Below are 277,728 nucleotides of genomic sequence, written 5' to 3'. Positions count from 1 at the left end.
TTACTCCAGGCTGCTGTATGTCCTCTTCAATGCCATCTTGAATTAGATAGAGACAGAATAAAAAGGAAAACCGAGCAAAATCCACCTCTGCCTGACTTACAAGCACTCCTAAGCTTTCTATGAGATTTAAACAGAGTAACCCCAGTTTATAAGCAGGGTGTGTGTCCTTAGTGTGTGCCCAGTGGGCTGATTGGAAAGCAAGACATATTTTCCTTCAAGTGCCAACTGTGTGGTGGTTAGGCACTGAGGCTTGTATAGGATAGCCTGTTAACCCGGGGTGCACCTGAGGTGGGACCCTGCTGATGGCACCCAATAGAACCTCACAGTGGGCAGTAAGCTCTCCCAGGAAGCCAGGCACACACCTGTCCCAGCACAGCAGATCCAGGCCTGTGGGACCTGAGAGACGGCGGGCTCTTCCAGCATCACGACACGACAGTGCAGCCTGGGAGAGAGAAGGCGTGGGGGTGGCACCCAGGCAGCCTCGGGCTGTAGGGGGGCTGATGGGACCCTGTCTATACCAGGAGATTTCCCACCACCCTTTGTTCCCCAGCCCCATATACCTGCCCAGACTTCCCTTTTCGCTAAAAGGAAGTGGCTACTGCGGAGACTGACTGTCCCTGTGGAGGTTTTCTGAGGCTTTACAGGGAGAAACAAGGCAGAACGAGGGTGACAGTCCCTCCTCCACCTCTTGGTTCATCCCATCACACAGGACGAAAAGGAAGCTTGCTGTAGGTCAGAGCAAACCCAGGCTTTGGCCAAGCAGGATCTCTGGTCCCAGGACCAGGTGCACAGGCTCATGAACAGCGAGCTGGGTCTGGAGACAGAAGTGTGCAGCAGGAACATCACCCTAGATGGGTGCCCAGGAGCAGGGGTGGAAGCAGGGGCTCTGCCCTCTGCTGTCCCCTTCCAGGGCCCCTCAGCCCCACCCAGGGAAGTGTAAGCAGCAGGCCAGCATGTGCTCCTCTGCAGTGAGCTGGGAAGTGGAAGGGAAGAAGCACCTCCAGAGGTGGCAGAAGAGAGAATGAAGGTGACATCTGTGGCTATCGCTGCTCCAAGGAGGCCCTTGGGTGGAAAAAGACACTCAGGAAGCTTTAGAAAAATAAAATCGACTTCCATGTTATTCACTGACTTTTTAAAAATTTTGCTTTCATAAATTTACAAGAAAAGAGCAATAAACCAATAGAAAATGGGAAAACTACATAAACAGTTGATTTTAGAACAAATACAAAGAACCAATGTGAAATTATAGCAAAATGCACTAATAATCAAAGATATGAATCTCAAAAGCATAGTGCTAAGTGAAAGAAGCCAGACACAAGAGAAAGCGTACTGTATGAGTCCATTTATATGAACTTTTAATAAAGGCAAAGCTACAGTGACACAAATCAGAAAGCTGATTGCCAGGGCCTGGGCTTAGGGGAGGGGAAGGGCTACAAAGGGGCAGGAGGGAAATCAGTGGAGTGATGGAAATGTTCTGTGATCATAATCATGGTGATAGTGGTTACATGACTGGATGTATTTGTCAAACTCATCAACCTGTGCAATTAAAACTAATGAATTTCTTTGTTTGTGAATGATACCACAAAGCTGACAATAAAAAAAGATTTTAAATCCTGATTGTGGATATAAAGCAAATTCAAATTCAAAATTTTAGCCCTGAAAAGTCCTTAGAGATCATCTAGTAGAACTCTTTATTTTTATATTTTTAAGTGAGGAAATGGAGGCTCAGAAATGATGTCATTTATTCAAAATTATACAGCTTGTTGGTGGTTAAAAAACACCCCAGGACCCAGTCTTTTCAGTCTTCTTTCTATTCTGCCATCCTCCCCAGGATATTTAAAATGTAAATGTATCATATCGCACAATTCACAGACATCCTAAAATACTTTGCAGATATATATAGTACTTTTAGTTTTTAACACACCCTCATTGTATTCAGCCAGAGAGGCAGAAAACCAGTAAGAAGAATGTATTAAGAGATTCATTGCAAGGAATTCATTTATGCAGTTGTGGGGCTGGCTGGGTAGGTCCAAAATTTGTGGGGCAGGTCATCAGGAAAAACATGATGGAATTCTCATGCCCGAGTCCACAGATGAGATTTCTTTTTCCTCAGGGAAGCCTCAGCTCTACTTTTAAGATCTTTCAATTGATTGAATCAGGCTCACCTAAATTATCTAGGATAATCTCCCTTCCTTAAAGTCAACCAATACGGACTTTTATCACATTTTAAAATACCTACATAACAACAACTAGATTATTTTTATTGAATAACTGGGGACTATAGCCTACCCAGATTGGCACATAAATTGACCATCACACCCATACAGCAAGTATGAACAGTACTACAATTTCCATTTTTCTACTATGGGACTGAAAGAGCTGAGTGCTTAAACTATTTGCCTAATGGCACATAGCTAACTCACATTTGGTTTTTCAGTTGTAAAATGGTTAGCAATTCTTACCTCATGTGGTTGTTGTAAGGAATATATTCAATTGTCAATTGCTTACGTAAAGTCCCTGAAACAATTGATTCTCAATGGTATACAACAACAATTAGATCATATTTTGCTTATAAATGAGCTGGTGCACAAGTTGTGAGGAAATGCACATTCTCCTTCACTACAGATGGGAGTGTGTATTAGATATATATTCAGCAAGTAGCTCCATTTCCAAGAATTAGTTTTATAACCCTTGAACATATGTGTAAAGATATATGTGCAAAGATGTTCAATGCAGTGTTGTTTGTAAATGAAAAAAAAAATCTAAACGCTCATCAATACAGGAAAAGGAGAGTATTAAAAGAATTACGATATAGTCAAACAAGGGAATACTATATGTATTGAAAAGAAATTATATCCGTGGTATAGTATCAGATCTAAAATAGAAGAGTTTGCATTTTTTAAATTTTATTTTTATTTATTAGTTTGTTTTTGGCTGTGCTGGGTCTTCACTGCTGCATGAGCTTTTCCCTAGCTGTGGAGAGCAGGGGCTACTCTCTAGTTGTGATGTGTGGGCTTCTCATTGTGGTGGCTTCTCTTGTTGCGGAGCACAGGCTCTAAGACATGCAGGCTTCAGTAGTTGTGGCGTGTGGGCTCAGTAGTTGTGGCTGCCAGGCTCTAGACCACAGGCTCAATAGTTGTGTTGCGCAGGCTTAGTTGCTCCACAGCATGTAGGATCTCCCCAGACCAGGGGTTGAACCCATGTGTCTTGCATTAGCAGAGAGATTCTTTACCACTGAGTCACCAGGGAAGACCCGAGTTTGTATTATTGATGCCATTTATCATCCGGGAGATAGAGAAGGACAGGGAGACCTGGCGTGCTACAGTTCACGGGTGCTACAGTTCTCAGGGTTGCAAGGAGTCAGACACAACTTGGTGACTGAACAACAACATGATCCTAGATGTTTCGGGTAATACCTTTGGTGGTAGACGGGGGGTGGTCCTGTACCCATTCTGTTGAAACAAACATTTTCCCCTGGAGAAATAACTTCAAGGTGGTGATGAAAGTGTTTTGGTTAAAACCTCGAAGACTGCACCACTGCTCCACTACCTGTCCTCTCTGATTGGAATATCGGCCCCTGTTTCCTCTGTTAACACAGGGGGACCTGCAGAAGGTGATGGTGAGGTCACCAAGGGACACCATGTGGGCAGCCTGAGGCCCAGTGGTGCAGCCAAACTCCCTGAAGACAGAGACATCAGGTCACAGCCGGTGAGCTGGAGCAGAGCCAGGTGGCCCTGTGGTTACAGCAGGAACATCTGAATCAACCAGGCATGTCTGAGCTGTAATGAAGGTCAGAAGGTCATTTATTCGATGTCGTTCAGGACTCCTCTTTTTCCTGATGAAATCCAGAGAAGATAGAAGTGGCTACACTTTCTGAGCCTCCCTCTACCAGGGGCATGGAATGGCTATATGGAAACTTCATTACCTGGGGATCCACAAAATAAGAAGGTGCCAAGATTGTTAGGTGAACAGGGGAAGAAAGCAAGCACAAGTCTATATATTATCCAAAGGGAATATTTGATTCTTCTCTACTGCATGGATGTAAGCTCCTCCAGCACAGGCAAGTATCAGTGTTTGTTCCTCACTGATTCCTCAGCACGGGGCCTGACATAAAAGGGACTCAGTAAGAACGGCAAAACATCACTTCCTGAATCCAGCCGCTGTGCTGTTATTATCCCAAGGCTCCACCCTTCCATTCCAACCTCTTATACAGTATCCCCAGGAGGCAGAGAGTGGGGAAGAGATGGATGTAACACGCACTCCTACAGATCTGGCTAAAGGGCTGGCAGTAAGGGCGAGGCTCAGTCATTCATGTCATTCTGGATGCAGGCCTGGTACATGATGCCGAAACACCTCAAGACCCTTTGTCTCATGCCTACCACTCAAATTCCTTAAATGAAATTGTAAACATTTTACAATTCTATCACCCTCTTAGAGGATTTCAAATCTTCTCATAGGTTCATGTGAGTTCCTTGAGGGGAGACCTTCCTAGGACAATATCACGAAAAAAATGGAAGAAATTTGGCAGAGGATAATCCTGAATGGGAAGGATGCCAGTTTCCATGGTTTTGCGGTCATTGAGGGCTGTTTCCCTGGATCAAGTTACAACCTGCTCTACTGCCTTACAGTAGGATTCTAGATGAATGGTAAAAGCAATAACATGACCAACAGATCATATCTCAGTTGCAACAGATGTCATGGCAATGTTGGTGTACCTTCGGAATGAATGTCATTCAAGGATATGTTCATTTTAGAGAGAGAAATTCTGAATGTGGCTGCTCGTATCAGTATTCATGTTATCTCATTTAATTTTTAATACAATCTTATGAGATGATTGCTATTATCCACATCTTATAGTGGATGAAACCAAAGCTTGGAGAGGATACGTTATTTGTACAAAGTTTATGACTACCAAAGTTGAGATTGGAACTATCTATATTTTGAAGACAGTGCAATTGGGTAGCAAATTGGGTCAAAGGGTACTGAAAGTTGTTGCTTTTATTGGTTTATCATTTTTCCACTGACTTTTTTTATGAAGACATGGTCGTAACATAGAAAAGCTTTAAAGTAGAAGTTTTGGAATATTATTTAATTGGATATCAAAGTTTAATGTTTTCAGCAAAGCATTCTTATTTATCAGTTCTCTCCTCCATGTCAATCAAAATAATAAACAGGAAGAAGAGAAAGTATAAATGTTTTTCACAGCTTCTCAATCCAAAAGAAAAACTGTAAAGGTAAAACAGAAATGAAAGTTCACACAAGTCCCCAGTGTTTCCTGCTCTTTCACTAACTGGGCAAAATGATCCAACTATCAGCTTTCAGCTTTCAATGGCCACTCCCCATTGTTCTTACAGAAAGATTTCATTGTCTGTTGGATTCAGTGCCTAGATTTTCAGAGTATTCAACAGGGGGAAATGCCACACGATACCAAATGAATTTATTATGTGAGTACAGTGTGTTCTTGGAAATCGCTAAACACTTGATTAGATGAGTCCTACCTCCATGCTCATTTTTACCATTTCTCTCATGCATCTCTATTTCTTTTTCCTTAATGTCTCTTTAGGGTTCTCCTAAGAGAGGGGCAAGAGAAGAGTAGCATATCTCCTTGGGATCAGGCAGGAATGAGAGCTTCTTGGCTTACCATCTAAAGAGGCCACTTACTGTGACCTCCTGGACTGCCTTGGTGGATTCCAGCAGAGTTCTAGAATTTATCAGGACTCTGAGGATGGGGTGGTGAGGACTCTGGGCACCTTTGCTGATTAGCTCCTGATCTTGGAGACTCTCTAAGGAAAGAAATAGTTCTAAGCTCCCTGTGGTATTTCTAAGCATCTGAAAGATAGTGAAGAGGGTCTAGGATTTCTGTGTTCTGGGAGCAAGAGAAGTTCCCCAAGTCCACATGAGACCCACTGATTTCTGGACCAAGTACCACAGTCCCCAGGAAATTGTAGTCAAATTGGCAACAATCCCTCTCTTAGCCCAATGATTGTCATTCTGCAGTGATGTTTATTGCATGTCTGTCACACACTGGAGACCCCAAGACTGTAAAACAAAGTCTTTGACCTCAAAATGATTTTGTTGGGAAGATGATACTAATTTCTTAGTATTATCCACATCTTATAGTGGATGAAACCAAAGCTTGGAAAGGATACGTTATTTGTACAAAGTTTATGATTACCAAAGTTGAGATTGGAACTATCTATATTAGCTTTGGCAGTCCTCTTTGTGCAACTAAAACACGTATTTTTACGTTAAATTATCCTTTAGTTCCATTTCCCTTTTTGAACTTGGAGAAAAAATTCTTCTTTTACCACTATCCAAATTTTCACAAATTCTATTCACTTTCCACAGAGTCATGCAACCATCACTGGACACTATTACTGAGCATTGCATGACAGTAATTTTTACAATGCGCCCATGGAAATTTTTCTAATTTTTACTTTTATTTTATCTATTTATTTATTGGCCTTGACACACAACATGTGGAATCCTAGTTTCTCGACCAGGAATTGAATCTGGGCCCTTGGCAGTGAAAGCACAGAATCCTAACCACTGGACTGACAGGGAAGCTTCAAAACTGGGAAAGTGTGTGTTAGGGGTAAAGTGCTATGCAGAGAGGTGGGTGCATTTAGAAGACATACATGCCATATCCACAGTGTAGATGCTAATTAGCCTTGGAATGGCCACGTTGTGTGATCTTTGTTCTTTAGACAAGAAGCATAGCATTATGGGAAGAAAACACTCAGGCAGAATAATCAGACTACAAGCTTACTAATTCAATGGTGTGGTGGGGCTACAAGACTGGCAGGAACCTATGCATTCCGCCATCTGCCTGTTTTCTCTTCCTAGAGTTGGAGAACACCATCTTCAACCAGAGTTGTGTGTTCTATACAGAACTCTTACATGCTATTTTATCTGGCCATGTTAGCAGTGATTCCCAAGAAAGATCAGATTCCATATTTATAATATAAGGTTAGTTCTTAAAGTAGAAGCTGAGTTCCTCCATGGATATTATGGACATAAGGATAAAGTTTAGATGTGATTGAGACCACAGCTATAGGACTGCTTTGAGGACAATGAAACAAAGATAGAGTGGTAGCAATCACAGGTTTTTTTGGTGGGGGGCAGGCAGTGGAGGGATGAACACACAGGACACAAGAAAAAGCATACATAAATGACCGGAGTGGATTTGCTAACTCAGCAAAATTACCAGAGCTTCTGTTGAAAAAAATTCCCTGGTTTTGGTTTTCGAGATGATCATATAGGGAATTGGGTATACCTAATTATATGGTTATATTTCCTTTTTGTGGCTTCAATTTTTTAAAAAAGGAATATTTCATGTGTGTGTTTTTAGAATTGGTGAATGAATGAACCTCACTTTTTTAATACCTGAGCTTCGCAAATTCATGAGTTGTTGAAGCATTGTCATCAAAGGTAGGCTTAAAAATCTAGCAATGACTTGATCATAGGTAAGATGTAGAGCTTTTGTCTCTGAGAAATGATCAAGCAGGGAAACACTCAGGAGGCACAAGGCAAAACACCCTGCTAGAAGCTGATCGGGTGGGAAGAGGCCCAGCCCAGGGCAGGCATGACTCTTCGGGGCAGTCACATGCCTTCTGTGTGACTCACTTGTCTTTTCCTCCTTTCACATGACACCAGGTAAGCCAGAATCAGCACTGAACTCCAGAGCCTGGCCCTGAGAAATTGTGGCTCCTTATCTCACGTTTCCTCAGTGCTCTTGCTTCATTTTCCTTGTGCCCTCTGGCAACCAGAATCCCATTTGCCGAGTGAGGGCTGGGGGCTGGGGGTGAGGGACCAAGGCCAAATCTCCAAAGCTCAGCTTCCTTTTATAAGCTCTGCCTGCCTAAAGCGCATTTATTTCTTCAGTGTAGAGAGGAATCTGGCACCACCCTTGATTTTGTATAGCCCACTGCCGTGACCATCTCCATCTGTAAAATGGGGCACCCGTCTCCTGGGGCAGTCGTTCTCCTTGTGGGTCCCCTTATCTGAAACATCTACATCACTAGAGAACTTATTAGAAAAGCAAATTCAGGAACCCCATGCCAGATCCCCTGACTCAGACACTGGGAGTTAGAGGTCAGCAATCTGAGTTGTTACAAGCCCCTGCCCTGCCCCCAGGTGATTCTGATGCACTTGAAATTTGAGAATTACTGTCATAATGTTGTCGGGGACTTAAATGAAGGTGCACAAATAACATTCTTAGAACAGTGCCTGGCACCTGTGTTATTTAGCTATTAGAATCATCATTATCATCAGGGGAATCTTTTCCAATCATGCTTCAATTTCCAGAAGTACCAAGCATTCACAGATGGAGTTATCTTTCCCATGGAACACTGCTCCCCCATACCCCCACCTCATGAATATATGCAAGCTCTATTAACAGCACAAAGGTCTTCTCTGTCTTGACTTCTTCACATAATGATGCAGTATGTCCAGAGAAAGACTTTATTAATAGGGATGATTGCAATAGAAAGATGCTCAAAGCCTAAACCAGAAGTATCTCAGGGTAGGAGTGGGTGAGCAATGCTTTTATATGCAGAGACCATGGAATAGGTGGTTGTGAAAAGAGGAGGGAAAGGGAGGTAATAAAAACTGCTGCGTGGGAGTCTTGAAACCTAAAAAACTGTGTCAAACTTTGCACTAACAGGAGAGTTAAGGCAAAAACTGTTGTCTACCATAGGGTACATGAGCAAAGAAGTTATAGAGTGGGAAGGTGCCATACAGGGCCTAGCTGTACTAGTGAAGCCAGCCTAAAGTTATGTTAAACACAAGTTTGAAACACAGTCAAAAAAACTGATTCTCACTTATACCATTCTTTACTTATACCATGTTAGGACCCCAAACATATAAGATCTTAATTCTTGGAACCTGTAAATGTTACCTTATATCATAAATATTTTGCAAATGTGATTAAGTATTGGAGATGGAAAGATTACCCTGCATTATCTGGGTGGGCCTAAATATTCTTATAAGAGGGAGGTGGGGAGATATATGACACAGACTGATGGAGCGAAGGCAGCGTGACCACAGAGGCAGAGATGAGAGTGATGCAGCCACAAATCAAGGAGTGCCTGGCGGCCTCAGAAGCTGGAAAAAGGGAGGAGCAGGTTCTCTCCTAGAGCCTCCGGAGGGAGTACAGCCCTGTCAACCCCTGGTTTTCAACCCAAAGTGATGCTGATTTTGGACTTCTGATTTCCACAACTGTGAGAGAATAAATTGTTGTTTTAAGCCACCAAGCTTGTGGGAATTTGCTATAGCAACCATAAGAAACTAAAATATCTTGTTTCATTAAGAGACTTGCAGATTTTAGGAAGAGTTCCTCTTATAATCTTAAATAAAAAAATAAAAACAAGTTGCTCAGTCTTGTCTGACTCTTTGAGACCCCATGGACTATACAGTCCATGGAATTCTCTAGGCCAGAATCCTGGAGTGGGTAGCCTTTCCCTTCTCTAGGGGATCTTTCCAATCCAGGGGTTGAACCCAGGTCTCCCGCCTTGCAGGTGGATTCTTGACCAGCTGAGCCACAAGGGAAGCTCCTTATAATCTTAGGCTAGGGGAAAATCCCCCAAGGTCAGCTCCTATGTTACCTACTGCACCAATATGCTTTGTCATAATCTCATTTAAATATATTGATCATGGCTGTGCACATATGCTGTAAAGTCAAGGCTACTGTAGTAAGTCTTAGTTTTTTTAAATGGAAAGGCTGAGCTTCAGAAAAGCTGTCAGGAAAGTTATATGTAGAATGTGTGTGCTGTGTGCTGTCATTCAGTTGTGTCCGACTCTTTGCAAGCCTAGGGACTGCCGCCTGCCAGGCTTTGCTATCCATAGGATTTTCCTGGCAAGGATACTGGAGTTAGATTGCTGTTTCCTCCTCCAGGAAATCCTGACTCAATGATTGAACCCATGTCTCCAGTGTCTCCTACACTGCAGGCAGATTCTTTACCATTGAGCCACTGGGGAGGTCTTTACATGCAGACATGTCTAAGTAAATGCACAAACTACACCAGGAGTGGTCAATAAGCACCAAGTAGGAATTTAATTAATTTTTGTAGATTGATTTACTTACTCACTTAAATTGGCTGTTTAACCCTATAGGAAAAGCAAGGTTACAGAAGCTTAGAAAAATAGGTTATTTCTTAAGTGGCTTCATTTGAACATCTAATCATAAACAAACACTTTTCTATAAAATCATAAACACTTTTCTATTAAATTATAACTAGTAAAACACTTTACAAATGGATTGAATAATGATTTTTAGGAGTAATTAATGGCTCATTGAAGTTAAACAAATTAGAGGGGGCTGTTATATTGGGGAGAGATGTTAAGTGGCCTCAGGGTCTTGAATACCACCTCATAAGATTTGTTCATTCCACTATGGTTTAAACTTCCAGAGATGGGATAAAGAATTTATATCCTGTTTCACAAGTAAGCAAAAGAAATCTAGACAGATTCACACAAAAATATCCTTTCACAGATAATTGTTAAGTTATACCAACTGCATTTTATCAAAAGTAGAGCTAAGGGTTGGTTACTTGGCTAAAATGTGACTGTTTCAATAATTAGCACTCACCTAAGCTACTTTACAAAGAAGTGGGAATAGAAGAAGAAAAGGAACATAATGGTTAGTAATAACACAACTCTGTAATGCATTATTTAAGAGATAATTTTGTTAGCAGATTTCCTGAGTTTGAGCAATAATGCATTGTCTTGTTTAAATGGCTTTTTCCTGAATTTAGGTATTTCTTAATTTTAGGGTTTGATCATATTTGCTTAAAGCAAAAAAAGAGTTCATTTCCCCTCCATTGTGTTTTTATCACATTCCAAGAAACAAAGGAGATGCCATTCTTTGGAGCAGCACCAGTTACACAGCCTCCAGTCAGGTATTGCTCAAGGCAGATAGTAGCAAGTTTTTCCACCCTCTGCAATCTTAAGGAGCTGAGACCCAAGGGCAACTGTAAAACCCACGTGTTAAAATAACTTAGATTTCTTGTGATAGACTGAGTAAACAAACGGACAATGGTTCGACTTCATATGACAATAGAACTCTGACCCACAAAAGAAAACTGCAGCAACCACTTCAGAACTGTCAGGACTTAGTGAGTGGCTAACAACTTATTTTTGCTTCCAATTCCAGGACAAACCAGAGAAATCAAAATATTCTCCCAAACACAAGATGTATCATTTCTAGGTACTCTTCTTCCAGCTTGCTTATAATAACAGCCTCCAATCAGGGATTATGGAAACTTTCCACTTTTCTCATTATAAAGCTTTCCATCACCCAGACAAGAATTGCATCCTTCCTTATATCATGTTGTTTCCATGTAGGGAACAAGTTTTTCCCATGTAGGTGCTCTTTCCACGTGTGAATGATACTTGAGTTGACCGCCATGTGTGTATAGATACTCAGTTGCTCAAGTGTCCAATTCTTTGCCACTCTATGGACTGTAACCCGCCAGGCTCCTCTGTCCAAGGGATTCTCCACGCAAGAATACTGGAATGGGTTGCCATGCCCTCCTCCAGGGGATCCTCCTGATCCAGAAAGATGCATCTCCTGCGTCTCCTGCATTGGCAGGTGGATTCTTTACCACTGAGCCTCCTAGGAAGCCCCATTGATCACCCCAACTACTTCTAAATAAAGAAAAGAAAAAGAACAAAACAAAAATTTCTAGCCATTCGCCATACAATATATATTTCTGTAACCACCTGAGAATTCCTGGGTGTGAGCTGTGTTTGAAAGGAAACAGATTCTACTTCAAAGAACATAAAATAGACATTTTTAATAAATTGATTTTTAAAAATATTTGTGCTTCTACGAAGGTTACTAATTTAATTTTAACTAAGTTTTCAAATCGATACACAGTATGACTCTATTTTTGTTATATACATATAAAAGAGTTATGGGTGAGCGGTTGAGGGTGTTTATTTTCTAAAATATATTTTCTATAACGAATATGTTTCTTATATAATTTTTTAAAGTAACTTTTAAAAAAGTTTCTGAATTAATTTTCTCAAATCTTTAGCTCTCTATTTTTTCCTCTATCGAAAATATTTCTTCTAACCATGTAAACCTAAATTCTAACATTAAACATAATTAAAGCACTGATTTTAGAAGTGGATTTCTTACATCTCAAGAGAAGTACTTTGGATACTTCTCTTGAAGTAAGACACTCTATCCTTCTCTTGAAGGAAGACAACAATCCATAATCCAGAGAGTGGGGAAGCATAAGTGGTTTCCACTCTTTTTCCTCGGCTCTTCTCCTTTTTATTAAGACCAATTTTCTGTAAATAGCTCATTTCTGTTGGTTTTAAGACAGGCTTGAAAGGCGAGAAGACCTCCTGACTTGGAAAACAGGAAAGGGCATAACAAAATGCACGCCGTCTCTGCAGACCCACCCAGCCCATCCCTTTGCCTCCTGAGATTTGGGCAGTGACCAGTCACAAGCTTTGAGGAACTGCCATTCCGCTCCGATTCTTTTCAAATCCAGCTGGTACCACCCTCAACCCGGGAGGGAACACGTCTGCCTACGGGCTCGGGGTTCCTCTAGCCTGCCCCACCTTTGCTGTTGAATAAGCGGGAACCCCTAGACAAGACAGTTCTCAATCCTCCCGCAGATTTTCACCAAAAACTCTAGGACCAAAGGAGTTACAGAGTTACACTGAAAATCCAATTGGGGCTCCCTGTAAGCTTCTTTTCGTGAACTCAGCCGAGCACAGGAATTCCAGGTAGTTAGTTGATGTTCGTCCCCAGGAAGGCGCCGGACCCCTCCTCAGCACTGCCCAAGGACCCCCAGCTCTTCGTACTCGGTTCTATTCCGTACGGCCTTCCCTGGGACAAGTTGGAACAGAGTCGCATCACGCGCCCAGAGTATCCACGCCTGGAGGCCCTGCCCGCTGACCAGCTCAGCCAATCGCTGCGCGGGCAGGCGGGAGGGGCGGGGCCGGGCGGGCCGCAAACCCAGGCCTTAAAGGTTGAGTCAAGCGCGACCTGGCCAGCACCTCGGGCCTCGGCGACCTTTGGAGAGTTACGTGCGACCGTGGAGTGCGCCTGCGCAGCTTTGGAAGCCGCAGGTCTGGGACCCAGTCGGGCTGAGGCGGGTCCGGGCCAAAGACTGGAGGAAGCGATATCCAGGGACTCGGGGAGGGAGTAGGCGCGACCTCCAGGAAACAACGGCGTCTACCCGCCGGGAGTTAACGAAGTTGGGTCCGCACTGCCTCGAGCTTTGGCCTCCTTGAGGTGGTGAAGGGGGAAGGGCTATTTTGGGGAAACCCAGGGCGAAGCTGAGACCACAGGGGGTACTAGGCCAGTCAGTCTCTGGGCGACAGCGGGCACAAAGTCCCGGTGGATCGCGGCAGTCTGACCTCCGAACGCCGGGTTACGGGACCAGTCGCTCGCTGCGCCACCGTAAACATCCTCTGGAAGCTACTGGCTTGTGCGGAGGCCTGAGAGTGGGGGCGGCACGTTCGTGGGCTGGCTCCACCTGCAGCGCTGGTGCGAGCTCAGCCCGGCCGGGTTCTCCGAGCCCTAGGAGTCAGAGTCGGGCCCTGTCCGGCACGAGAACTGGGGCTCAGGTCGCCGTCGTGATCGCGTGCCAGTTTGAGGGAGAGAGAAGTGTGGGCCACAGGACAAGGGGAGGGACGGGTGGAGCGCTGGGTGCACTTCGGCCCACCTTGTCTTGGGGAGGGTTTTCAGAAAGTTTTCAAGTAACGGAGATTCGAAGGTGTAACTCTCCCTCTGCCGTATATTAGTCAAGAAGAAAGGTGTGAGGTAGCACCTAATTCTTCGGGATTCATGTCTGTCCTTACTTTGGATCAGACGTCCTGATAAATAAAATTTTTCGTCACCTCCGTACCTTCAGTAAGTAACCTGAACCAACGGTTTCCTAGCTCTTATTATCTTAAGACTCCGACCCACAAGATGGCAAAGACCCTTGCGTGCCTGTGTACTTGTGCGTTCAGTCTTGTCCGACTCTGCGACCCATGGGCTGTAGCCGCCAAGCTCCTCTGTCCATGGAATTTTCCAGGCAGGAATATCTAAGTGGGTTGCCATTTCCTTCTCCAGAGGCTCTTCCTGACTGAGGGGTTGAACTCGAGTCTATTTCGTCTCCTTCACTGGGAGACGGGTTCTTTACCAGCTGAGCGATCCTTACAATAGTGAATTTTCAGTGCACTCATAGTGAAGTCGGTTTCAATTCCTATAGCACTTGTCGCCTGTTTTTTCAGTTTGATGGCTGAATCAAAATGTAATAATTTGGTGTAATATTTTATCTGTTTTTCTCCATCTGTATCTTTAACCTTTTTCTACAGACCTTTCATAAATATTTGAGAAGATAATTTAAATGTTCTCAGTCCACTATAGTGGCTGTAACATCTCAGAAGAAAGCTTTTTTTATTTAAGGATTGGCCTCATCAAATACTTACTAATTTCTTTTTCTTTCTTAGGTTTTTGAAACATGAATCCATTCTTCCTGACTGTCGTTTGCTTGGGAGTAGCCTCAGCTGCTCCAAAACTTGATCCAAATTTAGATGGACATTGGCTCCAGTGGAAGGCAACTCACAGGAGGTTATATGGCATGGTTGGTAACATCTGAAAATGTCCAGAGGGACCCCCACAGAGAATGGTCTGTGCTGTTGGTCTGAATAGTTTCTGGAGTAGTTTTGTCAACTTTGACCAAGGTAGTACCTTAATAGCATATATTTCTGAGCACAGCATGGGCATATATTCCTGTGTGGGAGTTTGGAGAACAGCTCCCAGAAGTATAAAGCCATTCCTGACAATTTTTCTCTGTCTGAAAATGCATTTGGTGAACATGGGTTGGGTTTTAAGTAGAAATAAAAATGATCAGTTATATGTTTACATCTAGAATGAAGAAGGATGGAGGAGAGCAGTGTGGGAGAAGAATAAGAAAATAATTGACCTGCATAATCAGGAATACAGCCAAGGGAAACATGGCTTCAGCATGGCAATGAATGCCTTTGGTGACATGGTGAGTGTGGCATGAGTTGCTGAATTTTTGTGCCTCCTCTTCTCAGTACTTTAGCAAAATAACTTCTTACTTTTTCTACATTTTATTTACTTTTCCTTAAAGACCAATGAAGAATTTAGGCAGGTGATGAATGGTTTTCAAAATCAGAAGCATAAGAAGGGGAAAATGTTCCATGAACCTCTCCTTATTGATGTCCCCAAATCTGTGGATTGGACTAAGAAAGGCTATGTAACTTCTGTAAAGAATCAGGTATGACAGTATTCAAAATTTCAGAGTGTTTAGTTATATGGACTGTTGCTGGTCTTTGTATCTGTCTTGTAAACTGATGGCTCTTTTATTCTCAGGGTCAGTGTGGTTCTTGTTGGGCGTTTAGTGCCACTGGTGCTCTTGAAGGACAGATGTTCCGGAAAACTGGCAAACTTGTTTCACTGAGTGAGCAGAACCTGGTGGACTGCTCTCGGCCTCAAGGCAATCAGGGTTGCAATGGTGGCCTAATGGATAATGCCTTCCAGTATATTAAGGACAACGGAGGCCTGGACACAGAGGAATCTTATCCATATCTTGCAACGGTAAAAGGAGGTCCTTATCTTGTCATTACAGCTCTGCTTTCTAACATTTTCAGAGATAGGAGACACCTTATTGAGCATTCACATTTTAGATGCAAACTGTTAGAACCACCATTATAAATTATCAGCTATTGCAGAGGTCTCTGATTTTAGATGGTTAACAGAGTTTGTCTTCTATGCAACATGGAGAATATGTGCGCTATTCTATGTGTACATGCGTGCTAAGTCACGCCAGTCATGTCAGACTCTTTGTGACATCATGGACTGTAGCCCGCCAGGCTCCTCTGTCCATGGGATTCTCCAGGCCAGAATACTGGGGTGGATTGCCATGCCCCCCTCCAGGGAATCTTCCTAACCCATCTCTTATTATGTCTCCTGAATTGGCAGGTGGATTCTTTACCACTAGTGCCAGGTAGGAAACACCATTCTGTATATAATACATATTTCTCCATAGTGAAAAATTTATTATGGCCAGGTAGATATTAATGGCCTCATTGAAGAAATATCTACTACTTTTTCAACTTCAAACCAATCAGCATTTTTCTTGGCTGCTTTATAACAAAATTGACTTAGAAATCATTAAGTTGCAATCTGCTGAGTCTTAATGGTCCTAGAATTCATGTTATCCAGGAGGTGAATGGTAGTAATCAAGTCTTTTTCCCCTTTACCTTTAAAAGGACACAAATAGCTGTAACTATAAGCCTGAGTGTTCTGCTGCCAATGACACTGGCTTCGTTGACATCCCTCAGCGGGAGAAGGCCCTTATGAAGGCAGTGGCAACTGTGGGCCCCATCTCTGTTGCTATTGATGCAGGCCATACATCCTTCCAGTTCTATAAATCAGGTAGGTGTTTGTCTTTTATTATAGAAATTCAGGCAGTCAAAATTGGACAACACCACCATGATTGACTTTGGCATGGAGTCCTGTTTTCTAGGACTAAAGAATTTTGAGTGTATTCATTTAATAATGGTGTTTCCATTTGACATTATGCTTTAAGCATTTTCTCATGATGACAAACTCTTCATAAATATTTTTAAATGGCTATGTAATTAATTCTTTATATACAACCTATATGTAACTATTCTTCAATTGTTGGGCCCTTTTTCAAAGTTTTTTACTATTACAGTTAGAACTGTAAAGAATCCAATAGTTCAAGTATTTTTTTGTTTTGTTCTATTTTATTAGTTGGCATTCAAGGAGTAGAGAGGATTATGCTAATTATTATTAGTAGGTATTATTATTGGAAACCTTTTTTAAGTGGAAAATTTATCTATTTTGTTGAATTTTGTTGATTTCTAGTAAGTTGAGTTTTTATTTTTATTTTTCATCAGTCGTTATTTTTGGTTGACTATTTAAGTCTTATTTGGAATTTGTTTATGACATTTCACTGAATTTTGAGATGCTTCTCTTTATTAGTCGATAGGATGGGTTACTCTCATGTGTCACTTGGAGCTCCTTATCCCAACACTGAATTTTACTCTCCTAGGTATTTATTATGATCCAGACTGCAGCAGCAAAGACCTGGATCATGGTGTTTTGGTGGTTGGCTATGGCTTTGAAGGAACAGATTCAAATAACAATAAATTTTGGATTGTCAAGAACAGGTATAAAACCCCAAATGTTATATTTTAAATTGAAAAGGGAAGTATTTAATTACAGGTACAAGAATTTTGAAATCCCAGAAAGTCTTTCTCCTTGTTAAAGTAAACAGAGAAGTACTAACATGTGATTATAAGATTCTGTAGTGAGTTTGTTGGGGTTATTATTATGTATTTGTAACATTGTATTTTTAAATTATGAAAATTTTCTTAATTCAGAAACACAGCTAGCCCAAGGGTTTTAAATAAAGAATTTTTCACCTGTAGAGCTGAGAGCTGCCTTCCTTTTTCTGTCTCTAATTTTTGAACAAAGAATAGCAAAAAAACATCTGCCTCTGCTGATTCTTTCAATCTGAAAGATTGTCCAAGAGGCCAGTGGCCTCTGTGCATCCTTTCTTTCTATTATCATTTGATGTCCTGCCAATGCATTTTACTCCCAGCACTTAGAGGCCTTTGAGGATTGTAAGAATCAATTTTCACAGCTAAACCTCTTTAAAGTGAGGTGTAAGATAGCCTGTGGAAACAGACTGTTCCATTGGAATCTCAGTTCTGCCTCAATATCCTACCTTAAAAAGTAAAGATAAGGACCCACAGGAGTAATATACTTATAAATATACGTAACAGAACTTACAGTTGTACCTAATACATGGTAAGTACTATTTTAATTATTAGTTACTATTAATGAAACTAATGTGTACTTGATTCTTTATATAAAATGGAAAACATGTTCTTCTTTCAGTTGGGGTCCAGAATGGGGCTGGAATGGCTACGTAAAAATGGCCAAAGACCAGAACAACCATTGTGGAATTGCCACAGCAGCCAGCTATCCCACTGTGTGAGCTGATGGATGGTGATGGTAGAGGACTTGAGGACAGCATATCTGGAGGAATTTTATCTTAAAACTGACCAAACCCTTACTGTATAAGATATACACTTGAATCATTGAGGATCCAAGTTGTGATTTGAATGCTGTGACATTTTTATAAGGGTAAAATGTTACCATTACTTTAATTACTATTATAAATAGCTTTATAATGTTAAAGACTCATTGCTTAACTCTAAGACTTTTGAATTTTCATTTTTTAAAAGGATATATAAAACTCTGCCTTTTACAATAAATTTTAATTCACTACTTAAAGGTGGAACTTTCTCTTTTTAATGCATTAACTTGTAGTAGTTGGGGTATATAATTGGCCTATAAAGACATAAGTGAATGTGCCAATGTTGCATTAGGACTAAACACTGGGTGACTTTCCAAATATTCTAGTTTTAAATATGCATATTTTATGTCAACTGTGTTACCTAGTGTTTCCAAAAGTAAATTTAATCGTTGTGATTAACAGATTTTCAGGTGCTTGTTAATAACTGGAGAAATGTGTTCAAGAGCCATAAAAAATGAGGCTGAGCTACAAGAATAGTCCTCTGGCCTCAGAAGACTGACGAGAGATCACTTGGGCACACTTGGGCTTAGCTATCTAATCTCTGAATTAAAGAACCTCAGAAAGGAACAAAAGAGGCTAGTCATATGGCTACACAGTGACTACAAATAAAACAGTATGTTTGTAATACTTAAAAGATGGGAAGGAAATATGCCAAACTTCTGGATGAATTAGGGATGATTATTTTCTTTAAGCTGTTCTGAAGAAACCATGTATTTTTATTAGGAAAAAAATTATAAAAATATATGTACATTTCCTGCAAACTAAAGAAGCACACATACATATTTAAAAAGTCCCATGTTCCCAGTCAAGGAAATACAAGGAATAAGCTGCAGAAATATTTAATTTAGCCATAATCTATTGTGAAGGAAATGAAAGATGGAGGACAACTGGAATCTTATATCCCACAAAACCTGTAATAGTCTTTGTCCACAGCCATTTCCAGAAAATACAGTTTACCACATTCAGTCAGGCTTTCCTTCATCTTACTTTACAACAGCAGGCTAACTCAGTGCTGTCTACAGACTCCTGAAGCAACTAAAGACTAAGGAAACATGTAGATGCTAAATTGAGTGAAAGTATGATGGCTTTTTATTTAAGTAATAAAGTTTCAAGTCTGTCAAAGCAGAATACCTCCTGTAGATGTCTAAATTGTATTTTAGTATATTTGATGTTTCTATAACTTTAGCTTACAAAAAGTTCCAGACCACATCTATCATCTAACAGGATTTTTTTTCAGAGGAGACAATAGACTTGAAGTAGAGCTGGAAACAAATTTGATCGTCACAAAAATCTGAAGTACAAACTTACTACAAGTATTTCCTATAGTCCAGATATTTAAATAGTTCTTTATAATAGTTAAATTGCAAAGGAAGTAAAGAAAGGTGAGAGAGAATTCAGCAAATATGAGGAAGGACTTCGTTTATGTGGGTATGTAGCTCTAACACTTACATGCATGTATGCTAAGTCGCTTCAATCATGTCTGACTCTTTGCAACCCATTGGACTGTAGCCCACCAGTCTCCTCTGTCCATGGGATTCTCCAGGCAAGAATATGGAGGGTTTTGCCATGCCCTCCTCCAGGGGACCCAGAAATGGAACCAATGTCTCTTAAGTCTCCTGCCCTGGCAGCAGGTTCTTTAGCACTAGTGCCACCTGGGAAGTCAAAGGGAAGGAAAGGGCTCTGTAATAAAGCTTCATTCATAGCATATACTTCAATCAGTATCTCCAAGGTATTTTGGGGCTTCCTTTGTGGCTCATCTGGTAAAGAAGCCACCTGCAATGCGGGAGATGTGGGTTTGATTCCTGGGTTGGGAAGATGCCCTGGAGAAGGGAAAGGCTACCCACTCCAGTATTGTGAACTGAAGAATTCCATAGACTGTGTAGTCATGGGGTCGCACAGAGTCAGACATGACTGAAGTGACTTATCATGCATGCATGCAAGTGTTAGAGCTACATACCCATAGAAACTACTTCTACAAATTCTTAAAATTTGTAAACATTTTTTAAATTCTTAGAATCAAGTATAGCCTGCCTATTTCTGTTAATAATTGGTGATTGATAAAAGCTAGAGCAATAAGGCCACATTAAGTTTTGCATGTAAAATTTGAATTTGGTCATATTTTCTAATCTTAGTTATCTTTTGACTGGTATGAAAGACTGAAAAGCAAAGGAAAACTGGGATTTAGAAAAGCAAATATTAATGATATCTTCACTTTAAGCAGTGGAGAAGGAAATGGCAACCCACTCCAGTATTCTTGCCTGGAGAATTCCATGGGCAGAGGAGCCTGGTGGGCTCCAGTACATGGGGTTTCAAAGAGTTGGACATGACTGAGCAACTATCACTCACTCACTGACTCACTTTAAGCCCAGAATTTCACAAATGTCTGTGATCATCTCTATTTCTAAATTATAAACTATTGTCAAGAGCTGCTCCATGGTCTTGTTCCTTAGTACCATATTTTGAAACTTTTGTAGTTTATATATATTCAAGTATTAAATTCCCACTTTTATGTGACAACACTGTATGGGCTCTGGGGGCACGGGAGTAAAGCAAACAGTCACAGTCCCTCCATCATGGAGGTCACATTCTCATGTTGCTGAGCCCATGCATAACCTCCATCTCTGCCACAATGGCCATTTTGCTCACAAGCCCATTGGCAATGATAGGAGTGGCTGGGTAAAGAATCTGGTATCCACAGCACACTTCATCCTATTCACTTGATTTACCGGGGTCACCCTTAGGTGAGCATTCACCTAGGACTCAAATATACTCATGCTTTTTGCCCATTCAGAGAGCTCTGTCCACATACCTCTTCTACAGATCTCTGTTGTCAATTTTCCAGTTATGTTCCAGATCTCTGATCATCCAGCCAAACCATGGCCACAGTCCATGGATCAGTATATACTCATACATCTGGCCATTTTTCCTTCTAAGCAAAATGAACAAGATGCTCAACATTCTGCTCACAGGGAGAATTATCCTTTATCCCTGTCCTAAGAGTGTCCCAGAAAGGAACTTTAGTGCTGCAGCTGTCCACTTCACTTGGCACCTGCATATCATGCAAAACCATCTGTAGCCCATATTTAAACATTCATTCTCTGCTAAGACCCAGTAGCAATATAAAAGCTGTTTTTCAAAAGAGAGTAGTTATCCACAGAGGATACCATGACTTTGCTCCAAAAGCCAAGGGTCTGCATTATGATTTGCCTATCAGAGTCTCAATGGTTCCAAATAGCATCTCTCTTTGCTACTGATACTTTAAACACAATTAGATCTACTGGATCATCTAGCCCAAGTGGTAGAGCAGCTTACATGGCAACATTGGCATCCTGGACTTGTAGAGAATCTTGTTCTGTTCTTGCTGTTCAGTTGCGCAGTCATATCTGACTCTCTGCAACCCACAGACTGCAGAACACCAGGCCTCTCTCTCCCTCATCATCTCCAGAAGTTTGCCCAAGTTCATGTCCCTTGCATCGGCGATGCCATCCAGCCATCTCATCCTCTGACGCCTTCTTCTTCTGCCATCAATCTTTCCCAGCATCAGGGACTTTTCCAATGAATCAGCTTTTCACACACATCAAATGACCAAAACACTGGAGTTTCAGCTTCAACGTCAGTCCTTCCGAGTATTCAGGGTTGATTTCCCTTAAGATGGACTGATTTGATCTCCTTGCTATCCAAGGGACTCTGAGGAGTCTTCCCCAGCACCACAATTTGAAGGCATCAATTCTTTGGCACTCTGCCTTCTTTATGGTCCAGCTCTCACAACCATACATGACCATTGGGAAGACCATAGCCTTGATTATATGGACTTTTGTTGGCAGAGTAATGTCTCTGCTTTTCAACACACTGTCTAGGCTTGTCATAACTTTCCTGCTAAGAAGCAAATGTCTTCTGATTTCATGGCCACAGTCATCATCTGCAGTGATTTTAGAGCCCAAGAAGAGGAAAGCTGTCACTACCACTTTTTCTCCCTCCATTTGCCATGAAGTCAGGGGGCCGGATGCCATGATCTTAGTTTTTTTAGTTTTCAGTTTTAAGCTGACTCTTTCACTCTCCTCCTTATCCTCATCAAGAGTCTCTTTAGTTCCTTTTCACTTTCTGCCATTAGCGTGGTATCATCTGCATATCTGAGGTTGTTTATGTTTTTCCCACCTATCTTGATTCCAGCTTGTAACTCATTCAGCCCAGCATTTCTTATGATGTGCTCAGCATACAGATTAAACAAACAGGGTGACAGCAGACAGTTCTGTCATACTTCTTTCTTAATCTTGAACCAATGAGTTGTTCCAAACAGGGTTCTAACTCTTGCTTCTTGACCTGCATACAGGTTTCGTAGGAGACAGGTAAGATGGTCTGGTATCCTCATCTCTTTAAGAACTTTCCACAGTTCATTATGACCCACACAGTCAAAGGCTTTGGTATAGTCAATGAAACAGAGGTAGATGTGTTTCTGGAATTCCCTAGCTTTCTCTGCTGCTGCTGCTGCTGTCGCTTCAGTCATGTCTGACTCTGTGCGACCCCATAGACGGCAGCCCACCAGGATCTGCCATCCCTGGGATGAACTCTGGAGTGGGTTGCCATTTCCCTCTCCAATGCGTGAAAGTGAAGTCGCTCAGCCATGTCCGACTCTTCGAAACCCCATGGACTGCAGCCTACCAGGCTCCTCTGTCCATGGGGTTTTCCAGGCAAGAGTACTGGAGTGGGTTGCCATTGCCTTTGATCCAGCAAATATTGGCAATTTGATCTCTGGCTCCTCTTCCTTTCCTAAACCCAGCTTGGACACTGGAAGTTCTTGGTTCACACAAAGCTGAAGCTTAGCATGCAAGATTTTAAGTATGACCTTACTAGCATAGTGGGGCTTAGCTGGTAAAGAATCTGTCTGCATTGCAGGAGACCTGAGTTCCATCCCTGGGTTGGGAAGAGCCCCCGGAGAAGGGAAAAGCTACCCACTGCAGTATTCTGGCTTGGAGAATTCCATGGACTGTATAGTCATGAGGTCGCAGAGTTGGACACGACTGAGCAACTTTCACTTCCACTTTACTAGCATGGGAGATGAGTGCAATTGTGTTTTTCTGAGTCTCACTCAAAACTATTTGGGTTGCTCAATCAATGGACCAAAGTAGCTTGCCCATATGAGAACTATGTTGGGTCTAAAATCCAAAGAAGCACACTAAGCATTGTGCCTCTTTTTTGGTTATAAGAGGGGCCAGATGAAACAACTCATCCTTCTGCTTAGAAGGGATATCTTGACAGGTTCAACTGAACAACTAGAAATTTAACTGAGATGAGGAGCCACTGAATTTTTGTAGAATTTATTACCCACCCTCTGATATGAAATTGTCTTACTAATGGGACAAATAAGTCTATGGTAGTTGCTACTTCTTGCTCATTAGTTTCATTTAACATAATGTCACCAGTGTAATGAGTCAATATGATGTCTTGATGAAGGAAAAGACAATCAAGACCCATGCAATCTAAATTATGACATAGAGCTAGAGAGTTGATATATACCCAAGGCAAGACAATTATAATGTATTATTGACCTTACCAGTTGAACACAAACTGTTTCTAGTGATCTATCCTAATATGTACGGAGAGAACAGCATTTGCCAAATCAATATACTGTATACCAGGAACTAGGAGATTATTAATTTTCTTAAACTATTTAATGGAACAGCATTTACAATTGGAGTTACCACCAGGTTATATTAATGACAATTCACTGTATGTCCCCCAAATGCATCTGTTTTCTTCACAGGCCAAAAAGGCAAGTAGAATGAGAATGGGGTGAAAATTACAACCCAAGGCACTGGTGACCCACTCCAGGACTCTTGCCTGGAAAATCCCATGGATGGAGGAGCCAGGTAGGCTGCAGTCCATGGGGTCGCTAAGAGTTGGACACGACTGAGTGACTTCACTTTCACTTTTCACTTTCATGCATTGGAGAAGGAAATGGCAACCCACTCCAGTGTTCTTGCCTGGATAACCCCAGGAACGGGGGAGCCTGGTGGGCTGCTGTCTATGGGGTCGCACAGAGTTGGACACAACTGATGTGACTTAGCAGCAGCAGCATCCATCAAGTTCTTGATGGTGGTACTAATCATTGTAATCTTGAGGGAATGAGTCATTCCTTTTGGTTTATTATTAATATTGTGCTTGATAGAGGCAGTTCTAGTGGCTTCCAATAGGCTTTTCCTACCATAGTAGCCCTCAGTCCACATGTAACCCCTTCATGAATCACAACTTTGTCATGGTGAAGGGACTTGCATAGCTCAATGAACCCATGCCATGCAGGGCCACCCAAGAAAGATAGGTCATAGTGAAAAGTTCTGACAAAATGTGCTCCACTAGAAGAGGGAATGACAAACCACTTCAGTGTTCTTGCTGTAAGAACCCCGTGACCAGTATGAAAAGGCAAAAGGATATGACACCAGAAGATGAGCCCCACAGGTTGGAAGTTTGCTACTGGGGAAGAAGGCAGGACAATTAATAATAGCTCCAGAGACAATGAAGAGGCTGGGCAAAAGTGGAGAAAATGCTCAGTTTTGGATGCATCTGGTGGTGAAAGTAAAGTCTGATGCTATTAACAATATTGCATAGGAACCTGAAATGTTAGTTCTATGAACCAAGGCAAATTCAATGTGGTCAAGCAGGAGATGGCAAGAGTGAACACCAACATCTTAGGAATCAATGAACTAAAATGGACAAGAATGGGTGAATATAATTAATATAACCGTTATATCCATGACTGTGGAAAAGAATCCCTTAGAAGAAATGGAGTAGCCCTCATAGTCAACCAAAGAGTCTGAAATGCAAGACTTGGGTGCAGTCTCAAAAATGACAGAATGATCTCAGTTCATTTCCAAGGCAAACCATTCAGCATCATGGTAATCCAAGTCTATTCCCCAACCACTGATGCCAAAGAAGCTGACGTTGATCAGTTCTATGAAGACTTAGAAAACCTAGAACTATAGGGGGTTGGAATGCAAAAGTAGAAAGTCAAGAGATACCTGGAGTAACAGGCAAATTTGGCTTTGAGTACAAAACGAAGCAGAAAAAGTGGTAATAGAGTTTAGAAAAAAAGGTAATAGAGTTTTGTTAAGAGAACACACTAGTCATAGCAAACACCCTCTTCCAACAATAAAAAGGACAACTCTACACGTGGACATCACCAGACAGTCAATACCAAAATGAGATTGATTATATTCTTTGCAGCCAAAGATGGGAAAGCTCTATACAGTCATCAAAAAAGACCTGGAAATGACTGCGGCTCAGATCATGAACTCCTTACTGTCAAATTCAGACTTAAATTGAAGAAAGTAGGGAAAACCACTAGACCATTCAGGTATGACCTAAATCAAATCCTTTATGATTATATAGTGAAAGTGACAAATAGATTCAAGGGATTATCTCTGGTAGACAGAGTGCCTGAAGAAGTATGGATGGAGGTTCGTAACATTGTACACGAGGCAGTGACCAAAATCATCCCAAAGAAAAAGAAATGCAAGAAGACAAAGTGGTTGTCTGAGGAGACTTTACAAATAACTGAGAAAAGAAGAGACGTGAAAGGCAAGAGTGAAAGAGAAAGATATACCCAACTGAAGGCAGAGTTCCAGAGAATAGCAAGAAAGCCTTCTTAAGTGAACAATGCAAAGAAGTAGAGGAAAATAATAGAATGGGAAAGACTAGAGATCTCTTCAAGAAAATTGGAGATATCAAGGGAATATTTCATGCAAGGATGGGCACAATAAAGGACAGAAATGGTAAGGACCTAAAAGAAGCAGAAGAGATTAAGAAGAGGTGGCAAGAATACACAGAAGAACTATACAAAGAAGGTCTTAATGACCTGGATAACCACAATGGAGTGGTCACTCAACTAGAGCCAGGCATCCTGGAGTATAAAGTCAAGTGGGCTTAGGGAGCATCAGTACAAACAATGCTAGGGTAGGTGATAGAATTCCAGCTGAGCTATTTAAAAATCCTAAAAGATGATGCTGTTAATATACTGCACTCAATATGTCAGCAAATTTGGAAAACTCAGCAGTGGACACACAACTAGAAAAGGTCAGTTTTCATTTCAATCCCGAAGAAGGGCAGTGACAAAGAGTGTTTGAACTACCATATAATTGCCCTCATTTCACATGCTAGCGAGGTTATACTCAAAATTCTTGAAACAAGGCTGCAGCAGTATGTGAACCAAAAATTTCTTGATGTACAAACTGGGTTTAGAAGAGGCAGAGGAACCAGAAATCAAATTGCCAACATACATTGGATCGTGGAGAAAGCAAGGGAATTCCAGAAAAACATCCACTTTTGCTTCATTGACTATATGAAAGCCTTTGACTGTGTGGATCACAACAAACTGTGGAAAATTCTTAAAGAGAGGGGAATACCAGACCAGCTTACCTATCTCCTGAGAAACCTGTATGCAAATCAAGAAGCAACAGTTAGAACTGGACATGGAACCATAGACTGGTTCGAAATTGGAAAAGAAGTACATCAAGACTGTATATTGTCACCCTGCTTATTTAACTTATACACAGAGTACCTCACGCGAAATGCCAGCCTTGATGAATAACAAGCTGGAATCAAGATTGCCGGGAGAAATATCAACAACCTCAGATATCCAGATGATACCACTCTAATGGAAGAAAGTGAAGAGGAACTAAAGAGCCTCTTGATGATGGTGAGAGACAAGATGGCGGAAGAGTAAATGAACGTGGAGTACATCTCTCTCCTTGGATGCATCAAGAATACACCTTAGACAAAGAAGATCTTGCAGAACACTAGCTCAGGGTGGCCAGGAGTCCCTGACCACCAGAAAGGAATATATAGATCCATATAAAACTTGGTAAGATGAAGGAAAGAGGGGGAGAAAAGGAGAGTGAGCAGGACTGGATCTGCACCCAGTGGGTGGGGGAACTGACGCAGGGGTCAGCAATTCTTGCTGTAGCCTTACATACCCTGGACAGGGAGACAGTTCCTAGAAACCACAGTGGCTGGAAGCTCAAGTGTGGGGACTGGAGAGCAGTCCCAGGGTGAAGTCTGCTGTTGACTATGGGCAAATGGCCCAAGGGAATGTGAGTGAGGAGATTGCAGTTTGAAATGCCTGTGGAGGAAAGCTGAGCAGCTGTGGAGGCAAGGCGATACTCCTGAGTCACACACAGCGGGTGGAGCCATCACTGTAGCCTCTCTCTTCCCACACACCAGCACCAGCAACAGAGCAATGGAGAAAAACTCCATAGAGGGTGGCCCTTTAAGTGCCTAATGTGTGGAGCCTCAGAGAAAAACCAGCCAAAGAGGCCCTTTGAATGCTAACTGCCAGAGGCTAGGAAAATACTCTTATTGGGACATAGTTCTTGTAGCTTCCCTCATAGCTCAGTTGGTAAAGAATCCGCCTGCAATGCAGGAGACACCACTTCGATTCTTGGGTTGGGAAGATCCTCTGGAAAAGGGATAGGCTATCCACTCCAGTATTCTTGGGCTTCCCTTTTGGCTCACTTGGTAAAGAATGTGCCTGCAATGCAGGAGACCTGTGTTTGATCCCTGGGTTGGGAAGATCCCCTGGAGGAGCAAATGGCAACCCACTCCAGTATTATTGCCTGGAGAATCCCCATGGACAAAGGAGCCTGGTCAGCTGGAATTCCATCACCTCCACTAGCTTTGTTCCTAGTGATGCTTACTAAGGCCCGCTTGACTTTGCACTCCAGGATTTATATCTTTTCCCAAATTTGAGAAGTTTCAGACACTATTTTTTCAAGTACTTTTTCAGTGCCTCTCTCTCTCTCCTCTTTTTCTGTGTTTCTGATGGCATGTGTGTTAACTCTTTTGTTATTGTCCTACAAGTCCTCGAGACGCTGTCTTTTTTTAAATTCTATTTTGTTGTTGTGGTTTCTCACATATGGTGATTTCTATTTATTTGTCTTCAAATCTCTGAACCTACCCTGTGTTGTGTCCACCTTACTATTGAGCTTATACAGCAAGTTTTTCATTTTAATTATTGTATTTTTCAGTTCTCTAATTTTCATTTGCTTATTTTTTGAATTTTTATTTCTTTGGTTAGATTTTCTATTTTTCGTGTTTCCAAAAATATGTAACTGCTTGTTGAAACATTTTTAAGATGACTACTTTAAAACCCTTGTCAGATAATTATATCAGATATATCTTAGGGTTGATATCTGTTCATTGTCTTTTCTCATTTCTTTTGTGATTTTCCTGGTCTTGGTAAAACATGTGTTTGTTGTTGTTGTTGTTGTTATTGTTATATCTGTGATATTTTATATACTATATTATGAGATTACAGATCTTATTTAATCTTCTTTTTAGCAGTCGTAGTTCAAGGGCCAGGTGGGTGTATTTGTTCAGCTTCCTGTCAGCATCTTCCAAATCATCCTGGCCAAAATGGGGCACTGACTCACGCTCCTTTATTGCAAATGGGTAGGGTAAAAGTTCAGATCCCTCATCACCTCATCGTCATCTGTCTGGCAAAGGTGGGGCTCTGACTCACATCACATTGTTGTCTCTGAGTGATGTTGTATGATCAACTCACTGCTTGGCTCTGCTGCCTCCCAGGTGGGGAAGAAGAGTGAGCAGAAGGCTGACTTACACCATTTTGCTACTGTGGGTAGGGGTAAAGGGTCAGCTCCCCATGCGGCCCCACTGACATAAGGCAAGGGGAGAAGCAAAGCATGAACTGCCTCTCACTGCACCATTCCATTCTGCCTCACTGATGCCAGATAAGGTAGAGAGTTAGCGCCCCAGTAGGTTGGTGACAGGGGTAAGAGAGGTGAAGCCTCATTGTAACTAGGTCTGCCTTGTACAACCTTGTGAAGTTTCACTGTTGCCATGTAGGGGTGGAGGATCAGTTCAAGGCTTAACCCCACTGATGTTCTCCTGAAGAAGCAGGGGGGAATCAGGCCACTGCCTGCATCTAGGAATGAATGAAATTTCAGCCCTTTCAATACTACTCTTTTTCTCCTTATTTGTGTCTGGGTTTTAAAAATATGATGGCTTTGCTTTGTGAGATCTCCTGTTTTAATTCTCCTCTCTCATTTAGATTTAAATCTCCTCTTTCCATCATCTCTGTTTTCCTTATCATGCTTGATTTTATTCAACTGTAAGCAATTTCTTTTCATTGTGGGACCTTGTCCCACAAAAAGGGAACCCCAGCAGATCAACTCAGAGTTCATAGTGGTTATACTGCTCTCTCTCTTTTTATTCTATCTTAACATAGGCCCCTTGCACCAAAGTGGTACTGGAGACGATGAACTTCCTTTTAGAGCTGCTATTCTCAGACTAGCCCATCTCATTGTTTCCCTTGCATTCTCTTGCACAGAGCTACTAGTGTGCCAATGGTGTGTCTCTACACCCATATTTTGGAATTTATGGGGATATCTTGTCATCTTTTTTCCTTTTTTTTTTTTTTTTTTGGTAATTTATCCCTGATGCTTGATGTTTAGTTTTGTTCTGATATCTAGTTGTTCTGTTTTTTTATGTAGTAGTTTAGAATGACTAAACAACTTTTCTGCCACTTTCATTGTCTTCCCAGAATCCTCTCTTTCTTTCTATTCTTCATTTTCTCTCATTCATTCTTCTCAGAACAGTCTTTGTGGTACTCTCTCTGCTTTGTTTCTTCATGGATAAAGTGGTATCACAGGTATTCACAGGTTATCCAAACAGAAGAGAGAATTCTCATTTTGAGTCAATGACTGATGTAAGCCATCCCTCCCACAAGTTCAATGATGATGTGCTCAGTCGTTTCAGTCTTGTCCGACTCTTTGCAACCTATGGACTATAGCCAGCCAGGCTCCTCTGTCCATGGGGATTCTCCAGGCAAGAATACTAGATGGGGAGGGAGGTGGGTGGGGGGTCCAGGAAGGGGAACACATGTAAACCCATGGCTGATTCATGTCAATGTATGGCAAAAACTATTACAACATTGTAAAGTAATTAGCCCCCCCCAAAAAAAAAAAAAAAGAATACTAGAGTGGGTTGCCATGTCATCCTCCAGGGGATCTTTCCAACCCAGGAATTGAACCCATATCTCTGGCATCTCCTGCATTGTAGGCAGTTTCTTTACCCACTGAACCACCTGGGAAGCCCATTAGCGCATTAAGACCCCCTAATCCTTGTTCCCATTAGCTTATGGTATCAGAATGAGGAGAAGCAAACCTACAGGTCTGTCTCCTGATTGCCTCCCTAAGGCATGTAACTGGTCTGTTATCAACTGCACACAGGCCTCCTGAATGCAACATTTCTCTAGTCCTAAAGATCTCCTTAAACTGCTGTTGTAAGGGACATATACAGTAAGCAAGAGCACCAGTATAAAGACAAATGCTAATTGAATAGTGTCAGAGCAGCGTTTCACATACTCCCATCAAGCACAGGATATGAAGTAAGTGAAGAACAGAACCAGGAGAAATCATGTCCTAGAGCAGGGCTGTTGGGCACTGCAAGTAGGCTGTGTAGGAGTGTCCTGTACACGAGCAGGAAGCCAAGAGATGCACTCCACACCATGTTTCTACCAAGAAATGGGAAGAACCAGGTGTGACAGGAAAACATTTTATCCCTAAATAAAAACAGAGCACAGTTCATGGACCCTGAATGCATATTTATGGCATGAAAGAATTTCAAATCTCTGTTTTCATAAAGCAAAAATCTCAAGTCTTTGTGATTGATTTTCACATTAACTGGCACTTTATTTGCTTAAAACCTAAGCATTGTCAGTTTGAGAAGTAATCCACTGAGATACATAGATCTCTCCATCTAAATTCTAGGGTTTCTTCTTTTGATCCTTGATAAAAATTTTTTATCCAAGAAACAGAATAGATACATGAACCATTAGAGAATGAAATAGGGACTCAAGAAAGATTTAAGTTTTGGTGGCCCTTGCTTTTTTTTAAAAGTTCTTTAAAGACTATAGCAGGATAAAAGGATCACTGGATTCGAGTCTCCTAGAGACAACAAGTGATGAAACTAAAACAAACAAACAAACCCACATCCCTAAACAAGTTTAGGCAAACTCAATTCCCTGCCCTGCCCTATGGTAAAAAACATGGATACTTTAGGTAACAGTTCAGTTCAGTTCATCTCCTACCTGCCCCATCAATGGAAGTTCAAAGTCATGATTTTTTTGGACATCCATATTTTTGTATATAGAGTATAAACTCGTATCAGATGACAACTGCTTTTTTTAAAATTCAGGTAGAGAAAGAAGCAATAACTTATAACTAAAATCTTCTACATTTTTTGATTACTGTTCAACTTGCTACCACTTAGCAGAAAGCAAAATTTCATATGTTTACCTCAAATCTCATTGCTTTACAACTGTGGCGTACCTTCCATTAAAAATAAAAAGATGAAGCAGTCAATCCAGTGATTAATTTAACACGGCTTCCATTGGGGAAAGGGGGGAGGGGGAAGTTGGGGTCATGATAAAGAGGAGACCACTAGACAAAAAAGGTAAATTAAACATACAATGGTTTCTTTAAAAAAAAAAAAAGAAGAAAAAAGTTATCATTTTCAATTATCAATTATTATCAATTCAATTATCAATGGTGATAATTGAAGTAAAGGAAACTTCAGTTAGTCTTTTACATCCAACAATGTGGAAAGGTGGGATGTGTTTTTCAAGTTTAAAATTTCTATATTGACATTAACATTTTATAATTAGGCATAATATAAATATGCATTCAGTTAAAATTAATACATAAAACTGTTGCCACATGACTAAGACCAAGAGACTGATTCTTCTCTACTAATGCTTTTGTAATTTTTTAAGTCAGAGGCTTGGGTCCACAGTTGCTAAGCAATAGACATTAAAATGAGTCTAAAAAAGTAATCTTTTAAAATGAAATAGGAAATAATTTTATCAAGAAATTAATTTCTCTAGTTGAGAATCAAAGGATAATTCAAAATCCCTTATTAAAGGAACCCTATCCTTCTTTTACAAACGGCCAATTTTCCATTGGTACTCAAGCTTAAAAAGAATTTATCATGTGAAATTTGCATAAGGAAATAATGAAAAACTTACTGGTAAAATGCTACTAATTTGTCTTCATTATGGTTACTAATAGATAAATATGCTCTAAATCTAAATAACTAAGGCTGCTTCCCTCCAATAACTCAGCAAGTAGTTTGTATTTTTAAAAACTAAAAGACCTTCATGACCCAGATAACCACCTAGAGCCAGACATCCTGGAATGCAAAGTCAAGTGGGCCTTTAGGAAGCATCATGACAAACAAAGCTACTGGAGGTGATGGAATTTCGGTTGAGCTATTTTAAATCCTGGAAGATGATGCTGTGGAAGTGCTGCACTCAATATGCCAGCTAATTAGGAAAACTCAGCAGTGGCCACAAGACTGGAAAAAGTCAGTTTTCATTCCAATCCAAAAGAAGGGCAATGCCAAAGAATGTTCAAACTACTGCACAACTGCACTCATCTCACACGCTAGTAAACTAATGCTCAAAATTCTCCAAGCCAGGCTTCAATAGTACATGAACCGTGAACTTCCAGATGTTCAAGCTGGTTTTAGAAAAGGCAGAGGAACCAGAGATCAAATTGTCAACATCTGCTGGATCATCAAAAAAACACAAGAGTTCCTGAAAAACATCTACTTCTGCTTTATTGACTATGCCAAAGCTTTTGAATGTGTGGATCACAACAAACTGTGGAAAATTCTTAAAGAGATGAGAATACTAGACCACCTGACCTGCCTCCTGACAAATCTGTATGCAGGTCAGGAAGCAACAGTTAGAACTGGACATGGGACAACAGACTGGTTCCAAATAGGAAAAGGAGTACGTCAAGGCTGTATATTGTCACCCTGCTTATTTAACTTATATGCAGAGTACATCATGAGAAATGCTGGGCTGGAAGAAGCACAAGCTGGAATCAAGATTGCCAGGAGAAATATCAATAACCTCAGATATGCAGATGACACCACCCTTATGGCAGAAAGTGAAGAACTAAAGAGCCTCTTGATGAAAGTGATAGAGGACAGTGAAAAAGCTGGCTTAAAAATCAACATTCAGAAAACTAAAGTCCTGGCATCTGGTCCCATCACTTCATAGCAAATAGGTGGGGAAAATAATGGAAACAGTGAGAGACTTTATTTTCTTGAGCTTCAAAATCACCACAGATGGTGACTGCAGCCATGAAATTAAAAGACACTTCCTCCTTGGAAGAAAAGCTATGACCAACCTAGACAGCATAAAAAGCAGAGACATTACTTTGCCAACAGAAGTCCATTTAGTCAAAGCTATGGTTTTTCCCGTAGTCATGTATGGTTGTGGGAGTTGAAAAATATCTTTATATTGTTGGACAATATCTTTATATGTTTATACTGAGTGCCAAAGAATTGATGCTCTTGAACTGTGGTACTGGAGAAAACTCTTTAGAGTCCCTTGGACTGCAAGGAGATCCAACCAGTCCATCCTAAAGGAAATCAGTCCTGAATATTCATTGGAAGGACTGATGCTGAAGCTGAAACTCCAGTACTTTGGCCACCTGATGCGAAGAGCTGACTCATTTGAAAAGACCCTGATGCTGGGAAAGATTGAAGGTGGGAGGAAAAGGGGATGACAGAGGATTAGATGGCTGGATGGCATCACTGACTCGATAGATATGAGTTTGAGTATGCTTTGGGAGTTGGTGATAGACAGAGAAGCCTGGTGTTGTGAAGTTCATGGGGTCGCAAAGAGTCAGACACAACTGAGCGACTGAACTGAACTGATAGTCACTTTTCTCACAGCCTTTAAAATCCCTCTGTTCACAGAAAACTGTAGAATCTTAAAGTACAAATTGACTTTTCATGAATTTAGGTCCTTTGGGCTTAACCTATTTTTTGGTCACATCGATCTACATAAATGTCAAGTAACTGACTAAATTCTGAACACTTCTAATATAAATATGATATTCCATATTTTATTAGATCTCTAATAATATGTTGTTAGAATAAGCACACACACACATTTCCAAAATATTTCATTTTATGCAATCCAGGCACTTTTTATTAACAAGAAAAGTTTAATACTCAGGTGGAAATGCAAAAGATCTAAATAACTAAAACAATTTCATAAAATAAAAATAAAGTTGGAGAACTTATTTGATTTGGAAAAATTACTATAAAACTATAGTAATTGGAATGGGGTGGGAGGTGAGAGGGAGGGGACATACATATACCTATGGTCAATTCATGTTGATATATGGCAGAAACCAACACAATATTGCAAAGCAATTATCTTCCAGTTAAAAGTAAACTTTTTTAAAATGTCAAAAAAACTATAGTAATCAATATAGTGTGATATTGGAATAAGGATGGACCTACAGAGCAATAGAGCAGAATGGCAAATCTAGAAATAGACACAAACATTTATGTCTGTTCAATTAATTTTCTATACAGGTGCCAAAGTACTTCAACAAACAATGATAGTCTTTTCCATAAATAGTGATGGAATAACTGAATATTTGTATAGGGAGAAAGCTTAATCCTTACCCCATACTCCATATTATGCATAAAAATTAACACAAAGTGGATCATAGCCCTTACTTTAAAGGTTAAAAATATAGTTTCTAAAGGGTGAAAAATTTTTATAACAAAGATTTCTTTACAAATAACATTAAGCAAAAAGAAAAAATCAATAAATTAGACTTCATCATAACTAAACCTTCTGCAATTTGAGAGAGTCTCTTAAGAAAACAAAAACTAACTATGTGATGAAAGGTTTTATATACCATCATCATCGATGTCAAATCCTGGTTATGATACTGCACTATAGCTTTGCAAGATATTACCATTGGAATAAAATGGGTACATCTCTTTCCATTTCTAGCAACTGCATATTAATCTATCAGTTCAGTTCAGTCACTCAGTCGTGTCCGACTCTTTATAATTATCTCAAATTAAAGGCTTAATCTAAAAAGAGCACATCACAGACTAAGAGAAAACATTTGCAAAATATATATCTAACAAACAGCCTATATACAAAATATATTTCAAGATTTTAGAGCTAAAAAATAAGATTATGAAACTTAATAAAGGTAAAAAATTTGAAGAGACCACTCAATGAAAAAGTTGCATACAAATAATGACAGGAAAATATGTTCAACATAATTGTCTGTCCCAGAGAACAAGTGAAATCCCCGTCCAACTGAGTGGCTAAAATTAAATGACTGACCCTTTTCTGGTTCCAGGCTAGATATAAGCACATGCCCCTATCTGTGTTCCTCACACTGCTTTCAAAACAAAGAAAGAACCAAAATAATTCTAGATGAAATTTATAAAGCAAACAACAAAAGATGCCAGAAGTAGAGGAAAGAAGATAGATTGTATAGAGACCTTGAGACTAGAGAAAAGCTGGTGGTGATTTCCTGTAGGGTTTTTGTTTGTTTGTTTGTTTGTTTGTTTGTCTGTCTTTGTTTTTTGCCTCACATATCATAGCCTGGGCACTTAAGGGTCCTGTGACCTGGAAAGAACAATGGACAAAAAGAGAAAAACTTCCAGAAAAAGCCCACTTTCTCCAGCATAAGAACCAGGAAAAAAGACAAAAAACTTTTGACCATTCCTTCCCAATTTAGGAAAACATAAAAGAGCACACACAAAGACACACACACTCACCCCTTAATTGTCACTGGCCTTTGCAGCTGCAAGGATTGTAGACAGTCTTGTCATTTACCCCACCCTGCAATAACAGGGAGGCACCTTCTTGTCAACCATGGAGCTGACATGAAGTCCTGACCCTCATTGCTGACAAGTAATAATGGAGTAGCACTTTACATTTACAGCCATGGAGACTCTGGGCAAAGACTGATTTTCGGTCTCTTCCCTTCAGTAACTAGGTGGAACTCAGCCCTCGCCAAATGACCACAGACTGTGGGAACACACTTGTCTTTCATCACTGATCTGTAATAGCAAGGTGGTATCCCTTTCCCTCCACATGGGATGCTTCAGCTGCAGAGAATATCAGCAAAGTTCTGTCTGTGCTTACTACCCTTCAGAAAAAGGGAAACCCCTTCCGACTAAATAATGGGGGGTGGGGGTACAGAGGACTATAGAGAGAACTGAACTAGAGAAAGGAATTTTCTTAATCTTTGCATGAAGTCCTGGGCAGAACTCTGAACAGCCCATGTATAAACCAAAAAAACAAGAAAAGGTTTAAGAACTGAACAGTAGTGTGGAATTCTGCCCAGGTTTCAAATGGGTCTCTGGACAGCACACAGTGGAAAAAATCCAGATGGCGACGCAAAGTATTTGAAAACTAATTTTTGAACCAAAGTCCACAAAATTGAATGAGGAAGTGCATTTCTTTTCTTTTCTTTTTGCCACACTGCATGGCATGTGGGATCCTGGGTCCCCAGAGATTGAACTCATGCCTCCTGCATTGGAAGGGAGAAGTCTTAACAATGGACCACCAGGGAAGTCTAAGGAAGTGCATTTTAAACCAAAAAGTTCACCTGCTAAAATGAAAGATTGAAACAGGAACCAGAATTTCAACCCCAAATTCGCACATCATGTTGAGAGTCTAAGAAATCTCAACTTACATGAGAAATGTAAATCTGAGAATAGCAACACTGATATGACACAGATGTTGGAATTGTCTGACAAGGGTTTTAAAGTAGTTGTCATAAAATGCAACAATAAGCAATTGTGAGCTATCCTGAAACAAATAGGAAAATAAAAATTCTTAGAAAAGAAAAAGAACATATAAGGAAGTGGAAATTTGTAAAAGTAAAAAACACAATCACTGAAATAAAAATTCACTAGCTGAATAAAGTTGAAAGAAGAAAGAATTAGTGAATTCAAGGGAACATCAATAGAAATGATCCGATCTACTGGATTAGTCAAAAAGTTCCTTTGGTTTTTAAGTAAAAATAAGACACATTTTTCATTTTCACCAAGAACTTTATTGAACAATGTATTCACCATTTTGTTCCACTTGTTCTTGTTGTTGTTGTTCAGTCACTAAGTCATGTCCAACTCTTTGCAACTCCAGAGGCTCTTCTGTCCTCTACTGTCTCCCAGAGTTTGCTCAGATTCATGTCCATTGAGTTGATGATGGTATCTAACCATCTCATCCTCCACCAGCCCCTTCTCCTTGAGCCTTCACCCTTTCCCAACATCAGGGTCTTTTCCAATGAGTCAGCTCTTTGCATCAGGTGGTCAAAGTATTGGAGCTTCAGCTACAGCAACAGTCCTTCTGGTGAATAATCAGGGTTGGTTGATAGTCTTTAGGATTGACTGATTTGATCTCCTTGCAGTTCAAGGGACCCTCAAGAGTCCCCAGCACCACAATTCAAAAGCATCAATTCTTCAGGACATAGCCTTCTTTATGGATCAACTCAAATCTGTACAGAACTACTAGAAAAGCCATGGCTTTGACCACACAGAACTTTGTTGGCAAAGTGATGTCTGTACTTTTTAATACACTGTCTAGTCTTGTCACAGCTTTAATTCCAAGGAGCAAGCATCATTTAATTTCATGGCTGCAGTCACCATCTGCAGTGATTTTGGAGCCCAAGAAAATAAAAAATAAAATAAAATCTGTCACTGCTTCCACTTTCTCCCCTTCTATTTGCTAATGTCACGTTTCAAGCCAGTTTTTCAGTTTCCTCTTTCACCTTCATCAAGAGGTTCTTTAGTTCCTTTTCACTTTCTGCCATTAGAGTGGTATCATCTGCGTATCTGAGGTTGCTGATATTTCTCCTTGCAATCTTGATTCCAGCTTGTGATTCAGCTAGCCTGGCATTTCACATGATGTTCTCTGCATATAAGTTAAATAAGCAGGGTGACAATATACAGCCTTGTCATATTCCTTTCCCAATTTTGAACCAGTCAGTTGTTCCATGTCCTGACTCACATACAGGTTTCTCAGGAGAATATAAAGAAATACTATGCTGTTTTTTAAAAAAGAAATTAACAAGTGATGCAATATTATTAACTAAAGTACAGATTTTGTTCAAATTTCACAAAATTGCATGCTAGTGTCCATTCTTTGTTTTCATACCTTATTTAAGACTCCACATTGTATTTAACTGCATTGAGCAGCTTCAGCTACATGCAACAAATTCTGGTAAATTCGCTTTTCATTTTTATTCTATTACAAATATTTTCTAATTTTCCTTGTTATGGTTCCTTAGATACACCCATCATTTAAATGAGGACATTTAATTTCCAAACACATGGGATTTTGTTTAAAGTATCTATAATATAAATTTCTCATTTTGATATTTTCATTTAAATGCTTTCTTCTCTGCAATTACCCTCTGTGTTTTTTTCTTCTAACTTTATTGAGACTTTCAATGGCTAAGATGAAGCTCTCTCTCGGTAAATGTGTGGTTTATTTTCAAATATCTTTAGATATTGATTTCTAATATAATCTCCACAGTGATAAGAGAATAGACTCTGTATGATTTTAATACCTTTAGACTATAAAATTTTTGCATTTTATTTTATGTCCCTGGATATGTTCCAGTGTCTCCTAGTTTATAGCCTATAGAACTTGAATAGAATTTCAAGTTCTATTTTTATGTGATTTTTATGTGAAAATCATACAAATCTTAATTATGTTGAATTGGTTCATAGTGCTTTTCAGATTGACTATATCCTTTTACTTCTCTGTATATTCATTCTATTAATTTTTGAGAGTTTGATGTTGAAACTCTGACTAAAAATCTTTTGTATCTACTTAATTGTAAAATACAGTGGAGCCTCTCTGCTGGCTCAGATGGTAAAGAATCTGCCTGCAATACAAGAGACCCAGATTGGACCCCTGAGATGGGGAAGGGAACGGCAACCCACCCCAGTATTCTTGCCTGGATAATTCCATGGACAGAAGAGCCTGGTGGGCTATAGTCCATGGGGTCTCAAAGAGTCGGACACGACTGAGTCGGACACACACATAGAGGAACTATATGTAATCCTGTACTATATTTTCCAAGTAACTTGTAATTGTGCTATCATACTTTAATAATTAGAAAAATAAAAAGTTAAAAAAAAAACAACCCTGAATTTTGCAATAAGGAGCTCATGATATGAGCCACAGTCAGCCCCAGGTCTTGTTTTAGCTGACCGTATAGAGCTTCTCCATCATCATCTCTCGGGTTATTGAAAAAGCTTGCTATGAACAGTGTTCTCTTGACAAAACTTTGTTACTCTTTGCCCTGTTCATTTTATACTCCAAGGTGAAACTTGCCTGTTATTCTAGGTATCTCTTGACTTCCTATTTTTGCATCCTAGTCTGCTATGATGAGAAAGGACATTTTTAATTTTTTGAGTGTTAGTTCTAGAAGGTGTTGTAAGTCTTTATAGAACCAGTCAAGTTCAGCTTCTTCAGCATCAGTGCTTGGGGCATAGACTTGGGATTACTGTGATATTGAATAGTTTGCCTTGAAAATGAACTGAGATCATTCTGTCATTTTTAAGATTGCACCCAACTACTGAATTTCAGACTCCTTGGTTGACTATGAGGGCTACTCCATTTCTTCTAAGGGATTCTTGTCCACAGTAGTAGATAAAATGGTCATCTGAATTAAATTCATCCATTCTCGTCCAGTTGAGTTCACTGATTCCTAATATGTCAGTGTTCACTCGTGCCATCTCCTGCTTGACCACATCCAATTTACTTTGTCGTGGACCCAACATTCCAGGTTCCTACGCAATATTGTATTTTACAGCATCAGACTTTACTTTCACCACCAGACACATCCACAACTGAGCAATGTTTCTGCTTTTGCCCAGCCACTTCATTCTTTCTGGAGCTATTAGTAATTGCCACCCACAAGGGATCAGTTACACTGGGGCTTCCCAGGTGGCGCTAGTGGGAAAGAACCTGTCTGCCAATGCAGGAGACTCAAGAGACATGGGTTCAATCCCTGGGTCAGAAAGATCCCCAGGAGGAGGGTATGGCAACACACTCCAGTATTCTTGCCTGGAGAATCTCATGGACAGAGGAGCCTGGTGGGCAACAGTTCATAGGGTCACTAAGAGTCAGACACAACTGAAGTGACTTAGCATGCACACACACTTCCTCAGTAGCATATTGGACATCTTCCTGGGTGTCTTGTGTGGGGCGCTCACCTTCTAGTCATTTATTTTTGCCTTTTAATACTGTCTATGGGGTTCTTATGGCAAGAATACTGGAGTGGTTTGCTAGTCCCTCCTCCAGTAGACCATGTTTTGTCAGAATTCTTCACTATGACCTAGATGTCTTGAGTGGCCCTGCCCTGCATGGCTCATAGCTTCACTGAGTTATGCAAGCCTCTTCATCACACAAGCCCCTGTGATATATGAAGGGGTTTGTTCCACTGCCTTCTGACATTTTTCGGGTGACTTCACACTTCCATCTTTCCAAAATTTTTATCTTTTTGAGCAAAGAACACTTCCAGGTGCCTTTTATAGTCTTCCAGGGAATTGAAATTTTTCCCAATAAACAAATTTTGTAAAGACAAAAATAAATTGAAATCTGAAGGTGTAATGTCTGGTAAATACAGCAGATGAATCAGAACTTCCCAGACAAGCTGTAACAGTTTTTGCATGATCATCAAAGAAACATGAGATCTTGTTTTATCCTGATGGAAGATTATGCATTTTCTGTTGCCAATTCTGGAAGCTTTTCTGTGAGTGCTGCTTTCAGTTGGTCTAACTAGGAGCAGTGCTTGTAGGAATTAATTGTTTAGTTTTCCAGAAAGAGCTCATAATAGAGGATTGCCTTACAATCCCACCGTATACACAACATCACATTCTTTGGATGAAGATCGGCCTTTGGTGTGGTTGGTAGTGGTTTATTTCACTTGCCTCATGATCTCTTCCATTTCACATTGTTGTATATTATCTACTTTCCATCACCCATCACAATTTGTTTTATAAAGGGAACATTTTCCTTATGTTTCAGTAGAGAATTGCATGCAGAAATATAATCAAGAAGGTTTTTTTCACATAACTTGTGTGGAACCCAAACGTTAAAGTGATTAACATAACCAAACCGGTGCAAATGATTTTCAAGGCCTGATTTGTATATTTTGAGTATGTCAGCTATCTTCTGCATGGTATAACATTCAGTTCAGTTCAGTTTAGTTGCTCAGTCATGTCTGATTCTTCGCGACCCCATGAATCGCAGCACGCCAGGCCTCCCTGTCCGTCACCAACTGCCGGAGTCTACCCAAACCCATGTCCATCGAGTCGGTGATGCCATCCAACCATCTCATCCTCTGTCATCCCCTTCTCCTCCTGCCCTCAATCTTTCCCAGCATCAGGGTCTTTTCAAATGAGTCAGCTCTTCACATGAGGTGGCCAAAATATTGGAGTTTCAGCTTCAACATCAGTCCTTCTAATGAACACCCAGGACTGATCTGCTTTAGGATGGACTGGTTAGATCTTCTTGCAGTCCAAGGGACTCTCAAGAGTCTTCTCCAACACTATAGTTCAAAAGCATCAATTCTTCAGCGCTCAGCTTTCTTTATAGTCCAACTCTCACATCCATACATGACTACTAGAAAAACCACAGCCTTGACTAGACAGACCTTTGTTGGCAAAGTAATGTCTCTGCTTTTTAATATGCTGTCTAGGTTGGTCATAACTTTCCTTCCAGGTATAACATTGATTGTTCTTAGTTAATGTCTCAATTTGATTGCTATCAACTTCAACTGGTCTACACAACCATGGAGCACTGTCCAGCAAGAAATCTCCAGCACAAAACTTCGCAAACCACCTTTGACATGTTTGATCAGTCACAGCACTTTCTCCATACACTGCACAAATCAATTTTTGTGTTTTAGTTGTGTTTTCACCTTTCTTAAAACAATAAAGCATAATATGCCAAAATATTACTTTTTTCTTTCATCTTCAATAATAAAATGGCTACACAAAAATTCACCAATTTTGATAAAGTTTTTTAATGCATGTATTGTGACAGCTGTCACAATATAATCTAATTGTTTCAAATGAAGTTAAAGACAAGTAAGTGCTACTAGAGCCATCATAAGAAGAACAAAAATTAAAGAACCTTTTGGCCAACCCAATAAATCACAGAGAGAAAACACCTGAGGAACCTATGGGACAGAAACCAAAGGTCTGACATTTAAATCATCAAAGCATCAGAAAGAGAGAAGAAAGAGTGTGAATAAATATTTACTGAATAGATATTTGAAGAAATAGTAACTGTGAAGTTCCAATACTTGAAGAAGACACACAAAAAAATCTAATGTTTGAGGAAGCTGAGCAAACACTAAAAAAAAAATCCAAATAATCTGTACCAAGACATATCAGAAGAAAATTTTTGAAAAATAAACACAAAGAAACATCCTTGAAAGCAGCCAGAGATAAATGAGGGTTAACCTACAGGAGAATAATGATTTGAGTAACAGCTGATTTATCATTAGAAATGACGGAAGCCAGAAAAGGCACAACCTTTCTAAAGTGCTAAAAGAAAGAACTGTCAACCAAAGTTTTACATCCAGAAACAAATATTCTCTAAGAACAAAGATGAAATCTATATTTTCAAATGAAACAAAACTAAGAGAATCTGCCACCAGCAGATCTTCCCTAAAAGAATGATTAAAGTAAGTTCTTCAGACAGAAAGGAAATGAGAGCAAAAGAAAATTTAGAACACCCAAATGGAGAAAAATCAACAGGAAGAGTAAATATATAGTTAATACAATATACTATTTTTTTCTATCTTTTGAGGTTTTCCTTTTTAGTGGGTGAAAGCAAAAATGATAACATTGTCTAATGTGATTCTCAGTGTAAGTAGAAGTAATATTTAAGACAATTGTGTTATAAAGAGGGAGGTTAAGGGCTCATAAAGTTTCTACATAATCTTTGAAGCAGTAAAATATTGATAATAGTAGCCAATGATATGTTACAGAGATTGGGAGAATGGATTACAAAAGATGAAGACAAAATTATAAAAAACCAAACTATATGCTATGTACACATGAAATGTAATGATTTAGGTATGCTAAACCTAAAAGTATCAAAAAAGATATAACATGCAAACACTAAGCCAAGAAAACTGGAATGACTATATTAATATCAGACAAAGTAAATTTCAGAGCAAAAAAATTACCAGAGACAAAAACAACATTATATAACTATAAAGTAAAATATTCTATTCATGAAGAAAAGATAACAGTTCTAGATGTATATTCATCAAACAACAGAGATTCAAAACACAGTAGATGAAGTAAAATCTGACAGAATTGAGAGGAGAAACAGACAATAGATTATAATTATAGTTTGGATGTTGGGCTTTCCAGGTGGTGCTAGTGGCAAAGAACCCTCTTACCAATGCAGGAGATGCAAACAGTTGCAGGTTCTGTTGGTGGATCAGTAAGATCCCCTGAAGGAGGACATGGCAACCCCCTCCAAAATTCTTATCTGGAGAATCCCTTGAACAGAGGAGCCTGGAGGGCAACAATGCATAGCATCACAAAGAGTCAGACGTGACTGAAGCGAGTCAGCACACACGCATAGTTCGGGATTTTAACACCCCTCCCTCAGTAACTGACAGAAGCAATGAACAGAAATTCAGAAGAGATAGAAAAGAATCGAAGGACCCCATCAATCAACATAATCTAGGGAACTCCTTGGTGGCCCAGTGGTTAGGAGTTGGTGCTTTCACTGCTGTGGGCTGGGTTTGATCCCTGGTCAAAGAAATAAGATCCCACAAGCCATGTAGCATGGCCACACACACACACACACACACACACACATACACAAGCAAAAAACCAGGATCTAATTGAAATGTACTGAACAACAGCAGAATACATCATTTCAAGTATACCTAGAAGATAAAGACAGTCTATGTCCTGGGCGTTCATTGGAAGGACTGATGTTGAAGCTGAAACTCCAATACTTTGGCCACCTCATGCAAAGAGCTGACTCATTTGAAAAGACCTTGATGCTGGGAAAGATTGAGGGCAGGAGGAGAAGGGGATGACAGAGGATGAGATGGTTAGATGGCATCACCAACTCGATGGAAATGGGTTTGGGTGGATTCCAGGAGTTGGTGATGGACAGGGAGGCCTGGCGTGCTGCGGTTCATGGGGTCGCAAAGAGTCGGACACGACTGAGCAACTGAACTGAACCAAACTGATGTCCTAGGATATAAAACAAATATGAAAAGCATTAAAAGAATTAAAGTCATACTAAATATATTCTCTGACCACAGAGGAATCAAACTTGAAAGCAATAACAGTGATCAGAGTCTCCTGACCTTGGAAATTAAACAACACTTTTCTCAATTATGACAAACTCAACATTCCAAGGGTTAAAATGAAGCTTCATGAAAAAAATATATGTGTGAAAGTAAAAAAAATCTGTTGGGTGTGGTTAAAGCAGTGCTTATCAGGAAATTTAGAGAACTAAAGTTATATAGTAGGAAATAAAACCAATAATTTAAGCTTCCACCTCAAAAGAACAGTAAAAGAAGAGAAACTAAACAGAAAGCTAGAAGAAAGGGAATGATGAAGATAAAAACAAGAATCAGTAAAACAGAAAACATGAAAGCAAAAGAGAAAATCAAAGTCAAAGCTTTGGGCTTTTTAAAAATACAAATGAAATTGATAAACTTCTAGCAAGACAGACAATGATAAAAGGAAGATACAAATTACCAACATCAGGGATGAAAGAGAATTCCTACAGAACCCACAGATATTAGAAAGGATAATAAGGTAATAACATGAACAAGTCTATACATAGAAATTCAACAAATTAGACAAAATGGCCCAATTCCTTGAAAACCACAAGTACAGAACTCATCCAGTATGAAGCTGATTGTTTAAGTAGCCTTATGTTAAATAAATTGAATGTGTAGTAAAAAGAAAACAAACAAGAAAACCTGTCGAAAAGGAAATCTCCAGATCAGTTGTCTTTACTGGTGAATCTACCAAACATTTAAAGATGAAATAATGTGTGGAATCTAGTCAACCTCATAGAAGCTGAGAGTAGAATTATAATTGCCCAGGGTTGGGAAGAGGAGGAAATGGGGAGATGCTGGTCACAAGGTATAACATTTCAGTTATGCAAGATAAATAAATTCTGGAAACTTAAAGAACAGTGGGCAATGTGACTATAATTAACAGTACTTGAAATTTGCTATGAGATTAAATCTTAACTGTTCTCACCACAGAAGAAAAGAAGAAAAAGAAAATGGTAACTGTGTGAGGTGATGAATATGTAAATTAGATTCTTTGTGGTTATCACAATATATTTGTAAATCAAAGTATCAAGTTATACACCTTGAATATAAATGATTTTTATTTGTCAATTATACCTTAGTGAAACTGGGGGTAATATAACATTGGAAATTGAAATTTTTAAAAACATTATTGTTTACAATTCTCCAAAAAAATAAAACAAATTTGATAAAACATGAGCAGGATCTGTATGGCAAAAAATACAAAAAGTTGACTAAAAAAAATAAAGAAAACAAATGGAGATACATGCTATGTTCATAGATTAAAAGACTCAGGATAGCTCAGATTCCTGAGGTTTTGGAGTAAAGTTTGCCTTTACATCATGATAACCATCCTCCATCTGAAAAGCAGGTTCTGATTTGCCATTGGATCCTGATAGACATTAAACTCCTAAACATGGGAAAGCAAGTGACTATGTGACCCAAAATACCCATCATTTACTTGTGTAATCTGCTTCACTGAATCAAAATAACGGATACATAAAGCTATTTCTTTGTTAAATGGGATAGCAAAATATATGACCAGACCAGGGCTTCCCTGTGGTCCAGTGGTTAAGAATCCACCTGCCGATGCAAGGGACACAGTTTCAATCCCTGGTCCTAGAAGATCCCACATGCCAAAGGGCTCCTGAGCCTGTGTGCCACAACTTCTGAACCCATGCTCTGGAACCTGCCAACAGTAACTACTGAAGCCCATGCACTGTATATTTCATGCTCTGCAACAAGAGAAGCCACCACAATGAGAAGCCTGCTCACTGCAACTGGAGAAAGCCCACACACAGCAACAAAGATCCAGTGCAGCCAAAAATAAACAAATTATATTTTAAAAAGAGACCAGACCAAAACAGAATCAGAAAGTATAAGCAAACTGTATAATAAAGTAGTTCACAGTATCATGGTATCAATACTTATTTTAAGAAACTGTTGACCAAAACCATCTGCATACTTGGGCAGCCATAATGATAATCACTTGCAAGAGCTGTTTTGCAACAAGAGGTCCAGATAAGGAATACGGTGCTATAGCCAAAAACTAACTGGGAGAATTCAGGAGGGGACTAAAAGAGGGAGAAGAGGTCAGTCCATATTCTACCAAGCTCCCATAATCCTTCTCACTGAAATTCATCTTGGCTGAGAGATGCACACACCACCAGGAAGGACCCTGTGTCATACCGAATACAGGTCAAGCAAGGTGATTGGCCAGAGAAACCCCGGAAACTAATCCCATTGCCATAAAACCCGAGATTATAAGCCACATGATAGAGCAGTTCTTCTGGTTTCCCTTACTCTGCTGCTCTCTGCCCAAATAACACTTCCCATAAAATCTTTTGCTTTGTCAGTATGGGTGTCTCCTTGGACAATTCATTTCCAAGTGTTAGAGAAAAGCCCACTCTCAGGCCTTGGAAGGGGTGCCCTTCCTGAAACACTTACTCTTATTGATTCAACACATGACCCCCAATGCAATTTAGAGCCCCATGGGGAGTCCCCTATAAACATTTAACAGAGGAGAAAAGAGTACTCTTCTTAGGTTACAAATGTGTCTGCAAGGGATGGTGGCAGAATGGTGACCCTAAAAAGCTGTAGTGAAGAGAAATCCTCCTTAGTGGGCAGAGTTTGGGGAGGTATGTTTAATTGTCCAGTTTGTTTGGAGGAAGATATGTTTAAAATCATACTAATTCAAGATTAATGGTTCAATGAGTTCACTGGTAGTCTGGGACTGGAAAATTATCAAGGAGACTTGGAAGAGACTATGTGGATGCACTTCTAGGAACCAAACAGAGAGGGAGGTTACAAATAGTCACTACTGGACAGGACAAGAGAGGGTGAAAAACAAGTAAAATTTGGGTATTTATCCCTTTGACCTTCTATACCAAGCCTTGAGTTGGCCATTTTAATGTTCCTCTTCTGAAGACCATAGCTCCTCTTGGGGCAATCTTTCTTTCCAAGCTGTAGTTTATACCCAACCCCCCACCATAGGCCTTGTGGTGATAATGGCTCCATATAGCCACTAGTCACAGGGTGTGTCTCACCAATCCTGCCCCTGTTTTATTAGATCTCTTTAAGTATCCCATTATCTCCTAACAATTGACCACAGCAACCCTGATCATAAACTCCACAAGAGTAGGGATTTTTATCTCTTTATATTGTTTGTTAAAATCCCAGCATCTAGAATCATGTCTACCACACAGCAGGTTTTCAATAAATGTTTGTTGAACAAATATATGTATGGCCCACTTTGGAACATTAGAACATTTAGAACATTAGTGTTCTCCATTAGAACACTGTTAACTTTAAAATAGTCACAACCTAGAAACTGAGAGTTATGTTTTTGGTTTTTTTTGTTGTTGTTGGAATGTTTAGGACTTTGAGCCTGGGAGACAGCATCTCAAGTGACCCTCAGAGAATTGTTCAGGGGAGGAAAGGGGAAGGAGTCAGGCTATATTCAAATTTGCACCAAAGGGGGCAGGTAGTCTGAACATCAAAGATTATTGTTAGTTAAAGAAAACCAGATATCTCAAGTTAAAGAATTTAGTACTATTCTGTGCAAGGGAAGATGCAAGGGTCTGGGCTCACTAAAATCATTTCTTTCAGATGTATTTCAGCTGTCTGTGGCCAGCATCTTGGGTTTTCTTATCCCCATCTTGGGTTTTCACACTCCCTACAGGGAGTGGTTGCAGCCTGATGGCTATTAGATAGCAGGTATTCTTCTTCCTGAATTCACCTGCTCACACAGAAGAGCTGCAATGCTCTTGACTGTGACATCATTGTTTACTGATATGGCAGGAAATACTTCATTTCACAACATGAATAGCAATTCATTCAGTATCACTAATAATTAGTTTTCAAAAATGCATGTTATCTACTATCTGTTGTTGGAATGGATGTGAGAAAACAACATAAACTGATACAGTTTTTCTGAGGACAATTTGCTAGCATCTACTAAATATTTAACATTGACAGGGCCTACATGGAGGCTCACGGTTAAAATGGCTCATTATGTTGACCTCACAAACAAAGAATGAAGTCACACTGACCCTTGAGATTGATCACATTGCTCAAGCAGACATTCTGTTCTCCCACTAGTGCCTCCTCTCTCAAGGCTATGCAACCACTAGATTCCAGACCTCAGGTTATGTGACCACAAGACCCTAGCTGCAGGCTAAAAATTAACCACTCGCTCAGAGAATTTTCCACTGGCGAGGTATAAGAAGGACCCCACCAGGAAGAGAGGACACTGGTTCTTCCCAAGGGCCAGTCACTCTCTTGTTTTCCCTTTAATAAGTTTCCTTTTCTTGCCTGACTGTCGGCTCACTCTCTTTTTTTTTGCCACCTGGCTTTCAGGATCTTGATTCCCCTGCCCAGGGACTGAATCAGGCCCTTGACAGTGAAAGCACAGAATCCTAACCACTGGACCACCAGGGAATTCCCATGTGTATTCATTTTAACTGGGCAAGTCTATCATTTTGGCATTTCTGTTATCATTTTGGGATTTCTGTTAAAGAAATAATCACAAACATACAAAAAATGTATGGGCAATGATGTGTGCTATATATTATTTATAAAAGTGAAAACTGGAAACAAACTGAACATCAGTCCAAAGAGATTGATTAAATAAACATGATATACCCCTACAATGCAGCCAAGGAAAAGAATGCTTTAGTTCCACATAGCCTGACTAGATGGGCTTCCCTGGTCGCTTAGACTGTAAAGAATCTGCCTGCAATGCAGGAGACCAAGGTCAACCCCTGTGTCAGGAAGATACCCTGGAGAAGGGAATGGCTACCCACTCCAGTATTCTTGCCTGGAGAACTCCATGGACAAAGGAATCTAGTGGGCTACAGTCCATTGGAGTCGCAAAGAGTTGGACACAACTGACGGACTTTCACTTCACTTTCAACCTGACCAGATAACTGGATCAGGAGACACCTTGTGCAAAAACAAGTAGTAAGTAAGTAGTGATCATGCTTTTTGAAAAACGCAGTTAGCTCTAACATAAAGTCTAGAAGTCAACATCACTTAATACTGGTTTTATATGGAAGATGGGATGGAGAGTAGAGGGAAATTCCATTATCCAGCAAGGACTTATAACCTAAAGAGAAACGTTAAAACATACTTACATTAAAATATAAACAGGGACAGCTGAAGTGTTTAAAAGAAAACAGGCTTATTTAATAGCTCTGCTCAGCACAGAATGTAAGGGTGATAAAATATCAAGTTGTGAAGCTTATTACAACACTAATAAATGTAGTCGGGTTGACCATCTACTGAACTGTCACATTTTGCTTTCCCAGTACAAGTTCAATGGTATTTACCTTAAAAGCTGCATTTAAAGAAAAAGAAGGGTATTTGGCAACTGCATTGCTTATGGAAAATACATTTTTTGTCCTTCCCAAAGAGTCCACATGACACCAAGTAGGGTCCATTTTTGCAAAGATGGAAAATTCAATCTGGTTAACGAGATATATCCATGACCATCGGGAGTTGACCAACGTAGAAGACTCCTTACCCAGCTGAGGTAAACCTGAGTTCCTGTCACACTGGCCTGGGGCCTAGTCTGGAAAGAGGGGTGTGGGATGTGGCAGGAGCTCACCTCCGCGGGAGACGCGCCTAGATCCCGGCTGCGGGGAAACCCACCCTGTCTCCCAGTGAAGAGGAAAAGTTAAAATTTTACATAACCTCCTGCCCCTTCTGCCTCTGTAACTCAGCTTGCTCCTTGCAAAGTCTGGATCACGTAGGTCATGTAGTCTCAGAAAGGGGGTACTTACAATACTAGGAACTGGAGCTTATCTCACTCACCCTTATCCGACTCTTTGCAACTGCCCAGCCCCTGCAAACCTGCTTAATCATGCCTGTCTATGTAAAGGTCAGGCATCCCTCTCCCCATCTTGACTCCTATTCCCAAGCGCGCAAAACCCCTTAGTTTAAACCAGCCTATTAGCAGCTAGTGTTGCCCACTATAGTCTGTCTATAAAAACTCTGTAATCCCTTTGTTCTGGGCTCAGAGCTTAGAGTGTTAACTCCTTTGGGCCCGCTGGCGTAATAAACCTGAGTTCTCCAACTCTCTCGAGTGTGGTGCTTGGTTTTTGCAACACCAAGACCCAGGCGTGGGAGCACGCCCACAGACTCCTGCAGGGCAGCTGAGGACGCGCCCAGTCCAGCACTAGCACATCCACCCTGGCGGGAAGACGCCTCCGGATCCAGCCAAGCAAGGCGGGAGAACACGCCCAGACGCAGGACTGCGGTGGATTCCCTGAACGAGGCAGAGCGAGGCCAGAGGACGCCAAGAGGGAGCCGCGGCGGCGGCGGCTGGGGAGCAAGGGAAGAGCTCGTTAGCGCCCGCTGAACTGTGCCCACTGAACTGTGCCCACTGCCCTCTCTGCTGGCCCAGAACCCTGTCCACTCTGGCAGCAGGGAACTCTGAGGAGGCTGAGCACCGGGGGCAGGGTGTTCCAGGCACGTGTGGGGGTGAGAATTTCCTAGGAAAACTGCTGAAGCTTTATCTCTCTGCTCACATAGATTGCACTAACTTCTTGATGACTGTATTCCTTTTTTCACCTTATGAATAGGACCAAACTTTAAAAATCGTTGTTATAGAAAAAATGATATGTTTGATGTGAATTAATATTGACCTTATTAATATTAACTAGATTACATATATTTAGTTAATATATATTAGATTAACTTTAAATATATCAATATTAGCAAGTAATTTATATTAATATTAACTAGGGTCTAGTTAATATATATTAATATATTAGTTCTTATTTAGTTAATATAGTAACATACTGCATATGTTAACAAGTATAATATATGTAATTTAGTTAAAAGATGTCTCTATAATATTATTCTCATATGTACCTAATTTGGTTAAAAACAAACCAGGATGTTTACTTAAGGTGGCAGCAGAGCCACCTCTGAGAAATATGTGTTTTTTAGTGGTGCTTGGAAAACTGGTCAACCACTTGTAAAATAATGAAACTAGAACACTTTCTAACACCATACACAAAAATAAACTCAAAATGGATTAAAGATCTAAACGTAAGACCAGAAACTATAAAACTCCTAGAGGAAAACATAGGCAAAACACTCTCCGACATAAATCACAGCAGGATCCTCTATGACCCACTTTCCAGAGTAATGGAAATAAAAGCAAAAAATAAACAAATGGGACCTAATTAAACTTAAAAACTTTTGCACAACGAAGAAAACTATAAGCAAAGTGAAAAGACAGCCTTCAGAATGGGAGAAAATAATAGCAAACAAAGCAACTGACAAATAATTAACCTCAAAAATATACAAGCAGCTCCTGCAGCTCAATTCCAGAAAAATAAATGACCCCAAAAATGGGCCAAAGAACTAAACAGATAGTTTTCCAAAGAAGACATACAGATGGCTAACAAACACATGAAAAGATGCTCAACATCACTCATTATCAGAAAAATGCAAATCAAAACCACAATGAGGTGCCATCTCACACCGGTCAGAATGGCTGCTATCCAAAAGTCTACAAGCAATAAATGCTGGAGAGGGTGTGGAGAAAAGGGAACCCTCTTAGACTGTTGGTGAGAATGCAAACTAGTACAGCCACTATGGAGAACAGTGTGGAGATTCCTTAGAAAACTGGAAACAGAACTGCCATATGGGGAAGGGAGGTGGGAGGGGGGTTCTGGAAGGGGAACACATGTACACCCATGGTGGATTCATGTCAATGTATGGCAAAACAAATACAATATTGTAAAGTTAAAAAATAGATAAATAAACTAATTTAAAAAAATAAATAAAACTCAGAAACTAACAACAACAACAACAAAAGAACTGCCGTATGACCCAGCAATCCCACTGCTGAGCATACACACCGAGGAAACCAGAATTGAAAGAGACACGTGTACCCCAATGTTCATCACAGCACTGTTTATAACAGCCAGGACATGGAAGCAACCTAGATGTCCATCGACAGACGAATGGATAAGAAAGCTGTGGTACATATACACAATGGAATATTACTCAGCCATTAAAAAGAATACATTTGAATCAGTTCTAATGAGGTGGATGAAACTGGAGCCTGTTATACAGAGTGAAGTAAGTCAGAAAGAAAAACACCAATACAGTATACTAACACATATATATGGAATTTAGAAAGATGGTAACAATAACCCTATATGCGAGACAGCAAGATAGACACAGATGTATATAACTGTCTTTTGGACTCTGTGGGAGAAGGCGAGGGTGACGTGATCTGAGAGTATAGCATTGAAACATGTATATTATCATATGTGAAACAGATCGCCAGTCCAGCTTCAATGCATGAGACAGGGTGCTCAGAGCTGGTGCACTGGGATGACCCAGAGGGATGGGATGGGGAGGGAGATGGGAGGGGGATTCAGGATGGGGAACACATGTAAACCCATGGCTGATTCATATCAATGTGTGGCAAAAACCACTACAATATTGTAAAGTAATTAGCCTCCAACTAAAATAAATAAATTAAAAAAAAAAAGAAATACGTGTTTTTGTTTTTGCCACGCTGTTGTGGGAGCTTAGTTACCTGACCAGGGAACCAATCCAAGGAAGCTCAGTCTTAACCATGGAACTGCCAGTGCTTTTCTTGATAATCAGTTTCTTATTTTGGATTGTGTGCATTTTCATTCATTAATCATTTTTCAAATTTCCTCTTTTCCCTTTCCTGTGATAAATTCTGTTTGTCTCAAATACTTTCTTTTATAGTATTGCTGTGATCAATGTTCAAATGTCTTATTCGCCTTATTCCCAAAATGTATCTTGACTTCTTTTGGCAACCTTGAGTTTTAATGGGAGCATTGATGGAAAAAGAATGCCTATTCTTTTCTTTGTATTAAAAAAATGTGAAAAACATAGTGATGGAATAAATGTTAGGTATTAAAGCAGGACTCCAAGCAACAGTTAGAACGAGACATGGGACAACAGACTGGTTCCAAATTGGGAAAGGAGTATGTCAAGGCTGTACACTGTCACCCTGTTTATTAAACTTATATGCAGAGCACATCATGTGAAATGCTGGGCTGGATGAATTACAAGCTGGAATCAAGATTGCTGGAAGAAAATATTGATAAACTCAGATACGTAGATGACACCACCCTTATTGGCAGAAAGTGAAGAGGAACTAAAGAGCCTCTTGATGTAGGTGAAAAAGGAGAGTGAAAAAGCTGGCTTAAAAGTCAACACTCAAATAATGAAGATCTTGGCATCCGGTCCCATCACTTCATGACAAATGGATGGGGAAACAATGGAAACAGTGAGAGACTTTATTTTCTTGGGCTCTAAAATCACTGCAGATGGTGACTGTCGCCATGATATTAAAAGATGCTTGCTCCTTGGAAGAAAAGCTATGACCAACCTAGACAGCATATTAAATAGCAGAGACATTACTTTACTGACAAAAGTTGATATACTCAAAGTTATGGTTTTTCCAGTAGTCATGTATGGAGGTGAGTTGGACTATAAAAAAGCTGAGCACCAAAGAATTGATAATTTTGAACTGAGGTGTTGAAGAAGACTCTTGAGAGTCCCTTGGACTGCAAGGAGATAAAACCAGTCAATCATAAAGGAAATTAGTCCTGAATATTCATTGGAAGGACTGATGCTGAAGCTGAAGCTCCAATACTTGGGCCACCTGATGCAGAGAACTGACTCATTTGAAAAGACCCTGATGCTGGGAAAGATTGAAGGTAGGAGGAGAAAGGGAGGACAGAGGATGAGATGGTTGGATGGGTATCACTGACTCAGGGGACATGAGTTTGAGCAAGCTCCTGGAGTTGGTGATGGACAGGGAAGCCTGGCGTGCTGCAGTCCACGGGGTCGCAGGACACAACTGAGTGACTGAACACATATTCAAGTTTCCCAAACTGTCTCCAAATGATTTATGAAAAAACTGCTATTTCAATGGGGAGCCAATAGAGGACCACCCCTCGCATTTGGCTGTTAAGTTAAAATTTAACCTGTTCTCTTCAGAATCCTTGAGATTCTGGACAGGTTTTAAGACACTGCTCTGCTGCTTTCTAAAATACATAAAAGCCTCCAGAGAGACCACAACTGTGGACGCGGAGGTCTATGGGAAATGTAGTCTTGAACCCGTCTGTTCCACCGAGCGGCACTCTGGGAAGAGCATTCTGGGCTTCTACTGCGCGTGTGCAGCCGTAGCCCCGCCTCCTCACTCGTCTTCTCTGAACTCTAGGGGAGCGGTGTCGTAACGTGGGGTTCTGCTCGGAAAGTGAAAGGTGCGCACCCGTGGTGAGAGTGCGAGGGGGCGGGGGGTCAGCTGGGAGGGGTGCCTTTGTGCCTAGGGATGAGAGCGGAAAATCTTTGAAACGCACTCCCACCAACGCTGGTGTACATGCCGGAGCGGGCCCGCAGCCTGGGGAAGGCCAGTAAGGGGTGACCCGGGCGCTCGGGCTCCCAGGGTGCAGGTCGGGTTGGTCCGGTTAAGAACTGGTGCTCAGTCTAGGCGTGGTTGTGTGGGACATTGGACTTGGCCCCGCCTGCAGCCTGACAGGGGAAAAAGTCCATGTCGGCGACAGGAGAGTGAATTTATACCGCTGATGATGGCCGTGGGTCTGCAACGAGAACTCTAGCTCTGGAGGGAGAAGGGCCTGGGTAAATGCCAGGTCTGTCACCTGTAAGCAGGGTTACAGAAGGAACCTGGATAAAAGTCCAGTTTCTTATATGAAAATGATACTAATGATGACTGTTTCATGGCGTTGTTTTGAAACTTAGACCTAAGTCATCCCTTGCAAAGTATTTATACAAGTGCTAGATAATGAGCACTGAGTAAGTTACAGTGCTATTATAGTTGCCAGACACTTTATTCTTTTTCATTGGACAGCTTTATGTAACCTCACAACCTCTTTAACAAAAATGGAGGCTCAGGGTGGTGGAACGATGTGCTCAGGTCATAAGTTAGTGGTGAGGGAATTCAGATTCAAGGGCAGGTGTGCTTTACTTGTAGCCTCAGGCTTTATCTAAATATCACACCAACCTAAAACTGTCATTGTAGCCTTCACAGTCCTTAGCAAAGTGGCCTGCCTCCAATATCCAAAAATATAAGGAACGTGAATGTAGATGGAATCCTACCATGTGTCAGATGTGTTCTGGGAATTCTAGTGTCTCTTCATGTCACTTGGGGCAGACAGAGGTCCCTGGCCCCTTCTGCATTGTCAGGCTGTCTCTCTTTTACGTGATATTATAATGAATTCCAAGAATTAGGCGTTTGCTCCTAAAATGAATTTGCTTCTTAGATCTACATCCCACTTACCTTGAAATAAAGCGATCCTTGTGAGGTTGGAAGCAGGGAGTCTCTGTAAAAGGGAGCCTTACCTGGAAGAGAGCACGCATAAGACTTTAGACCTCACTCCAGAATCTCACAGCAGAGACAGACCGGGCCTAGAAAGGAGTAGATCCTAAATTTACAAGATCAGAAGCTGTTCTTAATGCCCCTGCTCAGAATGAGCCAGTCTTGGTGATGATGCCACCTCCAGAAGCCACCAGACTCTTGACAGTGGGGAGTGTGGGCCATTGTTGAGAAGAGCAAGGTGAGCCGAGGTGGTCCAGAGGCAGGCTACTCAGGAAGAGACATTTTGTTGGAGAGCTTGTGAGGGCAAGGGCTGGGGGTAAGAAATAACCAGCAGAGGGAGGAAACGCTGTCTCTGCTCCCCTTAAATGGCCCCCACTTATTACAGCAGATGCTGTGACACTTGTGACATCCTGACCTCCCAGGATCCCAGAATGATGATATGTGAAGGGCTTTCCAAGGTCATCTAATTTAACTCTCTTGAAAACTTTAAAGATGTTGAGCCTGAAAGGTTCAGTAATTTGTCCAGGGAAACTCAGTTTGTGACAGAATTAGGAGGAGAACAGTGCACTTGATGCTGTCATAGGTTAGTCACCAAAAACATCTTATCAAAAAGACCTTTTAACAAATACATCACAGCTAAAACAATTAAAATTTCTTGCCTTATAGCATCCTATCTAGGCTTTCTGTGGATTGTTTATACCGGGGGTAAATAATATTATTAATAGTAAGAAAAATAGATAAATGATACATACTGAGTATTTTTCTGCTAAGTTAGTTTTAATGAAAGAATAGTGTCTTATTCTTTGGTGTATTTAATTCAACTAATCTGTTGTTTTTATTTATTTGTGTTAGGAGGACCCATGCATTATTTTTAAACAGTTGAGAAAAGTTTACATTCTCTTAGTAAAAAACCGCAGATGTAATCCTCATGGTCATCTCAGAGTCACACAAAGAGAGGTGGTGCCACCTGTATAAGATCCCTTTTATGCCTTTTCAAGGCCCAGAGAAAGATGAAAATAAGGAAGATGATCCCCAATTGGGGTGCTGAGATTTGGGGTGGTGAATCTGGGAGCTATACGATAGGTTAAATCTCATGACACCCATCTTCTTTCTGTCCTCTCAGCTGAACCACAATTCTGTACTCTCCCCAAAGCAGAAAATGAACATAATTCAGGTGAGCACTTTATTATTTCCCCATTCTGCATTGTACTGGATTTATAAGTCTAGAGGCATCCATGTGTTAATGGAAAAGGAAGAATAGAAATAGATCAAGTCATCTTGAGGGATAATATACACTGTCTTACTGTTCACTGTGATGTTTGCTGTCAGCCTTTGATAGGTAAGCTTTGTCAGGGTAAGTAGGTTACTTCCAGGAACCAGGGTGCCAAGATTTTACATTAGTCATGAATGTGTATTAAATTATGTTGATTAAAAAACTTGCCTGAAATCATGGAGACCCAGGTTTGATCCCTGGGTTGAGAAGTTCCCCTGGAGAAGGGAATGGCTACCCACTCCAGTATTGTTCCCTGGAGAATTCCACGGACAGAGTATCCTGGCAGGCTACAGTCCATGGGATTGCAAAGAGTTGGACACGACTGAATAACTACCACACACACACATTTTTGTTTATCTATTGGAGCAAAACTTTATAAATATTGTAAACAGTATAATAGATTTTCTAGTGTACTAAAATCCCTGTGTAGACCTTAATTGCTAATAAGTTTGGTAAGTTGCTTCTTACATGTTTTCCTAGGAGTTTTTGCTAGTACTGTATTTAGGATTTTTATTTTTGTATTCACAAGTTGAATTACACATACTTTCTTGTTTCTGTGTCCAGTTATGGTATCATGGCATGGTCATAGTCTCATGAAAGGAAATGGGACATTTTCCTGCTCCTTTAATAATATTTTAGATGAGAAAATTGTGTTACATGTAGGTTTTGTGAAGCTCACCTATGAATTAGGGCCTTATGAAGACTTTTTGCATGAAGCTTTTGAGTATTTATTGGTCATAAGTCTATGCTGGATTTGTATTTTTTTCTTCCATCATAACATTTTCATAGAAAATTGTTCATTTTTATTTAAATGTATTTTTATGAGCGTGTTGATAGTATTCTCTTAGGATTTCAGAGTATTTGTTTCTCATATCAGTAATTTCCTTTTTGATCAGCTTTAAAATTTTATTTCAGTATAATTGTTGCCAATCAGGAAAGGACAAAGTATGTTCTATTAGGCCCAATGTAAAGCTAAGAATTTCTGTGTCTGAGGGTGTTAGTATTCCGTGCTAGTAGTGAATCTAAATATTGTGATGTAGAAGAACATACACTTGCCTTGTTTGTGATTTTTACCTGTGGATACGTATCTGTCAGCACCATTTGTTGACAAGAATATGCTTTCTCTATTGAATTGCATTAGCACTTCTGAGGGAAATCAACTAGCATCCTACGTATGGATCTGTTTCTGGATTGTTTACTTCTTTTTTTATTTTCTAAATATTTTTATTGAAGTATAGTAGATTTACAATGTTATGTTAATTTCTGCTGCATAACAAATTGACTAAGTTGAATATATATATATATGTGTGTATATATATATTCAGTACATTCTTTTTTATATTCTGTTCCATTATAGTTTATCGCAGGATATAGAATATAGTTCCCTGTGCTACATAGTAAGATCTTGTTGTTTATCCATCATATATATAATAGTTTGCATCTGCTAATCCCAAACTCCAAGTCCTTCCCTCCCCTGCCTCTGCTCCAACTTGGCAACCACAAGTCTACTTTTTATATCTTTGTGGACTCTGTTCACTTCTGATGATCTTAAATCCTTTTGTTAATACCATATTTTCTTGATGAGTGTCTCTTTACACTAACTCTTGAAATCAAATAACCTGTGTCTTCTAACTTTTTTAAAGAGTGTTTTGGAGATTCAAAGTTCTTTGCTTCTCTATAGAAAGTTTTGAAAATCAGCTTGTTGATCTCAGGAAAACCTGCTGAGAGTTTGATTTTGACTGCACTGTCTGTAGAATCTGTAATATAGCTCAATTTGAGGAGAATTGGCATCTTGTTCAAAATGAGTCTTCCAATTCATGAGCACATTATCTCTCTCAGTGGGGGATTCGGAGGGTTTTCTTTTTTTTAAGTTTTTTTGTTGTTGTTGTGGACCACTTTTTTCAAGTCTTTATTAAATTTCTTACAGTATTGCTTCCGTTTTGTGTTTTGTGTTTTGTGTTTTTGGCCATGAGGCATGTGGGGTCTTTGCTCCCTGACCAGAGATCGAACCTACACCCCCTGCATTGAACCGTGAAATCTTAACCACTGAGTCTCCAGGGAAGTCCCGAGGTTTTCATTTTTATTCTTTTGAGCCAAAATCATAGTTCTGACTTACAGTTTTTACAGTTTAAAAGGAAAGTCTGTGTTTTGAAGATAAGACTCTAGTTGTGTAGTAGTGAAAGCAGGAACAATATAGGAGGCTATTTCTGTAATCCTAGCAAGGGATGATGATCATAGGAGAGTTAGTTACAAGAAGTAGTAGGATTCTGGAGGTAACTTAGGTAAGAGCCAACAGTCTAAGAGTGTGTGTTTCTTCTCCACAACCTTACAAATAGAGTATGTCATCAAACTTTTTGCATTTTTACAAATGTGATTAAAAAATGATAACTAAAATTTAGTTTTACAAGCTTTCCTCTTCTGATCAGTGAGGTGGAACTTCTTTTTTGTTTGTAATTCATCTGTATTTCTTTTTTATTGAACTGTTATTTCTTATCCATTTTCCTGTTGATGTGCTAATTTTTAATCAGTATATCGAGCATATTTTATAGCCATTTTTTGGCAATATAAATTGCACAGTTTTCCTAGTTTTTTATATTTTTTCTCTGCTCATGCTTTTCATTTTTATTTTTGTTTTTAACTGTGGTGAATTGTTTTGGCATTTGAAAAATATTTATTGAAATATAGTTGATTTACAGTGTTGTGTTAGTTTCAGGTATATAACAAAATGATTCAGTTATACAAATATACACACACACATATTTGTACACAAACACACACACACGTATATATATATATATATATATACAGTGTATATATTCTTTTTGAGATTCTTTCCCATTAAAGGTTAATACAAGATAATGAGTATAGTTTCCTATGCTATACAGTCAGTCCTTGTTGGTTATCTATTTTATATATAGTGATGTCCATATGTTAATCCCAAACTCCTATTTTATCCCTCCCCCCTTTTTCTGTTTGGTAACCAAAAGTTGTTTTCTGTCTTTGAGTTTATTTCTCTTTTGCAAATAAGTTCATTGGTATCTTTTTAGATTCTACATATAAATGATACCCTGTATTTGCCCCTTTCTCTTTATGATTTACTTCACTTAATATGATAATCTCTGGATTCATCCATGTTTTCGCAAATGGCATAATTTCTTTTTTGTGGCTGAACAGTATTCCATTGTATGTATGTATGTATGTCTGTTTTTGTGTTTATGTATATCTTCTTTATCCATTTTACTGTGGAAGAACATTTAGGTTGTTTCCATGTCTTGGCTATTATAAATCCATTGAGTTCAGTTCAGTCGTTCAGTCGTCCTACTCCTCACGACCCCGTGAATCGCAGCACGCCAGGCCTCCCTGTCCATCACCAGCTCCTGGAGTTCACCCAAACTCATGTCCATTGAGTTGGTGATGCCATCCAACCATCTCATCCTCTGTCATCCTCTTCTCCTCCTGCCCTCAATCTTTCCCAGCATCAGGGTCTTTTCAAATGAGTCAGCTCTTCACATCAGGTTGCCAAAGTACTGGAGTTTCAGTTTCAACGTCAGTCCTTCCAATGAACACCCAGGACTGATCTGCTTTAGAATGGACTGATTTGATCTCCTTGCAGTCCAAGGAACTCTCAAGAGTCTTCTCCAACACCACAGTTCAAAAGCGTCGATTCTTCTGTGCTCAGCTTTCTTTCTAGTCCAACTCTCACATCCATACATAACTACTGGAAAAATCATAGCCTTGACTAGACAGACCTTTGTTGACAAAGTAATGTCTCTGCTTTTTAATATACTGTCTAGGTTGATCATAACTTTCCATCCAAGAAGTAAGCGTCTTTTAATTTCATGGCTGCAATCACCATCTGCAGTGATTTTGGAGCCCCAAAAAATAAAGTCTGACACTGTTTCCACTGTTTCCCATCTATTTGCCATGAAGTGATGGGACCGGATGCCATGATCTTAGTTTTCTGAATGTTGAGATTTAAGCCAACTTTTTCGCTGTCCTCTTTCACTTTCATCAAGAGGCTCTTTAGTTCTTCTTCACTTTCTGCCATAAGGATGGTGTTATCAGCATATCTGAGGTTATTGATATTTCTCCCAGCAGTCTTGATTCCAGCTTGTGTTTCTTCCAGCCCAGCGTTTCTCATGATGTACTCTGCATATAAGTTAAATAAGCAGGGTGACAATATACATCCTTGATGTATTCCTTTTCCTATTTGGAACCAGTCTGTTCCATGTCCAATTCTAACTGTTGCTTCCTGACCTGCATATAGGTTTCTCAAGAGGCAGGTCAGGTGGTCTGGTATTCCCATCTCTTTCAGAATTTTCCACAGTTTATTGTGATCCACACAGTCAAAGGCTTTGGCATAGTCAATAAAGCAGAAATAGATGTTTTTCTGGAACTCTCTTGCTTTTTCGATGATCCAGCGGATGTTGGCAATTTGATCTCTGGTTCCTCTGCCTTTTCTAAAACCAACTTGAACATCTGGAAGTTCATAATTCACGTATTGCTGAAGCCTGGCTTGGAGAATTTTGAGCATTTACTTTACTAGTGTGTGAGATGAGTGCAATTGTGTGGTAGTTTGAGCATTCTTTGGCATTGCCTTTCTTTGGAATTGGAATGAAAACTGTCCTTTTCCAGTCCTGTGGCCACTGCTGAGTCTTCCAAATTTGCTGACATATTGAGTGCAGCACTTTCACAGCATCATCATTTAGGATTTGAAATAGCTCAACTGGAATTCCATCACCTCGACTAGCTTTGTTTGTAGTGATGCTTCCTAAGGCCCACTTAACTTCACATTCCAGGATGTCTGGCTCCAGGTGAGTGATCACACCATCGTGATTATCTGGGTCATGAAGATCGTTTTTGTACAGTTCTTCTGTGTATTTTTGACACCTCTTCTTAATATCTTTTGCTTCTGTTAGGTGCATACTCTTTCTGTCCTTTATCATGCCCATCTTTGCATGAAATATTCCCTTGGTATCTCTAATTTTCTTGAAGAAATTGCTAGTCTTTTCCATTTTATTGTTTCCCTCTATTTCTTTGCATTGTTCACTTAAGAAGGCTTTCTTATCTCTCCTTGCTATTCTTTGAAACTTTGCATTCCCTGGGGTATATCTTTCCCTTTCTCCTTTACTTTTTGCTTCTCTTCTTTTCTCAGCTATTTTAAGGCCTCCTCAGACAACCATTTTGCTTTCTTGCATTTCTTTTCTTTGGGATGGTTTTGGTCACCACTTCCTATGTGCTATGAACCTCCATCCATAGTATGTCAGGCATTTTGTCTATCAAATCTAATCCCTTGAATCTATTTTTCACTTCCACTGTATAATTAAGAGATTTCATTTAGTTCATACCTGAATGGCCTAGTGGTTTTCCCTACTCCCCTTAATTCAAGTCTGAATTTTGCAATAATGAGCTCATGATTTGAGCCATAGTCAGCTCCCAGTCTTGTTTTTCTTGACTGTGTAGAGCTCCATCTTTGGCTGCAAGGAATATAATTAGTCTGATTTAGGTATTGACCATCTATTGATTTCCATATGTAGAGCTGTCTCTTGTGTTGTTGGAAGAGGGTGTTTGCTATGATCAGTGTGTTATCTTGGCAAAACTCTTGTTAGTCTTTGCCCTGCTTCATTATGTACTGTAAGGCCAAACTTGCCTGTTACTCCAGGTGTTTCTTGACTTCCTAGTTTTGCATTCCAATCCCCTATAATGAAAAGGACATCTCTTTTTGGTGTTAGTTCTATAATGTCTTGTAGGTCTTCATAGAACTGTTTGGCTTCAACTTCTTTGGCATTATTTTTTGGGGCGTGGACTTGTATTACTGTGATGTTGAATGGTTTGCTTTGGACTTGAACCTAGATCATTCTGTCGCCTTTGGGATTGCACCCAAGTACTACATTTCAGACTGTTTTGTTGACTATGAGTACTACTCCATTCCTTCTAAGGGATTATTGTCCACAGTAGTGGATGTAATTGTCATCTGAATTAAATTCGCCCATTCCCTTCCTCAAATGTTGATGTTCACTCTTGCCATCTCCTGTTTGACCACATCCACTTTACCTTGATTCATGGACCTGACATTCAGGTTCCTACGCAATATTGTGCTTAACAGCATTGGACTTTACTTTCAGCACCAGATACATCCACAACTGAGCATTGTTTCCACTTTGGCTCAGCCTCTTCATTCTTTCTGGAGCTATTTCTTCACTGTTCTCTAGTATATTGGACATCTACCAACCTGGGGGGCTTATCTTCCAGTTTCATGTCTTTTTGCCATCTCATAGTATTCTGGGGCTCTCAAAACAAGAAAAATGAAGTAGTTTGACATTCCCTTCTCCAGTGGACCTCATTTTGTCAGAACTCTCCACCATGACCCATCTGTCTTGGATGGCCCTGAATGGCACTGCTCATAGTTTCAGTGAGATACATTGAGTTACAAGGCTGTAATTGATGTTATCATTTTGGGTAGTTTTCAGTGATTGTGGTTTTCATTCTGGAGGCCATGGGATTGCAGTTCTTGCTTCTTCTGTCTGCCCTCTGATGGATGAGGATAAGAGGCCTGTGCAAGCTTCCTGATGGGAGGGAATGGCTGTGAGGATAACTGGTTCTTGCTCTGGTAGGCAGGACCCTGCTCAGTAAATCTTTAATCCAATTTTCTGTTCATGGGTGGGGTTGAGGTCCCTCCCTGTAGTTTGGCCTGAGATGGACCCAGCCTGGAGTCTGCATTCTCTATGGTAGTACTAATTCAACCTCCTCCAAGAGGACTTATGCCAACACACTGCACCTGGCAGGACTGCTGCTGCCATTGCCCTTGACCCTGCAGCAGGCCACTGTCAACCTACTCCTCTGCAGGAGACTCCCACACACTCACAGGCAAGTCTGGCTCAGTCTCTCGTTGGGTCACTGCTCCTTTCCCCTGAGTCCTGGTGCACGCAAGGTTTTCTTTGTGCCTTCCAAGAGTCTCTGTTTCCCTAGTCCTCTGGAAATTGTTCCTTAGTCAAATTGTGCTGACCTTCAAAACTGGGGATTCCCGGTCTCTTTGTCAGATCCTCAGATTGGGAAGTCTGATGAGGGGCCTAGAACCTTCAAATTACATTAAGAACTTCTTTGTTATAGTTGTTCTCCAGTTTGTGTATCACCCACCTGGCGGCTCTATGGTAGGGCTCCAGGCTCTATGCTAGGTCTAATGTCAACACATTGCATCTCCTAAGACTGCTGCTGCTAGTGCTCCTGTCCCCACAGCAGGCTGCTGCTGACCCACACCTCCTCAGGAGACCCTGAAACACTCACAGGCAGGTCTGGCTCACTCTCTTGTGGAGGTCACTGCTCCTTTCCCCTGGGTCCTGTTGCGCACAAGATTTTATTTATGTCCTCCAAGAGTCTCTGGCAGGTATGGGGTTTGATTTTAACATGATTGTGCCCCTCCTACCATCTTGTTGTGACTTCTCCTTTGTCCTTGGACGTGGGTTATCTTTTTTTTGGTGGGTTCCAACATCCTTCTGTCAGTGGTTGTTCAGCTGCTAGTTGTGATTTTGATGTTCTCGCTGGAGGAGAAGGGTACACATCTTTCTACTCGGCCATGTCCTGGCTATTGTAAATAATGTTGTACGAACATTGGAGTTTGTGTCATTTTGAATTGTCATGTTTTCATTCTATATGCTCAGTAATGGGGTTGCTAGGTCATATGGTAAATTTATTCCTAGTTGGTTAAGGAATCTTCATGATGGTTCTCCGCAGTGGCTGTACCAATTTACATTCTCATCAGTAGTGCAGGAGGGTTCCCTTTCTCCACATCCTCGCCACCATTTATTGTTGGTAGATTTTTTGATGATGACAATTCTAGTTGGTGTGAGGTGATACCTCATTGTAGTTTTGATTTGCATTTCTCTAGTAATGAGTGACATTAAGCATCTTTTCACGTGTTTATTGTCCATCTCTATGTCTTCTTTGGAGAAATGTCTGTTTAGGTCTTCTCATTTTTTTTTTATTGGATTTTGTTTTTCTTGTATGGAGCTGTTTATGTATTTTGTAGATTAATTGTTTGTCAGTTACTTTGTTTGTAATTATTGTCTCCCATTCTGAGAGTTGTCCTTTCATCTTTACAGTTTCCTTTGCTGTGCAAAAACTTTTAAGTTTAATAAAATTCCATTTGTTTATTTTTGTTTTTATTTCCATTGCTCTAGGAGGGGGTCAAAGAGGATCTTGTTGTGATTTATGTTAAGAAGTGTACTGTCTGTGTTTTCCTCTAAGAGCTGTATATTTTCTGGTCTTACCTTTACGTCCTTAATTCAACTTGAGTTTGTTGTTAGGAAGTGTTCTAATTTCATTCACTTACATGTAGCTGTCCAGTTTTTCCAGCTAAGAGGCTCTCTTTTCTCCATTGTATATTCCTGCCTCCTTTTTCAAAAATAAGGTGCTCATGGGTACATGGGTTTATTTCTGGGGTTTCTATCCTATTCTGTTTAGCTGTATTTTTGTTTTTGTGCCAGTACCATATTGTCTTGATGAATGTAGCTTTCTAATATAGTCTGAAGTCAGTAAGATTGATTCATCTATCTCCATTTTTCTTTCTCACAATTGCTTTGCCTATTCGGGGTCTTTTGGGTTTCCAAACAATGTGTAAAATTTTTTGTTATAGTTCTGGAAAAATTCCATTGGTAATTGGATAGGGATTGCATTGAATATGTAGATGACTTTGGGTAGTATTCTCAAATTTTCACAATATTGATTCTCCTAATCTAAGAGCATGGTATATCTCTCCCGTTTGATCTCTTTCATCAATATCTTATAGTTTTTTGCATACATGTCTTTTAATCTCTTTATTCCTAGATATTTTATTCTTTTTGTTTCAGGGATGAATGGGATTGTTTACTTTCTGATTTCCCTTTTTGATTTTGTATTGTTAGTATAGGATACAAGGGATTTCTGTGAATCATTTGTTATCCTGCAACATTACTGAATTCGTTGATTAGCTCTAGCAATTTTCTAGTGGCATCTTTAGAGTATTATATGTTTAGTATCATGTCATCTGCAGATAGTGAAAGTTTTGCTTCATGTTTTTCAGTCTGGATTCCTTTTATTTCTTTTTCCTTTCTGATCGCCATGGCTAGGACTTCCAAATCTATGTTAAATAATAGTGGTGAGAGAGTCAATTCCTAGGCAGGTTGATAAGACGTCTGGGGTCCCCAAGGAGGAGAAAGGGGTCTTGGGCTCTCAAAGCAGAGATAGGGGTCTGGAATTCTCAAGGAGGAGGAAAGGACATCTTTTTTTTCTCTACATTCCTTAGTCTGATGATTACACAACAAACAACTCAGTTTACACTCTGTACTAAGGACTGATGTTGAAGCTGAAACTCCAATACTTTGGCGACCTGATGCGAAGAGCTGACTCATTTGAAAAGACCCTGATGCTGGGAAAGATTGCGGGCAGGAGGAGAAGGGGCCAACAGAGGATGAGATGGTTGAATGGGATCACCGACTCAATGGACATGAGTTTGGGTGAACTCCAGGAGTTGGTGATGGACAGGGAGGCCTGGCGTGCTGCGGTTCATAGGGTCGCAAAGAGTCGGATGCGACTGAGCGACTGAAGTGAACTGAAGGATTATATAACAACAATGTATCCTGCTTGAGGACAGTCTCTCCTTCCTGAAAACCTTCTGGCTAATCCTGTTATCTTAAAATGTAAATTATGGGAGTGGGTCTAGTAAGATCTTTACAACCTTGAGACATTCTTTTGATTTATTGTAATAACTAATTAAAAAAGTATATAACTCGCTTCCTAACACTAGCAAGGGAGCATTCTCCATCCCCCTTCTGATGTCTATGTCAGAAGCTTTCTCTGTCCCTTTTCTTACTTTAGTAAAGTGAAAGAAAGAAAGTGAAAGAAAGTGAAGTCACTCAGTCGTGTCTGACTCTTTGCGACCCCACAGACTGACTGTTGCCTACCAGGCTCCTCCATCCATGGGATTTTCCAGACAAGAATACTGGAGTGGGCTGCCATTTCCTTCTCCAGGAGATCTTCCCAACCCAGGGATTGAACCCGGGTCTCCCAGATTGTAGGCAGATGCTTTACCATCTGAGCCACCAGGGAAGTCTACACAAAAGCTCTTTAGAGTGATCAAGCCTGGTCCTTGGTCCCGGAGCTAAATCTTCTTTGGAGATCACAAATATGGCATTCACCATAAGCTATCAGTGGCAAGACTGAGCGCCCATGTCATATTCCTGATCTTAGAGGAAATGCTTTTAGTTTTTCCCCATTGAGAATGTTGTTTGGTGTGGATTTGTTGTATATGGACTTTTTTATGTTCAGGTTGGTTCTTTCTATGCCAGTTTTCTGGACAAGCTTTATCATAAATGGGTGTTGAATTTTGTCAAAAGCTTTCTCTGCATCTATTGAGATGATCTGTCAGGATACATTTAACAGGAGGCTTCCTGTGTGCTGTTTTCAGTCTTGCATGAATTCTATGTTCCTTAACAGCACCTGAATACAGGGGCGAGAGAGCTGGCAAGCCAGCTTTTGGGGATAATAGAAATTCATGTATCTCATTCGTATGGAAATTCCATATGGTGAACAGCAGCCATTTACAACTCTCTTCTCTTCTGATATGTAAAGTAACTTTTACAACCCCCTCTCTTGAGAATGATTCTAGCCTCTGGCTTTCTAGGTGACTTGTTAGATTTTTGATCTCTGTCTCTGCTAAAAAGGGCTATCTTGTAAGAGAGTATATATATGCCCACAATATGTTAAATAAACGCCTTTGTTCCATCAGAGCACTGGTCCCCGTGTCTTTCTCTCTCTCGCTCTCTCTCTCGCTCTCTCCCCCTCTCCCTTTCAGGCTGCTTCCACAGAGCACAGGTGTCCACCGTGTCTACTTACTTGCCTGGGCTTTCAAGATCTCTTCGAGAGGGCGCCCTGAGCCTACGTAGACGGTGCTAGCTCTTTGTCCTAGAGTTACATTGACATACTGTGTAAACCAGGGAATATCAGCCTCTTTTCTTCCTTCTTTCACTTTCTTATCGGTCGACTCTGTACCCCCAAGTTCCGGTCCATTAAAGGACCACAACAATGATCATATGGTTTTTATGTCTCACTTTGTTAATATGGTGTATCACATTTATTGACTTATATATATTCAAGAATCCTTGCATCCCTGGGATAAACCCCACCTGATTATGGTGTATGATCCTTTTAATGTGTTGTTGGATTCTGTTTGCTGTAGTTTTTTTGAGGCTTTTTGCATCTGTATTCATCAGTGATATTGGCCTGCGATTTTCTTTTTTTGTGGTATCTTTGTCTCGTTTTGGTATCAGGGTGATAGTGGCCTCATAGAATGAGTTTAGGAGTATTCCTCCTTTTGCAATTTTTTGGAAAAGTTTGAGTAGGATAGGTGTTAACTATTCTCTAAATGTTTGATAGAATCTGCCTGTGAAGCCGGTGGCACTGGGCTTTTGTTTGTTGGAAGATTTTTGATCATGGTTTTGACTTCAGTGCTTGTGACTGGTCTGTTCATATTTTCTGTTTCTTCCTGGTTCAGCCTTGGAAGGTTATACTTTTGTAAGAATGTGTCCATTTCTTCCAGGTTGTCCATTTTTGGGGCATATAGTTGCTCATAGTAGTAGTCTCTTATGATTCTTTGTATTTCTGTATTGTCTGTTGTAGCTTCTTCTTTTTCATTTCTAATTTTATTGATTTGAGTCTTCTCCCTGTTTCTTTGATGAATCTGGCTGTCAACTTGGTTTATTGTCTCAAAGAACCAGCTTTTAGTTTTATTGAACTTTGCTCTTCTTTCATTATTTTTTCATTTATTTCTGCTCTGATCTGTATGATTTCTTTCCTTCTACTAACTTTGTCAGGGTTTTTGTTCTTTTCTCTAGTTGCTTTATATTCTAAGGTTAGGTTGTTTATTTGATGTTTCTTGTTTCTTGAGGTTGGCTTGTATTTCTGTGAACTTTCCTCTTAACACTTCTTTTACTGTATCCCATAAGTTTTGATTTGTTTTTTTTGGGGGGGTAGTACCATACTGTTTTGATGACTGTAGCTTTGTAGTATGATCTCTAGTCAGGTAGCCTGATCCCCTCTCCCCATCCCCCCAATTCTATTTTTTTTTCTCAAAATTACTTTGTCTCTTTGGGATCTTTTGAAGACATTTGATCTTTATGTTGTCGAATTCAGCATTTTTTTTCTTTTATGCTCTGTTGATTTTTAGTCACTGTTGGGCATTACCCACTATAGCAATATAAAAGAATTGTTCTGTGTAGTCTTTTAGAATATGGCTTTATTTTTTACATTTAACTCTTGAATATATTTTAATTTTTCCTGCTCTGTGGTGTGATATATAGACCTCTCTTTTCCAGATGGCCATCTATTTATCCAAATGACATTTGTGTCCAGCCTTTTCTCACTCATTAAATGATGTTATCTGTATTCAAATAGGAAGGTGACTCTGTTTATCATTCTTCCTACTATGCACTTTCTCTAGTTTAAGCTTAGACGTCTTTCTGGGCTCTCACTAGTGCACTGCTCCTTTTGCCCACCTCTACCTTTGCATTAGACTGTGGGCAATAGTGTTCTAATTTTTTTTTTTTATCTAGTATTAACTTTACCCTCTGTCTTCCAGAATTTTTTCAAAATTCAGGCCTTCTGCCTGAATGTTTTTCTGCATTCCTCTTTTGTCATATTTTTATTACTTTAAAAGTTTTGTGTTTTACCTGAATGTGTTTTTGGAGATAGGAGATATAAGTATGTGTGTTTAGTTTATTCCCTTAAACTAGAGAAACAATTTTTGGCTGTAATTCTCTCTTCCTTTAGTTTTCAGTACTCTTAATATTGTTGTTTTCTCTTTTTACCACTGAGAATTTATTTCTCAGCCTTCCTGGGTTATCTTTGTACCTTACTTTTAAATTTTGCTATTCCCTTGAATTTATCACTTGGTTATTTTCTTCCCTAAAATTTCTATATCCTTTCTGAACCAGCCCTTTTTCTCTAATGACTTCAATTACCATCTTAAGGACTAATGTCTCCTAAATCCTTTTTTTCATTTTAGACCTCCCTTCTCCATTCCAGGATCATGCAGCCAATCATGAAATAATTCCATTTGTAAATTCCGCAGGTGTTTTGAGTACAATTGAACAACATCAACTCTCTGTGACCCAACCTCTGATTCTTATTTATTTTTCCAGTCTCTGTGTATGGCATCAGCATCTATCAATTGGTTGTGGAGCATTTCCTTGTATAGCTATACAAAAAAAAAATAGTGACCAGATTTTTTTCCTCTAAGGATTAATTCCCATTCTTTATCTCTGTTGTTTTGCCTTAGGATAGATCATCCCTAAAATTGGGTAGTTTGTTTTGTTGCTGAAGATATTGTCCACTATTCATATAGAGTGATAGTTCCTAACGAGGAGAGATTTTTCTTCCTAGGAGACATTTGCAAGTATTTGAAGATATTTTTGACTGATGCTATTGATATCTGATTAGTAGAAGTAGGGATACTGGTAAACATCCTGGAATACACAGGACAGTCTTCCTTCCACAGAAATAACTTTATCTTGTCCAGAGTGTCAGTAGTGCCAAATTGAAGAAACCCTGTTCTAGAGCAAAGGCAGAATTGCTCATCTTTTATAGCATTTTGTTTTAAACTCTAAACAGTTAAACATATGTTAGGAGAAAACCATGGTTTGAAAGTATACACACCCCAGTGTTCATTGCAGTGCTGTTTACAGTAGCCATAGCCTGGAAGCAGCCTAAATGTTCATCAAAGAATCTATATACATGTGGTGCATATATACAATGGAATGTTACTCAGCCATTAAAAAATGAAATAATGCCATTTGCAGCATCATGGATGGAAAGGTGGGGAAGGAGGGATAAATTGGGAGTTTGGAATTGCTATATACTCACTGCTATATTTAAAATGATAACCAACAAAGACCTACTGTATAGCACAGGGAACTCTGCTCAGTATTCTGTCATAACCTAAATGAGAAAGGAATTTGAAAAAGAATATATATATATAAAAATCTCTTTGCTGTACACTTGAAACTTATAGAATATTGTAAATCACCTATAGACCAATATAAAATAATAATTAAAACATAAACAAAAAACATAGTAAGAGTTAGTTTTCAAAAATATTTTCCACATCCTGATTCTGAACCCTCAGATTGAGTAGAAATGTGTTGTTACAGGCATCAGTGTCATTCAAGGATGTGACCGTAGAATTCACCCAGGAAGAGTGGCATCAGATGGACTCTGCTCAGAGGACCCTGTACAGAGATGTAATGCTGGAGAACTACAGCCACCTCGTCTCAGTGGGTGAGCAGACCTTACCATTCAACTTCCTCAAGAATGCAGATTCAGTTTTTTCTTTTTTTAAATATTAATCACTTTTATTGAGGAATATTAAATGAAAAATAAAATTCAGCATTTCATTGTACAAATCAATAAGTTTAAAAAGTTATGCAGTAGATCACCATCATCAGAGTCATGGTTTGGAATATTTTCATCATTCCCCCCCCAAAATTCCTTGTACCCCTTTGCAGTGAGTCCCTTCCTCTAATACCTCTTCACAGATGCCAAGCAATCACTGATGTATTTTCTATTTCAATACTTTTTCCTTGTCTTGAATCTTATATAAATGAATTTATGTATAGTATCTTTTGCCTGACTTCTACATTTAGCATGATGCTTTTGAGACTCCTGTGTGTGTATCACTAGTTTATTCTTTTTATCCTGAGTAGAATTCTTTTGTGTGCATATACCACAGTTTGTTATTCGTTCAGCTCATGGATACATGGGTGTTTTTCCAGTTTGGAGGTGTTATGAATAAAGCTTCCATGAACATTCACATATAAGTCTTTGTGTCAATATGTTTTCATTTTATGTAAATACCTAGGAGTGGGCTTACTGAGTCTTCTGGTAAGTTTATATGTAACTTATTCAGAAAGTTCCAGATGTTTCCCCATTGGGTCTACTGTTTTTCATGCCTATAAGCAATGCCTGAGAGTTCTCATTGCTGTTTGGTTACCAGCATTTGGTTTAGTAAGTCTTACTATTTTTTAACCATTGTAGTTGATATCTAGTTGCATCTTATTGGATTTTAATTTTCATTTCTCTGGTAATTAACAATGTTGAACTTCTTTTCATGTGCTTTTTAACCATTCATAATCTCCTTTAATGAAGTGTTTCATCAAATCTTTTGCCTATTTTTTTCATTTTGTTTTTTGGTTCAGGTCTTATTGTTGCATTGAAGGAGTTCAGATCTTATCAGATATATGTTTTGAAAATGTTTCTTCTCCAGGTCTGGCTTGCCTTTTTAGAAGAAAATGTTTACAGATTGGTTTGGGTTTGTATATATACTTAAAAAATTTTTATATGACATGATTAAGATTCAGGGATTTAGAACAATTGTATTCTTCATGTTTCCCCTAATGGTTATATCTTACATAACTATAGTATAGTCTTAACACAAGGAAATAGGCATTGGTACAATGAATGTGAATAGCTCTGTATCATTTTTTTACTTTATAATTTTTTACTGAAGCGTGTTTGATTTATAATATCACGTTAGTTTCAGGTGTACAGCAGAGTGATTCAGTTACATATTCTTTTCCAGATTCTTTTCCCTGATAGGTTATTACAAAATACTGAGTATAGTTCTCTGTGCTACAGAGTGCATCCTTGTTATCTGTTTTATATTGGGTTGGCCGAAAGGTTCACTTGTTTTTTTCCCATAAGATGGCTCTAGTAGTGCTTTAGTTGTCTTTAATGTCATTCGAAACCAGTTAGATTCTGTTGTGACAGCTGTCATATCAGCATCCATTTAACAAAAGCTTATCAAAATTGGTGAATATTTGTGTAGCCATTTTAATATTGAAGACGGAAGAAAAAGGCAACAGTTTTGACATATTATGCTTTATTATTTCAACAAAGGTAAAAATGCAACTAAAACACAAAAATAGGTTTGTGCAGTGTATGGAGAAGGTATTGTGACTGATTGAACATGTCAAAAGTGGTTTGTGAAGTTTTGTGCTGGAGATTTCTTACTGGACGATGCTCCATGGTCAGGTAGACCAGTTGAAGTTGATAATAATCAAATAGAGACATTAATTGAGAAGAATCAATGTTATACCATGCAGGAAGTAGCTGACATACTCAAAATATCCAAATCAAGATTTGAAAGTCATTTGCACCAGCTTGGTTATGTTAATCACTTTGATGTTTAGGTTCCACCTGGGCTAAGTGAAAAAACCTTCTTGACCATATTTCACATGTGTTTTTGTACTGAAATGTAATAAAAATGTTGCATTTTTAAAACAAATTGTGATAGGTGTTGACAGGTGGATACTGTACAATAATGTGGAATGGAAGAGATTATGGGGGCAAGTGAAATGAACCACCACCAATCACACCAAAGGCATCTTCATCCAAAGAAGATGGTGTTGTGTATATGGTGGGATTGTAAGGGAATCCTCTGTTATGAGCTCCTTCTGGGGAACCAAACAATTAATTCCAACAAGTATTGCTCCCAGTTAGACCAACTGAGAACAGCACTTGATGAAAAGTGTCCAGAATTAGTCAACAGAAAACACATAATCTCCCATCAGGATAGTGCAAGGCCCCATGTTTCTTTGATAACTAGGCAAAAACTGTTACACCTTGTCTGGAAGTTCTGATTCACCCACCATATTCACCAGCCATTGTACCTTCAGATTTCCTTTTATTTTGGTCTTTACAAAATTCTCTTGATGGAAGAAATTTCAGCTCCTTGAAAGACTGTAAAAGGAACCTGGAACAATTCTTTGCTCAAAAAGATAAAAAGTTTTGGGGAAATGGAATTATGAAGTTGCCTGAAAAATAGCAGAAGGTAGTGGAACAAAACAGTGAATTCATGGCGCAATAAAATTCTTGGTGAAAATGAAAAATGTGTCTTTTTTTTTTAAATCAAAGGAACTTCTTGGTCACCCCAATACATACCGATGTGTATAGGTTAATCCCAAACTCCTAATGTATCCCATTCTTCTCCTCCCTCTGGTAACCATAAGTTTATTTCCTATGTCTGAGTCTGTTTCTATTTTGAATTAAGTTCATTTGTATCTTTTTTTTTTTTTATTCTGCACAAAAGCATATTTCATGATATTTTTCTTCTTCTGTTTGGCTTACTTCACTTAGCATGATAATTTATAGGTCACCCATATATCTGCAAAAGGCATGATTTTATTCTTTTTATGGTTGAATAATATTTCATTCTGTGTATGAGATTATATCTATATCTATCTATCTTACCACAACTTCTTTATCTATTCATCTGTGTATGGACATTAGGTTGCTTCCATGTCCTAGCTATTATAAATAGATCTGTGGTAACATTGGAGTATATGTATCTTCAAAGCATGGTTTTCACCAAATATATGCCTAGGATTTGGAGAAGGAAATGGCAGCCCACTCCAGTATTCTTGCCTAGAGAATCCTGTGGACAGAGGAGCCTGGCAAGGCTACAGTCCATGGGGTTACAACTTAGCAACTGAGCACATGCCTAGGGTATGCTTCCATGGACCATATGATAGCCCTATCATTTTTAGTTTTTTAAGGAACCTCCATACTGTACTCCATAGTGGCTACACCAATTTACATTCCCACCAGCAGTGTGGGAGGATTTTTTTCTCCACAGCTTCTCTAGCATTTGGTACTGATAGATGTTTTGATGATGGCCATTCTGACTGGTGTGAGGTAATAACCTCATTGTACTTTTGATTTGCATTTCTCTGATAATTAGTGATATCCAGCATCTTTTCATATGCTTGTTAGCCATCTGTATATCTTCTTTGGAGAAATGTCCATTTAGATCTGCCTATTTTTTGATTGAGTTGCTTGGTTTCCTTTGTTACTGAGTTTCATGAACTGTTGTGTGTTTTGGAAATTAATTCCCTGTTGGTAGCATCATTTGCAGATATTTTCTCCCAGTTTGTAAGTTGTCTTTCATTTTTATTATGGTTTCCTTTGCTGTGCAAAAGCAAACGTGTTGTTAGGCCCCATTTGTTTATTTTTGTTTTTATTTCCATTACTGTAGGAGACAGATCCAGAAAAATATTGCTGCAATTTATGTCAAAGAGTGTTCTGCCTTTGTTTTCCTCTAGAATTTTTATAGTATCCAGTCTTACATTTAGGTCTTTAATCCATTTTGAGTTTATTTTTGTATATATTGTTAGAGAATGTCTCTAATTTCATTGTTTTCATGTAGCTGTTCAGTTTTCCCAGTACCATTTGTTGGGGAAGAGCCTCTATAAGTGTGTGGGTTTATATCTGGGTTTTTATCTGCTTCCATTGATCTCTATGTGTTTTTTGTGCCAGTACCATGCTGCTTTAATGACTGCAGCTTTGTAGTAGGGTCTGAAGTCAGGTGCCCTGATTCCCCCAGCTCTGATTTTCTTTTTCAAGATTGCTTTGTCAAGTTTCAGGATCTTTTGTGTTCCCATTCAAATAAAAAAAGACTGGGCTCTAGTTATGTGAAAAAAACCATTAGTAATTTGATAAAAATTGCACTGAATCTGTAGATTGCCTTTGGCAATATGATCATTTTGAAAATATTGATTCTTTCAATCCAGGAACATGGTATCTCTTTCCATTTGTTTATGTCATCTTCTCTTTCTTTCGTCAGCATCTTGTATCAACAGTTATCAGAATACAGGTCTTTTGCCTCCTGAGGTAGGTTTATTGCTAGGTACTTTATTCTTTTTGATGCAGGGCTAAAAGGGTTGTTTCCTTAATTTCCTCTTCTGATCTTTCCTTGCTAGTGTATAGAGATGCATAGATTTCTGTGTATTAATCTTGTATCCTGAAACTTTACTGAGTTTATATGTAAGCTCTAGTAGTTTTCTTCTGTGTATTCTTGTCACTTCTTAATCTCTTCTGCTTCTGTTAGGTCCTTGCTGTTTCGGTCCTTTATTATGCCCATCTTTGCATGAAATGTTCCTTTGGTATCTGATTTTCTTAAAGAGATCTCTAGTCTTTCCCATTCTATTCTTTTGTATCTCTCCTTGCTATTCTTTGGAATCTATATTCACATGGGTATATCTTTCCCTTTCTCCTTTGCCTTTCACTTCTCTTCTTTCCTCAGCTATTTGTAAGGCCTCCTCAGACAACCATTTTGCCTTCTTGCATTTCTTTTCTTTGGGACAGGTTTGGTCACTGCCTTCTGTGCATTATTAAAAACCTCCATCCATAGTTCCTCAGGGACTTTGCCTATCAGATCTAATCCCTTGTCTAACCTATTTGTCACTTCCAGTGTGACATAATCATAGACTTGATTTAGAGCATACCTGAATGGCCTCATGGTTTTCCCTACTTTCTTCAATTTAAGTATGAATTTGGCAATAAGAAACTCATGACCTGAGCCATGGTCAGCTCCAGGTATTATTTTTGCTGACTGTGTAGAGCTTCTCCATCTTTGGCTGCAAGGAATATAATCATTCTGATTTCAGTATTGACCTTCCAATGATGTCCATGTGTAGAGTCGTCGCTTGTGTTGTTGGAAGAGGGTGTTTGCTATGATCAGTGTGTTCTCTTGGCAAAACTCTTGTTTGTCTTTGCCTTGCTTCATTTTGTACTCTGAGGCCAAACTTGCCTGTTACTCCAGGTATCTCTTGACTTCCTACTTTTGTATTCCAGTCCCCTTTGATGAAAAGGATATCTTTTTTGGGTGTTATTTCTAGAAGGTCTTATAGGTCTTCATAGAACCCTTCGACTTCAGCTTCTTCGGCATTAGTGGTTGAAGCATAGACTTGGATTACTGTGATGTTGAATGGTTTGCATTGGAAATGAACAGAGATCATTCTGTGAAATTCTTGTTCACTATGAGGGCTACTCCAATCCTTCTAAGGGATTCTTGCCTACATTAGTAGATATAATGGTCATCTGAATTAAATTCTCTCATTCCTGTCCATTTTAGTTCACTGATTCCTAAAATGTTGATGTTCACTGTTGCCATCTCCAGTTTGACCACATCCACTTTACCTTGATTCATGGACCTAACATTCCAGGTAGCTATGCGTTATTGTTCTTTACAGCATCAGACCTTGCTTTCACCACCAGACACATCCACAGATGAGCATCATTTCTGCTTTGGTTGAGCGTCTTTATTCTTTCTGGAGCCATTTCTCTGCTCTACCCCAGTAGAATCTTCCAGTGTATCTTTTTGCTGTGTCATGCTGTTATGGGGTTCTCATGGTAAGAATACTGAAGTAGATTGCCATTCCCTACACAGAAGAACCGTACAAAAAAGGTCATAATGACCTGAATAGCCATAATTGTGTGGTCACTCACCTAGAGTTAGACATACTGTAGTTGAAGTCAAGTGGGCCTTAGGAAGCTTTACTATGAAGAAAACTAGTGGAAATGATGGAATTCCAGCTGAGATATTTCACATCCTAAAAGATGATGCTATTACAATGCTACACTCAGTCTGCCAGCAGATTTGGATGTCAGCAGTGGCCACAGGACTGTAAAGGTCAGATTTCTTTCCAATCTCAAGGGCATTGCCAAAGAATATTCAAACTACTGTACAATTGCACTCATCTCACATACTACCAAGGTCATGCTCAAAATCCTTTAAGCTAGGCTTCAATAGTACATGAATTGAGAACTTCCAGATGTACATGCTGGATTTTGAAAAGCAGAGGACCCAGAGATCAAATTGCCAAAATCTGTTGGGTCATAGAAAAAGCAAGAGAGTTCCAAAAATACATCTACTTCTATTTCATTGACTATGGTAAAGCTTTTGACTGTGTGGATCACAACAAACTGTGGAAAATTCTTAAAGAGATGGGAATACCAGACCATCTGACCTGTCTCTTGAGAAACCTATATGCAGGTCAGGAAGCAACAGTTAGAACTGGACATGGAACAACAGACTGGTTCCAAATAGGAAAAGGAGTACATCAAGGCTGTATATTGTCACCCTGCTTATTTAACTTATATGCAGAGTACATCATGAGAAACGCTGGGCTGGAAGAAACACAAGCTGGAATCAAGATTGCCAGGAGAAATATCAATAACCTCAGATATGCAGATGACACCACCCTTATGGCAGAAAGTGAAGAAGAACTAAACAGCCTCTTGATGAAAGTGAAAGAGGAGAGTGAAAAAGTTGGCTTAAAACTCAGTGTTCAGAAAACTAAGATCATGGCATCTGGTCCCATCACTTCATGGGAAATGGATGGGGAAACAGTGGAAACAGTGTCAGACTTTATTTTTGGGGGCTCCAAAATCACTGCAGATGGTGATTGCAGCCATGAAATTAAAAGACTCTTCCTCCTTGGAAGGAAGGTTATGACCAACCTAGATAGCATATTTAAAAGCAGAGACATTACTTTGCCAACGAAGGTCTGTCTAGTCAAGGCTATGGTTTTTCCAGTGGTCATGTATGGATGTGAGAGTTGGACGGTGAAGAATGCTGAGCTCCGAAGAATTGATGCTTTTGAACTGTAGTGTTGGAGAAGACTCTTGAGAGTCCCTTGGACTGCAAGGAGATCCAACCAGTCCATCCTAAACGAGATCAATCCTGGGTGTTCATTGGAAGGACTGATGTTGAAGCTGAAACTCCAATACTTTGGCCACCTCATGCAAAGAGTTGACTCATTGGAAAATAAACTCCGGGAGTTGGTGATGGACAGGGAGGCCTGGCGTGCTGCAATTCATAGGATCGCAAAGAGTCGGACACGACTGAGCGACTGAACTGAACTGACATGGCATTGTTAGGAGTAGACTGAACAGTCAGCAGGAAGTTCTGGTTGAAGTCATAGTGTTTCCATCAAACGTCACAGTTCCACTGGTCACAGAAGGAACTGTAGTCTAGGCCTGAGTAGCTTGCTCACAAACTGGCCAGCAATTTAACAGATTGGCCTGGAACTCACTAGAAGGCAACATCTCAAAAAAAAATTAGGGCTTCCAGTCCTGTAATAACATTTCCATTCCATATCAAAATGGCCTTGTCCAGATTCAGCCTGGTTAGTGCCCATCTTCTTTTGTCCATTGTTTTATAATAAATGAACTACCATACAACTGTAGTCATCTCACACACTAGCAAAGTAATGCTCAAAATTCTCCAAGCCAGGCTTCAACAGTACGTGAACCATGAACTTCCAGATGTTCAAGCTGGATTTAGAAAAGTCAGAGGAACCAGGGATCAAATTGCCAACATCCGTTGGATCATTGAAAAAGCAAAAGAATACCAGAAAAACATCTGCTTCTACTTTATTGACTAAGCCTCTAACTGTGTAGATCACAACAAACTGTGAAAAATTCTTCAAGAGATGGGAATACCAGACCACCTTACCTGACTCCTGAGAAATCTGTATGAAGGTCAAGAAGCAACAGTTAGAACTGGACATGGAACACAGACTGGTTCCAAATCGGAAAAGGCTATATATTGTCACCCTGCTTATTTAACTTATATGCAGAGTACATATGCGAAATGCCGGGCTGGGTGAAGCACAAGCTGGAATCAAGATTGCCAGGAGAAATATCAATAATCTCAGATATGCAGATGACACCACCCTTACGGCAGAGAGCAAAGAAGAACTAAAAGGCCTCTTGATGAAAGTGAAAGAGGAGAGTGAAAAAGTTGGCTTAAAACTTAACATTCAGAAAACGAAGATCATGGCACCCAGTCCCATCACTTCATAGCAAATAGATGGGGAAACAATGGAAACAGTGAGAGACTTTATTTTGGGGGGCTCCAAAATCACTGCAGATGGTGGTTGCAGCCATGAAATTAAAAGATGCTTGCTCCTTGGAAGAAAAGCTCTGACCAACCTAGACAGCATATTAAAAAGCAGAGACATTACTATTGCCAACAAAGGTCCATCTAGTCAAAACTATGGTTTTTCCAGTAGTCATGTATGGATGTGAGAGTTGGACTATAAAGAAAGCTGAGTGCTGAAGAATTGATGCTTTTGAACTGTGGTGTTGGAGAAAACTCTTGAGAGTCCCTTGGACTGCAAGGAGATCAAACCAGTCAACCCTAAAATAAATCAGTCCTGAATATTCATTAGAAGGACTGATGCTGAAGCTGAAGCTCCAATACTTTGGCCACCTGATGCTAAGAAATGACGCATTGGAAAAGACCCTTGTGCTAGGAAAGATTGAAGGTGGGAGGAGAAGGGGATGACAGAGGATGAGATGGTTGGATGGCATCACCAACTCGATGGACATGAGTTTGAACAAGCTTCAGGTGTTGGTGATGGACAGGGAAGCCTGGCATGCTACAGTCCATGGGCTCACAGAGTTGGACACAACTGAGCGACTGAACTGAACTGAATTCATAATAAATATTGGTAAATTCCTCAGCATCTCTGCATGCCTGATCTACATAAGTTTAAAATCCCCAATATTCCCAACTCTCACTATTTTCCATCTCCTATAGTACATTATTGTTGTTTTAAAACACAATTTACCATTTTTAAGAGTTCTTAAGTTGATAAAAGTTTATTTTATTTTTATCCACTTGTTCCCAGATTATGGTGCTCTTTTTTCTATATATTAATCCAAATTTCCACCTGATCTCATTTTTCTTCTATCTGAAGAATTTCTTTTAGAGAATTAACTTTCCTGTAATACATGTCAGTTGGTGATAAAATCTTTCAATTTTTGTTTGTTTGAAAATGCCTTTTATTAGTCAAGTATAAAATTCTAGGTGGGCTTTTTTCTTTCAGTACTTAAAATTGTTACTTCATAGTCTTCTGACGTATAATTTCTGACAAAAAGTAGGCATTCATTCCTTTTTCTTCCTCCATACATATTATGTCTTTTTCTATCTATTCAACATTTTCTTTTTATCTGTGACTTTAGTAATTTAATTATAATGTATCTTGGTGTGGTTTTCTTCATGTTTCTTCTCCTTGGCATTCATCTAGCTTCTTAGGTCCATGGATTTATATACTTCTTTGGTTTCCCTTGTGGCTCAGCTGGTAAAGAATTTGCCTGCAATGAGGAAGACCTGGGTTCAATCCCTGGGTTGGGACGATCCCTTGGAGAAGGGAAAGGCTACCCACTTCAGTATTCTGGCCTAGAGAATTCTTTGGGGTCGCAAAGAGTCAGACACAACTGAGCGACTTTCATTTCACTTTGAAAAATCTAACTTTTGCCCATTATTGCTTTTTCCATTCTCTCTTTGTTCCTTCTGAAATGCTAGTTACCCATATTAGACAAGTTTATCCCACAGGTCAGAGATAACTCTGTTTATTATTTTCTAGTCTTTATTCGCTGTCGGTTTCTTCTTTCATTGTTTTTAACCTTAAAGTTATCCACTGTGCCTTATGTCATTTAACCTTCCATATGTGGTACATATACTGTTATTAATCTTATCCATTTTTTTGTTGTTTCTTGTTTGGTTGATTTGTTTACTCATTTCAGATATTTTTCATATTGAGAATTCCAGTTAGGAACTTTTTAAAATAAATTCTCTTTCTCCTATCATATTCTTGAACGTATGGAGTATTTTTACTGTTTTAATGGCCTTGATTATTAATTTTATGTGTCGTTTCTTACTCTGGCTTACTGATTCATTTTTCTTCTTGATTACAATAATATATCCTTTTATTCATATCAAGTAATTTTTTATCGAGGGCTAGATGTTACAGATTTTATGTTGTTAAGTGGTAGTTTTGCTGTATTATCTGAAATCTTCTGGGCCCTTTCCTGGGATGAATTTAAATTACTTGGAATTACTTTAATCCTTTTAAGGTTTGCTTTAAGTTTTGTTGTATTGGATTCAGAACTCATTTTACTCTCAGGCTCATTTGGCTCCTCTGCCAAGGCAATAAATGCCCTTCTGGTTATTCTATCCAATTGGCCCCAGGTTAGGAAGTTTTATACCTCTCTGTGTGCTTTGGTGATATTTCAGCCTACTCTTTTTCAACCTCGTGTTTTCCTTACAAAACTTCAAAAGTACTTCAAAAGTTAGTACTCAGAAGACCCTCCTGCAGATCAGACAAAGACTCTATATCTTTCTTCTCTTGTATTTTATCTTGTAAATCCTATTTGTCATGACTTTCTTAAAGTCCAGTTCTATTGCCTTAACTTAGTGAGTCCGCCAGGCTCTGTTCTAGTGGTCTCTTTTTGTTTAGGGTTGAAAACTCTCTAAGCAATAAGCTGTGATAATCACAGGGCTCACCTCATTTGTTTCTCTGTTCGCAAGTATCACTGTCTGTACTGCCTGTTTTCTAAAGTCTAAAACCCATTTCATATACTTTGTATGGTTTGTTTAGATGTCTGATATGAAGGGGTGTGTGTGTGTGTGTGGTCGCTTCAGTCGTGTCCAACTCTGTGATCCCATGGACTGTAGCCCACTAGGCTCTTCAGTCTGTGGGATTCTCCAGGCAAGAATAGTAGAGTGGATTACCATGCCCACCTAGGGATGGAACCCACATCTCCTACATTAGCAGGCAGGTTCTTTACCACTAGCGCCACCTGAGAAGCCCTTATGGAGAGGTAAATTGGTTCTTTTACTCCATTACGGCCAGATATAGACTCGGTCCTTATGAAATCTTGTTTAAAGAACAGACGTTGACAATTTTAGAACTTAATGTTATTTAGGCTTGTGACTTATAGGTTTAGGAAGAGCGATCCTTTATAAGTGTAAGAAAATGGTTTTTGCTGTCATTCCCTCCACCAAAAAAAATTCTAGCAAGCACCCTCAATGTGCCATTTCTGAAGCTGTACCTTTCTTCACATTCAGAAACAATGAAACCTATGCAGCTAACTCAAGTGCTAAAGTATTTCCCATTTACAGGATATTGCTTTACAAAACCAGAACTGATCTTCATGTTGGAACAAGGAGAAGATCCATGGTTATTAGAGAAAAAATTTATAAACAGAAGTTCCCCAGGTGAGTTATTGAATACTGGCAGAAGGCATCCAAGAAAATTAGATCTGAAGTGACCACCTAGATAGAAGTGAGCAGTTTGAAATGTTTTTCAGCACTCTCCTATTATAGGTCTTTACATTTGAAATTTTAGAAATAATAAATCAAATAAAATGTGAGAAGAGGACAACTAAAAAAAAGGAATGGGATGTAAGCATGTTGATATTCTCATCTTTAAAAGATGGGAGCTAAGTATACCCTTTGAAAAATTAAGTAATGGATGCATATTTAACAGCAAAAAGATAAAAACTAAGAAAAGTTAATAAAAAACTGAAATTGGGAGTAACAGATCAGAAGAGAGAAATTAATTTTATCACTGTATAATAAATTATTAGATACAATCTAAATTAATAGATTAAGGAAATGTATAATTAGAAAGGATAAAGACTGGAGTAAAGTGCAACCTTCCTAATTGTTAAAAGTTATTTACATTTGACAGACCAAAGAAAACAGACCTGTTACTAGAGAAATTTCTTATAAATACTGTATCAGAGTCCTCAGGATCATCATCAGGTTTATTAATTCACCTGGAGGACTCAGCACATAGGCATACTCATAACTTAAGAGTTATACAGTGAAATCATACAGAGCAAAATCAGCAAAGAGAACAGGTATATGGGGCAAAGTCAGTAGAAAACCAGTTATGACAACTTGCCTGAAATATCTATCTGGGAAGTTCATTTGCAATGAGGTACCCAGAGTTTTTACTGGGGGCTGCTCATGTAGGCACCCATGTTTCAAAATTCTAGGTTTTCAGATAGAAACTAATTATTCAGCATAAATATATTGTTTGTAGTAGCTTCTTTCAGGTTTTAAAATAAATGTTGCTTAAATTTGTGAGAAGGATGTTACAAACTTTGTTTTTTGTTGTTAAGATTTGGGAAAATAGCGTGCCCTGCTTGAAGGGTACCTAGGTTCTCAATAGTTCTAAGGCTAGAATGGAGGATAATTTAGGGAAAGAATATGAGTATGGAGTTATTGTTGGAAATGAACTACTTAATGAGGACTGATACTCTATCAAGATTAGAGCAGAAAATAATGTGTACTAGACAGGAGACGTGGGTTTGATCCCTGAGTCATGAAGATCCCCTGGAGGAGGAAATGGCAACCCACTCCAGTATTCTTGCCTGGGAAATTCCATGGACAGAGGAGCCTGGTGGGCTATAGTCCATGGGTTTGCAAAAAAATCAAACACAACTGAGTATGCATGCATGCTCATGCTAAGAGGATTGGTAGCAAGAACACATAATGAGCATATAGTTAGTGTAAAACTTTCTTTTTCTGAATTAAATCACTTTAATCTTTCATCTGTTGGTACCTAAGGTAGTATAGCCAAAGCCTTCAAATATTTTTAGCATGCGCATGACATTTTGCATGGACTGTGGGTAGCAAGAGGACAGTAGCAGTCAAATCTGCACAGGAAATTTGTGGTAAATATAAAAAAGGATACTTATAAGGTTTCTAGGGCCAACTTGAAACACAATCCTTAAGATCTTACAGTGAATAAAAACTAGACGTGAAAAAATAGATGGAAATTAAGGATTGGACAGGAGCAAGACTGGTTTGGGGAATATAAGTGAACAAATTGAAAAAAGGAAAGTAAAGATTTGATGATTAAGAGGGATTCACTACTGAACAACCCTGATATAATACCAAACCACTAGAACCAGGAAAGAGGGGTAACTCCAACATAGGCAGAAAAATTACTTTAACTCTCATCAGTTTTCTCACTTCCACTGATACATTTATGTTTCTGATCCTTTCTCTCAACCTAAGTAAGTTGGTGCCATGATTTTTTTTTTTTTTGCCATACCATGCAGCTTGCAGAATCTTAGTTCCCAGACCAGGGTGGAGCTCCAGTTGGAAACATACAGACTAGTGGTTTTCTTATCATTGTACTCTATGTTTCACTGTGACTATAGCCACTGGTGTACTTCCCTAATGCAAACTCTATCTCAGTAAAGCCACTAAAAGCAATTCTCCATTGATACTTTTTGTTATCTACTTAGAGCAAAATCCTTGTTGAATTCATTACAGTCTTTGTTTTTTCTGTTCCCAGATTCAGCTCTCTTAAATATATCCTCCTTTCTTAATTATTGCTTTCCTTTATATCCTCTTCTCTTTCTAATTTTGAAAATTGTGCTTTAAGTTACCAAAGATATGTGTCATTTCATTTCTATATTGCTCTTTCTTTTTCCACTTGAAAGTTTTTAACAACAAAATAAGAGAGAATATAAACTTGAAATTACTTTATTTTTGGGAAACTGAGCCAGACACCAAGGAGTCAAACACATAATGGGGCGTAGGTATATAAATCTCATTTCATAAGTGTGTAAATATCATAAAATATTTTTCATTTTCTCATTTTTAGAAGAATCCCAACCTGAGGAACTCTTAGAGGAGAGCCTAGAAAACCAAGGCAAACATTTGAGGCAAGTTTTATTCGTCAACAAATCATTGACTGCAGAGCAAGAAGTATCAGGAAAACCATGTTCTCTGGACATAAGCATTTTTCCTTCAGAAACAATGCCCTGTAAATTTGACACTACAGGGTCTACTTACTTGCTTCTTGGCTCACTGGCCCCACACTGTCAGTATTCAAGAAAGAAGACTTATGTGCTTAATGTATGTGAGAATTGGCTCTTCAGTATTAAGGATGGCAGAACTAATACTGGAGAGAATTCTTTTGTTTATAGTAAAAATGTGAAAACCTTTGGACATAAAGACAAAGCTATCCAGCATCAGACAATTCAGACTTTGCAGCAAGCTTTTGAAGATAATGAATGTAGAAAAGATTTTCTTGAAAAGACTGCCTTTGTTATGTCTAAGAGTACCCACCCCAAAATGAAACCTTATAAATTCAATAAATTTGGGGAAAACCAACGTGAGAAATCAACCTTGATAGTTTCTCAGAGCAGTCATCCAGAGGAGAAGAGTCACTATGAGTTTAATAAATATGAATGTACTAAAAACGAAAGTAATTTTAGTAGGATCACTCAAAAAACTGACATACAAGGGAAATCTTTCAGCCAAAAATTACACATTAAAGAACAGGAAAAATTTTATATAGGGGTGAAATCCTTTGAATATGGAAAGAATTTCAGCCATAATTCAACCCTCCCAGTGCATCAGAGAATTCACACAACAGACCAATCCTCTGACTATGGCACATGTACAGAAACATTGGGTTACCAGTCAACTTTCAATGTACATAAGAAAACTCAAATAATGTTGAAACCCTATGAGTGTAATGAATGTGGAAAATCCTGCACTAAAACTTCATGCCTGACACAGCCTCAGAAAAGTCACATGGAGGAGAAACACTTTGAATGTCATCAATGTGGGAAAGCTTTCAGTGAGAAGTCACGTCTAAGAAAACATGAGAGAACTCACACAGGAGAGAAACCCTATAAATGCGATGGATGTGAGAAAGCTTTCAGTGCAAAGTCAGGACTAAGAATACATCAGAGAACTCACACAGGAGAGAAACCTTTTGAATGTAATGAATGTGGGAAATCTTTCAACTATAAATCAATCCTCATAGTACATCAAAGAACTCACACAGGGGAGAGACCCTTTGAATGTAATGAATGTGGAAAATCTTTCAGCCATATGTCAGGCCTAAGAAATCATCGGAGGACTCACACAGGGGAAAGACCATATAAATGTGATGCGTGTGAGAAGGCTTTCAAACTGAAGTCAGGCCTAAGGAAACATCATAGAACTCATACAGGGGAGAAGCCCTATAAATGTAATCAGTGTGGGAAAGCATTTGGTCAGAAATCACAACTCAGAGGACATCATAGAATTCACACAGGGGAAAAACCCTATACATGTAATCATTGTGGGGAAGCATTTAGCCAGAAGTCAAACCTCAGAGTACATCACAGAACTCATACTGGGGAAAAACCCTATAAATGTGATGAGTGTGGAAAAACTTTCAGGCAGAAATCAAATCTTAGAGGACATCAGAGAACTCACACTGGGGAGAAACCCTTTGAGTGTAATGAATGTGCCAAATCTTTCAGTGAGAAGTCAGTCCTAAGAAAACATCAGAGAACTCATACAGGAGAGAAACCCTATAATTGTAATCACTGTGGTGAAGCTTTCAGCCAGAAATCAAACCTCAGAGTACATCAGAGAACTCACACTGGAGAGAAACCCTACAAATGTGATAAATGTGGAAAAACTTTCAGTCAAAAATCAAGCCTTAGAGAACATCAGAAAGCCCATACAGGGAAATAAAAATATGAATATAATGAAGATGGGAAAACTCGGAGCTGAAAATAAAGTCTCACAATACAAAATAAAACATATGAGAGAACTCCTATGAATATAAAAAAAACTTGGAAGTTCTTATGCAAGATACTAGCTTCACTCAACATCTGAGAACTTAACATGAGAGAATTTCTTGGAATATATTTTATATGGGCAGTTTCATCTTGAATGTAGTCCTCATTGTAGATCAGAGAATTCAATCCAGTAAAGAAACTAAAAATAATACAAGAAATACTCTAGGCATTCAATCCTTTGAAAACTCACACTGCAGAAGAACTCTGGGAATGTAATGAATATGTCAAAACTTTGTCGCAGCAAATCAAAATTCATTCATCATCAGAGAAGTCAAATAGTGAGAAAATTGGGAATGGAGTAAATGTGAGATAACTGTTAGTCAAACACCAGTTTTTTCAATAAGCAGAAAATAACATAAAGGGTAGAGACCTTAGGGTATATTAGAACAGATAAGAAATCAAGGTAATGGATGTGGGGACTCCTTCTACTATGTCAAACCTCAATTTGACTAACACAAGGGTAATAACTATATGACATATGTCATATGATATATGACATAATGACATATTCATTGTTCACCAATAACCATTTCCTCTTTTTCTAATGCCACACCTAGCTTAGATTTCTCAACTACTGTCATCCAACTTGAAATCATATTTTTAACCTCTGGATAGTGAAATGTAGGGATCAATGACAAGTCTTACTAAATACATCTCTCAAATTCTTAATGTTTTCTCCTGTCCCTTGTCAGAATGCAGTGGATATTACCCCCAGGAAAACCAAGGGGCTTATGCACCGAAGATGAAAGGGTACAAAATAGAAAGAAACAGGGCCAAAGAATAAATATTGAATGGAATTTTCTCCTGCATGTGCAGACTTTTTGCTATGAGGAAATAGACTTGTTCTTTGCTGAGCTTCTGCAAATTCGAGTATACTTAATACTGACGTATACTCGTCAAACCTATGGATATGATTTCTGTGTACAGGTGAACTCAGTGTAGTATATCAGAAATATCACACAGGAAAAACCCCTGGCAAATCCTGAATGACCATAGCTTTTATCCACAACTCTTCCTCATCAGTCAGGTGAGTATCAGGAGAAGATATCTAATATCACTGCATATATAGGTAATCCATTGCCCAAAAAATGAGATCTCATTGAATATCTGATAATTGAGCTGTGAATGTGCCGAAGCTTTTAATGAGTCATCAGAGTTTAATATCACTTAGAGTTTGTTGTGAGAGAAAAATTTATCAGTTTGAGAAAGTTAATAATAGCCTTTATGTTAATCAAAACTGTTGTTTCTTGTGTAATATTAAGACATTTAATGAACTGTAACAGTATTGGTTCATGGACATTTACTAGAATAAGAAGATTTTTAAGAATAAGAAATAAATGGTATAAACTACACAGTGTTGAATATATGTGAATATTTTCTGAGTTTTCTGCTGTCTACATCAGTTTGTATGTGCATGCCACTTCCATGTTTGTTTTATATGTGTCCTGGAACTCTACAGCATTGTAATAGAATTATGTACCCCTTATTTAGTAACCATTCTGATCAGCTATGTATATTAGTACATCATTTACGTGTATACTGATAACAAATAAACCTTTCACAGGAAGTATCTGACAATTCGGAATCCTATACCACATTTCTTTTGTTGCCTCCTGACATGTGCATATAGGAAAGGCCATTTTTACTAAGCTGTCTTTTTTCAACAAAGACAAACCCTGTTTTCTGTGTACTTTTGTATTATCTCAGGGTCACTAATACAAATACTGTGTTGAAGGCTACACACATATAAATTTATATAAATGCGTTTGTATTCTGCCTCGCTTCAATGTCACTGAATCCTTCCTCAGTCATATCAGATATACTGATAATCCATCCCTTAGGCATTCTTCATTTGTTGTGTTTTTTTTTTATTTCCAGCATTTAAATTTTACTATAATTTCTCTCTTTTCTGAACTAACCTACCTGATCTTGCGTGTTATTTAGCTTTTTTTTACAATCATTTTATATGATGTGTGCCATTCTCTGTCTGAGTGAAACAACTGCTTGGGTTCTTGTTTCTCCCTGCAGCTACCTGTCTCTCCAGACTTTGGACTAGTTTTTTGCCCTGTAATCTCAGGTATCTGATGTCATCAAAAAAAGTTGTTAATTGAAACTCTTCCCAGCTATCTTCTTATTTAAGAATTGGAACAATGCTTTTTCCTGCTCTCTAATGATCTGAAATGTAACTCAGAGTTGTTAGTTGATTTTTGACATATGTTCCTGGGTAATTTGATATGGAAATGATGATAAAATAATTAGATATTCATATATTTCAAATGCACCTTGATATTTATACATAATATAATATAAAATATATATAATATAATAATATAAATATACATAATATAAATAAATATAAAGTTTTATTCAAAATAAATTAGAAACCTAAACAAAATAGCTAACAGTATGAAATTTCTGTTGGGAAACATAGAAACTGCTTTGAAGCATGGAGAGATTTTTAAGGTGTAACACAAAGAATTGTGTGAGACATAAAAGCAAAAAAGATAAGCTGGAGTTTATTAAAATTTAAAGTGTTTGCTTTTCAAGATTTTATTTTGAAAACAAAAAAAAATCACACATTGGGAGAAAATGTCTCTAATAGATATATCTGTCAAAGTACTGAAATTCACAATATACCATGTTCGTAATGCAATAATTGCAAGCCAGAATACTGGAGTGGATAGCCATTCCCTTCTCCAGGGGATCTTCCTAACCCAGGGATCGAACCCAGGTCTCCCACATTGCAGGCGGATTGTTTATCATCTGAGTCCACCAGGGAAGCCCAATAATACAAACAGCTCAGTTTAAATTGGAAAAAAGGATAAGATTAAAACAGGTATTTCACAGCAGAAGATACATAGATAGCCAGTAAGTACTAGAAAAGATTCCAAAGCTTTAGTCATCAGGGAAATGTAAATTAAAACTGTAATGGTATAATGTGATAGCATTAAAAATCCATTTGATAGTTCCTTATAAAGGTAATGATACCTTATCTAAAACCAACCATTTCAATTCTAGGTGTTTACCCCCAGCAAAACTTAAATTATTGTAAAAAATAAAATAGTTTTTTAAAAAGAATTGTATTAAAATGTTCATAGAATCTTTATTCATACTATCCCCGAGTTAGAAAGAACCAAAATGTCCATCAGCAGATAAATGTATAAATAGTGATGTTGCCTAACAATGGAATACCACTCAGTAGTAAAAATGAAGAACCTATTAATATTACACTAATACATGTAACAACATTAATAATAAGATCAGGCTGAGCAAAGGAAGCCAGGAACAAGAAAGTAGAGCTGTATGATTCTATTTATGCAAAATTCTAGGAAAGACGTCTAATCTAGAGGGATAGGAAGTAGCCCATTTGTTGCCCTGGTGTGGGGTGAAGATTAATTTGGTAGGGGAACAAAGGAATGTTTTAATATGACAGAAAGTTCTATACAGATTGTGATGGTATTTACAAAGGTGTATAAATTTTCAAAACTCATCAAAAGGTATAAAAAATGCATGTTCATGTTAGTTGCTTAATCGTGTCCAACTCTTTGCAACCCCATGGACTGTAGCCTGCCAGACTCCATGGAATTCTCCAGGGAAGAATACTGGAGTGGGTTGCTATACTCTCCTCCAGGGGATCTTCCCAACACAGAGATCAAACCTCAGTCTCCTGCATTGCAGGCAGATTGTTTACCATCTGAGCCACATATTTATATAAATTATACATCAATATATTTGATTTTAAAGATTATAAAAGTGAATTTTGGATCTCCAGCATATTATGAGATTCAGATTCTGAATTCATCACATGGCTCACTGGCTTTGCTACTTGTGTATTTATTCCCTTCTCCCTTCCATGTGGCTGGGTGACCTTGGGCAAGGCAATTCTCCTTTATATCCCTCAGTTTTCTCATTTGTGAGGGGTGCATAATGATGGTAATTACCAACAATGCTTTTTGAGGGCATTTTCTGAGTTAATGTATGTCAGTCATTTTAAACAATGCCTGGCACAGAGTAAATGATCAATAAGTAATAACTAACCATTATCTTTCAAATTGTGGTGCTGGAGAAGACTCTTGAGAGTTCCTTGGACAGCAAAGAGATCAAACCAGTCACTCCAAAAGGAAATCAACCTTGAATATTCATTGGAAGGACTGATGCTGAAGCTCCAATACTTTGGCCTCCTAATATAAAGAGCTGACTCATTGGGAAAAGGCCCTGATGCTGGGAAAGATTGAAGGCAGGAGGAGAAGAGTGTGACAGAGGATGAGATGGTTGGATGGCATCATCAACTCAATGGACATGAGTTTGAGCGAACTCTGAAGGACGGTGAAGGACAGGGAAGTCTGGTGTGCTGCAGTCCATAGGATAGCAACGAGTTGGACTTGACTTAGCAACTGAACGACAACAAACCGTTATCTATTTTACTACTATTATTAAAAACAGAGCTTAAAGCAAGATTATAGCTGATAATAATAAAAAATACATTAGGCCTAAAGGAGATTAAGCCTTGATTTAGGTGGGAGTTCCTCATACTCTTGAGGCATTACTTTTTAATCTGATGATACAATTCCTGAAATTTGGAAGCTTCAGACCTGTGCACTGGCCTGTGTACCTCAGCCAAAAATGTTTTCTAAGTGTCCAATTCCCAGGAAATTGCTTTTCCACAAAAGCAGGAAAATCACCACCTGTGACTATCTATCCCCTTCCCCTCAGAGCTTCTCTCTGATAGAAGTCTGAACTAAAGTGGAATATTATCACTTGGGTTCTCTGCTACAAGTTCTTGCATCCAGGGTAAGAGTTACAGAGCAGATGTATAAATATTCTAGACAGAAGTCACACTTTAAGATAGTACCAGCAACATACATACACACACCCTCTAATGGTCACTAAGTGACCTAAGGCCTGTTTCCCTGCTATACTGAAGGTGATTCCATTAATGCCTTTTAACACAGGAACTGCATCTTGAGTTCTCTTCTGTACAGGAATCACTTCATGGTGACCTCTCTGACGAAAGATTTAGAGATCAGCAGGACAGAGGTTCGTGACATTGTACAGGAGACAGGGATCAAGAAAATCCCCATGGAAAAGAAATGCAAAAAAGCAAAATGGCTGTCTGAGGAGGCTTTACAGATAGCTGGGAAGAGAAGAGAAGCGAAAAGCAAAGGAGAAAAGGAAAGATATTCTCATCTGAATGCAGAGTTCCAAAGAATAGCAAGGAGAGATAAGAAAGCCTTCCTCAGCGATCAGTGCAAACAAATAGAGGAAAACAAAAGATTGGGAAAGACTAGAGACCTCTTCAAGAAAATTAGAGATACCAAGGGAACATTTCACGCAAAGATAGGCCCGATAAAGGACAGAAATGGTATGGACCTAACAGAAGCAGAAGATATTAAGAAGAGGTGGCAAGAATACACAGAAGAACTGTACAAAAAAGATCTTCACGACACAGATAATCACGATGATGTGATCACTCACCTAGAGCCAGACATCTTGGAATGTGAAGTCAAGTGGGCCTTAGAAAGCATCACTACGAACAAAGCTAGTGGAGGTGATGGAATTCCAGTTGAGCTATTTCAAATCCTCAAAGGTGATGCTGTGAAAGTGCTGCACTCGATATGCCAGCAAATTTGGAAAACTCAGCAGTGGCCACAGGACTGGAAGAGGTCAGTCTTCGTTCCAATCCCAAAGAAAGGCAATGCCAAAGAATGCTCAAACTACCACACAATTGCACTCATCTCACATGCTAGTAAAGTAATGCTCAAAATTCTCCAAGCCAGGCTTCAGCAATACCTGAACCGTGAACTTCCAGATGTTCAAGCTGGTTTTAGAAAAGGCAGAGGAACCAGAGATCAAATTGCCAATATCCGCTGGATCATCGAAAAAGCAAGAGAGTTCCAGAAAAACATCTATTTCTGCTTTATTGACTACGTCAAAGCCTTTGACTGTGTGGATCACAATAAACTGTGGAAAATTCTGAAAGAGATGGGAATACCAGACCATCTGACCTGTTTCTTGAGAAACCTGTATGCAGGTCAGGAAGCAACAGTCAGAACTGGACATGGAACAACAGACTGGTTCCAAATAGGAAAAGGAGTCCGTCAAGGCTGTATATTGTCACCTTGCTTATTTAACTTATATGCAGAGTACATCATGAGAAACGCTGGGCTGGAAGAAACACAAGCTGGAATCAAGATTGCCAGGAGAAATATCAATAACCTCAGATATGCAGATGACACCACCCTTATGGCAGAAAGTGAAGAAGAACTAAAGAGCCTCTTGATGAAGGTGAAGGAGGAGAGTGAAAAAGTTGGCTTAAAGCTCAACGTTCAGAAAACTAAGATCATGGCATCTGGTCCCATCACTCCATGGGAAATAGATGGGGAAACAGTGGAAACAGTGTCAGACTTTACTTTTTTTGGGCTCCAGAATCACTGCTGATGGTGACTGCAGCCATGAAATTAAAAGACGCTTACTCCTTGGAAGGAAGGTTATGGCCAACCTAGATAGCATGTTTAAAAGCAGAGACATTACTTTGCCAACAAAAGTCCGTCTAGTCAAGACTATGGTTTTTCCAGTGGTCATGTATGGATGTGAGAGTTGGACGGTGAAGAAAGCTGAGCGCTGCAGAATTGATGCTTTTGAACTGTGGTGTTGGAGAAGACTCTTGAGAGTTTCTTGGACTGCAAGGAGATCCAATCAATCCATCCTAAAAGAGATCAATCCTGGGTGTTCATTGGAAGGTCTGATGTTGAAGCTGAAGGTCCAATACTTTGGCCACCTCATGCGAAGGGTTGACTCATTGGAAAAGACCCTAATGCTGGGTAGGATTGGGGGCGGGAGGAGAAGGGGACGACAGAGGATGAGATGGTTGGATGGCATCACCGACTCGATGAACATGGGTTTGGGTAGACTCCGGGAGTTGGTGATGGACAGAGAGGCCTGGCGTGCTGCAATTCATGGGGTCGCAGAGAGTCGGACACGACTGAGCGACTGAACTGAACTGAACTGAGGTGATTTGAAGGCATGAAATTTTGCGGTCTTTACCAGAGCTTATGTCAGAACCTTTAAAAGACACCATTTCAAGTAGTAGATAGCCTCCTGCCAGGTTATAGAGTTCTGGGGGGCATGACTTGGGCCAGAGTTTGAGGACTCATCTTCAAGGTCAGTGGAGAATTTTGAGAAGGACCTTGAGATAAGATTGAGCTTGATGAGACAAATTTGGAGAGTAGAGTGACATACACTACCATGTGTAAAACAGTTAGCTAGTGGGAACCTGCTGTATAGCACAGGAAACTCTGCTCGGTGCTCTGTGATGACCTAGAGGGATGGGATGGGGAGGCGGGAGGGAGGTTCCCGAGGGAGGGGATGTATGTCACTTGGGTTGACATACAAAGCTGATATACTTTGTTGTACATTAGAAATTAACAGTTCGATGCATGATACAGGGTGCTCGGGGCTGGTGCACCGGGATGACCCTGAGGGATGGGATGGGGAAGGAGGTGGGAGGGGGCTTCTGGAAGGGGAAAACATGTACACCCTTCTGGAAGGGGAAAACATGGTGGATTCATGTCAATGTATGGCAAAACAAATACAACATGGTAAAGTTAAAAAAAAAAAGAAATTAACAACATTGTAAAGCAACATACTCCAATTAAAAAAATTTTAATAGGAAAAAAATTTTGAACTCAATTCTCAGAGGCCCCTCCATATTCCTAAGGGAAACTTACAATCATCAGTGGTGAAGGCATGACTATACCTGTAAATGCTTCAGCAATAGGTGAGATGAAATCAAATGGAGTGATGAGACAAAGTGGTTTTTTACTTGATAGTATAACATTTTCATGTCAAAATTATTGGAACAGCGCAGAAACAAACAGTAGTCACAAGATACAGGAAAATAAATACAGAAAATTATTTGAAAAGATGCAATCATACTTAAGCATGCAACTGAAGCCACTAAGTGGCCATCAATTGTGAAATTTTATTCCCTGAACTAATGCTTTATATCCACATATTTTAAATGGAAGTGAGGGTTTCGGGCCTTTGTTTTTCAGTTTACAGCAAGTGTTTTGGTGACTTATCCTTGGAAAAAGCAAAACCCAATGTCTAATCTCTGTAGGAGGCTGAGCAATATCTTATCCTGAGTCCACAAGCCAAGTGTTTGTCCCATGGAAGCCCCTTTGTAGCTAGCAGGTCCTGGACATGAAGGTTGCCTTTCTGGCACAGACAGCACAGAGGCTGATGTCTCCAAACAGGCAAACCAGGTAGACTTCAGGGACCTCCTGTAAAGCCCTGCTAGTACCACACTGGAAATTCAAGCCAGGCTACAAGGTTTGAGCAACTTCCCAGATCAAAAATCTGTAATGGCTATTGAGGATTAGAAGCCTCTGGGATTTCTAATTCTTCCCGATTTCACAGAGAACAATCCAGGGTAGATAACAATACGATGCTGAGGCGGGGGTGGTGGCACCGTCTTGCCACTGGTGCCAGGGGTTTTTGGGATCCTGGGGATCATGACAGGTGTTTTTGCTGGTCTGCTTGCTCTACCGCTTCAGGCTGTCAAGCAATGTTTCCTATACATCTGCTTTTTCTGTGTAATCTTAAAGAGCAAAGAGTAGCTTCTGTGCATGAAAGAGTGCACGACAGCTGCTGACACGTACAATACTTAGCTCTGAACAACATCTAAGTGTGGACTTCTTTAAGCATGGGCACATTACACCTACTTATCAATAATAAAGATTTATCAAAGGAAGGAGTACATGAATGATGTTTCTAACCAATACACTGGTCATTTGTTTTCATATTATTAATATTTTTTTCTTGGGAAAAAATGAATACAATTTTTAAAATAAGTCTGGTTTAGCCTTTTTAATGAAGTTTTCCAATCTTTTCATATTGTTTAGCTATAAACTCCCCCCTTAGCACTGTTTTCATTGTATCCCATGATTTTGGTATAACTTTATCCTGTTGTGATTGTAGAAGAGGTTTTGTATGATATCTATCTTTTTAAATCTGCTGAGGCTTAATTTGTGGCCTAACATATAATCTCTTCTGGAAAATGTCACATTGGGCTTTGGATACAGTGTTCTGCATATGTTAGATCTAGGTGGTTTATTGTGTTGTTCAAGTTCTCTATTTACTTATGTATCTTCTGTCTGGTTGTACTGTTCATTAGTGAGGTACTAAAGTCTCCCTATTATTATAGAAATGTTAGTTTCCCCCTTCAATTGTGTTTTTAAAGGCTACTTACCTCCCTGGGTATTTATGACTTTCTAAGTTCCCTTAACGTATGTGATTGCTTTAGAATGCCCTACTTCTTAAATGTCTGGCTCCCAAAAATGAAAGAAAAAAAAAGAAAAATTAAGGGAGAAAAAGAAATGCTGGACTTACACATCCTCTTGAAGTTGCTTCAGCCAGATAAAGAGGGGCTTGCAAGAATGGCATCCTGCCTCTGTGTCCACACTTCTGTCATCAGAAGCAGTAGTCAAGCCAAATGAAAACTGCTTCAGGGACATGTTCATGGTTGTCTGCAACAAGGTTGAAGGTGTGTGAGATGAGTAACTGCTATGGTGCTTAAAGCTGAAATTGACTGAAATCAACTTCAATTTATAGGACCAACCCTTCTCCAGGAATAGCAACTCTTCAATAGACTCCAAAATAGTTACATCAGCCAGATTCTGCCAGCATAATTCTTGTCTGGATAGGGAGATAGATTCCTGGTCCTTCCTAACCCCACCATCTTCCCTCTAGCTCCACCTCCTTTTCATATTATTTACATTTACAATGGTTAATTATTTATTTAAGGGACAATGTTACATTTTGTTTATATAACAGCATTTTCCACCATATAAACTCTTGCTTATTTCTGAATGTTCTCCAGTTTGTGGCTTGGAAGTTCTCAGAGCTTAAGTCAATACCCTCAATCGCTGGAAAGCCAAGTATATTGTTTCTAGGAAGCTAAATGGTTTGGTCAGGTTTGATATATGATTTATGTTTAATTTTATCTACAGGATTATTCTTTAAATCCATGGGAAAAATTTTTATTTTGGAGGGGATAGTTTTCTGAGAGTTAAATCTTCCCTACCCAATTATCTGGCAATCCTACTTTAATTAATTTCACTCTATCTGGTGAGTCCTATTAAGACTACTTGTGAAATTTAATTATGGGAGACCTAGCATCTTTTACTTCCCAAATCAGACATGGCTTTCAGGTGGCTGCTGTGGAAGGACTGTTTAATGCAAGTAAACCAAAGGCCCCCTGAATGCCTGTGGACCATTGAGCAGACAAGCTTTTCGTGAAAAGTTAGTATCTTTTATTTTTTTCACAAATCACCACAGCTAATTAGCATTGCCTCCTTTAAGTTTCTTATTGGCATTTGTTAATCAAAATTAACCCATTATATGAAATAAGCATGTTGTATTTTAAACCAAAAAAGTAGGGAAATGTGAAGAGCAATATTACTGAGCGATGTCACTCAAGTTTGATATACTTATTACAATGAAATTCATCTTTGTGTCTTAGCTTCTGAATGTGTTTGGTGTAGTGGGTAACTTTGGCAACTTGATGGTCCTTCTTGATGAAGTTTTTACATGCATAAAGCATAATAGGATTACAATGAAAACCAAATGTCCTAAAAGAAAGGAATGAAGTATTTTTAAAAATAATTTGTGGTATAGAAGTAAATGTGATACTTTACTAATACATGAGATACCCAGATCTCCTGTGAGATATATAAACTGTCATAATTTCAAAGTAGAGATGAGCCAAGCAATATTTTTAAATACTCATAACTACTCGTATGTGATACATGAGAATATTTATGATTTCTATTTGTGACAGAGTGATAGGTACTCTGACAATTTGAATATTTGTTGCCCATGTTCATAATTGAAGGAATAGATGAGTTTTAGTAAGGGCTGGTTACATTTAAGATGTAATTTGGGGAGTTCACTGGTGGCTTAGTGGATGCGTTCACTCCCTTGGCCTGGATTCAGTCCCTGGTAGGGGAACCGAGATCCCACAGGCCACAATATGGCAATAAAAAAAAGTAATTTTGAGTGACCTCAGCAAGATGGAAGAGTTGGTGGTCCCTGACCTCAGTCCTCCTTAGAGGAAGACTGACTAGCAACTATCCAGAGACAAGATACCTTTGTGAAAATTCCAGAACCCAGAGGTAAGACTAAAGCACTCTCCTTGGACCAAAGACAAAAAAAAGGGGGGACCACATTAGAAGGGCAAGAGCAGCAGTTTCACTTTGATCATATCACCCCTTCCCAAGGCTGATACAGCATGGCATCAAGAGAGATCTCTGGGGTCCTAAGATGGCAGAGGAATAGGATGGGGAGACTACTTTCTCCCCCACAATTCATCGAAAGAACATTTGAATGCTGAGCAAGTTCCACAAAACAACTTCTGAATGCTGGCAGAGGACATCAGGCACCCAGAAAGGCAGCCCATTGTCTTCAAAAGGAGCTGGGCCAAAATATAAAAGATAAAAAGAGAGACAAAAGAGATAGGGATGGAGATCCATCCCTGGAAGGGAGTCTTAAAAAAGAGAGAAGTTTCCAAACAGGAAACACTCTCACCGGTGAGTCTGTGGCAAGCCTTGGCATCTCAGAGGGCAACATAACCGGGAGGAAAAAATAAATAAATAAATAATTAAAACCCACAGATTACGTGCCTAACGGCAACTCCCAGCAGAGTAGCAGCCCAGACTCTCGCATCTGCCACTAGCAAGCGGGGGCTGCACAGGGAGACGCCGGCTGCATTGCTTAGGGTAAGGACCCAGCCTGAATGCCCCGAGGGCAATCGGAGGGAACTAACTTGAGATAACAACCCAGATTGTGGGATAGCTATCCCACGAAAAGTCCTAACCTAAGACACTGCCAGGTCCGCTCACGGAACAAAGGACTGAGCAGAGATAGCTGGCTGCAGACCAGCCCATCCCCCACCAGAGGCAGGCAGGCGAGAGCAGCCAAATCAGGAAGGGGGCAATCATGGCCTCAGAGAGGCATCCTATACCAAACTGCAAGCAGGCTTTATTGCTAACCAAGACTTCTTGGGATTCTGGATGGTTGACATCCGCTGGGAGGGTCGCAGCCAGAGATCTGCTCCCCAGAAGAGACACATGGCACACCTGAGAAGGCACGCCCATTGTACACCCAGAAAACCAAGCGGCTGGGATGGGGGGAGGCGATAAGATGCAGCCTCCAACTGGGGGCGACTGTGCTCGCCAAGCACCTAGTCACCTGAGCTGCTCAGACCTGGGAAGTGCACAAAACGCAGGCCCAACAAGTCTGCGCCTTTTTGGAGTACCCGAGAACCTGCACCTGAGCAGCTGAGACCTGGGAAGTGCAGGCAATGCAGGGCCCGCCTCAGACAGTTCCCAGCAAAGCAACCTAGAGCCTGAGCAGTGTAGACTGGGAAAGCACACATGCCGTGAGTGGGGCCAAACCCAGTGTGGCCGAGACAGTGCGAGCACTCCCAACACATGCCAGTGATATTTGTTTCCAGTGTTCCTCCCTCCCCACAGCACGACTGAACAAGTGAGCCTAAAAAAAGTGACCACTACCACCCCCTTGTGTCAGGGTGGAAATTGGACACTGACGAGAGCAGCCAACAGAATAAGCTAAAATAAACAGAAGGAACCGCTTTGGAAGTGACAGGTGCAATAGATTAAAACCCTGTAGTTAGCACCGACTACATAGGAAGGGGCCTATAGATCTTGAGAAGTATAAGCCAGATCAAGGAACTATCTGAAAATGAACTGACCCCACCCTGTCCGCAACATCTCCAGAGAAAGTCCTAGATATATTTTTACTATTACCACTTTTTAATATTAAAAATTTTTTTTATTTTGAAGTCCTCTATTACTCCTTTAATTTTCATTTTTATAACCTACTATTGCAAAACCTACTATTTATACCTACTATTTATAACCTAACTTCCAAAAAAAAGGACACTATTTTTAAAGCAAACTTCGTGTATATATATATATATATATTATACTTTTTGTGACTTTGTTTTGTTTTTCTAATATTGTATTTTTGACATACAATCTAACCTCTACTCTAGATTTTTAATGTTTGCTTTTTGGTATTTGTTATCAATTTTGTACCTTTAAGAACCCAGTCTTCAGTACCCATTTTTCTTGGGAGTGAGATTACTGGCTTGATTGCTCTCTCCCCCTTTTGACTCTCCTTCTTCTCCACCAGGTCGGCTCTATCTCCTCCCTCCCCCTTCCTCTCTCTACCCAACTCTGTGAATCTCTTTGTGTGTGTTCCAGGCTGTAGAGAACACTTCAGTTCGGTTCAGTCACTCAGTCGTGTCCGACTCTTTGTGACCCCATGAGTTGCAGCACGCCAGGCCTCCCTGTCCATCACCAACTCCCGGAGTTTACCCAAACCCATGTCCATCAAGTCAGTGATGCCATCCAACCATGTCATCCTCAGTCGTCCCCTTCTCCTCCTGCCCCCAGTCCTACCCAGCATTAGGGTCTTTTCCAATGAGTCAACTCTTCGCATGAGGTGGCCAAAGTATTGGAGTTTCAGCTTCAACATCAGTCCTTCCAATGAACACCCAGGACTGATCTTCTTTAGGATGGATTGATTGGATCTGCTTGCAGTCCAAGGGACTCTCAAGAGTCTTCTCCAACACCACAGTTCAAAAGCATCAATTCTGTGGCGCTCAGCTTTCTTCACCGTCCAACTCTCACATCCATACATGACCACTGGAAAAACCATAGCCTTGACTAGACGGACCTTTGTGGGCAAAGTAATGTCTCTGCTTTTAAATATGCTATATAGGTTGGCCATAACCTTCCTTCCAAGGAGTAAGCGTCTTTTAATTTCATGGCTGCAATCACCATCAGCAGTGATTTTGGAGCCCCCAAAAATAAAGTCTGACACTGTTTCTACTGTTTCCCCATCTATTTCCCATGAAGTGATGGGACCAGATGCCATGATCTTAGTTTTCTGAACGTTGAGCATTAGGCCAACTTTTTCACTCTCCTTTTTCACTTTCATCAAGAGGGTCTTTCGTTCTTCTTCACTTTCTGCCATAAGGGTGGTGTCATCCGCATATCTGAGGTTATTGATATTTCTCCCAGCAATCTTAATTCCAGCTTGTGTTTCTTCCAGCCCAGCATTTCTCATGATGTACTCTGCATATAAATTAAATAAGCAGGGTGACAATATACAGCCTTGACGTACTCCTTTTCCTATTTGGAACCAGTCTGTTGTTCCATGTCCAGTTGTAACTGTTGCTTCCTGACCTGCATACAAGTTTCTCAAGAGACAGATCAGATGGTCTGGTATTCCCATCTCTTTCAGAATTTTCCACAGTTTGTTGTGATCCACACAGTCAAAGGCTTTGGCATAGTCAATAAAGCAGAAATAGATGTTTTTCTGGAACTATCTTGCTTTTTTGACGATCCAGCAGATATTGGGAATTTGATCTCTGGTTCTTCTGCCTTTTCTAAAACCACCTTGAACATCTGGAAGTTCACGGTTCATGTATTGCTGAAGCCTGGCTTGGAGAATTTTGAGCATTACTTTACTAGCATGTGAGATGAGTGCAATTGTGTGGTAGTTTGAGCATTCTTTGGCATTGCCTTTCTTTGGGGTTGAAACGAAAACTGACCTTTTACAGTCCTGTGGCCACTGCTGTGTTTTCCAAATTTGCTGGCATATTGAGTGCAGCACTTTCACAGCATCATCTTTCAGGATTTGAAATAGCTCAACTGGAATTCCATCACCTCCACTAGCTTTGTTCGTAGTGATGCTTTCTAAGGTCCACTTGACTTCACATTCCAGGATGTCTGGCTAACACTTAGGGAACTGATTACTGGCTGGATCTGTCTCTCTCCTTTTGATTCCCCCTTTTATCCTCCTCGCCACCTCTGTCTCCTTCCTCCCTCTTCTATTCTCTGTGTAAGTACGTGAACATATCTGAGGGATCCAGACTGTGGAGAGCACATAGGGAAGTGATTACTGGCTAGCTTGCTCTCTCCCCTTTTGATTCCCCGTCTTCTCCTCCTGGTCAACTCTATCTCCCTCCTCCCACTTCTCTTCTCCATGTAACTCTGTGTACCTCTCTGGGTGTCCCTCACTGTGGAGAAGCTTTTCATCATTAACCTAGATGTTTTATCATCAGTGCTGTATAGATGGAGAAGTCTTCAGGCTTCTGTAAGAATAAGACTGAAAACCAGAGGCAGGAGGCTTAAGTCCAAATCCTGAGAACACCAGAGAACTCCTGACTCCAGGGAACATTAATCGATAGGAGCTCATCAATAGCCTCCATCCCTACACTGAAACCAAGCGCCACCCAAGGGCCAACATGTTCCAGAGCAAGACATACCACACAAATTCTCCAGCAACACAGGAACATAGCCCTGAGGTTCAATATACAGGCTGCCCAAAGTCACACCAAATCCATTGACATCTCAAAACTCACTACTGGACACTTCATTGAAATCCAGAGAGAAAAAAATCCAGCTCCACCCACCAGAACACCGACACAAGCTTCCCTAGCCATTAAACCTTGACAAGCCATCCGTCCAACCCCACCCACAGTGAGGAACCTCCACAATAAAGAGGAACCTCCACAATAAAGAGGAACCACAAACTGCCAGAATACGGCAAGGCCACCCCAAACACAGCAATATAAAGAAGATGAAAAGGCAGAGAAATACTCAACAGGTAAAGGAACAGGATAAATGCCCACCAAACCAAACAAAAGAGGAAGAGATAGGGAATATACCTGATAAAGAATTCCGAATAATGATAGTGAAAATGATCCAAAATCTTGAAAACAAAATGGAGTTACAGATAAATAGCCTGGAGACAAGGATTGAGAAGATGCAAGAAATGTTTAACAAGGACCTAGAAGAAATAAAATAGAGTCAATATATAATGAATAATGCAATAAATGAGATCAAAAACACTCTGGAGGGAACCAACAGTAGAATAACGGAGGCAAAAGATAGGATAAGTGAGGTAGAAGACAGAAAGGTAGAAATAAATGAAGCAGAGAGGAAAAAACAAAAAGAATTAAAAGAAATGAGGACAACCTCAGAGACCTCTGGGACAATGTTAAACGCCCCAACATTCGAATCATAGAAGTCTCAGAAGAAGAAGACAAAAAGAAAGACCATGAGAAAATACTTGAGGAGATAATAGTTGAAAACTTCCCTAAAATGGGAAAGGAAATAGCCACCCAAGTCCAAGAAACCCAGACAGTCCCAAACAGGATAAACCCAAAGTGAAACCCCCAAGACACATATTAATCAAATTAACGAAGATCAACAACAAAGAACAAATATTAAAAGCAGCAAGGGAAAAACAACTAATAACACACAAGGGGATTCCTATAAGGATAACAGCTGACCTTTCAATAGAAGCTCTTCAGGCCAGAAGGGAATGGCAGGACATACTTAAAGTGATGAAAGTGAAAAACCTACAGCCCAGATTACTGTACCCAGCAAGGATCTCATTGAAATAAGAAGGAGAAATCAAAAGCTTTACAGACAAGCAAAAGCTCAGAGAATTCAGCACCACCAAACCAGGTCTCCAACAAATGCTAAAGGATCTTCTCTAGACAGGAAACACAGAAAGAGTGTATAAACTCAAACCCAAAACAACAAAATTAATGGCAATGTGATCATACTTATCAATAATTACTTTAAATGTAAATGGGTTAAATGCCCCAACCAAAACACAAAGACTGGCTGAATGGATACAAAAATAAGACCCCTACATATGTTGTCTACAAGAGACCCACCTTGAAACAAGGGACACTTGCAGACTGAAAGTGAAGGGCTGGAAAAAGATATTCCACACAAATGGAGACCAAAAGAAAGCAGGAGTAGCAATACTCAAATCAGATAAAATAGACTTTAAAACAAAGGCGGTGGAAAGAGACAAAGATGGACACTACATAATGATCAAAGGATGAATCCAAGAAGAAGATATAACAACTATAAATATATATGCACCCAACATAGGAGCACCGCAATATGTAAGGCAAATGCTAACAAGTATGAAAGGGGAAATTAACAATAACACAATAATAGTGGGAGACTTTAATACCCCACTCACACCTATGGACAGATCAACTAAATGGAAAATTAACAAGGAAACACAAACTTTAAATGATACAATAGATCAGTTAGACCTAATTGATATCTATAGGTCATTTCACCCCAAAACAGTGAATTTCACCTTTTTCTCAATCGCACACGGAACCTTCTCCAGGATAGATCACATCCTGGGCCATAAATCTAGTCTTGGTAAATTCAAAAATACTGAAATCATTCCAAGAATCTTTTCTGACCACAATGCAGTAAGATTAGATGTCAATTACAGGAGAAAAACTATTAAAAACTCCAACATATGGAGGCTGAACAACACACTGCTGAATGACCAACGAATCACAGAAGAAATCAAAAAAATCAAAATATGCATAGAAATGAACGAAAATGAAAACACAACAACCCAAAACCTATGGGACACTGTAAAAGCAGTGCTAAGGGGAAGATTCATAGCAATACAGGCTCATCTCAAGAAACAAGAAAAAAGCCAAATAAATAACCTAACTCTACACCTAAAGCAACTAGAAAAGGAAGAAATGAAGAACCCCAGGGTTAGTAGAAGGAAAGAAATCTTAAAAATTAGGGCAGAAATAAATGCAGAAGAAACAAAAGAGACCATAGCAAAAATCAACAAAGCCAAAAGCTGGTTCTTTGAGAAGATAAATAAAATTGACAAACCATTAGCCAGACTAATCAAGAAACAAAGGGAGAAGAATCAAATCAACAAAACTAGAAATGAGAATGGAGAGATCACAACAGACAACACAGAAATACAAAGGATCATAAGAGACTACCATCAGCATCTATATGCCAATAAAATGGACAGCTTGGAAGAAATGGACAAATTCTTAGAAAAGTACAACTTTCCAAAACTGAACCAGGGAGAAATAGAAAATCTTAACAGACCCATCACAAGCACGGAAATTGAAACTGTAATCAGAAATCTTCCAGCAAGAAAAAGCCCAGGACCAGACGGCTTCACAGCTGAATTCTACCAAAAATTTAGAGAAGAGCTAACACCTATCCTACCCAAACTCTTCCAGAAAATTGCAGAGGAAAGTCAACTTCCAAACTCATTCTATGAGGCCACCATCACCCTCATACCAAAACCTGACAAAGATGCCACAAAAAAAGAAAACTACAGGCCAATATCACTGATGAACATAGATGCAAAAATCCGTAACAAAATTCTAGCAAACAGAATCCAACAGCATATTAAAAAGATCATACATCATGACCAAGTGGGCTTTATCCCAGGGATGCAAGGATTCTTCAATATCCACAAATCAATCAACATAATACACCACATTAACAAATTGAAAGATAAAAACCATATGATTATCTCAATAGATGCAGAAAAAGCCTTTGACAAAATTCAACATCCATTTTTGATAAAAACCCTCCAGAAAGCAGGAATAGAAGGAACACACCTCAACATAATAAAAGCTATATATGACAAACCCACAGCAAACATTATCCTCAATGGTGAAAAATTGAAAGCATTTCCCCTAATGTCAGGAACAAGGCAAGGGTGCCCACTCTCACCACTACTAGTCAACATAGTTTTGAAAGTTTTGACCACAGCAATCAGAGCAGAAAAAGAAATAAAAGGAATCCAGATTGGAAAAGAAGAAGTAAAACTCTCACTGTTTGCAGATGACATGATCCTCCACATAGAAAACCCTAAAGACTCCACCAGAAAATTACAAGAGCTAATCAATGAATATAGTAAAGTTGCAGGATATAAAATTAACAGACAGAAATTCCTTGCATTCCTATACACTAACAATGAGAAAACAGAAAGAGAAATTAATGAAACAATTCCATTCACCATTGCAACGAAAAGAATAAAATACTTATGAATATATCTACCTAAAGGAACAAAAGACCTATATATAGAAAACTATAAAACACTGATGAAAGAAATCAAAGATGACACAAATAGATGGAGAAATATACCATGTTCATGGATTGGAAGAATCAATATAGTGAAAATGAGTATACTACCCAAAGCAATCTATAGATTCAACACAATCCCTATCAAGCTACCAACGGTATTTTTCAGAGAACTAGAACAAATAACTTCACTATTTGTATGGAAATACAAAAAACCTCGAATAGCCAAAGCAATCTTGAGAAGAATGGAACTGAAGGAATCAACCTGCCTGACTTCAGGCTCTACTACAAAGCCACAGTCTTCAAGACAGTATGGTACTGGCACAAAGACAGAAATATAGATCAACAGAACAAAATAGAAAGCCCAGAGATAAATGCACGCACCTATGGACACCTTATCTTTGACAAAGGAGGCAAGAATATACAATGGAGAAAAGACAATCTCTTTAACAAGTGGTGCTGGGAAAACTGGTCAACCACTTGTAAAAGAATGAAAGTAGAACACCTTCTAACACCATACACAAAAATAAACTCAAAATGGATTAAAGATCTAAATGTAAAACCAGAAACTATAAAACTCCTAGAGGAAAACATAGGCAAACACTCTCCAACATAAATCACAGCAGGATCCTCTATGACCCACCTCCCAGAATATTGGAAATAAAAGAAAAATAAACAAGTGGGACCTAATTAAACTTAAAAGCTTTTGCACAATGACAGAAACTATAAGCAAGGTGAAAAAACAGCCTTCAGAATGGGAGAAAATAATAGCAAATGAAGCAACTGACAAAGAATTAATCTCAAAAATATACAAGCAACTTCTGCAGCTGAATTCCAGAAAAGTAAACAACCCAATCAGAAAATGCGCCAAAGAACTAAACAGACATTTCTCCAAAGAAGACATACAGACATGAAAAGATGCTCAACATCATTCATTATCAGAGAAATGCAAATCAAAACCACAGTGAGGTACCATTTCATGCCAGTCAGAATGGCTGCTATCCAAAAGTCTATAAGCAATAAATGCTGGAGAGGGTGTGGAGAAAAGGGAACTCTCTTACACTGTTGGTTGGAATGCAAACTAGTACAGCCACTATGGAGAACAGTGTGGAGATTCCTTAAAAAACTGGAAATAGAACTGCCATATGACCCAGCAATCCCACTACTGGACATACACACTGAGGAAACCAGAATTGAAAGAGACATGTGTACCCCAATGTTCATCGCAGCACTGTTTATAACAGCCAGGACATGGAAGCAACCTAGATGTCCATCAGCAGACGAATGTATAAGAAAGCTGTGGTACATATACACAATGGAATATTACTCAGCCATTGAAAAGAATGCATTTGAATCAGTTCTAATGAGGTGAATGAAACTGGAGCCTATTATACAGAGTGAAGTAAGCCAGAAAAAAAACACCAATACAGTATACTCACGCATATATATGGAATTTAGAAAGATGGTAACAATAACCCTATATGTGAGACAGCAAAAGAGACACAGATGTATATAACAGTCTTCTGGACTCTGGGAGAGGGCGAGGGTGGGATGATTTGGGAGAATGGCATTGAAACATGTATATTATCATATGTGAAACGAATCGCCAGTCCAGGTTTGATGCCTGAGACAGGGTGCTCGGGGTTGGTACACTGGGATGACCCAGAGGGGTGGGACGGGGAGGGATTTGGGAGGGGGATTCAGGATGGGGAACACATGTACACCTGTGGCAGATTCATGTCAATGTATGGCAAAACAATGACATACTCTTCCTTACCTATGTTGTGAAGTAGTAGTCCATTTGGTTGTTATTGTTGAGGTTGTTGTTGTTCAGTCCCCCTTGGTTGCAGGAGGAAGCAGATCCAACAGATTATATTTCACCTTAGAAAGGATATCTAAATATATTCAACACCATTTGTTCAGTTGCTAAGTCATATCCAACTCTTTGTGACCCCATGAACTGCAGCACTCTAGGCTTCTCTGTCCTTCACTATCTTCTGGAGTTTGCTCAAACTCATGCCCATTGAGTCAGTGATGCCAACCATCTCATCCTCTGCCATCTCCTTCTCCTCTTCCCCTCAATCTTTCCTGGCATTAGAGTCTTTTCAAATGAGTCAGTCAGTTCTTTGAATCAGGTGGCCAAAGTACTGGAGCTTCATCTTCAGCATCAGTCCTTCCAGTGAATATTCGGGACTGGTTTCCTTTGTATTGACTGGTCTGATCTCCTTGCTGTCCAAGGGACTCTCAAGCGTCTTCTCCAGTACCACAATTTGAAAGCATCAATTCTTCAGCTCTCACTCTTCTTTATGGTCCAACTCTTCACATGTATACATGACTACTGGAAAAACCATAGCTTTGACTAGATGGAACTTTGTTGGCAAAGTGATGTCTCTGCTTTTTAATACACTGTCTAGGTTTGTCATAATTTTTCTTCCAAAGAGCAAGCATCTTTTAATTTCATGACTAGCGTCAGCATCTGCAGTGATTTTGGAACCCAAGGAAAGAAATTCTGTCATTTTTTCCCACTTTTTCCCCATCTGTTTGCCATAAAGTGATGGGAGGGACTGGTGCCATGATCTTAGTTTTTTGAATGCTGAGTTTTAAGCCAGCTTTTTCACTCTCCTTTCACCTTTGTCAAGAGGCTCTTTAGTTTCTGCCATTCTCCTCTTCACTTTCTGCCATTAGGGTGGTATCACCTGCATATCTGAGGTAGTTGATATTTCTCCTCCCACACCATTGAAAGTGTGAGTCAGTCAGTCATGTCTGACTCTTTGTGGCCCCATGGTCTTGCCTAGAATTCTCTAGGCAAGAATACTGGAGTAGGTTGCCATTCCCATCTTCAGGGGATCTTCTTGACTTAGGGATCGAACCAAGGTCTTCTGCATTGCAGGCAGGTTTTTTACCATCTGAGCTACCAGGAAAGCCCCTTTCCATACCATTGAACCCCCAGAAATTTCACTCATGTGAATTTAGTCAGATTTATTTCTTATCCTCTTACATGCAAATGTCTTTCCAATAAGTCTAGGGTAGTTTCTATCTCTTGCCTACTGGGTCCAAGCAACGTGATTGTCATCGATGTACTAGATCTCCATGATGTTTTGTGAATGAGAAAGGCAATCAAGATCCCTTCAGACTAATTTATGATGTCGACTAAAGAGTTGATATATCCCTTAAGTAGGACAGTTAAGGTGTTTTGCTGGCCTTACCAGCTGAAAGCCAACTGCTTCTGGTGGGTCTTGGGGACAGAAAGGGAATAATAAGGCCTTTGCCACATCAATAGCTGCATACCAGGTAACAGGTGATATGTTAATTTGCTCAAGTAATGAAAACACACCTGGTACAGCAGCTGCAGTTAGAGTCACCACTTGGTTAAGTTGACGATAATCCACTTTCATTACCCAAGATCCCTGTTTTCTGCACAGGCCAAACAGGAGAATTGGATAGGGATATGGTGGGAGTCTTCACCCTTGCATCTTTAAAGTTCTTAATAGTGGCACTAATCTATGTATTCCCTCCCCAGATGCAGTACCACTTTTGATGTACTATTTTGCTAGGTAGAGGCAGTTCTGATGGCTTCCATTGGCCTTCCCCATCATAGCCTTTACTCTGTAAGTCAGGGAACTAATGTGGGGATTCTGCCAGCTGCTAATATGTCTAATATAATTATGCATTCAGGAAATAACCACAGAATAGGATCAAGGACCCACTGTGATTAATTGTGATCTTCCCTTTGGCAGTTGTGCCACCACTTGGCCCCTGCTACTCTGGGATCTAATAACTCTCATCGCATTTAGGCTTCCCAATTGAGTGGTTGCTGTTCCCACTATAAGGCCTGGCCTTCAGAGAAGAGCAATCATGGAGTTCTTTAAGGATGCTGGGACTCCCCTCACAAATTTATTTCTCAAAGTGTTGGTGAAAGGTATATTTTTCTGTATCTTCCCTGTGTGGGTAAGTAGATATTAAATGACAAATCCACTCTGACACTCCAGTTTCTCTAAACCTCTGAATCCCTTCCTCTACATTAAACCAAAGAAGTCAGGCATTTCCAGCCTGATCCCTGTAAGCCATCCTTTCGTCAATGTTTCAGCCAACCAACCGATCAAACAGAACTCTTTCTGACTCCCTGAGCAGCAACGTTAAATGCTTAGTGAACCCGTATCAGTAGATTCATGGTGATCCAACTCTGTGTTCCTCTCACCATTATCCCCTACTTTTAGCATCTATTCCACACACGTTCCCCAGATTGCTACAAAAGAAATGGCAAATGGGATTTTTCTTTCCTACTAATAAGCAAGGAAAACAAAGGAATGAGTAAATTACTATAGAAACAATAAAAAAAAAAAAACAGGCCTTTAAGAGTTAAGCAATCCCAGCTTTACTGTTACTAATTTACAGTACATGCAACTAGATTTGTCCTTCACACAGCTAATTCCTTAATAACTCTCCAACTGATGTGAATTACATCCTGCGCCTGGCATTCTTTTCCCCTAGCATTCTTCATTTCAGAGAGAAGGTCACATGAGCTGATAACATTGGAGATGACCAGACCCAGTTACTGAGCTTTCTGACACCAGCTGTAACCATTTTTAAGTTTTGCAGAAGAAAGAAGAATGCAAGACCATCACTGCTTTCATTCTTAACACCTACCCCAGCCACATGCCCTGACTATAAGATCTCTCCCTGTTTCACAGGGAAAAAGGTACAGTTTCTGAGGCACTAGCCTACTGTGTTCCCACTTTGCCTGGCAAAGAAATAGCTACTCTTTCTCTTTCCTCCAAAACTCTGTCTCCCTTTTTCTATTCAGCACCAGTATACAGAGGCTGATATCTTGGCAACAAGATTTCTGTGCATATCTATTAGAAAGCTTAAGTAGTTCTTCTGGAGTGTAGCACTCTGTTTCATGGGTCACACTTTGTACCTCACTATTAGAAGCCTGTTGGCACTTGCATCTAGTTATAGACCTAGAGGCAGAATGTTGATGGGGGTGGGGCCTATGGAGAATTAGTATTGTCTTATATGGCAAGCGCTCAGAGGAGGCCATTACTATTTTCTCAGGCAAATGTAGTGCCAGTCTCCTCAGATGGAGGTGGAAAGCCACTCTTAGCCACTGCTATTGGCAGAGAGGTTCCCTATCACTGGGGGTGGAGATATTTCCTATGATAGGGATTTGGGGGCCACTTTTACTGGAGATGAAACCAGTGTTGCTAATCCCACAAGCAAAGAAGACTCATCAGAATTTAGGGGCTCAGTGTCCCCAGTTTCATCAAGTTTTTCCACATGGCCCCACCTCAAATTACAGAATCTTACTGTTTACCAAGCAATGCCCTCACTTTAACAGTAGACATGCTCTGAGGCTAGGAGTTCAACTTGCATTATAGTTCAGCCAATTGCTGAACAAGGAATTAATTTTTGATTCTCAGAAATATCAGCCCTGTAGCTACAGGAATTATGGCTGTCTTTCAGGGCATTCAGAGAAGCTTTTAAGTCACTTTATGCTGCACTGAGCAGGAAATTTGAATCCCAGAACTCATCCTTTTCTTTCACTGCTTTGTCCAACAACATTAGAAGCAATCAATACATTATATTCCTTGGTTTTCCAAAAAATATTCAAAAATGTCAAACACAAAGTCATTCAGTTCCCTTCGTAAGTGGTTGATGAGTATTAAATGCAGGTATTTTACATATCTCTATATACCTTTCATACCATGGACTATCAGTGCTCTCTACTACTGGAAATGGAGTCATTAGCATCTCTAAATCTAATTAGACTAGAAAGCGAATTTCAGAAACCTTAGAACCAATTCACAAAACTCATCTTTAACATTTTGTTCTTCTAGTACTGTTTCCTATAGTAAAGGCTTTATTAGTCAGGGTTCTCCAAAAAAACAGAATACATATGGATATGTATATATGTAATTAGTATACTATCGGAACAGTTCACATGATTATGGAGTTCAAGAAGTCTGACAATCCATCCAGTGGTATAATTCAGTCTAAATTCAAAGACTTGAAAACCAGTTGAGTTGATGGTGTCAAGTCCCAGCCCTAGTACAGAGGCTTGAGAACCATGGTCTAAATCGCAATCTGGGTCTGAAGGCCTGAGAGCCAAGAGTACCGATATCTGTGGACAGAAGAAGAATGCTTCATGACAGTGTACTTGGCAATGATTTCTTGGATATGACACCAAAAGCAGGGCAACAAAAGCAAAAACAGATGGGACTACATCAAATTTAAAAGCTTTTGTGCATCAAAGGACACAACAAATGAAATGATGTAGAAATGACCAACAAGCATATGAAAAGAGGCTCAACACTACTGGTCATGGAAATGAAAATCCAAATCACAGTGAGATATCACCTCACATCCCTTAGGATATCTACAATCAATAAAACTGAAAATAACATAAGTCTTAGCCTGGACCATCATAACAATATACCATAGACTGTGTGGCTTGTGCAGTAGAAATTTATTTCTCATGGTCTAAAGGCTAGGAAGCTCAAGATCAAGGTCCCCACAAAGCAGGTTCATTATAAGGCTTCTCCTCTTTGTTTATAGGCAGCTGCCATCTCCCTGTGCTCACATGGACTTTCCTTGATGCATGTGCATATAGGTTAAGGGCAAGAGCAAGCTCTCTGGCATCTCTTGAAAGGATACTAAACCTATCATGAGGTCCCTGCTCTTATGACCTTATGTAAACCTGATTATCTTCAGAGTCAACGTTTCCCAAATGTTATCATATTGGGGGTTAGTAATTTGGGAGGGAGTTCAATTCAGTTCATAAAACAAGTTTTGGTGGGGATGTGGAGAAATTGGAATACTTGTGCACTATTTGTGGGATTGTAAGCTGGTCTAGCCACTGTAGAAAACAGTATAGAGATTCTTCAAAACATTCAGAAATACCATATGATCCAGCAATGCCACTTCTAGGTATGTATCCAAGAGCATTTAAAGCAAGTTTTTAAAGAGATATATGCACATCCATGTTTATAATAGCACTATCCACAGCAGTCAGGAGGTGGAAGCAATCCAAATGTCCATTGATGGATGAGTGGATAAACAAAAGATAGCATATACAAACAGTGGAATATTATTCGGCTTTAAAAAGAAGGAAGTCTGTCACATGCTACAACAAGAGTGAACCTTGAAGACATTATGCCGAGTGAAATAAGCCAGTCACAAATGGGCAAATAGTGCATGTTGGTAAAGGTAGTCTCACGTATGCAGTCTTTTGCCTCCCACTTGATCACATAAGAATAGGCCTTGGATCTGGAACATTTCCGTACTAAGAGATAAAGATCCTACACAGCCCATGAGAGCTTATCATCCTATGGGAATATCCCTCTTTGTTATAGCCACAGTTGGTACTTTCATCTCACTTTAAATGTCAGCATTATATGGCACCTGGCCAACCCCATTGTTAAATCTCTCCTCACAGGGAAGGGACGGGATTCTTTCCATTGCAACATGAGAGGGATATATATACATGGGGGAAGCGGCCTGAGTCAGCCCTGGCCATGGAAGACGGAGACAAAGTGTTGAAGCTGATCTTACTCTTGAATGTAAGTGAAAAGTTGTTCCATCCAGTGCCTATTTGACTTTGTTATGTTCTCTTTGGCAATTCCAATACCAAGTGGCAATGGGCAGAAGTGTTTGGAGTCCTTCCTGTGGTGCTGGTAACCAGTGGATGGTACTCTGCTGGACACTGTATACGAGATATGTAAAGCAGTCAAATTCATAGAAACAAAAAAGGAAGATCATGGTTGCCAGAGGTGGGGGAGGAGAAATGGGGAGTTGTTTAATGAGTGACCCTGATATCTCTACCTTTATAAACTCAATGTCTTCACATCCACATCAAGGATAAGTGAGAAAGGCCAAGAAAGTAAGTCGTCCCCACAGTCATGACTGATTAATATTAAATATATATTATGATTTGTGTTCTTGTGCTGTTTCTTAAAAGTAAAGCTAACAAATATTTGTATACTTGACTCCTACCTACTATAACTATACTATTAGTATGGAATATTTAACATAATTCTAATTAAGTAATTGAATGCTCTGTGGTATCTTGCTGGATTCCTGTTAAATTTGTCTGAAACTATCTACTTACTAATGTGTCAAGTGGTTTTAGAAAAGAAGTGTTAAATGATTTCTATCTAGAGCATGATAAAGTTGAAATATTGCTATCTGTATGGTTAAATTCACATACAAAGAGAAACCACTGTTCACTCAGTTAATATTTCCAGAACATGTAACATTTTAATTTACACTTGTACCTTGCCACTTGAGGACAAAAGTGACAGCTAAAATAACAACACTGAAATATAAAATCAGAATAAAACCATGCCCTATCACAATATTCTATCAAGGCAAAATTGTAGACTATGGTTCTCTAAGAATAACTCAGATGGGAAATTCCTCCTCCCTACTATATTCTCCACCACACTCCCCAACCCCTCCAAAACACACACACACACATTCTCTTCAGGTTCTAACAAAATAAATTTAATTGTGAGCTTATCAATTATGAGGTAGAAGTTTAATTTATCTTACCATTACAGAAACAGCAAAGATTTTTCATTAAATGCTAGATTTAGAAACTTACTATAAAGTACCAGATTTATAATTTTAATTCATTTTGTAATACTGGCACAATAAGATTGTTCTGTAAAATATATGGGAAAATGTTCCAAAGTAACCTATTTTTCTCCTTAATTATTCTCCCAATTCAGTAAGTTAATAAAATATCAAAGAAGGTATGGTTTAACATAACTACATTTATTTTTGAAAATTCAAAAGGAATTTTATGATCTTTCATCTGTATAATTAAATTATGATGCTAAGGATGAATTTTAGGCCTTAGGGAAGGTAACTGCACTTTTCCTAATTCCTCCATCACTCTGAAAATATAAATACCAGGTTCCAATGTTTAAACAAATGGGAGTCTGATTTGTTTCTGATATGGATTTAAACATATTATAATATATGCATTTAAAAATATTTTAATTACCTATTTAACTTTATTTTTTAACTACTTGGGAGTGGATAGCAATGTCATCACCTGTGCCAAAGAATGACTCTCATAGCTTTCTCTTCTTGTTTTCTTCACTTTTATCTCCTCAAGACTTGCTTACACAAGAAACAAACTGTTTGCTGTTGTACTGCAATCCAAATACACCAGCTTTTAGCATTCATTGATCTCTCCTTGACATAGAGAAAATTTGAAAAAGTTTTAATTAAAGTCTGAATTAACTTAATATAAATTAAGAACTTTATCATCTCTGAGCAATTCCAGGATAAGAAGCTGTAGCTTTTCAACTGCAGACTGAAAAATCCCTATCATTTAACCTGTAAGTTTCTTTGTGTTCGGTTCAAAGCATCAGTGGCTCTTACAGCTGTTTGATGGTCATCTGATACTCCACCCACTACCTTTATCCAATGAAGTCCCTATTTCTGCTTAAGTTTTTCCTCCTGTAGTGGACATACAAGAGCTTTAAAAGAAGAATCGAAAAGACAGAAAGAAGACAAGATCTATGAAGAAATAAGTCGACAAAACTGCCTTCTCAAGCAATTTGGACAGTTCCTCTGAAGAGGGAGAGCTGAGCAGTGCATACCTGGTGGTAAACTCCCACCCTTGTATCTTTGAGATGGAGGTAAATGGGGAAGATGAAAAAAAATGAAGTTTTCATTACAGCACTCATTAACATAATGAGATCAGTAAAAAGGTTAGTGATTGCCAAAGGTTAGAGAGGCAGGAAGGAAGGATGAATGGGGGAGCACAGAGAAATTTAGGGTAGTATATGATAATTTAGTATATGATACTATAATAGAGGATACATGTCATTATACATTTGTCAAAACCCATAGAATATACAACATCAAGAGTAGAATGGTAATATAAACTGTGAACTTTGGGTGATAGTGATGTGTTAATGTAGGGTCATCATTTTAACAAATATACATTCTGCTGCAGGATGTCAACATGGGAACTCACATACCTTCTGCTCAATTTTGCTGTGAACCTAAAATTTCTCTTTAAAAAAGCCTATTTTTTAAGTTGATATTTATTTCCCATTCGCAGAATGGAGTTTTGTTGAGCTTATTTTACTATATAATTATATCCCTTTCACTTGACATACAGCTATGTTCACTTTATTTTTTTCAGTTTTTAGAAATTTTTTTCCTTTGTGTTTTAATTATGAAAATATTTGCATGGTTGCAAGTCAAAATTATTCTAAAAAAGAACATTAATAGAAATTTTGCTTTCATCCTCATCTCTGCAATTCTTTTCCTCCCTCTTTAGACAGTTTTCTTAGTTTTGGTTTATCCTTTCATTGTTTCTTTTGAAAATACAAGCAAATGCATTTAAATATGGTCACACCCTCTTCTCTTTCTTACACAAAATGCAAATACTATAAAAGTGTTTTGCATCTTTCACCTTTTTTTTGCTTAATAATATATGATGGTGATCACTCCATATCCGTGGACAGATCTTCCTGCTCATTTTTACAGCTGCATAGTACTCCACCAGATGAATGCAACAGGTTTGGGTTTTTTTTTTAAGTTTCCTGTAATAGAGTTTTGGGTTGTCATAACCTCTCTGTTATTAAAAACAATGCAGTGCTGCAATGAAAAACTTTGAAACATTTGACAATTTTTAAAAATCAAAGTTAGTTGTATTAAATGCAATAATAAGCTTATAGGAGAGTTCCAGCACCATGGGAATCATTCCTTGTTAGTAATTAGTAATAACCTACCCCCACATTGGCTTCTTATTGAATATTGCTTTATTTACCCAGATGTGAACCTCCCACTGTCACTCAGATACATGCTATCTACCCAAGTGTTTACTATGGAGTTGCAATTCTCTTATAAGCCCCACATTCCTTGCCACAATGATAGGCCTGTCCTTAGACACCTAATCCAAACTGGGTCCATCAAAGAACCTCAACTATATGGCCTGGGTTTAGTAATTTGACTGAAACTGTGCCATTCAGAGCTCTACTCTGGCTTCTAAATTAGAGCTCTAGGAGGGGTATTTTCTGATCACCAATTTCAACGTGTGTGTTGTGGTGGAGGGGGGTGAGGGTTCTCTCCACATCTCCAAGCAATGTTCCAGATATCAGCCGAGTGTCCTAACAATTCAACTCAATTCTGACATTATCTACTGAGAGATGGTATCAGATTCCACAGGCTATGGGTTCAGTTCTACAAGACTATACCCACCTTACTTCAGATGTCAATCACAACTAGTAGGTGCCCAAGTTTTCCCCAACTTCTGTCTAACTTAGCTAAACTCAAAGGTTCCCATGAGGATCCTCAGGTTTATATTAACTTGCTAGTGTGTGCACAGTCACTCAATCATATCTGACTCTTTGTGACCCTTTGGACTGTAGCCCACAAGGCTCCTCTGTCCATGGGATTTTTCAGACAAGAATACCAGAGTGGGTTGCCATTTCCTCCTCCCAGGGATCTTCTCAACCCAGAGATCAAAGCCGTGATCAACTTGATAGAGCAGTTCACAGAACTCAGAGAAATATTTTACTTAGTAGATCACTGATTCATTACAAAAGAATATAACTCAGGAACAACCGAATGGGTAATAAGGCAACATATGGGGAAAAGGCATGTACCTCTATGCTCTCTCTCTGAATGTACCCCCTGCCCCCAAAACTCTGCATATTCACTAGCCTGGAAGCTCTTGGAACCTCCTATTATTGGGATTTTTACGGAGGCTTCATCATGAAGGTGTGATCAATCATTAACTCTGTTTTTAGGCCTTCTCTCTTCTCAAGAACATGGTAAGTGGGGCTGAAAATTCCAAGCTTCTATTCATATGGTTCAGCTTTTCTGGTGCCCACCCACCATCTGGGAGCTATCAAGAGCAACTATATTAGACTAAAAGATGCTCCTATCACCCAGGAAATGACAAAGGTTTAGGAGCCCTGTCAGGAACCAGGGTCAAAGACCAATATTAGAATAGAAATGCCTCAAGAGCTCTTATCACTTAAGAAATTACAAGGGTTTCAGGAGCTCTGTGCCAGGAACTGGGGGCAGAACCAATATATATTTTCCATTACCTCACGAGGGGGAATATCCAGTAGTGTGTGAGACATGGTTCCGGAAGTAGCCATGTTCTCAGGCATTGTATAATGGGAGAAGCTGAGAAAAGGAACCCGACCATATAGAGATGCAGAACTAGAGAAGAAGGAAGAAGTTCCTGGTGGTGTTATCTTCTGAGACGAGCCATATCTCTGCCTTTCCTGCTATTTTGTTACATGGAACAGTAAATTTATCTTTTATTCTAAAAAATAAAAAGGAAATTAGGCAGTGAATTAAGATGTTACATTGACAAAAAGAATTGCCAACAAAAAAGCTCATACTAGAGTCAGAACCTACTTTGATTCTTAACTCTATCATTTTGTCTTAGTTCATCTCGTTTTTCAAACAGAAGAGTTCACTGCACCTGGGACACAGTTGGTGCTTGATAAGTGAGTGTTGATTGAACAGAGGAATGAGTAAACAAAGGATGCACTATTATTTCTTTTCAGTGATTATTTTCTCAACAATCTAAACACGTATTAGTAGATTATAATTCAATCTGAAATTAGAATATGTTTCTTAAATCTAATAGTTCCTGAATTTCAAGTTGGTTCTCACACAACTGATAAAAGCACTGTTTCATCATCTGTTTACTAAAGAAAGATTCAATGTCCTGGATTGGCAAGTTTTAAAGAACGACGGGAAATATTCCCTCTGATTGGTGTTTTTGTGTGGCTATGGAACATTTAAAATCTACCCATTGCAAATCAACATGAATTTTATCTTCATGTTACTAAACAATGGTAGATACCACAATTTTATTTTATGAAACTACATTGCATGTAGAGCAAACTTGTTCCATTCAGCAAGGGATGCTTGCTCTCATTCTTATTTACTAAAACTCAAAAAGAGGCATTCTGTTTGCATAGTCTAGATAAGTGACATATCTTGAGCTCTTTCATCTCAAATACAAACTTACTGAATTAGTCAGGGTCCAATGAAGGGCAATAAATTAATTAAATGGAAAAAATAATATAAAGAACTATTAACTATATACAGGCAGTAACTAAAGATGAAAAGATAACTCTAAAGAGTATCCTAGGTCTGAGAAAGAGTGCTCAAGGAAGGAGTAATTTGTGAGGGGCTCCCTCCCCATCACTGAGATTCACTTTCTTTCAAGATGTGGATTTAGCCTATTGGATGATGGAGAAATTTTCTCAGCTGCCCAAGCCAAAGCTGGTATACCGTCCAGGCAAGCAGGAGATAATCCTTTAGGCTGCAAGTGGGTAGAGACTACCAAATAGGCATGCCGAGGGAGCTAGGCATCAGGAGCCCACTGTGATACTAAGCCTGGCGTGTGTGGTGTCCACATCGGGAGGACAGTAGGAAACAACCCTCCAGGGTGCAAGTGGACTGAGGCTGGCAGGTAGTGAGCAGAGGCAGGGCACCAGGGCATCAGGAGCCCATCTCAGAGAAGTGTAGTGTGAGGCTGGGGGTACATAATGTTCACATTGTGAGGACTGCGAAAAAGTGGGGGTGGGCTGGGACTGCAAGCTCACCACGGGATCTCACACTCCTGGGGGGCCAGTGGAACAGGGCATCACTAAAGTTTCACACATGCACTCCTAGTAATCGTGACTTTGGAGCAAGATAAGGCAAAATCAAAGGACATCAAAAAAAAAGAAGAGAAGCCTTTGCTCCTGCAATGTCCCTCCAGCACCCCATTTTAAATCATAGGTTTATTATTCAGGTATGGTAAGGCCAAGTCAGGAGATAATTGCCATTGAAAAGATAGCTTGTTACTCACAGTTCCCAAGAGGAAAGAGGAGGCCATGCCACATAGGGCCACACAGGGACGCATCAGTCAGTCAGGAGGCAGAGGGAAACATGAGCAAGAGTCTTTATTGTGGTCTTCATAGGAAAGAATGAGAGAGGCAGGGTAAATAGGCCTAGGATTAAGTAGCTGAGATAATTTTAGTGAGCTCCAGGGGGTAGGGGCTGCCCCTGGTTGTCTGATAACTGGCCCTGGAATGATTAGTGTAAAGGAACAGTGGCCCACAGTATGAGAGCCCAATAAAAGACTGGTTGAGAGGTATGGGCTCTGAATTCTTTAGTGTGCATCTTAAAGCTGTGCCTGCAAGCAAGCCCTTTGCTGTCTCTAGGAACTGGCTACCTGGCAGTCCTTCCAGGGTCAGTAAGGCCCCAGATGGCAACCCGTCAGAAATACATGGTTAATACAATCCCCTACTGACAAAATGTGTTTACTGCAGAGGAGAAATGCTTTATTACCGTAGATCAAGCAATGAAGGGGGGATTTGTAGCTGAGATGCATTCATTACTAACCAGCACAACTACTCAGATTATTGATCATCCTGTTTAAAGATTTTCAACCAGTTGAGTTCAGCTCTGTTTACTTTTTTATTTCATTTTTTTGGTCAGTGATAGCATCATCTTTGGAAAATTGATCACTCTGTGTTTTCTATTCTGTAATTGGCATTTTGGCTTATTTTCCAGTGTCCATTTTATTCAAATCATCAGTTTAAACAATCATAGTCTTTTGCCAGAGATTGGTCCAGAGCAGCGTACGTCTAAGCTGTGTTGACCTGAAACAAATAGGCTGCCAGGCTTTTCTCCAGAAAAGATGGGTTTATTCTGAAGCAACAGGGAATTGCAGTTGTGGGTCTGCAACCATGGTGAGCCACATGCAAGTTCACCCACTAAAAGGGAAGAAGCACATTTTCATAGAGGGAAAAGGAAGTTGGGAGGCTACAGTAAGCAGAGTCCATAGCTTTTCATTGGCCAAGTCCTTGCCAGGAAAGGAATCTTTCTTACAACTGTTGAGCTCGGCTATCACTGCAGGGTGTGAGAGCTCCCCCTTCTGGTTTCCCAACTCTATTTAACTCAGGTTTCTGTTTATTAATTTTTTTATAGCAAATTTAGGTAAGCTAAACTAAAAGGAAAAGTTTGCTAGAGCTTCTGGGGATGAAAATGTTCTACATCTCTTCATCACATCTGAACTAGAAAATGCAGCTCTACTGCTACTGGGATCCAGCTTGTGACTACACAGGAGGCCAGCTTAAGGGCAATGCCAGAACAAAGGAGGGTAGAGCTAAGAGATGAGCTGAGGAAGGAATACCATCCCTAGAACCAAACTGGGGCTTCCCTGATAGCTCAGCTGGTAAAGAATCCACCTGAAATGCAGGAGACCCCACTTGATTCCTGGGTCGGGAAGATCCCCTGGAGGAGGGCATGCAGCCAACTCCAGTATTCTTGCCTGGAGAATTCCATGGACAGAGGAGGCTGGCAGGCCTCCAAGTCAGACATGACTGAGTGACTAAGCACAGCACACAATCTGACTTGTCTCTGAATTTCCTGTTATGGTAAATAATAAATATCCTTATGATGCAAAACCATTTGAGCCAAGGTTTTCTGTCACTTGAAACCAAAAGTACCATAACTGATTCAAGTTCTCACTATATTTTATTCATACTTCTGCTATATTATTTATTGCTCTTCATCACAAATATTTATCCTGAATTTAATCTTCCTAACTAGACTATTGTCTCCTTGCCTTGAGCTTGTCTTAGTTAACTTAATCTTTCTAGATAGCAGATAAAAGCTATTATATATATGAAATAGATAAACAATAAAATCCTATTGTATAGCACAGGAAACTGTATTCAATATCCTATAATAAAACATAATGAAAAATAATGTGAAAAAGAATATATATACGTGTGTGTATATATATATATATATATAAAACTGCATAACTGAATCACTTTGCTGTACATCAGGAACTAGCACCACACTATAAATCAACTATACTTCAATAAAAAAGAAATGGACAGAAAAAACAAATAATTATAACTGTAACACATACTTTAAAAAAAAAAAAGCATGCAGTGTACTGCTGCTACTGCTAAGTCACTTCAGTTGTGTCCGACTCTGTGTGACTCCATAGACAGCAGCCCACCAGGCTCCCCCATCCTTTGGATTCTCCAGGCAAAAGTACTGGAGTGGTTTGTCATTTCCTTCTCCAATGCATGAAAGTGAAAAGTGAAAGTGAAGTCACTCAGTCGTGTCCGAGTCCTAGCGACCCCGTGGACTGCAGCCTACCAGGCTCCTCCGTCCATAAAATAACCAGAAATTAGGAGGTCAGGAAAAGCTGATAAGTTGGAATATTTGATGAGCTAAACTATATGATGAACCAAGTGACGTAGCCCCAAATTCAATCAGGAAATTTGGGGGAGTTTTGACCATCTATTGGGACACCAGTGTGAAGACTGTGGTTGGAGTTAGTTGTTACAGCATCTAAACCCAGGAAATCTGGGCATTCACTACCAGGTAAGGGTCATCTCTGGAATAATCTGAATGGAAGAGAGCTGGCTGGGAGTTAGGTTGGTGGGTTTCTGTGGACTGGCACATTTACAGTTGGATTGGCCTCTGGGCTCCGCCTTGCTTGTTTCAAACAGTGGAAAATACCAGTTCTGTAAAGCACTCTGCCTACTTTACTCTCATTCATACTGGATCCACACTAGCTGCTGAAAACTCTCTAGTGCCACCATTTCTTGCACATCCCATGCATTCACCAATCAGACAATATTCATAGAGGCCTACAATGTGCCAGACTTTGTGCCAGTCTGTGAAGATATTACAGTGCTGCAAGAGGCAAGGAGCTTACTGTCTGATTCAAAGATTTCCAAACTTTCTTGGTTCACAGTAGTTTATTTGTTGGCATCAGTAGTTTATTCACAGCACCCTTAGGCTGAAAGAAAATCCTATCAGTTCCTTTTACTTAGAAGTTAGATCCAAACAACTTCTGTCTGAACAACTTAGTAGCTATTTTAAGATACAACTATAAATTAAGGGGGCTTCCCAGGTGGCTCAGTGGTAAAGAATCTGCCTGCAATGCAAGAGATGCAGAAGATGTGGATTCGATCCCTGGTCTGGAAGATCCGCTGGAGGAGGAAATGGCCACCCACTCCAGTATTCATGCCTGGAGAAACCCATGGACAGAGGAGCGTGGCAGGCTACAGTTCAAAGGGTTGCGAAGAGTCAGATATGACTAACACACACGCACTATAAAAGAAAAAGTAACATCTTTATTTCACCCAGGGCATGCCTACCTGTTGGACATTGCACAACTCTCCAATCTCGGAATCAGATTGGACATCTCCAGCCTCATTCCCTAAACACAGTGATTTTTGTGAGGTTCTAGCTCTTTATCACAACTGTTAGAAACTCAGCTTGGCAAAGATATGACATTATTCGAAATATAGTGAAAAGAAATGCAGTCTAATGGGAATCATGAACTACCTCCACTCACAAGAAGGATATCAAACAGATAAACTCTACTTCCCTCAAGTATTTAAAATATGCTGCAGTGCCCCTGAGAATGCATCTGTGGTACCCCAGCACTGGCAGATCATGACTTAGAAACAGGTCTATGATTAGAACAGTCCAAACCCAAAGCAGAGTTTCTCAAACTAGGAGCACTTAAATGTGTGTTCAATAATGTATGTCTTTACACAACCAAAGGCCAGAGGATTCGGGATCAGTCTCTCCTGTACTTTGTGGCAGAGTGAATACTCTGTGCTAGATAAGGGTGATCCTGAAGGTCTTCCACTAAACAAATACCATCAATTTTGTTGTTGTTTAGTCGCCAAGTTGTGTCCGACTCTTTGTGACCCCATAGACTGCAGCACACCAGGCTTCCCTGTCCCTTAGCACCTCCCAGATTTTGCCCAAATTCATGTCCATTGAATCGGTGATGCTGTCCAACCATCTCATCCTCTGTCACCCTCTACTTCTTCTACATTCAATTTTTCCCAGCATCAGGGTCTTTTCCAATGAGTTGGCTCTTTGCATCAGGTGGCCAAAATTGGAGCTTTAGCATCAGTCCTTTCAATGATTATTCAGGGTTGATTTCCTTCAATATTGACTGGTTTGACCTCCTTGCAGTCCAAAGGACTCTACAGGATCATATTTTCTAAAACACAAATCCAGAAACAAAGGTGGGTGAACTTTTAAAGACTAAGAACCTGAATGTTGTCTTGTTCTGCCCTGGAAGGCTTGGACACATTGTCACCATCTATGAGAAACCCCAGTGCAAGACCACCTCCAAGTCCAGGTCCAGCTGAGTCTCAAAGAGGCTGCAGAAATTCCTAAATTCCCATATGCATGCTTGCCTACAGCCTGCCCCAGGAGAAAGTAAGGTGGGATAGAAACATGCTTAACAGACTACCTGGTAGGTAGTCCTACTGTAGGACGTCTACAAAACTGGTGCAAAGCCATTTAAATCCGTTTTTCTCATCCTTCTCAATCCATCATTTACATACATACATACTCACACTGAGTCATCTCACTTAAGGACCCTAGTAAATAGCTTTAGCAAAACAAAAGTTTGAAGAAAGAAAATGGACTCCTGAAACAACCTAGCACATTTATAAATAGGTTTATTATACCAGCTCTTAAAAAATATAATTGAGGGAATTTTCTCAAGTGATAGCAATGGTCCATACTTTTATGGAGTTGTGGCTCAGTGGTAAAGAATCTGCCTGCAATGCAGCAGGAGACACAGGAGACTTGGGTTGGATCCTGGGTCAGGAAGATCCCATGGAGGAGGGAACGGCTACCCATTCCAATATTCTTGCCTGAAAAATCCCATGGACAGAGGAGCCTGGCGAGTTACCATTCAGGGGGCTGCAAAAGAGGGACTGAGCATGCAACAATAAGTGGATAACAGGGGTGAATAATCAGGCAAAACTCACCTAACTGTGGACAGATGCACTGATTCTGATAGAGTAAAATGTTAACTAACAGTAGAATCTAGGTGGTGGATACAGGAGTGTTCATTGTAAAATTCAACTTTCTGGGCATGTTTTTAAATTTCCATGATAAAATTTTGACAAATGTTTAAGTTTTAACTAAAAATAAAATTTAAATCCACATTTAAGATTTGTACATTACAGTGTATGTTAATGATAGCTCCAAAAAAAAAAAAAAAGCACGAGAACTGAGGAGGGAGTAGATTTAAACCAGACTAAATCTAACAGATCATAAATATGGATGTGCTTGGTAGGCAACTGATTGTCTTGAAAAGGTAAGAGCTAACTTCACCCCAGATGGCTACAGAGGGCAGGGGCTTTCTTCATATTTAACTCCTTTCTCGCCTTTGGTATCTCGCTCTCCTCTTTTCTCTCTTCTCTCTCTTCCCCCACCCTCCCCACTCCCCGCCGTCTCTCTCTTAGTCTTTCTCTCTTCCCCCCCATCCTGTCTCTCTTGTCTCTGTCTCTCTTTCTCTCTCCGGCCCTGCCCTCCCCCCACCCCGCCTCCCTGTCTCTCTCTGCGTCTCTGTCTCTCTCCCTACCATGAGCGGCTGAGTCAGAAAACTCGAGAGTGGTTCTGTACCCTTCTGCAGCTTCGGAACCATCGCAGCCGCGTACAAAAGGAGACTCTCGAGGTCTTGCCTGAGAACCGCCGGGTGCACCGGGTTAGGCCCCGGAGCTCCGCAGCGAGCCTGGGCCCCGGGCAGCTCCGCCCCGCGGTGAGCCCCGCCCCTTGCGCTCCGCTTGGCGGCGATCCAACCCGCCCAGCCTCCATCCAGCTCGGTCGCTCTCCGAGAGCCCTCGGACGTAGGGCGCGATGGCAGCCCCCTCCGAGGCCCCGGTCACGCGGCAGGTCAGCGGTCACGCCGCCCCAGCCCCAGTCCCAAGCGGCCCCGAGAGCTGGCAGCCCCTGGCCGCCGCCGTGGCCGACCTGCCTGTGCTGGACGCCTCCGGGAGGCCTGTGCCGTTTGGTGAGCTGTTCCGAGAGCGCCGGGCTATCGTGGTCTTCGTGCGGGTGAGCACGGGCGACGGGACGATCCGGCGCAGGGACCTCACATGCAGGCAGGGACGGAGGTTGTTTCCACGGCCTCCCCTGGGGGGAGTTACATCGGGCCTCTGGAATGGTCCAGGACCGGAGAACGGAGCCCGCAGGGCCTGACCCTTCCTCTAGTGGTCGTCCACTAAAGGCGGTGGAAAGCGGACTCCGCTGTCGCTTCCTTGAACGGGAAGGGAAAAGCAGCCCGCCAAGCCAAGGCCATTTTCTCAGCGGGCGAAGGGGCCTAACAGAGACTGCGTGGGGCCCAATTTCAGTGCACATCTGGGCACCCTTGACATCTCTAACCGTCTTGGGTGTTGCATTTGGTTAACGTCACGCATAATGAAGTACTTGGTTATTTCTGACTCCGAGAGTGTTAGTTGCTAACTTGTCCTTTTTGCCTGTGTTGGGATTTCAGCATTTCCTGTGTTACATCTGCAAGGAATACGTAGAAGATCTGGCCAAAATCCCCAAGAGTTTCTTACAAGTAAGTTTCCCGAGAGTGAGCAGCAGCGTGCCCCGTTTCCGGGCGGCCTGGTGAAACTCACCTGCCATTTATGAGGAGTGTGATGGCATGAGGTGTGGAATGCGCCGCCTCTCCAGGGTAGACGCTCACAAACCCAGATTATCACCATCCCACACATCTCCCCAACACCTCCAAAAAGGGAAGAGACTCATTGGAAGTGTATTTCTGTCCTATTCATTACTGCCTAATTATAAAAGTACTAACCATAATAATAATTTTGATGTTACCTAATAACCTGCCTATTCTCAAATGTTGATTGATAATTACCAAAAACAGAAATGGTAGAAATATTTTCTTCTCTTTAGTTTTGTAATACAGACACTCCAAATAGTTGTTCATTACAGAAAGTTACTAGTATAACTTAAAGCTGAAAAATTTGTATCCTTAATGGAATTATAGTTCCACATTCTTGTGATAGCCACGTACAGGTGTCTTTCTTCAAGCATATAGAGGTTTGTCCCCAGGTTAGCTTTTTAGTGAAAGCATTGGTAGCGTCTGTAAAATTAAGATCTGTTTTCAGCAGACCTTGTCAATTGAGATATGAAAGAATAAAATTGATTAAATAACCCTACTTTAATAGTTTTTATTCTAGTTTAATGTATGCCTTTTGGGAAAGTGTAGAGAATTACAATTATTTTAAAATTCTTACTTAGTAAAAGAATCATCTGAATTAATTGAATATTTTAGCATAATTGCTTTGACTCACACAATTTGGCTGTTTATACCATTCTTCTGGAAGCCTATAGGTGGCATTAAAATGGAAGAAAAGAGTTGGATTAGGGAAAGTTATAATTAGGGGAAACATAATTTCTAATAATATGTACATGTCCTTTTTCTCTCCTAAAGGAAGCAAATGTCACTCTCATAGTGATTGGACAGTCATCCTACCATCATATTGAGGTAAATATATAGCCAATTGGGACCCTAACAGGCTAAATCTGTTTTAGACATAAATTATATAATTATTTGAATCACTGAAGTGTTAGTCACTCAGTCATATCCAACTCTTTGCAACCCCATGGACTGTAGCCTGCCATGCTCCCCTGTCCATGGAATTCTCCAGGCAAGAATACTGGAATGGGTAGCCATTCCCTTCTTCAGGGGATCTTCCTGACCCAGGGATCGAACCTGGATCTAAATTTGCTAAAATTTAGTCAGATTATCACTATTTTTCTCTCATTTGTCTTGATAAAATTTCCAACTATACTTTTTTTCTTTTTCAGCCTTTCTGTAAACTCACTGGGTATTCTCATGAAATCTATGTTGATCCTGAGAGAGAAATTTATAAAAGATTGGGAATGAAAAGAGGTGAAGAAATTGCCTCCTCAGGTAAGACATGTCTCAAGTAGCAAATGCTAATAGTATATTTCACATAAGCATATATATGCATAGGGGAACAAATGGTAAATTCATAAACCAGCCTGCTCTTTATGATTCTAGTAAGTGGTCCAGATTCACAATACTCTAAAAGATTCATTTCCTGGATGTAATGACATGGAAGGCTGTTGGTGAAGTTCTAAATGAATGAAAAAATGCAAGTTGCAAAGCAGTGTTTTCAGTATGATTTCATTTTTGTGAAAATAAAAACTGTTTTCATAAACATAAGTATCTATACTATTATATATGTGTGTGTGATGAAAATTGTTTTAAAAGACATTGCAGTGTTTACCCCAGACATGGGAGTGAGAAAAGTGGCTTTTTGTATTTTTTTTTTTTACAATGAGTATATTTTACTTTTGTAGTTAAAAGAAAAATAATATTGCTTAAGTTAATATATTTTCATACCTCAACACCATGGCTTTGAACACTGTTATGTTCTTTAACTGATGAAATCTTAGTTTTCATCTAAAGCCCAACTCAAAGGGGCTCTAAATAGCTCTACCAGCAGAAGCAATTGCTTCCCTCATTGTTTTTTAATAGCACCTTGTACTTTATTATATACTCTATGATTGAACTTAAGGTGATGAGTAGTATAGTTAGTTGAAAGGTTTGATGTTTTATTCATTTCTATATGGTCCACATTCCCTGCCCTTGCACAATTCTTTATAATTAAAAGTATGATAAGCTTTAGGTGAACTATTTATCTGTGTTTTAGATAAAAGGAACTTGGCTTCTGAAATACCAAACAAGAGAACTCAACTAGAACCCAGATCACTTATCCTCAACAAATGTTGAGAATGACACCCACTGTGTTGGCTATTCCCGGGACAACTGTGACAAAAGACACAGCCCCTGCCCTCCCAATGCTCATAATCTACACTGGGAGCAAGATGCAAACAGTTAATTACCTTACAGCTTAGAGCTTGTAAAAGAGGAGAGCATATACTGGCAATACCTATAATGCAGAAATGCCTGTAATACCAGAAATGCACAGGGAGAGAAGAATCTGGGAGGGCTTCTTAGAGATGGTGTTGTTTAAGCTCACTCTGTAAGGAGTTAGCTGGGTGAAGTGAGGCTGGGAAGGCTGCAGCTGACAGAAAGTAGCACATAGGTATGAAAAATTGTGACTCTTGGAGAACTGCAGTTCTCTATGTCTGGCCAGAGTCTAGGAGCCAGTTGGGAATTGTGTGAGCCAAGGGACTGAGTCTGGGAACAAGCCAAGGAGTTTGGATTTGTTCTCAAGGCAGTGAGGCAGTCATAAAAGTGTTTGAGTGGAGAAGTCTTATTGCCAGGTAGAGGAGCAATTGGAACGTGCCAAACAGGAGATATCAATTATAATTGGTATTCTTGACAAGTTTGTAGTAATAGGCTAGAAAGAAGTGACAGGGCTTGAAGTAGAGACACAGAGGGACAGATCACAGAGCTGCTACTTATGAAGCAGAGTTGACATGATCCCTTCCTTTACTAATGTTTTTAAAGAAAGCTTTATTAAACTTTATTAAAACTAATGATGAGGTAGCATAGATAAGAGAATTTGTTCTTTTTTTTCTCCTCTCTTTTTAATATAGGAAATTGCAACAGTACACATTGTGAACCTTAATCTTTGGTAGACTATTTTCCTGTGCTATATCAGAGCCTCAGCATGTGTAAGGTCTGTTTATCATTTAGCTGCTTTTGATATAAACTGTGAGTTTTACTTTAGTAACACCTCACCATTCATTGCCTCAATAAAGAGAGAATTGCAAAGAAAACATGAATTTAAAGCAAAATACATGCTTATAGTTATAAAGAAAGTATATTCAAATCATTTAAACTCCTTTGATCTGTGTCAAACAACTCTTTTTCCAAACAGAAAACATTAGGTTCTCATGAAATGATTTTTTAAAGTTCCCACCTGAAAAAAGCACAAGTCTTAGAATCAGTCTCAGAATAATCCTACTTGAAAACAACACGGAAAATGAAATATGATAATTTAAAATTAATAGGACAGGTTATAAAGACAAAGAATAAGAAAATAAAGCCACTAAATTCAAGGAAGTAATGGGTTTACCTGGTATTTCATTTTGCCTTACTTGATAATAAGCCAGTTTATGGTATTAAATCTATAGTGATTGTTATAGACAGCAGATAAGTGCATGCAGGAAACATGCTTCTTATAATACTTAATCTAAAATTTCAAATTCAAATTCTGGTCTTGAGTCCAAGAATCAAAGTAAAGAGGAAAACATTTAACAAAAAACAGGAGTTTTACAAATAACTAAATTCATACTGGCAAAATTAGGTTGTGCTTTACAGCCAAGATTGTGAAATTCTAGGTTGTGAAATCTTCTATTGAATTTTTAAAATTTCAGAAATATTAAATGACCCTTCTTTGGACATATGGGGATAGTTTGGATTTATGAACACTTATTTTAGGTATAAAATCCTAAAAAACATAAACTTTAGTCCTTTACCCATGTCTCTAAGCTAATGAGAATGTATTTGTTTCTTGGTAAGATGAATGTCCATCCTCTTATAAACACGAAAGAAATAGAAGAGTTGGAGAGATGAAGAAAATAATAGGTGTCTGGAAATGATAAGAAATCAGGCAGGTCAAAGGCAGCATAATCATTAAAATACAATGCCAAAAGCACTAGTTGAAGCTGGACCACAGGGCTGAGGGGTCAGCTCTGTGCTGTGACTCCCACAGGAGAAGATAAATGGGACTGGTAACTGGTGTACACTGGTTGACGTGCACCTGGAGAGGCAGACTGTGGCAGGCAGGAAGACTTGGGCTGCAATGTCTCACTGCTCAATCATTCTCTGGCCTTAGAATTGGTGGAGTTCAAATTTTTTTTTTTAATAAAAGCCAGGGGTAGGTAAAGTTTCTTTACTCAAAGGTAGTGAAAGTATCAGTCACTGTGAGAAAGGAAATAGGAAAACTGACAAGCAAAGATGGAGAGATAGCTATAGTTACTGTTGTCACAGCTAAACCTCAAAGTCTCAGTAGCATAAAGTATGAGGTTAGTTTCTTTTCATTCACATTTCAAGAAGGATATTTCTATTGGGTGCTTCTCCAATCAGCAATTGAGGGACACAGTAGGAAAGACTCAGGCTCTTGCATCATGTGGCTCTGCCATTGTCAATCCAAACTTCAAAGGATATATTTAGGTTGGTGCAAAAGTAATTGATGTTTTAGACCATGAATTTTAAATCATAACTAGACTCAAACACATCTTTATTAATCAAAGTAGGGATCATTACAATCAACACATTTTTGCCAACAAGAAATACGTTGGTTTATTCCTGTAGTGTAAAAATCCATTCTTCGGGATTCAGCGAGCTCTTGGAAAGCATTTTCTGCCTCCTGCTGGTTGTGGAAGCACTTTCCCCACAAAAAGTTGTCAAGATGCTTGAAGAAGTGGTAGTCAGTTGGTGAGAGGTCAGGTGAATATGGCGAATGAGGCAAAACTACGTAGCCCAATTCGTTCAACTTCTGAAGCATTGGTTGTGCTATGTGCGGGCGTTATCATGGAGAAGAGCTGGGCCCTTTCTATTGACCAATGCCAAGTGTAGGCATTTCAGTTTTTGGTGCATCTCATCAATTTGCTGAGCATACTTCTCAGATGTAATGGTTTTGCTGGGATTCAGAAAGCTGTAGTGAATCAGACATCACCAAATGTAGTTGTAAGAGGATCAGCTTTGATGATCTCAGTTGGTCGTTGTCAGCTTCCAATGGCTGGGCACTACGTTCCTCATCTTCAAAGCTCTTGTCTCCTTTGCAAAACTTCTTGAACCACCACTGCACTGTACATTCATCAATAGTTCCTGGGCCAAATGTATTACTGAGTTGTTTCCACTACTTTACAATTCATTTTAAACTCAAATGAGAAAATTGCTCAGATTTAGTTGTCTAACATCATTTCCATAGTCCAAAATAAATATGAAATAAATAGCAAGTAATAAGTCATTAGCAAAAAAATGTAAAGGGAGAAATGTGCATTAAAATGATGTATAACATAACCACATTTATTAAGAATGTATTCCAATATCAAATGGCAAATTTCAACAATGCAAAAACTGCAGCTATATTTGCACCAACCTAATAGAAGAACCATGGGTAATCACCTCTGGAGAGGTTTTTAGGAGATGCTGTGGAAGTGGCACACATTATTTTACTCATTGGTTTGATTGTAGTCATATAGGCATAGCAAACCCCAGGAAGACTGGGGAATGTTTAGTTTGGTCCCAGAAAGAGTAAACAAGTTTTGACCAGCATATAACACTAGTCTGTGCCACAATGTCTTCTGAAGAGGAATGTAGTTATCTGTTACTAGGTAAGAGACTAAACCAAATATAAATGGGGCATTAAAAAGGAAAGCACTGCCAGTTTGAGAATTCTATAGCTGAAATTTTTCTGTGGCAGAAAATGATCTGGGTCTGTCATCACTTCTTTTAAAGCAGTAGTTCTCAACTGGGTACAATTTTGACCCCTCTCCCCAGGGGATATTTGGCACTGTCTGGAGACATTTTCAGTTGTCACAGCTTGGTGAATGGTGGTTGCTATGGCATCTAGTAAGTTCAGAGAGCACGGATGATGGTAATCACCCTACATTACTCAGGACAAAGGCTTATCTGGTCTAAAACATCAGTAGTGAAAGGCTGAGAAACTGTTCTTCGAAGGAAGAAAAAAAGGCAAGTCAAAAGTAAGATAACACATAAGAGAGAGACTGTTTTCTAAAAATACTAACATTATCTTAATATCAAGTGAAATATAAAATAACATCTAAAGATAATTCCTAATATTTCAGGACAGAGCCCCCATGTAAAATCAAATGTACTCTCAGGAAGCATTCGGAGCCTGTGGAGAGCAGTGACTGGCCCTCTTTTTGATTTTCAAGGAGATCCAGCTCAGCAAGGTGGAACACTCATTTTAGGTCCAGGTAAGCATCAAAGCTCAGCTTCAGCAGTGTGCTTTTTATGCTTTCTGGAAGTCAAGAGGCCATCCACTTTCTTTATAAAATAGCCACCATGTAAAAGTGGGCAACTGGACATGGTAGCAGTCAGGATGCTGTGCTTTCATAGGGGACATTGTTTGTTTTCAAATGCTCCTGTATATTTTTGATGTCTGTTTACTGGATGTACTGTGGCCATCATTCCATGCCTGAGTGATTCCAGGTATTTGGGATAGGGAAAATCAGTGGTGGTTTGGTGATTTGTATGTGGCTATAATACTCTTTAAAAATTTCAGTGGAGGTGAGCAGACGACCCACAAAATGCAGAACAATTATACCAAAGAAATTCTTGCACTGTTAAGAAAGTTCTAGGACCCACAACAGATTTCCCAACCTAGGAATCTGACAAAGGGACTGAGAACCCCCAGAGAATTTGACTTTGGAGGCTAGTGGGATTTGATTACAAAAGTTACACGGGACTGGGGACTGAGACTCTTGGAGGACACAAACAAGACCTTGTGTACACCAGGACCCAGGAGAAAAGAGCAGTGACCCCACAAGAGACTGACCCAGACTTGCCTGTGAGTGTCCATAAGTCTCTGGTGGAGACATGGGTTGGTGGTGGCCTGCTGCAGGGTCGGGAGCACTGAGTGCGGCAGTGCATCCACAGGACCTTTTGAAGAAGGTCGCCTTTATCTTCATTACTTCCACCATAGTTTGGTCTCAGGTCAAACAACAGGGAGGGAATACAGCCCTGCCCATCAACAGAAAATTGGATTAAAGAGTTACTGAGCATGGGCCCGCCCCTCAGAACAAGACCCAGTTTCCCCCACAGTCTCTCCCATCAAGAAGATTCCAAAGCCTCTTATCCTTGTCCTTCATGGGGAAGACAGAATGAAAACCACAATCACAGAAAACTAATCAAACTGATCACATAGACCACAGCCTTGTCTAACTCAATGAAACTATGAGTCATGCTGTGTAGAGCCACCCAAGATGGATGGGTCATGGCGGAGAGTTCTGACAAAATGTGGTCCACTGGCGAAGGGAATGGCAAACCACTTCAGTATTCTTGCCTGGAGAACCCCATGACAGTATGAAAAGGCAAGAAGATACGAAACTGAAAGATAAACTCCCCAGGTTGGTAGGTGCCCAATATGCTACTGGAGAAGAGTGGAGAAGTAACTCCAGAAAGAATGAAGAGACAGAGTCAAAGTGAAAATGCCCAGTTGTGGATGTGACTGGTGATGGAAATAAAGTCCGTTGCTGTAAAGAGCAATATTGCTTAGGAACCTGGAATGTTAGGTCCATGAATCAAGGTAAATTAGAAGTGGTCAAGCAGGAGATGGCAAGAGTGAACATCTATATTTTAGGTGAACTAAAATGGACTGAAATGGATGAATTTAATTCAGATGACCATTATATCTACTACTATGGGCAAGAATCCCTTAGAAGAAATGGAGTAGCCATCATACTCAACAAGAGTCCAAAATGCAGTACTTGGGTGCAATCTCAAAAATGACAGAATGATCTCTGTTCATTTCCAAGGCAAACCATTTGATATCACAGTAATCCAAGTCTGTGCCCCAACCAGTAATGCTGAAGAAGCTGAAGTTGAACAGTTCTATGAAGACCTACAAGACCTTCTAGAACTAGCACCCAAAAAGATGTCCTTTTCATCATAGAGGACTGGAATGCAAAAGTAGGAAGTCAAGAGATACCTGGAGTAACAGGCAAATTTGGCCTTGGGGTACAAAATGAAGCAGGGCAAAGGCTAACAGAGTTTTGCCAAGTGAATGCACTGGTCATATCAAACACCCTCTTCCAACAACACAAGAGAAGACTACATATGGACATCACCAGATGGTCAACACCAAAATCAGATTGATTATATTCTTTGCAGCCAAAGATGGAGAAGCTCTATACAGTCAGCATAAACAAGACCTGAAGCTGACTGTGGCTCAGATCATGAACACCTTATTGCCAAATTCAGACTTAAATTGAAGAAAGTAGGGAAAAACACTACACCGTTCAGGTATGACCTAAATGAAATCCCTTACAGTTATACAGTGGAAGTGACAAATAGATTCAAGGGATTAGATCTGATAGAGAGCCTGAAGAACTATGGACGGAGGTTTGTGACACTGTATAAAAGGCAGCAATCAAGACCATCCCCAAGAAAAAGAAATGCAAAAAGGCAAAATGGTTCTCTGAGGAGGCCTTACAAATAACTGAGAAAAGAAGAGAAGCAAAAGTCAAAGAAGAAAAGGAAAGATATACCCATTTGAATGCAGAATTCCAAACAATAGCAAGGAGAGAGAAGAAAGCCTTCCTCAGTGATCAGTGCAAAGAAATAGAGGAAAACAATAGAATGAATAGGAAAGACTAGAGATCTCTTCAAGAAAATTAGAGATACCAAGGGAACATTTCATGCAGAGATGGGCTCAATAAAGGACAGAAATGGTATGGACCTAACAGAAGCAGAAGATATTAAGAAGAAGTGGCAAGAATACACAGAAGAACTATACAAAAAAGATCTTCATGACCCAGATAACCACGATGGTGCGATCACTTACCTAGAGCTAGATATCCTGGAATGCGAAGTCAAGTGGGCCTTAGGAAGCATCACTACGAACAAAGCTAGTGGAGGTGATGGAATTCCACTTAAGCTATTTCAAATCAAAAGATGATGCTGTGAAAGTGCTGCACTCAATATGCCAGCAAATTTGGAAAACTCAGCAGTGGCCACAGGACTGGAAAAAGTCAATTTTCATTCCAATCCCAAAGAAAAGCAATGCCAAAGAATGTTCAAGCTACTGCACAATTGCACTCATCTCACACGCTAGTAAAGTAATGCTCACAATTATCCAAGCCAGGCTTCAACAGTATGTGAGCCATGAACTTCCAGATATGCAAGATGTATTTAGAAAAGGCAGAGGAACCAGAGATTAAAGTGCCAACACCTGCTGGATCATAGAAAAAGCAAGAGAATTCCAGAGAAATATCTATTTCTGCTTTATTGACTATGCCAAAGCCTTTGACTGTGTGGATCACAACAAACTGTGGAAAATTCTGAAAAAGATGGGAATACCAGACCACCTTACCTGCCTCCTGAGAAATCTGTATGCAGGTCAAGAAGCAACAGTTACAACCAGACATGGAAAAACAGATTGGTTCCAAATCGGGAAAGGAATCCATCAAGGCTGTATATTGTCACCCATCTTGTTTAACTTACACACAGAGTACATCATGCAAAATGCCAGGCGGGATGAAGCACAAGCTGGAATCAAGATAGCCGAGAGAAATATCAGTGACCTCAGATACGCAGATGATACCACTGTTGTGGTAGTGAAGAGGAACAAAAGAGCCTCTTGATGAACGTGAAAGAGGAGAGTGAAAAGCCAGCTTAAAACTCAACATTCAAAAAACTAAGGTCATGGCATCCAGCCCGATCACTTCATGGCAAATAGATGGGGAAACGATGGAAACAGTGACAGACTTTATTTTCTTGGACTCCAAAATCACTGCAGATGGTGACTGCAGCCATGAAATTAAAAGACACTTCCTCCTTAGAAGAAAAACTATGACCAACCTAGGCAGCATGTTAAAAAGTAGAGACATTACTTTGCCAACAAAGGTCCATCTAGTAAGAGCTATGGTTTTTCCAGTAGTCATGTGAGATGTGAGATTTGGACTATCAAGAAAGCTGAGCACCGAAGAATTGATGCTTTTGAACTGTGGTGTTGGAGAAGACTCTTGAGTGTCCCTTGGACAGCAAGGAGTTCAAACCAGTTAATCCTAAAGGAAATCAGTCCTGAATATCCATTGGAAGGACTGATGCTGAAGCTGAAGCTCCAATACTTTGGCCACCTGATGCAAAGACCTGACTTGTTGGAAAAGACCCTGATGCTGGGAAAGATTGAAGGCAGGAGGAGAAGGGGATGACAGAGGATGAGATCAGTGGATGGCATCACCGACTTGATGAACATGAGTTTGAGCAAGCTCTGGGAGTTGATGATGCACAGGGAAGCCTGGCGTGCTGCAGTCCATGGGGTCACAAAGAGTCAGACACAACTGAGCGACTGAACTGAACTGAACATTTTCAAGTGGGAGAAAACCATCAAGTACTTTTTTTGTGTGTCAGTAGAGGAATCAATGGAGAAGGCAATGGCACCCCACTCCAGTACTCTTGCCTGGAAAATCCCAAGGGCAGAGGAGCCTGGTAGGCTGCAGTCCATGGGGTCACTAAGAGTCGGACACGACTGAGCAACTTCACTTTCACTTTTCCCTTTCATGCATTGGAGAAGGAAATGGCAACCCACTCCAGTGTTCTTGCCTGGAGAATCCCAGGGACGGGGGAGCCTGGTGGGCTGCCGTCTATGGGGTCGCACAGAGTCGGACATAACTGAAGTGACTTAGCAGCAGCAGCAGCAGAGGAATCAACCTAGTTATTTATATCTAGCAAAACTAACAGACTTTGCTCTGTGTCAGAAAGCAAGTCAGGGGCAATTCCCTGGGAGTCCAGTAGTTTGAACTCCACACTTCCACTGCAGGGGGCATGGATTCAATCCCTGTCAGGGAACTAAGGTCCTGCATGTTCAGCAGCATGGCCAAAAAAAGAGAAAGCAACAACAGGAACAACTTATTCAATAATGATTACTCTAAGCCACATCTTTTAAATGGCTTTAATTTTTGACTTAATTTAATTTTTATTTTATATTGGAATATAAGTTATTTATAATGTTAGTTTCAGATTTACAGCAAAGTGATCAGATATACAGATATAGATACACATATATCTACTGTTTTTCAGCTTCTTCTCCCATTTAGGTTATTACAAAATATTGAGTAGAGTTCCCTGTTCAATACACTAGGTCCTTGTTGATTACCTATTATATATATAGTAGTGTATATATGTTAATTTCAGACTCCTAATTTATTCCTCCCACCATCTCTCCTATTTGGCAACCATAAGTTGAAGTCTGTTTCTGTTTTGTAAATTAAGTTCATTTGTATAATTTTTTTTAGATTCCACATGTTAAGTGATGTCATATGATATTTATCTTTCTTTGACTTACTTCACTTAGCATGATAATCCCTAGGTTCATCCATGTGGCTGCAGGTGGCATTATTTCATATGGCTAATATTCCATTGTGTATATGTGCCACATATTCTATATCCATTCCTCAGTGGATGGACATTGGGTTGCTTCCATGTCCTGGCTGTTGTAAATAGTGCTGCAGTGAACACTGGAGTGCTTGTATCTTTTTATTTTTTTTTTAATATTTTTATTTATTTATTTGACTGCACCAGGTGTTAGTTGCAGCCCATGGGATCTAGTTCCCTGACCAGGGATCAAACCCCAGACCCCTGCATTGGGAGTGCAGAGTTTTAGCCACCAGACCACCAGGGAAGTCCCAAATGTATCTTTTTAAATTATGGTTTTCTCCAGATTCATACCCAGGAGTGGGATTGCTGGATCATATGGTAGTCTTAGGTTTTTTTTTTTTTGGCTATGCTAGGTCTTTGTTGCTGTGCAGGCTTTTCTCTAGTTGTGGCAAGTGGCAGCTACTCTCTAGTTGTGGTGCACGGGCTTCTCATTCCAGGGGCTTCTCTTGTTGCCTGCGGAGCAGTGGCTCTAGGGCTTCAGTAGTTGTGGCATGTGGGCTCAGTAGTTGTGGCTTTTGGGCTGTAGAGCAGGGGCTCAATAGTTGTGGCATGTGGGCTTAGTTGCTGCTCAGCATGTGGAATCTTCCTGGATCAGGGATTGAACCCATGTCTCCTGCATTGGCTGGCAGATTCTTTACCACTGAGCCACCAGGGAAGACCTATATTTAGTTTTTTAAGGAACCTCTATACTGTTCTCCATAGTGGTTGTACCAGTTTACATTCCCACTGATCCTGTAGGAAGGTTCCCTTTTCTCTACACCCTCTCCAACATTTATTGTTGGTAGACTTTTTGATAATGGCCATTCTAACCAGTGTGAGGAGATACCTTATTGTAGTTTTGATTTGCATTTCTCTAATAATTAACAGTGTTAAACATCTTTTCATGTACTTTTTGGCCATCTGTATGACATCTTTGGAGAAATGTCTGTTTAAATATTCTGCCCATTTGATTGGTTGGTTGTTTTTTTATTTGAGCTGCTTGAGCTGTTGTGTATTTTGGAGATTAATCCCTTTTGGTTGCTTCATTTGTACATATTTTCTCCCGTTCTGTGGGTTTTCTTTTCTTTTTGTTTGTGGTTTCCTTTGCTGTGCAAAAGCTTTTAAGTTTAACTAGAACGCATTTGCTTATTTTTGTTTTGTTTTCATTACTCTAGGAGGTAGATCTGAAAGATATTGCTGTAATTTATGTCAAAGTGTTCCACCTATGTTTTCCTCTAGGAGTTTTATAGTATGCAGTCTTATCTTAGGTCTTTCTTTAATCCATTTTGAGTTTACTCTTATATATTGTATCAGAGAATGTTCTAATTTCTTTTACATGTAATTGTGCAGTTTTCCCAGCACCACTTGTTGAAGAGACTGTCTTTTCTTCATTGTGTATTCTTGCCTCCTTTGTCATAGATTAACTGACCATAGGTGCTTAGGTTTATTTCTGGGCTTTCTATCCTGTTCCATTGATCTATAAGTAGCTTCGTTGATCAACTTGGACCACCTAAAATTCCTTTGGCTTCCCTCTGCTAAATGGTTGGGCATTGGAGCTCAACCATGTTCAAGTATTAAACATGCAAAAAGCCTAACTCACTGTGTCATAAACTAATTTTTCTTGGTTCTTCTTCATCTTTAAAACTGTTCATATTAGTGAGCATAGCTGCTCACTAATAAAATTAACATTTACTTTAATAACTTCCAGATGTCTAAAAGGAAGTCTTTAGAAGGAAGATTTTTACCAAGTATTATAACTTTTTGCTGCCGAAGCATTATAGCTAGCTAAAATCTTTCATTTTATTTAATCTCCCTTTTCCTCTCACAAATTTACACTAGTTAGGCTAGCTAAAAAACAAGCCTTGTTTTATGAGAATGAGTCCTCTAAATTCACCTAGAATAACACTGAGTCATATTTCTGAATGAATTATTTCCATCCTCAGACTTGTAAGTCATGATTTTTTGAGTCCCTCATCTTTAAGTTTCGACATCATTTGAGCATGCATTCTGTTGTGTAAGAATGAACAGCACACAGAAAGCATCATTGTGTGCCAAAATGGAAACAGATTTAATAAAGAGAAAATTTTGATACTACCCTTTGGAAAAATTATAGCTCCTTTAAGGAAAGAGCTGGGTTTACTTATTTATACAAATATCTTATCACGGTTAAACAAGTATTTTATTTTGGAATCCCTTAGAAGAAATGGAGGAGCCATCATAGTCAACAAAAGAGTCCGAAATGCAGTACTAGGATGCAGTCTCAAAAATGATAGAATGATCTCTGTTCGTTTCCAAGGCAAACCATTCAATATCATGGTAATCCAAGTCTATGCCCTGACCAGTAACGCCTGAATGAGCTGAAGTTGAATGGTTCTATGAAGACCTACAAGACCTTTTAGAACTAACATGCAAAAAAAAGATGTCCTTTTCATTATACGGGACTGGAATGCAAAAGTAGGAAGTCAAGAGATACTTGGAGTAGCAGGCAAATTTGGCCTTGGAGTACAGAATGAAGCAGGGAAAAGGCTAATAGAGTTTTGCTAAGAGAACGCACTGGACATAGCAAACACCCTCTTCTAACAACACAGGGGAAGACTCTACACATGGACATCAACAGATGGTCAACACCAAAATCAGATTGACTATATTCTTTGCAGCCAAAGATGGAGAAGCTCTATACAGTCAGCATAAACAAGACCGGGAGCTGACTATGGCTCAGATCATGAACTCCTTATTGCCAAATTCAAACTGAAATTGAAGAAAGTAGGGAAAACTGCTAGACCATTCAGGTATGACCTAAATCAAATCCCTTATGATTATACAGTGGAAGTGAGAAATAGATTTAAGGGACTAGATCTGATAGAGTGCCTGATGAACTGTGGATGGAGGTTCGTGACATTGTACAGGAGACAGGGATCAAGACCATCCCCACGAAAAAGAAATGCAAAAAAGCAAAATGGCTGTCTGAGAAGACCTTACAAATAGCTGTGAAAAGAAGAGAAGTGAAAAGCAAAGGAGAAAAGGAAAGATATACCCATTTGAATGCAGAGTTCCAAAGAATAGCAAGGAGAGATAAGAAAGCCTTCCTCAGCAATCAATGCAAAGAAATAGAGGAAAACAATAGAATGGGAAAGACTAGAGAGCCTTCAAGAAAATTAGAGATACCAAGGGAACATTTCATGCAAAGATGGGCTCGATAAAGGACAGAAATGGTATGGACCTAACAGAAGCTGAAGATATTAAGAAGAGGTGGCAAGAATACACAGAAGAACTTACAAAAAAGATCTTCACGACCCAGATAAACACGATGGTATGACCACTCACCTAGAGCCAGACATCCTGGAATGTGAAGTCAAGTGGGCCTTAGGAAGCATCACTACAAACAAAGCTAGTGGAGGTGATGGAATTCCAGTTGAGCTATTTCAAATCCTAAAAGATGATGCTGTGAAAGTGCTGCATTCAAAATGTCAACAAATATAGAAAACTCAGCAGTGGCCACAGGACTGGAAAAGGTCAGTTTTCATTCCAATCCCAAAGAAAGGCAATGCCAAAGAATGCTCAAACTACTGCACAATTGTACTCATCTCACATGCTAGTAAAGTAATGCTCAAAATTCTGCAAGCCAGGCTTCAGCAATACGTGAACCGTGAACTTCCAGACGTTCAAGCTGGTTTTAGAAAAGGCAGAGGAACCAGAGATCAAATTGCCAACATCTGCTGGATCATCGAAAAAGCAAGAGAGTACCAGAAAAACATCTATTTCTGCTTTATTGACTATGCCAAAGCCTTTGACTATGTGGATCACAATAAACTGAAAAATTCTGAAAGAGACGGGAATACCAAGCCACCTGACCTGCCTCTTGAGAAACCTGTATGCAGGTCAGGAAGCAACAGTTAGAACTGGACATGGAACAACAGACTGGTTCCAAATAGGAAAAGGAGTACGTCAAGGGTGTATATTGACACCCTGCTTACTTAACTTATATGCAGATTACATCATGAGAAATGCTGGGCTGGAGGAAGCACAAGCTGGAATCAAGATTGCCAGGAGAAATATAAATAACCTCAGATATGCAGATGACACCACCCTTATGGCAGAAAGTGAAAAAGAACTAAAGAGCCTCTTGATGAAAGTGAAAGAGGAGAGTGAAAAAGTTGGGTTAAAGCTCAACATTTAGAAAACTAAGATCATGGCATCCAGTCCCATCACTTCATGGCAAATAGATGGGGAAACAGTAGGAACAGTGACTGATTTTGTTTTTGGGGGCTCCAAAATCACTGCAGATGGTGACTGCAGACATGAAATTAAGATACGCTTACTCCTTGGATGGAAAGTTATGACCAACCTAAACAGCATGTTAAAAAACAGAGACATTACTTTGCCAACAAAGGTCTGTCTAGTCAAGTCTATGGTTTTTCCAGTAATCATGTATGGATGTGAGAGTTGGACTATAAAGAAAGCTGAGTGCTGAAGAATTGATGCTTTTGAACTGTGGTGTTGGAGAAGACTCTTGAGAGTCCCTTGGACTGCAAGGAGATCCAACCAGTCCATCCTAAAGGAGATCAGTCCTGGGTGTTCATTGGAAGGACTGATGTTGAAGCTGCAACTCCAGTACTTTGGCTACCTCATGCGAAGAGCTGACTCATTTGAAAAGACCCTGATGCTGGGAAAGATTGAAGGCAGGAGGAGAAGGGGCCGACAGAGGATGAGATGGTTTGATGGCATCACCGACTCATTGGGCGTGAGTTTGGATAAACTCCAGGAGTTGGTGATGGACAGGGAGGCCTGGCGTGCTGCGGTTCTTAGGGTCGCAAAGATTCGGACACGACTGAGTGACTGAACTGAACTGAACTGATTTGATAAAAAGCCAGTTTATGATATTAAATCTACAATCGTTAGTGTAGACAGCATATAGGTACAATGCAGAAAACATGCGTCTTATAATATTTAGTAATCTAATGTAGTTTTATGTTAAAATTCTGGTCTTGATTCCAAGAATCAAAGTAAACAGGACCTAGACTATAAATTACTACTATTTTATTTGAGCAGATAGAAGAATTGTATTATAACTGATTGTCTTATTGCTCTTATTTTTCAGCCTCTTTTAATCTGTGGTTATAATATATGTAAACTATTAAATTGGTAATTAGGAGTAAATTTTTTAAGGAAGTGATTTATTCTGTTATCACATTTAAGAAACAGATGATTTTCTGGTTTGATATCTACACTAGTTCCATATTCTTCCTGTCTGTTTGACAAGCTGTTTTATTTAATTACATTTAATGAAACCTAACAGAAGGTTATAATTTAAGAGTCTTTCCCTTTGGAGCTCATAAAGCATTAAGTACCAACCTTATTTAACCATAATTTTTGTCGTGCTTTACTACCTTAATTAAAATGTATTGTGTCATTATATGGAGAATGCTCTGTATTCCAGGTAAATAACTTTCATTTGGACTAATTAGAAGTTAAAATACTGCTCTGATTCTAGAAAGCAGTACATCTAATGAATAATCCTGTATGTTAACCTTTACCTTTTATTCTTATTCTCTTCTAGGTAACAACATCCATTTTATACACCATGATAGGAATAGGTTGGATCATAAACCCATCAACTCTGTTTTACAGCTTGTAGGAGTTCAGCATGTGGACTTTACAAGCAGACCTTCGGTTATCCATGTGTGACATTACAGACTCTCTCAATTTCAAATGGACCTTGGGACATGACCTGAAATATGGGAATGTCATATCCTCTTGCAATGCCTATCTTGTTGACCCTCCCCAGCCTTTGAGGAGTTATGGAACCATAAACAGGCTTTGTGCCACCAGTTAAATAGCATGCTGAGAGATATCAGTTGTCAAAAATGTGATATCTGTAATTTTATAGCTTTTAAGGTTTTATTTTATATAACAATTTTTGTAAAAAAAAACACTAAATTTTACTTACACAAAGTAAAACTTTAAAAGCTATAAAATTATAAATACCATTCTTTATTTTACCTTATGCTATATACATTCAATGAAGATATTTTTGGCCATTAAAATCATACATTTTTATGAAGAACATATAAGGAGAAAGGGAAGCAACTAAGAACATTTGATCCATTGAGAAAAGCAGGAACTCAAACTCTATAAACAGCATAATTATATTTTTATAGGTATATGTTTATATTTTTGTTTGCTTAAAGACAGGAAGTAAACACACCAGAGTATCACCGGTAGGTATCACTAGTTGGTAGGATTACAGGGGTTTTTTTCCTGTACTTTTTTATATTTCCCAACTATTCTGTTATGAACATGATTCATTTTTTTGGCAAAGAAAAGGTCTTTAAAAATTATGTGAAGAATATGTTCCTACATAGCAAGCTCCACAAAGTGCAGTTATACAGGCTGCAGGCCATAAGTTTCTAATTCTTTACTCAGAGGAAACACAGCAGGCCAAACCTACGTATAGCCTACATTCACAGCCTTTGACCACACACCCAGTATCTATTTCACTAGGATTTTGTTTAGGGGGACAGGGGCTACTAGTAAAAGGAGAAAAATATGTTTGCAATATTTAATATGTATTTAAAATATAATCAGTATGCTTTTTGAAAGGAAATTTTAAGAATTGTTTAAACTGAAAAAATAAGAAATTTTGTAATTTAAATGCACACTATGATTTGGTTGTATACTCTCAAACAGCTTCTATTTCCCACCCCCAAGTTGCTTTTATTTAATGAGCAATTGACACCTTTTATTTTTCTAGAGTCTTAATATCTTTAGTGGGAAGTGTCCTAGGAATTCTGATGAAAAGTACAGCAAGATTAAAATATTGGTAATTATTAGCAAGTATAATACTGCTTTGAACTTAAAATACTTTTATATCAAGCATATAAAGGTCATACGCAAAATATACTTTAAAGTGTCCAAAAATCTGAATCTATTTTCATATGTATATAGACAGAAATCATATTTTTAATAAATGAAAATGGGATAGCTCATAAAAATTAAAATTAAGGTGTTTTGTGCTATTTTATTAAGTAAGGAAACATTGGTGGCCCACATTCCTTTACTGACTTTAGACTTAAAACTGCTGAATCATAGCTGACACAAAATTTATATATTTACATTTATATTGTACATTACAAAAACGTACATATAAAAATGCCATATTTTTTAAAGATACATAAATGCTTCAGGGAGGAACAGTTACATAAATACAGTGCAAGAGTAAATTGCCTACCAAAACAAACACAGTGTGAGAGAAGCTGATGTTGAATAACAGTTTTTTAAAAAGCAAGCATGGCAGTTTATACTTTATTGTTATTGTCCACCATTAAGCAGACATTAGAAATGTTTGAAGTCTTGAAGAACTGGTCTGTAAGTCAACCTCCACTGTCCTCACAACAGTGATTTTTTTTTTTAATGGGTCCTGTATGTTTTGATTTCTTCTATTTAGAAAGTTGGAAATCTTTAGTGAATTTATTCAATGAATGATGTGGCAAAAAAAAAAAACAAGACTATCACTTTTGAACTTTTTAGCAAATCTATTATTGAAAACTAACCTTACATTGAAATTGTAAGACACTGAAGACATTGAAATTGGCCCCTAGGAAGAAAACTAAACAAAATAAATAATGAAAGCACAAATGGGATAGAGATTTAATTTTAAATTCTATAACTTTGCTTTATAGTTTCCAAACTTATGATATAGCTCCTACTTTTAATTGGGTAAAAGTGAATTCTGCATCAGAAAGAAATGAATTTTTGTTCTTGTTGTTGTTGTTTAGTCACTAAGTTGTGTCCAACACTTTTGCAACTCCGTGGACTGTAGCCCACCAGGCTCCACTATCTACAGGATTTCCCAGGCAAGAATACTGATTGTTCCTGTTCAGTGGCTAAGTTGTATCTAACTCTCCATGGACTGCAACATGCCAGGCTTCCCTGTCCTTCAGTTCAGTTCAGTTCAGTCACTCAGCCGTGTCTGACTCTTTCCGACCCCATGAATTGCAGCACACCAGGCCTTCCTGTCCATCACCAACTCCCAGAGTTTACCCAAACTCATGTCCAATGAGTCGGTGATGCCATCCAGGCATCTCATCCTCTGTCGGCCCCTTCTCCTCCTGCCCCCAATACTTCCCAGCATCAGGATCTTTTCCAATGAGTCAGCTCTTTGCATCAGGTGGCCAAAGTATTGGTGTTTCAGCTTCAACATCAGTCCTTCCAATGAACACCCAGGGCTGACCTCCTTTAGGATGGACTGGTTTTATCTCCTCACAGTCCAAGGGACTCTCAAGAGTCTTCTCCAACACCACAGTTCAAAAGCATCAATTCTTCGGCACTCAGCTTTCTTCACCATCCAACTCTCCAATCCATACATGACTACTAGAAAAACCATAGCCTTGACTGGACGGACCTTTGTTGACAAAGTAATGTCTCTGCTTTTTAATATGCTATCTAGGTTGGTCATAACTTTCCTTCCAAGGAGTAAGCGCCTTTTAATTTCATGTTTGCAGTCACCATCTGCAGTGATTTTGGAGCCCCAAAAAATAAAGTCAGACACTGTTTCCACTGTTTTCCGCATCCATTTCCCATGAAGTGATGGGACCAGATGCCATGATCTTAGTTTTCTGAATGTTGAGCTTTAAGCCAACTTTTTCACTCTTCTGTTTCTTAAAGAGGCTTTTTAGTTCCTCTTCACTTTCTGCCATAAGGGTGGTGTCATCTGCATATCTGAGGTTATTGGTATTTCTCCCGGCAATCTTGATTCCAGCTTGCGCTTCCTCCAGCCCAGCGTTTCTCATGGTGTACTCTGCATATAAATTAAATAAGCAGGGTGTCAACATACAGCCTTGACGTACTCCTTTTCCTATTTGGAACCAGTCTGTTGTTCCATGTCCAGTTGTAATTGTTGCTTTCTGACCTGCATACAGGTTTCTCAAGAGGCAGGTCAGATGGTCTGGTATTCCCATCTCTTTCAGTATTTTCCACAGTTTATTGTGATCCACACAGTCAAAGGCTTTGGCATAGTCAATAAAGCAGAAATAGATGTTTTTCTGGTACTCTCTTGCTTTTTCGATGATCCAGCGGATGTTGGCAATTTGATCTCTGGTTTCTCTGCCTTTTCTAAAACCGGCTTGAACATCTGGAAGTTCACGGTTCACGTATTGCTGAAGCCTGGCTTGGAGAATTTTAAGCATTACTTTACTAGCGTGTGAGATGAGTATAATTGTGCAGTAGTTTGAGCATTCTTTGGCATTGCCTTTCTTTGGGATTGGAATGAAAACTGACCTTTTCAGTCCTATGGCCACTGCTGAGTTTTCCAAATTTGCTGCCATATTGAGTGCAGCACTTTCACAACATCATCTTTTAGGATTTGAAAGAGCTCAACCATAATTCCATCACCTCCACTAGCTTTGTTCGTAGTGATGCTTCCTAAGGCCCACTTGACTTCACATTCCAAGATGTCTGGCTCTAGGTGAGTGATCACACCATCGTGATTATCTGGGTTATGAAGATCTTTTTTGTACAGTTCTTCTGTGTATTCTTGCCACCTGTTAATATCGTCTGCTTCTCTTCGGTCCACACAATTTCTGTCCTTTATTGAGCCCATCTTTGCATGAAATGTTCCCTTGGTATCTCTAATTTTCTTGAAGAGATCTCTAGTCTTTCCCATTCTATTGTTTTCCTCTATTTCTTTGCATTGATCGCTGAGGAAGGCTTTCTTATCTCTCCTTGCTATTCTTTGGCACTCTGCATTCAAATGGGTCTATCTTTCCTTTTCTCCTTTGCTTTTCGCTTCTCTTCTTTCCACAGCTATTTGAAAGGCCTCCTCAGACAGCCATTTTGCTTTTTTGCATTTCTTTTTCTTGGGGATGGTCTTGATCCCTGTCTCCTGTACAATGTCACATCAATGAGTAGCAAAAAAGGAGAAAATAACTTGGGAAAAGATATACACAATGCATGTAGCAGCAAAAAATGATTACTATCAAGAATATGTCAAGGGACTTCCCTTGTGGTCCAGTGGCTAAGATTCCACACTCCAGTGCAGGGGGCCCGGATTTAATCCCTGGTCAGGGAATTAGATCCCACATGCCTCAATTGAGAGTGCCCAGGCTGCAACTGAAAAAGATCTCACATGCAACAACTAAAAAAAGGTCCCGTGTGCCACAACTAAGATCTGGTGCAGTCAAATAAATTAAAAATATATATATCAGAACTTCTACAAATCAGTTTTTTAAATTTAAACAATATAATAGGATAAATAGGCAAAAGAAATCAATCGCTTCAAAGTTAGAAAGCATAGTGCACAAGATTACTCTCCCTTTTGACACCAGCTGCCATTTTAAGGGGGTCCAAAACCATATATTCAGGTTGGATAATTTGTTAAAAGGACTCATGGTAGGCGTGGGGGGTGGGAGAGAGGCTCAAGAAGGAGGGCATATATGTATACATATAGCTGATTCACGTTGTTGTACAGCAGAAATTAACACATTATAAAGCAATTATACTCCAATTAAAGATAAAAAGGACTCACAGAATTCAGTGAAAGCTGTTATACTCACAATTACAGTTTATCACAGGGAAAGGACTAAAATCATTAGACCTTAAAAATCTTGAAAAGATTTAAATGAGCCAAGGGAAAAAAGCACATAGGGCCAAGTCCAGGAAAGTACCAAATGTAGAGCTTCTAGTTGCCCTCTCCCCGTGGGCACTGTTTCTTTCCTGGCATCGATGGTGATCAAAGGCATGGGGTACTGCCAACCAGGGAAACTCATCCAAGCCAATATCCAGAGTGTTTACCGGAGCTTCATGGTTAACGCCTCAGGCAGCTGACCTCGGTCTCCAGAGGTTAAGCTGATACCACATAACTAAAAACTTCTACCATAAATTGTATTTTTAAAATTGAACAAATATTCCTTATAACACTGTATAAATTAAAGCTGTGCAATGTGTTACTTTGATACATATATATAATATGGCAGTTGTAATGAAATTTATCACATTCCATTATTATAGTACAACATGTGTGTGCTTAGTTGCTCAGTTGTGTCTGACTCTTTGCAACCCCATGGGTTGTAGTCCAGCAGACTCCCCTGTCCATGGGGATTCTCCAGACAAGAATACTGGAGTAAGTTGCCATGCTCTCCTCCAGGGGATCTTCCCAACACAGGAATCAAACCCAGGCAGATTCTTTACTGTCTGAGCCACCAGGGAAACCATGAATACTGGAGTGGGTAGCCTGTCCCTTCTCCAGGGGATCTTCCCAACCTGGAATCGAACCTGAGTCTCCTGCATTGCAGGTGGGTTCTTTACCAGTTGAATTACTGCAATACTGTTGTTTATATTCATATACTATGTATTATAGTATATGAATTATTTACTATGGCTTGTTTACTACTTGCAGCAGGTTTGTACATTTAAACATCAATCTTATCCTCTCACCTCTCATGCCCTGGTAACCACCATTTAGCTTTATGTTTGTTTTTTAATGAATTTGACTATTTTCAGTTCAGTTCTCTAAGCTCTGCCAGTTCAAGGAAAGACAATCAGAACCCTGGAAAATGTCTGGATTCTGGCCTCAAGCACTGCCACTGCCACTTATGTGGGTCCCTATGTCCTCACTGTGAAAGGACAGCCTTGCACCAGATATTGTCAAAGGTGCTTTCAGGCTCTAAAATTCTATGATCAATGGTCAATCTGAAAAACAAACTAGCCAACCAAAAAAGGAAGCTAAACTACATTTCCTGTGGCCAAATTCTCAACAGCCCAGAGTTCAGCTTATTGAACAGTAGGAAGAATTAATTTGTTCAAGAGACGTGTTACACTCAAAACAATCAGTGAGTAATAGCACTTTTCTGCAACTGTCTAAACACAATCTAAAAACAAAATATGAACTTTGATGTGTATACTTCACATGCTATGGTGTGCTTAGTTATTGAGTTGTGTCAAACTCTTTGTGACCCTATGGACTGCAGCCTGTCAGGCTCCTCTGTCCATAGGGATTCTCCAGGCAAGAATAGTGGAGTGGGTTTCCATGCCTTCCCCCTCCAGGGGATCTTCCCAACCCAGGGATCAAACCCAGGTCTCCCACATTACAGGCAGCTTCTTTACCAACTGAGCTACCAGGGAAGCCCAAGAATACTGGAATGGGTAGCCTATCCTTTCTCCAGAGAATCTTCCTGACCAGGAATTGAACTGGGGTCTCCAGCATTGCTGGTGGATTCTTTACCAGCTGAGCTATCAGGGAAGCCTATGCTTCACATATGGACTACCTATTCCCCAAAATGGAAGATATTTCTACATAATTTCAAAGTGTAATCATGTAACTTCTCTCCTAATGATGTTACATATAATTTTAATGTTTGTAAAATGTGAAAATGCTTAACAGTATAGTTATTGGTATTTTTAACTTTTTTTTTATTGAAATCATGTGTATTTTATTTGAGTTTCTAGCCTGAACATTGTATTTAAAGGTGAGAGAAAATAAATTGATATAAGTGAACTTCTTGACATCTTAATCTTAGCCTGACATTTAGATAAGTCACTCTCAAATAAACAAAATGTCAAAGAATACTTGAATTTCTTTAATCTAAGGTGCCAACTGGACAACTCCCATGTATCTATTCAAAACAAGACCTACTCAATGTTAACCAGATTTACTGTGATATTTTGCGGTTTATACAGATATCAAATCACTATGTTGTACAACTGAAACTAATATTATATGTCAATTATACCTCAATACTGTTGCCAAAATCTTGGCTCTCTGTGCACCAGTGCCAAACAGAAATATGGAGACAAGTTACGGAGAAGAAAGAAAGAATAGCTTTATTACTTTGCCAGGCAAAGGGGGAACACAGTAGGCTAGTGCAAGAACTGTGCCCCGCTCCCTGGTGAGTAGAAAAAGGTTATATAGTCAGGAGTATGCAATAAAGATCAAGGCAGTAACAGTCTTGTATTCTTTCTTCTGAAAACTTTCAAGAGGGTTTGGCCACTGACAAGCAGGGTCTTAGATGGTCCAGTTTCCTAATCTTGATAAGCCTCAGTTCAGTTCAGTCGTTCAGCTGTGTCCGACTCTTTGTGACCCCACGGACTGCAGCGCGCCAGGCCTCCCTGTCCATCATCAACTCCAGGAGTTTACTCAAACTCATGTCCACTGAGTCAGTGATGCCGTCCAACCATCTCATCCTCTGTTGTCCCCTTCTCCTCCTGCCTTCAATCTCTCCCAGCACAAGGGTCTTTTCCAAGAGTCAGTTCTTTGCATGAGGTGGCCAAAGTATTGAAATTTCAGCTTCAACATCAGTCTTTCCAATGAATATTCAGGACTGATTTCTTTTAGGATGTATTTGTTGGATCTCCTTGCAGTCCAAGGGACTCTCAAGAATCTTCTCCCAACACCATAGTTCAAAAGCATCAATTCTTCAGCACTCAGCTTTCTTTATAGTTCAACTCTCACATCCATACACGACTCCTGGAAAAACCATAGCCTTGACTAGACAGACCTTTGTTGGCAAAGTAATGTCTCTGCTTTTTAATATGCTGTCTAGGTTGGTCATAACTTTTCTTCCAAGGAGTAAGCATCTTTTTAACTTCATGGCTGCAGTCACCATGTGCAACTAAAATAATGTCTGTCAGTTTCCACTGTTTCCCCATATCGATTTGCCATGAAGTGATAAGCCTCTCTGGTCCTTTAATCTTGCTTGATGTGGTCTCCTGGCTCTTCCTCCTTTCTCTAGCAACTGTTCTGCCATTTGGAACGGAGAGAAAGTCATGGAGGCTGGAGTCTTGCCTATAAGAAATAGGGGACATAAAGGCCTCCATGCCCAGGAGTCCCACAGGGCTCTGCTCGGCATCAAGACAACAAAACAAAAACCAAGACCTACTCTTGTAAAATGACAGATAGTCTTAAAAAAGGGCAGCCTTTCTATCACTGAGTCTCAGTTCCATGTGAAAGGCCTCCTCTTCTCGGTCAAAACAGAGGAGGTGGGATGGGAGGTTTCTGCTTGTCTAGGCTCTGTCTGCGCCAGTACTGCACAGCCTCCCAACTCTCTTGCTTCTTTGCTACCCTTACAGACAACACGCAGACCATTTTAAATTTAAGGCCTTCCCTGACTGATTTCCTTATGGGAAAAAGGGAGAATGAACATGATTTCTAAGTTTCAGGTCTAAGTGGCAGACGTCTAGTTCCAGACTGTTCAAAAGCCACTGCTAGGCAGACAGGGCTTTCCCCCAACCCCCATTCCTCCTAATTAGTAGTGCTTTAGGTAAAGGCCTTCAACAGTAGAAGTCAATGCCCCTCTGGGAGGTACTTCATGGAAATTTGCATTTCTGAGCAGCTTCCTGGGCAACTGACTCAAATTCATCTTTTTCTTCTAGAGGCTGGCAGCAATTGCAGTGTAAAACGTTAAAATACTGGTGAAAAATTAGGAATACTTGCAAGATGTAGAATTTGGGGGTACGAAATCTAAATACTGCCCTCCAGTCTTGTCAACCTTTTCCATGCCATCACGGAAATTTAAAGGCCTTCCAAAATGAGCTTTGGTTAAGTTCCAGAAAGACCAGGCATTATTTAACCCAGTAGGAAAAAAAAGGGGGAATATAATTCTACAGTTTGCCTGATAAAAGGTAAAGGATTAAATCCGTCACTTGCTTCAATACTTCAATATTGATTTTACTTCAGTATTGAATATAGTATTGTACCTAAGGACGTGTCAATACCTTAAGTTAAAACAAAAACAAAAACAAAACTTGGCACCTGGCATGCATAACTACTGAGTCAATTTGGATGCAGGATTCTGAGATGAAGGACTTTGAGGTGCAAACCATTATGGCATATCGTTGTTTCTACGGTCGATTTTTTTGGCTTCTTATGAAGTCCTTACCTGGTCTATTTGAATTGTGGGCATAGGTCAGAATACAATAAATAAAAAGAGCGTAGGTGACTTAATAGTTACTAAGTTCTGAAATCAAGTCTACCTTAAGTCTAATAATAACAGGAGACAATTTAAGGAGATCATACTCTTCCAAGCCAGTAGCCATGGCAAGAGCCCCTTTCACTCGGCATAATTACAGGGAAAGTGAAGAAATACTTAAAATATATACACATGCCAAAGAACTGGAGTTAAGTTGTTAGGCTGTGTAAAGCTTCGGTGACTCTCTAAAGGAAGTTAGGAAGTGGGGTCTAGGCACACTGGTAACACAGAAGAAGCAGATAAGTAGAGGAGGTTGCCGAGGGTCACGAGCACACTTTTATCTTTGATTGGCGGAACCACTCAGACTTTTCTTTATGGCGTCACCAACTACCTGCCGGTAGAAAAGCCCCGTCTACGTGACGTCACGCCCCGCTAACCAATGAAAGGCCCCAGTCTGCGGGCCCCGAGGAGGTTTGTGGGCCCTTTTTTGTGAATGAAGCTCCACGGAACAGCCCTCCTGGGGTCCCCAGGAGCCGCGGCCCGCTGTGCTCTGGCGCCTCGGCTGCAGCGTCCGTGGCCGCGGTGGGCGCGCGCGGTTATCCCGGGCAGCTCCAGCCGCTGGCGGCAGCACCTTCGTCTCGGCCGCGCCAGCGGGCTGCGGGCACCTGGGGGCGGGCTGGGGGGCGCCGGCAGCGGCAGGAGGCGCTGTAACGAGGGCTGCTGCGCGGGTCCCGCGGCGGCCGCAGGAGGGAGCGGGGCAGGCGCGGTGGGCCAAGCCCCTCCTCCGGCTCTCGCGCGGCCACGTCCCGCCGGGCTCCGCCAGCGCCTGCCGTCGCCGCAGCGCCGCTCCGCGCCCGCCGCCCCGAGCGCCCGCGCGCGGGGTTGGCGGGGGCTTCGGCGGGCTAGTGGGCGCGCGAGGCCATGGTCGTGGTCCCCTGACGGGCCGCGGCCGCCTCCATGAAGCGGAAGAGCGAGCGGCGGCCGAACTGGGCCGCCGCGCCCCCCTGTTCGCGGCGGTGCTCGTCGTCCTCACCGGGAGTGAAGAAGAGCCGCAGCTCCACGTCGCAGGAACTGCACCACCTGGACCGGCAGGACGATCTGTACCTGGATATCTCCGGTGAGCCGGCAAGCGAGAGCATGGCGGGGCGCCCGGGACACGCGGCACCCGGCTCGGGGGGTCCTAGCCCACCCACCCAGGGCAGTAGAGGCGTCTCCCAGGGCCCGACTGACACGCCTCCACGCCACCCCCTAAAAACACTAGTCGGCCACACCCCCTTCAGGAGCCTGGCTCTGGGAGCGCCCCCCAACCCCGAGTTTCCATCTGCGTTTGTTGAGAGCTGTAACTTTCTCTGTTTTGCATCCTCCTACCCCAGCAGGATGGCCCGAGGGTCACCTTTCTAAATTGCTGGCGTCTGTTCGGCGCCTCGGGATTTTCCTAAATTCGAGTTGATACCGCCTCCTGGGTTGCAAGCTCGGTTGGCCCTTAAGGAGTCTGAACCTTCGAATCACTCCAAAGGATTCCCCGAGCGCGCTAAACGCGCCGGCACCGGAGCTGCCGTGTTTATTTGGCGTTTGCTAAACCTCCGCTGCTCTGTGGGAAATCCCGTCTGGGGCGGCGTTCCTCGGCCGGGCGCGGAAACCAGATCCTCGCCCTGGTCCTCGCTGCACTCGTGCTCTCCCCAGCGCGCGCACTAGCACACCCCCAGACCTCGGGATAATTCCCCTGCCTTGCTTCTGGAAGGAATGTCACGTTGATGGCACTTAAACCGTTCAGTGTGATGAATGCCCAGAGTTGTCACTTGTGAGAAATTACAGGTAGAAAAGCAGCCGTTTGATAGCTGCTTTATTATTAGTGCCTCTTCTACAATTCTTGAAGACTTTATAAATCCAATTTGGGAGCCGTAGGGTTTGCCAGGATTGACCCTGAGGCTTGTGGAAGGCGTTGAATGTGATAGTGTATGTGAAAACGCTTTGTAAACAGCCCAGCTTACTCTACATTTTGAGGGAATTTTCAGTCTGTTTTCTGTGGCGTGGAGTGTGTAAACCTCGGTGGGTAGGGTTTTTATTGATGTAAACTGTTTCCCGCCCATTAGCCTTTGATAAACCAGGTGAGCTGGAGTGGTCAGAACATTAATTTAGAAAATGTTCAAACACAGAAATTTATTAGAAATGTTTTTCTAGATTAATGGGCAGTTGGAAACTAAGGTCCGTTTCACAGAAAGCAGAGTGTAGAGCGGAAAGGTTTCTCGGCGTTGAATGAGAGGCCCCCGGGGACTGGAGGGAGAGGGAGGAGGCAGGGGTTGCGGTAAGTCCATGTCTTCACTGGCACCTGCCCAGCTCCACCTAAGCGCCTGGCCCTGTAGGAGGTGAAGCCCTCTTGCTTAGGCTGCACCCAGGTCCCATTGGTGTGCACTGCCGAGGAAATGGCCCAGATGAAGGACCCACACAGTCCTTATGTCTTGTTATGTATACCTCTTCGAAGGACCTTGTTGAATAGCATTTGATTTTAGGACAAGTAACACTTACATGGTACAGAATTCTTAATTCCAAAGGTAAACAGGAGTATTATATAGAGAGAAAAGTTGGTCTCAGCAACCGGGTGTGGAAACCTGGAGGCAGTTTACACTGCTCGTCTTTTGTGAATCCTTCTAGAAATAGGTTGGCATGTTTACATGTATACATTCTCTACCCAAGCACCGCAGCATACAGTACATTGTTTTGCACATTGTTTTCAGTGTTTCTTAGCAAAAGGATTGTTCTGTATTAGTACGTGTAGAACTGCCTCATTTGGTTTTAATTACTGCTTAGACCAAAATAGATATGAAGTATAAAACCATAAAGTGGGATATGTGGATTTAAATGAATACATATATACCTTTAAATGTCTATGTTTAAAAGGAAGTTTCTGTCAGCAAAGTCATTGGAGTAAATTTTCCTTCTCCTTTATGGGGAAAAAAATGCAGTGTGGCTTGCTCTCCTGAGGTAGTAATCAATGAATTAATGTCAGAAAATATCACCAAGCAGAATATTGAGGCAAGAACTGGTACACCATATATAATTACAGTACTCTTATTTAGATTACAAGCCAATTTGTTTTTCCCTCAGTTTTCTGAAAATAGTGCATGCACATTTTTAAAGTCAAAACAGATATGTAAATATAATTAGTCTCCCTTTCTGGTAACATCTTCTTTCCCTTCAGTTTTCTACTCATATTTAAGTTTCTGCAAATTGTGCCATACCAGCAAGAGTGGTTCTTTTTTTTTGTGCTCCCCTCCCCTCCCCCCAAGAGTGGTCTTTTTAATGGCTGCATATTTTTGCATTGTAGGGCTTTCCTGGTGGCTCAGTGGTAAAGAATCCGCCCCCTAATGCGGGAGATTTTAGTTTGACCCTTGGGTTGGGAAGACCTCCTGGAGAAGGAAATGGCAGTCCACTCCAGTATTCTTGCTTGGGAAATCCCATGAACAGAGGAACCTGGTGGGCTACAATTCATGGGATCATAGAAGAGTTGGACATGACTCGGCAGCTAAACAACAAATTGTTGCATTGTATGGTTTGATTGTCATTTATTTAATGCTAATAAATAAATGGTTATTTGGAGGTTTTCCAGTCCTTACTGCACACAGATAGCATCAGAGTGCTTATCTACCTACATGTGTGACTGTGTCTGTAAACGTGAAGTGGCCAGGCCAAATTTGTACAGTTTTATCCATTTGTGAGCGAACTTTTAGGGCAATTATGAATAATGCTGCTACGATCATTCACATACAAGTTTCTGTGTGGACATTTGTTTTGAATTCCTCTGGATATATACCTAGGAGTAGAATTTCTGGATCATGTGGTAACTCCATGAACTGCCAGACTTTTTTCCAAAGCAGCTGTACCACCAGCATTCTCACTAGCAATTATCAATTATTCCACATCTTCACCAATACTTGTTATAGGATTGTGAAGATTCTTTCCCAGTGGGGTTGGTTTGTAAACATTAATGTACATTATTCTGCCCTCTCTGCCTTTAAATATATTACTTTTAATTTTTTTAAAACTTTGGTCCCTTGACATTTCTGTTACGATCTATTTTATTTGTAAGTTGAATTCCCATAGATCCCAGGGTATTTCATGTGTGTACATTTAACATGGAATGTTTAATTCCTATTTTTTGCTCCTCTGTCCTTTGTTATGTGGTCACTATTTGTCTGGCCCACCTCCTTGATAAACTGGGCACTATTCTTAGATGGAGCAGATTGACCCAGGTTTTATTCCTAAGCAGACCCCATCAACCTCTCATTAGCCACTCAGTTCTTGCTGTATGCAATAGCATGAATTTTACCTGTATTCCTGCTGCAGTTTCAGTGAATCATGTGAAAGAAACTATATACATTAATGCTAAAGAGAAACTGAGTAAAGATAAGATCCTAATGAGTTATCAGTTAGGAAGCAGGAGGAAGAAGGGAAGTGAGAAGGGCTTTTAGTTGAATTTGGAGCTAGGTATCTAGATGAGAGAGATACCCAGGGAAAAAGTGTTGGACACAGTCAGGCTCTCTCTCTCTCTCTCTCTCTCTTTTTTTTTTTTTTGGCCACAAGGCTTGTGGGATCTTAGTTCCCCCACATGAATTTCCTGGACTGCCAGGAAATTCCCCACAGTCAGGTTTTTTATTTTCCTGTGAACGTCCTTGAGGCTAGAAATCTGAATCTTTTTGATTGCTATGTATTCTTGTCCCTTAAATAGGACCCTCCATAAATGACATAGCACAGTTCTTTTCCTCTCTATTAATATAGAAACAAAATTTAAAGACTATAACATTACTGCATAATCTCTGTTTGATAATTTATAGGATGTAATAGTTGGTACACATCTTCAATTTATTTTACTTTAAAATTTTTTTCCAGAGTAGTAGAGAAAATTGACACTAATTACTGCCTTAAAAGATATTCTTGGTGGTTTGTCTTAAATTGAAGAAAAATGTGTTTCAGTGTCTGCCATTATATTCTATTGTTTAAAGAGTGTATTGTAACAGTAAATAATTTTATTGGAGAAGCTCTAATTGAGGTCAGGGTTGTTATTTAAAAGCAGTAATTAATGGTGTATTGGATACTCATCAAATAAAATTGAACAGATACAGCACTGGTCCTCCCCCCTTCTTTTTAGGATTTTAAAAATCATGCTAGATATCACTAGACAGGGAAAATTTATTCATTAGTTCAAGAAGAATTTATTGAATGCTTACTGTGTAAACTAGTCATGCATATTCATTGTTTGCAGTGATAGAAGCATAGTTTTCTTAATAGAAAAGGAATGCTGTTAACCTGGGGCACTGATTAAAGAGGAAATAATTTTTCTTCAAGAGTTTCATGTACTAGGTTACTGAGTTTTAGTAACTGAAACTCATCAACTGTAATGTTCATTTTTCTTCTTATTCATGACAGGTCTATACTTACTCTGTGCATAGTGTGAATTTATTTTCTTGATTTGTGTACTTGCTTATTTCTTCAGCATCTTTATTTTTGATGGTATCATGTTAGTCATCTGCTTTGAGTCTAATTCTTAGGCAACAATAAAAAGGCAGACACTTAACACAGTTTCAGTGTTGCTGCCATATAGAGTGTTTGGGCATAAAGATGAAGGGAAAGTAGAATAACTGGGTTACAGAAACGGTATTAATGCTAGGAGTTGACAGTCAACACAGATTAACTGCTCTGTGCCTTAGAATGAGAATGGATTTCCCCAAATTTCATTAGGGTTGGAGAGAGCTAGAACAAAACCACTTTGTGGCCTTTTAGGATGGAAGGAAGGCACTGGTGCATACCAGTGATATTTCTTGGATATTTCTGAGATAGTCTTGGGGGAACTCTGAATTAGACTGGACTGGTGTTTTCTGGAAGATTTTCAAGAGATTATCTAGAAATTTCACAGTTGTCCATTTTTCCCTCTGAGGAACTTAAGATGTAATTTTGGCCAAATTGATGGCAGCTTCTTTTTGGGAAAGTCTTGATTACCTGCTTTTTATTCTTTCTGACAGATAAAGCTGCTTCACAGTTATATATAAATGATTTATTGAACATCTACTACTTATTCCTCTGCTACTTTGGCTAGTAGATGATGCAACATAAATAGTATTTATAAAGTTGAATTTAGAGAGATGAATAACTATCTAGTAAACTTGGAAAAATAAGCAAACCAACTACACAATTCAGGTCCTTCTGAGCTCATGCTATTAGGTTGGTATGAAAGTAATTGCAGTTTTACATTGTTGAACTTTCCCGCTTGATATTGGACTATATTCTTAAATGTGGTTATGTTATACATCATTTTAATGTACATTTCTTGCTTTTTTTTTTTTTGCTAATGACTTATTACTTGCTGTTTATTTTATACTGTGGAAATCAAAAAGCAAATTTAAGTGATTTTCTTATTTGAGTTCAAAATGGATCATAAAGCAGTGGAAACAACTCACAACATGAACAACGCATTTGGCCCAGGAACTGCTAATGAACATACAGTGTAGGAGTGGTTCAAGAAGTTTTGTCAAGAAGACAAAGCCTTGAAGATGAGAAGCATGGTGGCCGGCCATTGGAAGTTGACAACGACCTATTGAGAGGCTCATCGAAACTGATCCTCTTACCACTACATGAGAAATTGTCGAAGAACTCAACGTCAGCCATTCTGTGGTCTTTGGGCATTTGAAGCAAATTGGAAAGGTGATAAAGCTCGATAAGTAGGTGCCTCAGGAGCTGACTGGAAATCAAAAAAATCCTCGTTTTGAAGTGTTGTCTTCTCTGGCTCAGCCAGTAAAGCGTCTGCCTGCAATGCGGGAGACCCGAGTTCAATCCCTGGGTTGGGAGGATCTCCTGGAGAAGGAAATGGCAACCCACTCCAGTATTCTTGCCTGGAAAATCCCATGGATGGAGGAACCTGGTAGGCTACACTACAGTCCATGGGTTCGCAAAGAGTCGGACACAACTGAGCGACTTCACTTTCTTCTCTTCTTATACGCAACAACAATGAACCATTTCTCAATGAACCATTTCTCGATTGGATTGTGCCGCTGCTGCTGCTAAGTCGCGTCAGTCGTGTCCGACTCTGTGCGACCCCACAGACGGCAGCCCAACAGGCTCCTCTGTCCCTGGGATTCTCCAGGCAAGAATACTGGAGTGGGTTGCCATTTCCTTCTCCAATGCATGAAAGTGAAAAGTGAAAGTGAAGTCGCTCAGTCATGTCCGACTCTTTGCGACCCCATGGATTGTAGCCTACCAGGCCCCTCCGTCCATGGGATTTTCCAGGCAAGAGTACTGGAGTGGGTTGCTGTTGCCTTCACCCGATTGGATTCTGACGTGTGACAAAAAGCGGATTTTATAGGCAACTGGCAACAACCAGTGGTTGGACTGAGAAGAAGCTCCAGAGCACTTCCCAAAGCCAGACTTGCACTGAAAAAGGTCATGGACACCGTTTGGTGGTCTGCTGCTGGCCTGATCCACTGTAGCTGTCTGAAACCATTACATCTGAGAAGTGTGCTCAGCAAATTGTTGAGATGCATTGGACAAAAACTGCAACACCTGCAGCCGACATTGGTCACCAGAAAGGGTCCAATTCTCCACGACAACGCCTGACCACACACTGTACAACCAGCGCTTCAAAAGTTGAATTAGGCTATGCAGTTTTGCCTCATCTGCCCTACTCAACCTCTTGCCAATCAACTACCACATCTTCAAGCATCCTGACAACTTTTTGCAGGGAAAATGCTTCCACAACCAGCAGGAGGCAAGAAAATGCTTTCCAAGAGTTCGTCAAATCCTGAAACATAGATTTTTATGCTACAGGAATGAACCAACTTATTTCTCATTGGCAAAACATATTGATTGTCATAGTTCCTATTTTGTTTAATAAAGATGTGTTTGAGCCTGTTTGTAGTGATTTAAAATTCACGGTCTGAAACCAGAATTACTTTTTCACCAACCTAATACTTTGCAAGTTGGCCATCATTATAGCCCTAATCTTCCAGATATTTCATTCCTTCATCATGTAATGAATACCTACTCTGGCAGGCTTCCCCCATCCTTACCCCCCGCCCTCCCCACTTCAAGTGCTTAAAATAAGTTACTGCTGGAGATAGTCCCTGTTCTCATGGAGGTTATGTTTTCTGCCTTATTTGAGAAAATAGATCTTGGAGGATTTGAAGGAGAACTAGCCTGTAGGGGAACCATAATATGGTTGAAATCTTTGGGGAAGAAAAACTTTGATGGTAGAGTTTTTGAAGAGCTAATTCTAATAGTTAGGCTCAAGGACACCGGGGAAAGCTGGTGTCTTCCCACTCAAGGACTGAACACAGTTAGATTGTTAATAACCTTTTGGAGCCTGGATTCTCTCATCTGCTTAAAAAGTCTGCAGAGTTGTTGGGAGAATGAAATGAAAGGGACGCATGTTAAGTGCCTGGCCTGGTGCCTCCATGACAACCAGGGCTCCTAAAATGGTCTCTGGTATACCAAGTGTGCCAGCAGTGGGCAAGGCAGGGGGTACAGCGGGCATGCTGAGACAGTCAGTCATGGTTGGGAGGGTTTCAGGCTCAGAATCAAACATTTCCCTCACACGTGTGCTTGCACAAAAGGTTTGGTGACTCAGAACAGTGAAAATGCAGTGTGTTCCTCGCCCTGCTTCTGAATGTGATCTTCAGGGCAGAAACGCTCCAGATGAGGCTGGCTCAGTATTTGTCAGAACCGTGGGCCGAGTTGATAATCTTCTCTGCCTTGGGAAAAACGTTAACGGTTTCTCTTTAAAGATTTCTTGTAAGAGGAAGAATAAAACAAAACTCTTCTGAGGCTATTGTTATATATTTTTATTATACTAAAGAGTTCATATATTGCTTACTCTTGAATTGCAGCTAAGTTTATGGGTGGGGGTGGGGGAGTTCTTCATAAAAAATGCAAAGACCTCATGGGAGAGCCTCAGGTAGAAGGTTATTTAAAATAAATTATTTACTGATGAAGTACAAATTTTTCAGAGTGGCTAACTTAAATCTTGACTGTGCTCTAGTGCCTTCATTTTAAAGAGTATTTCACAGATCCAAAAGCGTTGATACTGGTGGTGTGTATTCTTGGCAGACAGGGTGTTTGTTTGTTTTGGGTAAAACAAATTACCTTTCAAGAGGCCTTTCTAATGTTTAATGTGTGGCACAGAAACCTAATTTATTTGGAAGGGGTGGGAGTCAGAAAATAAATAAGATAAGAAATGATAGCTTTAAATCTATTTTTTTTTTGCTACACTGGGAAAAAATAATTTTAGTGGCCAGTATTTTGTTTTTCTTCCCATTATAGCTACAGAATATTTTTGATCTTAGTAAGTCCTTTAAGGCCTTCACATTAAAATTACTTTTATAATTGTCTTTAAATAGAACGGAAAACTTGGGTAGATTGGTTTATCTGTATGTCAAAGCTGGTCCTCACTTAGGTCAGACACCCTTATGAGTGAGGTAAGTAGGTGCAGGGGTTGCTGTGGGTGAAAAGTGGAGAGATTGTGGTGCAGCAGGAGCTAACCAAATTTCAAATACTGTTTCTTTACATTTTTTGATTTTTAGCCTCCAAGGTTGTTTAGTCTAATTTATTTAATTTCTCGAAGTGCTGACTAACATATTAGCCAGGGATTACCTTAGAAAACAGTTTCCAAAGTGAAGTTGATTTTAACTTCTGAAATACAAGGTTATTTAACTGGAATGTGTACATCTCATCTGGATTCTCGAGTTTATTTGAAAGTTTTAAGCCCTTCTCTCTCTCTCTCTCTTTTTTCTATAGCTTTTCATGGATACTGCTCCAACAAAGGTATTCAGATCATTGACTATACTTTGCAGTTCTTTGATGATTTTAAAACTGTAGATTTAACCTGTTGGTTGTGACTCTTGGTTCCGTCCCTTCCTGTTTGCTTGTTTTAATTTTAGTCTTAGGTAGCAGTTTTAGTTTTCTTTAACTGTAAAATATCTTTCGTATGTTTACAACTTAAGTTGAAATCTGTCTTTATATGAAAAGTTCTGTTGGTTTCTGTGTACAGGTAATGCTGGAAGTAGTTTCTGTGATATTTTGTTGGGTTAATTATGAATGCTATGTTTTGGATGGTAGATGTTTTTGGTTATACTAAATTTTTATTTAAAATAAATCTCACTTTTGTAGGCATTTGCTGAAAGGATGCTTAGAATGTTATTGCAACAGCTGTTCTTGATCCCCACCCCGCCCCCCTGCAGGTTAGTTATTTCTTGGCATTTCTTTGCTTAGTGGCCAGGCATATATCTTACAGTGTTTGATAAGAGGGAAATCTCATGAAATGCCAACTTGAACTTTGGGAACAGGGGAGCTCTTTTATATCCTATTTTTTAAAAATTTAAAAATATTCTGATTCTTTTTCATTTTCAACTACAGCTATTTACAAAAAAAACAAATCTGAATGGCCCCATATATTATTTTCAGTTAAACATTTTCTGACTTTATTCTCTTCATCTTTTATTCAGCTCCTTTCTTAGTATCATTCATATTCTAGAGGAGCGGTTCTGTTAGTGTTCTTTATTCACCAGTCAGTTCAAAAATTTGGTCCAATTGTCTTTCAGTTGGAAAAGCTGAACAAGTTAGGCAGGGTAAATTGGTTCTAATTGCATAATATTGCATATTTATTTCATTTCTCAGGTAGTTTACTTTTATACCATTAAAATTTGGTTGACAATGTACTTTTCACAAAAGAAAAACATCTTGTTCCTGATGCTGATGATATTTGTTGTTCCTTCAAGTTCTAATTTGAAAGTAAAATTACTTTCTTGGCACTGCTATGCAATTTATGATATTGATCTTTTTATACCCAATCCATAACGCTATAGTATCATTACAGATTATGAATTCTGCAAAGTCCTTTATTTTAGGACCATCTCAGCTGAATCATTCTCTGCATTTTGCTCATTTATCCTCATTTGTATTCGTGTAAGTTGTGCTATGGAATTTATTCAACAAATATTTATTGAGCAACTGCTTTGAACAAGGCACTGGGCCAAGTATTACTGAGGAAGGGAGGAGGGGATGTGAAGATTTAATAACAACATGCTTGTTATCACTGAAAGATTGAGAAAGGAATATACTCTTAAGTCATTATCTCAATGAAGACAGGTAATGAAGGAATAAGTCATCATTAAGTAATTTTGCTCTTTAAACAGCATTAGTTTTATAGAAGCTTGTGATGGAAATGTCACTTGATAATTCCTACACAAAGTGAATTAATTTTTTTCAATATGTGTTGAAAATGATCTGTTTTATGGTGTCTTTCTTGTGCGTGTTTTTAACCTTTTAAACAATAAAAAGCTTCATTTTGGTATATAACTAGTCATAATATATATATAAAATATGAATATATGCATGTGGTTAACAATATACTGAAAACTGTATCTACTAAAACAGCTAAAGTGAAAGGTCTAGATTCCAATTAGTTCTGTATCTCTAATTTGAATGTCAAAGTATCACATAGGACATAATTTAAAATGAGATACTTTGTTTTATTTTTAAGAATATCTTATTTATTGGTAAAAGAGGTAATTACAGAGCACCTTTTAAGTTGAGTATTGCTTCTTAAATTAGAGGCACTAAAGATGAAGATGGCTAAATATATTAAGAACTAGATTTGGTGTGTGTGGCTTAAACTGAAAAGCATCCTGATTTTCACATTCTTTTATAGGTGCTGGGGAAGAATTGCTTTGACTCGAATGTGTAACAGAATTAACATTATGGTTTTACATTTTTGGGAGCTGTTCTCAACTGCTCTTAGAATTTTACATTGTATTATTGTCATTAGCTTTTTGGAAGCACCAAATGAAACAAACATCTTAACATGCATTTATTTCCTTTTTGACAATAAGCTCAAAAAAGCTTAGAATTTAGCTAGTAAACACAACTGAGGTTGGGATTTTAACCCCACTGTTATGTTCTAATTTGAAACTATGGTTTTTTTTTCTCTTTTGTATTTTTCTTATCTTATTTTTTAAAGTATGAAAATAAGATAACACCTTTACAGGCAACTTGGAAAATACAGAACAAAGTTACATATAGTTCCACTGTACATTATAATTGTTTGTTTTAGTAGATATATTAAGATTTTTAGTTGGAGTTTCAATATCAAACTCTGAGAAATGAATAGAATGAATGTACAAGAGAAGTAGAATATAGTAGACCTGAAAAGCATTATGAACTAAATCGACATAATTAAGATTTATATAATTTTCACACAATAGTAGGATACAAATTCAATTCAAGTTCCCATAGACTATAAGCTAAGAGACTCTGGAACATATCCAAAGTCATAAAACCAGGTGCAGAAATTTCATGCTCTAAAGATATTGAAATCATACAGAGTCTGTTTTCTTATTACTGTGGAATTTCACTTTTCACTTTCATGCATTGGAGAAGGAAATGGCAACCCACTTCAGTGTTCTTGCCTGGAGAATCCCAGGGATGGGGGAGCCTGGTGGGCTGCCGTCTGTGGGGTCGCACAGAGTCTGACACGACTGAAGCGACTTAGCAGCAGCAGCATGTTAAGAGATCAATATCAAAGATACTTGAAAATGACCCACATATTTTCAAGTGCAGTATGATATTTACCAGAAGAGATCTATGGCTTAGTCATTGAAAGTCTCAATAAAGTTAGAAGACTGCAAAAACAGAGAGTGATTGCAGAGAAGAGAGCATTTAAATGAGAAATTAGTATCAAAAATGAGAAATTAATATCAAAGATACTTTAAAAACTCCCATGTATCTGGAAATTAAATGTCTGCTTTTAAAATGAGGGGTATATCTAAGAAACCATAACAAGGAAAATGGGAAAATATTTGTAATAGAATAAAAATGAAAAGAGAATTTACCAGAATTTGTTGCATGCCACTGAAGCTGATCAATGTAATTAAATACAATGCAGAGTCTTGAGTAAGGTATGAAAACAAATAATGGACACTGGCATAAAGTTTTGTGAGATTTGAGCAAAATCTGTACTTTAGTTAATAATGCTGTATTACATATTAATTTTCTGTTTTGTTTTTTTTTTACAGCATAATATTTCTTTATATTCTCAGAATTGGATTAGAAGTTTCATTTTGAGTGAATATAAATTTTAAATATAGCATTCTATTTATACTGAATCAAATAAGTGGAATCAAAATGTAATAAACTTTTTAGCTAGTAAAAATTCATAAGTTTAAAATATATATATACATATTTTATATATTTATATACATAAAGAACATTTAAAAAAATGGACAAATTGTAAAACATAAACTAAATGAAATGGGAGCACTGAATATGAAGTAGAAAAAGTGAAACTAACTAGATAAAAGATCATCATATAGTCCAGGTGTTTTTAAAAATGGCTGCATCTTAGAAACACATCTGGAGCTTTGAAGAAAAACAGTACCGGGGCATTTGTATTTTTCAAAAAGTTCCAAGATAAGTCTGATTTGCACCTGGATTTTAAAAAGTGATTACAGGTTTTTCTATTAAATGATAGTTTTAGCGATACAGAATTCTATCATTTTTATTAACCAATCATGATACAGTTATTGCATTAAGCAAAAAATCATAATAGTAGAAGACATTTATCAGTTTTCACAATCAATAGCTTCACAAAAAATAAAAGATCATTATAATTGCAAGCCATAATGGAAACATGATTAACCTAGCAGTATGAAATAATCACATGCAGTTTGGGGGATTAAGTAGAGTGATAAGTGGTAAGTGGAAGTGCATACTTAACTTTTGCTTGTCTGTTAAGCTTTTGATTTCTCCATCAGATCTGAACAAGAGTCTTGCTGGGTAGAATATTCTTGGTTGTAGGTTCTTCTCTTTCATCACTAAATATATCATGCCATTCCCTTCTAGTTTGTAGAGTTTCTGTTGAGAAATCAGCTGATAACCTTATGGGAGTTCCCTTGTATGTTATTTGTCATTTTTCCCTTGTTGTTTAAAATATTTTATATGTCTTTAGTTTTTGTCAGTTTGATTTGTCAGTTTGTGTCTTGGGGTGTTCCTCCTTGGGTTTATCCTACCTGGAACTCTCTGTGCTTTCTGGACTTGATTCTTTCCTTTTCCATGTTCGGGAAGTTTTCAGCTACTATCTCTTCAATATTTTCTCAGGTCCTTTTTCTTTCTCTTCTCCTTCTTAGGCCCCTGTAATGTGAATGTTGGTGTATTTAATGTTGTCCCAGATGTCTGTTAGGCTGTCTTCATTTTTTTTCATTCTTTTTTCTATATTCTGTTCTGCAGCAGTGATTTCGACCATTCTGTCCTCCAGGTCAGTTATCTGTGCTTCTGCCTCAGTTATTCTGCTGGTGATTTCTTCTAGTGTATTATTCATCTGTTTGTTTGTTCTTTAGTTCTTCTAGGTCTTTGGTAAACATTTCTTGCACCTTCTCCATTGTTTTCCCAAGGTCCTGAATCATCTTCACTATCATTATTCCAAGTTCTTTTTCTGGAAGGTTGCTTATCTCCACTACGTTTAGTTGTTTTTCTGGGGTTTTATCTTGTCCCTTCATCTGAGACATAACTTTTTGCTTTTTCATCCTGCTTAAGTTTCTGTAATGTGGTTTTTGTTCTAGCTGTGGGATTGTGGTTCTTCTTGCTTCTTCTGTCTGCCCTCTGATGGAGGAGGCTAAGAGGGTTGTATAAGCTCCCTGATGGGAGGGACTGACAGATGGAAAAACTGGGTCTTGCTCTGGTGGACAGAGCTGTGCTCAGTAAAACTTTAATCCAGTTGTCTGCTGATGGGTGGGGTTGTGCTCTCTCTCTGTCAGTTGTTTGGCCTGAGGCAACCCATCCCTGGGATAGGGCACTATGGTAGGGTTAGTGGGGACCTCCAAGAGGACTTATGCCAAGGGGCCCCTTCCAGGACTGCTGCTGTCAGTGAGCCTGTCCCCACAGTGAGCCACTGCTGACTCATGCCTCCACAGGAGACCCTCCAGCACTAGCGGGTAGGTCTGGTTCAGTCTCCTGTGGGGTCACTGCTCCATTCCCCTGGGTCTTGGTGCATGTAAGATTTTGTTTGTGCCTTCTAAGAGTGGAGTCTCTGTTTCCCCTAGTCCTGTGGAAGTCCTGTAATCAAATTCCGCTGGCCTTCAAAGTCAGATTCCCTGGGGATCCCCATTCCCTTTGTTGTCCCCAGGCTGAGAAGCCTGATGTGGGGCTCAGAATGTTCACAGCAGTGGGAGAACTTCTTTGGTATTATTGTTCTCTAGTTTGTGGCTTGCCCCCCCAGCGGATATGGGATTTGATTTTATCATGATTGTGCCCCTCCTAACTGTCTTGTTGCAGCTTCTAATTTGTCTTTGGATGTGGGGTATAGGAAATGAGCGCACATCCTTCTACTCTGCCATCTTGAACTGGAAATCTAACACAAAGTCTAATTTTAAACTATTGTGACTAAAAAGGCTTGAAGTAAAAATCCATTCAGGATATGTTTGAGTGCGTTTTATAGTTTCTTCCTTGCAATGGATCCTGCAGGAGCTGTGATAGATATTTCATATTTGACCCTGGATCTCTGGGAAGTGACATTAGTACACGGAACTGGGTGATATGTATATCTATATCTGAATATCTCTCTATATCATCTGTATTGCATGGAGGATTTATCTGTGAATGTCATGGACACTCAAAGGCAGATGCCTCTGAAATACTAGGATACTTGGAAAAGAGGTGTGAGCTGTGTTATAAAAGATTCTCTAATATTCCCATGCTGAACCCACAGGAACTGTTCTTGATCATAGTAACGCACAGAAGTCTGCTTGCTCCTTTCTCCTAAGAGTACCATTGCTACTACTGTGCTGACATATGTGTGTATATAGGATGATTGCTGGGACTGGAGATAGTTTCTATTCCAGCATGGGGGAAATATCCTCTTCCTCCCTCCCCCTTGTGTCCTGCTCTTATTTTCCAATAGTAACAAATGTCAAGACACTGCAGTTAATTTGAATGAAATAACAACTTTGCTCTAAAATGGAAGAATACTTTATTTAATGAAATCAAGAGGGCAGGAAAAGGGAGATAAACCTTAAAGCAGTATTTAATAAGACCTACTCAGATTATTTTGAACAAATACATTTTTAGAGCCTAAATTAGTAGATTCAAAAAACAACCATTTCCAGGCTCAGTGCTAAAGGATTTTTTTTTAAATAAAATTTCTAAAATAAAAATGTTAAATATTCCAAAGGCTAAGCAATAAACTTGGATTAAAAAAAAAATTCATGCTCTGGATTAAGGATTGTATTTTAAAATTATTTCAGAAAATAAGTATTATTCTAATATAAAGATTTATGAATAGGATTAATAAATTTTGTTGTTTTATGCCACAAAGGGAAAGTGAAAGCGCTCAGTCGTGTCCGACTCTTTGCAACCCCGTGGACTGTACAGTCCATGGAATTCTCCAGGCCAGAATACTAGAGTGGGTAGCCTTTCCCTTCTCCAAGGCATCTTCCCAACCCAGGGATCGAACCCAGGTTTCCTGCATTGTGGTTGGATTCTTTACCAACTGAGCCACAAGGGAAGCCCAAGAATACTGGAGTGGGTAGCCTATCCCTTCTCCAGTGGATCTTCCTGACCCAGGAATTGAACTGCAGGCGGATTCTTTACCAACTTTATCAGGAAAGCACTTTTGGCTTCTAAAGCAATTTTTAGATAATGTCAGTTTTGGTGTACCTTTTACACACCCCATTTAACTTAGCCATATGTAGTACTGCTTTGTTATAGTTATGTTGTCATCAAAACATTTTACTAGTTATAAATAGGCATACATAAAACTGCAGTCAGTGTCTTGATTCTCGTACCTATACCCTGCAAACAGACTGAGTTAAGGATTTCAAGGCAGGTACTTTCTTTAGGAAATGGTCCCAGGCAGTTGTCAAAGTAGAGTGAATAGGTAAGTGAGAGGGTCAGGAGGTGAAGGCCATAGACAGTTCATTGTCAAGCAAGTGTCTATTGTGGTAGCTGGAGTTTGAGCCCAGGGGAGATCTGGGAGCCAGTGCAGAACAAGTGAGGGTGGAGGGAGCTGAGATATTTGTACATTAGTAGCTCGGAGGTTGAGTGAGAATTTTGAAGCGCTGTGAGAGCAGCCCAAATGGGCTCTGCAGGTGGGAGAAGGCCCTGAAAGAATGTTGGTATCATTAGAATATGTGCTGAGAAGGGGAGAATAGGCGGGTGACCCCTGCAGTTGGTTATGGTATAGTTACATTTTTTTCTGCATGCTCTTAGTGCTGCTAGTGTATTCTTAGCTACTTAGCTCTCAACCATTATCTGAGTTGAATGTGTCATTGTCACTGTGCTTTGTCCTGGTGGGGCAATTTTGATTGCCAATGTTGAGAAAAGTCACACATTATGACAGAGTGCGTCTGTTAGAAAGACCCAATAGGAGAGTACTAAGCTGTGAGATGTGAGCCTAAAGAGGCCTTTAAGGAATTGTTTAAGGAAACAAGGTGTAAAGATTTGTGTGACTAAGGATAGTTGGAAGTTCTTTGATTCAATGAAAAGCTTAATAAAGAGCCCTGTACTTGGGAGGTTTAACTCACAGTTGTGTGGTTAGCATCTAGAAAATTTAGGACCAGAGACAGTCCTGACTTCAGTGAATGTGAAGTGATTGGAAGGAGCTGAGCTATTGTCAGTGTAGAATGCCAGATCTGATCTCCTTGGACACTGCAGATTCTGTGCAAGCACCATTTCCAGGAACTCCTCATCCTCAGCTAAATGGAGTTTGTGCCTATGAAGTCAGCTGCCATATGTCATTTGTTTCTAGTAAAGCCAAGTAGCGAGTGTTAGGTACTCTTGTGAATGGTTCAAGATAAATAAACCTATTGATTTATTAATAATTGCTCAAGAGTTTAAAATCACTGTATCATGTGTATACAAAGTGTTACACAGATACAAAGTAGGGGAAATTGCAGTTTACCTTATGTGGTATAAGTAAGAGTTCTTTTCCTACTTTGGATGCTTTTCACATATAAATAAAGCTTTGCATAGCTCATTTTCATTTTCTTTGGAAACAGTAATTCAGTCTGTTGAACAGGGGGGTGGGGCGGTGGGAATCTTGTTAAGAGGTGGAATTTAACAATGCTGAAGCTTTCACAGAGGATCAAGATTCACTATTGAAAGCCTTAACTTTGAAGACATTAAAGATAATTTTTCATCATTTCCCTGAATATGAGTGGGCAGCTTTTAGAACCTATTAGAAAAACTAGTGCTGCTGATCTTTCCTGCCCTATGTAATCCTGTTCCTTGAGATGCATTTCTGATCCTGGATTCCTGACATGTTTATCATTGGTCCATGCAAGCCCCTTTGTTAGGCTTTCTGGTTTTGAAATATGGCCCACTAAACAGCACTCAGTATACACTTTACCTAGAGTTGCCTGTTTTTCCTTTTTTTATTTTTTGAGTAGATAATATATGCACATGGTTCACAATTTAAAAGCTACAAAAGAGTAAACAGCAGAGTGAGATTCCCACCCTCATCTGTCACCTAGCGGCTTATTTCCCCTCTTCAGGATCAGTTGACAAAGCTGACCTCGTCTACGACTTACCAGAGGTTTTCTATGTATTTACAAATATATATATGCTTGTGTGTGCAGATGTATGTATGTTTGTATCCTTGCATGCAAATTATGGTCCATTATTCCCACTGATCTGTACCTTGCTTTTTTTTTTTTCTTTACTGCTCTTAGGTTGCTCAGTGAGCACAGAATTGGAACAAAGCAAGCTGGAGGATCCTAGTTGGTCATGCTTTCAAGCTGCTCTAGATTAAGATGTGATGATAAAAGCCTCTGAATTGAGTCAGTGTCTGCTTCATGCTAAGGCCCATGCTAAAACCTGTGTCTGTCCTCTACCTCCACATAAAGTCTCTTAAGATATAGGTGCTCGTTATTAAAAAGACATCACATAAAGAAAAGAAAAAGATCAGTGATTTTACTAACATGAGTAGTCTCTATCAGTTAGTTTAGGCTTGGTTATAGTGTAATAATAAACTCCTTCTCAATCTCAGCTGTTTAAAGTGACAGTGAAAGTCGCTGAAAGTCGCTCAGTCATGTTGGACTCTCTGCGACCCCATGGACTGTGTAGTCCATTGAATTCTCCAGTCCAGAATACTGAAATACTGGAGTGGGTAGCCATTCCCTTCTCCAGAGGATCTTCCCAATCTTGGAATTGAACCCAGGTTTCCTGCATCATAGGCAGTCTTTACCAGCTGAGCCACGACCGAAGCCCCTAGTATAAAAGAAAGATTTAATTCTTGTTTCTGTTTCACAGCCACGGTGGATTGGCAAGGGTTTCTGCTTACTGTAATTGTTTGGGAACCGAGGCTTATAAGCAGAACCATCTCTAATACTGCTGGTCTCTGTGCCAGAGGGGAAAAGAATGCTGTGGAGGGTCTTGACCAACAATTAAATACCCATTTTCGTTATAGTTCATTGGCTAGAATTATCATGTGGTCCCACCCAACCACAGAGAGACGGTAATGTGCCTTTTAGGTGAACAACATTAACGACTACCACAGTTAGCCTATTAGATTGCTCAGTGTATATTTGTATTTCTGTAAAGAGATATATTTTTATATGAATAAGATAAACATGAAATAATTTTATCATTACTTTTTTCCACTTATGTCACAGCAGAATCTTTCATTGTCCTAAAAATAAGTATGTGTCTAAATATGTCTTCCCTGAAAGCTCAGTTGGTAAAGAATCCACCTGCAATGCAGGAGACCCCTGTTTGATTCCTGGGTTGGGAAGATCCCCTGGAGAAGGGAAAGGCTACCCACTCCAGGATTCTGGCCTGGAGAATTCCATGGACTGTACAGTCCAAGGGTTGCAAAGAGCTGGACACGACTGAGTGACTTTCATTTTCGCTTTCAAATATGTCTTAGAGGATGTATTATTATTTCAGTATATGGATATATAATAATGTATTTCTTTGTGGCTCCTCTACTGAAGAAAATGTACATTAATTTTCATAAAATTGGTGGAACTATTTATAGATTGTAAGCCATGGATTCCTATTATGACTTCTAGGTTGTAAATATAAGCTCTATTTAGAATAACCCCTCTTCATCCCCTTTGTCCCTTCATAAAGTACCTTTTCATAGTTTTTAAAACTTGGTTTATTTGGTTTGTTCTGTATTGTTTTTGGCCCTGCCACACATCATGTGGGATCTCAGTTCTCTGACCAGGGATTGAATCTGGACCCTTGGTAGGGAAAGCATGGAGTCCTAACCGGTATTGGTTAGGACTTGATACTGTGGATAGGTAAATACTGTTGTCCCTCAGTATCCATTGGGGATTGGTTCCAGGAACCCTGTGTATATTATTAGGAAATTATTATCTGTGGTGATTTACAAATGTATTTTGTATTTGTCATTTGCCTTTTGATTATCTTAGAGTTGTAGTTGTGATGTGTTTTGCCACGCAAAATTTGTAAGTGAATCAGCTAATCATTCCTCTTATGGCTTCTGGATTTTAAGTCATAACTTTATCTCAACAAAGTGATTAAGGAATTCTTAGGTGTTTAATTTCTCCCACCCTGGCCTGTATGCTGTTGTTCCTAAGCATTTTACTTACATGTGTGTTATAAAGCCCATAATACATTGTTATTGCTTTTGTTAAAGCAATCAGCTTTTAAAGAGAGATAATTGAGAAAAATCTTATATTTACCATGTGGTTACCATTGCTAGTGCTCTCCATTCCTTTGTGTAGATCCAGAGTTCCAAAAGGTATCATTTTCCTTCTGCCTGAAGGATTTTTTTTTTTTTAACATTTCTTATAGTTCAGATCTCTTATCTTTTGAGTGTTTAAAAGTACCTTTACTTTTGAAAGGTTTTTGCTTAGTATGGGATTCGAGGTTGGCGTTTTTCTGTTTTCTTTCTGCACTTTTAAAGACCTTGTTCTGTTGTCTTATCACTTACATTGGTTCCTACAAGAAATCTGATATCCTTATCTTTGTTTCTCTGATGTAATGCATACTTTTTCCTCTGGCTGCTTTTAAGATTTTCTCTTTATCACTGGTTTTGAGAACTTGATTATGGCATATTTTTCTTCACATTGTGCTTAAGACTCTTTGAATTTCTTGTATCTATGGGTTTAAAGAGTTTATCAATTCAGGAAACTTTCAACTATTATTTCTTTAAATATTTTTTTCTGCCTGCTCCCCTTCCTTAATATACAATTACTTATGTATTAGGCCTTTTAAAAAATATATATTAGGCTATTTTAAGCTGCCCAAGAGCTCACTGATGGTTCATTTTTTTGGATTTTTTTTTTTTTCCTCTCACTTTCATTTGGATAGGTTTACTGCTATACCTTAAAATTCACTAATATTTTCTTTTCCTATTTTTTATCAACTATTAATCAAATCCAATGTAATTTTCATCTCATAGATTGTAGTTTTCATTTTTAGAAAAGCTCAATTTGGACCTTTTTTATAGCCTCTGTTTCTACTGTTTGTTTTTTTTTTTACTCTATTTAAAAAATAAAAGCCCTTTGAGATATAATTCACATACCATATAATCCAGTCATTTAAAATGTACATTTCAGTGGTTTGTTTTTTGTAATACATTTTATGTAGTATTTAAATACTAAATATTTTTAAAATATTATTTTGGGGGGATAAATAGTGTATTTACAGAGTTGTATGGCTATTCTCATAATCTAATTTTAGAACAGTTTTCGTTATTCAAGAAAGAAACTTTGTCCCTAATAGCAATGACTTCCCATTCCTTTCACCTTCTTCATTCCAGCCCTGTGTAACCACTAATCTACTTTCCGTCATTGTAGATTTTGGGTATTTCATAGAAACAGGATTATGCTATTAGTGATATGACTAGTTTCTTTTACTTAGCATGATGTTTGTGAGGTTCATCCATCCTGTAGCATGTACCATACTTCCTTTCTTTTTATGGCTGAAAAATATTCCATTGTATAACTAGATCACATTAAACATATATGTGTGTGTGTGTGTGTATAAGGTTATGTGGATATATATTTTCATCTCCTTACTGAACATATGAATGCTGTTATGATAACTTTTAATTTTTTTTCTGCTAATTCTAACTTGCCCCTCAGTTCTAGGTCTATTTTGATTGATTGATTAGTTTCTTCATAATGGGTCATATTTTTCTGGTTCCTTGCATGCCTAGCAGTCTTTGGTTGGATGCTAAATTTTGCTTTAGTAGGTGCTGGATATTTTTGTAGTTTTATAAATCTGCTTGAGTTTTATTCAGGAATGCAGTAAAGTTACTAATTTCATACTTTCAGTTCTTGCTTTTATGATTTATTAAGTGGGCCTGGATCAGTGCTCAGTTGAGAACGAATTATTCATTATTGAGGCAAGACCTTCCTTAGTCTTACCCAATGGCCTGTGCAACTTAGGAATTTTCACAAAAATGGCCCGGGAAAACGAGTACTCTCACAGCTTGTGTGAATGCCAGACACTGCTTGCTGTAATCCTTTCAGATGGACTTCAGTAGTTTCCTAGCATGTGTGTTCTGTACTCTCAAATATTGGAGAGTTTTTACAGATCTCTGGGGATCCCTCTGACTTCCCAGGTAGGTCAGTGGTAAAGATTGGGTTCGAGGCCTGGGTTGGGAAGATCCCCTGGAATAGGAAATGGCAACCTGCTCCAGTATTCCTGCTTGGAAAATTCCATGGACAGAGAAGCCTGGTGGGCTACAGTCCATGGGGTTGCAAAGAGTCAGACGTGACTGGGCACACAAGCACAGGGTTCCCTCTCTTTGCAGCTTCCTTCTCTTTGGTACTCTGCTGTGAACTTTTGCTGCTTGGTTCCTTGGATTCAGTTTCATCACAGCTTGGTGTCTGTTGGGTTCTGCCTTGGTTTATCCTGTCTGTGCAGTGGCTATAAACTGGGGGTAATTGTACGGCTGATTTTTTTAAATTTACTGTGTCTTGGGGATTGCTGCCCTCCAATGCCTGATATCCAGAGTCCTGAAAACCATTATTTAATGTATTTTGTCTGATTGAAACAACTTTTTCAAGGAGGAATGGTAAATCGGGTCTCTGTTATTCTATCTTGGCTAGCAGTGGAAATCCTGTTTTCTTATATATTTTCTGTATTCATTTCATTTAAATATTTTCTCCATTTGAAATTTATTCTGCTCTGAGGTCATGGAATTGCTTTTATTTACTTTTTCAGGTGGCTACCTAATACCGTTTATTTACTCAATATCCGATTTGATTTATCATCTTTGTCATGTGTTGAGTTCCTGTACATGGCTGGGTCTATTTCAGAGCTTTTGTTCTGTTGTATATTTGTCTATTGGGTACTAGGAATAGTCTGTATTAGTAATGGAGTAATATCTGATAGTGCTAACTCCTTCTTAGAACTCATTAAAAAAAACAAACAAACTTTTTCTCCAGCTATTCCTGTTTGTTCTTGTATATCTTTCCATATGAATTTTAGGATCAACTTGCCTATTCCATAAATAAACAAAAAATCTTGCTGGTTACTTACATGAATTAACTTGGCCAAAAATCTTTAGGATGATGGCTCTCCTGTCCACAAACATGGTATATCTTATTGTTTATTCAAGTCTTCAGTAGGTCATTAATGTGTTAAAATTTCATACCGTACAATGTCTTACACTTTTAAAAAGTTTTAACCCTTTTTCTTAGATACTTTAATCTTGGTTGTTACTGTTATAAATGGGATTTTTTTCCTCTTCTGTTTATTTCACCTATTAATAGTTTTCTGAGCAATTAGCTAAACTCTTTATGAAGAATATTTTAATTTTACTTAGGCTCCACAGTGCCTACCAAAGGGTTTGGAAGGTAGAAGTGGCTAGTCAATGTTTAGATGTTAGAATAAAGACTGAGGAGTTACTGCTGCTGCTGCTGCTAAGTCGCTTCAGTCGTGACCGACTCTGTGCGACCCCACAGACGGCAGCCCACCAGGCTCTGCCGTCCCTGGGATTCTCCAGGCAAGAATACTGGAGTGGGTTGCCATTTCCTTCTCCAGTGCATGAAAGGGAAAAGTGAAAGTGAAGTCGCTCAGTCGTGTCCAACTCTTAGCGACCCTATGGACTGTAGCCTACCAGGCTCCTCCGTCCATGGGATTTTCCAGGCAAGAGTACTGGAGTTACTATAACTACATTAATACAACATTTACAATGTAGATGATTACCTCATGGTTTTGTTTTTAATTATTAAAGTTTAGAGATTTATCATTCTGATCTGGTTGGTATTTTATCTTAATTTAGCCCTTGTAAATAAGACTCTGTTAATACTCTTGTTTAGCTATCTGTTTTTGAACTATGTAGACTAAGTTAGTATGGCTAGTAGTGATTGTATTCAATGAATAGATTTCCTTATTTGATAGGTGAGTTAGGAATTTGCTTCTGAAGCAGACTCACCTTTTAAAAACTTAGGGTTTTACATGGCTGTAAGAAATTAAAGCAAAGACCAAATATTAGAATAAAAAACACTCCTAGTGTTCTTAGGAAATCACAAGGTTTTAGGAGCTCTGTGCCAAAAACTGGGGGCAGATAGGTATATATACACACACACATATATAATTTTTTAAAGATCTCACACAGCATATGAGAAAAATGCTCAGCACCATTACTAGGGAAATACAGATCAAAACCACAATAAGGTATCTCATACATGTTGGGATGGCCACCAACCAAAACCAAAACAACTCCAACACATGCTCAAAGTAACAAGTGTTGGCAAGGATGTGGAAAAACTGGAACCTTTGTGTACTGTAGATGGAAACGGAAAATGGTGCAGCTGCTATGGAAAAGGGTACAGGGGGTTCTTAAAAAATTAAAAATAGAACTTCTGTATGATTCAGCAGTCCCACTTCTGGGTATTTATCCAAAAGAATTAAAAACAGGCTCTTGAAGAGATAGTTGCACGCACATGTTCACTGCAGCATTTTTCACAAAGCCAAGAGGTGGAATTGTCCATTGATAGATGAATGTATAAAGAAAATGTAATAAATATGTAGAGCAACATGTATGTCTGTTGATGTATACAACATATATGTATGTATGAATACACATATGTATTCAGTCTTAAAAAGGGAAACCCTGTTATATGCTACAATGTGGATGAACCTTGAAGAAATTATGCTAAGTGAGATAAGCCAATCATAAAAGACAAATAATATATGATTCCAGTTATGTGGAATCTAAAGTAACCTATTGCTTGAAAACAGAAAATAAATGGTAATTGCCATTGTTGAGGGGAGTTGCTGTTCGATGGGTATAGTTTCAATTTTTCAAGATGAAAAGTTCTAGAGATCTACTGCACAAGATATATATAGTTAACACTACTGTACACTTAAAAATGGTTAAGATGGTAAATTTATACTGTTTTATGCTGTGATCAAAAGAGCACAAAAAGAATTTATCATTGTTAAAAACTCAGTTTCGCATCTATTTCTATTTCATACTAATCTGAGTATTGTTATTTGTGTGATATTTCTTCCTGGAATTTGTTAGGCTCTTTGATACCAAGAATACAGATGTCAGAGAATGTTTTACCTGTATCTTAAGCAAGTAAGTGCATCCGACAACTATAAGAGTTACTTTTAAGAAAGAAACAGAATGTTTAAAATTAGAATTGTTTAGGAAAATTTAGGATGTGTGATTAAGCATAAAGAGAATGCTTACACATATCCACTCAATTTAAACAAAAACAATAAAATATACTTACTAGTTGTAAATTTTATCAGAATACTTAGGACTTTATGATTTTTTTCAACAGGAAAGTTTCACTCTTGTTTTCAGATAGTTGTTTTTCAATTATAACTAAATAATACTATAAAGGATAAAGCTGCTTCATAGTTATTAGGTAAATATCACTTTGTTATATTGATAAAATAGATTAAATATAATTTAGCATGAAAATGGAAATTCCTGGATTTTTCATGAATTCTCCTAAAACTTAAAAAAAAAGTAAAGAAAACTAACTCGAAATTATTATATCAAACTTAGAAAGAGTTTTTTCCTTCTCAAAATCAAAGCATAAACAAATTTCTCTTAAAGTCTTTGGGCTTACTGCCTCAGAGAGCTAAATGTTACCACTGAGAAAATCTGTGATTAAAGGTAGTGTACTCTTTTGCTGGATAATGCTGTGTGGCTGGGTTAATAGGAGGCTTTCAGTGAACATCCCACTTTCTTTCTTAAGTTTCCACAAAGGTCTGCAGCTTCCAGCTCTCCTCCTGGATCCCTCAGGGTGTTTCTTCTGTGGTGTCATAGCTCCCCAAGGAAGCCAAGTTTTGAAGGGACTTGAGCCTGGAAAAGTGCAAGTAAAGCATCTTCTTTATATGATGACTTTTTTGGTGTTTTTTTGCCTCTCTTTCTTTTTGGGGAAAAAAAAGGTAAAATACTAATCTTGACAGACCTAGAAAGTAAGCCGTTTTTGGAAGTCACTTACTTGAACCATTTAATTATTTTTCCATAGGCTTACTTGAGGCCACGTTTTTAGGGCGGTTGTTGTTACGTATGCAATGATTTGGGATACATTTGTTGAAAGTGTTGTTTTACCCTGTTGTCACAAGTAACCTTGGGTAAGTTACTTATTCTTCCTTGGCACTGCCTCCTGTCTGTAAAATGAGAGTGATAATACCTATATCATAAGACTGTGGTGAAAAGTGAGATAATATGTGTAGTGCCTAGATTAGGATGTACTCCATAAATGAGAATTTCCTTTTCTTTTAACCTTGTCTGTCCTTCCATTTGTTAAATTTGTTTGTTAAACAGGCATTTTCTGAGTGCCTGTTGTGTCCTAGGCACTATGCTAGGTAGGGTGTGTTTCTGACCACAGGTGTGCTCATTCTTTTCGAGCAGCTGAGAAAATCAGAGTTGTGCTGTGAGCCTTGGGACCAAAGGCCCTAAAAGCAGGAGGAAAGTCATAGCTCCCTTGCTTTTGTGTTGCTGACAGTGGAGTCCGTTGTCTCTTACTATCCACTTGTCAGAAGGTGTAGACTAGAAACCAATGGACTTACTTCTATGGTGTTTATCATAGTAACCATTAACTACATGTTAGCAGATATTGAACATTTCCATCACTGCAGAAAGTTTCATTGGGCTTTGATGTTCTTGGTAGTGTGAGTTGGATTATTAGTTTTAAGAAAAAGACAAGAGATGTAAGAACTCCAGAATATTCTGCTATGTTTATTTTACTTAAAGCAAGTCTTAGTTGGAGGCATATGACGTGATATTGAGTCATTTTTCTCCTTATTCTCAATCCAGAGTATTTTTTAAATAATCTGGCAGATAGAATGCAAGAAATGGGCAGGTAATCTTTCTATTAAAAGATAGGCTTTAGTTCTGTGGATTTTCCTTCATGAAGATTTTAGGAGCACTTTGTAGCCTTTTTCTTTTTATAAACTGAGGAAGGATAAAAATATTTAATATTTCAAAACTCCTTGAAAGGATAGCTATACTATTTCTTCGTGTATATTTTTAGTTTTGGTTTATTTAAGTTGCAGTACAATTTACTATTCATGCATGGTCTGTAGTATATACTTAATAGATCAACATAGTTCTTAATTATATTCTATACAAAATACTTTATTCTGTAGTGTTTTCACGGATCTGTACCAGTCAAGATTCTTTTTGGCTATCTCAGCCCCTGTCTCCTCTGCTTTTAACGAGCAAAGTTTAGTTTGTTTGTAGTAAAATGCACAGATTTATGGATACAGCTTGAAGTTGTATAAGTTTATGCTCCTGTGAACCACTGTTCCCTCTGGGCCTCTTTCCATTCAACTCCCTTTTATCCCAAGTAACCACTGTTCTGATTTCTACCAGGATAGACTACTATTAACTGTTCTTGTATTTTATGTATCTGTAATCATACAGCATGACCCCTTGTATCTGTTTTTTGCTTTGCATAAGCCTCTTAAAGATGCATCCATTTTATTTTGTGTATCAAGACTTCATTTGTTTGTTTTTGCTGAGTAATTTTCCATTGTATGAATGTACCACACTCTGTTTATCCATACTCCTGTTGATTGACATTCATGTTGTGTCCAGCTTTTGGTTGTTATAAAACTGCTACATATATTTGTGTGTAAGTCGTTTTGTAGATACATGTTTTACTTTTTGTTGGATATATGCTTAGGAGTAGGATGACAGGGTAATAGGGAAAGTGCATGTAACTTCAAAGAAAGTAGGGAAAACCACTAGACCATTCAGGTATGACCTAAATCAAATCCCCTATGAATTATACAGTGAAGGTGACAAGTAGATTCAAGGGGTTAGATCTGGTAGACAGAGTGCCTGAAGAACTATGGACAGAGGTTCATAACATTGTGAGGCTGTGACCAAAATCCCAAAGAAAAAGAAACGTAAGAAGGCATAGTGGTTCTCTGAAAAGGCTTTACAAATAGCTAAGGGAAGAAAAGAAGTGAAAAGCCAGGGAGAAAGGGAAAGATAACACCCAACTGAATGCAGAGTTCTAGAGAATAGCTCGGAGAAGGCAATGGTACCCCTAGTACTCTTGCCTGGAAACTCCCATGGACGGAGGAGCCTGGTAGGCTGCAGTCCACGGGGTCGCGAAGAGTTGGACACGACTGAGCGATTTCACTTTCACTTTTCACTCTCATGCATTGGAGAAGGAAATGGCAACCCACTCCAGTGTTCTTGCCTGGAGAATCCCAGGGACGGGGGAGCCTGGTGGGCTGCCGTCTATGGGGTCGCACAGAGTCGGACACAACTGAAGCGACTGAGCAGCAGAGAGTAGCTAGGAGAGATAAAAAGTCCGTCTTCAATGAATAATGAAAAGAAGTAGAGGAAAACAATAGAAGGGGAAAGACTAGAGATCTCAAGAAAATTGGAGATTTCAAGGGAACATTTCATGCAAGGATGGGCACAATAAAGGACAGAAATGCTAAGAACCTAACAGAAGCAGAAGAGATTAAGAAGAGATGGCAAGAACACATGGAAGAACTATACAAAAGGTCTTAATGACCCAGATAACCCTGATGGTGTGGTCACTCACCTAGAGCCAGGCATCCTGGAGTGTGAAGTCAAGTGGGCCTTAGGAAGCATTACAATGAACAAAACTAGTGGAGGTGATGAAATTCCAGCTGAGCTATTTCAAATCCTAAAAGATGATGCTGTTAAAATGCTGGACTCGATATGTCAGCAAAACTGGAAAACTAAGCAGTAGCCACAGCACTGGAAAAGGTCAGTTTTCATTCCAATCCCAAAGAAGGATAATGCCAAAGAATGTTCAAACTACTGAACAGTTGTGCTCATTTCACATGCTAGTAAGGTTATGCTCAAAATCCTTCAAGCTAGGCTTCAGCAGTTATGTGAACTGAAAACGTCCGGATGTACGAACTGAGTTTAGAAAAGGCAAAAGAACCAGAGATCAAATTGCCAACATTCGTTGGATCTTAGAGAAAGCAAGGGAATTTCAGAAAAGCATCTACTTCTGTTTCACTGACTACCCTAAAACATTTGACTGTGTGGATCATAACATACTGTGGAAAATTCTTAAAGAGATAGAAATACCAGACCACCTTACCTGTCTCCCGAGGAAAATGTATGCAGGTGAAAAAGCAACAGTTAGAACCTTACATACAGCAACTGACTGGTTCAAAAGTGGGAAAGGAGTACAACAAGGCTCTACATTGTCACCCTGTTTATTTAACATATGCCGAGCGCATCATGTGAAATGCTGGGCTGGATGATACACAAGCTGGAATCAAGTGTGCTGGGAAATATATCACCAACCTCAGATGTGCAGATGACACCACCCTTATGGCAGAAAGTGAAGAAGAACTAAAGAGCCTCTTGATGAGGGTGAAAGAGGAGAGTGAAAAGCTGGCTTAAAACTCAGCATTCAAAAAACTAAGATCATGGCATCTGGTCCCATCACTTCATGGCAAATAGAAGGGGAAAAAGTCAAAGCAGTGACAGATTTTCTTTTCTTTTGCTTCAAAATCACTGTGGCCGGTGACTGCAGCCATGAAATTAAAAGACGCTTGCTCCTTGAAAGGAAAGCTATGACAAACTTAGTGTGTTAAAAAGCAAAACTATCACTTTGCCAATAAAAGTTCATTTTGTCAAAGCTATGGTTTTTCCAGTAGTCATGTATGGATGTGAGAGTTGGACCATAAAGAAGGCTGAGCGTCAAAGAACTGATACTTTCGAATTGTGGTGCTGGAGAAAACTCTTGAGAGTCCCTTGGACAGCAAGGAGATCAAACCAATCAATCCAAAGGAAATCAACCATGAATATTCATTGGAAGAACTGATGCTGAAGCTGAAGCTCCAGTACTTTGGCCACCTGACATGAAGAGCTGACTCATTGGAAGAGACCCTGATGCTGGGGAAAAATTGAGGGCAAGAGGAGAAGGGGGTGACAGAGGATGAGATGGTTGAATGGCATCACTGACTCAGTGGACATGAGTTTGAACAAATTCTGGGAGATAGTGAAGGATAGGGAGTCCAGGCGTGGTGCAATCCATGGGGTTGCAAAGAGTCAGACACAACTTGAAAGTGAAAGTGAAGTCGCTCAGTCGTGTCCGACTCTTTGTGACCCCATAGACACCAGGCTCCTCTGTCCATGGGGTTTTCTACGCAAGAGTACTGGAGTGGGTTGCCATTTCCTTCTCCAGGGAATCTTCCTGACCTAGGGATCAAACCCAGGTCTCCCGTGTTGTAGACAGTTGCTTTACCGTCTGAGCCACCAGGGAGATAGTGAAGGACAGGGAATCCAGGTGTGCTGCAATCCATGGGGTTGCAAAGAGTCAGGCATGACTTAGGGACTAAAAAACAACAAATGTAACACCATTTTATATTCCCATTAGCAGTATTTAAGTTTGAATTGTTCCACATCTTCAAAAATTGGTACTGTCGTTCTAATTTTAGCCATTCTCATGTGTGTGAACTGGTATTTCATTGTGGTTTTAATTTGCATTACCCTGAATGCCTTTTTTCATAAGATTATAGGCTATCCCTTTCCTGGTGGCTCAGATGGTAAAGAATCCGCCTGCAATGCAGGAGACCTGGTTCAATCTCTGGGTTGGAAAGATCCCCTGGAGAAGGGAATGGCTACCCACTCCAGTGTTCTTGCCTGGAGAATTCCAGGGACAAGAATTCTTGAGGGCTACAGTCCTTGGGGTTGCAAAGAGTTGGACATGACTGATCGACTAACACTTGGCAGCACTTGTAGGCTACTCCTATTACTTCTTTCAAAAGTGTTTCAAATCTTTTGTCTTGGTTTCTATTTTTAAAATTTTAATATGTACCTTTAGTCCTCTCTACACCATTTTCTTAAAAACTGAAGCAAAATTGGCATGGTAATTTAGAAAAAACCTCCTTGAGGAGTTTCTTTAGAGACAAAATTACCTATTGATAGGACTAGTGACCTAAAATTTTGTATGTCCTAAATATTGTTAGAAGGGCCTTGAAATACCATTGGAAATAAGGAATGAATATTGTGATTAAGAATTCACTTCTGATAAAGGCAATTATATATTAAAAATATTCATTAAAGTAAATTTTTGTTTTTCATTCATTGCCATGAAATTTGAAATGAGACCTACCATTTATTTATCCCTGCTTGCCCCCTTTGAAATGCTTTAAAAGGGTAGATCAGTTAGAATTTATCTTATCAAACTTCTTGGCTTTGGATCCTAGAAAAACATCTGTCTGCTGAAGTTGACTCCTTTACTTCTATGTGACTCTCTTTCTAGCTCAGGTGTCTGATTTCCTTGACTATGATCCAAGTGTTGTAGGACATGTTCATGATGCCAGATGTCAACTCTTTGTATCATACTGATGGACACTGACCTGACCCCAGTTTTGTCATTCACAACTCTTAGGATTTTTTGATAGGTAATAGTAACCACAGAAAAACTTGAGGTAGATGGGGGTTTCACTACTGTGGTACCAAGTTGCTGCCAAGTTATAATGAGAGCTAATCTCAGATAAAAACATTCTTCCACACAGCGAAGTCATTAAATATTCTTACTTAGCAAACAGGTGTAAAAGATGATGTACCGTGTCTTATAAGCTTGGTTGCTGTGTTTTTAGGTATTCGGATCACTCCTTTTATGAAATGTTCACTTGAAGCAGACAATGGTAATATTCTCGTTGCAGAATTCTGTTAGGCACCAGTTAATCAGATATCTCACAATCAGTAGCTGGACAGGGAACAGTTTAGGCTTCTAGACTTGAGTCTCATACACTATCCCTGAATAAGGATCATTAGATTCTTGTAATCTGTGTTTAAGATATTTTAGGCAGTCTACATATATGAACAGCCATTAATTTTACCAGTGACAGCCCACTTCTAACAACCATTACTCTGATTAACAAGCTATTAGTTTTACCAATAAAAAAACATTTTTGGCATTTGATGTTTTAATTATAAGTTCTCCAGATGTATGAATCTGCAGATGAAATCCAGATGAAAATCTGCAGCATCACCTCCGAATACCCGTCTTTAGTAATAGCTGTCCATCTATGGAGTGTGAATTTCTAATTAGAGCAACTGCATCCAGATCAACAGATTGGCCTCATGGGGTCACTTAAACCAGCTTAAATCATGTGCATTTCAACCTTTTCAAAGTAAAACAGCATGCCATTTGAAAGTAAACTAACAACTCAGTTTTCATTGTATAAAACAAGAAGAGAAGAATTCATCCGGTTAATGTACTCTACTTCCTAATAAATTTAGTTAGTAAATACATTAAAAATCTTAAATAAAAGTAATTAACTGAGAATTACATAATATTTAGTAACAAAGGAAACTAGGATCTGAAACTCTAATTTTTGGTTTTTCGTCACATAACCAGAGGGCATATGAGACAAAGGGGCTGGAGAGATTTTTTTCCCCAGTGATTTAAGTTTCAGGGCCTCTTGTTTTAAAAGAGAAGGCCCCAAGAGCTGACACAGCCCTCTTACCATTGCCATGCCTCAGTTATTACTCTTACACTGAGTACTCAGTGTACTGAGAGTCAAGCGCCGTTGAATCTCATAACTTACTGGATTTGTGGTCTCTGATGGAGAAGATTTAAATATGGGACCAAAGACAGTCTCAGTCACTCAGAGCTTTGTGTAGATTTTGTTTAAAGTGAAAGTGACAGAAAAAAGCTTCTGACATAGACATCAGAAGGGGGCAGGAGAGTACCCATCTCACTAGTTTAAGCGGGGCCTTATATACTTCTCAACTAGCAGTCGAGAATAGATAAAAAAAATACTTCAAGGCTGTGAGAATTTCACCCAAACCCTTTCCCGTAACATGCATCCTGGGATGACATCAGCACGAGATTAGCTAGAAGGAACACGGTAACCCAGATCTCAAGGCTGTGGAAGTTTTACCCAGGCCTTCTCCCATAGCATTCATCCAAAGCTCAAAAAAAAGGATTGTCCTTGAACAAGAGATACTGCTGCCTAAGAGGCTTACTATTCTAAGGCAAAAGAATATGCAAAAGAAAGAATGTTTACCTCCTCCTTAAAGGGGCCTTAGGCTTGAACTTCTTATCAACCTGCCTAAGTTAACTCTGGCAGAGGAACCAAAGATCAAATTGCCAACATCCGTTGGATCATCAAAAAAGCAAGAGAGTTCCAGAAAAACACCTACTTCTGCTGTATTGACTATGCCAAAGTCTTTGACTGTGTGGATCACAACAAACTGTGGGAAATTCATAAAGAGATGAGAATACCAGACTACCTGATCTGTCTCTTGAGAAATCTGTATGCAGGCCAGGAAGCAACAGTTAGAACTGGACATGGAACAACAGACTGGTTCCAAATCGGGAAAGGAGTACGCGAAGGCTGTATATTGTCACCCTGCTTATTTAACTTATATGCAGAGTACATCATGAGAAACTGCTGGGCTGGTTGAAGCACTAGCTGGAATCAAAATTGCCGGGAGAAATATCAATAACCTCAGATATGCAGATGACACCTCCCTTATGGCAGAAAGTGAAGAAGAATTAAAGAACCTCTTGATGACAGTGAAAAGGGAGAGTGAAAAAGTTGTCTTAAAACTCAGCATTCAGAAAACTAAGATCATGGCATCTGGTCCCATCAGTTAATGACAAATAGATGGGGAAACAGTGGAAACAGTGACAGACTTTATTTTCTTGGGCTCCAAAATCACTGCAGATGGTGACTGTAGCCATGAAATTAAAAGACGCTTGCTCCTTGGAAGAAAAGCTATGACCAACCTAGACAGCATATTAAAAAGCAGAGACATTACTTTGCCAACAAAGGTCTGTCTAGTCAAGGCTATGGTTTTTCCAGTGGTCATGTGTGGATGTGAGAGTTGGACTATAAAGAAGGCTGAGCACCAAAGAATTGATGCTTTTGAACTGTGGTGTTGGAGAAGACTCTTGAGAGTCCCTTGGACTGCAAGGAGATCAAATCAGTCAATCCTAAAAGAAACTAGTCCTGAATAGTCATGGGAAGGATTGATGCTGAAGCTGAAACTCCAATACTTTGGCCACCTGATGCGAAGACCTGACTCATTGGAAAAGACCCTGATGCTGGGAAAGATTGAAGGCAGGAGGAGAAGGGGACAACAGAGGATGAGAGAGTTGGATGGCATCACTGACATGATAGACATGAGTTTGAGTAAACTCCGGGAGTTGGTGATGGACAGGGAAGCCTGGCATGCTGCAGTCCATGGGGTTGCAGAGTCGGACACGACTGAGCGACTGAACAGAACTGAACTGAAGTCAACTCTCTCATTTCCCCCTTTTTCTTTTAAGAGAATATTGTTGCTGAGGGGGAAAGGGTGGAGAAATCTGTCAGTAACTGCTTCCTGTGGGTGAGGGGCACCCACCTTAAGTTGTTGAAGCAGTATATTCTCTTTACCCTTTTATTTAGGGTTTCTGATCCAAGGGCCCCAAGTAATAGCCAGAGGAGGCGGAAGTTGTAGGAGCATGAGCAGTCATTTGTAACTTAAAAGCCTCAAGCCCCTTAGATACAAAATTTGTTATACAATTACAGATAGAAGGAGCAAACAGCAAGAATAGGATGATTACAATTATTACAGTCAAGATGGTTTTCTACCAAGGAGAGCTTGTAAACCATGATTGTATCTGTGACCAGGTCACAGATGAACATCTAGGGAGTCCATTTTGAAGGGTGACCAAAATCTCTGCATCACAGTTACTTTGTCTTTGAAGTCGTTGTATTCTTTAGAAAGAACAGACTAGACAAGTAGTTTAAAAGGCAGAGACCAAAAATCAGTAAAAGAATTATTGTAATCAGTGATCCAAGCAAGGGTAAGAATCAGGTTACATTTGGTAGTAACTTTGATCCTGGTCTAGACAGAATCAACACTTGGGCTGCCCTGTTTATAAGAATAGAGCCATTTGGTGTGTTCATATACATCTTGAATGTAGGTATAACCAACCCAGTTAGAAGTAGTTGAAAGAGTGACAACCTAAACCTTAACAGACAAAATAAGTCTTACCATTGCTTTTTAGAAGAATGAGTCTGAACCCCTATGTAGACAGTTGTTTTAGGGAGACTTATAGCCAGGTAGCCACTTGTCTAAGTTTGTCCAAGTAGGCTTTAACCTCTTATTGTGGTAGTAATATATAAGCCAAAGTAGTTGTCACCATTAACAATTTTAGCGTTTTTCTAGGTATGAGAAGATGCGAGAATTTGGGCTCAAGAAAATCTTTATCTGAAAATATCCAACTCTCCGAAGACCTGTTTTGTCCATTTTTTCAGAGCACAGAACGAGTGTCTAATTTCTGATTTTTGCCGTGAACTCCTTTCAGGGGATGTTGAAGGTCAGCAGCTGTAGTGTCCATGAGTTAATCTTTGTAGAGGCAGACAGCAAGTACCATGCAGGGCCCCTTTATGGCCATGAGTTTGACCATGATTTGGGGCATTTCATGACCATCTTGTCCCACAGTGCTCTGAAGGCTCATTCCCAGATCTATGGAAAATTTCACTCTTAGGCCACTCCATGTGCTGTTACTGGACTAGGCCCTGTGAATAGCAAGTCTGTGAACCGCACTGTCTCACTAGTCTCTTGGTCCAGGAAAATAGTCTCTCTTGTTGCTTCTTCTCATATACAGAGTCACACCATTATAATTATGGATTTTATATGGCACTGTATACCCTCATTATATCAGTGGCTCAGTCACACACTTGGTAATGTAAGGGACAACACTTCTTGAAACAGGCAATATAGAAAACAATATAGTTAGCAGTAATAGTAAAATCATAAGAAAGAACTTAAGAACTTCCACTAGGTATAGCCCAGTGACATCTCCAGGTCATCTGACTTAGCTTGTTAAATGATTATAGCCTGCTGTTAATCTCCTGATTGTAGACCCTGAAGCATCTTATCTTTATTTAAAGACTGGTTACTGAGATAAGCTTTAGAAACAGAGTGTCCATTTTAATAACTTAATTAAACCTCTTAGCAATGTAACATAACCACAAGGAACTACCTCAGAAGTGAGTCTTAGTAAATACAGACCTTAATTAGCAAAACTGAAACTTAATATTCAGTGAAACATAATAGATGCCATAGGCCTGACATCAGTTGGGAGGATTTTTCTTTTAGAGCTCTCCAGTATACTTTGAGATTTCTGTATATGTCAAGAGACAGTCTTTTTTACCAGTATACTTTGAGATTTCTGTATATGTCAAGAGACAGTCTTTTTTACCTTGATGAGGCTGTTCAGAATCCAAATGTCTCCAATTTCTGGAGGGACAAGGCAGAGAGAAAAGAAAAATGTTTTAATTTTACCCACAGGTGTAAATCACCAAATTGTTTTCAACCATCAGTAACTTGAGGAGAAGAGCTTCTTTATATCTGAAAACAAAGATTAGAAGCCAGTAATATGTCAGACAAAAAGTCATGAAAATTGTAATCATATTTAGCAGTCTGTTTAATCTCATGCAACTAATCCCTTGGTTCTGCTGTCCCTGCCCAACAACCGAGGATGCCAGTGAAAGCGATAGTCTCCAAGAAGCTTGTGAAATTCTTTGCCAATGTCTACAAGACCTGTCCAGCAAAGTGGGTGCCCCAATCACTGGAGATTGTAGAACATACATTTTAACCATTTTTTCCCTCCATTGTGAGATATTAACCCTGAAGCCCGGAAAGGCTTTATCTTATCAAATAAAAGTGAGCTTTGTCAGGGAGCCAGGAAAAGCCAAGTGGCTATCTTGGACCTCCCATAGCTCTGACTGTTTGGTTAACAACCATTCTTTATCCATTTTAAATTCCCTGATGGGTTAATTTTTGTAGAAGCAGAATGAGCTTTGTCCATGTGTACCACATTCTGCCATCAAAAACCACATTCCAAGAAAACTTTGTTCTTTTAACAGGGAGAGAAAACCAAATTTCATTTCAGTACCAACTTATATTCACTGTGAAACAATAGTTATTCACTTAGTGAAAGTAACAATAAAAGATTTCAAAGGCAGTTTAATGTCTTACGAAACTTGTATCATGCACAAAACTCTTGTCACAAACCTTTTTACACTTTCCATATTTATCACCTCATTTGTGCTTTTAGAGAACAGCCACCTGTAAGTTTAGCCTTACTTTCTTTTTCCTTAATAGAATGTAATTCCATTCCTTATACGTTTTTATTGAAAACATACATCCTACTTTCCTTCAACAACCATGAACTATACTTTATATAATCATTTTGTAGATCAGGGCTTCCCTTGTGGCTCAGGTGGTAAAGAATCCACCTGCAATGTGAATCATGGGTTTGGTCCCTGGGTTGGGAAGATCCCTCGGAGAAGGGAAAGGCTACCCACTCCAGTATTCTGGCCTGGAGAATTCCATGAACGGTATAGTTCATGGGGTCACAAAGAGTCGGACACAACTGAGCAACTTTCACTTTCACTTTCAAACATAAATCACCCCAAGCTATGCCATTTGTAAAAGTATCTTCACAATGTCTATGTTGATTAGATTGGTAAACATTAATATTAGGTATCAATTCAATAGTGAATCTTTCCCAGTTCACACAAGCCTGAAATTCATTTTAGTTTAATGTTCTTGAATTTAGAATTGTTTGATATATAAGGATTTATTTCTCTTTAAGCCAATTAAATAGAGCTTATTGACCAATTAGCCTTCAGCAATGTTGTCCAAGGATGGAGACACACTGAGACACAAATAAATCTGGACAGACAGAGACCTCACAGTTTTCTGCTTGAAATTTAAAATGTATCTTTGTCCTTTTTTTCCCCTTTGGCTTTAAGTTCTACCAGTTTGCTCATGGCTGGAGTCCCACCCAGAGTGGGCTGTGTATCTCAAGGACATGATAAGAGTTAACTTCAGGTTTTTTCCCAGGCATGTTTCTGTTTCTCAGGCAGGGTTGGAGCTCCAAAATATTTTAATAAGCCAGCTTTTTTTTATTGCATGTGCAAAAAAAACTAGTTTTGCAATTTAAAAAAGATTTCATTTTAACCGTTTTCTCTAAAACTAGTCATAGTTTAAATGACTGACTTTTAAATTTGAACCAAATTTAAACCAAAGAGTGTTCAAATTGCCTCTGATGACAGAGGTGGACTGTCTGATAAGATGTTGTCCCAGCAGGGATTGTCTCTCCGGGCAGGTGAGGTCTTCTCTTCAAGCAAAGAAAGCCTGTATATAAGGGACTTTTTAGGCTCTGAGGATCAAACTTATCCCAGGTTTCCCAAGGTACAATTCAAAGGGGTGGTTCTGAAACTATTAACTCCTATCTATAAGAGAGAAAAAAGCGGTGCCCAGTGCCGTAACTTTTTTCTACCGGCGGCGTCCATCCTTGCCCTAGATGGGGGTGAAGACAGGTCTTCCGCCTAAGCTTCCTTCCCTGGCCAAAGTTAACCTGTCTCTTACTGACACAGGTGTCTCACTGTCGTCCCTCCCTGTTCTACCACTGAGGCATGGTGGAGACGCACCAGGAGTAGACCTAACGGCATCCCAGATTGATGTCCAGTTCCTCACCATTAAAACCTTTGCCTGATTTCTGCTTCTCCTCTGATGCCACCCGGAGTGGTATGTGACAGCAAAAGAGGTGTTGAAGGGCTGGCCAGCAAGGAAAAAGTGATTTTTGTCCTTGAGCTATTAGGGCCAATCTTTCCAGTTCATTTCCACAGATTCTACAGAAAGAATGTCTAAGGAGTTGAGACAAAAGCCACCAGAGAGCCTGCTCTGTTCTGCTAAGAGCCAGCATTACCAAAGGAAGAAAAGCCTGCTGCACTTCCAATCTGACCAGATCCTAGGATTCCCGACCTGTGTCCTCAGAAGTCTCATAGTCACCAGCTATGCCTCCATTCATATAGGCAGGAGGAACAAGTGTGACAAGGACTCACTTTCAGGTCATTGGTCACTGAGGCAGGCAGCTAAGAGAGCAACCTCTAGCCTGAGAGATGTTCCTGGAGATAAAGTTCCTCCCAGCTCCCAAATGTGCTCCTGTCTGCAGTGCATGAAAAGACAACCCAGGTGTAACTTTTGGCTTCTAGCAAGACTAGGTGTTTTGTGACTGTCAATCCAAATTTGAGGTCTAAGTAATAGTACACAGTAACAGAATGGATTGCAAGTCCCTTGAAAGTCTGTGATTCAACAGATTAGGTTAGTAGTTTCAATTCCCCAGGCAGTTACAAAATGGTCAAAGAGACCAGGAAAAGGTGACCGAGAAAGGAAGTTTGGTCCATATGCTTCTGAGTTAGTAGAGACTTTACAGTAAAAGAGCAAAAGAGTCCCAGCTCTGAATATTCTTACCTGTCTTGAAGATCCCAGATGAGCCCCCAAGATGATAGCTTACAGTGAACAGTGCCGCCGGATTCGTGGTCTCTGAAGGAGAAGATTTAACTCCGGGACCAAAGACAGTCTCAGTCACTCAGAGCTTTGTGTAGATTTTATTTAAAGTGAAAGTGGCAGAAAAAACTTCTGACATAGACATCAGAAGGGGGCAGGAGAGTACCCACTTCACTACTTTAAGTGGGGCCTTATAATACTTCTCAACTATCTGCTCAGTTCAGTTCAGTCCAGTCACTGAGCCACGTCTGACTTTTCGACTTCCATGGACTGCAGCACCTCAGGCTTCCCTGTCCATCACCATCTCCTGGAGCTTGCTCAAACACATGTCCATCGAGTCAGTGATACCATCCAACCATCTCATCCTCTGTCCTCCCCTTCTCCTCCTGCCTTCAGTCTTTTCCAGCATCAGGGTGTTTTCAAATGAGTCAGCTCTTCACATCAGGTGGCCAAAGTATTGGAGCTTCAGCTTCAGCATCAATCCTTCCAATGAATATTCAGGACTAATTTCCTTTAGGATTGGCTGATTTGATCTCCTTGCAGTCCAAGGGACTCTCAAGAATCTTCTCCAATACTGCAGTTCAAAAGCAACAGTTCTCTGGTGCTCAGCCTTCTTTATGGTCCAATTCTCACATCCATACATGACTACTGGAAAAACCATAGCTTTGACTAGATGGACCTTTGCTGACAAAGTAATGTCTCTGCTTTTTAATATGCTGTCTAGGTTGGTCATAGCTTTTCTTCCAAGGAGCAAGCATCTTTTAATTTCATGGCTATAGTCACCATCTGCAGTGATTTTGGAGCCCAAGAAAATAAAGTCTGTCACTGTTTCCACTGTTTCCCCATCTATTTGCCATTAACTGATGGGACTGGATGCCATGATCTTAGTTTTCTGAATGTTGAGTTTTAAGCCAACTTTTTCACTCTCTTTCACTTTCTTCAAGAGACTCTAGTTCCTCTTTGCTTTCTGCCATAGGGTGGTGTCATCTGCATATCTGAGGTTATTGATATTTCTCCCAGCAGTTTTGATTCCAGCATGTGCTTCATCTAGCCCAGCATTTCTCATGATGTACTCTGCATATAAGTTAAATAAGCAGGGTGACAGTATACAGCCTTGGTGTACTCCTTTCCCGATTTGGAACCAGTCTGTTGTACCATGTCCAGTTTTAACTGTTGCTTCTTGACCTGTATACAGATTTCTCAGAAGGCAGGTAAGGTGGTCTGGTATTCCCATCTCTTTCAGAATTTTCCACAGTTTGTCGTTATGATCCACACAGTCAAAGGCTTTAGCATAGTCAATAAAGCAGAAATAGATGTTTTTCTAGAACTCTCTTTCTTTTTCTATGAGGCAACAGATGTTGGCAATTTGATCTCTGGTTCTTTTGCCTTTTCTAAATCCAGCTTGAACATCTGGAAGTTCTCAGTTTACGTACTGTTGAAGCCTGGCTTGGAGAATTTTGAGCATTACTTTGCTAACGTGAGGTGAGTGCAATTGCACAGTAGTTTGAACATTCTTTGGCATTGCCTTTCTTTGGGGTTGGAATGAAAACTGACCTTTCCCAGTCCTGTGGCCACTGCTGAATTTTCCAAATTTTTTGGCATATTGAGTGCAGCACTTTCACAGCATCATCTTTTAGGATTTGAAATAGCTCACCTGGAATTCCCTGATATCTCAGTTGGTTAAGAATCCACCTGCAATGCAGGAGACCCCAATTCAATCCCTGAATCCGGAACATCTCCCTGGAGAAGGGATAGGCTACCCGCTCCAGTATTCTTGGGCTTCCCTTGTGGCTCAGCTGGTAAAGAATCTGCCTGCAATGCAGGAGACCTGGGTTCAGTCCCTGGGTTGGGAAGATTCTCTGGAGAAGGGAAAGGTTACCTACTCCAGTATTCTGGCCTGGAGAATTCCATGGACTGTATAGTCCATGGGGTCACAAAGAATTGGAGATGAATGAGCGACTTTCACTTTCAAATGAGATTCCATCACCTCCACTAACTTTGTTCATAGTGATGGTTCTTAAGACACTCTTGACTTCACATTCCAGGATGTCTGGTTCTAGGTTAGTGATCACACCATTGTGGTTATCTGGGTCAGTAAGATCTTTTTTGAATAGTTCTTCTGTGTATTCTTGCCACCTCTTCTTAAAATCTTCTGCTTCTGTTAGGTCCATACCATTTCTGCCCTTTATTGTGCCCATCTTTGCATGAAATGTTCCCTTGGTATCTCTAACTTTCTTGAAGAGATCTCTAGTCTTTTTATCTGGAATAGATACAAAATGCCTCAAGGTTGTGAGAATTTCGCCTAGACCCTTTCCCATAACATGCATCCTGGGATGACATCAGCAGGAGATTAGCTAGAAGGAACAGTTTAACCCAGAGCTCAAGGCTGTGGAAGTTTGACCCAGGCCTTTTCCCATAGCGTTCGCCCAAAGCTCAAAAAAAAGACTTGTGCTTGAACAAGAGAAACTGCTGCCTATGAGGCCTACTAGTCTAAGTAAGGCAAAAGAATGTGAAAAAGAAAGAATGTTTACCTTCTCCTTAAAGGGGCCTTAGGCTTGGACACTTTGTCAACTTGCCTAAGTTAACTCTCTCAAATCTCTTGTCCAGGGATGAAGGCTAGACCAAGATAAGGAAGGATGGGGAAAGGTAACTGCCTGGGATTATTAACTCATCTTTCCATTTAAGAGTACTAGCTACTAATGCTTTATTTAAACTGTCTGCTGGGGTGATAGATCTCGTCCTGGCTGGAAATAGCTGTTCTACCACACTTTGTATCAGGGAAGTAGGGTAGCTTGCAACTTACTTATTTGATTACACTGGGTCTTCGTTGGGGCATGTGGGATCTAGTTCCCTGGGACCATGGATTTAACCCAGCCCCTTGCAATGGGAATGCAGAGGCTTAGCTACTGGACCACCAGGGAAGTCCCTGATGGGGAGGTAGTCTTGGAAGATGAAAGACTTCCTTCCCTTACTCCCAGAAAAGTACATTTTCAATTATAAACGAACACCAAGATGTTCTAAAAACCTAAGTAAATCCTGATAAAGTAAAAATTTCCTTCACCATCCACTAATTCCAATTCCATCTCCATAAGCAGTTTGTTAGGGGCATTCTTTCAGTTGCTTTTCTGTTTATTTTCATACAAATAACTTTGCCTATGATTAGTTTAGCTTTATCATTTTTACATGTATCTATTGATCAAGTTTTTTTTTTAATAATTTGTCTGTGGAAAAATTACTGTGGAAATATTTCATATTGATCTGCCTTACTAATTTTAAGTTATGGTATGACTACCATAGTTTTAGATAATTATTCCCCTGTTGCTAACAATTATTATTATATTTTTTTGTCATTTCTATTTTTCTGACTTGCCTTTTCTATACTCAGTATTCTGTGGGGTGGTTTGTAATTTTAAGATATTTGATAGGAATTAAAAATATTTCTATAATACATATTTCTGTTATATAAATTACAAATATTTTCTCCCAGTTACTTTTTTAAAATAACTTTTATTTTTTAATTTTTATTTTCATACTGTAGTTGATTTACAATGCTGTGTTAGTTCCAGATGTGCAGCAAAGTGATTCAGATAGACATATACACATATCCATTCTTTTTCAGATTCTTTTCCCATATAGATTATTACAAAAACCATATATATAGGTTATTACAACAGATTGAGTAGAATTGTCTGTTTAGTACAGTAGGTCCTTATTGATTATGTATTTTATATATAGTAGTGTTAAGGACAGGGAAGCCTGGTCTACTGCAGTTCATGGGGTCAGACATGACTTAGCGACTGAACAACAACAGTTCACTTGGTATGATAATCTCTAGGTCCCTCCATGTGGTTACAAATGGCATTATTTCATCGTTTTTTATGGCTAATATGCCATTGTATTGCGCATGCTAAGTTGCTTCAGTTGTGTCCGACTCTGTGACCCTATGGGCTGTAATCTTCCAGGCTCCTCTACCTATGAGATTCTCCAGGCAAGGATACTGGAGTGGGTTGTTGTGTCCTCCTCCTGGGATCGAACCTGCATCTCTTATGTCTCCTGCATTCGCAAGAGGGTTCTTTACCACTAGTGCCACCTGGGAAGCCCATGTATTAGGTTGGTGTAAATAGGTTGTATTAGGCAAATATAATTAGGTTGTAATTAGTCTATGTATTAGCTTGGTGCAAATGTAATTGCAGTTTTTGTGTTGTTGAAATTTGTCGTTTGATATTGAATACATTCTTAAATAAATGTGGTTATGCTATATCATTTTAATGTGCATTTCTTGCTTCATGTTTTTTTGCTAATGACTTATTACATGCTATTTATTTTAGACTATGGAAATGATGTTAGACAAAAAGCATATTCAAGCGATTTGCTTTTTTGACTTCAAAATGTGTTGTAAAGGAATGGAGACAGACGACTTGCAACGTTTGGCCCAGGAACTGCTAATGAACATAGTGCAGCAATGGTTCAAGAAGTTTTGCTAAGGAGATGAGAGCTTTGAAGATGAGCAGTACAGTGGCCAGCCATTGGAAGTTGACAGTGACCAATTGAGAGCCATCAATAAGCTAATCCTCTTAAAACTACACAATAAGTTTCCAAAGAACTCAACATTGGCCATTCTATGGTCTTTGGGCATTTGTAGCAATTTGGAAAGGTGAAAAGGCTTAATAAGTGGGTGCCTCAGGAGCTGACTGGAAATCAAAAAAATCTTTCAACACTTTTGAAGTGTTGTCTTCTCTTCTTATATGCAACAACAATGAACCATTTCTCGATTGGATTGTGACGTGCGATGAAAAGTGGATTTTATACAACAACTGGTGATGACCAGCTCAGTGGTTGGACCAAGAAGAAGCTCCAAAGCTCTTTTCAAAGCCAGACTTGCACTAAAAAAGGTCTTGGGCACTGTTTGGCGGTGTCTGATCCACGACAGCTTTCTGAATCCTGGTGAAACCATTGCATCTGAGAAGTATGCTCAGCAAATTGATGAGGTGCACCAAAAACTGTAACACCTGCAGCTGATATTGGTCAACAGAAAGGGCCCAGTTCTTTTCCAGAACAACACCCGACTGCATGTTGTACAACCAATGCTTTAGAAGTTGACCACATTGGGCTACGAAAAGTTTTGTCTCATCCACCATATTCACTTGCCCTCTCGCCAACCGATTACCACTTCTTCAAGCATCTCAACAATTTTTTGCAGGGAAAATGCTTCTACAAGCAGCAGGAGGAAGAAAATGCTTTCCAAGAGCATTTCCAAAATGATTTACAAGTTGAATCCCGAAGAACAGATTTTTTTGCTATAGGAATAAATTTTTGCCAACTTATTTCTCATTGGCAAAAATGTGTTGATTGTAATGATTCCTGTTTTGATTAATAAAGGTGTGTTTGAGTTTAGTTGTAATGATTTTAAATTTACCATCTGAAACCACAGTTATTTTTGCACCAACCTAATATATATGGGCCACATCTTCTTTATCCCTTTTTTCTGTTGATGGACATTTAGGTTGCTTCCATGTCTTGGCTATTGTAAATCCTGCTGCAGTGAACCCTGGGGTGCATGTATCTTTTCAAATTATGGTTTTCTCAGGGTATACGACCAGAAGTGGAATTGCTGGATCATATGGTAGTTCTATACTTAGTTGTTTTAAGGAACCTCTATACTATTCTCCTATAACGGTTGTACCAATTAACATTCCTACCAGCACTGTAGGAGGATTTCCTTTCTCCACACCTTCTCCAGCATTTATTGTTTGTAGGCTTTTTATTTATTTTTTATTGTTTGTAGACTTTTTAATGATGGCCATTCTCACCAGTGTGAGGTGATACTTCATTGTGGTTTTGATTTGCATTTCTTCACTAATACGTGATTTTGAGCATCTTTTCATGTGTCTCTTGGTCAGCTTTATGTTGTCTTTGGAAATATGTCTATTTAGAGCTTCTGCCCATTTTTCTATTAGCTTGTTTGTTTTTATGTTGAGCTGCATGAGTTGTTTGTATACTTTGGAGATTAATCCCTTGAAGTTGCTTTGTCTACAAATATTTTCCTAAATTCTGTGGATTGTCTGTTTGCTTTGGTTTCCTTTGTTAAGCAAGAGCTTTTAAGTTTGATTAGGTCCGTTTGTTTGACTTTATTTTCATTGCTCTAAGAGGTGGATCCAAAAAGATAATTGCTGCAATTTATGTCAGAGTCTTCTTCGTATATTTTCCTCTAAAAGTTTTCAGCCTTAACATTTATGTTTTTAATCCATTTTGAGTTAATTTTTGTATATGGTGTTAGAGAATATTCTAATTTCTTTCTTTTACCTGTAGCTCTCCCATCTTCCCTCACCACTTATTGAAGAGATGGTCTTTTCTCCATTGGATGTTCTTGCTTCATTTGTCATAGGTTAGTTGACTATAGGTGCATGGGTTTATCTCTGGGCTTTCTATCCTGTCCCAGTGATATACATTTTTGTTTTGGTGCTAGTATCATACTGTTTTGATGACTGTAGCTTTATAGTGTAGTCTAAAGTCAGGGAGCCTGATTCCTCTAGCTCCATTTTTCTTAGGATTTCTTTGGTTATTAGTGTTGTTGTATTTTCATATAAGTTTTAAAAAAATTTGTTCTAGTTCTGTGAAAAATACTCTTGATAATTTGATAGACATTGCATTGAATATATAGATTGCCTTGAGTATTATAGTCATTTGGACAACAATGATTCCTCCAATACAAGAGCATGGTATATCTTTCCATCTGTTTGTGTAGTCTACTGTTTCTTTCATCGGGGTCTTATAGTTTTTCAGAGTACAAATTTTTGCCTGCTTAGGTAGGTTTATTCTTAAGTATTTTAGTCTCTTTGATAGGATGGTAAAAGGGATCATTTCCTTAATATTTCTTTCTGATCTTTCATTGTTATTATATAGAAATGCAAGAGATTGTGTATTAATTTTATATCCTTTAACCTTATCCAGTTCATTGATGAGGTCTAGTGGCTTTCTGGTAGCATCTTCAGGATTTTTTATTAATTTGTATAGTATCATGTCATCTGCAAATAGTGACAGTTTTACTTCTTTTCCCGTTTGAATTCTTTTACAGTAAATTCCCTACATATGAACTACAAGAGCGTGTTTATAAGTCCAGTTTGTTGGTAAGCCCAACAGAGTTAGCCTACGTACCCAACTAACACCACTGGCTATATAGTACTGTACTGTAATAGGTTTATAATACTTTTCACACAAATAATATATAAAAAACAAAAAAATAAAATATTTTTATTCTCACAGTAAAGAACCTTGAAAAGTACAGTAGTACAGTACAACAGTTGGCATACAGGGGCTGGCATTGAGTGAACAGGCAAGAAGAGTTACTGACTGGAGCGGGGAGGGAGAGTGGGAGATGGCAGAACTGAAGAATCAGCAGCAACAGGAGATGCAGTTTCACTCATGCTTGACATTAGTGGCACAAGTTCTGGTTCCTTGCTGGATTCAATTTTGTCTACCCTCTTGAAAAAAACCAATCCAATGATGTCTGAGTGGTAGCTCTTTTTTTTTTCTCATCACAGATGACACGGTCACATTGCATTGTATTTTGAATGGCTGCTGCATCTTTCATGTACCATTCTACGTTTATGTCCTGAGCCTCAAAAACTGACAGTACCTCCTCAAATGAAGAAAATCCCCTTGCATCATGAATCTCTTTGGTTCTTCAGTTACTACTTCTTCCTCTTGTCTCTCCATCCTTTCTCTGGGTCCCCAGTTCCACCAGGTCTTCATCAGTAAGCTCCTTGTGTTGTACAGCAAGGAGTTCAGTGTTATAAGAACAAGCAGTGTCTACCATCTTTTCACCTTGCTCCACTCTCAGTTATTTTCACTTTTGTTTCCATCATTATCACTTGGCACTTCTTACCATACCAACTACATCACTGCTGCTTTTATGCTTGCTTCCAGACATCCTGGGCTTGAAGTAAAGATACTGTACTGCTGTGCTGTATATAGTACTGTACAGTATAAAGTACACAAAAGCACATCCACTTGTAGAGAATGCATGCAAGTGACAATGCATGCCAGACATGAACAAACTGACATGATTTGAAATGTGAATACATTTGCATCTTAGAAAGCTCACAGCTTTGAAGGTTTGTATGTAGTGGACTTAATGTATTTTTTTTTCCCCTCTGATGGCCATGGCTGGTAGTTTTAGAACTATGTTGAATAATCTGGCAAGAGTGGACATCCTTGTCTTGTTCCTGATCTTAGAGGAAATGCATTCGGATTTTCACCGTTGATATGATGTTAGCTGTGGGTTTGTTGTATATGGCCTTTATTATCATTGAGGTAGGTCCCTCTATGCCCACTTTATGGAGGGTTTTATCATAAATCAGGGTGTTGAATTTTTAGTAGAAGCTTTTTCTGCATCTGTTGAGATGGTCATACAGTTTTTATACTTCAAGTTGTTAATGTGGTGTATTGCACTGACTGATTTGCAGATATTGAAAAATCCTTGCATCTCTGGGATAAATCCCATTGTATCATGGTGTATGAACCTTTTATTCTATTGTTTGATTTGGTTTGTTAGTGTTTTGTTGAGAATTTTTGCACTTGTGTACATCAGTGATATTGGGCTGAAATTTTCTCTTTTTTGTGTGGTGTCTTTGGCTTGTTTGTTCTCAGGGTAATGGTTTCAGGCCTCCTAAAATGAGTTTTGGAGTGTTCCTTCTTCAGCAATTTTTGAAAAGTTTCAGAAGTATATGTGTTAACTCTTCTCTAAATATTTGATAAAATTTGCTTGTGGAGCCGTCTGGTCCTGGACTTTTGTTTGTTGTAAGTTTTTTAACCACAGTTTCAATTTCAGTACTTGTGATTGATCTGTTTGTATTTTCTATTTCTTTCTGGTTCAGTCTTGGAAGATTGTACCTTTCTAAGAATGTGTCCATTTCCTTCTAGGTTAAATAACTTGTAGATTTATAGAAACATTACAAAGATAGTACAGAATGTTCCTGTATACTTTTCACCCAGTTTTAGTTTCCTTGACTATTGTCATTGAATTAATTTGCTCAGATTGCCATAATAAGGACTCATTGGCTTAAACAACAGAAATTTATTTTCTCACAGATCTAGGAGGTTGGAATACCAAGAGCAAGGTGCCAGCAAGATTCATTTATGGTGCCTTCTTGTTATGACCTCATGTGGCCTTATCTCTGTGCTGTACATTCCTGGTGTCTTTTCCTCTTTTTATGTGGGCACCAGTCCTATTGGATTAGGGCCCCACCCTTACAATCTCATTGAACCTTAATTACCTCTTTAAAAGGGCTTTCCTGGTGGCTCAGATGGTAAAGAATCTGAATGCAGTGCGGGCAACCTGGGTTTGATCCCAAGGTTGGAAAATTCCCTGGCGAAGGGAATGGCAACCCACTCCAGTATTCTTGCCTAGAGAATTCCATGGACAGAGGAGCCCAGTGGGCTCTAGTCCATGGGATTGCAAAGAGTCAGATAGGATTGAGTGACTAACACCTCTTTAAAAACCCTGTCTCTAAAGACAGGCACGCTGAGGGCTAGGACTTCAACACATGAATTTGAGGCAGGGAACACAATTCAGTCCATAACATCATGCTGTATTACTGTGGGTCATTAAGAAGCCAATACTGACTGATATGTTATTGATATACTATTACATATACTCTAGGCTTTATTCACATTTCCCTAATTTTCCCATTAATGCCCTTTTTCTATTCCAGGATTTGATCTAGGATGCCACATTGCTTTAGTTGTCATCTCCTTAGCCACCGCTAAGGTCCATGACAGTTTCTCAGTTGTGTTTTACATGACATTGACAGTTTTGATGAGTACTGGGCAGGTATTTTATCGAATGCCCCTCAAATTTTGTGTGATATTGATAGCTTATGGTGAATGATGTCAGATTCATGGTCTCCAAAGAAGAAGATTTAGCTTTGGGACCAGGAACCAGGCTTGATCACTCAAGAGCTTTTGTGTAGCAGAGTTTTATTAAAGTGAAAAAGGGACAGAGAAAGCTTCTGACTAAACATCAGAAGGAGGACTGAGAGTGCCCCCATTCACTAGTCTTATCAAGGCCTTGTACTTTTACCAGACGGCTCCCACAAGATACATCTTAAATTAACAAGATTAGAACTGACAGTAGAAAGGTCTTACGGGACCCACTCCCACAACATATATCTTAAGATAACAAGATTAGTCAGAAAACTTTCTTGTTAAGGAGAAACATGTCCTGGAGCAAGATACATTGTTATATTGACTAAAACAAAGCAATGTAGAAAAAAAGTTTGTCTTTTCCTCCTTGAGATCCCCAGACCTCTTTCTCCTTCTCGCTCCAGACCCCTTTCTCCTCCTTGGGGACCCCGGACTTCTTGTCAGCTTACCTAGGAATTTACTCTCTCAGTATTTTCTAATGACTAGACTGGATTTTTGGAATAAAATACTGCAGGGGAAAAGTGCCCTTCTCATTACATCATATCAGGGGGACATGACATCCACATGATATCATTGGTGAATTATGAACACTTGGTTAAAGTAGTGTTGGCAGGTGTCTCTGTGAAGTTGCTAATTTTCCCTTTCTATGCTATATTTTTTGAAAGCCAGTCACTAAGTCCAACCCATACTCAAAAAGATGGGGGGAGTTAAACTCTAACTCTTAGAAGGAAGTATCTACATATATTATTTGGAATACTTATGTAAGGAAGATTTGTCTCTTTTTCATTTTATTCAATAACTTTTATATCAGTTGGTATTCATGTGTATTTATTTTGTACTTTGGGTTATAATCCAGTATCATGTACTTCATTGCTCAAATTTTTCAGCTTTGGCTGTTGGGGAGTTTTTTCAGGTTGGATCCTGTATCCCACTCTCCTCCCACCCCCTTCTAAAAATGTTTAAATGGTTTCTTTTATAAATTTATCAAATCATTTTTCTTATAGCTTTTGCATTTTGTGTCTTCGTTTAAGGCTTAAAGATGTATGTCACTTGGAATAAGGCTACGTTATGTTATGATGACAACCCCAACATCTTAGTGTCATGTATTTTTTGTTCATGATGCATATCTGTCACTGGTTGAGTAAGAACTGTTATAAATCTTACTTTATGACCCAGGCTGGTAGAGCACAACTTCTACACATACAACTTTTTATTGAGTATAACATGAAAGTGAAAGTGAATTTGCTCAGTCGTGTCTGACTTTTTGCGACCCCATGGACTGTAGCCTACCAGGTTGCTCTGTCCACTGGATTCTCCAGGCAAGAGTACTGGAGTGGGTTGCCATTTCCTTCTCCAGAGGGTCTCCTGCATTTGTAGGCAGATGCTTTTTACTGTCTGAGCCACCAGGGAAGAATATTACAATAAAGTCTAATTTATTTTATGAAAGCTCAGTTGTGTCTGACTCTTTGTGACCTCATGGACTGTAGCCCACCAGGCTCCTCTAATCATGGGATTCTTCAGGCAAGAATACTGGAATAAGTAGCCATTCTTTCTCCCAGAGGATCTTCCTGACCCAAAGATTGAACCCTCGTCTCCTGCATTGCAGGCAGATTCTTTACCATTTGAGCCACCTTATAATATATACATATATCTATAATGGAGGGAGGGCAAGGCAACGCACTCCAGTATTCTTGCTTGAGAATCTCGTGGACAGAGGAGCCTGGCAGGCTGTGGTCCATATGGTCACAAAGAGTCGGACCTGACTTAGAAATGACTTAGCATGCATGCATGCATATCTATAATATGTGTAGTAATAATTCATACACAGAAATTTGTACAAAGTGAACAACTTGATAGACAGCTTTGTACATCATGGATAAATAACTAGCACATAGAATGAGAAAGAGAACATCATGCCGCAGAATCTACACCTTTGTGCTCTTTCCTGGTCACTCCCCTCCCAAGGATAAACACCATTGTAATTTTTAATTGCCATAGATTTGTCTGGCTTTGAAATCTATATGCATGTAATCATACTTTATGTACTCTTGTTTGGCTTTTTTCACTGACCAGTACATTTGTGAGAATCATCCATGATGTTGTGCATGGTCACAGTTCATTCATTCATTCTTTCTGTTATATAATATTCCTTTGTAAGAAAGTACCACAGTGTTTCAGTCCATGGTTTCTGGACATTTAGTTAGTTTTTCAGTTTTTGGCTATCATAAATAATGATCCTATGAACCACTGTTTGTCCCTTTCTTGGTGAACATGTGTATACATTTTTGCTGTATATATTCTTAGAAGTGGAATTTTGTCCCCCCTGCCCCAAGTCAAAAAATGTGTGATGCTCATTCCTTATAAATACCAGTTTTCTAAAATGGTTGTATTCTGATATTATCTTGATAGCTGCTGGTCAGAGGAAGAGGTCTATAGAGGTTTTTGTACCATCAGTTAAGTGAACTGACCCAGGAGTGATGTATTTCACCTCTGCTCATTTAATCTCAAAGGAGTAAGGACAATCCTACCATGGCCTAGAATGCAGGGAACCAGCACTATTATGTTCAGCTTTTTAATCCAAGTAGAGGTGTGTGTGTGTGTGTGTGTGAATGTTGTGACAAAAGGAGGCTTTTTTTAGGCAGATGATTTTCTTCAGATTTTTGTTTAAGCAAATACCACAGATTTTAATATGAATTCTTATTGAGATTGTTACATAATTTGTGTTGAATTGTCTTTTAATTTCCCTTTGTTGCAAGTTATTTAGAAACAGGTTTTAAATATTTTCAGGTTGATAGATTTTTGCTTGTTTTATTGTATTTTCATCAATAAACTTCAAGTTTTCTTGTACTGTGGTAATTGTATGATCTGTAAGTATGATCTTTGCTCTCCCAAATTTGTTGTGATTTCCTTGTAACCTAGTATGTTATGACTTCAGTGAATACACTATTTTTTTAAAATTTTGTGCTCTCTGTTGAAAGTGATTCTCTTTATTTACTAGATCAAGCTTCTAATTCCTTATTTTATGTTTTGGAGGTGTGTTAGCCTTCTATTATTATGACTTTACTGATTTTTCCTGTTTTCACTAGTTTTGTGTTATAGATTTAAAATGTTTAAGATGTGTGATTGTTGTAATCTCTTGGTAGATTATGTAATCGTGAAGCATCTTTGTCTTTATTGCTTTTTGCTGAAAATTCTGTCATCTTTTGTTGATATTGCTATACCTGCTCTTTTTCCTAGCAACTGTGTAATACATCATTTTCTATCCTTAAAACATTTTCTATATGGTTTTAATTGTCTCTGTTAATATATAGGCTGCATTTGTATTTGTTTATTTATTTAGCTGAGTCAGGTATTAATTATGGCATGCAAGATCTTCATTGTGTCATGCAGGATCTTTTGTTGCAGCACATAGGTTCTCTAGTTGTGGTACAAGCCCAGTAGTTGTGTTGCAGTGTGCTTTTACTCACTCTATGGCATGTAGGATCTTAGTTCCCCAACCAGGGATCCAACCCGTGTCCCCTGCATTGCAAGGCGGATTCTTAACCACCGGGGAAGTCTCTAGGTTGCATTTTTTAAACTCAATTTGAAAAAATTTTAATAGATGAATTTAAATATTTTGCATGTTTTATTCTTACTGATATGTTTGGAATTATTTTGTTTTCTGATTACCATGTTTCTTCTTGGTGTTTGATACCTTGATCATGTTTTCTTAGTTTTATTTTTTCACTTGCTCCAGTGATTTGAAAGGTATGAAAACTTTATAATTCTTCTAGTGGCTCTCTTTTTAGAAATTGATTTATAAAATATTTTAGAAATACAGGTGAGTATGGAGACTAACATATTGTTGGGGGAGAATATGTGGAGCATCTTTAGACAAGATTACTCTTTCCCCATCTTAGTTCTGGAGCAATTGATTGAGGAACACAGGAGTTAAACAGATAAAAAATTAAATGTAAACTTTATTATTGATAACATTATGGAGCTTGGTTTATACCTATGTACATTTATATCTGTAAGCTAGTGGAATTACTTACACAAGCAGTCACTGGCATATTGGGCAACCCCAGGGATAAATTCCAGATGCTGCTGCTGCTGCTGCTAAGTCGCTTCAGTTGTGTCCGACTCTGTGCGACCCCATAGACGGCAGCCCACCGGGCTCCCCCGTCCCTGGGATTCTCCAGGCAAGAATACTGGAGTGGGCTGCCATTTCCTTCTCCAATGCATGAAAGTGAAAAGTGAAAGTGAAGCCGCTCAGTCGTGTCCAACCCCTAGTGACCCCATAGACTGCAGCCTACTAGGCTCCTCCGTCCATGGGATTTTCCAGGCAAGAGTACTGGAGTGGGGTGCCATTGCCTTCTCTGAAATTCCAGATGATGCATCTGCAAATTGGTGGAGCCTCCATCATCTTGAATCCTTGGGTTACTGTGCAGAATAGAGCCTCCTCCACCCCAGTGTCTGGGCTGGACATGCAGCACCAGCAAGAAATAGCCTCTTTTGTAAATGAAATCATAAAGATTAAAGAGTTGTTTGTTGCCATACATTATTCTGACTAATAAAGTCAACTTATAGGGCATAGAGCAGACCAAAACTATACTCACTGTAGGTAGATAAGAAAATGAGGAGCAAGGTAGGATAGTGAGGTTTCATCTTTTGTAAGTTTCTTAGTCCCAACCTCTGCCCATTTATTTGTTGGAGTGTTAGTTTTTTTTCTTTGATTTATAGTTCTTTGTAAATTCTGAATACTAATCTTTTTTTTGCTTTCATGCATTGTATCTGTCTTCCTGGACTGTGAGTTACCTTTTTAAATTTTGTTTTTGGGGTCTTAAAAGCAGAAGCATTAAATCTTCATACAATCAAATTTCTCAATCTTTTGCTTTATATTTTAGACTTGTTTTTTTGTTTTTATTTTTTTAAATCCATCTCTACCCCACTGTTTGAGTTACTTTTCTATATTTTCTTCTAGGACTTGTAAAACTTTTCTTCTTAGAGCTAGGCTTTTACAAAAAAATTTTTACTTAATATTTATTTGGCTGCTCTGGGTCATAGTTCTGTATGAGAACTCTTACTTGTGGCATGTGGGATATAGTTCCCAGACCAGGGATCTAACCTGAGCCCTTTGCATGGGGACCACAGAGTCTTAGCCACTGGACCACCAGGGAAGTCCCTAGCAAGGCTTTTTTTTTTTCCTTCTTTGGTGGGTGGTGGCCTGTGGTGTGATAAGGATAGCAATTCCTCCCTTCTTCCACCCTAGACAATGTTACTGTTGTTGTTCAGTCCCTAGTCCAGTCAGTCTCTTTTCAACCCCGTGGACTGCAGCATGTCCTCTTCACTTTCTGGCTTTAGGGTGGTATCATCTGCATATCTAAGGTTATTGATATTTCTCCTGGCATCCTGATTCCAGCTTGTGATTCATCCATCCCAGCATTTTGCATGATGTGCTCTGTATATAAGTTAAATAAGCAGGGTGACAGTACACACCCTTGACGTACTCCTTTCCTGATTTGGAACCAGTCCATTATTCCATGTCCAGTTCTAACTGTTGCTTCTTGTCCTGCATATAGGTTTCTCAGGAGGCAGGTAAGGTGGTCTGGTAGTCCCATCTCATTAAGAATATTCCACAGTTTGTTGTGATCCACACAGTCAAAGGCATTAGCATAGTCAATGAAGCAGAAGTAGATGTTTCTTTGGAATTCTCTTGCTTTTTCAGTGATCCAACGGATGTTGGCTATTTGATCTCTGGTTCCTCTGCCTTTTCTAAATCCAGCTTGTATATATGGATGTTCTCAGTTCACATACTGCTGAAGCCTAGCTTGCAGGATTTTGAGCATAATCTTGCTGGCATGAGTGCAATTGTACGGTAATTTGAACATTCTTTGGCATTGCTTTTCTTTGGGATTGGAATGAAAACTGACCTTTGATTGGAATGAAAACTGACCTTTTCCAGTCCTGTGGCCCCTGCTGAGTTTTCCAAATTTGCTGGCATGATGCGTGCAACACTTTAACAGCATCATCTTTTAGGATTTGAAATATCTCAGAGCCAGAATTCCATCACCGTCACTAGCTTTGCTCATAGTAATGCTTCCTAAGGCCCACTTGACTTCACATTCCAGGATATATATATCTTGCTCTAGGTGAGTGACCACACCATTGTGGTTATCTGGGTCATTAAGAGCTTTTTGTAGAGTTCTGTGTATTCTTGCCACCTTTTCTTAATCTCTTTTGCTTCTATGAGGAGCTTGCCATTTTTGTCCTTTATTGTGAAATGTTCCCTTGGTATCTCCAGTTTCCTTGAGGAGATCTCTAGTCTTTCCCATCCTATTGTTTTCCTCTATTTCTTTGCGTTGTTCACTTAAGAAGGCTTTTTTATCTCTCCGTACTTGCTGGAGTCCAGCTCCAGCAGCCACGGAATTGGCTGAAGGGATGAGCGGTGTCGGTGGAGAATAATGCAGCCTCTGACTCAAGGTGCGGGACTGCATGTTTATTTTAAGCATCAGGTTTTCTTTTATACTTTAACAAAAGCGTTAGGTCAGAGGTTTGACATCTTCAGTTTCCCCTCACCCAGATTTACTGTCTCCATAAATCATTGTTGTCCTTCAGCATTCCCTCTTAAGTGTCCTTGTGATTACATTGTAACTCATGTTTGAGCTGCATACCACATTCCTCAGTTTATTTCTTATCTTTCTAAATCCTGCTACCCCCTAGTATCCTAAGCTCATTATCTCCTAAAAAGGCTTCTAGCTATTAGTATCTCTAAAATTCCTAGTCTCTATAAGCTATAGTAAAATATGCCAACACTACAACATTCCTTAAACTTTTAGCTTCTAACTATTTTTAATTATTCCTAAACTCTAAACTCAGCAAACTTCTTTTGCCATAAACATTTCCCTCACAAGCATGTCTCAGATAACAATGTTTCCCATGGCCTCAAGCTGCGGCCTATGTGCTCATCCTGGAACATTCTTTGTAAAGATCCTTGAACAAATGTCAATAGTGAACTTTATGGATTATTTCCTGGGCATAACTGCAGAGGGCTTTGTGCCTTCTCATGCTCCTCGCAAGAACAATAAGCACCTTAACATTCTTTCCAGCCAACTCAACCGAAGGAAGGAAAGCACAAGTCAGAATCACAAGACCTAACTCCTTCATCCAGGGATCATGCCTGCGGGATGAGGAGAGGGGGTTGAGGCCGAGCCTCCATTTTGTCAGTAATGCCTAACGCGGCTCCCGACACTTGCTATTCTCTGGAACTCTGCATTCAGTTGGGAATATCTTTCCCTTTCTCCTTTGCCTTTTGCTTCTCTTCTTTTCTCAACTATTTGTAAGCCCTCCTCAGACAACCACTTTGCCTTTTTGCATTCCTTTTTCTTGGGGATGGTTTTGGTCACTACCCCCTATACAATATTACAAACCTCCATCCATAGTTCTTCAGGCACTCTGTCTACCAGATCTAATCCCTTGAATCTGTTCCATCACCTCCACTATATAATCATAAGGGATTTAATATAGGTCATACCTGAATGGCCTAGTGGTTTTCCTTACTTTCTTCAATTTGAGCCTGAATTTTGCAATAAGGAGCTGATAATCTGAGCCACAGTCAGCTCCAGGTATTATTTTTGCTGACTGTATAGAGCTTCTCCATCTTTGGCTGCAAAGACTGTAATCTATCTGATTTCAGTACTGACTATCTGGTGATGTCTGTAAGTAGAGTCTTTGCTGGTGTTATTGGAAGAGAGTGTTTGCTATGACCAGTGTGTTCTCTTGGCAAAACTTGGTTAGAATTTGCCCTGCTTCATTCTGTACTCCAAGACCAAACTTGCCTATTATTCCAGGTATCTCTTGACTTCCAAGCTTTGCATTCCAGTCCCCTGTGATGAAAAGGACATCTTTTCTTGGTGTTAGTTTTATGAGGTCTTGTAGGTCTTCATAAAGTTGTTCAGCTTCAGCTTCTTCAGCATTAGTGTTTGGGGCATAAACTCGGATTACTGTGATGTTGAATGGTTTGCCTTGGAAATGAAGTGAGATCATTCTGTCATTTTCGAGATTGCAAACAAGTACTTCATTTTGGGCTTTTTTATTGCCTATGAGGGCTACTCCGTTTCTTCTAAGGGATTATTGCCCAGAGTAGTACATATAATGGTCATCTGAATTAAATTTGCCCATTCTCATCCATTTTAGTTCACTGATTCCTAAAATCTCAATGTTCACTCTTGCCATCTCCTGTGTGACCCCATTCAGTTTACCTTGATTATGAATCTAACAGTATGGACAACAATTGTCACTACACCATGTGTTGAGCCTTCTTACTTTTACCATGGCTTCCCAGGTGGTGCAGTGGTAAAGAATCTGCCTGCCAATGCAAGAGACGTGGGTTTGATCCCTGGGTTGGGAAGATCCGCTGGAGTAGGAAATGGCAACCCACTCTAGTATTCTTGCCTGGAATATTCCATGAACAGAGGAGACGGGCCACAGTCCATGGGGTCACAAAGAGTCAGACATGACTCAGTGACTGAGTGTACACACACTGTTACTATTGATCTTCAATGCTACCTGTGTCATAAGTGAAGTTTCTATGTATATGGGGTCTGTTTCTGAGCTCTTGTGTATAATAGATAGAAATCTAGTATATGTGTCAATTCTACATGCCTAAATTATTGCCAGTTTCAATATTTGGTAGGGCAAAGGCCCCTTTCTGTTTGTTTTCAAATTTGTCTCAGTTCTTGGCCCTGTGGTCTTGTAGATTAATTTTAGGATCAGCTTGTTAATTTTTGTGAAAAATTCTATTGAAATTTTGATAAGAATGCATTTAGTTTGAAGGAAATTACCATCTTTGTGACAGTGAATCTTCTCAATAAAAACCTGCTTTTATCTTTCCTAAATTCATAAATGACTATGCACTTATATTTTTTATTAGTTATTACAAGTAGTACACAGAAAAACTTTTCCTAAAACCTCCTAATCATGTAAATTCAGAAAGTTTGCAAACGTTCATTTATTTATTCTGATAGTTTGTCTACAGATTCTTTGTATTTTCTAGGCAGACAGTCATCTATAAATAAGTACAGTTTTGTTTCTTTCTAAGTCTTCCCTCATTTCTTTTTATCTTGACATCAGTGAGCACTTCCAGTTATTACATTATTAAACAGAAATCATGGTAGTAGAAATTTTCATCTTGGTTTTCATTTCAGGGAGATACTTATGAAGTTAAGGCATGAACTGTGGTATTTTCCCCAAGGTATCTGGAAGATAACCTTGATCAGTTAAAAAATGTTCTCTTTTAGCCCCATTGTATAAAGGATTAATTTGGAATAAGTTGATTTTAATTACTTCTTCTGTAGTTAACAACATAATTACGTGGGTTTCTTCCATAATCTATTCATGATGTTGGACTTTTTAATGTTGAGCCATTGGTAAGATTAAATTTATTTTAATATGCTATTGGCTATTTGTATTTCTTTTCTTAATTTTTTGTAGCCTTTATAGAATTTTATTTTCTATTGGGTTTTTATATTGTTTTACAGATTTTATCATTGTGATGATTAACTATTCTATATCTTCTGCAAGTTTCTGTTTTTTTTTCTTTATACATTGAGTTTTGTGTCATGCTTAAAGGTCCCATTTAAATTATAAAATTAGTTGGTATAATTTTTATAGTTATCTGACAGCTTTTAAAAACTTACTTCATTTGGTCTTTGTTTTATATAATATGTCAGATTGGTACCTTGTTTTCTTTTCATACTTATAGCTATTTGTCCATTACTGAGTAAGGCCTTCTTCGTGATTGATTTTTCTCATACACTATGTTTTCATATATGCCTGGGTTCACATTTCTATGTTGCTGTGCTAAAATCTTAGTGTTTTAATTACTTTTGCTTTATATTAAGGCAAGCTTCTGAGGCAGGAGTTTAAAAATTTCAGGCTTCAGGCAAAAAGCCTGTGTTAAGATCCTGATTCTAAAAAAAAAAAAAAAAAAAAAAGATCCTGATTCTGCTGCTTTACAAGTTTGTGACTTTGCTCAGGTTAGTTATTTTGCTTCTTTAGGTTAGGTTTCCTTTCCTGAAAAATACTGATAGTAGTAGTAGTAGTAGCATTTGCTTTATATTAATGAGCTTATTAATGTAATACCTGGCACTAAACTCTGAATAATTGTTAGTTGCCATTGTTTTATGAACATTTCCTCCTCTGCTCCTCTTGGTTACTCCTCATCTCAAGGAACAAGGGACTAATGATAGATGAGAGTGAAGGCTATTAGCCCTCTCTGAGGGACAGTCACTGTTCAGGTGGAGCCTGTTCTTTCTTATTTCCAGGAGATGTGAATTCTCCCTTCTGCTTGTCTGACAGTGAGCTCACCGAGGGCAGACTTCGCTACCCCATAGGGAAGACTTGCACTTCTCCAGTTCCTCTGCCAGGACTTGTGAAGTCAGTATGGTTCCAGGGGGAAAACAGAATAGGTAGGAAGCTTATTGTGTTTAGAGTTCTGTTCATCATTTCTATTAAAAAGTAGATACTGTGTTATTATTGCCACCTGACTACGACATATATTTCTCAATTGGTTTAGAGTATAACTCTCTCTGTTTTATGATTAACTGGGCTTCCCTGGTAGCTCAGACAGTAAAGAATCTGCCTGCAATGCAGGAGACCTGGGTTCGATCCCTGAATTGGGAAGATCTCCTGAAGAAGGGCATGCCTACACACTCCAGTATTCTTGCCTGGAGAATTCCATGGACTGAGGAGCTTGGTGGGCTACAGTCCATGGGGTCGCAAAGAGTCAGACATGACTGAGCGACTAACACTTTTCATCCCAATAGCTAGTTGTTATGTAGGAAAATGTTATTCACTTAACAAATACTTATTAAAGGAAGAGGTAGTAAACTAGAGCCCCATAAGCCATATTGGAACTGTAGACAAATTTGGCACAAGGATGGATTTTGAATGTTATTGTCAATATTTAAAAACCATGAGATTTAATATACTTCTACTGTATCTTTCCTGTCAAAGAAGCAGGAGTGGTGACTACGTGGCAGGGTGTAGGGCAAGAAAGTTTCCCACTTTAGTCCTTCCGTTTTGTTTTTGACAACAAACACATTAAAGGGAGGACACATAGGTTTACAATAGGATAGTAAGTTTAATCATGAACTTTCAATCAAAATGTTTTAAAGAGACCTATTTTCCAGTTTTCTAATAAATAGCTCTCATCCCAGCACTCTGGCCTCTATTGTAGTTTATCACAATATGACTCTAGAATAACAATTTGAGAATATCTTGTGCACAGATAATTGGACATAAGAAAATCAGTGATTCTTTCTCTCCCCATTTCTATGTAGCTCCTTCCAGTTTTATTTGGGTTTGTTAAAAGAGACTGGATTTCAAGAGATGGCAGCACTAAGCAGGTCTGTTGTTTAAAAGTGTGCAAAGGACATTTTCTAGATTGTCTTATGCTGTGTTTACTGAATGCTTTGTGTCTTAATGAAGTCAGCTTTGGAAGAACACTTTTAGCTGGGAAGTTTACTTTTCAAAAGCTTCATAATTTTGAATAGGTAATATATGCTACAAAATTCAAAAGTTACAAAAAGGAATAAATCTTTCTTACCATAACTTCCCTAATTACAGATAGTTTCCCCCTATAAAGGCAAACACCAGGTTTTTTTTGTTTTCTTCCAGAGATATGCAAGATTTCATATATAATCATATACATATGTGTTTTAAATATGCACCTATAAATCATCCAGCCTGTAAACACCTGTAAAGATGTCCATCTTGGCAATTTTGCCAGTGTTCGGTTTTCAGCCTTGGAAATTTCTGCCAAATTGCCTTTTGTTGCCCTTCATGGAGGTTGTCACAGTTTGCATTCTTACCCACAGACTACGAGAGTGCCTGTTTCCCCACCTCACCAACACAGTGCTTATCAAACTCGCCTGGATGCTGGTGTCTCCTTTTCAAAACTGTTCAAAATTTAAAGGGACGCCTAAAGCAGAGGTCATTCATTCCTTTAAAGGCCTTAGATTTCTCCTCAGAAAAGTATTTGGATGGTTGAAAAACAGTAGTTTTTCACGGAAAGGTAGTACCGTGTAGTTTAAGTTTTATTTTTATTATTTCGCCCTAAGATAAAATTGAAGTTGGGTGTGTTCTTGAGATGGATTTAAAGTATTTTTCCAGTTTATGTCGTGAATTTGTATTTATTGCCATGAAGACTATTTTAAAAATGTTTATCAGTTTAACAGATTCTCATAGCTTATAGGTTTTTTTCATTTAGAAAGCTATTCTTCATTAAAAAATAATTCAGTGTTTTGTTTTTTACACTTAAAAACATCTGGTCTGTCTGGAAGTTTAGAATAAGGTTAGGAGAAAACGCAGGTTTACTTTTGAGGCAAAGATGTATATATTGTGATATATAACGTGTATATTCTATTGAGATGACAAATAAAAGTGTAATTCTTGGGAAAGAGTAGTTACTGTATTGCTTGTTCGTTTTAAGGGAGAGTCACTGCAAACATTTTTCACAGATTATTAAAGTAACTCTTTTCTGTAGGAAACCTAGAATACAGAAGGGAATAAAAATCCCCCATAATCCCACTACCATATTATATCTAACAAAATTAGGACTGTATTCATACGCAACTTACTATTGTTTTCAATGGAGACTAACATAGGTTTAGAAAATTCTTAAATTGTCGTTTAGCATCGCGTCAGAATTACTGTCTTTCAACCATCCAAATACTTTTCTGAGGAGAAATCTAAGGCCTTTAAAGGAATGAATGACCTCTGCTTTAGGCGTCCCTTTAAATTTTGAACAGTTTTGAAAAGGAGACACCAGCATCCAGGCGAGCCACTCAGCGATTCTCCACCCTGGGAGCTCCAGGCCCGCGGGGGTCCTCGAGGTCAGGCACCGACCTCTCCGTGCGGCCTGGCTGTAGCGTCCCCTGGTGGTGGCGGCGAGGACGGCCGAGCACAAGGTTGGGGGTCAGAGCCACCGCCAAGCCCTTCTCTTCCGAGAAATCCTTTTAATCGGTTTGGGAGCCGCTTTCTTAACCAGGCCCGCATTTGCCTCTGTGACCTTCTGCTGCACCTCCCGACTTTGAGTAGAGACTTGCGGCGCTGGAGGGGCCTGGCGCTGCAGACGACTGACCGCCGAGTGGCCCCGAGGCGGGGCGAAACTCAGCCCGGGCGGCTGGGGCTGGTTTCCGCACCCGTCTCTCACCACCCTGTCTGGGGCGTTTGCGAAGTTTTGAACTTCCGGGGTTGGTTCTCCTGGGCTTGCGGTGGGGTGGCCGGCCGAGGGGCGTCGCTGTGCCCAGTGTTTGGGCACGGCCCTTTAAACTTTTTTGCTTTTTAAACTTCGGGGGTGTGGTCGTGGCCCTCCTGTCTCCCCGGCGGCCGCCCGGTACTTCCCTCCGCCCCGCCTTCCAGATGCTGTGGAGTCATGAGCCGGGAGGGTGCAGGGGCCCCTTTGGTGGCCGAGGTGATCAAAGGTGAGTGCGGAGGGTGCGCCTCTGGGACACCCCCTATTTAGAGGGCATCGGGCAGTGCCCAGGGGTCGAAGAGCCCCCATTGCTGCTCAAGACGCGCCTTTAAACTTTGGGACCAGGGCCGAGGCTGTCTCATGGGCGTGGGTGGCCTCCCGGGACTCCTAGTGCCCAGACGTGGTCCTGCTTTGGGGGCGAATTCGCATTGACGTGTGCACTTGGGACCCTTGTGTCCTTACACCATGGCTCGTAGGCTCTCCACCTCGGAGCAAAATCCCTGGTCGCTGTGCATGGGGATCAAGGGTCATTTGTGGTTGAAAAGGAGTAAGCTCCGTCACTGTTTTGAGTGTTTGTGGTTGCAAGACATTTTAGTTGACGCATTCACAGGAAAAATATAGCAATTATGTGCACTGAATTGTAGGCAAAAATTGCTTAAATTACTGTTTGGGGAAAGGATGCCAGCTGGCATCTGTTGTTTCTTACTATTTTAAGAGTTGTACTTGATTTTGCCATAATTTGAATGTAAGTATTCTACTAGCACTACTATTAGTATTACACTACTAGTTATTGCGGCATACTACTTCCCCAAGGATTTGTGGGCAACTCTTTTTGGGGTGGAGCGGGAAAGGAAGGGTGGAGCCTCCTAACATTACTCTGTTAACATTCTTGCTAAACCTTACAGCAGCCTAACTTCATTTATGCAATGCAGGTTCATCTCATACTCATCATACAGAAAGCTTTCATTGCCTCTGTTATAATGGTAATTTGTCGGATTGTAAAAATCACTACAGAAGTAGTGATTCCGGATCAAAAAAAGTGACCCCCAAGAACACTGGATAAACATAGGATTTGTTTTGTGTTCTGTAGCCGTAAACATTAATTTTGAAGCAATTTTGAAAGCGTTCTCCTTCTACTTAAAACATAGCTTCTTATTGAAATAACTTTTTAGGATGTCTTGAAAATACAGTGAAACATAGGGACAGTCATCTAGGCTGGTGGTCTAGGCATGAAATGCATGCTGCTTTGCTGAAATTTTCTTAATCTAGAATAGCTAATGTTTTGCGATGAGAGGTTCATCCAAAAATTAAGTCATATCACTATGTGAAAAGTCACTTACTGCTCTTGAAACTAATATTGAAGGCAGCTTCTCCTTTTAAAAAGTTGCTTATTATTTCCCACCAAAATAGAACATTTTGAAGTTACCCATTGATACCCTTACCATAAATAAAACATACAAGGAAAAAAATTTTGACTTCATCTGAAAAGAGTTGCATCATGATATATGAAACTTTGTTAATAATGTGAAGGAAGGAACATTACAATTTTTCCATTTCAGATCGCCTTTGTTTTGCCATTCTCTTCAGCAGACCAAAGAGTTCATCAAATGTACATTATTTCAGCATAGATAATGAACTTGAATATGAAAAGTAAGTACTGCTTTTTAAAAGATTGTTAGTAACTTTTTTTTATTTTGAAAAATTGAAAGGTATGTTTATAAAATTGGAACATTACAACTCTTGTCGATTGTTAGTTGCAGGATGCTGGTTTTAATCCTTGGTAATAAAAAGTCCTTAGGAGGGGAAAAAATCAAAGTGAAAGAATTCTCCCAAATGTAACTAACAATTTACATTTGAAATTCTAATAGTTTACAGTATAATGAGATACAAACTAGTGTACTAAGATGATTTTGCCAGTGGAAAAATAGCCTTTTTTATTCAGAAAGTATTTTCATGTATTATTTGATGTTAGATTTAAAGGTAGTGTAGCGTTTAGCATGTTTTTTAATAGTCATCTTTTACCAGAATATTTCTTCTATTAGTAAGGCATTAACCTTTAAGTTATATGACCTATAATAATTTGGTGTGTACTTTCTTGCTTTATTTTGATCTCGTAGCTACAAAAAGGCAGTTATATTCAGAGCATCTGGAACATACATACACATTTTTGTGTTTCATTTTTGCAGCTTCTATGCAGATTTTGGACCACTTAATCTAGCGATGGTTTACAGATATTGCTGCAAGATAAATAAGAAATTAAAGGTAAAGTACTTTTTACTGAGGTTTCCCTTAAGTAATCATTAGTGGCCCGATCTTGTGGGGAGGAAGGGGAATCTATTTTTAAAAAGGCAATGTCATGTTTTTCACTACAGTGGTGTTTGGGACATACATGTGGTTTATTGTTTTATAAAGTCATAGTGTATCTATTTGTTTTCTAAAGTTTTGATGGAATGGTTTAAGTTTGGGTCATTTGATTCTGATTTGGTTTGGTGATGTTTAGATACTTGAAAAGCCAAAGTGGAAGTTGTTAATAAAGTGAATCTCTTGTTGTCTGAGCTAATAGAACTGAAACCTAAGAAGAGAAGCTTTCCTTCCTTTGGTCATTGTTCTTTCTCCCTTCACTGTGATAGGGAATGTTAGGAGACTAAGAGAAATCAGTTCATCTTACTTTATTTTATTATACCTTGAAGCTCTCATGATATTGTACTACTTGTGACTCTTCACCTTGACCCTTTACACATATGACTAAGGAGTAGGGAAACAGGAGCAAACAGCATATATTTAAGATTGTATCACTAAATTATAAGAGTGTATTACTGTTGGTTTGAACTTAAACCTTATTCATTTATTTTTTTAAAAACTTTGAATTATGAGTTATGTAGAATAAAAAGTTTATATACTGATAGCAGTTACAAGAGTCACTGTAAATTCTCAAGTAGAAATACTGGATTTGGGGGGAGGTACTTTTTATGTTTATTCAGTTGATTATTTATTAGGCTACTACACGGAAATAAAACTCATTGTCAACTAAAAATTATATTACATTGAAAATTAATTAGTGAGTAAGGCAGATGTTTTCTCCCTTGAACGTCAGACTTAAAATTCCACATCAGAAATACTTGGCCATCTAAGGACTTTTATTGTTTGGGTCAATGTAGAATATATTCTTCCTTTTTTCAAAATTAAAAAATCATGAATATTTACTAGAACAACTTGTAGAGTATTGACCATCCAACCTAATTGAAACTTTGATTCCTGTTCAATTGATAGTGATAAAAATGTGTTGAGAATTTATAGTAAGAGTGTCTATAGTAAGAGTGTCTTATGCTGCTTGAGGGCTGGTTGGGTTGTTGTTGTTTTTTTAAATCAACTTGGATCTCTTACTCTGTGTAAACAACAAAAAGAAAATTCATCATGTACACGTTCATCATTGAAACACCCAAACACTGGCTTACAGAAGTGAAGGAATACTGTGCTTATTCAGCTGAATATGTCCTGTTTCTTACCCTTACTTGAAACATTTCAACTCGAGTTAGTGAAATACATGTAAGGAAGTACTAACAAATCATGTTGTTCCTTTGGTTTTACTTTCTATATCTTTTTTATTTTTAACTTGATCAAGAACAGAATATTAGCAACACCCCAGGAACAGCCCGTTTATGCTCTCCTGGTTATCTCTGTACCACCCTCCTCCCTCCTCGCCTCCCTACCCCATTCACTATCCTGATTTCTAACAGAATGAATTATTTTACCTATTTTTGTACCCTTTTAATTTAAAGATTTCAGGAATAGATTTTTTTAAAAATCATACAATAAGGAAAGGAAAGATCTCTTTTACTGCCTTTTCCAGCTTTCATGTATTCTTTCAGAGATAGTCTATACTTATAAAATGTATCAAATGTATCTGTTTTTATCTCCTGCTTTTTAAAAAATTGAAGTGTGGTTGATTTATGATATATTAGTTTCAGGCGTCTCCTCTCCCACTCTTTAATTGTACATTTGTTCTATTCCAAGAGTATGTCTTTTATGGGAAGGTACATGGTATTTTTGAGTATCAAAGCTTTTTAAAAAGTCTTTCTGAATGCTTCAACTTTGTGAGATCCAGAATTTATTTTAATCACAAAATAAAGTTTTAGAAAACTTGAAATTAGAAAGGAAGTACTAACAACTGTTTATCTTTATGCAGTCCATTACAATGATGAGAAAGAAAATTATACATTTTACTGGCCCTGATAAGAGAAAACAAGCAAATGCTGCTTTCCTTGTTGGATGTTATATGGTAAGTATTTAACTACTTTTCTAATATATTAGTGAAAATATGTACAACAGTGGTACTTGTAGTTGGCATTTTGATATTGCTTTTTTCTAAGACATCTTGATTTTTTGCCAGAAAGAACATCTTTTGCTTTATAAAAATTGACCAACTGGGATGAGCAGAACACACAGAGCTCTCCTGGACTACTTTGGGGTCGGTCAGTTGTCTCTCTCTGGTCAGATGAGATGATCTCTAAAATGGTGGGATCTTGAGTAGCCAGATACAGTGACTTTGGTTTGAAAGAATCCCTTAGAGGGTAGCTGTGGGTATGGTGGGAACCAAGGGTTGTTTTAGAAATAAAGCACTTCATAATTTTATAAATAAGAAATCTCTTTTTAGATTTTTTGCCTCTTTTTTTTTTCCTATGGCTAGTGAAAAAAGTAGCTATAAATCAATACCCATTGGCACATTGATTGAAAATGTGTTGGCATACTGGTTCCCAGTTTGGTGTTAGCCTTTTGACTTTGTTTATGGTTGTATTTTGGCATGCGGAAGTTTATTCTCCTACAGCTAATATGTTTTAGATTTAGAAATCCTTCCAGGGTTTTACATTTCCAGGTTAGCACTGATTTGACTAGTTAGGAAAATGCCAGGTAAACAATTACACTTGAGTTCATTCCTCTGTTCAGTTAGAAGCCAGCTTGGCAGGAGGTTTATGGCTCTTGGCTGTAGCAAATGACTTTATAGCCATGACTGGCTGGCTCAAGTAGGAGATTGGGGCTATAATGATGCTAGGTGGGGAAATAGGAGAAAAACTTCTAAGTAAAGGAGATTTATTAATAGTAGCAAAGGAGTGTCAAGACATAGTGTGGGTACCCCAAGTAAGTAAGTGGTGTAGGTTTGATCTGATTGAAGACTATGGAGTTCTCCAATTAAAGATTTATAGAGATGAGTGAGAATTCCTTAAAACTTGACCTTCAGGTCTGATGACCTTTTCTGGAGTTGTTTGAGGAATTTTGGAGATAATAAGACTTTTTAATGACTGACTTAGAGGGTGGTATAGTAATATTAAAAACAAAAGCAAAAAGTCTGGAGGAAGTACAGTCAGGAAGAAGTATTCCAAATGGACTGATTCTGTCCTTTTATTAAACTCTGGGCCTCTGAAAGGAACCATTCTCCCTTCATCCTTGTATACTCAAAAGGACCTAATAGAGGGTGTGGAGAGAGTAAGAGGATAAAGTTAGTAATTCTGTTTATTTTTTTTACCCTAACAACAGAAGCAGTTAGGCTTTACAAATACTTAAAATACTCAAATACTTAAAATAGGATTGACATGTCCATACTTATATTTAGTCCTTTTGTCAGATGGTCGGGCACCATGTGTGGTGTAAGAAATGAGAAGAGCAGCTTGACTTTTCAGTGTGTTTCTAACTATTAAGTTTATGTGGCCTGGTAAATGGATTTGCCAGTTATCTGAAATAGTAGATTCTTGGATAACAAATTAGGGCAAAACTAAAAATCTTTTTGTATCACTCACAATAAAAGAGTTGAGGGACATAAAAGATAACTGAGTTTTGTGTAGGTTTTTTTGAGAAAAAGATAATTTAATCATAGCATTTTTACAAAGTGATAAGTTTGCTGCCCCGTTGTGATAAGTCAGTGGCTGTTTCCTAGCCAGATTTTGGGGTGGTGGTACTTCAACCTGTCCGGAGAAGGCAATGGCACCCCACTCCAGTACTCTTGCCTGGAAAATCCCATGGACGGAGGAGCCTGGTAGGCTACAGTCCATGGGGTCGCTAAGAGTCAGACACGACTGAGCGACTTCACTTTCACTTTTCCCTTTCATGCACTGGAGAAGGAAATGGCAACCCACTCCAGTATTCTTGCCTGGAGAATCCCAGGGGCGGCGGAGCCTGGTGGGCTGCCGTCTATGGGGTCGCACAGAGTTGGACACGACTGAGGCGACTTAGCAGCAGCAGCAGCACTTCAACCTGTCATTTCAAGTAAGGATGAAATTCTAAGTGGAAAAGTAAATGCTTTTCAAAACAAATTCACTTTTGTGAGAGCATTTCGAAAATAAAGGTTTGAAACTTTGTCATTTTGTTATAAAAAATGTGTGCAAAACCCATGTTCGGACCCTTGAGAAACGTAGAAAAATTTCTTTTAAAAGATACTTTTATCTTTATAGAAGCCATATATGTTCACCAGTATAATTTTATCACGTGACTTTTTTTAGTCAGTGATCTGTTCTTTGATTTCAGTACATGTTTCATCATCTGTATACCCAGATTATATTTGTATTTCTCAATGAATCCAAAATGTCTACACCAATATCCAATTCAAGACGATATATTGCATATGGTTGTTGTGTACTTAAATCTGTCTCACACATATGGTCCTTTTTAGCTTACGTTGATTTTTTTTTTTTTTTTTTTTTTTAAGAAGCCAGACCTAGTTTCTTACAGAAAGTTCTACCTTTTGAATTTCTCTGGTTTCTTCTTTGTGGTTGTTGGTTTTTTTTTTTAATTTTTTTGTTCTTTTTTTTCCTTTTGTGGTATTTTTTAAACTTGTTTCTCCATTATTTGTATTTCTTGTGAACTGAAAGTTGTATCAATAGGATTGCATTAGTAGTATATGTTGTATCAATCAGAAAACATAGAATACCTTCATTACCATTAATGATGCTAAAAATGGCCACTGGATTAAGTGCTAACCATCAGATCTCTTCAATATATTGTTTTGTCCTTATGATTTAAGCATTCTCTGTGGGGTGATTTTGGAACTATTTGTGTATTCAGTTCCCTATCAACCATGCCTCTTGGTATTTTAAACAATCGAATATGCTTGCTTGAATCAATCATTTTACTAGGGTATCAGTATAACATTTTTCTAATTATTCATTCTTCTTTCACTTATTAGCTGGCTTACTTTTATATGATTTAAGCTTTCTGTCATTCAGTTGGGACTCTTTGGTTACCCTGAAACCAATTTTCTTACTGAGAAGGCAGAATGAATAGCCAGTTCCCTTTAATAACCAGTTTTTGAAGTAAAGTATTACATTAATAGCCACAAAACAAAATTTTAAAACCAGCTTTAACAATATTTCAATGGGTTTTGAACTCATTTGCTAAATATTTGAAAAATGTGCAGCACTATTCTAGCATCTATTGATTCACATTTAGGAAGTTGGAAATTTACTAACCAAATGTACATCATTGCTGAACAGGATTAAAAAACGAGTGTAATCATTCCTGCACTTGTATTTACATATCATGGTAAATGACATATAATGATATATTGAAGGGATTTGATTGTTGTTGTTCAATCACTAAATTGTGTCCAACTCTTTGTCACCCCCATGGACTATAGCACTCCAGGCTTCCCTGTTCTTCACCAACTCTGAGTCTGCTCTAACTCAGGTCTGTTGAGCTGGGGATGCCATCTAACTCACCCTCTGTCTCCCCCTTCTCCTCCTGCCCTCAATCTTCCCCAGCATCCGAGTCTTTTCCAGTTAGTCAGCTCTTCACATCAGGTGGCCAAAGGATTGGAGCTTCAGCTTCAGTACCAGTCCTCCAATGAATATTCATGGTTGATTTCCTTTAGGATTGACTGGTTTGATCTCCTTGCTGTCCAAGGGACTCTCAAGCGTCTTCTCTAGCACAGCAGTTCAAAAGCATCAATTCTTTAGTGCTTGGCCTTCTTATAGTCCAACTGTCACATCTGTACATGAAGACTGAAAAAAAACCGTAGGTTTGACTATACGGACCTTTGTCGGCAAAGTGATTCTCTGCTTTTTAATGAGCTAAGTTTGTCATCGTTTTTTTTTTCCAGGAAGCAAGCGTCTTTTAATTTCATGGTTGCAGTCAGCATCCATAGTGATTTTGGAACCCAGGAAAACAAAGTTTGTCACTGTTTCCATTTTTTCCCCCATTTTGGATGCCATGATCTTACTTTTCTGAATGTTGAATTTTAAGACAACTTTTTTATTCTCCTCTTTCACCTTCATCAAGAGGCTCTTTCGGGATTTAATGGTTAGCACCTAATCCAGTGGCCATTTTTAGCACCAATAATGGCAATTTAGGTTGTCTCTTTTCTGATGTGATACAACATATACTAATGCACAAGCCTATTGGTACAACTTCCAGTTCACAAGAAATACAAAGAATAGAGAAACAAATTTTAAAGACTATCTTTTTCAGTTACCACAGCCATTAAAATCAAGAATTGAAATAGCTGAACTTGCACCTAGGCTTTTAAATCAAGATTTTAAAAAATTGAAGCATAGCAATCACATTAAAATTTATTAATATTTTAGTGAACACAATTTTTAACATAATTACAATATATAATGATTCATTTTAGAAATGTCACCTTTTCTATTTAGTTTTTTATGTGTATACTTTATAATAATGGTGGTATGTTATTAGACTAGTAGGAATAAATGTTAATTTCTAGTTGTAAGCAGTTGTTTGGAAGAGGCTGTTGTAAAGGGTTTAGGGATTTCACTTCAGAAGTTGAAGGATTTAGGTTCAGATTAAGCTAGCTTTTAATTTCAGTCTGGTAGACTATCTGGCACAAATTAAGCATTTACTAAATGTAATTTTCTTTCTTTTTTTTTTGGTTCTGCCTACCATTATTACACGTTACATCTGCTTTTTATATTAAAAAACAAAAGTGATACCATTGTATTTTACTGGTTATCAGCTTTGGTTATATCTTATTGTCTCAACATTTATATTTTCCTGCATATATACAGTACTTAGCTCTTCCATAGGTTAAATGTACTTTTGAGAACTTGCCTGGGAAATTAACCGTTGTTTCTAACAGTTTCTGTGGTTAAAGCATCCTGAGTGTAAAATAAATGACACAAGCAAACTGTTGGTACATAATTTGCAAGTTTGCCCTCTTGTAATGTTTAATAGATTACTTTATAGAGCTAATTATGATAATATACAGATTCCCTGTTCAAAATGTCACTCTCTATTATTATATTTTTGTTTTAAGCAATTTTTATAGCCTTCAGAATGGTTTACTTGTAAACATTTATACCAAAAATTGTGATACTAATGAAATGCTAGGAATATATTAATTCAACCATCTGTGAGTAGAATTCTAAATTTCATTGTATTTGAGATTGCTTCAACAGTTGTAATAAGAGCTCAGGGGCTTAATTTGCTATTTAATGATGATCTTTTGAACCTGTCATCCATTTTTTCTTAATGATTTAATTATTTTGGACTCAGAAACTCAATGCTGGGTTAAGGTGGCTGCAAGGTGAAGGGATTAGACGAGAATTTAAGACAAGCTGAGCTGAGGGGAGAGTCTCTGGAAGCAGTATGTGTGAATCCAGCTCAACAAACAGCAGTCTAGACAGGGTAACAGAGACTGGAAGACAGAAGCAGATGGGTCTGCCGAAGTGTTCGTAAACACCTACCTCTGGGCAAACACCCTTCCTGGGTATCTGTGAAAGGGAGGGCAAACAGCAGCCAGGCAGAGGTAAAGAGCAGCTAGGCACCAGGTAGTGTGAGGTGCACCAGAGCCACAGAAGGGGGCCAGCATGGCACTGTGGTGGAGGAAGCTGGCTGTTGTCACCATCATTCATCACAACTTTACTTCCCTTTTCACCTTGCTGAGCCTAACTGATATTTCCGCTCTCTGCGAGACTTGCTAGGGACTAGCATTGATGACGTTTGCAAATGTGTGAGGCTTCTGTGGAATTTTGGACCCCACTCTTGTTTTACAGTTTCTTATCTATAAACAAGGATTAAGAGTCTGATCTAGGGTGAGCAGTTAACACCAGAGGTTAAAAAGTAATAGCTTGTCAGCTTTAGGTAACCCACAGAGTATTTATAATTAGTAGTTTGTTTTTGGTGATGTTTAAAAATTAGGTGTTTTTATTTAAAAATTCGGGATTTTTGCTCTGTCTCAAAAAAAGTCCCTGCTACTCACATAGAATATATCCATCTACCCTTATAGCCAAGGCAAATCCCTTCACATTTATTAGTTGTCTGGCCATGGTAGAGATGTGTTTGCTATGCCAAAGTGCCAGTTCCCTTTTATCTGATTCGAACATCATTATACCAACCTACTCTACATACAAATAAAAGTAATTTGAGAGGTTAAAGCTATTGAAATGTAAGGCCATCTAATTTTTTTTTTTTAGAGTGATTTAGGATTTTTTTTTAACTAGTATTTGTGCAGGAACTGTGACAGTGATTTTCTCTTATTTACTTTTTTAAATCACGTAAATTGCTTATTGCAGATAATCTTTTCCTCGTTCACCTTTTTTATTCAGAATTGAATCTTTAAACCTATTTCCAGTTTGCATTGATTTATGAAAATTGTATGTTAATCCAAATAGTGATTTTTCAAAAAAAGATCAATCAAGTTCTTGGCATTGGAATGACTGTGTCATCTGGCTGATGTGAAAATAATTAAATACAAGAAAACATTGTGACATCTCTCCATGAGGAATAATTGAAAATAGTTTACTGGTTTATTGGGCTGCCACATTTGTTGTTGGAATTTAAATACCCTTTGTTGTTATTAACTCAGATGACTTTGTTTTTTAAACTCTGCCAAAGGCTTCTCTAAGTATATAGATTAAACTTCAAAATATTCTGTAGAACCTGTCTAAATAACTGCTTTATTATTTGAGACCTGAACTGTCAGAATTAAAACTATAAATGTTCAAGTTGTGATCTTTTTGTTTCAGTCCACTAATTTATCCATTGCTACTTGAGCCTCTCCCAGTATTGACACATAGATCAGCAATCCAAAATCAGAAGTTTTCACAGAGGCTGGTTTAGGTAGATGGTAATTTTTTAAATGGGGGCAGTGGAAGCCCTAGAAATGGCTACAGTATTGTTCAGCAAGAAATAAAGCAAACCAAAAAAAAACCCCACAGTATACAAAACCATGCTTTTCACTGACTTCCTAAGTACTTTCTACCCCAATATTTTATTTTTCTAGTGAGATTGCCTTTTGCTCCTTCAGAGACATTGCTTACCCTGGCTCTCCAGCAGGTTCTCCTTACTTACAGTTCCTAAGCCATGGGGTTTCCTTGCCATTACATCTCTGTACTTGCCACATTAAAAAAAAATTTAGCCACTTTCAACAAAGTGAAATGATCAGTTGGTAGTAGTTTATTGCATTACTTACTGTATTATCTCTTGGTGCTGTACAGACTATGCCAACACTTAGTGACTTAAAACAACAACTGATATTCTCTCTAATGGTTCCTGTGGGGAATGTATTTGAAAGTGGCTAACTTGGGTGTGTCTGCTTCTGGATTCAGCTGAGCTACAGTTATCTGAAGGCATGACTGGAGTTAGAGGGTCCATTGGTTAGATGACCTGGTTTACATGCCTGGCAGCTAGCACTGGTTGTTGGCAAAGGTCCTCAGTTCTTTGCCACATGGGCTGCCCTCACAAATAACTTGATTTACTTCGAGTGAGGAGTCCTAAAGAAACCACGGTAAAAGCCACAACGTTTTTATGATCTAGCCTCAGAAGTCACATTCTACCATTAAATCCATCTGAGCCACCAGGGAAGCTGGTTACTGTTTACAGAGTGGTGACCTGTTCATTAAGGGTGAAAATATCAGGAGATGAATATTGTTTGGGCTGTCTTGGAAGTTAGCTATTACAGTTGTTTAATATCTCGATATTTTCTATTTTGGGATAGCAACCGTGCAGTTAGAGTGACCATTCTATATATGTAGCTTTTCATAAAATACACCAAAAGAATTTGAGAAGCATATGGCTTCCAAATTGCTGGGAATACAGTGATGCATCACAAAATTGGATTGATTTAGAGTTTACTAATTTGAGAATTTAGGTTAATATAGGAGCCGTTTTAAGGATTCTTCTCAAGAACAAATTTATGATAATTTTATTTGGGAAGGGCTTTTGACTAGGAAAGTGGGTATATAATTAAGAATTATAGATTGCTGGAAAACATTTCTTTGATTGTTAACATGTTTTAGTCCTCTGGGGCTGATATAACAAAATACCAGAGACTGGGGAGGCTTATAAATAACAGAAGTTTCTTTCCTACAGTTTTGGAGGCTGGGAGTCCAAGATGGGGCTGACAGCATAGTCCATTGAGGGCTCTCACATGGTGGAAAGGCCTAGGGGTCTCTCTGAAGTCCCTTTTATAAGACACTAATCCCATTCTTGAGGGCTTCACTCATGGCTATCTCAAAGGCCATATCTACTATTAATACTACCATCACTTTGGGGAAGTTAGGTTTTAAACATATGAATTTTAGATAGGACACAAACATTCAGATGATAGCATTATATAACAAACTTACTCTGAATCTATAAATTCCTTTCAGCTTATCTCATTGTATCTAAAGTCTGTGTTTAAAAAATTCATCACTAGGAATTCATGTTTTGTTTTTCCATAGGAAAAAATGTTACATTGTTTTTGGGTTCTTTGAACTGAATTTGTATTCACAATTATTTAATGTATTAGAGGCTGTTTTTGTTTTGAAAGTTAGAAGGAAATAATACCATTGCAATTTTAGTAACTAAAGAAACCAAGGAACTACAATCTTGAGTTGGAGGAATTATCTTTAACCGGTGCTTAAGGAAAAATTTATATAATTTGAGAGAAGGTTGTATTAGAAATGTGTATGTATGCAAATACATAAGTGAATCAAATCCTATTCTTACCCTCACTGACCCCCCCAAAAAAAAGATTTAAAAAACTTTTTTTCTTAAAGTAATATATTAGATAAATATAATGTTGAGTGTGATTATAGATGATTTTGATAAATTAATTCATGGTAGTTTACAACCTTCTGTGAGTCAGTATTGTTGTTCTTGAAGATTTGTCTGAAACTTTAATAAAAAAGCATTCCTTTGTTTTTGGGATTGATTGTTCTTTGTGGGTTTATGTGCTGCTATAGATAAATAAGTGTTAGAAGATTCTGTATAGTTGATCATAGTTCTGTATTATTTTTAGAGTAAATGGGGTAAAATAATTTTTAGAAACAGGGTAAACATTTCCATTTGTGAGTCTTAAAATTGATAAAATGCCATCTGGAACCTGACTAGTTTTAAGATATATCCTTCTCTAAGTTTCATAGATTCTTGCTGGATTTTTTATTTTTATAGTTTTTCTTAATCCAATGATGTTTTTATATTTATACCAGTGTGTTTTATCAATTATTTTAAAGTTTCCTAACTATTGTAAGTAGATTAAAGTTCAGTGAATTAAGCATCAAATCAGAGTCCATACATGGTTTATGAATGTGGGGTTACAGTGTAACATAAGACTTGGGTTCTCACTTCAGAATATTCACAATTTGGTAGAAGAAACAGCTCATTTATATAAATCTAAATAATGGAGATTTTAAAAATTTGTAATTAAATTTTTTTGTGATTTATTTTTACTAGTCAAAATTCAAAGTGTTATTTGAAAGTAAGCTTTAGAATTGAATTGAATTTGGGTGATAATATGTAGGCCACATCTGATGCTTGTGGCCTCTCTACCCCTTGTCTCTATATATGGGTGGAAAATGCCCTGCTGGAAGATTCTGAATTGGAAAAAGACTTGCCTTTGGATAGAATGAGGGTCAGAAGTCCCAGGCAAGCTTAACTGGGGCTGTGGTGTGTCTTATTTAAAGGGATACCAGTGGAGCAGGTGAGGAGGAGGAGAGAATGAGACTAGTAAAATACTTCTGCAATACTGGAAATGAGAAAACCATGGAACAACAGCTATAAACTATTGAGAGAAAAGGACTGCAGACCTGAAATCATATATGTGGTCCATAAATGTCAGGGCAGAAAACAAGATACTTTAGAAATGCAACGAGGTCCACTGACTATGGACCTCAAATGCTAAAAAATCTACTTGAAGTATTCTACCAGTTGAAAATTGAAGCATGACGTAGTTCTAAAGATAAAAGAAGCAAATGACAATAGTAAACAAATGAAGTTTTATAGGAAACCTGTACAGTATCGTAAGTTGTTAAATCTAAATGGATGGAGTTGCTCAGCATCTTTGTCCTACTTTTATTTTCTTCTCACCCGCCTCCCAGTCCCAGTCCCAATCCATCCTCTACTGCCATCTCCCATATACTTCTTTACTATCATTTCAGTATTTTAAAAGGGAGGTGAGGCAAAAGCATGTGCTTAGTCTAACATTTTGATTTAGAAAATCTGTTCTTAAAATGCTACTTCTGGGCTTCGCTGATGGCTCAGTGGAAAAGAATCCACTTGCCAATGCAGGAGACATGGGTTCGATCCATGATCCAGGAAGATCCCAAATGCCACAGAGCAGGTAAACCTGTGTGCCACAACTATTGAGCCTGTGCCCTAGGGCCTGGGAGCCACAAATATGGAGCCCACGTGCTGCAAATACTGAAGCCCAAGCACCCTGGAGCCCCTGCTCCACAGCTAGAGAGGTCACCGCAATAAGAAGCCCGCACACTGCAGCTAGGGAGCAGCCCCCACTCTTCACAACTAGAAACAAGCCAGAGCATAGCAGTGAAGACCCAGCACAGCCAAAAAAAATTAATAAAAATTTTTTTAAAATGCTATACTTCTCACCACAAAAGGTTGTAAAAAGTTGTTAGTCAGTGCTCTTACTGCAAGCAACAGAAACCAGCTATGCCAGCAGATTTAAACAAAAGAAATTCACTGAGAGGACAGTGAGTGACTTGTAGGATCCTTGGGAAAGCTAGAGAACCAGCCTCAGCTGATTGGCTAAAAATTGTACAAAACTTACTTCTCAGTGACAGTACTATATCTTTATTTAGAAATAAATTGCCTTTTTCTTCTCTGTTCAAATATAGGTTATATATTTGGGGAAAACTCCAGAAGAAGCATATAGAATATTAATGTTTGGAGATGCAGCCTATATTCCATTCAGGTAAATATAAGAACATTATGGTAGATTCGTTTAATCAGGCCCTTGCCAGAAATACTGTGGTATGGTTGTTTCTGAAGAAAGAAAATCTGATAATCATTTTGGGGTGGGTGCAAATAACACCATAGATCTACGTTATTCAACAGTGATGCTATTGACATTTTGTTGGGGTCGGGGTATTGTTGTGTGTACTATAGGATGTTTAACAGCATCACTGTTAAACCACTAGATGTCAGCAATGCCCTCACCCCTAGAAAATTAATTATGAAAACCAAAAATGTCTCCAGACATTGCCAGATGTCTGTGGTGGTGGTGGTAAATCGCTTCTACATGAGAAATCAGAACCACTCCCACTGATGAAAATCTGTGCTTTGTAATCAGATGAGAATCTTGGAGGTACAGTCTTCAAAACTACCATTTTCCAGTACTGAGACATTTTGGCCGTGAGGAGTTAAGAAATAAGTTTTCTCAACAATTAGAAGTTACTTCTGGGGCAGAAATGAACCCCCTTTTTCTTGGGACACAGCAAGCAGCAATAGGGTGAGGTTGCTAATATAGTACTGCTACTTAAAAAAAACCAAAACACCTGTGTCATAAAGGTAATAGATAAGTAATGTTTTTATGTAAGTTAATGACATCCTCATCCTTATCTCAAAGTTACCAGATAATTGTGTTGAAGATATTTTGAGGAAAAAAAGAGAAAAAAACTTGTATTTTTCCTTTTAAATCAAAGGAAGTTCCAGAAGTTTTTCTACTTGTTTATCAAAATGCTTGACTTAGCTCTATAATTAAATACTTGTGCTTAATGTATAATAAATGTGTGAAATAATTTTATTCTTTGCATATTGTATTGAGAATTTCAAATATTGCATCATTCTTCCACTTGCAAATTAGTTAATAGTTTCAGAATTGCTGCGTATACCTCAAATGCCTAATTTTGAAGGTGTGGGCTTGCCTTTAAAGGTAAGATTATGAACCTGACTTAATTGTGGACAAGTTTGGGAATGAGTGTCCCAAACCTTAGGCAGACTCTGTCTCCTTAAATAACTCTGTAGGACTATCCATGGATTTATTCCATGAATTAGAGATTTTTGTTAGGATAGTCTGCAAAGTTCAGTTGTGTATTGCACTAAAGGCAATATGTATGTTAGTGATTTAGCCAATAGCAGAATTGCTTTGGATCCAGTATCACTGATTTTCTTCTTAGCTTGTGTGTCATCTTAAGTATTCTTTGAGATGAGTAGGAAGGGATGAAGGTTATTTTCTAAACTGAAGAGTGCTCATATTCTCAGCTTGTAATAGCAACCATGTATCTCCCTCAGAAGAAGTGATTATGGTTCCTGAATCATAGATACATTGATACAGTGATAATTTTGTGGTACAGAACTTTTCTTTATAATAGTAATCTTTTATTGTGCCATTCTTAAAGTTTATAAGATAAGATCCTAAAACAGGAATAAGCTTACACGTTTCACATAATTTAAGTAAGGATCCATGAAACATTATTGATGTAAGGGAAGTTTTACGTTAATTTAAATACAGGGGTCAAAATAGAATAAATGTTGTTTACTGCTGTACCTGTGTTTAAAATTATTAAAGTTTGGTGTTCACAAATGTAGTTAGTTGCTTCTGGTTCCAGGAACAAAGATCAGTAATTCTCTAAAAAACAGGGCTTCGCCAAAATCAGTTCAGGTTTGTGAAATTTTAATCTCTTCATTCATAGGTATCATACATTGGATTTATCTAAAGCATTGTTTCTCCAGGTGTGGTCTGTGAACTTTTTGTTACCAGCTTGTGATGAGTACAGGGATAGAGAGTAAGATTTTACAGACTTTTTAGTGATTTAATAGAGTATGTCTGTGTCTGTGGAATCTAATAATAGGAGAATTTAGACTTGTATTTACGTGTTTTTTCCTTTCATTTTTCTAATAATTCAGTTTTATTTACAAAAATAAGATTATTGCATAATCATTGGTATGTAATAGCACAATATTACTGAATTTCACAAAAGTATCAGCCTTTGACAAATTTAAAAATCTGCACCTCACCACATTTTACTGTTCTAAAGAACTTTCGAAAGTAAATTTAGAAAGTAAAGAAATTGAAAGTAAGCAAATCAAAGTGAATAAAACTGGATAATATTTTGACAGAAATTATAGTATAGTCTTTTATCTTTGCCAGTGCAAGAGCACAGAACAACTACAACTGTTAACAAAGTGTTGCTAACAAGGAACTGTGTGAGAATAACATTCATTCATAGTTAATTACTTCTTATATGCTTCATAGTAATATTTAATTAGATTTAACTTAACTTACACATAACTCTTCAACCACTGAATTTTAAAATGTATGTATACATATATATATAATCTCTTAATGAATTATATATTTTTCTGCCTGTCTAAATAAAAAAACAGTATAAAATATAGTTCAACGTTTTTTAAAAACCTTTGATCATAGTTATGAAGAGCATCTGCATTTCCTCTTTGGTATTACCTATCATACTCCTTGCTTCTTAGTTGACTTTTTTTTTTTTGTCTCTGTTCTTTATCTTCTTGAGAGGTAACATTGCAGAGCTGCTAATAGCTTGGCTGTAGACCTCAAGACAGATGAGAGTTTGACTCTCAGTTCTGCAACTAATATCTCTGTGGTTCTTCACAAATACAAGACTTGGTTTCTTAGTCTATAAATGGGAATGGTAGTAATATCATCCTAATGAAGTATGAGGATTAAGTAACATCCTGCATATGAAACATTTGGTGCCTGAGCCCTAGCTAACATTTGCTAAACATTCATGTCTTTTCCTTTTTAAATCCATGTATAACTTAGACACAATTAAAAACTCCAGACACAATTAAAAACTCCATGGCTCTTATATGTACAGCACACAGTAAACTTCTACATTTGTATATGTCAGTACCATCCTTTCAAGATACAGAACATTGTCAGTCCCCATAAAGATTCTCTTTTATCCCCTTTCCAAAAATGTTTCTTATTTTTGAACTTTGTATAAATGAAATCATAGAGTATACATTTTTGGAGAACTGGGATCTCATTTTTAAAATATATATTGTCTGTGAGGTTTATCCTTGTGGTGGCAGGTGTTAGTGGTTTGTCTTATTTTTACTGCTTTTGTAGCCTTCCATTCTATGAATATACCACATTTTGTCGATTTTCCTTTTGATGGATACTTCAATTATTTGTAGTTTTTGGCTATTATGAGTATAATCTGCTATGAAAATTGTTATTTTTTTAAACTAGTATTTGACATTGTTTTGCTGTTTCTAAGCAGTATTCCTTTATTGATTCTCATCTGCTTTTCCAAGTTTGTTAAATGATCTATGACAAGCTTTCACCCCACAAAGGCTTATATCCAGATTGATAGCTGCTATTATGCCATTTTGAAGAAGTCTAATTGCTTGGGTGAGAGGAAGGAGATGTGGGTGTGTTTAAAGTTGGAAGTGTTAATGAAATAAACATGAGTGAATAAAGAAAGAGCCTTGTCTATTCCGATAATATGGCAGAACTTTATCCAAGCTCAGATCAAAGCTAGATTAGAGCAGGACTTGGCCCACAGGAGGTTATTCAAAATTATGCATTGAATAAATGCTCAGATTGTCACAAAAACTGAATCAACATGCCTTTAACTTGATTGGAAAAGAATTATCGGTAAGTTAACAATCATAGCTAACTGAGGAGAAATGGTGAAAAACATTGGGACATGATTTGAGAGTTCATTGTCTTTCTGCTGATAATTTTGATTTTGATTTAGACTAAACTTCACTTTCCTACCTTAGCTTCTCTATCTTAAAAACATTCCTTATTCCATAAAACAGTTATTTGTACAGAACATTATTTGTGTGATCATGTAAGTCAGTAGTTCTTAAACTCCTGGAGGACCCAGCCCCACCCCTAGAACTCTGACTCACAGGTCTGGGGTAGAGGTTGAAAATTAAATTTCTAACAAGTGAGGTTGATGTTGCTGCTCCTTGCCCAGGGAGCACGCTCTGAGAACTAGAGCTGCAGGTCATTCTGTTTTTCCCCTTCCTGAATATTACCAGTAAGCTGTTGGTAAAGATCATTTTCTTGGTCACATTTAAACCTTTTCTAGCTTCTGGAGGATCAGCTTTTAAATTCAGAAGCTTATAGAACACAAATGGCATGTTGTAAGGCCTTGTGTCCAGTCCTCAAGAAGGCTAACGTATACTGCAATAATTCTAACGAATTCAGACAGGAGTGTCTAAAGCTGTCTTAGCTAAAAAGGATACCCTTTTCTTTAATGTTAGTACAGTAGTCTGTATTCTTAAAGTTTGTACAAAAATTAAACATCTTAAATGTACAGTTTGATTTTTCAGGTAAGTAAATTACTGTGTGAAAACCCAACCAAGGCAGGCAATTAATTATAGCTCCAGTAGCAACGTGGTTCTACATAAGGACCAAATAAGTACCATTCCAGTTAGGCATAATTGTTTGGCATACCTAGAATGATCATAATTAATTTTTATCTTGCTTAATTCTTAAAATTTTCAGTTTGTAATGAAATGACTCAAGAGAGACAAAAGGGAGAAGCACGTGGAAATGGAGGAGTACCTTATTTTTCTGGACAAAATCTTAACTGATAGTGAGACTTGTGTCACTAATCTTGTAGTAAGATTACTGATAGGTGCTGATGTAGTATTGAGTGGGGCTGTCTACCTAACCATTTAAGCACTTTTCCCAAGTGTAGAGTGACTCTGGTAACAGTAGTTGACTCATTAGTTTCTGTGGTTTTATTGGTACTCTTATCCTTTAAGAACCAGAAAGAAATTACCCAGTTAAATTGTTAAAAGTCATAAAAGCATAATGAGAGAAGCAAAATACTTTTTAGCTTGCACCTATCAAATACTATCTTGACCTCCAAATTTTTTTGCTACGTGGGTATAGATACGCACACACACAACATGTATGTACAGAATCAAAAAGCAGTCTTTCCTGCTAACAATTTGATACGGTATTTGAAGGACAAATTCAAATGTCTTATCTTTTTGAGAGGAAGAGTACATACTATTGAGAAGTTGAACTCAAAAAGGAACTTTTGAAGCTGAACTATTAAAGTCAAGAACAGTCTAGAGAGATCATCTGAAATTTAGAATGTGGTCGTTATTGATCCACATCTATAAAACAGTATCTACTGGAATAGGTAGAAGGTACAATGAAATGTGTAACAGTGACTTATCCTTTATTTAAAAACCAAAAGGCAAGAATTCTGTTGTTTTTTTTTCTTTTGAGACTGATCCTGAATATGTGTTTGATTTTCAATCAACTTTGTCTTGAGATAAGTGTACAGCAGAAAATTAAGTAAACTGAGCTATGTATTTCGATACTTTTGGAATTTCAGAGATGCTGCCTATGGAAGTTGCAATTTCTTCATTACACTTCTTGACTGTTTTTATGCAGTAAAGAAGGTAAGTGACTCGTAGAATGAGCCTAGTGTTGTGCTGGAGAACTTGAATGCAGTGCAAGGAAGACAGGCCTTCTCCAAAGACCTGAGATGTGTATGATGTCAGAGGTGTCCCATTTCCCTGCCAACATTAGAATGACACTAAACTAGAAAACAGATTATTCTGAATCTGAGTGCTTCTCTGTGTCAGTTGGGGGGAAAGCCACTTGAACACAGGGGATGTTAAAAACAATTATGTAATTAGATTCTAAATTCAGAATTGGTTTTGAATGCGTTGTGATGTCAAAGAAAAACAGGAAGTAAATAGATTACTGGTTTCTAAATTCCCTTTGATTTATGTATTTTATGAGTCTGATTGCCACCAATTCTGTTTACAACAGATATTTCTATAACACACTGTCAAACGCTTTGTTTTTGTATCTTCAAGCATTCAATTTCTAGTTCAACAGAAGTATTTGAATAGCCCGTTAGTTTGTTACTAGGCTTTATATAAAAAACTAAGTAGGTCATTACTGCTTCCTCAAAGCTATTTGAAAATAATTCCTGTGTTTTATAACAAGGGCTACTTGCTGTCTTTGACTCCAAGGGATAGCTTCCTATCACAGTCTAAATGAATAGAGTCCCCTGGAATCAGGTGATACAGCAGACCCTGGTTGTAACACTCACTCCCTCCAGTATAGTTCTTGAATATCAGGACAGTGCAAGAAACTAGAATTGTTAATCAGTAGTCCTTGGATCAAATAAGCTTTCAGCAACATCTAAAGTTTTGTGTGACTTGTATTTTCAGAGGCAGAAGAAACCCAAGTTTACTGTCTTGTATGATAAAAATATGGTGGCTTTCTGAGAATTTTGACAGAAATTTTATGTGTTAAGCTGAGAGACCTAGTTAGTGTACAGATTCAGAGGATAATTAGTATACCTTTTGTCCTATAATAAGGCAGTGAGGATGTACCTTAATATTGGAGATTTGAGTCCAGCGACTGTGGTGTAAGGAGTTGATGGAGGTTGCCACACACTCTGAGATAGTTCCATGAGGCCTCAATTTAGGCACTTAATGGGGAGAGGAGGTGATCAGGAGATGGAAGGACAGTAGGTATAAATGAGCCCTCCCAGTTACAGTTACAGTCCTTGCCAGGTGGACCCTAAGAAGTTGCTAATGCAGGCAGGCATACTTGTCCTTGATCCTAGGATCCTAGGGCTCCCACCACCTTATAGTAACTTACACTTATTCTACTTACTTTGCTTAGCATACTCTTTTTACTGCAACGCAGAGTGAGGCTACAGAAAGGAAAATTCATGTATTTTTTCCTTATTGAAAAAAAATTTTTCCCTCAAAAAATTTGAATTTTAGTGTTTATCTCAGGACTGTCTTTAGTATAGGAAATACTGATCTTTTAATTCAAGACTGTTCAGAAGAATTTGAAAGTGAAGATATGTATAAAGTGTGAGATTTGTTTGATATAAACTAACCCATGGTTTCTTCCCTTTGTTATTATTTGTTTAGCAACCATTGGGTTATGTATTATATTTGAAGCCTGAATGGTGTTCATCTAATAAACTAGTAGGATTACTTTGAAGGCTTGATAATTTAGATCTTGCATGGATAGGATGACTAATGAAGGAAAATGAAAAAAAATCTCATTAAAATATATATTGTTGTAACTGATTTTTCTGATGATGGAAGCATTTAAAAGACATAGTCCACCGCCTTTGAAAGCTATTCCGTGGAACATAATCTAAATACAATGCTTTTCAAGGGTGCTTTCTGATACTTACTATTAAGAATTTGGATTGAAAATTGTTTCCTTATTTGTATCTTTATTCTTAAAAGCTTTCCTTTGGATTTTAGGCAATGCAATATGGCTTCCTTAATTTCAACTCATTTAACCTGGATGAATATGAATACTATGAAGTAAGTTTTCAAGGATATTGTTTTTAACTTTTTTATATATGTTTTACTTCCAGAAATAATATTCTTATTTTTTGAAAAAAAATTGAACAATTTAGATGTCACTTCAATTCAGTTGCTCAGTTGTGTCCAACTCTTTGCGACCCCATGAACCGCAGCACGCCAGGCCTTCCTGTCCATCATCAACTCCCGGAGTCTACCCAAACCAATGTCCATTGAGTCAGTGATGCCATCCAACCATCTCATCCTCTCTCATCCCCTTCTCCTCCTGCCCTCAATCTTTCCCAGCATCAGGGTCTTTTCAAATGAGTCAGCTCTTCGCATCAGGTGACCAAAGTAATGGAGTTTCAGCTTGAACATCAGTCCTTCCAATGAACACCCAGGACTGATCTCCTTTAGGATGGACTGGTTGGATCTCCTTGCAGTCCAAGGGACACTCAAGAGTATTCTCCAACACCACAGTTCAAAAGCATCAATTCTTCGGCGCTTAGCTTTCTTTATAGTCCAACTCTCACATCCATACATGACCACTGGAAAAACCATAGCCTTGACTAGACGGACCTTTGTGGACAAAGTAATGTCTCTGCTTTTTAATATGCTATCTAGGTTGGTCATAACTTTCCTTCCAAGGAGTAAGCATCTTTTAATTTCATGGCTGCAGTCACCATCTGCAGTGATTTTGGAGCCCAGAAAAATAAAGTCAGCCACTGTTTCCCCATCTATTTACCATGAAATGATGGAACCGGATGCCATGATCTTGGTTTTCTGAATGTTGAGCTTTAAGCCAACTTTTTCACTTCATCAAGTGCTCCTTTCACTTTCCTCTTTCACTTCATCAAGAGGCTGTTTAGTTCTTTTTCACTTTCTGACATAGGGGTGGTGTCATCTGCATATCTGAGGTTATTGATATTTCTCCCAGCAATCTTGATTCCAGCTTGTGCTTCTTCCAGCCCAGCCTTTCTCGTGATGTACTCTGCAGAGAAGTTAAATAAGCAGGGTGACAATATACAGCCTTGACGTACTCCTTTTCCTATTTGGAACCAGTCTGTTGCTCCATGTCCAGTTCTAACTGTTGTTTCCTGACCTGCATACAGGTTTCTCAAGAGGCAGATCAGGTGGCCTGGTATTCCCATCTCTTTCAGAATTTTCCACAGTTTGTTGTGATCCACACAGTCAAAGGCTTTGGCATAGTCAATAAAACAGAAATAGATGTTTTTCTGGAACTCTCTTGAGAAGTTCTCAAGAGAATGCTTGAGAATGCTTTTAAGTTCTCTTGTATATAGAGTTAAAGTCATCTTTCTCTTACTCCTGTTTCTGCGGTCCTAGTTCTTATTGATTTTTTGCACTTGTTACATCCTTTTGGGGTGAGTGAGTGTGCTCCTAGGCATTTTTCTTTAATTTTTGGTTAAAAATATTTTGTAAGTATTGATGACTTTTATAGAGTGAATTAAATGAGATAATGTTTATGAAATCCTTAGCATAGAATCTGATGAAATGAATAGCCAGTATACATCTAATTACCTCTGGAAAACACGTATTTTTGTCAGAACCTTTTGTTTATATGAAGTCAAGACATTTTTGGATGCAAATTACAAAAAGTAAACACAAATGGCTTAAATAAAATGGGGAAATTTATTGGCTTACATAAACAAAATGTCCAGGAGCAAGTGTAACTTCATGCATACCAGTCAGGTATTCAAACACTTGCCAGAAATTGAGCTGAAACCAGTTTTGTTCCAAGGCCAGTTCTCCCAGTTCTTATTTATAAGCAGCAACTATATAGAATTTTCCTGGGTAAAATAACCTCTTAAGTATATTACTTAGGTATAGTTTGAATAGCAGCAGCAGTCAGCTCTATTTTCCAGAGGCTGACTATTGTAGCCAAAAAAACAAAAGCTATTAAATGAAAGTTATTAGGACCAGAAGTTAACTAACTATAGTGTCCATTGGATAAAGATGGCTGCCAACAGCTTTTATTTACCCTCTTGATTTACTTAGCTTACTGGAAAAGAATGTTCATAGCTCCAGCAGAAGACTCACCAGTTCCTCTCATTGGCTTGGCTTAGATCATGTCTCTGCCCCTGAACCAAGCTGTGATTTTGGTGAGGGTAGTGGATGAGTGGATGTAGAATACTTTGGTCATCCCAGGAGCTGAAATTGGGTCAGCCCTATCAAATCATATAGACCAAAAAGAAGGCTGGTGCACAAAGATCCTTTATGTTTTTTTAAGGTAGTGTATTTTTTTTTAAAGAATGAGTAATTTGATTCTCCCATTCTGCCCTCCAAGTAGATAATGAGTAAGATGTTACGCTAAATGTCTTTTTCAGCCAAGAATACCGTGGAATCTTGGTTTGTTTTTATTTTTTTTCTATCCTGCTGTAGTTATCTTGAGCAGACAATCTCACTAATAATGGAGTGATTCCACAGACAACACTCTATTCAGACAACACTCTATTCTTAAATCCTCAGATAACTATTCTTTCACAATTTCTAAAGTAGCTATTATTTTAAACTCCTAGGTATAATTGAACTACTTTATTGATGAATTGGGTTAATAAGTACTACTGATCATTATTGTGATGTACCAAAGATGTAAAAGCATATTGTGTAATTCGTTAGGCCAACTCTGCCTTTATTTCTCTGTAATAGCTATACATTTATAAAGTACAATATACATTTTCCATCTTAATTACTGAATATAGTTGAATTATTAACACCATTTTTTGTACTTCCCCTTGTGAAAATTGAGCGACTTTCACTTTATCAAAATTAAACATTTAAAATGAAATATACTTTCTCTTTTTAGATAAGCAAAACTAATAAAAACACCAGTTAGTGTTCCCTCGGTGTTACTTGTTTTTTACTAAGGAGTAATTATAAGTGCTAATTAGCTTCCTTCTCACCAGTGCAGAAATTTCAGCATTGCGGTAGAGTCGTAGGGTCACTGACAAATGTCATTTACTTAGAGAGAAATTGCATTGAGACACGGGGAACTATTAAATAGCTACAGACCATAATGGTAGCTTTGTTTAGTATCTATGAAAGTGAAAGTAAAAGTCACTCAGTCATGTCCGACTCTGTGAGTCCATGGAGTTCTCCAGGCCACTGGAGTGGGTAGCCATTCCCCTCTTCAGGGGATCTTCCCAACCCAGGGATCAAACACAGGTCTGCTGCATTGCAGGCTGATTCTTTACCAGCTGAGCCACCAGGGAAGCCCTTAGTCTCTGTATTTAGAAATTTTGGATTGGTGGTTTTCATTGATTCCATGATGCCCATTTTTTCCTGTTTTAACTTTTCTGAATTCAGGATGCATCTTACAGTATATGATGCCTGTGATTCAATGAAATCTAATCACACGTTTCTCATTTTAAAACTCTGGTTTTACTTCAAAGTCAGAACATCTGGCAGTGCTTGTCCTCATTCTTACTTACGTCTTTTAGCCTGAAATGAACATAGGCTCATCAGTTCCCTTGACTTATAACTAAGTCAGGTAAATCAGTTTTGGGTTACTTGCCTGACCTATAGATCTTAAGGCAACTCTTGATTTTTTTTCTTGCCTGTTCTTAGATACCAGACAAAAACATACTCCAATTGTAAAGCTGGTTGAACTTGTCTTTATGTTCTCTCCTTCCCCACTATCAACTGTCTCCTACTTGCTGCTTAAGTCTTTTTGTAGCCATCTCTATTGTTACTAAATTTGAACTGTATCTTAGAATAATTGTGTAATTCAATCCAAAAGACTTAGTAACAGGAAGTAAAGTGTTTTAAATTTCAGTTTAGATGTGATCTCAGTATTCTTGTGATTTTAATTTTTCTGGTGAATTTTAGTAAAAAATTTTCATTGATTTCTCTGATTAAATAGGCAGCAAAACGATGGAAAGGTGCCTCTGTAGAAATAAAAAGTAAATATTGAGAAACCAAGACCCTAAATTGATTTTTTTTCTTCTTTATTTAAGAAGTCAAGATTGCTCACATTGGAAGCCAGTTAGTAATTCAGGAAAACAGGGAAGTTTCCATATCCCTCATGATGAAAAATTTGGTTTTCTTACTGATTAGCAGCAACTACATAAGAATTTACTTGGATAAAATAATCAAAGTATTTAGGCCTAGTCTGGATAGCAGCAGCAGTCAGCTGTATTTTCCAGAGTCTGACTATTGTAGGAAAAAAAAAATGCTGTTAAGGGAAGGTTATTAGGACCAGAAGTTAACTAACTGTAGCTGTCTCTTGGTATCCATGGGGGATTGGTCCCAGGACCAACTGTTGGTGTCAGAATCTACAGATGTTCAAATCTCATAGTCAGCCTTCCAAATCCACAGATGTAAAACCCACAGATATTGAGGGCTAACTGTATTCCCTGGGAGTATTCATAGCAGGATAAATTTTAGTTTCCTGTCTCATGGTCATTTGTAAACAGCTTTTGTGCTAAAGGAAATGGATTTGAAGTCCTTAAGATACTCACTATTGAAAGGGACATGGAGAGGAGATTAAATATAAAAATGAATTGTGCTGATCTTCCCTTTGCAGAAAGCAGAAAATGGAGATTTAAATTGGATAATACCAGACCGATTTCTTGCCTTCTGTGGACCTCATTCAAGAACCAGACTTGAAAGTGGTATGCAAAAATATGAGACCAGTATAGATTTGTTACTAAAAGTATCCATCCGGTATTTTCTCTTAAAAGAGGCCAAAGCTCTGCTCTCTTAATTAAGTGTACTTGAACATTTTATCTCATCATTCTGCCTGGATTTTAATTTTTAAATTTCTTTTTTCATAGTTATAATCAAATTGGTATTCAATCCCCAGTCCAGGTACTGTTTCTATGCAGTTACAAGTGATACTGTTATCCATTGTTTCCTTTCTGCATTTTACAACATCTGGTGAATTTCTTTATGTAGGTTACCATCAGCATTCTCCTGAGGCTTATATTCCCTATTTTAAGAATCACAACGTTACTACAGTTATTCGTCTGAATAAAAGGATGTATGATGCCAAACGCTTTACAAATGCTGGTTTCGATCACTATGATCTTTTCTTTGCGGATGGCAGCACCCCTACTGATGCCATCGTTAAAGAATTTCTGGATATTTGTGAAAATGCAGAGGGTGCCATTGCAGTACACTGTAAAGGTACGTTTCTAGTGTTGGTTAAAGAGTGGTGGACATGTATATATGTGTGTATAGAAACATACCTACTCGTTTAGATTATATGCAAGACACGTGAAGATGCCTTTGTTTTAAAGAGTGCTTTTTTTTTCCTTTTGTGGTTTGCTTTCTTTCTTAAAACTACTTTATTGAGGTATTGGCATTAAAAAGCTGTACCCATAAAGAATGCCTTTATTTATTTATTTTGGCTGCTCTAGGTCTTTGTTGCAGTGGGCAGGCTTCTCTCTATAGTTGTGGCGTGTGGGTTCTCTAGTTGTGTGTGGGCTCTCTAGTTGTGGTGTGCAGGCTATGGAGCTCACAGGCCTGGTAGTTGTGGCTTGTGGGCTTAGTTGCCCTGTGACATGTGGGATCTTAGTTCTCCAACCAGGGATCAAACCCACATACCCTGCCTTGGAAGGTGGATTCTTAACCACTGGACGACCAGGGAAGTCCCAAAGAATGCTTTTAAATCCCCAATTTCATATGGAAAGTATAATTAAGTTGTATTCATGGATAAACCTACAAAGGCTTATCACATTCATTTATTCATTAAATGTCTATTCAGTGCCTACTTTGGTAGGTTCTGGCATATGTCAGTTAGCAGAGCAAACTCCAAGAGCTTATCTTTTAGACTTTGTTTTCTAACAAGTTGCTAGATTTTCAGTAACTAGAGCAGTGCCTGGTACTTAATAAGTATTTGTTGAACGAGTGTGTAGATATACTAGGATTTATTAAACTTTTCTCCTTTGGTTATTCAACTAAGAAGATAAGGAATATATTTTTGTTAAGAAAAATACAACATTGGGGAAAAGAAAAACTAAACAGCAAACCCTGAAGCATATAAGAAATCTAATTACTGGAGTTCCCACATTATCAGATTCAAATTTTTGGTTTTCACTAAAAATTCAGTTTTCACCTAAAAACCTCAAGGACTGCCAAGAAACATGAAAGGATAGCTCATTCAAAGGAAAAAATGAATCAACGGAAACTGTCCCAAAGAAAGACCAGAGGGTGAACTTATTAGACAGAGGTGTTAAAACAACTGTATTTTTTTGTTGTTGTTGCCACATGGCATGGGAGTATCCCTGATCAGGGATTGAAGCTATGCCCCCTGCAGTGGAAGCGTGGAGTCTTAACCAGTAGACTGCCAGAGAACTCCTAAAACAACTGTCTTAAAGATGCTCAAAGAGCTAAAAGAAAATGTGCACAAAGTCAAGAAAACAATGTATGAATCAAATTAAAATATCAACAGGAGATACAAAGCATTAAAAGGAAAAAGGAAATTCTGGAACTGAAATGAAAAATTTACTGATGAGATTCACAAGCAGACGTAAGCAGGCAGAAGGAAGAATCAGCAGACTTAAAGATAGAATAATTGAAATGATCAGGTCTGAGGAACAAAAAGAAAAAAGGCTGAAATGGGAACCAAGCCTAAGGGAACTCTGATACACCATGAAGTAAGCCAGTTTATGGATTTTGGGGATCCCAAAGGTACAAGGAAAAGAAGCAGGGAGATTATTTGAGGAATTAATGGTTGAGAACTTCCCAAATGTGATTAAAGACATGAATGTAAACATCAGAGAGCCCAACAAACTCCAAGCATGAAAAACTCAGACCTACATCAAGATGCAGTCAATCAGTCAGTTAATCTAAAGCCAGAGACAAAGAGAACCCTGAAAGTAACAGAAGAGAATCAACTTACGACATACAAGGGATCCCAGTAAGATTATCAGTATATTTCTCATCAGAGAGTTTGGAGGCCAGAGGGCAGTGGGTTGCTGTGTTTAAAGTGCTGAAGGAAAAAGATTGTCAGCCATAAATCCTATGTCTGGCACAACTGTCCTTCAAAAATGATGGAGAAATTAAGATATCCCTAGATCACTAAAAGCTGAGGGAATTTGCTGCCACTAGGCTTGCCTTGCAGGAAATGGTAACGGTTGAATGAAAGGACTCTAGACGATCACTCAGTGCTGTATAAAGAAATTAAAATCTCTGTGAAAGTAAGTATGTGAACGGTTATAAAGGCTATTACTAATTGTAACTTTGGTTGTAAATGCTCCAATCAAAAGACAGAAATTGGAAGAATGGCTTAAAAAAATAATCTAGCTATATGCTATCTAAATGATACTCACCAAGTTTAGATCCAAAGACACAAAGAGGTTGAATATGAAAGGGTGAAAAATTTCATGTAGATTGTAACCAAAGGAGAGAGGTGATCCTCAGACAAAATAGACTTTAAATCAAGAAAGATTACAAGAGACAAGAATGTTATATATTAACAAAAGTTTCAATAGAGCAAGTATATATACATATATATATATATATATATATATATAACAATTATAAACATTTTACATGCCTAATAACAGATGTTCAAAATACATGAGGGAAAAATTGACAGACTTGAAGGAGAAAACAGTTGTACAGTAATAGTTGGAAATTTAAATATCCAACCTTCAACAATGGATAGGACAGTTGGATAGAAGATAAGGAAATAGAGGACTTGAACAGCACAACAAACCATCTGTATCTAACAGACTTATACAGAACTCTTTGCCCACCAACCAACAGAATATAATTTGTCTCAAGTACACTTGGGACATAGTAGTAGTGATTGCACAGCAACGTTAATTTGTTAATGATGCTATCTCTGCATTTTAAAATGGTTAAAATGATCACCAGAAACTGACCCCAAAGAGACATAGATCTTTGAATTAAAAAATGTAAAATGACTGTCTTAAAAATGCTCCATGAGCTCTTTTGCTTAGGTCTGTGGCACCGGCAGGATGGGCAAGTGTTGCAGTCTTCATACTGCTGGGAAGCTCCATAGCCCTCACAAGGGGCATGATAGACAGTCCAGGAAAGCCTATTAGGACTGAAGGCCAGTCCTTTTGGAGGCACTTCTCATGCAAAGGGAACTGTGACAGAAGAAGTAGGGGTTTGAAGCCAGACAGCCAAATTCTGTCATCAGGAAGTGTATCAGGTTTAGTGAATCAAGAATGACAAAATAATCACAGCCTTTGTTGTTTGAATGTTTCTGAGGAAAATGATGAAGTTCTGGTTGCTGGATTTGGTTGCAAAGGTCATGCTGTTGGTGACATTCCTGGAATCTGTTTTAAGGTTGTCAAAGTAGCCAGTGTCTCTCTTTTGGGCATTATACAAAAGGCTAAAAGGAAAGACCAAGATCATAAGCTTTGATGGTGAAATCATGATAGTAATAAATTTTCATATCACCTACCCCAAAAGAAACCTCAGTGAGCTAAACAGAATCACAGAGAAGTAATTATAATCAGGAAAATGATTCATAAACTAAATCAGTTCAAATGATAAAGTTTATATTAGGCATATTTTGCCAGAATCTAAAAAATAAAACAAAATCCAACTTTGGTTATTTCATTTTTTTCCAATTATAATAAGCAGTTGAGGTGATTTTCAGCCGAAATGCACAGGATAGCCACCACAATAAAGAATTATCTCACCCCAAATGTCAATAGTGCTGAGGTTGGGAAACCCTGAAGTTCACTGCTGACCAGTTAAAAATCTGAAGAGGATTTGATATGATAAGATCTTTGGTGAAGAAAACTGATGATGTTGTGAAGGTTGGATTATCAAGGGAAAAGTAAGATTCATTGGGCAGTGTATTGATTCGCTCTAAGTACTATAACAGAATACTAAACAACAAAAAATTTATTTTCTTATCATTTGAGAGTTGCCTGACTAGCTCAGTCAGTAGAGCATGAGACTTACTTTCTCACAGTTTTAGAGGCTAGAAGTTGAAGATGAAGGTGATTTCTGGTGAGGCCTTTCTTCCTGGCTTATAGGCTTCTGTCCTCTTTATATAGTCAGCCCTGGTATCTCTTCCTCTCTTATATAAGAAAGGACACAAGTCTTGTTGGATTAGATGCCCCTCTCACTCCATGACCTTCTTTAACCTTAATTTCTTCTGCAAAGGCCCTTTTTCCAGAAACAGTCTTATTGGGAGTTAAGGACTTCAGCATTTGGATTTTGGGAGGCACAGTTTAGTCCATAACATTCTGTTCTCTGGGCACCCAGTATTCATTTAAGGTAAAATGCATTCGCTCTTTCCCAACAGTCCCCAAAGTCTTAACCCATTACAGTATCAATTCCACATTTAAAGTCTCATCTAAATATCTCCTGAATTATGGTTGACACTTCAAGTATGATTTACCTTGAGGCAAATTTCTCTCTGTCTGTGAACCTCTGAAACCAGACAAGTTATATACTTATAAAGTAAAATAATGTAACTTGCATAGGATAGATATTCCTATTCCAAATGAGAGAAATCAGAAAGTAGTGACAGGTCCCAGGCAAGTTCAGATCCTAGCAAAGCAAATGCCATTGGATCTTTAGGCTCTTGAGCTCCTTTCTCTGTTCAGCAGGTCCACTGGGATGGCAGTACCATCCCCTTGGGCCCAAGGTGGTGGCCCTGCCCCTGTGGCTATGGGCAGGGGCAGCCTGGCCTGCTGAAACTATGCAGGAGGCCCTGCCCTATGAAACCTAGGAGTAGACAGCCTTGACCTCTGGGCCTGTGGTGGTATTGGCAGCCAGGCTGACCTCTGCATCACCCTTAGAATCATACTAACCTTCTCTTGAAGGATGGGCCTTATTTGCAACCAGTTACTTCCATTGTCCAGTCCTATGGAATCCCTGAAACCTAAAAAAAAAGCATTCCTTTATTTCATCCTATTTAGCCCTATTTCATCCTCCCCTTTAGTCCAAACTGGCAGTGTGTCTTCTACTGTAATCCTATCTGTGTTTTTGGCTTCTGCTGAGATGGCTTTTAATTACCCATGATTAAATCCATGGGTAATATCATTATGGAATTTATTTTTTAACCTTACGCTTGGTATCCAGAATACACTTTCTCTCTTTTTCCAGATTGACTAGGCCTAGAGTTTTCTAAATGTTTAGTTTCTCATTTCTTTTTGCTTACAAATTACTTCTTCAATTCATCTCTCTCTCCTCATGTCAGTCAGGAGAAACCAGGCTGGACCTTCAGCACTTTGCTTATGAATTTAAATCTACTGTGTTAAATGTCCAAGGGCGTCACTCAGAAGTTCTATCTCCCACAAAGCACTAGAACACAATTCAGCCAGGTGGTTTGTGGGGGTTTTTTTGCCACTTTCTAATAAGGATTGCTTTTCTTTCAGTTTCCATGTGAGTCTGCACTGGAATCTCCATTAATGTCCATATTCCTCCTACCAATAGTTTCCTCAAGGCAGTCTAGGTTTTTTCTATTATGTGCCTTAAAACTCTCCTGGTCTTTACAGTCCCAATGCCAAAGTCACTTCCACAGTTTTACATAGTGTTTAAGTAGTATGCCACTTCACAGTACCAAAATCTGTGTTAGTTTGAGTTTCCCAGAGAAATAGAACTAGTAGGACATGTACATATAGAAAAGGAGATTTATTATAAGGAACTGGCTTATGGGAATGTATGGGCTGGTGAGTATAAAAGCTGCAGTGTGGACTGGCAGACTAGAGACTCAGGAGAGCCAGTGGTGCAGTTGAAGTCCAAAGCCTGTCTGGTAGAAAATTCCTTCTAACTTTGTTGTTGTTCAGTTGCTCAGTCTTGTTCGACTCTTTGCAACCCCATGGACTAGAGCACGCCAGGCCTCCCTGTCCTTCACCATCTCCCGGAGCTTGCTCCAACTCATGTCCATTGAATCAGTGATGCCATTTAACTATCTCGTTCTCCGTTGTCCGCTTCTTCTCCTGCCTTCAATCTTTCCCAGCATCAGAGTCTTTTCTAATGAGTCGGCTCTTCACATCAAGTGGCCAAAGTATTGGAGCTTCAGCTTCAGCATCAGTCTTTCCAATGAATATTCAGGGTTGATTTCCTTTAGGATTGACTGGTTTGATCTCCTTGTAGTCCAAGGGACTCTCAAGAGTCTTATCCAACACCATAGTTCAAAAGCATCAATTCTTTGGCACTCAGCCTTTTTTATAGTGCAATTCTGACATCCATACATGACTACTGGAAAAACCATAGCTTTGACTATACAGAATTTTGTTGGCAATGTCTCTGCTTTGGGAGGTGGCTGTTTTGTTCTTTTCAGACTTGCAACTGATTGGATGACGCCTACCCACAGTATGGAGGACAGTCAGCTTACTCAGAGTCTACCAATCTCATCCAACTACACCTGCCAGATTGACACATAGAATTAATCATCACAGGCGGTAATGATACTAGTCTAGATGAGAGTAAAGAAGGACAACAGGAATAGAGTGGAGGGAAAAGTCCATGTGCAAATATGTATAAAAGTAGAGTAGAAAAAAATGTTGGATGAGGGAGAAAGTACAAGATTTTAAGCTTATATTTTTAGAAAGTTGATGGTATTATTAATTGAAAACCCAGAGTATAAAACACTGTTACTGAGATTTATCTCTTAGAAAGTGGATTTCAGTCTTGGTTAAACAAAGAATCATATGGAAGATTTTAGGAATCTCTGTTTCTAGGCTGCATCACATACCAGTTAAAGCTCTCTAGTTGGTTATACTGTACATCGAAACATGAGAAGCATTGTTGAGGGGAGCAGAACCTTGGAAACTTTTTTAAAAAATTCTACCTGCCCAACAAAATTCTGGAGCAGATGAGACCAGGTCTCATTGGTTTGTTTCTTTTCTAAGCTGGCCTTGGACGAACAGGCACTTTGATAGCCTGCTACATCATGAAGCATTACAGGATGACAGCAACCGAGACCATTGCTTGGGTCAGAATCTGCAGACCTGGCTCGGTGATTGGACCACAGCAACAATTTTTGATGATGTAAGTGGATGGAAATGAAATTGAAAGTCACTCAGTCGTGTCCGACTCTTTGTGATCCCATGGACTATACAGTCCATGGAATTCTCCAGGCCAGAATACTGGAGTGGGTAGCCTTTCCCTTCTCCAGAGGATCTTCCCAACCCAGGGATCGAACTCAGGTCTCCTGCATTGCAGGTGGATTCTTTACCAGCTGAGCCACAAGGGAAGCTCATGAATTCTAGAGTGGGTAGCCTGTCCCATCTCCAGTGGATCTTCCCAACCCAGGAATCAAACCGGGGTCTCCTGCATTGCAGATGGATTCTTTATGAACTGTGCTATCAGTAATTCCTCAGGAATTCATGGGTCTGGAAGGTGATAGGAATTAGAATTTTTCTTAGTCCCTAGTAACAGCAATAGGAGAAAGTTGTTGGTATGTTTCTTTCTGGAAGGCTGTATTTTGATATTGTTACTTACATGCTGTAGGAAACAGGCAAGCCTCTGGATAGAAGGTGACTATTTTCGTCAAAAGTTGAGGGGTCAGGAGGATGGAAAACACAGAGCAGCTGTCTCAAAACTCCTTTTGGCTGTGGATGACATTTCAATCAATGGAGTCGAGAATCAAGACAAGCAAGAACCTGAACTGGTAATCGAACCACCCCCATCGTGCTGTTGTCATTGCTTTAAGTGCTGTTTGAGAAGTTGTTAGGGCGTGGAGAAAATTGTAGATAAATAAAGCACATTCTGGGGTATTATCGTCACATATTTTTTATGCTTATTGCCCTGTCTAGGAACTTTTTAGTCAGAATAGTTAAAACAAAGTTATGTGTCCATAAAACTCAAAGTTTATGTTTTGTTTACTCACAAGGCATTGGGATAAAAAGAGGTATATAAAGTAAACTCTTTATATGGACCTAGTGATACCCTCCTTCCCATTTCATGATAGCTGATTTAGGAAACCACTTGTTCGCAAATGGGGAACCTTAAAGAACCAAGAGTTTAGGGGGTAGCAGTACTAAATATGTTTTGTAGTGGTAAGTAGATTGCAAAATTTAAAGAAAGTGTTCTCAATATTGAAAACCCATTATGCCTCTTCACTGTCAAAATGTTTTATAATAAGAGTGCTATTGGGTTCCTTGTGAAAGTCAGCTTTCAGGTGTCCTGAAATGTGTCCTATAGCTTTATTTTGAAAGCATCAAGATACTTTAGAGTTCATTAGAAAGTTGAAGTATGAATATATTTGTATGTGTCTGTGTATGATCTGTATGGATAAATATAGCTGCTGAGCTTCACTGCATTGATAAGTACAGCTTCAGTCATTAGCTCAGTGTTTCTCTACTTATACAGTACAGTGATGATGATGAAATCAATGGAGTGACACAAGGTGATAGACTTCGGGCCCTGAAAAGCAGAAGACAGTCAAAAACAAACGCTATTCCCCTCACGTGAGTCTGATTTCCTTCGTGTGGTTGTTGTTATTTAACTTGTGTATAAGGTCCTTCGTGAGCATTTTTTTCTATGCATTTTGTCCATGGTTGCATGACTATTATGCCACCTTGAAATGAGTATCTACTTTATTTACAATCTAAGGGTGTTGCCTAAGGAACTCTTAGGTATCTTTTATTTATCTCTGTCCTCTTTTGTAACCTCTCTAGCTTGTATAGATAGGAAAGCACTATTCAGAAAACTTTTTCTCTATGGATAGTAACTGTCAACTAAAAATATGTTCACAGCCTTGAAGTTCAGAGTTATGTTTTATTCAACGGAAATTTTTAGGACTTCGAAACCTAGGAGGCAGCATTTCAAGTAACCTTGAGAGAACTGCTCTGAGGAGGTGATGGGGGTGTGCAGGGAAGTACCAGGATATATAGGAGTTTGTAGCAAAGGGCAGGTAGTTTGAATGTCGAAAGATCACCATTCATAAAAGAAAGCTAGATATCTCAAGTGAAGGAATTTATGGGAAGATGTATGGGAAGATGCAGGAGTCTGGGCTCACTGCAATCATTCCTTTGATCAGCACCTCAACTGTTTGGGTCCATTATTCTGAGTTTTCATATCCCAGTCTCCTCAGGGCTCACCGTGGGGAGTGGCTGCAGTCTGATAGCTGCTAGATGGCAGGTATTCTTGTCCTTTCTGAGTTCCTTCAGAGCTTACCAGCTCACCTTTGGCTGGTGGCTGCAACAGCTGGTTTCTTTGTTTACTAATATGGTATGCAGTATTCATTTCTCATAACCATTTTACATCCTCAAGAGAGTGACAGCAGATGTAAAGTATAGAATGACTGTAGATTTGTTTGTAGTTATTAAAAATTGCAAACTTCTTTAAATTTACTACCATATTGCACATAATTTGTTTTGATATGGTAGAATTTAGCTAGTGGTGACATGGTAGCTTAATGTCATGTTATTTTAAGTCAGCAATGAATTGATTAAACTATATTTTTATATGAACTTTTTGTTGGAGGAATTCTTTTCAAGTCACAGAAGGAGAATTAAAGTGGAGATAGCAAGTTTTATAGTTATTAGGTTGTCTGTGTGTGTCCTCTTATAGTTCCTCGTGTAAGTGTTAGTTGAGATTCAATCTCTAGGAACATCCAGGATTGTTAGAAAGATGGTAAAATAAAAAACTTGGCCGTTGTACTTTTTTCCCAGGATATTCTTTAGTAGATGCTCCCACCTGTGCCATTGGATTCCTTCCTTCTAGTACCTTTCATTGTGGGATGGGTACCAAATTCTGTAGCACCACCCCCCCACCCCCAGCCCTGCCTTTTTGGTGATGGAGACAGGTTATCTTATTATTCAGTAAGCATCTTGTAATATGGTAAGAAACTATGACACAGTAGTAGGAGTAGTAGTAATGTTAGTTGCTGAGTCGTGTCTGCCTCTTTATGACCCCACGGACTGTAGCCCGCCAGGCTCCCCTGTCCATGGGATTCTCCAGGCAAGAATTCTGGAGTGGATTGCCATTCTCTTCTCCAGAGGATCTTCCTGACCCAGGGATTGAACCCAGGTCTCTTGCATTGCAGGCAGATTCTTTACTGTCTAAGCTAGAGGGGGAAAAATTTTATTTCGAATTGGAGGATAATTGCTTTACAGTGTTGTGTTGGTTTCTGCCATGTAACAACATGAATCAGCCATAAGTATAAATATATCCCTTCCCTTTTCTCGCACCAGCTGCCCCCTCCATCCCACCCTTCTAGGTCATTACAGAGCACTGGGTTGAGGTCCCTGTGTATACAACAAATTTCCATTAGCCATCTATTTTACACATGATAATGTACATGTTTCAATGTACTCTTCTCAATTTTTCCCACTCTCTCCTTCCTTCAGTGTCCCTAAGTCTGAAGAACAGGCCTCTTTAATTAAAAGTGGTCCTTCACTAGTATATTCTCATAATCTTAAATTCCAAAGTATAGTTCCACTTAAAGGATGTATCATCATGGGCCACTGCCTTGGGAGATTCTTAAAAGACCCAAAGGGAAGGAATGAGTTTTCCATAATAAAGTGCCATGTGAATGAAAGGTATCAGTATTGATTAGAGGCATTAATTAAACATTCTCTTTGCTGTTGTGCATGCAGTCAACTAGAATGCTGTAAGAATGGTGCATTTTAAATAATTTTTTAAATTCTAAATGCCATTTTGTTTTTAATTTCATTTTAATTCTTCATTTAAGGTCTTAATGGTTCTTTTTATTTAAAAATAGTATAGTCCCTCCAAATAATCATTCTGAAGCCCGTTTTATACAGGAGGAAATAGCTAGTGCCCTAGAGCAGTGCAGTTCAAACTTCAGTGTGTGTTTGAATCTCCTGGGCAGCTTGTTAAAATGCAGATAATGGTCAGTGGGTCTGGGATGCCACCTGGTTCTGCATTTCTTTTCTGGCAAGCTCCCAGGTGTCAAAGATGCTTCTGGTCCAGGGGCCACACTTGGAATCACAAGCCCTATAAAATGGATGATTTTGTGGGGTTGCTTTTAGTTATGTCCAGGTTTTTTGTTCTGTTTTTAAAAATCTGCAGCATCAGTTTATTTCTCAATAGCTTGTTGCCTTCTGTTCAGAAGTCAAGTTGGGAGTCAGGGGATGGGAATTCTGCTTAGTCAAAGGTTCTTGAGTTTGATAGTGCTTAAAGGAAATTTCCTTTAGTAACTCTGTCTGCTACCTTGTGAATATGTTTTATAAGAGTACAAATCATTCGATGCTCCTTTCTAAAAAAATGAAACTATGAAAGTCTCTTCCATAGATCAAAGGTTTGTGGTAACATAAAAGAAAACAACAAATGTAGACTAAAATTAGAAATATTGTTGGAAACCAGAAGATGACATGAGATGCTGTGACATTTATCTTGGTATGTGCAGTTCCCTGAGATGGAACTTGATGGATGGCTGAATGATAGTAACTAGCAACAACCCATGGAGAAAATTCTGGCCTCTATGCTATCCATTTGCTTAGTTATACCCCACCTTATCCCAAAAGGTGTAAAAGGCACTGGCCCCTTGTGAAGCACCCTTGGCATATGTTAAACAATCTTTTTTTTTTTTGGCCATGCTTCATGGCTTGTGGGTTCTTAATTCCCTGACCAATGATGGAACCCCAGCCCTCAGCTTTCACTGCTGATTCCCTTTAATTGTATTTGTAATCCCCAAAACAATAGAATAGTCCCCAAACTGTCCTCTCCCCATGCACATAATTAATAAGCTTTTAAGTCACACTTTTAAAGGAAAAAGCAAAATGCTGAAATTCTAAGCTCTTAATTATGTGTAAAGGTCCTGGAGGATTTAAGATTAGTCACAGTAGATTTTGCATCCTTCTTCCTTATTCTCTCTGCTTTTTCCGACCCTCTTTGCTGTTACAATCATCTCTTCTTTGCTCTTCTTTGTAGTTCCTTTGGCCCCAGAAAAGGTCAACTGGACATTTCTTTTCCTTCCCAAGTCTTTGTTGTTTTAGAAGTTAAAAGTCCCCTTTTAGAAGTAAAAGCTCCTGAGCAGAAGCTTGGGTTAAAAATCTGAAATGTTTCTGCTGTGTGTCAATGTGGACATGTTATTTTGCTTCACTGTTTGTACTTAGCTGAAAGAAAATACTTGTAAGAGGGAAAGGGAGTGAAAAAATAGATAAGTACTGATGATTCTTAGAAGAAAGTTATATAGTACATCCAGTCATTGATTTCTGTTTCACAAATAGTCAATATTTGGGGAGAATTAAAGTATTAGAAATTATGAAATTAGTAATTTTGTCAGAGAGCTTCTCTCTCTCATCCCAACTACCATGAAGACAGGCAACGATGTAGCACCATGATCTTCAAGTGATACTCAAAACATAATGGCAAGTCTGTTATTGTCTCTGCTAAAATTAATTGGGTAGATTTTATAACTTTATCCATGCTACCTATCTTTCTGCACTGTGCTGATGATTTCTGCTAGGTTTGCTAGGGGTAAAGGAAAATGATGCATGAAGAATGGAAGTGCATCCTATGGGAGCAGATAAAAATACAGATATAGTTATCCTTTAATAATCCCTTAAAACCCCGTTAACAGTGTAGGTAGGTATGCTTCATCATTGGAAAATAATTCTCTTGCCATGAGCTTTACTAGAGGAACAAATGAAAATCTATAATGCAGACACATGCTGTGTTGTGTTCACTTATAATTAATTGTGCCTCCTATGAGATTGTTGTTAATTATCAGTTCAGGGTTTTTTGTTTTGGTTTTTTTTTTTTGGTTGGTTTTGCCTCATTTTTGTCTGTGATTTGGTTTTCTGTGTGGTTATTGTGCTTTTTAAAGAATTTCAATCACATAGCTGTGACTCTAATTTCTGTATCATACAAATTAAATTAACATGGGGTAGTTATCCAACTAGAGATTGGGTCTAATCTTTTGTTACCAAATATCAGATTTGTTTAAAACTGAAGACAGCTATTTTCCTCCAACATAAAACAGCAAAGTTTGATCCCTGTTTCCTGGCCCTTTGCGTTGCAGGGTATCTGAAATTCACACGTGGCTTTATTTATTTATTTATTGGCTTCTCAGTTTGCACATCTGTTCTTTCCCCTTTGCCCCTTTCCAGATGTCCCCTAGCTGTGCTGACCTCTGCACTGTGTAGTGTTGTCATCTGGTGGATTGTTTGTGACTACATTCTTCCCACCCTGCTATTCTGTCTCGATGGTTTAAGAACACAGTAGCCATCAGGACCTTTGACAGATAGCTGCTGTGTAAGTGTCCCATTCCATTTCTCTACTAGTGCTCACCTCTGGTGTCCAGTGTTTTTCTCATGATGCATGTTTTTCTCACTATCAGCTCTTCTAGCTTTGTTTGATTTGCCTTTTTTTCCAAGGTTCTTATTCTGAATCTTTGCACTTCCTGGGTTGGTGGTAGGGAAGGAAGTCTTCACTGTTAGTTTCGTACAAGGGACATTAAAAATAACACACTTTGTTTTTAAAATGCATTTACTCTTAACAGATTTTTTTGAAATAGCAATTTATGATGACGATGAAGTAGTTTCTTCTTCCTATCAAAAATATATAGTTAGTTTGGGATCATTGGGATGGTTTTTCTTTCAATCAGTTGTCTGTACAACTTTCCTCTGGTTTTCTTGAGTAGATATCTTTAATATAGTCTTTCCAATCTAGCAAAAAGAATTTTCCCACTGGTTTTCTGCTGTTAGGAAAGGTATGATTTTGTAGCCGTGAGGTCTCATGAGCATTGCATCCTTTTTCACCTCTGATTCTGCCATTGTACACAGTGCTCTCTCGGCAGGCCCAGTCTTCTATCTTAAGTATGCAAATTTTTCTCCTCTACCTTGTTTCACTTCCTCCTCTTTAGGGAATACAGTTAAGTATAGTTTGCAGCACTTGGTGCTGAATGAATAGGAGAGCAGAGGACTGGAGTCTCTTATCTGTGTGTTTCCATATGACAATACTGTGCTCATTGTGCTCCCACTTTCCTCCTTTCCCACAAGTAATCGGAATGTTTTCATTAGATCAGTTGAGACACAGTCTGTTTTCTCCTGATTCTCTTCGTCATTAATTGAATACCTTAACAGTGAAGAGACTCCTTGTCTGCAGAAGAATGTGGCAAGAAGCTTATTGGAGAACATCATGTAGTTAAGAGCAAGAGCACAGAAAAGGAGGGTGTGTCTTGTGAACTGTGGTTACCCGCTACCCTCTTAAATCCAGGCTGCATTCTTTTTTCTCCGAATTTTTCCTTTAGCTCAAATTTTAAGAATTTCTTGTCTTGTTCTGACTTGGACTTGGGAGTTACAAAGGAATACCAAAGTGCCTTCTAGGATCTTCTCCAAAGTATAATTCCATTGCAACCAACTCCAGTTCTTTGTGCTTTCATTGAATGTCTTCAGATGGTTAGAAAAGATTTAAGAATCTAGCAGATGCTTTTCTTTTCAAATTTAAGGAAAATCTGCTTAACATGTTCCTAAGTATGATATTTTAAAAATATCTTATTGGTATAGACTTATTATTTGCTTGCCTCCTATGTCACTTCAGTTGTGTCTGACTCTTTGCGACCTTGTGGACTATAACCCGCCAGGCTCCTCTGTCCATGGGATTTGGGGTTGCCATTTCCTCCTCCAGGGGATCTTCCTGACCCAGGGATTGAACCCATTTCTCTTACATCTCCTGCATTGGCAGGCAGGAGCCTGCCCGTTACCACTAGCACCACCTGGGAAGCCCAAGCTTATTATTACATACGCAGTATTTCTGATATGATTTATCCCTTTACGATGTTTTGTTTTGTTCCTTTACTTCTCTTATTGATCTGAGACTTCACACATTCTGACTCGGGAACATCACACACTGCATAGATTTATTCTTCTCAAACTTTGCTGAGTGGCCATTAGAACAGGTGGAGTCATTGCTAATAATATTTAGGCATTTCATGTCTATATTATTTTTTGCAAGGTATGTTTAAAAATGGTCTCTATAGGGCTCTTTTTGATATTCTGACCCAGGGCATAACGTTTTTTGTTATTACTGACATTTGCCACTGTGTTTCAGAGTATTTACTTTACAAATCAGAGTATTTACTTCAGCCTGCTCTGATTAATTTGCAATTTATGGAAACCAAAAGTTTCAACAGTAAGAGTGATGTAAACAGGTATAATCCTTGTAATTATCTTTTGAGGTAACTACTCCAGGGCACTGCTGTTGACATTCACCTCTATTGGCTGATGATGTAGCATTGCCTGATAGGTTGTTGCCTGGCGTGCCTGGAGAGCTAGCCTATAATGGCACTTCACTGCTGCAAAGGACCTTGTAGACAGTGGGAAGGGGACCTCTGCATGTTGCAGGGCCTCAGACCCATCATTTTGAAGGCTCTTTTTGTATCACTGGTGGACCGCCAGTGTAAATATTGCCTGGTTGCATGATGGATCCTCTTCTTGGAATGAACATTTATTTCAGAGTACTTTATGACTTGACTGATTAGAGACCTGGCTTTTCAGGTTTTTTTGTTTTTTTTTTTTCGCTTTGCCTCAAGTTGCAGATATTTTTGTATCCAAAATCTGAAAATACTGGCCCTCAAAAGATATTGCAGAGAAGAAGAGGAATTCTAGTATGGGCAAGAGATAGAAAGTAGGACTGAGGGTTCTGTCAGGAAAAGATGGAAAGGAGACATGACATGTGCTGAATGTTGTCCTGCAAAGCTCTGCAGTTGGCCTGGAGTGCAAGGTGGGAGGTACTGAGTCCCACATCCCCATGGCAGAGTAAATACTTCACCCTTGTTGGCTAGCTTAACCTACCTTAGGGTGTTATTTGTAAGATAAGTAATATCTAAGTTTAGTTGCTGGGTTTTCTTCCCACTTTATTGATATATAACCTATAGATGAAATAAGTACTCTATTTTTAATGCAAACAACTGGTGACCTGAATCTTATTGATGAGATTAATGCATTCCAAATTTCTGTCATGCTCTTGTTTTCAAAATTGCACATAAATTATCAGTTACTAATATTACTTCACATGAGTTGTTCACACTAATTTTATAGAGAAGTAAACAATTTAAAAAAGATATTTCCTATCAGCTTAAAATGTGAGTTAGCAGTAATTTCTTGTTTGAATAATATTTAAGCATAATAGTTAATATAAGAAATCAGGAGGTAAATTTCCTTAACAGGCGGTATATTGGCTCTTGTGGGGTTTTTTTTCTGATTTTACGGTGTAGTAGTTGATACTTTTGACCATAAGTAGCCTCAAATTATTTGAAAAGTAGATGTGGTATTTCAGAAAAGCCAACAGGAGTCTCATTTTCTCCGTTTATAAAAAGTGGAGATAAAAACCATGAGCCCTGTTAAGTGGGCGAGAGGCTTCAGGACAGCAGTGGCAGCATGAAGCACTGGGCCTGGGCTTCAGTAATAGCAATGGAATTGTTGCTGTTTGTTTCTATTGTTGTTTTGTTTTTCTCTATGAAAAATTCTAGATTCACCGTCTTAGCAGAGACAACTAAATATCTTCTCCTCACTTTATAAAATGAGAAAGAATTTAAAAATAACTTCTTGTTTTTCAGTGATAGAATTTATATGCCAGAGCAGTTGGTGCTCTTTTTGATCGTGTAACTGTGTCAGCATATACATTTTCTGTTTTGTTAAACAGTCAACATATAGGATGATAAAACTCTATTAGAAATCCTGAATCAAGCATTGACTTGTTTGCCCAGGGTCAGTTTCCCTCAGTGATATTGAAGGCCTCATTCATAAGGCTTTCAGAAATGCTTCTCATTTCAAGAGAAACAGCTTGGCTAGCAGTCCCCCACCCTCAGCTCTCCCTTCCTCTCCCCCAAATGGCTTGAAAACCACTGGCCTCCAGACAATACAATACAACCCCATTGTTTTTTCAGTGATGAGAAGTTAGCATTTTACTAAATGCTAATTATTCTATGGTTTGAGTAATACTAAAATTATAAGAATTTACTACATTTTAAGGACTTGGCTTTGGTTATTAACTAATGTGGTGTTAACACAGGTATAGGAGGTAGGACAGTTGTAAAGGTTTCTCTTTTACACAGGAGCTGGGTTCTCATAAGTCGTTGTTGGCTATCTCACCTGTATGTTTGAATATGAGAGGATAAAACTTTTTATAGTGTTTTCTCTCACAGATAAATTAAAGTTGACTATGTATTGGAGAAGGTAATGGCAACCCACTCCAGTACTCTAGCCTGGAAAATCCCATGGACAGAGGAGCCTGGTAGGCTGCAGTCCATGGGGTCGCTAAGACTGAGCGACTTCCCTTTCACTTTTACTTTCATGCATTGGGGAAGGAAATGGCAACCCACTCCAGTGTTCTTCCCTGGAGAATCCCAGGGATGGCGGAGCCTGGTGGGCTGCCGTCTATGGGGTCGCACAGAGTCGGACACGACTAAAGCGACTTAGCAGCATGTATAAATGCGTATGTATGATGTTCAGTGTTTTAGTCATTATCTCTTGAAAAAAAGAATTGCTTGTAAAATGTTTTGGTGTTTTCTGTTGTCCCTATGACAGTTCAATGGGGAAATTTAAAACATCCTCTGCTTTTGAGCAGGTATTCTGTGTGGGCTTTATCTGAGGGGTTCTTTCTGATTTGTTCATTTGCCTCCTGGGCAGTCTACTCCCGTAGGTATCAGTTCCTTGAGATGTCTAGAGTCTAATTAAATAAAGTTTCACAAAATTATAACAATTTCATTTTAATGGTAGTTGATGACTTAGTAGGTAGTTGTAATCCAGACTAAAAAATATTGCTTTGAACATCTTTTTAAAATTTGAAATGTTATAAAAAACATGCGTTTGACTCAAGTTGACAAGTTCTGTTGCTTGTTCTTCCATGTCTGAAGAGTGAATACTGTGTATATATTTATGTTCATAGTCTTTAGAATTAGGGTTTTAAAAAGATTTAAAATGATTTCTTGTTCCATGACTAGAATTCTGAGAATCTGATTTTACTTTGGGGCACAAAAATTTGTCTTTCTGATTGATTTCTTTGGTGTGGGAATTGCTTGACATGCTGGGTGATTCATTTTCCAAAAGCAAAGTTTTCTGGTTATCTTTGTTTAAACCTTCATAGGGAAATGAGATGCTTTATTTCAAAAGATCTTGATGTAAGAGTGTGTTTCAGATTTTTTTTGGCAAATGTGTTTATGGAAAATTCTATCAATTCTCAAGAAAGTAATTTGCATTAAAGTGCAAAAATGCCCTCCTTTGTCAAGTATTTGCAAATTGTTTCAGTAAATATAATGTTATGTTTTTCCAACTATTTTCAGAGTAATTCTTCAGTCCAGTGTTCAGAGCTGTAAAACATCTGAACCTAACATTTCTGGCAGTGCAGGCATTACTAAACGAACCACCAGATCTGCTTCAAGAAAAAGCAGTTTTAAAAGGTGAGAAAAGAACCCTACTCTTCTGAAGTGTTTCAAATATTGGCTTTCCAGTTTAATCTTCTGGAAATAGGAATGAAGACAGGAGAAAGCAAAGCCCCAGTGGTGGGAAATTAATCAAAAATGTTTGACTTGTTCATCATCTGAGAAAATCTGGACCTTTTTAATTTAGGGTTTTGTTTTGTTTTTCAGAGGTCATTCTTAACACGGAAATGTGGTCTCTGGGTCATAATACGGGAAAGTTGAGAGTGTTGTGTTCTTCTGAGTTCTTAAATTGAGAACTTCCAAAGCTCTCTGTCAGGACTTGGAGGAAATCTTTCTGTCTATGTATCAGATTCGTCATAATTGTTGGAGAATTAGTTGCACATAAGTGGTGGAAAAATGAGAACTCTTGAGAGTTTGGGATCTTTCTTTACCTAGTGACTGCCCTCTTGGCCACAGTCTACCCCCAGAGGGGTAGCTCTTTCACTTTCTGGCCTAGCATCATGCACTTCCTTCATTAGTATACACTCTGACAAGAAAATGGACATGTTCTGTGACCAAATCCATCACTCACCATTGTTTTTGGATGTTTATCATGATCCGAGACATTTCATTTTTAACATATTCCAAAACCAGACCCCCTTTTAGGAGAGGGCAGATTGCCCACTTCCCATCGTCTCAGGATGGATAAGCGGGCACCTTGTTTGTGTCTTTGTATCTTTGCCGATACATATTTATGTATCTTTGCTGGCGACCCATGAGGCACGACGGGGTTGTCTTACAGAGATCACAAGCGACCTAAGATAATCTGCACCAGATTTTAGAATGCTCTTCACAGTTTTCCTTGCTATTTTTTAACTTCTCTGCTCTCAGACCTTTGAGGCTTTGGGCCTGCCGTGACCTTCAGTGCTGAGGTGGTTTCTGGTGCAGCCCCACGGCAGCCTGTGTCCTAAGGGACTCGCTAACGACCTAAGAGCTCTGTGTGTTTTACTGTTTGAAGGAATTGTTCAGTTCTGCCACTGTTTCTTTTTGCGGATTCTTTTGTACAGTTTTTACTACAAACTTTTATTTGGCTAAGAATGTGATGGTGCCACCAAACAAGTATTTGAGAATTGAGCACTGACTCATGATTTTAGGGTTTAAAACTTTTCCTTAGGGAAGGTATCAAATACTCTTTAATTCCACTGAGAAGAATATTAGAGAAATGCTGACAAAAAAGTCAAGAGTTTAGGTACATTATAACATAATACCAGAATTTTTTTATAACAGTAAGAAATAGGAAATGATGGATGAATTCTGCCAAATGAATTGAGAGTCATGTTTTCAAAGAAAAGTTAATGACCTGGGTTAACTGCTTATGGAGCAATAAGTGAAAAGGGCTACACATAAAACTTATGAAATATTGCTTTAATTTTATAAATGTAAAGTGTGTTTTATATATGTCTAAAAGTGTACAGGTATATAAATATTTTTAAGCCTAAATATTTATGTGTGTGTGTGTGTGTGTGTGTGTGTGTGTGTTAGTCACTCAGTTGTGTCCGACTCTTTGGGACCCTGTGGACTGTAGTCCGCCAGGTTCCTTTGTCCATGGAATTCTCCAGACAAGAATACTGGAGTGGGTAGCTATTTTCTTCTCCAAGATAAAGGGAAAATATGCTATAATACCAGTTTTTCCGGTTGGTAGAACAGTTGGGGAGTCTTTTTTTTTCTTTTTTAAATCATTTTCTTTTTTTCTAACTTTTCTACAATAAATGAGGCGAAATGGGAGGTTTTTTAACTTTGACTCTTTTATGTAAATTATTAAAAATTTAAATAAAAGGCCTGCTGCTGGTGATAGTTAGACATATTTTGAACGGACATATTCTTTTCAGACTTCCATCACGGCCAAGTGTGTTTTGCACATTTAATTCTGCTTTCTGCTTTCCCGGATGGTGCTCTGCAGGTTCAGATGAGATGACTAGAGTCCCGAAGCCGGGACTGCACATGCCGGGTCACACCGAGTTCCTCTTAGGGTGTGGCCGTATGGCAGTTTTTCCATCTAGGTCTTATTTGAGTGATCTAAACTTGTGCTTTTCAGCAGAGGTGGTTCCTGATTGCGGTGAGCATCTGCCTGAGGTCCCTGGACTTGTTGCTTTGAGGACTTGAAGTAGAGCTCAGACTGAATAGTTTGACTGAATATTGAAATGGCCCAAAGTAGTTTTCAGGCAATTGGGATAGTGCCGAAAACCAAAAAGACTTCTTTTAAATTCTGAAATGGACTTTCAGAGATCTGGAGGGACATAGAAGTAAAACAACAGGAGTCCGTTGGGTTTCATAGTGCTTTCAACCACGCCCTCCCTCCATGTCGGATCTCCTTTGCCTCTTTCCTGGCTTTGGCCTGTTTTGACATCACCTTAACTGCGACCACCTGCAGCTCACAAGAGAAAGGCAAATGCATTATGTACAGTCCCACTCCTGCTTCTAGGAAATAATGGGCATCAGGCACCCCAGCCGTAGCCTGTATTTTTATCCTATAGGATAGTACTCGTTTTGAGGTGAAGGATAACTGATTCAGGACAAAATAACGTGAGCTAAGATGGTTGACTAATTTTAAAGTACTGCATAGAAATCTTTTCTTGGAACAGCATATATATATACACATATAAAATAGTACCCCATTTCTGTGTACATTAATAAACACTTTCAAGGCACCAGGGCTGACAGTCTGCTGTTCCTCCCATTTGCGAGGTCCTCTCTCTTGCAGGTTGATGATGTCCGTGTGTCATCATCTCTATTGTGCCACAGAACTTGACCTTTCATTTCTATGTTCTGTTCTACTCTTAGAGGCTTCCAGGATGAACACCTCACCCCAAGTCACTTTCCATTGATTTGGCTCTTTTGATTTTTGACAGTTTACAGAGAGGCTGTACCTCTTTGAAGAACTTTTCCACAAATACGCTAAAAAAAAGTCGTTATTTGGAGACTGAAAAAATCATTATGAATGTTGTCATAAGTATTTGTTGTTGGGAAGAATTGCCACCGTGTTTCTCTCATGGCAGGTGATTACTCTCCCATGTATCCATTGAACATTAGCCACATCTAAACTTAAATCTTAAGTGTTAAGCTCTGCTCTGGCACAACCAGTTTAGGCATGGAAACACTGGAGTGTCTGGTGGCAGATGGGGTGCTGAGGGGAGTCTGTATGGCACCTTCCTCATCCCCTTTCTTAAGTCCAGAGAAGTAAATTAATGGACTTCTACACCCCCCACTTCCTGTTAGAGCTAGAAACCAATTTTAATATTTCTCTTGTAATAATTGCTAAATCCACTGAAAAACCAGCTACATAGAATTGGCCTGTTTTTCAGTGTTCTCATATGGACTGTCTGAAAAGTTCTTTTAGAATGAGTCTCAAACATTTCATCATCAAGCCTCTGATTGAGAACCTTTAGCCACCTCGTTTGATGTCATTCAGATTGATTCATGTCTTTACACAGCTCACCCATTGAGTGCATGTTACTGTAAGCTTATGTTGTTTCTTTGGGTCAGTCTTTTGTTCATTTCCTTTTTAAAAGAAATCGTAACTTCATTTGTTTTCTAAGAAAATTGTCATGTACAAGTGCCTTTTTTATTCTAAGTTGCATCATGGGGAACCATCACTTTCTGCTTATTTTTTGTGCCTAATTATATTTCGGAGGAAGATAAATACTCAAGACTCTTTCCTCAGCCTCTGAAGCCATGAGTCTTTTCACAGGCCTTTCAGTTGAGAGTAGCTGCATTTCAGACTCAGGCTTTTTAAGTCTTCTCATTGTGAAGTTTGCCATCATCATACCTTTCAGTGCTTCTTGTCCTTAGAGTCTCAGATCTCAGTGTCTATTCCATCACCTCTGGGCTTTAATTTTTTGTTACTGCCATTATCTTTAAAAACTGTATCACTGTAGGAGCCCCAGCATGTTGTATCTAAATATTCTTTCCTGCTGGTTACCTCTGTTCTTTTAAATTATTAATCTTCGTTTGAAATTTCAGATATCTTCCCACTTGGCTTCCCAAACTGACCTGGACCTTTATACTCAGTACTCTCTTGGGGTCTCAGAAACTAAGGGACTGATTCAGATGAGCTGCTCTGATAGAACCTCATCATCATCTAAGTGAGGGTCACCTCCAGATGGGAATTGGTTTCTCTCTTTTCTTTTGCTTCAGTTGTCCTCTGAAAGTCGCTGTTTAGTTGAAAGTTACAGTGATCTCTTGGGGAAGGAAAGAAGGGAGGTAGGGTGAAGATCAACCTAGATCAGTTACCCACATACAGAAAAGGGTCGGTGGCTGTCCCCTTGCAGCTGTGCGGCAGTGTGGAGCAAGGCGGGAGCAGGTGCGGGGTGCCGGCTGCACTCTGCTAAACTGGAAACGGCTTGCAGTGCCCCGGCTTTTTCTGTAACCAGATTCTGCCTTTGGAAATAATCAAGTAACACTTCTTTATCTTCTCGTTCTTTCCCACTTTTCCCACAGCCTGATTCCTCAGAGAGAAAGAAAGAAAAGGAATGCTTTGCAACAAATGCCCTTAATGGCATTATGGTACTCTCATTGCTCGGCTGCTTTTGCCCTCCCTTCTTTTTTTATTGTTGTTTATTGTTTTTTAATTTTTTGCAGAACTGAAACATTTTCTGCTCTGCCTTTTCTCTCCTGTTTGTCTTTACTTTATGGTTGATATTGTACTGTCTTTTCCAAAGTATCTGTCATTAAAGAATTATACAAGTGTATACTTTTTAGCATGTCAATATTTTTATTATGTTGCCTTCCTTGTCTTTGATAACTACGTATGGGACACTTAAAAGCCTTCATGGTAAAATCCTTTTTTTTTTCCCCTGTAGTCCCTCCATTTCAAGGACTAAAACAGTCTTGCGTTAAGTAAAAACCTGTGACCAGAACTGAAGGAAGACTCTAGGAACAGAAAACTACAACAGGACTTTAGCACAATTTATTTGGGAAAAAAAAAAATTGCAAAAGCCTTAGCTGCTTTCCACCTAACAAGTTTATTCAATGAAGAAAATGTCCACTGGAATTTAAATAACTACATGAGCTTGGGTGCAAGTGAATGACTTGAAGAGGGCCCAACTCTCCTCCTATAGAAACGTCTTGAACACAAAAAGCTGTTGTAAATTAGTCTCAGGTGTAAATATCAAAGCCGTCTGTTATCAGGAGAGCTGACTAGTCTGTGTGGTGCACGTATGTCCCTGTGATGGCAATCATTTTAGCTGCTGGCCTTCAGAAGAATTGAGGATCTGATGGAGGTTTTTTACTTATTTATTTGCTGTTCACCCTGTGTCAAAATTTACAAAGATAAAACAAGCATTACTGAAATGGTACTTTCTGTGATTTGATACTATTTGGTTTGATCATCTTCACTTTAATATTTGTAATACTGTTGTAATGTTGACTCTGTTAAGTACCCAAGCTGCTTGTCTTCCACCAAAGAGTGCTTTATTAACAAGAATCTGTGAAAACCACATTTGAAGACTGTTGCATGTTGTAATACAAAGTGATACTTTGGTAACCTAAACCTTTCAAGAGGTTGTTAGAGAATGTTAGTAGTAGCTTTAGAAGACTCAGGAAGAGAGACTAGCTTCAGAGTTGGAAGATTGTATAAGTCATTCTTTTTTGTGTCATTTTGAGTCTGAAGAATGTCAAGGCTGCCCACTATTTGGTTACCCAGTCAGACAAATTAAAATCATATTTCCATGCAGGAAAAAACCCCACACTGTTGGTGTTTCCCCTGGAAACAGTGATCCCAAATAATGACGACTTTTTTAAAAAGTTACTTTGTTAGGGTCTTTCTCTGTAGCATTGTGAATTTTTGTGTTGTTATGTTAACAGCCTCAGGCCTTTTGGTTTCAGTCATGGTTATTTGCATCTGGATTTCACTTATTTGTAAATAAGAAACTCACTGTTGCCTTTCGTTAGGGAATACAACTAATAACTCTTGGCAGAGTGCCTTCTCCCCTCAATCCCACAGAAACACAGCAATCTGTAACGTAAAGCAATGACAAAACAATTTATTCGCTGCTAAAAAGAAACAGGGCCCAAAATAAAAGAATATTTATAGTCACCTTGGTTACTTCCATAAGTGAATGGTTTAGTTATTGTTAACCAGTGTTTGGCTATCCTAGTTTCGAGAATGAGGAGATATATTGAAAGGCAAAATGCCTTCACATTCTTTACAAGGTGAATGCATCAGGTCAGTAGGCAATTCCATTTTTAAAAAGCTGCCTTTTTAATATAGTTACAAAGAATAATGAGTGGTTGGAGTAAGATTAAAGTCTGTTTAATGTAAAAAGCAATTAGAAGACTGTGGATCTCTTGTGGTATTTACTGTCTTGGAGTAAATTATAAGTTTGCCTCGTTTTGAGGGGAGATGGAAGATGCCATTGTTTTGATCAAACAAGCAGCTCCTCCTCATTGGGCACCATGGGGTAGGGCCATGCCGGCTTCTAAACATCAGAACCAGACCTCAGAAAAACAGTGGTTTTCTATCCCTGAAAGTTCATAAATACAAAGACCCACTTACCTGAGGGAAGACAGCTCTTGATGAAGCTTTGAGTGGAAAAAGAAACCTGTTGGCTGTGTTGTTCTGGGAGATACTAAATATTCAAGCTGTGCCCAGGCATAAAACACTTGAATTCTCAGGGCAACTCTTCTTCCCTTGATACCTTTAAAGGCCATTTCCTACATAATTGATCCCAGCAGTTAGGAAAATCAAACTTCCATCTGAACCGTTCTTGCTGATCAGAACGAGTAAATGCTGTCTCCATCACAGTGAATAAGCCATCTGATGTTTTGGCCAAGAGTGAAAAATTTGGGCTTCAATGTACTTTTTGTTTTACTAATTGCCTTTTTGTGTGGCTGCTCAAGTTTTCCAGCTAGAGTTGCTATCACTGTGTTTCTTTCTAAAAATCCTTGTATTTGACAGGCTCACTGAAAGTAGTCATAGCAAACTAGTGATTTGTTAAGAAGCATTCCTTGGAACACACAACTTGGGATAGTGCTTCAGATGGATTGTATAGCACACTGTTAAGGGGATATTGAGAATCTAGGAAGTCTCTGGGTCTAACTGATGGCAGGTTCTTCCTGCTGTAAATACAGGACTCTTCCTCCTGTCCCCAACTGAAACTTCAGCACACCCAAGAATCTTCTCAGAATCCCATTTTTAGTTTGTTGTATAAGATCTTGGTATGGAATATGAAATAGGGCATGTCAGATATGGAGAGATTTCTTTAACTTGAGAGCCTTAAACAGCTTTGAAAAGACACCAAGAGAGTTTCCATTGGGATAAAAATTAGAAATGAGTATTTTTAGGTGCGCTTGAAGCTTTCTGGGGACTCAAATCGTCAACAGTCAGGGACAGTCCAAAAGAAGAGTGTCTGCCAAACTGGGTACCTAGATGTGTGGACAGACTTCCATTTTGTAATGCTAAAGAAAAACTAGAAATCCCTCTAACCTGTGAATGAAGAGGGATGGATCCTGAGCAGTGCCTCAGTAAAACAAGTAGCCTTACTTGTCAAAATGTAGCTGCATCTAAGTGGCACACTGCTCTTCTGGTCTCCAGAATTTTTCTGTTCTAAACTTGATTCTCTTAGCCTATCCCCACCTGCTTGCTTCCCTGCCCTCCTCCGCCTCTCACAGGGGTGATTTCTACCTCTTGGGCCCAGACAAGATTTAAAGAGTTCCCAAGTGTTCTCGTGAGGCGATGTGTCTGCCCTTGGAATGTGGGATGCTTCGGTGAGCTGTTCAGACCATCGGGCGATCTGGGCCGCGTTATGCAAAGAGCTCTGGGAGCCTTTTCTTTGCTTGACAAATGAGCGTTGCGCTCCTTTGATGTTTGTCAGAAAATAGCATAGCTGCTTCTCTTCATACATTTTTTAAACTAGTAATTGCATTTTGGAAAGCAAAAGCAACTTTAAAAGTCTGTTTTAATTCTGTAATAGTTTTCTCCCTTCAAAACTGTCCTGTGAGGATGGCTGCTTTTCTTCCTTTTCTCTTAAATCTGAGTATTCTCCATGTCCCTAAGTGGAAATACTACAGATGTTTAATCAACTGGACAGTTCACCTATACTGTGTAGGAAATTACCTCCTTAATTGCCCAGTAGAATTAACTGTCAGCATATATGTTCATCTGATTATATTATTGTACTTTTATATCAATGATTTGCAGACTTTTATCTAACCTGCACTCATGTATAGATTATTAAAAGTTTTAAAATGTAACTGATTAATCAATATTTGATCAGTCATTGTCTTGATTTTTTTTAAGTAAAATGTATATTTCTAATCATATTTTATAAAGCTGAGAGAACTGGTTGAATGAATGTTTATTTTCCTGAAGGTATTTTTAAGATAAAGCTTCATAATGGCCTGTAAACTTTGCATATCTATGTAGTTTGATACATATTGTCACATTTGTGTATTGTAACTGGTTTTATACAAAATGTTGAATAATGGAAGTTGTATAATTATAATCATATAATTAAAAGTATTAACCAAAGAGCCTTTTGAATTTTTTACTCACTTATCATTCTGAATCATGGTAAGCTGTGGTTAAAGTGTAAAGTGGATATAACCCTCTGCAGTATTAGTTTGCTAGGATGTGGTCTGGGTGGCTTAACAGAAATTTATTTTGTTACAGTTCTAGAGGTTATAAATCCCAAGATCAGGGTGTTGTTAGCTGCATTGGTTTCTCTTCCTCTCTTCTGATGCCTCTCTCTCTGCCCTCCAATCCCTGGTGTCCCTCTGTCTGTCTTCCATTTCTTATCATATGAATCAGGTTGGATTAGGGTCTATCTTAATGGCCTCATTTTAACTTCATTACCTTTTTAAAGACACTGTCCCCAGATACAGTTCCATTCTGAGGTATTGGTGGTAGGACTTCGACTTAAGAATTTGGGGGGTATACTGTTTAGTCTGTAACATCTTCCTCAGGATAAGACAGTAAGCAAGTGAGGGGGCTCCTGATATTCTCATTCTCATACCCGTTCTACAGATACCCATTAACCAGCTCAGGCATGCAAAGGTTTGACCCTTCCGAAAACTGCTAAGGAAAAGACACATGTAAGTCAGACCCTTGGAGTCTCGTGGGTCATACATTGTAGCCCCTTCATTTTACCTGCCAAGGTCCGGATTAAAGTGCTGAGTAAAGGCAGGACCAGTGCTGGAGCACTTCATATCCCAGTGTATAACCAAGGATGCCACCCACAGCTAATATCTGCCTTCCCTCTTTCTTGGTCTCCTGCAGGGCAGAATCCTAAAAAACCTAATTGCCCACACCGTCCTGCAGAGGTTATGCCTAGGATGTAGGAACCTGTCCTGTTAAGGGGTGCTGTCCAGTTCCCCCAAGAACCTAGCTTTGATTTGTTCTAGGATATGAATTTTCAAAGTACAAAGTCAAGGGACTGGTCTTCTCATCCAAACTCCTGCGTACCACTGCCCACAAAGAGCAGTTTCCAGGCTTTGCCACGTCTGCCTGCCCCTGTATGGTTTACCCTGAGTTGTGTGCCCTCCTGCTGACCCACTGGAACTCAGGTGGCATTGGCCAAGCAGCTCAAGATATGTGAGCGTGAAGGGGGAAGGCTTGGCAGTCAGGCTCTGAGGCTTGGCTCTGGATGAAACTAGAGGACATGCCTCTTTCTCATGGGAGTAGCCATGTCTTCCAGGGCTCTGCAGTGTGAGCGACCAGCCTCTGAGACCCTAGCCCTGTAGATTCTTGCTTGCTTTCTCTGTTGTTGACCACTGTCCAGTTTTCGTTTACCGCAAGGACAGTTCAGTAAACACCTCTACTTCTGTTCCATAAATAAAATGGGAATAGGAGAATTTTCACCTTAACAGTTATAATGAGAATTAAGTGAGATAATACATTGGACATACTTCAAATGGCGTTTGGCACCTAGCTTTCAATAAGTTAATTTTTATTGTTGTTCAGTCACTCAGCTGTGTCTGACTCTTTGCGACCCCATAGAGTGCAGCACGCCTGGCCTTCTTCACCATCTCCCGGAGCTTACTCAGACTCATGTCCATTGAGTTGGTGATGCCATCCAACAATCTCGTCCTCTGTTGTCCCCTTCTCTTCCTGCCTTCAGTCTTTTCCCAGCATCAGGGTCTTTTCTAATGAGTCAGCTCTTCACATCAGGTGGCCAAAGTCTTGGAACTTCAGCTTCAGCATCAGTCCTTCCAATGAATATTCAGAATTGCTTTCCTTTAGGAGTCAGTAAATTAATTTTTATACATACAAGGTAATTTTCTCTTAATTAGGTAAAGACCAATTTTTGATAGCAGATGATCATCTCTCAGTCTCTGCTATTTTTGGTCCCTGCAGCATAATTCCATACAAGTATAACGAGAAATTTTTAAAGAGGCCAGACAATTTGACTTCTGAATGGAGAAATTCCCACACTGAAACTCCTTTGTGAGTGATCAAGGCAGAGTGCTGAAATGATTTAGTAGAGAAGCCCCCGTCATATTGAAATAGCAAGTTGATACAGAAAGGGCAGTCAGCAATGTACACTCTAAAATGAGCTCTACCATTTATTCTGTGGATCCTTTATCTGCCTCCTGGCTCGCACTTTGTTCATCCATAAAACTGGACTAGTAAATGCACGGTGTTTGGATTAGAAGAGACCAAAGTACGTGATTGTGCCTTAGTATAGGGCCCGGTGTTGTGTGGAGCATAATATCCACCATTGCTTTCTTTTCCTCCACTTTTGGGTCTTAAGTGCAACTGGGGGTACATTGAGAGTCAGTGTAGTGGGAGGAATTCTCCAAAAACTTCTCTGTAGTATGCCATGACTTAAGGAATCATTCTCTCCCCATTGTTGCGCATGTAGGTAGTTTCCAACTTTTTACTGTTTTACCACTGCATGAATATTCTCATATGTAAATTCTTCCTGGGTGGTGCTGCTTATTTCCTTATGTTAAATTCTTTTAAAAGGCATTTCTAGGTCAGGGACATGCAAAATCTTAAAACTTTTGATGTACACTGCATCAAAAAGCAGCTTGATTAATAATAGTTCAGAGCATGGATTCTGAACCCAGACTGGGTATAAACCTTTGCTCTGCCACTTATTAGCTGTGTGATTTGGGCCAGAATGACAATATCTAATACGGTTGTATGGGGATTTAATATTTGTTAATTACTTAGAACAAGCACCTGGTACATACTAAGAGCCATTATATATTATGTTTAATTAAAAAATTAAAATATATGGTTGTATGAGGATTTAACATTTGTTAATTACTTAGAACAAGTACCTGGTACCTATTAAGAGCCATATATATTATATTTAATTAAAAAATTAGAATATTGCCTTAATGCTTTTCAAAAGAACTATCACACATACAGTCCTCTGTACTCCCTCTGTACCACATTGGCAGCTGCTGTTGTGACACTGCTGAGCGGGCTAACAGGACAGCACTGACCCTAGTGCCATGGGTCACAGTCACCATTCCTCCCTGCTATACACAGTCCAGTCTTTGAGCTGCCCCATTATTCAGATTTGGGGCATTTTGTCTTCTAAGTGGTTGGCATAATATACTCCTTTATTACATATAGTATCACCATCTTCTCGCTTACTGGAGGAGCATATGGACTCTGGGAAACTCTTTCAGGTTCCTCTCAGTACATAACCCCAGCTCCCTCAATGGGGAACCTGGCTCGGTCCACGTGGAATGGAAATCCCTCCACCCTGCCCCTGAAGCACATCTGATCTCTGCCTTGTCTCAACTGTGTCTCATTTCTTTGCTAGCAAGTCTGCATGGCTTTGACATGCTTCTGGATGATGGGTGCTCTATCCACACTGAGATGCCCAGGTAAGGAGGCCTCCTGCAGGGTGGGACCCTGGCTGCGGCCCCTCTGATTCTTATATCATCAGTTTAAATGAGGAGAGGCTTTGGGTGGAATAGAAGAAGGGGGGGGTGGAGTAGTAGGGTTTGTGCATTGTTTTACTTTGAGAAAGACAGTGGTTCTCATGGTGGGTTTGCTTCTCTATGTAAAACAAGATGACTTTTCAGGCAGACAATTCTTCCTTGTGTAGAACGCCAGAGAATGCAGCCAGTCTGGCATTCCTTCCAAACCTCCCCCACCTGCCCCTCCTACTAAATGCCAGTAGTGTTCCCACCCATTGGGTAATCCAACTCCCCTGCCCCCCTAAATGACATTTTCACCCACTTTCAGGAGGCAGTGCCGCCCCCAGTTGGGAGCTGCTGATTAGGTTCAAATACAGCTTTACTGGGCGATGTCACAGAAACAGCAGTAGACTGTTTGTGAAGTGAATATCGTGCTCTCATCTTGTTTTACTCTGGTCCAAGCCCCAGCTGGCAGAGGAAGGGCATGAAGGAAAGGTTTCATTAATATAGGAGGCAGCGGGGGCTAACCCTGAGAACAGGGCTCATCGTCATGAAAGTGGGGGACTCGGACTTCAGGCCGGCCTTCCTACCTGGCCCTGGCTTATCAGTGTAGCAGCCACAGGGAGGTTGCCCATCCTGTGTTCTCCATCCCTAAGTGTGAGGGGTCTATTGTGACAGAGCTGGGTGACACACAGGGGTACCCTAGGCAGACTAGTGATTGGCATATCCTCAAGCAGCAGTTGAGTATTCATTCAGCTTTGGCAGACAGGAGTGGGGATGGGGACATGATAACTGGTGGCCCCCCTAGCTCACTCCTGCCTTTCAGAGTGTTTCTGTCTGGCCAGCCCTATATTTGTCCACTTTTAAACAGCATGAAACTTGGGGTCTTTTCTCCAGCCAGCAAATTAAACCAGTCCCTATAGTATCCAGTAACCCCCTAAGACAGGTTCTGGTGTTGTAAATACAACTCCGTCTGTCTCCCCCCCCCCTTTTCTAGTGATGGTTGGATATCCCGGGCTGTGACCTATCTAGACCGACTTTTAATCTGGCTCGGGATCCGCAGGGACTAGATCTCCAGAGGTCTCCCCTGGACAACACAGCGCTTACCATCGGAAATTTTCTCAAGATGCAATTTAAACCTGTTTTCTCAGGCCCATGCCTCAGCCTTGTAGCATAGGAGTTTTTGCCTCATTCTTCCCCTGGGTATTGAGATCTCAGCCCAAAGCCAGAGCTGGGACTTCCTGTAGGCTACCTGGATGACTGGGTTGGGAGCAGGACCAGGCTGGCACCCCCTCTCTGGTAGTGGTACAATTCCAAGTGGATAGCATTCTTTGAGCTTTCTTACATTAGACTCCTTGTGACTATCCGATGGGAGCTGATTCCTCTGTCTCCCTCAAACACAAGATTATGAAGACTTCATAGACAAGCCCTCCATGGCATCACTGGCTGGGCGTCATCCAGCTCCAGGGGTGCCGGTCACACAGGTGCACTGAAGGGTGCCCCCTAGATGTGTGCCCTGAAGAAGCCTGTTATCCAGTCATTCCAAGCCCTGTTCTGGGCCTTCAGGATCCTCGGTGAAAATCCCTGAAGGAGGTCTTTCCACCCTAGTCACGGGACCCTGGGTTTCCACATTCTTTGCTGGGCCACCTGGCCTCTGCATTTCTCCTGCTTCTTTTCTCCCAAGCATCCTACCCCTCTCGCTGAATGTTTCTTTGGCTCCTCCTCTTCCTTCCACTCTCACTTTCCCTTCTCACCAGAACGCTCTCCTTCTGATCATTTTGCACTGCCAAGAATGTAGGACTTACCTCAAGCATATTGTTTTCCTCTCTGTTGCTCTAATGTTGCTCTCCTATCTGAGGGGATGGGTGAAGTGCAGACCAGAGCCACCAACACATCTATGCAGGTGGTTCATCGAGGTGAGTGAGGTCCCCTGGGGCTGGGTTGTATACACCCCTGACTGGAGATATCCTCGATGCCTCTGGCAGGGTGGCTATTCTGGAGAAAATACTCTTCCTCTTTTTTGAGAACTCTCAGAAACCCCTGAGGGACTTATGTGTAAGTTCAGTTCAGTCACTCAGTCATGGCCGACTCTTTGTGACCCCATGAACGGCAGCACACCAGGCTTCCCTGTCCTTCACCATCTCCCGGAGCTTGCTCAAACTCATGTCCCTCAAGTCGGTGATGCCATCCAACCATCTCATCCTCTGTCGTCCCCTTCTCCTCTTGCCTTCTATCTTTCCCAGCATCAGGGTCTTTTCCAATGAGTTAGTTCTTCCCATCAGGTGGCCAAAGTATTGGAACTTCAGCTTCAGCACCAGTCCCTCCAATGAATATTCAAGACTGATTTCCTTTAGGATTGACTGGTTGGATCTCCTTGCAGTCCAAGGGACTCGCAAGAGTCTTCTCCAACACCACAGTTCAAAAGCATCAATTCTTTGACACTCAGCCATCTTGATGGTTCAACTCTCACATCCATACATGACCACTGGAAAAACCATAGCTTTGACTATACGGAGCTTTGTCAGCAAAGTAATGTCTCTGCTTTTTAATATGCTGTCTAAGTTTGTCACAGCTGTTCTTCCAAGGAGTCTTTTATTTTCGTGGCTGCAGTCACCATTTGCAGTGACTTTGGAGCCCAAGAAAATAAAGTCTGTCACTGTGTCCATTGTTTCCCCATCTTATTTGCCATGAAGTGATGGGACCAGATGCCATGATCTTAATTTTTTGAATGTTGAGCTTTAAGCTAGCTTTCTCACTCTCCTCTTTCACTTTCATCAAGAGGCTCTCTAGTTCCTCTTTGCTTTCTGCCCTAAGGATAGTGTGATCTGCATATCTGAGGTTACTGATATTTCTCCCTGCAATCTTGATTCCAGCTTGTGCTTCATCCAACCCAGCATTTCTCATGATGTATTCTGCATGTAACTTAAATAAGCAAGGAGACAGTATACAGCCTTGACATACTCCTTTCCCAGTTTGAAACCAATCCATTGTTCTATATCTGGTTCTAACTGTTGCTTCTTGACCTGCATACAGGTTTCTCAGGAGGCAGGTCAGGTTGTCTGGTATTCCTGTCTCTTTAAGAATTTTCCACAGTTTGTTGTGATCCACACAGTCAAAGGCTTTAGCGTAGGCAATGATGTTTTTCTGGAATTCTCTTGCTTTTCCTATGATCCAGTGGATGTTGGCAGTTTGATCTCTGGTTCCCCTGCCTTCTCTAAATCCAGCTTGAACATCTGGATGTTCTCAGTTCACGTACTGTTGAAGCCTGGCTTGGAGAATTTTGAGCATTACTTTGCTAGCGTGTGAGATGAGTCCAGTTGTGCAGTAGTTTGAGCATTCTTTGGCATTGCCTTTCTTTGGGATTGGGATGAAAGCTGACCTTTTCCTATGTGTAAGTTGATGCCACTCTATTCTCACGACAGGTGTTCCCCCACGGTGCTCCCAAGTCAGCCCTCTGAAATGGGGCCACATTTTTGCAAAGAAACAAGGCAATTTGTGCTTGCCCCACACTATGGGGCCAGTTTCACCCGTGGTGAAGCTGTGATAGTTTAGAGAGCATTTGTGGTTTGGTTGGGGAAAGTCCTACTGCCTCGGGTCCTGGGAAACCTATGGCCAAGGAAAAGGCTATCCCGGAGCAACAGGAGATGGGCAGAGGTGGCCTGGGCCAGCAGAGGCTCCTGGAGCCATTCGGACTTCAGGCTCCATGAGGCCCCTGGGAGAGCCAAGCTTCTGCCCCTGTCTCCACCAGTACCTTGTCAACCTTGAACCTAGTCTCATGCCCTCCCAAGACTTGCCATCACCACCTGTGCAGGAGACCTATTAAAGCTTTCTACATGCTTGCTAAGTCGCTTCAGTCATGTCCAACCCTTTGCGACCCTATGGACTATAGCCTGCCAGACTCTTCTGTCCATGGGATTCTCCAGGCAAGAATACTGGAGTGGGTTGCCATGCCCTCCTCCAGGGGATCTTCCCGACTCAGGGATCGAACCCACGTCTCTTACGTCTCCTGCACTGGCAGATGGGTTCTTTACCCCTAGCACCACCTGGGAAGCCCCAAAGCTTTCTAAGAGCACTTGAAATGTTTTTAGGAGAATGTGTCATAGTGTGGCATTGCCGTGGGCACCACCTCACCCCAGGGAGTAGCTAAGCACAGAGCACACCCCATGTGGTCCTTTGGCTCCCACAGAGGCACATGTATCTTCTGACCTTTTCTGACCCTCTCTTAGCAGCTTTGCCCAAGGGACTAGTAACATTAACTGGAAATTTCAGGGTTGTGTAGAAAGAACACAGGGGGACCGAATCT

General features: G+C 39.2%; 4 protein-coding genes, 4 long non-coding RNA genes and 1 pseudogene across 38 annotated transcripts; 5 read left to right on the top strand and 4 right to left on the bottom strand.

Annotated features, from left to right (window-relative positions):
- Window positions 1-10,028: 10,028 nt before the first annotated feature.
- LOC145518698 (uncharacterized) lies at window positions 10,029-12,872 on the bottom strand. Its single transcript, XR_014063153.1, has 2 exons — window positions 12,143-12,872; window positions 10,029-11,646 (listed from the first exon to the last, which is right to left on the bottom strand). It is a non-coding gene; the product is annotated as an uncharacterized LOC145518698 (long non-coding RNA).
- A 95-nt stretch (window positions 12,873-12,967) lies between these two features.
- LOC145518630 (procathepsin L) lies at window positions 12,968-18,304 on the top strand. 8 transcript variants are annotated; one of them, XM_081523457.1, is made up of 8 exons: window positions 12,968-13,086; window positions 14,458-14,591; window positions 14,880-15,002; window positions 15,105-15,251; window positions 15,353-15,571; window positions 16,246-16,411; window positions 17,055-17,172; window positions 17,906-18,304. In XM_081523457.1, the coding sequence occupies exons 2-8, from the start codon at window positions 14,469-14,471 to the stop codon at window positions 18,003-18,005; spliced, it is 996 nt and encodes a 331-aa protein (XP_081379583.1). In that variant the 5' UTR covers window positions 12,968-13,086; window positions 14,458-14,468; the 3' UTR covers window positions 18,006-18,304. The 8 variants fall into 8 exon arrangements, with proteins under 8 accessions (XP_081379583.1, XP_081379554.1, XP_081379581.1 ...); XM_081523428.1 differs by having other exon boundaries at window positions 15,347-15,571; XM_081523455.1 differs by having other exon boundaries at window positions 12,968-13,219; window positions 15,347-15,571.
- Window positions 18,305-54,510: 36,206 nt separating this feature from the next.
- Window positions 54,511-88,743, top strand: LOC145518543 (uncharacterized). Of its 4 annotated transcripts, none has more exons than XM_081523220.1 (5): window positions 54,511-54,555; window positions 56,752-56,802; window positions 71,082-71,208; window positions 82,682-82,777; window positions 85,188-88,743. In XM_081523220.1, exons 2-5 carry the CDS (start codon window positions 56,788-56,790, stop codon window positions 87,056-87,058), a joined length of 2,109 nt encoding a protein of 702 aa, XP_081379346.1. In that variant the 5' UTR covers window positions 54,511-54,555; window positions 56,752-56,787; the 3' UTR covers window positions 87,059-88,743. The 4 variants fall into 4 exon arrangements, with proteins under 4 accessions (XP_081379346.1, XP_081379343.1, XP_081379361.1 ...); XM_081523217.1 differs by having other exon boundaries at window positions 85,185-88,743; XM_081523235.1 differs by lacking the exon at window positions 71,082-71,208.
- Window positions 88,744-123,275: 34,532 nt separating this feature from the next.
- LOC145518693 (uncharacterized) lies at window positions 123,276-125,719 on the bottom strand. Its single transcript, XR_014063151.1, has 2 exons — window positions 125,563-125,719; window positions 123,276-124,182 (listed from the first exon to the last, which is right to left on the bottom strand). It is a non-coding gene; the product is annotated as an uncharacterized LOC145518693 (long non-coding RNA).
- Window positions 125,720-125,757: 38 nt separating this feature from the next.
- On the top strand, window positions 125,758-145,043 carry PRXL2C (peroxiredoxin like 2C). The gene is made up of 6 exons (XM_081523479.1): window positions 125,758-126,035; window positions 126,475-126,543; window positions 127,429-127,482; window positions 127,806-127,911; window positions 132,753-132,884; window positions 143,603-145,043. Exons 1-6 carry the CDS (start codon window positions 125,838-125,840, stop codon window positions 143,728-143,730), a joined length of 687 nt encoding a protein of 228 aa, XP_081379605.1. The 5' UTR covers window positions 125,758-125,837; the 3' UTR covers window positions 143,731-145,043.
- A 5,792-nt stretch (window positions 145,044-150,835) lies between these two features.
- Window positions 150,836-153,213, bottom strand: LOC145518686 (uncharacterized). The gene is made up of 2 exons (XR_014063146.1): window positions 152,467-153,213; window positions 150,836-151,777 (listed from the first exon to the last, which is right to left on the bottom strand). It is a non-coding gene; the product is annotated as an uncharacterized LOC145518686 (long non-coding RNA).
- A 235-nt stretch (window positions 153,214-153,448) lies between these two features.
- CDC14B (cell division cycle 14B) lies at window positions 153,449-277,269 on the top strand. Of its 21 annotated transcripts, none has more exons than XR_014063005.1 (15): window positions 153,449-154,062; window positions 217,408-217,498; window positions 218,035-218,110; window positions 220,035-220,127; window positions 230,911-230,987; window positions 236,362-236,428; window positions 238,274-238,336; window positions 242,859-242,946; window positions 243,230-243,460; window positions 250,126-250,264; window positions 250,727-250,886; window positions 251,588-251,685; window positions 270,571-270,638; window positions 273,326-273,389; window positions 274,423-274,596. XR_014063005.1 is itself a non-coding variant. In XM_081523301.1 (15 exons), the coding sequence occupies exons 1-14, from the start codon at window positions 153,903-153,905 to the stop codon at window positions 273,342-273,344; spliced, it is 1,479 nt and encodes a 492-aa protein (XP_081379427.1). In that variant the 5' UTR covers window positions 153,449-153,902; the 3' UTR covers window positions 273,345-273,389; window positions 274,423-277,269. The 21 variants fall into 21 exon arrangements, 20 of the variants coding, with proteins under 20 accessions (XP_081379427.1, XP_081379384.1, XP_081379430.1 ...); XM_081523301.1 differs by lacking the exon at window positions 270,571-270,638 and adding an exon at window positions 261,471-261,587 and having other exon boundaries at window positions 274,423-277,269; XM_081523258.1 differs by lacking the exons at window positions 270,571-270,638; window positions 273,326-273,389; window positions 274,423-274,596 and adding exons at window positions 261,471-261,587; window positions 266,046-266,111; window positions 266,408-270,075.
- LOC145518691 (uncharacterized) lies at window positions 188,147-193,323 on the bottom strand. The gene is made up of 2 exons (XR_014063149.1): window positions 192,652-193,323; window positions 188,147-189,738 (listed from the first exon to the last, which is right to left on the bottom strand). It is a non-coding gene; the product is annotated as an uncharacterized LOC145518691 (long non-coding RNA).
- LOC145518676 (small ribosomal subunit protein uS12 pseudogene) lies at window positions 246,262-246,666 on the top strand (annotated as a pseudogene).
- Window positions 277,270-277,728: the final 459 nt, after the last annotated feature.

Source organism: Giraffa tippelskirchi, chromosome 1, assembly GCF_054371585.1.
Source record: "Giraffa tippelskirchi isolate mGirTip1 chromosome 1, T2T-mGirTip1v1.2.pri, whole genome shotgun sequence".
Taxonomy (NCBI): Eukaryota; Metazoa; Chordata; class Mammalia; order Artiodactyla; family Giraffidae; genus Giraffa; species Giraffa tippelskirchi.
The sequence above is the reverse complement of the archived record's forward strand: the minus strand, read 5'-3'. Positions and strand labels throughout refer to the sequence as shown.

Excerpts from the sequence above, each read along its gene's own strand:
- LOC145518630 (XM_081523428.1), top strand. The coding sequence starts at position 14,469 with ATGAATCCATTCTTCCTGACTGTCGTTTGCTTGGGAGTAGCCTCAGCT. Across the intron at positions 14,592-14,879 it reads ACAGGAGGTTATATGGCATG|AATGAAGAAGGATGGAGGAG; the intron begins GTTGGTAACATC and ends GTTTACATCTAG. Across the intron at positions 15,252-15,346 it reads TAACTTCTGTAAAGAATCAG|GGTCAGTGTGGTTCTTGTTG; the intron begins GTATGACAGTAT and ends TTTTATTCTCAG.
- LOC145518543 (XM_081523217.1), top strand. Across the intron at positions 71,209-82,681 it reads CAGCCACCTCGTCTCAGTGG|GATATTGCTTTACAAAACCA; the intron begins GTGAGCAGACCT and ends TCCCATTTACAG. Across the intron at positions 82,778-85,184 it reads TATAAACAGAAGTTCCCCAG|AAGAATCCCAACCTGAGGAA; the intron begins GTGAGTTATTGA and ends TCTCATTTTTAG.
- PRXL2C (XM_081523479.1), top strand. The coding sequence starts at position 125,838 with ATGGCAGCCCCCTCCGAGGCCCCGGTCACGCGGCAGGTCAGCGGTCAC. Across the intron at positions 126,036-126,474 it reads CTATCGTGGTCTTCGTGCGG|CATTTCCTGTGTTACATCTG; the intron begins GTGAGCACGGGC and ends TTGGGATTTCAG. Across the intron at positions 126,544-127,428 it reads TCCCCAAGAGTTTCTTACAA|GAAGCAAATGTCACTCTCAT; the intron begins GTAAGTTTCCCG and ends TCTCTCCTAAAG.
- CDC14B (XM_081523249.1), top strand. The coding sequence starts at position 153,903 with ATGAAGCGGAAGAGCGAGCGGCGGCCGAACTGGGCCGCCGCGCCCCCC. Across the intron at positions 230,988-236,361 it reads GCAGCCTATATTCCATTCAG|AGATGCTGCCTATGGAAGTT; the intron begins GTAAATATAAGA and ends TTGGAATTTCAG. Across the intron at positions 251,686-261,470 it reads ACAAACGCTATTCCCCTCAC|AGTAATTCTTCAGTCCAGTG; the intron begins GTGAGTCTGATT and ends AACTATTTTCAG.